Source organism: Lepidochelys kempii, chromosome 15 (assembly GCF_965140265.1).
Source record: "Lepidochelys kempii isolate rLepKem1 chromosome 15, rLepKem1.hap2, whole genome shotgun sequence".
Taxonomy (NCBI): domain Eukaryota; kingdom Metazoa; phylum Chordata; order Testudines; family Cheloniidae; genus Lepidochelys; species Lepidochelys kempii.
Genome location: NC_133270.1, coordinates 8,539,862 through 8,787,992, shown reverse-complemented (window position 1 = coordinate 8,787,992; position 248,131 = coordinate 8,539,862). Strand labels below are relative to the sequence as shown.

The following is a 248,131-nucleotide window of genomic DNA, read 5'->3' as shown; positions in this document are numbered from 1 at the left end:
AGTCAAACTGGTTGTCATCTCCCTATTCCCATTTCTTGCACTTTGTTCGAAGCGTAGCCAAAGTCTCCATGTGGAAGGAGGCTAAGTTGCAGTGTAATCCCCAAGTGGACTTGGCCTTTTAAAAAAATGTATGCTGGGTGACTTGGCAAATTTTAGAATGAGGGGGGTGGGGAGGGTTAAACCAATGTTGGGTTATAAACTCTGAAGTGGTCCAACGACACTAGAGTTAGTGGAGAGGGTAGTTTTCATGGATTGTTTCAGTTCTACTTGGTTTATGCAATTACACATCAATGCAAAAGGTTCTTCATAAAACAGAGCAGCCCAGAGCTTAAGACTCTCACTGAAAGAAACCCTATCTAATAGACAACACACAGGCAAAAGTCCAACCAATCAATGGGATCATCTTAGAGGAGCATAGCAACTGCTGAGACAGGTGTGTGACTTGGGTGGCTTAATTTGCCTTTATCTCATGGCTCTTCCCTTTAATTTCTGTGGTTTTCAAGAGCAGATATGTAGGCCTTGAGATCACAGAGGGTGAGGAGTACAATAGAACGGCACCCAGAATCTGGCCACGCCTCATCTCCTTACACATAATCGCCCAGCAAACGACAAAGGAGCTGATTCTCATTTACACTGAGACTGCCTAGTGCTGCGGCGGACCCTTTACAGCGATGCAAAGGAGCCTTCGCGTAAAGGAGAATCAGGCCTCAAGTCTTTTTTCCCTCCGAATTTTCCAGCCTGCCTCTTGTTTATCTCTCTGGGGTATTGTCATATTCTGGCTGGACGCTCACCAAGCTATTGTGTTTGGGTCTCACAAGCTGGGCCTCTATTCATCTAACCTTCCGGAGGCTGAGCAGAGCCCAAGCCCTGCCTCTGGTCTCAACACACACTCTCTTGGGGCATGGCTCGTCTGTCTAGCACCCCCTTTCTGACAACTACAACCCCACAGTCCAGCTGCTGCGGCCCCTAGGACCAGTGCTGACCCCCACGACACTCCAGTTGCTTAAATATCCCCTTCCCCTAAGCTCCAACCTTGTGGGCGCTCTGGATTACAGTTTACCTTTCCCGGGACACGAAATAATTGGAGCACATAGTACACAGGTTTTGCAGAAGGAATTCTAAATCATTACTTTTTACTTTAGACAGCACAAGAGAGATACAGGTCCAGACAAAACAATAAAACACCGACACACCCTTCCCTGCCTCAGTTTCCTCAACACTCTGGACATTCTTCAGGTCAGTATCTTCTAAGGACATCAGTATCTCTCCTCACCTTCTGCACATGGTGTCTTCTCTCTCTTCTGTTTTCAGGCTTCTGGTCTCTTTTCTCACTCTCCAAAATGGCCAGTGGCCCAGTGGGAAACTTTTTTTAAAATAGTCCTCTTAGGTGATCCCCGATCAGCCTCCTGATCGAAGTCCCCCACTACATGATCCCTGCTTATTGACCAGCCTGGTTTCTCTGGGCAGTAGCCAACTCTTTGTCCAAATGTGCATCCTTGTGGATCGAAGACCAAACGAGTTTTAACAGCCTTCCATTGTGAGCCCTGTGTCACTGCCCCCTGGGAATGCCAGTCCAACATGGAGGTAAAAAGACCACAGAGAAAGCTCATGTTAAAAAAACGGAATTTGCCGTTTGACACAGATTTATAGAGTGCTCATGATCTCTGACAGAATTAATATGGGCTGTGTCAGGTTGTGCAAAGACAGATTATCACAGCTGTTAACACTGAAACTTGACAATGGTAGTTTAAGAATTCCCTCTAGTGTGGCTATTGCCCTGGTGGCCAAGAATGGTACCCTTCCTATCCAAATCTTGGTGACATCTACACCCACCGTGACATATTTATAAAGGAGCCGGGGGCGGGCAGAGAAACAGTGAGAAGTAGTAAGAGAGCAAAATCTTTTTCCTCTCCTTCTCTTGCAAACGGAGAAGTTTGGATCCATGTTGGTGTAATGCACCTTTTTAATCCTTAGGAACGACTGACTTCAGAACAGGAAAGCTTCTTTGCCTGAAGAAAGGTTGCCTTATGGTTAGAACCACAACGGAGAGGTAAATCTGACTACTATGGACTCTGTGCCTCAGTTTACCCCTGTGTAAAAGGGAAATAGGAACAATACACCTGCCCCACTGGCGTGTGGTGAGGCTTGCTTAATTTAACTGCTTTGAGGTCATTGGATGTGACATAAGTGCCAAGCAGTGGTAATAAATGTGAGCAGTCCACAGCCTCCCTGCAATAGTGTCTTGCTACAAGGGTGAAGGCAGAGTAATAAACTTTTCTTGTTACTATAGTTCCTGGTCCTGCAGCAATCAATGCAGAAATAATGGGCCGCATTGTGGATTTCTATTCCCAAGTGATACAGTGTGTTAACAACAGAAGAGCACCCTGCTGTCCTAAACCAGGTATCTCTCAAACTTGGCAGGCTCTTGGACCCTGAGGAAGCCTGGATCTCTCTCTATGTATGTAGCACTGTATTATAATTAGTGCCTCACGCTTCCTCAAGATTTAAACTGATGCACTGTGCGTTCGTCCGGCTGGCACTGCTGTCAGCTAGCACCTTAAAACCCTCCCTTTGCAGGGCTGCTTCCTGCTCTGCTCGCTTTGAATGGTTATTAATTTACTTGTTTTGGGCAAACAACTTCCTCCCACCACCACCGCTCTTTAATAGTCATCCCTGCCCCTGCCCCTAGCTTGGATTAACTGGATTTAACTTAAGCTGGTTCATTTTATTACTTTATACATTTAAAGGGATGGGTTCCTCCCACTCTATGCCAGAAGAGATTCAAGAACTTGCTGACAAGACTGGCTGTGAGTACTGCTCTGTGTTTTTAGCTTCTTTATTTCCAGTGTATTATTTTTAATCATTGCTAATGGCTTTAAAGTGGCTCTGGCAAGGTCTCTTTCTTGTCTAATGCGTCTCCAATAAACAGCTGTTCCGGCAAGGTTCACTAAGCATGGAACTTGTGAAGAATGTGGTTTAACTGCATAAGTGACTCGGGACTTTAGGTTGCTCTATGTTGTTGCAATTTGCAGTGGCTTTCGAAACTAGACAAGTGATGACAGCAAAATGACAGTGCTGGTTTGGGCAGGAAGGTTGTGTAAGTGAACTCAAAACACAAATCATGTTTCCTCTGCTCTTGCTTGCTACGCAGCTCTTTTAAGGGGTGAGTTAGTTTTGAGTCTATCTAGCTGCTGATTGTTTGACGGATGGATTCACTAGGAGTGCTAAGAGCTGAGAAATTGAATGTACAAACTTGCAGTGTTTTAATAACAACTGCTGGTCCTTCAACCTCTCTGTGCCTTGACATCCCTGGCTATAGAATGGAGATAATACCAACCTTCCAGGAGTGCTGAAACTCTGATAATTAATGTTCATAAACTGCGCTGAGCTCCTTAGGTGACGAGTAAATGGGAGCTGCTATAGCCGCACATTGATTGCGCCATTATTCTGATAGCCAGTGAGACACATCTGAAAGCAGAAGCGGAAACGCCTTGGGAATGTGTAATTTCTGCATTGCTCTCCTTTGCCATGTTAATGGTGGGAACACTGGAACATGGGGTCTTGCAGGAACTGGTTCTTGGCCCCATGCTGTTTAACGGTTTTTATCAACGACCCGGAAGAAAAACCTAAAGTCATCACTGATAGTTTGTAGATGCCACAAAAATTGGGGTAGTGGTAAAAAAATGAAGAGGACAGGTCACTGGTTCAGGGATCGCTTGGTGAGCTGTGCACAAGCAAACAGTATACATTTTAGTAGGGCGATATGTAAATGTGTACATCTAGGAACAAAGCATGTAGGCCACACTGATATGATGGGGACCTGTATCTTGGGGAGCAGGGACTCTGAAAAAGAGTTAGGGGTTGTGGTGGATAATCAGCTGAACATGAACTCCTCACTGCAAAGATATGGCTAAAAGAGCTAATGCCATCCTGGGATGCATAAAGAGAGGAATCTTGAATAGGAGCCGAGAGGTTATTTTACATCTGTGTCTGACACTGATGAGACCGCTGCTGGAATCCTGGGTCCAGTTCTGATGCCCACAATTCAAGAAGGATGTCTGATAAATTGGAGAGGGTTGAGAGAAGAGCCATGAGAATGATTAAAGGATTAGAAAACCTGCCTCATAGCGATAGACTCAAAGAGCTCAATCTGTTTAGCTTAACAAAGAGAAGGTTAAGGGATGACTCGATTACAGTCTGTATCTATCTACATGGGAACAAATATTTAACAATGGACTCTTCAGCAGAGGAAGGTATAACACAATCCAATGGCTGGAAGTTGAAGCCAGACAAATTCAGACTGTAAATAAGGTGCACATGGTGAGAGTAATTAACCATTGGAACAATATATCCTGGGTCGTAGCAGCGTCTCCATCACTGACACCGTTTAAAGCAAGCCTGGATGTTTTTGTAAAAGATCTGCTCTAGGAATTTGTAAAGCTTTTGTCCAAAGAATAGAGAAAATATATTAAAAACAACAGAAGTTCCTACACACTTGTGTGTGAGCTCTGGTAAGCTTTTCCTAATTCTAACACAAGGGGAGAGGTCAGTCTTTCTTCAACAAGGGTGGAGGTCCCCTAAGATCCTATCAGTTTGTTGAGTCAAAAGGAAGACTACCAGTCAGTTCAAGCCCATCCCATTATACCAAAAGCCCTTTCTTTGTTTCCTAGTCTTTGGAAAACCCAGCCTGAGCCTTGCGTGGGAGTATCACTCTGGGGTTGTTCAATCTCAGGGGTAATCACCCCCCACTGTTTTTGATTCCCGTAGGAACTGTGGTAATCTTCCCCAATCGAGTAAAACACAGTCACACGTAAACTATTCATAAGTTTAATATAACAATCGCAAAAGACAATTCATGGGGTAGCACGTACGTGCTAGCTATTGACCTGATCCGAAACCGGATCTAAACAGTCTGCGTTTGGGAGATTCAAAATTCAGTTCTCAGTTTCATCCCCCTCACCCAAAACTCAGGAGTTCCATTTTGGACCTTTTTATAGAGGGACAAACTGTGACCTTTGGATCCGGATTCAGATTCTGCACACTGCAAGGTTGAGATCTGGAGTCTTAGTTTGATCATGTTTCATTTTAAAAAGTGTGTGTGTGTGTGTGTGTGTGTGTAATATTAATATATAAAAGCACATACATGCATTTTGTAATGAATACAGTTGGGGGAAGTTAACATAACAGATGTTTTCTAGATTCAGATGCTTTTTGTGTTTCGGTGCTTTTAAAAGTTGCAGTTTTGCCCTTAGTTCACTACTTGTGCTCTTAGACCTTATTAGAATTTTTTTTAATGCAAAATGTCCTTAAATAGAAACAAAACACACACCACAGCCAAGAAATGGTAATAACTCACCATGAGATGAAGCATTTTGTTTACAAAAAATGAGCCTGTCTGTTGCAATCAAGGCAGAAACAGCAAATTAAGTAGAACCACACAGGGCCAATTAATTAAAATCAAATGAACATGGAATAATTTAAACGGACAATTCTCCAGATTCTCACCTAGATGGTTACGCTATTAAATTTACAACTTATAGCTAGGAAGATAACCAGTTGCATAAGAGGGACCTGGTTAGGAGATGAATAAATTTTACTCTGATTTGGTGCATCAACAAAAGAAAATACGTCAGTGCTCCTAAACTACCTGTTGGGGCAGGGAGCGTACATCGAAGAAATGAACTTGCCCTTTATAGCTGGGAAGCAGCTGAGACTTGAGCTATATGATGTTTTCATCCTGAAATCATGCAGTCTCCTGTTGATCCATTTCTGGGGGTGTTCTGCTGGGGTAGCCCTGTGCCAGGAAAGGCTTTTTCATTTTGGTTTTTGTTTTAAGTGAGTGAATTGTGCGGGTTTTTGATGTCACTGCGGTTTTCTCCCTTGGCAGTTGAAACCTGCTTCACTCATCCATGCTGCAGTTGAATAAAGCTGCCAGCAGGAATCGAGGATGCATGGCTAGGTGCAATAAAGGAACTGATTGCAAGCAGCAGGTTACCATCTATGTTTGTTGGTCTGATTCATTCCGTAAAGTAGAGCTGGGGAGTGTATGAGGTTATTTTCCTTCCTTTGTAATCCTTCCGGGTCCAAGTGGGAGTTAATAAGAGCTGCACAGCATCAATTTCACATAGATTAACCAAAGGAATCACTACTTTGTTCTGAAACAAGTTGCCCACAATTTGAAACACTCATAGATGAGTTCTTGGCTTTGCTAAGCTGTCCTTTGGTTTTGTTCTTGAGTTATGTTTTTCAATGTATAATTTCAAAGATAGACCATGTGTGGGGCAGTTTGTACAGCGCCTAGCACAATGGGGTCGTGGTCCATGACTAGGATTCCTAGATGCTACCACAATACAAATAATAAATAATGTATTGGGATGAGCTGAGAAATACTCACCATAAAACTATCCTCATAGCCTTTATAGAGGTCTTATCACAATGTTAATAAGACTCGGTATGCCCTAGGGATTAATTATGCATGCAAACACACACACACAAAGATAAGCTTCAACACAAATAGAAACCTAAACAACTTTAACCCTCTGAAAGTGCATTCAAGTGCAGTGTTCAAATACTTTGGATGAAAGATTGTAAATGCTACTGCAACCAGAAGTTAAGCAGCAATTAATTAGTTTCAGCATCAGAAATATGTTCCCTATCAATCTATTTCTAGGAGGTTGATGTTTGGATCTACAAATCAGTAGATCCTAAATCTTCCATACTACTTAATTTTGCAAAGTGTCTTTCATACAAATTGCAGCATAAGATGCTTTATGGCATTAATACAATGACAGAGTTGAATAATATGTAATGACATAGGGGATGCAATGGTCCAGACAAGGAAGAAAAGATTATTCTGGCCATCTGAGATTTGCAATGAGAAGGAGAATCAATGCGGTAGAGACAAGCAGGGCAGCTGTTCCAGGTGTAAGGAGCTGCGAAGGAGAAGGCTCTTGTATGCCTAGTCTGGTCGTGTGAATAGATGGGTGTGATGGGCTGGATCATAGAAACCCCCTTGGGGCTGCCACCTGATGTGCCAAGACTACTTCTGCCCCTGCTTTCCCTGCCCTCCCAGCTTGGGACTTCAGCACCCTGCCTGGTTTGAGCCAGATCTGCTAGCCTGCTGCAAAGCCAGACCCAGGTCTGAACCCCCGTACCCTAACAGCTGTAAGCTTAAACTGAAAGCAGCTTAAGAAGTGTTCCTGTCTTTTACACTCAGATGACCAACTCCCAATGGGATCCAAACCCCAAATAAATCGGTTTTAAACTGTACAAAGCTTATACAGGGTAAACTCATAAATTTTTCACCCTCTATAACACTGATAGATAGAGATGCACAGCTGCCCACCCCCCAGGTATTAATACATACTCTGGGTTAATTAATAAGTAAAAAGTGATTTTTATTAAATACAGAAGGTAGGATTTAAGTGGTTCCAAGTAGTAACAGACAGAACAAAGTGAATTACCAAGCAAAATAAAATAAAACACCCAAGTCTAAGTCTAGTACGGTAATAAAACTGAATATAGATAAAATCTCACCCTCGGAGATGTTTCAATAAGTTTCTTTCACAGACTGGACGCCTTCCTAGTCTGGGCCCAATCCTTTCCCCTGGTACAGCCCTTGTTCCAGCTCAGGTGGTAGCTAGGGGATTTCTCATGATGGCCGCCCCCTTTTGTTCTGTTCCACCCACGTATATATCTTTTGAATAAGGTGGGAAACCTTTGTCCCTCTGGGTTCCCAACCCTCCTTCTCACTGGAAAAGCACCAGGTTGAAGATGGATTCCAGTTCAGGTGACATGATCACATGTCACTGTAAGACTTCATTACCCACTTGCCAGACCAAGGAAGACTTACCAGTGAAACAGAGCCATCTACAGGTAACTGTCCTGGTTAATGGGAGCCATTAAGATTCTAACCCATCATTAATGGCCCACACTTTGCATAACTACAATAGGACCTCAGAGTTATATTTCTAGTTTCAGATACAAGAGTGATACATTTATACAAATAGGATGACCACACTCAGTAGATTACAAGCTTTGTAATGATACCTTACAAGAGACCTTTTGCATGAAGCATATTCCAGTTATGTTATATTCACACTTTTATTAGCATATTTTTATAAAATCATATAGAGTGCAACGTCACATTCGGACCTATGCTCGATAAGGGGAGAGGTTGCAGCAAGCCCAGGAGTAACTGTAGGCATTGACTGATTTCTGAGCATGCTGAAGTGTGGTTGATGCTTCACAGGGACAAATGAAGACATTGCACTTGCCCTGAAGAGCTTGTTGTCATGTCTGCTTTATACTGCAACAAGTAAGGGCTGTAAACAGACAAAAGGGAGAGGAAGCATGGTCTAGTGACTTGGGCCCTGGGAGACCTAGTTTCTATTCCTGACTCTGCCACAGAACTGCTGCATGACCTTGGGCAAATCACCTCTCCCCTCTTTGCTTCTCTTTCCCCTCCCACTCTGTCTGTCCCATCTCTCTAGAATGGGGCAGGGGTTGGCTAATATGGTGCATCTGTACCATGCCAAGCACAATGGACCCCTGAGCTTGACTGAGGCCCCTAGAAGCTGCTCTAAACCAAATAACAATGCAAAGAGCCAGCCTTTATTTTAAAAAACTAAAGGCAGCTTGTGTCAGGCCAGTCTGATATGGAGTTATTTACGGCCAATTCCTTTCCTATTGCAGTCACGTGGCCCTAAGAGGATTGGGGTATGTACAGTGGCTCCTACCTTATCAGAGCCTCTTGTTGGGCTACAGTGAGTGACTTTGGAATGCCAGAAGCATCCATTACATGCCTTTAAAATCAAAAGTTCCCAGCCACATTCCAGTGAGCTCCTATATTGAGTCTCCTGCGTAGACTGCATTCTGCTGTGAATCTGAGCGTGCTCATTGTGTTTGAGAAGTCTCATGTAGTGATGGGCTTTAATGAAGGGCTAATTTGGCTGCATTTGAAGTGTCTGTGCTTGCAGACCGGTGGGTATGTTGGCCTGGTTGATAACTCTTCCCCTCTTCATCTATTAGATTAACATTTGAGAGAGCGAGAGGCTGGAGCCTATGGTTCTTCTCACTGTCTGCGTGCACGTCTGATTCAAGCCTCAGTCGCACCAAAGCAGGAAGGGACGTTTGCGGAATGAGGGAATATTTCATTTTAAATCAATAATTTTAAAAAAAAGTCAAAACAAATGATTGGAAAAGGATCAATGGGCTGGATTCCATCTTGATACAGTTCACAATGGAACAGGGCCGGACATAGTACTGGAGACAGAAGAGAAATATTGCAGAGCATGGTCTCTTGTGGAGTTTTTATAGAGGTCGATCTGCCCCTCCCTGTGGGCTCAAGACTAACACGGACCCTGAAATGGTTGCTACGGGGAAGAATTTACTTGGAAATGTCATTGCTGAGGTTGAGCTAGTCGCTGAGAGGCAGCACAAGTAACTACCTCATGGGGGCAGGGTGATCTGAGCTCTCCAAGGGCCAGCTTGGGCGCTCATTATGGTCAGTGCCCAAATTCCCACTGGAAGCCGAGGTCAGGCTCTCTGTGCAGGCAGAGTGCTGAGCCCAAGATACGGGTCTAGGGAGCTCCTGTTGCTCTTCCAGGTGATAGTGTAGCAGCACCGAGACTAAAGGCGATGGCGTCTAGCTTTCCTCTGCCAGGCAGGGGGTTGCTGTGATGTGCGTAGGGACATGGCCAACACGCACAGGGAGCCCCGCAGTGTCATGTCTTCATGGGGGGGGGCCCTCCTGCTGCCTTAATCCATTCTCAGTGAGGCAGGGTCATGGGTCGAGAAGGGGAGGGAGAGGAGAACAGGGAGGTGTTTTAAAGGCTCCCAAATCCAATGCTGTTGTTTTTTTTAAAAACAGTTCACTTGCAAACTGAGATGCTTGTGTATCTGAGCAGAGGGTAGCTGGAGGTATCGTCCTATCGCTCCTTAGCCTCGGTGGAAGCCAGTCCCAGACAGGCTAAATACAGCAGCTAATACAATACTGCCTGTCTGGGCTCCAGTTCCCAGGGAGGAGAGAGACTCTGGTGTCGTAGGTGGAACTGTTGGACATGCTGCTCTCAGCCACGCATTGGGTACCTGTTTGGTGGCTGCAGAGGGTTGTGCGTTGATGAATTACCCAGTCATTGGAAAGAACAGACCACATCACAGAGCTTATCATTTCCATCTATCTGGGGCTGGAAGGATGGAGTTGAGGAGAGAGTAAATCGGTGACAACTGTGGGGTGAATGTGACAATTGTCCAGAAGTATTTAAGGGTGTGAATGCCAAGGTGGGGGAGAGATTACACGGGGGGAAAGGCCTCAATTCAAACCAAGACTATTTTAGGATGATACCTGGAAGTATTTCCTAACGATGCAGCTGTCAGACCACGAGAGTCTCCCAAGGGAAGGGGTGAAAGCCACATCATTGGAGCTGTTTGCAACTGGACTAGAGAAGCACTTCTGTAAATGCCCTAGGGAACCATCCTGCTTCAGCTGGAGGATGTTCCAGATGACTCAGCAGGTCTCTGACTCCCATGATCTGGCATGTGACTGTCCCTGATAGTCTGCTCAGCCCTTCACCCTCCAAAGCAGAAGTCTGAATAGGACAGAGAGCATGCATTAATACCACTGCCCAACAAAAGAGTTGACTTCACCCATGTAACGAAGTGGGACTGTTCTTAATGTTTCCTCTGACTATTGTGGGGGTGCCTCAGTTTCCCCTATGCAGTTCTTAAGTATCTAGGAGGTGGGATAAGGGTGTAAGATCATTGCAGAGCCCTAAAGGGCAGGTGTGTGCAGGGGTCTGGACACAGAGAATGGCCGACACCCTCTTTCCTGGCAACTGATGGCCTGGGCCCTTCCCCCCTGCAAGGTGAGAGCTAAAGAGTTGGAGAACAAAGGAATCAGGTGACCTCCTAGCCCAGCAAAGGGACAAAGCCCAGAGGAGGATGGGCTGGAGGGAGTTTAAGTTTGGGGCTGGCTGGAGACACGGAGTGAAGGGCAGACGTGGCTGTCTGGCTCACTGCCCCCTAAAATGGACCCAGCTCAGGGGGTCCTGTTCTTTGCACCTACAAGGTCTGTTTTAGACCATGTTCCTGTCGTCTAATAAACCTCTGTTTTACTGGCTGGCTGAGAGTCACGTCTGACTGCGAAGTTGGGGTGCAGGACCCTCTGGCTTCCCCAGGAGCCCTGCCTGAGCGGACTCGCTGTGGGAAGCGCACAGAAGGGCAAAGGATGCTGAATGCTCCGAGGTCAGACCCAGGAAGGTGGAAGCTGTGTGAGCTTTGTGTCCTGCAGACAGGCTGCTCACAGGAAGGCGACTGCCCCAGAGTCCTGACTGGCTTCATGGGGAGCAGTTCCAGAGCATCGCCCAGGGAGTCCGTGACAACCCACGATACCTTTGGGCCCAGACACTTTTTCTATTGCTATCTACAAGGAGTTTTGCTGTAGACTTCAAAGGCCGAAGGATCAAGCTCTTAAGGAGCAGGTGCCAGGCACACAAACTAGCATTTGTTTACAATCCCCATCTTTAAAGGCAAAAACGCCCTCCTTTTGCCTCCGCTCCTTTAGGGCAGGGCTGCAAGGCCTAAGCGGTCAGTGCTGTGCAGTGTAGAACTCTGGCAACGCACTAGACATCTCAGCTTTCCACGCAGAAAGGGAGTGAGGCTGCATTTACAACCTGGCTTTGGCTGGAGGAGAAATCTGATCGTTTAAAGACAGAGTGTTGTGTGCTTATGAGACTGTGACTCATGCTGGCCACCTGAGCCAAAATATCAAATTAACCACCTGAGAAGTTAAATGCTTACCCTGCCCAGGTGGGGAGAAACATCACCAGCTGGCTGTTTGGTGGCATTGGTGAAATGAGTTGATGATCTCAAGCCTGTTTCCAGCGCACAGGTGTTCATCGGACCAAACTAGCTGTCACAACAGACACATGGCCAGCAGAGCGGACAGAAGAAACCTGCGCTGTCCCTGTGTTTGTGTAGATGTGCTTCCGGGATAAACTGTCAATCCAGCACCTTTCGCTGGTACTAACAGTCACTTGGGCAACAATAAAACTGCCCTCAGTCTCAGCCCGGATTCCTCTCTCTTACGTGCATAAAAATAATGAAATGATACATTTGATTCATTGGGCTCTTTTCCAGGCTGCTGGTCTGTTTGCGTCAGAGCCCCCCCCCACTCCTGGCCTCAGAGAGATTCTGAATACTGCTGCCATTTTGTTGGGGTCCCTTAAACAGCTGTGTCAGCCCCATGCACAACAATCACCTAGCCTACAACAAAGCCACCTCCCAGCTCCCCCACCTCCAACATGAAAGGACCTTCAGTGACTGAAGTCAGGCTGGAGTAGGTGCCCTGGTCCCTTCTGATGGTGGGGAGGGGCTGAGTTCCAATGGGACTTCTAGTGGCTCTGGGTCCACAGGTACCACTGGGGCCCAAGGCCACCCACCACGTGAGGAATTAGGGCCAGTGTTTTAAAGGTATTTAGGTGCCTGAAGACACAGGTAGGCATCTAGGTGCTTTGGAAATCTCACAAGACATCTTCAGGCACCCAGATACCTTTAAACCACAGGCCTTTGGCTCTGAATACCAGCAGAGCTGCAGGGGCCCAGCTCCCTCCTGACAGAAGCAGGCACAGCTGCAGGGTGGAGTGATGTAATGGAGGGGAATAGCTCAGTGGTTTAAGCATTGGCCTGCTAAACCCAGGGTCCTGAGTTCAATCCTGGAGGGGGCCATTTAGGGATCTGGGGCAAAAATTGGCGATTGGCCCTGCTCTGAGCAGGGGGTTGGACTGGATGATCTCCTGGGATCCCTTCCAAACCTGATAGTCTATGATTCGTCACTAAAACCGGGGGTTTCATTTCTTTCCTTATTTGGCTCCAGGAATCATAGACTATCAGGGTTGGAAGGGATCTCAGGAAAAAAAAGAGGGGAGAGGGATAGCTCAGGGGTTCGAGCATCGGCCTGCTAAACCCAGAGTTGTGAGTTCAATCGTTGAGGGGGCCATTTAGGGATCTAGGGCAAAAATTGGGGGTTGGTCCTGCTTTGAGCAGGGGGTTGTACTAGATGACCTCCTGAGGTCCCTTCCAACCCTGATAGTCTATGATTCTATGAATACTGTAGAGTTGTGTCTGTGTGTTTACACTGTGCTGACTTTGTCCCTAGGCATTATTTGAATTCCAGCGGCACCCAGGCCCAGTGCAATACAAACATGTCCCTGCCCTAGAGAGCTGACATTCTAGCTCTAGCTGTAGTCATGGGAATCCACTTCCCAGCAGGGTTCTCAGAGCTCGGGTTATACTGGGACTGGGTCAAACCTACACGTCCTTGGTGTCTAACTTAACTTTCACAGACTGCCCCCTCTCCACCTTGTCTGCTCACGCACACATGTAAACAGCCAGCGAAGGAAAAATAATCCAGGGTGATGACCCTTTTAGAGAGGCCAAGATTTGTTTTAAACACACAGTCTGTGCTGCACCAGCCACCACCCCAACTTATTTATCTCAGCCGATAAGCCTCCCTTCAGAGCCCTCCCCTCCCTTTCTGCCTCCTGCTGCTCACAGCCGAAGCCTTCTCCCTAGCCCACAGCAGCTGCAGGGACGCTCCAAATGATCGAGAGAAGGCAGCTCCTGCAAGGCAGTAACACTGCTCCAGGAGTAGCTGCTATACAGGGCTTAAGGCAATGCTGATAACCTGCCTCTCGCTGTCCCAATGAGCCCAATGAATCCAGTGCCTTTCTCTATAGCCTGGAAGCCTGCACGTGGGCAAGGGCTTGGGACATCAGAGGCTAACGCCATTTCCAAGGGATATGAGCGGGAAGTGTTGACCCTGCGTGTCTCTCCTGGGGCGTTCGTTCCCTTGTGCAGGTGTTGTTGCTTTATGGAAAAGGACTGAGATTCTTTTGAACACAATGTCCGATCGCAACTGATCACCTGCCTGTTCGAGAGGAGAGCTGTGCCCAGCCTTGTGCTGCCGGGGTGGCATGAGAGGAAGACCTGGCTTTGAGAGAGACCCCTCCCCCTTTTGTTTTGTACCATGGGCAGGTGAATCACCTGGAAGGGAGAGGTGAGCCCATGCTGCAGCACTCAGAGCTCCTCCCCCCTCGACAGAGCAGTGCAAGCTCTTCACGAGCATGTAACATGGCTACCTGATGATCACTAGTGGTCCCTAGTACACTATAGTAGCACGCCATCTGTGCCCTCCGTCTGTGAATCTCAAATTGCTCCATAACCCACTGGGGGGGGGCGGGGGGGGGCTGCCGCCATTTTACATACATGGAAAGCTACATTACAGAGAAGTGGTGACTTGCCCAAATTCACTGGCACAACTGGGACTAGAACCCAGGCGTGCCATTTCCAAGTCCTCCCATGCTAATCATAGATGCGCTCTGAACACTCTGATGGCTGGGGAGGAAGAGGTACCATTTTGCTGCCAAATGGGATTTTTGTTACTGCTTGTGCGTTCCCTGAGGTTTATAAGACTTTGATGTAAAAACCAAGTTCCAGATGTGCAAGACTTCCTTGGCCCCATTGTTTCCATGGCAATGGTGATGTCAATGTGAAAGGTCAACAGCTGACTGCTAAGATTTGAAAGCAATGTGTAGAAAAAGTTTCCGTTTATGTGAAAACCATGACAGAAGTAAAACAGCAAAGCATAAACCACTGCAGGATTTTAAAAGCACTACATGGCTATAGTGGAGACGTAAGAGTAATAGGTTGAGTCCCATTTTAAGCAACTAGAGAGTCAAAATACAGCAGGATCCTGAGCATCCAAACAGCTTGGCCAACCCCACCAAATTTGTTTGGCTAATCAGGAGCCCGTGACAAGGGCAAGGAGACACGTTAGCAGTTACAGGGGGGTTCAGAAGCTGACAGTCTGGGCGTGTAAGAACTTTTATTGTAATAGTAGTTTTTTAAACAAAGGTCCTTCCCCATTGCATGAGAGACTGAACCACTCACACATGGGACTTTGCCAGACTTCATTGCAGGCAGACTGGAAAAGCCAGGTGCAACTGTTCCTGGTGAAAGTGAAAAGCATTAGCTGATGGAATTTACATCTCCGTGTGTGAGCGTGAGAAAAGGGAGGTCTTGAGACACTTGGGATGGAAAAAGAAATGCCGTGCACTGTATTTCTGGGCCCACCTGGTATTGACTCACTCATGAAGTCTTAAGCAGTCGGAGCTGGATGGCTGTGCTCACCTGGATGTGGGTTCTGAGTGTAGCCTTCGTGAGAGGCAAAGCCTAGCTCTGATGTCTATACCCAGCTGGAATTGATGTTTGACCGCAGCCACTCAGAGAAGAACCTGAATGCTCCCTGAAGTAGACTTTAGGCTTCTTGCTCAGACATGTTTTTCCTAAAGATGAGATTTGCTGCATTGTTGACGCTTGGCTGAGCTTTAAACTGTGGCTAGTGGCCATCCCATTCTTAGCCTCATGCCTTTCATCATGTTAGAAGACATCAGATCCTTTTCAGGTCAGCCATTGGGATGATGTGGATCTGGTCTAGCCATGGCTAGTCTTAGGTGTGTGATCGTGGCATCCTTCCACAGCTGGAAAGAGTGAAATTGTCCCATCCCCAACAGCATGCTGTTGCTGCAGCAGATGTAAGGATAGCTACTGTGAGTCACTGAGGGAAATATCAGCCTTCCAAGGGGAGCAGTGGGGGCAACAAACCTAATTGGCTTCAAGACTGAGCTTGGTAAGTTTATGGAGGGGATGGTACGATGGGACTGCCTACAATGGCATGTAGCCGATCTGCAACTGCCAGCAGCAAATATCTCCAATGGCCGGTGATGGGCCACTAGAAGGGGAAGGGCTCCGAGTCCCTACAGAGAATTCTTTCCCTGGTGTCTGGCTGGTGGTTCTTGCCCACCTGCTCAGGGTCGAAATGATCACCATATTTGGGGGTCGAGAAGGAATTTTCCCCCAGGTCAGATTGGCAAAGCTCCTGGGAGGGTTTCACCTTCCTCTGCAGCATGGGCCATGGATCACTTGTAGGTTCAAACTAGTGTAAATGGTGGATTCTTTGTAACTTGGAGTCTTTAAATCGTGATTTGAGGACTTCAGTAACTCAGCCAGAGGTGATGGGCCTACTACAGGAGTGGGTGGGGGAGGTTCTGTGGCCTGCAATGGGCAGGAGGTCAGACTAGATGATCATGATGTTCCCATCTGACCTTAAAGTCTATGAGTCTAATTGCACCAAGTTACAAAACAGTTCAGCAATAGGCACACAGAGAGACAGAAGCTGCAGCAAACAGCACAGAGAGCTTCCCAGGACCTGTAAAATATTTAGGCCAGTGAACTGGGGAGGTTTCCCTTTCAAGGCTGTAAAACAACAACAAAAATGGAGCAAAGCCGGTTACTTAAAAGTTAGAAAAATATCAGTACAGATCTGTTACCTTCTGGCAACTGGAGTTAAAATCATAGATCTGCCCATGATTTTTTAATGTGCTTGTGAATTACCTGCCCTGCTGCGAAAGGCCCATTAGTGAAAGCTTGTATTCCATCATATCCCATGTGATTCGATATGCCATGTCTCCCATCGACGGGGCTGGGTCAGAGAGAATGTGATGCTCAGTGGGCACATGGACATGAGCTAATATCTTGCACAAACAAAGCCAAAGGCTGCTTTTCCCACTGCTGATAATTACTATAGTCAATATTTATGCAAGTCTGAAAAGTACCAGCCCGTGACTGATTTGAGTCCTGTAAGTATGAACATGAGTTTCTGGCAAGGTATCAGCGAAAAGAAAATAACTTCCACCAAAATTAAGGAGTCAACAAATCAGTGATTGGTCTTGCCACAGCTTATTGCAGGTTGATATTAGGGCTAGTCCCTCTTGCAGTGGGAGGGGAGCCATGCCTAGAGCTTAGAGCATTGGAGTGGGAGGCTGAAGTCTGTCCAGGGCTCTGTCAGACTTGCAGTGTGATGTTGTGCAAGTCGCCATCCAGCTCTTGTCTCAGCTTCCCCATCGATAAAACGGGGATAATTCCCACTTCCTGTGTGGTGTGCAAGGCTTAATCAGTGCTCGTAAATCTCCTTGAGGTTCACAGATGAATGGTTGTGTGGGCCAATGACTGGAATGGCGTTCACTCCCGGGCGCTGAGTTTCTGAGTAAGATAGTATCGTTACTTGTAAGCTCTCTATAGTTAGGGGTAAACATCAGAGTTGCTGTTCTCCCTGCATGAGCTGCCCCCAGCTAGCACCCGTGCACAGCCAATGCAGTTACAGCATGTACCCATAAGTATTAACTCGTGGGACAACTGAATTATTGTACCCAAATAGTCTTCATATGCCGCAACACTGTCTTTCTCCACCATGGGGAGGTAAACTTTGCCACACTGCAGCAGAGCAGTGGTCTGTCTAGCTTGGTACCATCGATTAGCCAGTGGCAGATACTTCAGAATGTATAATATGCCACTACAATGCCCATTATTATTCCAGGGGTAGGGGAGGAGGGGGGAATTGAGCCCAGCTGGTGATCACCGTCATGATTTGAAGCAGGAGAATCGATGGCTCTTAATTTTATCCAAGGTAGCATAATTACAACTTCTAGGCTGATGGAGTGTCTAGGTCAGACGTGGGCAACCTACAGCCCTCCTGTCCTGAGCTCCGGTGCTCCAGGCAGCATGGTAAGGGGGCAGGGGCCAGGGGGGGCTGGATAGAGGGCAGGGGAGTTCGGGGTGGTGGTCGGGGGCATGGATTGGGGTGGGGGCAGTCAGAGGGCGGGGAACAGGGGGGGTTGAAAGGGGGCAGGGGTCCCGGGGGGGCAGTCAGGAAGGAGAGGGGGGGTTGGATGGGGCAACGGGGGGCAGTCAGGGGCAGGGGTTCTGGAGGCGGTCAGAGGACAGGGAGAAGGGGTGACTGGATGGGGCAGGGGTTCCGGGGGAGCCGTCAGGGGGCGAGAAGTGGTGGGGTGGGGTGGGGGGTCAGATAGAAGGTGGGGGCTGGGCCATGCGTGGCTGTCTGGGGAGACACAGCCTCCCCTAACCAGCCCTCCATACAGTTTTGGAAACCCAATGTGGCCCTCAGGCCAAAAAGTTTGCCCACGCTGGTCTAGGCAAAGATTTTCAAAAGTGACCAGTCTCTTTGGATACCTCCATGTTTGGGGGCCACGTTACAGTGCAGGGGCCTGATTTCCAGACAAGGGAGCTGCTCAGTGCTTTCTGAAGATCAGGTCCATTTAAGGTGTCTCAAATTGGCATCCAAAATTTATAGTTACTTCTGAAAGTCATAGTCCAAAAACTTTCCCTTTTCTCTCTCAAATATATTGCTTTTGAATTTCATAGAGCCCCCTCCTAATCTTGAAGTAAACAGGAAGGCCTGATTGGCTACCTTTATTTATTTTTTAATGTTTTATTTTTAATCAGCAACAGTGCACTTATGTCACTGACCCCTCTTAGGGGTAATTCCCCAAATATAAGCTACATGACTAGGGGGAGGGAGGAAGAGACAACTCTGTATCACTTAGAGACCAGATTCTCACCTCAGCACTTTGTATCTCAACTGTATTGTCTAGGGCTAAAATCTTATTGCAAGCTAACTTTAGCTTTTGCTAATGGGCCACCAGGGCATTAAGAGTTTGCTTGAGTGGCTCAGATTGCAGGATCAGGACCGTACATTATAAATTCCTTGGGGACTCTCTCATACTGTGGGTAGCTTTCAATAAATAATAATTCTACACCTACAATTCTACATGCTACAATGCAGCTATAAAAGTGGCAAAGAGTCCTGTGGCACCTTATAGACGAACAGATGTATTGGAGCATGAGCTTTCGTGGGTGAATACCCACTTCGTCAGATGCATCTGACGAAGTGGGTATTCACCCATGAAAGCTCATGCTCCAATATGTCTGTTAGTCTATAAGGTGCCACAGGACTCTTTGCCACTTTTACAGATCTAAACTAACACAGCTACCCCTCTGAAGCAACGCAGCTCTAGTGGATGTGGAATAGCCAGCATTGTTCTGGGCCTTTTCCCATACCGTGAGTACTTGGCTCATGTAGTACTTCACATGTTCAAAGCAGTTTACAAACACTGAACAGTCAGTCCCCACAGACCCTTCTGAGATAAGCAAGTAATGATACTCACCTGATTTATGGATGGGGAAACAGAGCTGCAGAGAGGTTAAGTGACATGCATAAGGCCACAGAGGGAGCCAGTGGCAGTGCTGGAAATAGAAGCTAGGTCTCCTGAAACCAGTCCTGCATTCTAACCACAAGTCCATGCTGCCGTATCCACCAACACCATTTGATATCTTTGCCATGCATCCCCTCTGCTGCTTTCCAAATAAAGTAGCCCTAATGGGTCAGATTTTTTCAAGGAAGTCACTGGAGCTGTAACAGAGCTGAATTATTTAGCCGAGTCCAATGTCTCCTCTTAAGGAAGCTCCTCATCCCCACTACTCTGTTGCACCAACATGCAACTTTCCGAAGAGCTGCTTGGACCTTTGACCCTTGTCTGGAAGTGCTGAAACGGCACAGCTGCAGCTTCGCCAGTCTAGCACTGTAATGTAGACGCCTGCTACAGGGGGGGAAGGGGCTTTTCCGTTGCAGCAGTAAATCCGCCCCGTTGAGAGGTGGTCGCTAGCTGGCCAGAAGAATTCTTCCGTCGCCCCTGCAGTGTCTATGCCAGTTTGGTTTAAATGCATCTCTCAGTGATGCAACAGGGTCAGCCTAAGTGTCTGGTGTAGACCAGGCCTAAGTGTATCTATGTCCATTATTTGCCAGCTATTACCGCCCCCACCTCATCTCTCTAATATCCTGGGACTGACACGGTTACAACAGCACTGCCTACGCTAGTCACCATGAAGCCCCAATGCACAAAGAGATTTTCACTTTCCCTGGTGGGGACACACTGGAGTAAGATTTCCCTTGACCAGGCTTTCTACTGGGCTGGTCATTGGCGAGTCCCCAGACACAAACCCCTGGTTAACACCGTTTCCTGCAGCCACAGCACCGTGCCGCAGACTGCCCGCTTCTCCGCAGGGATGTGCTGCAAACGATGCCACAAAAATGTCCCCTGTTGGGAGTGCATGCAGCAGAGAGGCGCAGGGAAGGAATGGGGACTGCCCATCGAGACAAGACGCTTGGTTAGGAGCCAAGGGGAGAGAGAACCCCACTTAACACGTTTGTTTACTAAGGGCCACCTGCCTTTTACCAGGGAGTAAACATATACTGACCCTCACACAGTGCTCCAGGTGTGTGACGTGATGGAGACTTTCCAGGGCAGCCAGGCGTATCCTCTCCAGAGGGAGCTTTCTCTGAAGGCCAAAAATATGGTGCTTGTCAGAAGTCCTGGGAATGTTTAGCAGGGATGGATGGGCAGTAGCCACAGGAGGAATGAGACCCTTTTTCAGTCCCCATGATCCTCTTCCAGTGCATTGCTGCTTCCCCTAGGGAAGGTCTGGCAGAGCGTGGGAGCCCTATGCGGAGACCTCATCTGCTGTGGCAGGAGAGGTTAGTGACAAATGATCTTTCTCTTCTCTCTTCCCAGTCACTTTGGAACAAATTGAGCACCTTCACCGGAGATTCAGGCAGATAAGTGGGGACCAGCCAACCATCCGGTAGGGTGCTTTTATTTCTGTATCCTTTGTTTATTGCCCTGGCTGGGTTGTTGTTTATAAACTCATTCCTTTACCGTGCACGTGTGCTCTTGCTCTGTCTCCGTCTAGGATTACAGAGCCCTGTGGAGCACTACCTGGATTATATCAATACCATGCATTACAGGTGATTGGTTCTTGAAACTGCCCAGAGAGGGAGAAAGAGAGCGTAATCTGTTTGCCAGGAAGAGACCATCTCTGACTCCAAAGGGAATGGTTACCACAGCATAGTGCCAAGGGGGCTAGGCTGCTGGAAGGGGCATCCCTTTCTTGGAATTAGAGTTTCAAACAAAGGTCCTGACCTTTTTCTGGTCACTAAGGATCCCATGGCATTTTTCACAAGTCGGTGATTGAATCCCAATCTGGAGAGTTAACTAAAATCTGCTTGTAGTTTCAGCTGCCAATGGTTCCTTTGTCTTTACTTTCTTTCCTAGACTGCTGTGTATTGTCGTTATATGCTGTTAAACATCAGCCCTGTTTCCAGAGGTGGCTGCATTCCTCAGCTCAGCTGCTAAAAATTATGTTGAAACTAGGGCTGTCAAGCGATTAAAAAAGTTAGTCACAATTAATCACACAATTAAAAAAATTATTGTGATTAATCACACAGTTAAGCATGCTGTTAAACAATAATAGCATATCATTAATTTAAATATTTTTGGATGTTTTCTGCATTTTCAAATATTTTGATTTTGATTGCAACACAGAATACAAAGTGCAGAGTGCTCATTTTATGTTTATTTTTAAAATATTTGCATTGTAAACAAATAAATATTATTTTTCAGTTCACCTGATACAAGTACTGGAATGCAATTTCTTTATCATGAAAGTGCAACTTACAAATGTAGATTTTTTTGGTTACATAACTGCACTCAAAAACAAAACAATGTAAAAATTTAGAGCCTGCAAGTCCACTCAGTCCTACTTCTTGTTCAGCCAATCGCTCAGACAAACAAGTTTGTTTACATTTGCAGAAGATAATGCTGCCCAATTCTTGTTTACAATGTCACTTGAAAGTGAAAACTGGCGTTTGCATGGCACTTTTGTAGCCGGCATTGCAAGATATTTACGTGCCAGATGTGCAAAAGATTCATATGTTCTTTCATGCTTCAACCACCATTCCATAGGACTTGTTTCTCTTAGTGATTGGCTGAACAAGAAGTAGGACTGAGTGGACTTGTAGGCGCTAAAGTTTTACATTGTTATGTTTTTGAGTGTAGTTATGTAACCAAAAAAAAAAAAAATCTAAATTTGGAAGTTGCTCTTTCATGATAAAGAGATTGCACTACAGTACTTGTATCAGGTGAAATGAAAATTACTATTTCTTTTGTTTTATCATTTTTACAGTGCAAATATTTGTAATAAAAATAATAAAGTGAGCACTGTACACTTTGTGTTCTGTGTTGTAATTGAAATTGTTATATTCAAAAAAGGTAGAAAAACATCCAAAAATATTTAATACATTTCAATTGGTATTCTGTTGTTTAAGAGTGTGATTAAAACTGTGATTAATCGTGATTAATTTTTTTGAGTTAATCATGAGTTAACTGCAATTAATCAACAGCCCTAGTTTCCCCAGCACAAAATAACTTTTTGTCTAAAATTCATATTAAAAAAACCCTGGAAACTAAAATGTTCAGTTTTACAAAACCAATTTTTTTTACCAAAAGTCCCAATGTTTTTGGAAAACGTTTTTGTTTGTTTGTTTGTTTTTTGAGTAGCAAGATGTTCTTGTTTTTCAGTTTTGTTTTTCATCAAAAAAGTGAAATATGTTGATAGGAAATTTTGAACAAAAACGATGGGTTTGCGTGCACGTGCTTTGGGATCAGAAACCGCTGTCTCAATGTTGTGTGGGGTTCTTTGAGGCTGGCTGGTAGACATTGGAGCCAAATTCTAAAAACAGAGAGTTACGATGACACTCCTTCCTCGCATGTGCCCTATGGCAGTACAAGGAATGTCAAAGCACTGAGTATCAGAGAGGGCAGAAAAAGAACCGGGGGAGGGGACCATGAGAAATCTGGTCTCCATTTCCTGTTGTTGTAACAGGTTCTCTGACTCCCGTAAGTGACCTTATCCAATGGGGATATTTCGTGCTCATAAATTTCCTGTTCCTGTTGTTAATAAGATTTGGCTCTAGCAGGCAATGGGGTTTTTTCTGAGGAAGCTTGTTTTACACACATCCAGATGTTTATCTCTGAGCGCAGCCACTTATCAAACAAAATGCAAAATGCTGCAAGAAGGCGGAAGAGACTAAGTCACAGTACGGAGAAAAGATGTAGCGGCATAAAAGGAACTGGCCTCACTCTGTTAAGCCTGAAAGGACCCCATTCTTTCTGGATCACCGTAATTGCTCCTGTTCATGCAGGGCCAGAACCTGGTGAGGAGAGGAGGCTTAGATCAATCGACGGCTGCCCGGCAATTCTTGGCCATTCATTACTGTTTCAGGCACCAGAACCCTGAGATTATTTTGTAAGTGAAGCAGCACAGAGGAACTCCTGGTGCCCCCGAGAACATGGCCTGCTGAATATGGGTGGGGATTTGTATGTGCGATCAGCTTTCACTAGCATTTGAGGCTGCAGAATGCCAGAGGGGAGACCCTACAAAGGAAGAGGCATATTCCCCTGCATGGCTGAAAGGAGCTGAGAAGTCGCTTCTGTAAATGATGTGTGGGAGGAAGGGAGTGATGGAGCCTCCAGAAATATTTCCCAGGTGGGGAGAGGGGGAGAATAAGGAAGCATGGAGTCTGCAGAGAGGCCCTCCCCTACCTCCAGCCAGACACATGGCCTGCTTCCCCGCTGCCTCCCAGTGTGGGGCACCACCTGCATCTGTGGGAAGTGGGTATTAATTGCTATCACCAGGACAAAAGAGAGGAGGGTTCTGATATCCTGCTTGTCTAGCTCCCACCCCCCTTGCCCAGATGCAAATGACTCCAGAGGATGCAAAGCAGTGAGAGGATCAGGCCCTTGAGATGGGAACGATCTTGGAGCCCTGCCCCAAAGCTCTACGTGTCCGAGCTCTAGAATGGCTGAGGGCTTCGCGAGCAGCCCCATTCCCTGCCCTGGCCACTAGCGACATTTCTGAAATTGATGGTACAAGATGGGGAGCACTGGCCAGTGTGGTGGGGCGGGGTGGCCGGAGGCCCAGGGATAGCGGTGGGGAATCGGAAGCTACCAGCTAGGAACGGGGATGTTTACTCCTGCCACTTTGGTGAGGGTGAAGGTGGAGGGACGATTCAATGCTACGTGTTATCCAGGGCATGGGGGAAAAACCCCACTGTCCCCCATAGCTACAGAACTGTAACCTACACCTGAGCATCCGAGGGCTCTCTGGTTGAAGTCCTCCAGTCCCTTGTTGGTTGAATGGAGTTCCCGGCCAAGTCCAGTACCTGAAACTCATCACGTGTCCCAGCTGGATTCCCCACCGCAGTCTGAGCCCTTCCAGCTAGCCATGCTGGGCTCGCCAGGAGCCCCCCGGCGGCAGGGCCAGCAGGGCTCATGCTGTGTCCCTCCAGGGGGAACTGGCCATGCTGAGTAAAGCTGCTCATTCCACAGTGAGTTTCTCTCAGTAACCAGCCACGTCAGGCTCCCCCTGGCCCTGCGAAGAGTCGGCCCCGCCTGCCCCGAGCGGAGCGGCAGGATGACCTCTCGGTCGCAGCACAGTCACCGCTGTGTGGTGGAAGCTGTCTGTCCGGCAGGTGCCAGGGCAAACGACAGAGACGCACAGGAACCTGCTTTGCATAATCTGTCTGTCACTCTTCTCCTCCCCCCCCACCCCACCCCCCGCCTTCAAGAGAGAGAAAACAAACAGCAGCTGTCACAGTGACTGACAAAGGAAATCTGTCCCCCCCCCCCCCCCCGCAGCACAATGCAAATGTCTGCGCGTCCACTGGCGTGTTGGCAGTGACCCCTGCTTTGTCCTGGGGAGCATGCAACGGGCTCATTAAAACCAGTGTCACTGCAGCCGAGCATGGGCTATGGGATCACAGAATCATAGACTATCAGGGTTGGAAGGGACCTCAGGAGGTTATCTAGTCCAACCCCCTGCTCAAAGCAGGACCCATCCCCAATTAAATCATCCCAGCCATCTTTGTCAGGGATGCTAGGGGCTGACACGGAGGTGACACCCATTCCTTACTGAGAGGCCCAGCACTGCCCTTGCAGTCGCTGGCCAGATGACTCATTCTGCGGGGAGTGGGGAGGGGAGTTTGTTGGTGCAGCCTGTCCCCCTGAAGCAGCAGGTGGCTCAGCGTCTTCCCACTGCCAATGCCCTGCATGGCTCTCCTCCCTGCAGTCTCCCTCCATTGCCCAGTTTAGGAACCCCTAAGACAAGCACTGAGAAGCGGCAAGAAGGTGGGTTAGTGATCAGAGTGGGATGTCGCAGTACCCGGGTGAGCTGCCCCTCTGGCCCCTTGGCGTCTTGTCGAGTGCAGCCCCACCCGGGTCTCAAGCCATGAGCCGCCATCTGGCCCCGGGTGGGATAATGTGACTCTCCTGCTCTATATGGGCCCTGGGTTGCAGTCCCCTGCTGCCAAGTGTGAGGCTCAGACCCCGCAGTCCTGTTCCCTCTAGGCAGTGACAAACTGCCTCCTTAGAGCCAAGTATCCTTTATTCAGAACACCAAGGTGTCCGAGAGAACCTATCCCACAAACCGATGCTATGCTGCCCAGCCAACTGGGTGTCTAATAAATTTGTTAGTCTCTAAGGTGCCACAAGTCCTCCTTTTCTTTTTATGGATACAGACTAACACGGCTGCTACTCTGAAACCTAGTTCCCTAGAGACTCTTCCTCAGAGCATCTCCCTTACACCTCCCTGGAGAGCCTCTGGCAACTGATGATCTTCCCTCTCCCCCTCTCCCCCTCACCCCAACTTCTCCTCTTCTAAGGGCTTTTCACCGTGCAGTGACGTTTTGATCTCCAGGCCCCCAGCTGGCCAAGCAGCTGTGTCACTTGGGCCTGGAGCCTGACGCTAGACCACTCTTCTGTAACTGCCCTTCCAGGGGTGTTCCGAGCTGGGAGCCATTGGTTCCCCTCGCTGCACAGCGCCATTGAATTTAAGCCTTGCAGGCCTAGAACAACCATTCCACCACCCGCCAGTACAACACAGAACAACACAGTCTACAGGAGACTCTAGTAACCTACTATACAAGAACTCAAGCTCATTGCCCGGACCACATACAGTGTCCAACTCAGTCTCCATTTCTGTCACGTGGGAGACCTGATCCCCAGCCCCCACTTGCGCCCAGCGCCTTGCCACTTATTCGTTCCTTTCTTGAGACAGTTTGTGCTGGCAAGTTTGCACCTGCCTCGCCAGCCGCAGCTGGGGTTTGCACCGTCGTTTTCCTTTAGTAGCAGTGACTGCCAAGAGGTTTCCAAGTGATTTAATTCAAGTCCTTCCTACTGAAGGCTCAGCTGCCGAAGACACGTTCCATGTCCGGCGCCGAATGGAAAGCTGGGAGGAGGTGGCAAATTTTGCAAAGCTACTTCCGTTCCCCCAGTAGCACAAAGAAAACATTTTGATTAAAGGTCTGTTTCTCAGGCAGATAGGGACTGATTCAGAGAGCTCCCTGTCTCCATAAATAGCCAACTCTCCCTCTGCCCCATCGTGCTGTGAGATTCTCAGAGCGTGCAGATCTCCAACCGTGTCATAACAGTGAGCGCTTGTTACAGCGGGTAAGAAAATTGCAGATGTTATCGCTAGGGATGATGTGTGGGCCTGTTCACTCCTGTGGGGCACGCACATCTCTGCCCCAGTGCACCTGAGCCACCTCTGGGCCAGCCTTTGCTCCCTGAGCACGAAGCAGGGGGTGACACCTGCAGGAGAATGCAAAGCACGAAGGGAAGCAGCATTTCCCCGGAAAGGCTGTTACTCCCTGGTTCTCCCTGCCAATGGTACATACTTGCAGATTCAGGAAGGAGGTGATGGAGTTGGCAGAATCACCCCCCACCAACTCAGAGCACTAAAAGTTATGAGTCAGGCCCCGCAAAATCATGAGCTTAAGGAAAAAGTACATATTAGTTCTTTTAATTTGCTTTCTGGAATCGGTGCTTTTAGGGTTCAGGTTTTCAAATTTTTTTCTGCAACGAGGGTTAGAATCTTTTAAAAAGCCTTTCTATATGATCACATGACTCCAGGAGTTGTGGCTTTATAAAAAAATTAGCAAGTAGCATGACCTAGCAATGCTGAGCTAGCCCTGCTTCCATAACGCGTAGTATTGATAGACACCCTTTGTATGGCCCGTGCTATTACCAGGGAGTATAGTGCTAGAGAAGAGCCAAAACAAAAGCTGAGCGATTGGGAAAGCAGCCAAATGGAGAAAGCAACATAACGTGAGCCGCAACAGAACAAGAACTGCGAAATGCAGCATCAATGAAAGTAACACAGGAAGACACTATTTCCTCCCATCCTTTCCTGAATGGACTACAAATAGACTGGCTATTAATGCCTCGTGGGGTGGAAGGATCTGCAGCTCTGCTAGGCGGGATGCTGCTCAGTGCTAAGCTCTTTCTGCTCGCACTGAGCTGAGTAATCTGAATGGTACGCGAGGATGTGTGGGCAATGCTTGGCATGCGCTGAGTAAATGCCCTGTTACCAGAAGGGTTAAAATAATAGATCCTCCAGCAGTGAGAGAACTTCTGAGATGGGAGCTTTTGAAATTTTTTTTAATTGAAGGCACAGCTCAGAGCAGCTTTGGTTTGGCAGTCCCTGTTAGCACACAGCTGTGCGTGACTGGTATGGGCCTCTTTCAGTTTTGGGGGTTGCATTGTCCCTGTGTGATGGTCTCCTACATCCCTGTGCTCTGCTGGTTAATCAATGTAATGAAGCCAGGCCCGTGGCAGGGATGAATCTGATGAAGCTTTTGTGCTTTGGAAAGTGGAAAATGACTAGCGTGTAGTAATCTGTGACCAAATGGTCTGGAGCTCGTCATGGGACGAGAGCCCCTTTTGTGCCCCAACCCGAGGTGTCTTAGAGCAGTAATTGAAGTCCCCATTTTCCCTTCTGCTCAGCTTCATCCACCCTTTGTTGCTGTCTCTGTTTTCTTTACAGCAAGGAGAGTTTTGACAGGATCCCCGACCTGGAGTTCAATCCAATTAGGTCGAAAATTGTCCGTGCCTTTTTCGACAAGAGGTAAGACAAGCAGTCCTGGCAGCTAGCCGAGAGGTTTGATGTAACTGTGTGCGTATCCTCTTTCACTGAGTTTAAACTATAACAGGCCCTCAAGCAAAGCTGAGTGGCTTTTGTTCATTTGTAACCTCTGTCTCATTTCCTTCTCCTTGGTATCATTTCAATCTCGGGTTGCCAACTGGAGGGCAAAACCCTCAGCCAAACTAACTGGCGAGTGCTGTGTTCTGTCGCTTTACGGGAGCAGCGAACTGGAGAAGGTTTTGCGAGTGCTGCAGTGAGGGGGGGCTAAGCACTGCACGGGTGAGGCTTTTGGGGAGACTCGGGGCTGTTGGTGTCACCCTGTCAGGAGTATCCAGAATGGGGGAAGCCGGGGTGAGGTCACTGTGCTGTGAGCCGACTGCCAGTGCCAGGATGCCGAGCCAAAGCTGCACAGCGCAGAAGCACCCAGGGTGCTAACCCAGTGGCTAACCCAGAGCGGTGAAGCCCCCGTGGGCCTCTGTGTCACACACATGTAATGTTAGACTGCGCAAAACACGAGCAAACAGAGAGCAGGGAGCAATCCTACAGTGACCAGGGTGGCATGGCTGGAGAAGATCTAATAGGCCGCATCTCTCATCTCTGATCTGTGATGGAGCGACACGTGCTAGCTGAATGCTCACTGCCAGTAGCTTCGTCGCCGTCCGATCTGTCATTTCTCACCTTGTCTTCATCTCGGGCCTCTGCAGGAACCTACGGCAGGCGCCCAGTGGGTTAGCTGATGAGATCAACTTTGAGGACTTCCTGACCATCATGTCCTATTTCAGGCCTATTGAGATGAACATGGACGAAGAGCAGCTGGATCACTTCCGGCAGGAGAAACTAAAATGTGAGACTTCCCAAGAGTCCCCGGCCCAGGGCTCCCCAGTTTTCGAGGGTGGGCTGCACAGACACCCCACTCCTCCAGCTCTTTCGCTATGTCCTTACATTTGCAGTAAGCCTCTGGGTTCTGGGGTGCATGATTATGATTTGGCCATCAGCCATGGGAGCCGATGACTGAGCCTGTCACTCTCCTGTGCCTTGTTTCCTAGTTCTCTTTCACATGTACGATTCGGACAACGATGGGAAGATCACCCTGCTGGAATACAGAAAAGTAACGTATTGTTCTAGCCTTCCCCTCTCCCGAAGCCTTTCCCAAAACCACTGCCACCCCTAACACCAGTCCGCCTTGCTTCCCGCTCCCCGCTAGGTGGTGGAAGAGCTGCTGTCTAGGAACCCCCACCTGGAGAAGGAGTCAGCGAGATCAATTGCAGATGGTGCCATGATGGAGGCTGCCAGCATCTGTGTGGGACAAATGGTGGGACCCCTTTGGGTGGTATAATGATGTGTAGATATTGCGCCACGTGTCGCTGGATGCCAGGCCCTGCAGAGTAATCGGGTGCTGCTCCATGGACGAGCACGCTGCGCAGGACCCGTCTGGTCTGTGTCATGCACTCTGCTCCCATGCACTGTGCTGCTTTTGGGCTGAGCACTCCAGGGCCGTATGTGATGCGCCACATGCAGCCATCGCTACCCCCCCCCCCCCACCCCCACCCCCCCCCGCTGTCTGCCAGATCCCAATTGCAGCTGGTCACGTCAGCAAAACGGGTGCACACAAAATTCATCAGACAAACCCCACTGGGCTATAGACATGTCTCCACGTAGGCCCCATTCAGCTTGTGCTTACGTCCCATTGCAGCCTCACTGCCTTGAAGGCTGGAACTCTCGAGCCTTCTTTGCTAAGAGGTCCAGAGGCCTGAACACCAAAGGAACAACAAATTATTCGTCCCCTTTCACTGTCCTAATGAGGTGGCATTTGGTGCCTGTTCCTTTGGCCTGCATCAAACGGGCAGCTGTTGCTGCGGACTGGGACTTGTTGCTGGGGCTGCGAAGCAGGGGACGCTGCCGCAGCCGTCCGTATTAAGTTGCTTGTTTGCCGTGGCGTCCCTGGGCCAATGATTGTCTGATTGTCCCGGCAGCCTCAGTGCCCAGACAGCCAATTGTCTTGGGACAGAGCAGAACGCCGGCAATGGCTTCAGCTGTGTTCTTTTCCTCGAGCTCTACTCGTCTTGGAGCCTCGCCTCACCTCACAAATAGAGCAGCCCATGCCAACAACAAACTGGTTGCACTTGCGGGGGTTTTTTTCCTGGTCTTATCTAATAACAATCCTTTGCACCCTAACACTGTGAGAGGTAGCTAGGTATTACCCACGTTTTAGGGGTGTGGAAACGGAGGCATGAGGAGAGGAAGAGGCAGGTCTCCTGACTCCCCGACCCCTGCCCAGACAACCCTATCTCTTTCCAATCTTTTCAGTGCTATTAACAGAGCTGGAGGGGAGTTAATTCTCTCTCTCTTCCCAAACCCTAGGAGCCAGACCAGGTGTACGAGGGAATCACATTTGAAGACTTCCTTAAGGTTAGTGAAGACTTTTGTGTTGCTCAGACTAACTTAAACAGGGAGCTTTGTTGGGGTGGGAGGAGCTCTCGGGCTGAATTCAGCAGAAGAATTCATTCCCCAAACTGGTCTTGTGCAGTCGTTGCTGCCCACTCCGTTTCGGGGTTGCAGTGACGGGGAAGGTACCTGTGTGCAGCACCTCATCCTCTTTAGCTAGTGTGCCAAGATGCTGGTTCCCATGCTGGGCTGGCTCCCAGGGCTATTGCAAAGGCTGGGGCCTCGTTTATCCACTGCCACCTGTCCTCCCTTTGTTAGTAGCAAAGCCATGACTGCCCCAGGCTTTTCTTCCCTCCAGACGCAACGTGGTAACAGCTTCCAGGAGTGCAGCACTGGCAGTGGGCTGGGCAGGTTTCCCATGCGCTGTCTCCTGCCAGCATGCTCAGTGTTGTTCTGAAGGGCTCACTTCTGAGAGACGCTCGGTCTCCAAGGCCCCTTTGATCTTGACAGAGGCTGTCAGCTCGGGGTGCCAGATGGGACCGTGGTTTGTGGTGTGGACCCTGGCCCCAGATGAATTGGATGGAGACACTCAACTTGCTTCACGCAGAGCTGCCAGGTGGTAGCAGCGTTCAGCCATTACCAGCGTGGCACCATCCTTGGCCATTCAGCGAGGGTGTTAGACAGACCAGCTCAGGGTAGAAGGAATGAGAAGGGCTCCTGCCTCTTAGGAGCCCCCAGGCAAGTCCATTGCCGGGAAAAGACCAAGACCCTGACGTCCATCGCATTTAACCCTGCCTGTTCCAATTCCAGATGTGGCAGGGGATTGACATCAACACCAAGATGCACGTCCGCTTTCTAAACATGGAGCCTATTGCACATTGCCACTGACCTCTGCCAGTCCACAGAGCCACTGACCTGCAGGGAGAGGGGAGCGGAGCCTTGAGCAGAGGAGCCAGGCCAGCCATCTCCAATGGCAGGTCCATGCTTTGGGTACCAGATATCTGTCGTTTTGCTACCAGTGTGTGTGATTAAATCCTATGCGGTCCCTGTGTTCCCACAGGAGCTGCGTTGTGCTGCGTAGAAATGTCTGGGGCTTAAATGCTGACTCCGTTGTATAATAAAATAAGAGTTTTGTTTTTTACTCTCTGCCCAAGGAATGTTTTTCCCCCTTCAAGGTGACCTGAAACCTGGGAGTGCAGCTTCTCTAGAGCCTCCTGTTGCAGAGCGACAAGGTTAGCAACAAGGAGGCGATGCTCTTGGGGGGGATAACAGGCAGCTGTTATCCTCAACTAGAAAGCAACTGCTGCTGTTTCCACGCACATTGCAAGTGCAATAAATCATTCTCTCCTGCCCTCTTGCAGCCAAGGATATGCTCAAGCATGTGGCTGGGGGGCGGGGAGTGGTTTTTCCTCTGTTTGCAATTTTCACACTGGTCCTTTCGGGATCTTTGACAACAGCAGTCAAAAAAAAAAAAAAACAGAACAAAAAACAAAGGGACCCAAGCTTAATGTAACAGGAAAATGAGTTAGATTGGACCTTTGTTACCCTTCAGATCTAATGTACAGATGGGCAGGACTCCCACGTTCAACTTATGACTCATATGACCTCCCCACCCCACCCCAATACACACACACCCACACACTGAATTTATCATGCCCACATGCCCATCTGACTCACCTACCCTCTGCCCACTAACCAATGGGCTTCTGGCATTCCCACCAGCTGAGCAGATTAAAGCAACCACTCCCCTCTGTTTGCATGGTAAGCTCTTGGGGGCAAGCAGTATCTCTCACAAAATATTTATATGGCATCCAGCCTAGTGGGTGGCTCATATCTTTGTTGGCATCTCTAGGTGCTGCCGTAATACAAATGATAACCTCGATTTAAAAAACAAAATCACCTGCCCTAAAAAGTTTCCTTTTCTTCTCATTTGTATATTTCCATTTCTAAATGTGCACAGATGCAGATAGGCAATGGAACAATGACATATTTAAAATCTTGCCAACCCCAGGTCCCAGAAATGGAAACTTTCTACCAGTGAAAGGGGTTAAGATCCAATATCCACTGAGATGTTCACTTATTTCTAGGCCTGGCAGATCTAAACCCCATATTATGTGTAGAAAAGCAAACTGAGATCTTCTTCTTGGCTGGTATTAATATATATAGTTCTTCCTTTGGACTTCTGTCACCAAGGCAGCCTATGGTAGGAAAAATAGGGGCAAAAATACTATTTTTAGAAACTCTAGATTGGTTTTTTTGAAAGGAGGTTTTTCTACAAAAGATGTGGCACAAACCGAATTCAAGTGGCCTCAGCCAAAATGTTTTTGTGCCACTGCTGGGCTGGGCAGGGCAGGGCAGCTCCCTTGCATGCGGATAACACCCTTATGCCAGCAGTGTGTGGGTGTACACGAGAGATGGTTTAGTGCACGGATCTGCCTTAAGCAAGCACCTTAGGGCCTAGTTACGTTTGGTTGCCTAGCAGAGATTTGCCCTTAATTAAAGGGTGAGCAAATGCGTGCTGGGAACCCTGAAGATACTGGAGAGTGCGTTCTTAGTGCGGGAGCAGCCGTGGTGGGGGGTAGCACATGTTTCTATGGGCAGGTCTACACTTAAGCTTAAGTTGCTATGTTACATCGCTCAGGGGTGTGAAAAAGTGTCCCCTCCCTCCCCCCCGAGCGACAGAAGTTTTGCACTGTCCACACTGGTATTACGGCGGCAGGAGACACTCCCCGGGCATGCTGGATTTTAAACAAGCTCTGGGGCGTGTTTGAATATTATCGTTCCCCCTCTTCATGCTGGGAGCCCAGGGGCAGCTGTAGGCCCACTGCCCTCCCCATAGGACAAGGCAGATGCCAACCACTCACACTGACATAAGGGAGCCCTTGGAGTACACATGGACTGTGGAATTATTAGAGCTTACAGCTTTTCCCAGCAACAGAGACCCCAAACAGACCAACCGTGATGCAAGGGGGAGATGTGGACTATTCAAGGCATGGCTGTGTAGATCCACATGCTTTCAGGAGACGTCTCCACGAGGGCTGTGTACCACAAGCCTGTGCCCTCATACCACCTACCCCAAGCGCATGTAAGGCTGTGCAGTCCCAACCCCCACCCCTTTCCTTCCTTCCGGCTGGGGCTGAGAACCAGAACTCAGCTTAGGGTATCTTCAAAAGCTCGGCCCTGGCATCCGCTGGAGACTCTTCCATGAAAGAGAGCGACACCTCTCCTCCTGCGGCACCAAGCACTCTCCTCTTTCCTTACAACACGGCCCAATTCCAGGGAATCCCTGGGCATCAGGACCAAGTGACCCTCACTGCCCTCAGGGATGGTGACAGAAAGATGCCTGGAGATCCCACAGCCCAGTCTTTCTCCCCTCACTGATTTACGTTACCCCATAACTACCCCCATGCTGTGGCCCACTTAATCACAACTAGCCTGATCCTTCGGGAAACAGCCCTGTGACTCTACTTTGCAACAAGGCCACAACCCTAGTCCCGAAGAGGCCATTCAAGGACTGGGCAGCCCAGCAAAAAAGATCAGGATCAATCTTTGCTACCAGGTTTAGCAGTACCGTTACCTGCTACCCCAGTGCCGCCCTGCCCCCTCCAGATCCTGTGTCTAGGCAGCTCTCTGGGAAACTGTGCAATCCCTGTTACTGCTCCCTGCATTTAACACCCCTTCAAAAGGCCACCTTGATACAAAGAACGATGCCTCATTATCTCATCCCTCATTATCTACCTGTCTTTGTCCCAGGCGTGAGTAGGGAGCCAGCAGAGAGGATAGAGTTTCTGCCTCTGGAAGAGGCAGTGATGAGATCCCTCTCCCCTCAAGTACTGCTCCTGCTCCAGAATGTCCCTGCCAGGCACCAGTGCTGGGATTCACACTCCCCACCCAGCCAGGTTCATGCGCTAGAAACGTGCACTTTTGTTCCTAGCCCTGGGAAAGGCCAGGTGGTTACCTGTTATTGCTGCAGGAGCACGCGTTCTTTGAACACCTGCTCAGGTGGAACACAGGGAGGCTGTTTGCATCTAACAGATCGTAGTGAAAATAAACCATCTTTCATCTGCACAGCGCAAGGTCCATTTATAGCACTGTAGTCAGAAAAGCAGAGCAGGACATTCCCTTTCAGGCAAAGGCGCTAATTACTCATATCCTGTCATGGCTACTTTCTAACACTGGCAATATCCTAGTTTGCATTTGGGTATACAGTACAGCTGGAATTAACAAAGATCAGTCTGAATCCGCTGTCTGGTAAGTGAATGACAGAGATAGGATCAGTCCTGTTAAAGGGATAGCCCTCCAGCACACCCAATGTACAACAGCAAAACAGGAGCAGCATTAAGGGCCCATTGCAGAGCAGAGCAAACCCCCCCAATAACGGACTAAGTCCATGTTTGGTCCTACGTGAACTGGTGCCAGAGATATTTCATCAGACAGCAGGGATTCTTCACTGGACACACTCACAATTCCTATGCAGAGCATCTCTTTCACAGCAACTCAGCAACCCCTTCAGTCAATAAAGTGAGACAAAAACCAAATTAGATAAGGCTGGGGAGGAAGGCAAAGACGTCAAGATGGATTCCAGGGAGCAGCTATGAAACAGGTTGGGACAATGTGCCAAATGCTTCAGTTATCAACCAAAGGAGGGACAAAGTTGCCTAGGGGCAAGGAGGCATAGTTAAGGAGTAGTGAAGCGAGTCAGAGCATGGTGTAAGGGTGAGCAAAGGTTTACACAGCACAGCAACAGGTCACACATTGTATTCTATGGGGGACAGAGGCAAACAAAGAGGTGGGTGATCTGGCCACACGCACCTGTCCATGTCAGAATAAAGACAGGGGCATCTTAGACCATTTAATGAATAGCCTAGTTATAGCAGAAACGTTCTTCAACAGGTTTCTGCTACACACCTGAACTAAATCAGATGCCCACACTGTAAACCAAAGAGCAGAAGGAAGGGAGCTGGCCTCTCTGAAGTGGAAGGCATTCTTAACTTATGCTGCAGAGATCAGAAATACCAAGGGCTTCTTGAAAATGTAAACTGTATTTTATTATGTGGTCAGCTTGATGGAGTTTTTCTTACACACTTTCATTAGCGCAGCGTGGTAGAGAAAAGTAACAGGGTTGTTACAACCAAATAACACAGAGAAGTTTATTGGGGGTCATGGAAAACATAAAAAGCCAAATACAATAAATAATTGTAAATGATTTCTTTTCTCAGGCAGGAGAGATTCCCTTGGGACTGTTTCAGTATCCAGGGTGGCTAATTTTTATGTGAAGAGACAGCCCAAAAAGAACCATTTCACAAACAGACTTGCTAAGCCTGCTCTATACATAAAGTTGTGCTGATTTAACTAAAGGAGTGATTTTAAACCCATTTTGTTAAACCAGTGAAAACATGTAGACACATTGAATCCATTTTAAACCTGATTTAAGTTGGTTTAGCTTGCACTGAGAAAGGTACAGGTGCAAGCTAAACCAATAACCACCAGTTTTACACTGATGGAAGTTATGGCCGTGCAGGACTTGGCACCAGCTTAGCCAAATCAGTTTTTAAACCAATTTTAGTTAAATCAATGCAGCCTCTGTCTGTATACAAGGCCATAGTTCTACTCTTCTTATCAAGGGTCAGACGCAGCCATGTACAATTCAAAGAAGTCAACATAAGTTAATCATGCCCAGAGGATGCAAGACAGAACCTGTGTAATCACCTAGTTTGGCAGCTATGTCCTCTCTACTTTGCTAAATGGGCACAATCAGTCTCAAATATCATGTTATCTCAGTGATTAAAAGAAGGTTCATAGAATCATTATTAGAGACAACCTGGAATCAAAATGACTTCAGATACAGTGGAATTTGCAGTTCAGTTACAAGGCACTGCACAGCAGAGACCAGGGGAATGACAGCCTTTCACCTCAGTGCACAGGGATTAGCCCACCCTAAAATATATAAAGGAGGAAAGTCCTTACAATAACAAACAGTTATGAACCTTTAATGTACAGATTCTGAGATTTTTAAAAATTAAAACATATTTAAAAGAATAATTCTGAGGTGCATGGCCAGCTTAGCTTCCAAGCTGCTCCAGCCTGGATGAGAGCAAGCTGCCTCCTACAGAGCGCATTGTGCTTTGTTCTGTTGCAGATTGCGGGACATGCCCTGCCTGCAGCACACACAGGGAGACAAGAACTGGCAGCTTGTTATGCAGGAAAGAGATCCCAAGCTTGTGGCTCTGCAGCAGGCCTTTTCCCAGTTCTTGTTTTCTCTCAGGACAACCAAGCATCTGTGTATGCTTGAGTTCCTGTGTGCCCTTATCATCCTGTCGAGAAAGCATCAATTCTCCTTCACTTTGCCACTCAGGGCTCTCCTTTCCCCCACCATTGGCACATTGATCTGCCACGAGAGTGAGGTCACCAACACTCTTCCTGTGAGCAGTGGGAATGGACCACTTCCCCAGGTTTAAGTCTCCCACTCATTTTTCAATCTCCACTGACCGGAGCAAAGGTTCAAAGGTAATTCTGGATCATCAATATGTTTGAGTGATACGTTTGGGGACAGCCTCAAAATCTGCTCTTTCATATGCCTTCAGTTTTCAGAATGAGCCACTAAATGTGTCGGAACAAGTCAATGCAATCTTTAGTAATCACCTCTTGCGATTCCCAGTTTCCTTTCTGCTCCATGTTGGTTGGTAGGGGACTGGACCACGGAAAACCAAGGAAAAACCATTCCTAAGTTACCAAAATGTTGTCATAGGGGACAGCAAGGCTAATGTTGTAGTTGTAACCAGTCACTTCATCATAGGAAGAGCGGCAAATAGGAAGGACACTCTCTCGAGCCAACTGGTCCACTGAGAATTCATAGGCATAGATGATTCCTCGATGCCTGGGCAAAAAACAAACAAGGAGGACAACATGCCATTTCTAATTGTGTTACAAGCAAAGTCAAATCTTTACCAACTGCAACAAGTCTGGCATCCTGCTTCCAGAAGCAGCCAACACCTGTTGCTTCAAGAAAGCAAAGGAGGCCTCAGTACACCATGAACATTTGTGCAATACTGCAGATAGAAGGAAATCCTTTCCTGACCCCTGCAGTGTTCGCTGTAAGCCCTGAAGATGAAATTTGATTCTCTTACTTTAGCAATATATAGATATAACAGTTACCTGCCCTAAAATGATCTAATCTGATTCAGGGACAGGGAAAGTCAGTATATTATAGCTGGATACTTGGAATCAGAAAGGGAAAATTGAACTGATATGCAAATGCCAGGACCTTGGTTTACGCTTCAGCATTTTCCATTTGGGAGCTAATGCCATCACTAACATTTAAAGCAAGACAAGGAGCTACATTCCCTATGCTGCTTCAGGAGTTTGTGTGTTCACCTATTCAGGAGGAAACAGACTCTTGAGTTCAGAGGCAAACAGAGAGCACATTGTTTCCCAACAGCTTGGAAGATTTATCTGCTTTTAAATGCTGCTGCACATCTATCTTGTTGCTGGTTTGGTATGGGGTGTTTTTTAACGGATATATTGTCTCCACTCCTCTTTAACACTGAGTGTTCAAGATGCAGAAACTTCTGCCCTCCAGAGCCTGTTCACTCACCTACGGTGAGCTGTCAGGTCATCATCCATGATGCTGGCACCACGGGGGTTCTTCTCATCTGGGATGTTTGCTGTGATGAGGCTGTGAGTATTGAACCAAATATGACGGACTGGGTGTCTGGAAAATAAATAGCAGAACTGGGTGGGAGAATCCACTTACACACATATCAGACACCTAATGATCCAAAAAAAAAAAAAAAAGGAGTACTTGTGGCACCTTAAAGACTAACAAATTTATCGGAGCATAAGCTTTCGTGGGCTACAGCTCACTTCATCGGATAATGATCTAACAGGAACACACAAATTGTTATATCAAGTTAGCCAACGATAAACCTAACTCAGCACCCTGTCTTTAGCCACAGGCTGAGAAACGAGACTTTCATTTCTTCTAGGCAGTACAGTAAAGCCTCAGAGCTACAAACACCTCAGGAATGGAGGCTGTTCATAACTCTGAAGCGTTCGTAACTTGGAACAAAACATCACTGTTGTTCTTTCAAAAGTTTATAACTGAACATTGACTTAATACAGCTTTGAAACTTTACTATGCAGAAGAAAAAATGCTGCTTTCCTTTTCTTTATTAGTTTATGTTTAACACAATACTGTACTTTCTGCTTTTTTTTTTTGGTCTTTGCTGCTGCACGATTGTGTACTTTCGGTTCCAGAGGAGGCGTGTGGTTGACTGGTCAGTTCGTAACTCTGGTGTTTGCAACTTTGAAGTACTACTGTAGCTGTTGAAAGCATGAAAATGAAGCTTTTAGCGCCATCTAGTGGCGTACTGCTAGAACACAGATGGAATCGAGAGCATATCGCAGGCAATGCTGCGAGGCAGCACATTTGCTCTGTGAATGCACTCATCCACACACGGAGACAAGAAAGCTAACTGTATTCACAGCCACCACCTTGTGACACCTCAATCGGAATCACGAGCTGAGATTGCTTCAGACAGCCACTGTGTGATACAAAGCTGAGTGGTCCTTCCGTCGTTCCCTTCACTTGTGAACAGTTTAAATATCAACCTCAGAATCCTCGTATCAAGGCAGGACTCTTTCAGTTTGAGACAATCCCAGAGGATGACAAAATAGCTTATCTCATTGGCCCTGTTATGTCTCCTGTCATCTCCCAAACCAACAAATCATTTCTCCTGCTTGTTTTTTCCTCCTGCTTCCCCCTCTGTGACTGTGGGTTATGGACACAGACTCCCAATAATGCCTTTCCTTTCAGTAAGGGCCTCCTGGCACTATTCATTTAGATTATCCTTTCTGGCTCATCCACAGGTTAATAATTTTATAACTACTAAATCTAATGACTTCAGTCATATGCTGTGTTTCCTCCTCCACCCCAAAGGCCCATCAGATAAAAATCGCCCTCTTCCCTGACATACTCATTAAGTGTTGCATTGGAAGATAATCAATGCAATAATGTCCCTAATGCATCAGCTGCATCACAAAGAACTTAACAACTCATGGGGTCAAAAGAGAAGGGGACCACCTGGTTTTCATCAATGGCCTGACTTGAACTCTCCAGACAGTAAATACCTTGTCTCATCCACCTCAGCCTTGGGAAAGGGTCATTACATTTAGGATATATCTGTTCATTTTATAATAGCAGGGTATCACTCTCAGACTTACAAAAGGCTAAATCCTGAGGTCTTTGCTTGGGCAGAATTTTAATCAAATGGGAATTTTGTCTGAATAAGAACTGCCTAAGGAAGTCGTCAAGATTTGGTGCATGCAACTAAGGGGTCTGTCTTCATTTCCAACATATTAAAACATTGTGTACTGTCAGCATAAACAGTTATGGGTATGTCAGTCTGCTGGTGCAGATGCATCATTTTTGGCCCTCTGATTTTTGCTTTTTAAAGGGATGTGAATATGGTGGAGGGAGCGTGTGCACACCTGAAAGTGGAACAATCTCTTTGGTCTAATAAATCTTTTTTAAAACCAAGCCTTCCCTTTTGATCGCTCAAAGGCACAGGAGGTGATGTACAAACAGTTAACAGAAGAGTAAAACAGACAAAAGACTGGTAAACCAAAACTGCCCGAAATTCAGGGTTTGTAAAGTGAGATTTGACAAAAGCCAAGACAAAAGAAATTTTCCCAGAAGTCAACACCACACACCAGTATAAGAAATTTCCCCAGGACGAACCCTAACAAAAACATTTCTCTTTTAGAGTGGTTTCAAGCCAATACACAGCAACACTGGTTTTATGGAGGAGAAGCACGTGAAATTTACAATTTATTGTCCAATCTGAGAGAAATGCAAAAAATAAACCATGAAAAATAAATTAGATTCATAAAAATTACCTTCATTGCAGTAATGATGTGTTAGAAGTAACCTATTCAAAGGACCTCGATCTAGTAAAAGTTTGTGTTTTATCAGTGCTCCTTTAAATTAAATGAGCAACAACCTGCATGAAAATTGTGGAGAACACACACGCACACACACACACAGACACACACACACACAATTAACCATTTGGAATCCTCTTTAATCTAAGAGTCCAACTGAGCAGACCACAGATTCCATTAGAGACTGAAAACTAACAGAACTATCGTGCTGTCCTCAGAAACTTTAGGCATAGGATGTTCAGGACCAAAGTGAAAACATGCCAGCTCAGCCTGTCCACTGGATCTGGAAATGTCATGGCAGTAAAGCCCCTCGAGCAGATGAAGTTACCTGGCGTGCATTTCCCATAGCTTGATGCCCATTCGCTGATCCCACACGCAGACCAGACCCTCCTCTCCTCCACTGACAATTTTCCAGTCATCCATCTGCACGGCAGATACTCCCAAATGGTGGGCATAGAGGGAGCACAAAGATTTGCTTCTGCGGAGGTCGTATACCCTGACCCTGAACAAATGGAAATCAAGAACAGAGAGGGGCAGCTGTTACACTCCGGTCTGCAGCTCCTGAGAATGCAAACACTGTTTGGATTATGTTAGCACACTGATTACAGTTGCATTACACTTATAACATACCAGAATACTTTTAAAGAGCCTGCAATTCACTGGCAAAGGCAGAAGTGCAATAAAATCAGCAGCTAAAAACCACCAATCGCTCTATTGGCTATCTAAGGCCATGTCTACACTATGGGCACTATATACCATAGCTATGCCATGGTAACCCCATAGTGCAGATGCAGACTATGGCAACAGAAGGAATTTTTGCATCATGATAGGAACTCCCTGAGCAACAGTAATTAGGTCAACAGAAGCATTCTTCCACCATTCTAGCTGCATCTGCACCTAGGGTTAGGTCGGCATAGCTGGGTCGCTCAGGGATGTAGATTTTTTACACCCCTGAGTACCACAGATATATTAACCTAAGTTTTAAGAGCAGACCAGGCCCAATACTATATCTGTTTTCCAAAAGGACTTTTGGCATCTACCCCAAGGTGTGATTCCATTGGAACTGTTAGGGTTTCTTCATTTGAAAACTATGTAACATGTTAGACATGTGCCTTACTTTTCAATTACTAGAATACAAATTACATACTACTGTTGAGAATGGAGATTTGTCCTATAAGGATTAGTAATTAATATAATACTAAACACTAGTCAATGCATTCCCAACTTGGGCTATAAAAATTGCTAATCCTTGCCTCACAATTCCTCTGGTATTTCAAATACCCCTTTCATGGCAAAGAGAGCATCAAACATGAAATTCTTTTCTACGTAGTGTTTAAAATTACTTCAGTTCAGTGTCACTGTACCAGCACATAGCCATACACATGACTGATGGAATCAGCAGCAGATTTTCTGTAGGTCTTTTTGCACCACTGGATTTTCCCAGTGCAATATCCACTGTCAGCTGAAAGATTTTTCATCAGGGCTCTTTCCAGCTTTTAGGAACTTGGTTTCTTTGCACGTACTATGTAAAGTGAATATTACAATGAAACATAAGGAGAATTTTGGTCCAGAAGATAATCTGTTTGCCTCATGAACTGCTAGCAATGCAGTGAGTCATAAATGACAATCTATTTGGGGTATTGCTATGACACCTGTCTCCTTTGTATCTAAGCATTGTCCATAAAAACCCCAGGACAATACCAAAGATGCAGCTAAAGGACAAGGAACCAAATGTTACACCATCCAAGAGAAAAATCAAGGGAATCTTAGATTAACACGCAACACTGAAACAAAGCCATCCACAAGCATCCGAACAGCTGCCTTCTTATGTATCTTTGGCCTAGATTTTAAAAAATGACTAGTGATGTTGGTTGCCCAATTTAAAACACCTTAAAAAGTCCTGATTTTCAGGAAGTACTGAGCACCCAAATAAGCCATCCCCTCAAATTTAGCACATCAGAGATCAAACAACATTCAGAGCAGCAGAGCTTTTGATGAACACCTGAGATTGCAACTGCTGGATCCACTAGAAAACACGGAGTATTTTGATTATCTAAGGCATATCCATGGCCATCGTTCCATAAAGTTTCCATTCCCATCAGCATTAGCAAAAACGGTTTGCATACAATATTTCACTCCAGGTTTTGCCTTCTTTGCAATTTCAGTATCCTGTCCCACACTATTACTACAAGAGCTTTAAATGCTGGAGAATGTCCGACAGGTAGTATCTATACTATGCTTTTTCTCCCCCCCACACTTTTACTTTTGCCTGGGGCCAATTCTGATCTTACACCAATTTTACACAGATGTAAATAGTCTCATTTCCATGGAGTTCCTCCTATTTTATAATGGTATAAATGAGGTAAGAATCAGGCCCACTAAATTCAATATTTTTTTACAAGAGACAAAGTGGGTGAGGTAATCTCTTTTTTTGGATCTTTTACTTTATCTCATCCACCTTGTCTCTCTAATATCCTGGGACCAACATGGCTACAAGAACACTGCATATAATATTTTTTACAAGTCAATTTGTTTGCTAAAGCTTCTTGTTAATAAGGGATCATTAAAATCCCTGTGGTCTTCAAATAGAGCTCCTTTTCTTCTGTTTTACAATCATCTATTGATTTTTGTTTGGATACCATCATGTATGACTGGGAGGAAAATTCTATTACAATACTAGGGCCCCAATTCAGGAAATTTAAGCAATGCTTAGGTGCATTCTTGAATAAGGATGCTCTCCTGAATCAGGACCTAGATACAGAATCATAGAATATCAGGGTTGGAAGGGACCTCAGGAGGTCATCTAGTCCAACCCCCTGCTCAAAGCAGGACCAATTCCCAATTAAATCATCCCAGCCAGGGCTTTGTCAAGCCTGACCTTAAAAACTTCTAAGGAAGGAGATTCTACCACCTCCCTAGGTAACGCATTCCAGTGTTTCACCACCCTCCTAGTGAAAAAGTTTTTCCTAATATCCAACCTAATGACTGGAACATCCAAGTGAGCAGGAGAAAGAAAAGCTTCAAACCCATCCAAGGGAAAAGTGCTAGTTAGAGAGGGAGAAATCTCTATCAAGTCTCATTTTGAGATAAAGAACTGAGTTTATCAGCCACTTCTTTCCTTATTTAAGGAGACAGTAAGAATGGGTGTCTGTGTCGGGTAAGGGTACTTACACCAATTCAAATAAATTTATTTGAGCATAAGCTTTCATGAACTACAGCTCACTTCATCGGACACATGTCCATGAATCACATGCATCCGATGAAGTGAGCTGTAGCTCACGAAAGCTTATGCTCAAATAAATTTATTTGAATTGGTGTAAGTAATCCTGAGCATAAGCTTTTGCGAGCTACAGCTCACTTCATCGGACGCATGTCCATGAATCACATGCATCCGATGAAGTGAGCTGTAGCTCACGAAAGCTTATGCTCAAATAAATTTGTTAGTCTCTAAGGTGCCACAAGTACTCCTTTTCTTTTTGCGGATACAGACTAACACGGCTGCTACCCTGAAACCAATTCAAATCTGTCTCAGAGCTCAGTTGAATACAAACCTATATCACTGCCTGCTAATCCAGCATACAGTGGAAAAAGGGGTGTACGTTTTTTAAAACTTAGTATTTCAAGATTAAAAAATAAAATGTAGAGCTTCAGGAAACAAAAAATATATAGTGAAGGGAAATGAAAATAAAGGAAAATCATTGATTCCAGAGTTGAAAAGAAGCTGCAGGATGACCCTCTGAATACGATAAATGTCAGGAATGGAACAATCAAGCAGACTGAAGTCCAAATTGTATCATGTTCAATATTCATGGTTTGATCCTTGTGCTGTTCCAAGAAGCGCCCCCCCCCCCCTTTCCCTGTTCTAATGAAAACCACACCATAGGAGCTTGCAAATAACTCTATTCCAACAACTGAAACAAAAGAAGACAGAACCGTCCAAAGACTCCAGCAGGGTAGCATCCATCTGACAGGCAAGAAAACAGGCTGGAACAGAGACGGGAGGACGCCGAGGATGGTTCTGTAACAACCCCTGTGCCACAACACATCCGAACACTTACAGACAGAGTGAAAACAGCTCCCAGCTTTCTCCCACTTCAACAGGGACTGGGAGGGTCTGGTGTGCATTAGAACGTTGGGTAAAGGTCTAATATTTCTGAAACTCTGTCATTCACAGCACTCTTCCCATCTTTGGCTGCAAGTGCCCTGTATGGTAATTAAGGTTTCTTCTATTAGTAAGCACAGCTGGAAATGAAACTGACTGCATCCCAGTTGATACATCAGCCAGGGTCCAGCTTTCAGGCACATTTTCACCCTGCATACCCTCAGAAAATTAAAAAGAACACTTGAGTTGTTTACGTTTATTTTAAAAAGAAAAGGCATTTTACAAACCTGAGATGAGGCTCTAAATAATAGGAGCCTCGGCTATTGCAGAGGCTGCCATTTCCCTCCATGCTTTGCCATGACAGCTATGCTCAGTGGGAATGCCTCAATTCTACACTAGTCCAAATGAGTCAGGAGCAAGCCTTTGTCTCTGATATTTGATTGCTCCAGAAATAAGCCTAGCCAGGTTTAGGGGTAGATGTAAACCAATATCTCCTCAGATGGCTTTCCAGCACTAGCAGGTGTCAGCTTCCCCTGATATTTAGTTTTCCGATGCTATCCACCATCTTAGGTACCTTCAAGGAAAGCAAGGTAGCTGCTGTGGAGTGTGTCACAGTGTGCACTCCTCATTCTTCTGATGGTGTTTGATTATTTTTATTTGCTATGAAGTGCACCGAGACTGAATTCTATGGTTGCTCCCAAAAGAATCACTCCTTTCCTCAACGGCAGGGAGTTAGGGGGTTTTGGTTTCTTAACAGATGATGCTGAATACAGGACTTTCCCTATCGCATAACAATGAGGTCAAATTTTGGGCCCAGAAATCCTGAGGATGTCCATTTTAACTCCAGCAGTAGGCTCCCCCATTGGCCATTATTACTTAACATTCATATTGTGAATCCCTCATTGGGAATACTTGTTCTACAATAGGAATCCGGGGATACTAGGTCCACTTGATACAGATGGGGGTCCAGCTGAGAAAACATTACACTGCTGCTAATGCCCTTCAAACAAACCTTCATGAGTAATTTGACTTTGTTTTGGGTGGCAGAGAGTCTCTTTTCAGAGGCCCTATTTAACTGCTGAACCACTAGATTTCTGCTTTCCTGTTAGTTTAGCTCTAGCCAGGCCTCCTCCTCCAGATACCTGGGCTGTAAAATTCAGAATCAAAAAGTTTTTCATATTCATATTCTGAGAGGAGAGGGCTTCATCATTTATTCCCATATAAGAGGAGTTACTTTCAATTCCTGACATGGATATGTGGCCCATCAAATTTGCCCATGCTCTTCTGTCTCCCCCTGCACTACTGACACAACATTATACAAAAGAGAATAAAACTACAAGCAGATTTGTTGCGAATCACAGGACCCTAGCACACACAGAAGAAATTCGTATCTGCTAATTTAAGAAAAAATCCCCAAGAATTCAGTCACATGCATCAAACTTAAGCTGCCGCTTCTATTTTCTTTGCTGACAAAGTAGGCAGTTTGCTTACATTGCCTCTTTGCTGAAAAGAAAAAAATTGTTTGACAAAATAATCATTTTTGCAAGCTGCTGCACTGGCAGGACAGAGGTCTGGGATTTGGCAATGGAAAGTATCCGCCTCACAATCTGATACCCACCACCAAACCAGACCACCACCTGCAGCCCCATGCCCAGCACTGAGGGGAGGAGGGAAGGAGTGGGGAGCCATTATACACTGGCCTCTCGCCATGGCACATCTCTTTGGTGCAGTGAAGTGACCCTGCAGATAACCAGCCAAAAAAGAAAACCTAAAAATTGGACTCAAAGGGTCTTTTTAAGCACTTTAATCCTTTCACACTGACTGTTCCCAGTGCGTCCGTTTCTGGCATCGGATATCATGCAGGGAAAATCCGACTCACCAAGCCAAGGAGTTAAAGAGAAGGCTGTTAATCAGCTAAATAGAAGCTGGAATCAGTTCACATGAAAGTCTCTTTTCTGTCACCTGAGGGACTCTGCAGTGTTCCGAAATACACTCTTGACATCATTTGGCAGGCGGACCCATCTCGTCCTACATGATTCATCCCTTAGGTTGTTTTTTTAATATCAGAAAGTGAGCTTTTAAATGCCAAACTAATTTTGTGGGTGATTGGGGGAGAAGAGAGGGAATGGAAGATATTCCAAGTGGTCTTGCTGGGCTGTACACCAACTGCGTCCACCAAATGGCTTAAAAAGAAAGTCTTCCCATGATGCTTTCAGAAACAAAGCAAAATGGGAGCCACATCCAACTATTACCTAATACTTTGCTCCTGAAGTTCATGCAGGCTGTACTTACAGTATATGGGGGAGAACCTAGCTCTCGCAGATCCAGTTATTGGCCAGCAGGGAACAAGGGACGGAAAGTGAACTCTAGCTCTAGATAAGGTGTTGCTCTTGCTTGTACATACCTCCTGTCTTTATTGCCCGTAACAAGCATCCACGGAGGACTATTCTGGAGATTGACACACGTGAAGTCACCCAACGAGCTGCCTAGCTTTGTTAGACACTGACCTGTTTCCAGGTTGTAGAGAAGTATCTGGCAGAAGGAGGGGAAAAAAAAAAAACAAAAACGCACAAGGTGAAACATAACAGGGCCATGTTGAGTGCATTTTGCTGTAGCATAAACCAGAGCATGGTCATTACCACTCAGATTTTATTAAAGAGATGGTTTACAGGCCTACTTCTCAACCTTCTAGTGTGTACATCAGGACACAGAAACTTCAATTATTGAGGACAGCAGCAATAAAATGCATACAGGGGTGGCAAGCAACCAGTCTGGCACTGTAACAGACTGTCATGAATTAGGGATATGTAGCCTGAACACTAGATCTGGGCAACCATGGTGGGGTAGGTACAAACTTTGGGAGTTCAAAGGAAGCTACACTGTGTTTGCTCAGGTCATATTGAAGTCCATATTGAAAAGCAAATCTCCTCATGAACAGACTTTGGATTGTATTTGAAATAGTACTGGAAGCTAAGCAAATCTGCTTTTCAAAGGGTATCAAAGGAAGAACAGCAAGAGAAAGATTCTACAAACTATGGTAAAGCAGAAAAATAAAGGAACATAATTTGCTTAGATCCGACAGCAATGAGCACTGCAGAAGACCCTTGCATAGACGGTCAACTAGACAGATTAAAGGATCGTTCAGCTTAAATCACAATTCTGTCTGATTTTTTTTAACCTATTATTTTTTAACCTATTATTACAAGTAATTTCACAAGATCACGGTTACAAAGATTAGAAAAAAAAATGTATTTTTTTTCCTGTTTGTGTACTTTCTGCATTTGAAAGCACTATGTTTATAATCAACTTGACTGTTTCTCCTGCCCTGTCAGCTTCAGCTGTTTATGCAGGACTTTCACATAGCAACAGGAGACAGAAAGTATGTTCAAAAATAGGAAAATTTGATTGTCAAATTATAAAAATTGGCAAGGAGGCTCAGCAACAGGTGTAGAGCCTAAACATGCATTTAAGTCATTTTCTGAAGTTAACTACATTTCAAGTTTGTCCCTCTTTAAATGCAAAAATCTATGTCAATCTAATATTGAGGTTGCATAATGTCAAGCAAAAGGAAAAATAAAGGTTTCTATAGCAATGTTAACATGACCATGTGGTACAGGTGTAGTATTTTCAACCATTTTTCTTGTTGTAGCCTGTGTTGCTTAATAAATGTTACATCATGCCTTATAACACTCATGAAATATACAATATGTGCAACATAGCCAAGTTAGCTCTGCTGGAGGACCCTTAATACCTGCATTGTCTGACTTTCAAATTTTAACTGAGCAAACTTGATGCTGTATTAACAGCTTTAAAAAAGGAAGGTAGGAAAAGGTACCTGTGCTTAATGCAGATACACATTTGGACAGCTTTCACTAGACTGTCAAGTTCACACCCAACCAAGAAGAGCTCCTAATTTTGCCTCAAGATAGTTTTCTGCAAGGTTGAAGTACAGGAGTAGCACATCTTTTGTGATGGCTGTCTCTTGGCAATAGAATGGTTTTTTTTAATAATTAAAGTTTAGAAAAATGTGAGGAATGCAGCAAAAATTGCAGAAAAACTGCAGTTTTTCTACATTTCTCCTGCCCCTGAGGAGAAGACAATAGTGTTTGTAGGGTAAACTTTGCTGCATGTATCACTGCAACTTTTACAGATTTCCCTCACGCAAATTGTCCTAGCAGCAGCCAATATCCTTGACCAAACTCTTTTTCCCTCAGGCCAGGCACAAAGAACATGTATTATGATGATGTCGTAAAAAGGACAGGGTTTCATCATGCTCTACTAAAAATATTAGCAGCAACCCAGTAAGGATCCAGAAGTGATTTTTCTTCAATAGTTTGTAATGTTTATCATTACCCAACCAGTTCTTCTCCTTCCTCCCCCCCCCCCATCTTGGTCCTGGACGATCTCCTTAGTGACGGCTATTTAAGTTCCTCTGTTAGCTTCCATCAACATATTACTGACGTGCCATGTCTCAGAATTAAGCCATATTTAGTGTGTATTTTTTCCATCCTCACAGAACTCAAATGCACCTGAAGAAATTTTACTCAAACTTTTTAAAGTAATTCACTCTTAGACAAAAACCTAGCATGGAAAATATCATCCCAAAAAAGATGAATTAATTTGAAAATCTGAACCTGTGAAAAGGGAGTTATAAACAAACCGTTTCATAGATAATAGAGAGACATGGGGGTGAGATAATATCACGCACCTTGTCTCTCAAACCCTGGGACCAACACGGCTACAACAACAATGCAAACTTCACATATATCACCACTGAAACACATCCCTTTCTGAAGTGAAGCACAGCAACCAATCAGCACACTGCACACAACAGCGGAGAAGAGGACATTTTGGCCAAGACACCATGGCAAACCACTTTTTGTATTAAAATTGCAGAAGAAACTAATGACCATGTTGGCAGACCAGACTTCTGTTTTGAAGGTCTCATTTGAAAGGCAATAATCTCCACTGAATTCAGTTTATCTACCTTGAGAAAGATTAGTGACTGAGTTGACCCTGTCAAGATTCCTGTAGTTCCAGAGAATCTAGACCATCCCTTTCTGGTTGCACACTTAACCCCTGGAGATAAGGCAGCGCCTCTTGTTGCTCTTGAGAAACTCTCTGCAGCTGCTACTTTGAGTGTCCATAGACTATTAATTCACCTAATAGATCTTAGCTCCAATCTATCCTGTCAACATAAAACTGGAACATAGTTTTCAGATATGTATCATTATGAACAGGAATGCCCTCTACAAAAACCTGTTAATGTGCAGGCATTTAAATACCTTGGACTTTTCTTAGCAAACACTGAACACAATTATTGTCCTAATTGCTTGCCAAGTTTCATTTTCAAAATCAAAATTTTTTTCCAGGTCTGGAGTAAGTGGGCAAAAGGCATTTTTAAATTAACATATTCACTTATTTACACTCGGGGTGTTTACAGATTGCCAAACGCTTTAACCTTTTTGCAACCAAACAAAACTATAAAAAAAACCTTTCTGATCCACCAGACTTTCCATATCTATTGACATTAATGACAGGTAACGTCTACATCTCTTTCCACTCTCTAGCTCCCCTCTTTTTTTAGGGATTTGTTTATGTTACATATATATGTTTTTCTGCCCTACTGGCTCTTTGTCTGCAAAAAGGTGCTCTTCAGTGTTATTAGCACATATTTTCACCTTTTCCTTGTGCAACATAAGATTTACATTTTTTTAAACCCATCCCTTTTGCTTTTACTGTTTCTCTGTCTACCAAGCTTCAAACCAGAATACAATTTTATACCAGAATTAAAAATTCTTAAAAAGAGGGAGGTTATAAATGAGATGACAACACAATTTTGAAGCTGCTGTAACACTTCTGGTGAGCTCTGCTGTAATACCCTAAAGTAACTAGGATTTTCTTTATAAAGGCCAAGGATAAAGAATGAAAATATCTGGTCACTTGGGAGTCAAAATAAGGGTCTCCATGTTAAATGGCAAACAAAGCATAAAGTCTCTAGGAGGTTTATAATCTTATAATGCACACTGCAAACGGATTAGCCTTTTAAAGACACTTATAATACTATAATGCATGCACAAGGCTAGTGACCTAATGGGTGCAAATCTGGTAAAGATAAGTGAACCTAGAGCGTCTGGGTGTGAAATGGGGTACCCGAAGGTAATACCCTACTGAGGTACCCCCTTCTTCCAACAGCCCTCTTGGGGCAAAATGGGTGAATGGCATGATGTCAAAGCAGATAGATAGACAGATCTCTGTGTGTGTGTGTGTATATATATATATATATATATAAAAAACTGGAACACACAGACAATGTATATAACATATATATATATATATATAATGACCTAAAAAAAAAAAACAACCACAAAAATCAAAATCTTTACCTACTAACAGTTTTCAAATGCAAAAGTTAAGTTACTGGATGAGAGTCAAGTGATCTTCCAGAATGTTTAATAATTCAGCAAGGCAGAAATATCCAAAGAGTACCTTTACCATTACGTTTAGTTAAAGACCACAGAGATTAGAAAACACATTATCCATCTCAGAGGCGATTCTTTCCATGTTACAAGTCCCTTAACGACCTTTACCATCTCTCCCCCGCGCGCTCTCTCTCTTTTAATAAGGCTGAGCAAATGGGACTTCATTTTATCTGACTGCCACAGACTAGTGATATTAATTATTCATGCTCCTACTCTCCCTTTTGTTAAAGCGGTGCATTAGACTAATTTCCCTCTTTGTTGCATGAGCTGGGCGAGTCTCAGTCTGTGGCAACTGTTCTCAGAGAGATGTGCTGAGAAACAGGCTCACAGACTTATTAGAAGGAATGAAGGAGAGTGGGAGAAAGAGAATGGAAAACTTACTGTAGTTAGGAAACTTTAAATCAGCAGGTGTGTGGAAATCTAAAAAAAATGCAGTCCAAGAACCTAACAGAGAGAATACCAAATTAATAGACAAAAAAATTACAGCTTCTGTAGCCAGATCAACTTCTGCTGTGAGCTTTGTTAGATCTTATAGCTTAGTAAGGTCCAGCATGGCATAAATACTTTGGATGAGACACTTCCAAAAAAACACAAACCAAACCAAAAAAAAAAAAAACCCAACCCAGGTGCTGAAGAAAATGGTGTTGATGGAACTCTTCCATGCACATCCAACATCCCAGCATGGGGCTAGGGATACTATGCTGCTGGAGATGACATTTTTTGGATGGGACATAAAACAGAGTCCCCAAGCACTTATCAAAGAGCCTGCAGTACTTTTCACAAGAGCAGGGGTATTCACCCCAGTGTCCTGGCTAACAGCCAACTCAGGCAATTGCATTGTGAAATAGCTGGATTTGCTCTGTAGGGAGTTATGTTTTTTCTTCTTGCCCTAAGCTACTGTATTTTGTTGCCAGTAACACCCCCAAGAAGTGGCTTCCTTTCAGCAGTGGGTGAAAGGATCTTTATACATATAAGAGGCACTATGTAACCATCAATAAATAATAATAAGGAAAAGGTGTAATAATGGTCAACAATGTACTGAAATCATTGGTCTCTTCACTACGGAACAACATACTGGGCACACGTTCCTGGAACATCTTAACTTTCCTTTCATTTGAATGGACATATCTAAGAGTAATGATCCTTAGCACTTACAGAGCTGTGCTAAGGTCTCAAAGTGCTTTACACAAGACACGTGACATTACCCTATTTTACAGAGTGGGAAAATGAGGAACAGAGAAAAATTACACGACTTGCCCAAAGTCACAAAAGGACTCAGTGCCAGAGTTGGGAATAGAATGTACATAATTTTATCCTCAATTCTGTGGCTTATCCACTGGATTACACTACACACATTGCCTGCATACATCAATATTCTCTAAGCAATAAGGAGGTTCATGGAATTGCCAGCCAGCCATAGCTTCCTTTAAGAAAAGAACAGAACTTATGAGGATTTTTTTTTTCCTTAAATCCATGGGTCAAGAGACATTCAACCTACATGCCATCTACAACAGTGGACACAGCTATATCACACATGCTTGATTCATCAAGTTAAGCTTAGCCCCTGGTGGTCGCTACTGCAAGTTCTGAATTTTATTTCTAAGAAGCATGTGGGAAAAAAGTATAAAAAGTTTACAGGCCCTAGGGGGACAGTTTGCTGGTGTAAATGTACCAAACAGTTATAGTGGCTACTGTAAACACAACACACAGTACAGCAACATAGGAAATTTGACTATTAACAAATGCAAGGTCAGCATATGGATACTCGTACACAGAGACAAGTGTACTGGCTCCATAAATTTAAAGATGAGCTAAGATTTAAGAAGAGCAGATGGGGGGTGGGGGGGATCAGAAAGAGAGCCAGAGATAAAAAGAGTAAATCATACACAAAACAGCCAGTTTAAAAAAAAAGAAGTGGTTAATATACATGAATAATGGATGTTTGATTTAAAAGCAGTTTACTCCAATATGATGTAATTTTTGACAATCAGCCAGAGAGACTATTTTGCAAGTCTTTGCCAGATATAAGTCATTGTGCAGAAGTGGTAACACAACCATGTCTGTGAGCATGTGGAAAATTGACTTTCCTGCCATCCCAAAGGTGACTTCACGCTGGCGAACAGAAACTTTTATCTCAGGTGCATTTAGCTGTGCTCCCCAGCCATAAGTAGCGCTCAAAGGGCCAGCTCAGAGAATCCATGAAAGCATTGTTCGGATTCATCTAAAAGGTCTGCAGCGTTCCCAGCAGTGCAAGAGTCAGGTCTCTTGCACAGTGCTGTTTACAGAATCCTCCAAATACTTATGGCCTGCCATATAAATTACCTATGAAGCTATAAACAATTAAATGTAGGTTTATTTTTCCTTCTAAGTTTTTATTTGAATAGAATCAAAGCTGGTAGCATGAAGCAGAGCCAGACATGGTGCAGGCAGGCAGTGTACGAGCTTCAGCAACACAACTCTGCCAATGCACCTGCAACCCCTGCTGTTCCAGTACTGGACCCTTCCTGAGCAGGGACTGCCAATCATCCAGCATTGTGCCAAACTTGATGGTTCTGTGATGTGGACAGATGTCTGCTCGAGACTGGAATGAGGTCAGCAAAACTCATTTAACTTGTGGCTGAAGACTGATATACAAAGGAGCCAGAGGTGAAAGGATATGGTTTGCCCACTAAACCATCTACCCTATAGAAAAAAAACGACTATTTTATCCCCCCTCCTGCCCGGTTAAATTAGGATGGGTAATATGAAGGCAAGTTGGTCCTCAAAATGGAATGAATTATTTCCCTGGCTTTCCAGATAATCTCCTTAAATATTCATGATGCATCCTAAGGGCAACATTTTCAAAACCTGAGATACTTGTCTAAGCATTGTGCCAAGTCTCAATGCCGGCATATAAAAAGCGGCTTGTCGTTTTCATTAGGAAACATATATTTTGCATAATTTCTATAAAAAGTTGCAAAAATGAATGGCTCTTTCAATTTAGTAAACAACTCACAAGTTTGCAATGGAAAATCATGGAGGCAGATTCAATTATTCTTGGGCAAGATACTGGTTAACTACTATATTGCGAATGTTTACACACTGAGGTATTCCTGACTTAAGTCATTCATCCTAGCAGTACTAGGATGTTACACATGACTTATGAGGAGAGGCTGAGGGAACTGGGATTGTTTAGTCTGCGGAAGAGAAGAATGAGGGGGGATTTGATAGCTGCTTTCAACTACCTGAAAGGGGGTTCCAAAGAGGATGGATCTAGACTGTTCTCAGTGGTAGCTGATGACAGAACGAGGAGTAATGGTCGCAAGTTGCAGTGGGGGAGGTTTAGGTTGGATATTAGGAAAAACTTTTTCACTAGGAGGGTGGTGAAACACTGGAATGCATTACCTAGGGAGATGGTGGAATCTCCTTCCTTAGAAGTTTTTAAGGTCAAGCTTGATAAAGACCTGGCTGGGATGATTTAATTGGGGATTGGTCCAGCTTTGAGCAGCGGGTTGGACTAGATGACCTCCTGAGGTCCCTTCCAACCCTGAGATTCTAGGATTCTATGATACATAGGAATCAATACTAAATAACAAAAAAGAAAACTAATATTTTAATAGTGCTTTTCATCCCAAAAGTTACCCCGACACTTTACAATATAAGACCCAGCTCTTGCAACTGGACCCACTTCGGCAGACACCTGTGCTCATGTGGATTCACTTGCAGGACCTTTCATCCATGACTGGAATGCAATCACTTCCAGGGTGAAACAGCAGCTGTTTAAAAACATGTCAACATGGACAGGTAGTGAAAAAAGGGACCTTATGTAACTGAAACTGCATGGAGCACTTAGGTAGCCAATGGCAAAAGTAAATGTATAGCAAAAGCTAAAACAGCAGCTTTATAAAGCTGGCCAGCAGGCTTCAGGATGCCAGCTCCAATGCCATCACTGAAAAGGAACAGGAACAGGAACAGGGGATTAAAAACTGGCCAGTTTATTAGTATGCCGATTTTAAAGCTGACATGTAAAGAAAAAACAATGGGCTTGTGTTTCTTTGTTTTTTAAGGATGGATAAAGAAGGCCTAAGAGGTTTTAGGCAAACAAAGCATTTTTTGTACCTTTTAAAAAAAAAAAAAAACATTAGAACTTCAGGACTTGTTCTCCCTAGAAGACCTGGTAACCAAAGGCCTAGTGAAACTGACACCAGAAGAGACACTGAAAGCTAATCAAATAATTAAGGAAGTTAATTTTGGTCCAACATCTTTTTTAAAAATGCCCCTCCCCCTCACATGCACAGAACCAAAGCCACCCCAGTTTAAATCTACTGACTTTAATGGAGTTACACTAGGGAAGAATTTGACCCATTATGCTTAAAACCATTCCTCACACCTCTGAATTCCATGGACTGTGGAGCACTCTGGCAGCGTCTAGATATTTCAGAGAGAGAGTATTTCTGGAAAGCAGTACATTCTGCATTGGCCTGTTACTGCCAAAAGGTTCAATATTAAAGAAAAAATTAACATTGAGCGATTAGTGGTCAAAAATACTCCCACAAAAATTGCCACGATCTAATAATCTAGAGCACACTGCCCATGAAATAAAATGGTATGCAGCTTTTATACTGGAATGATATAGCTATTAGAAAACAGCACTGGAATTCACTATCAATAGGTTTCTGAGATCTAAAGCTCTTCTAGAGACAGACCATCAACTTGTGACTCAAGTAATCAACCAATGCAAAGTCCCTTCACGTCTGTGTGTGGGGAATAATTATCATAATAGACATTAGTAATTAATTTCCGGCGTGATGTCAGCTGGTGTAGCAATGCCAAGCAAGCGTCCTTGTCAAGCATACCCCAGCCGTCTGGACTACTTCAGTCACATTGCCCTGATTAGGATGCGCGCTGATGCACTCTTAATACAATCTGCCATCAAATGCCAAATACTTCAGAACTAAATTAGGAAATATGTCCGACTCCACAGAATGATGCTAAGGACTCTAAGTGGATTTCTCTATTCCTTTATGAGGCACAAAGGCGATAGCCGATGTAATGGTCTTGAATGAGGCAATTCTATCTTCTAACCTCCCACCTCTGTGGGGAAAAATATTGGATTAGGATGGCAAAGGAATTAATAAAGACAGTATAGCCTCATAGCATCTCTCACCCCTAGAGGTATTTATGGCTCTTTCAGTGTTTTATGTATGAAAAGGGAATTTTAAGGGGAGATTAGATGCAGATTTACATCAACAGTGGAACTAGACAGAAAGAAAGCTGTCCCATTCTATTTGGTTGTCAAATGGGGAAAAAAGTGATAGAACTGCACTTGTGCACCACTTGCCACAGTTCCCACCCCAGCAACAACCCCTTTGCTCCATGCTCCACCTTACCTTCCCCCAGGAGTTGCTGTTCTCTTTTTCCCTTTTCCTACTAACTCACTACAAAGCTGAGTAGGAGCAATGGGATAAAATTAATCTGTGGACAATTTAGACAGGAAAAAGAACCAGGAAAGATTTCTTAACAATGAGATCTATTAACTGAGGAACAACATCCCAAGGGAAGTGACAGAAACCCCATTGCCTAAGTCATTTAAAACGGTACTGGGAAAAGCCCTAGACACTTAGGCTATATAAGAAATAATCTGTACACTGCCAGTGAGATGGAATTAATACCTCATAGGTCTTTTCAATCTAACTTCTGTGATATTTAACCATAATGAACACACACAGTAGCTGGATGTTTCCAGTAAAGACATCAGCATTAACTTAATTTAAAACATTTAATTGCTCTTCGTGCAGTTTCAGAATTAACACTCCACTGAAATGAATGAGGCAATTCACACTATTCAGAGCTACTGTTTCAGTCTGTCTGTAGACTCTGGAAGACCGTCCTGTTCTGATTCACATTTGGAAAAAAAAATTAACACCAGAAGAACTAGGAGCTTTTTTCCAAGTGAAAGTTTAAATTTTACTGTAAAATATTTGACATATTATGCCCACACTGCAACACAAAGTTTCTGTGGTGCGTATGTCCAGTGGACTAATCTAGACACTAGGTCAAGAAAAAAAAATCAATATTTTATGATGTAGCTAATGATATATGTCAATCTCACTGAAAAATTAAAAGCGTTCCCTGTTAAATCTCAATAGTTCTAAAAGCTGTAGAACTTGACCGAGCCATCAGCTTTTTAAGCATAGATGCAGTACAGTTGAAAAAACGGAAACTGCAGCTTATCAACTCTGCCATTGCCAAAAGATGCTTATGAAGGTAGCAGAATGCATTATAGAGGGCTTCAGACACACGAAGATTATTTATCCATCCCCTAAAGCAACATCTCACCATTCTTATAGGCTTGGAAGTAACTTCGCTCAAATACGGACATGAAAAACAATAGGGTTCTCCAAGGATTGCACAAGCAGGGTTTGACTCATTACTTAGGATGCCTCAGGTAGGTTTATTTTTGAAAAGAAAATAATTCCACCTGGAGGACTGAAGCAGTAGAAGATACAGATCTCTCTCTTGCAGCTGGGGAGTAGCAAATTTAATACTTACAGAAGCTAGCATGAGCCTTTTGACTAAGGGCATGTCTACACATACAGCGCTGCAGCTGCACCAATGTTCTATGCCTATAGGAGAGAGCTCTCCCGTTGGCATAATGAAACCACCTCCGCAAGCAGCGGTAGCTATGTTAGCAGGAGAAGCTCTCCCGCCAACATAGTGCTGTCCAAACTGGTGCTTATGTCGGTGTAACTTACATCGCTCAAGAGGGTGGTTTATTCACACCCTGAGCGACATAAATTATGCCAACATAAGCTGTAGTGTAGACAGTGCTTAAATTACCAAAGTCACTGAAACAAATACTGAAAGTTCATGTAAGCCTCAGAGCAGTGTGTTAAGAAACTGACCTCCCACTCCATCCACACAAAGCAAAAAAAGAAAGAAAGAATTCCTTTGGCCTTTGTTAACTATACAAAGAGACCTGGGTTTTCCCATTTGAAGTTCTGACCCTAAGAACCACTCAATGCCAACTGGTAAAGGTTCAATGTTGCGTAGCAGCAACTCCTACGAAGCCTGATAAACTCACTACACCTAACACACTGCTGTCATAGTATTTATCTATAAAGACTGTCATGTGAGATCTTAAATGAAAGCCAGGATCATGCTGGTCATTAATGTAATTGTGAAATGTACGTATTGATTATATTTAAAAGTTCTATCTATATACTGAAAATGTGTCCTTATAGTTTCTTTCAAGATATGATTTCCCACCAGAGGTGGGGAACTGATTTTGCCAGACAAAGGGATGTATGTTTATATGTCTGCCAAGGCTCATATGTAGATAAAGCACTGTAAGCCAAACACAATGAAACCTATATTTGCATTTCAGGTCAACACAAGGATATGACAACTTGGAGCCAGCATACCGGAGAACAAACAACAGGGGGCCATCCTGACTCTGGGGTCAAAACTATGAGTTTGGGGAAATATAAGGAGAAGCAAAAGCCATTTTGGTATCCATTTACTTAGGAAACCCTCTGTACGGTGGAGAATATTCCTGAAAACTTGGATCCTGGTATTGACTGAAAACCAGTAGCTCTCAAAGACTGAATTCTTAGGAGAAAATCTACTTTATAAAATAGGAAAGGTTTTTAATGTGTGTACCACACGCAAAGCGGAGATTCTCAGAGACAATCTGGGTACACTGAAAAAACGTTGGGGAAACTGGCAGTTTATTGCATCATTGCCACCATTTGGAATTACAAACTGTGACTAACCGGTGTATATATTTTACCTGCTTTAACCTCTCAATAACTCATTTCCTTTTCTTAGCTAATAAACCTTTAGTTAGTTTTTGACAGAACTGGCTACTAGTGTTGTCTTTGGCATAAGATCTAGCATGCAACTTGACGTGGATGAGTGACTGGTCTCTTGGGACTGGGAGTAACCTGATGTAGTGTGATTTTTGGTTTAAGTTACCTTTTATCATGAAGTCAGTTTGTTTGGGTGGCAAAATAGAATAGAGAGTCTAAGGTGGACTGTCTGTGAGTCCATGGTAAAACTGGTATAGTGATCCAGGAGTTCACATTTGTCACTAGATTAGTGAACTCTAATTATAGAACATACCACCAGTCTGGGGTGTCTGCCCTGTTTTCTGACCATGTACCCTGAGGCAGGCACTCTTAGTCATGAGCCACTCCACACAGCATGACAATACTGGTTCTGCTGCCACTCATTATTCTGTCTCAGTGTCTCTTAAATCTTAATCTTTGTTAATAAAAAGCATTTATTTTCACTGCAAGTAGATTACAGTGCTGCTATAAGGGACCTGATCGAAGTTGTGCCAGTCAAGCTGTGAATACACTGTCTTGTTGGGAGCAGCTTACCTGGTAATTACTATGAATGTCCAGTGATGGGCTGGAGACTGCAGGGAGTGCTCTGAGGACACGGGGGTTAGTGGGTACCTAGCAACAGCCTGTACCATGAGGGTCAGGTCTGCGGAAACCTGCAAGTCAGTGCTTGTGGCGCCAGAGACCACTGGTTTCAGCAAGGTGAACCACACCAGACTGTTTCACGCTAAGGTGAGGTACACAACCCTGAGTACCCCTGGGAAGCGACAAAGAAATTTACTGTTACATGACTCAAAAGGCTTGCTACTTAAATACCTTGTTGGTCTCATTCAACAGCCAGCCAAAGCCCTTTACTCCAAAGGCTGCCTCACTGGCAGATACATCTAGACATGTGACAGGCTGGCCATATACAGAATGGAGAACTTTGCCCGGCTCTTCTGCTTTCAGGAGGTAGACCATATCTTCAGCAGCTGCTATAGTCACTGGACTCCCAACAACATCTGGAACCAGGTGGAGAAAGTTGACCTACAACAGCACAGACATTTCTTAGTTTTTTTACACTTCAGTTGAAAATTCCCTTACATTGTTATCAGAAATACATGGCATGGCCATACGCTAAACAGGGCTCTTTAATAAACAAATTAACACACAGCTCCATAGGTGGCTAGTATCTAAAACCACCTTCTTGGAACCAAGTTTGTTTGTTTTGTTTTTTTTTTAAACTAGTGTTTGATTTTTGGTCTATTTGAATTTTAGAAGTTTGACTCCTACAACAGAATACTACTACATAGAACACCCTTCATCTAAGGCTTTCAGGATGTGCACATTTATTAAAGAATTATTCATTAAGTCTCGTAACAGGCCTAGGAAATAGGTACACATGTGACACAAAAGCCCACTGGTGCCAACAGACAATGGGTTCACAGGTTTCTTCTAGACAGTAGGTAAAACATGTATCTGTCAAAATGTAAATTAACCACTGTAAGCCACTACAATGGAAGCCCCATTTACATGTGAAGTCAACAGGGGGATAGGAAATCAACTGGGAGACAAGAATGAAGACTGAACCACAAGGGGTTGCCCTGTCTCTGGGGTCAGACAAAGAACTTTGGGGAACATAAGAAGGAAAAAAGATACTTTTTTTCCCCTGCACCTGGGGAATTAAATGGACAGCACTTTTACATTCATGAAAACAGGCTCTTAACCAAGGTCAGCTGAAATGTTGCAAAGGACATTCAGAGTGAGAGAAGTTTCTTGAGACAGATGATTAGCCTGCTATAGTTAAGTTTAGTCTCTAAGATCAGTGTTATAATTTTGTTTTGTGAGTTACCTTTCCGCTTCCATTATCCTTACTCACTATCTCTTAAATCTTAACCTTTGATAATAAACTTACGATTGGTTTCACTATAAATCTATCTCAGTACTGTGACATTATACAGGAGCTGATTCTGAGTTGAACCAAACAGGCTGGTAAGCACACTGTTCCTCTGGGGACAGCTGACCTGGTATTTCTGTCAGTGTTCAGTGGATAAGGGGCTGGATACTACAGGGGAATGCTTCAAAGGGCCTCGGGAACTGTGTTGCACCAATTATTAATCTGCAAGGCAAAGTCAGAGCTGGCAGAGCCCAGAGGAGATTGTTTGGGTGGCTAACAGACTGGAGGTGTCAAGGAGTTACCCAGTTAAGTACAAGCGAGTCTCTTTCCAGCTGGATGCAAGGAGGTGACTCTCAGTCCTGGGCACCTCAAGAACTATTACCACATATTAATAGAGTCATTTCACAGATGGGAAAACTGAAGCACCACGACGTTACATCAGGTGATCTGCACAAGGTCACAGTAAGTTAATGGAAGAGCCAGGAATGGAGCCCAGGAGTCCTGATTTTCAGTTCCCTGCTAGAACCATTAAGACCACAGAAATGTTGCTAGGGTAAAGTAATGTGCTGGTGAAACTGATGAGGGGTTCTCACCCTGGGGGTCACACTCGGAGGGGTGGGGGGGTAGATATCATGGTCACTCTGCTTTTCTTATACTGCTAAATGAGAGAGGGGTTGCTGGGATTACCAGTATGGAAAGGGTCAAGAATCCCCGAATAGATAATGGCATGCCATGGTTTCTAATCCAACATTAGAGACAACTGACAATGTCTTCAGTGTTTCTTTCAAATATCAGAAATTGGTATTACATACAGAGGAAGGGGAAAGAATACCGAAGATGGATATCTTTCTGTATAGCCACAGAAAGAAACATGATGGAGCACTTTATAACTACATGACAGGGTGACCCAATTCCAATGGAGTTCTTTCTTTGTTTTAATATTTTACTAGAAAACGTGTCAAAATTGTTGGCTTCTTTGTTTTGTTTTTAAGTATTCTAAGGATGTTTCCATTAAGAGGATGGGGAAGTAGTATTAGGGTTTGTTTAATCAGAACTCTACAGCCATTCGCTGTGCAGCCAGTTTTCTTGTGCTGATCAGAAATCAGAAGAGTTATACTTTAATACGCTCATTTCCTCCCTCACACCATTTAACAGACTTGGCCCATAATAAACTTTGGATTTTTAAAAAAAGATAAAATAGCCTCAGAACTCCATAGACAGAAGGTGTAATCTAAAGAAGCTGTGCAACCGGTTACAGCTTCACAAGTGACAGCATTAGCTAGCTTGTGATATCCTGCCTCAGAACTAATCAGCTAGTGTTGATCTGAAATTCTATGTGAGAAAACCTTGATCTACAAATGAGCCAACTTAGTTTAATGTTGACAAAAAATAATTAAAAAACAACAAAACCTCCCACGCCATATGGGCTCAGCTTCATTTTCACTTGTGGTTTAGGCCAGGATTTCATCCTGGCTCTTCAGGGATGAAAGACATGCATTAACTCACTGCAATACCAGCTAGCTGCTAATGCTCTCACATAGTTCATGCAACATCCTTTTAAGGTCATTGTAAGATCCCTCTTGGCCAGAAAGAATTAGGAGATCTGGAACACCTGGAACCAAACTAACCAGCCGGAAAATACTCACCAATTTCTGGATTTCAAACTGTGCAGTAGTTTTCCAGTATCCCCTGTCATCAGGGCTTTCCACCTTGACCTGGAAGCCAGATGCAGTTGCTATGGCTGCACTCTCCAAGCCAAGGGCCAAAGCCTGTATCCTTTGATTGTGCTGGTAATGATGGATAGGTTCACGCCCTATCATGAGACTCCAAACATTAACAGTCCCTGCATATAAAAGGCAAAACAAATGATTCTGTGTTACCCTATTTAATAATCAAAAGTAGCTTGAGGATGGCAGTTTCTGTGTATTAGTGAAATGGGTTGATACAAAGGAGGCAGGTTCTGGAGCACCTTCAAGACTCAATCCCTACGGCCATTAGAGCTCCAGCACACTACGAAGTAGTGCAAAGTGGGCTCTAGTGTGGGTAATAACTGTTCTTTCCCTGAGCAAGCCTTACACTGTGACTTTCAGAGAACATTGGTCTGTGCCTTAACCCTGCTCCTCTCAAGGCACCAGGGATGGAACAGACCATTTGCCAGAACACAAGGAGTTCCAAAGAAGAGCTGCGAATATAAGACTTATCTACTGTACACTTACCCTCACTTAATGGCAAGGAACTATCAAGGAGAAGCCGGGTTAAATGCTTCAAATGACCTCCCCCTCACATTCTCTCACTCAAAGTGTCTTTGAATAGTTTTGGATTGTGCACAAGGGGACAGGATGGGAGATTTCAGTGCCCTTCTAAAAGTGGAATCGAGGGTCTTATCCTAGCAGGGCAGTTACATATAGCTTGCAACCAAACACTTAAATCCCAAATCTTGATGCTTCGAGAATGGGGGAAATGTGGAGAAGACTGTTGTTTTTTGAAAGCTAACGAGCACAGGATCCCAGGCTTGGGAAATGGAATGCTGCTCCTTTCAGTGGTACAGACCAGTAGGTAACAGGTTGGCAATTGCACTGGCTTGCGGTATAAATCAAAAGAATTCCACTTAAAAAGTAAAGTACATAAAGTCAAGAGCTTTAATTTCAATTTACAAGAGTAAACTGGAGTTGTTAGTGTACTACAGATCAGCAGGGCTGAACACACAAAGTGAGTTAGAGCTCACTTCCAAGCTACCCCTGCATTGAAACGGAGCAGCAATTCTTCAGTCTTACAGACAGGATCAGAGCTGGAGAAGCCTTCCCTCTACTTGAGCATGGCCATTAATGATGAAATGATTAATGGTGGCTACTACTTCAAAAGGAGACATAAAAGCTCTGACAAGCAGCTGTGGACAGGCACCCATGCCAGTTTGCAAACGCCTTTCCTGCGTCCCAAAGGAGGTAAAGCGAGAGTGTGGTAATGAAACTGCTCATAGTGGAAATGGTATCTAAATGAGTTTAAATTGATTTATGTTCGCTTTTGTAAAGATTATTTGGTATCTTGAAAGTGCTACCACTATAAAATAATGCAGACAATCCTTAAGGCCTCTGTCTAATGGCACTCCCGGAGAATATTTATATTCCTCGTCATGGGAATGAGAACCATAATGGAGACCATTTTTGTTTTATTAGGGATGCATATTTAAATTAATCTGCTATTTGCCTAAATAGTTAGCCGCCTCTGTTTGTGTGCACAAAGCCAAAACTGCAATTAGGCTTCCATTAAAAAAATAAGTCCCAACTAAAACTGTCCCGGTGGAGTCGTAAGGGCTCGGAGCAGAACTTTCCAAAATTACTTCTTAGCCGAATGGTAATTATGTTAATTGCTTGAAAGGTAAATAACTGCTGAACTGGTTTTGAAAAATAGAACATTAGCACATGCCACACCCATGCTTAAAACAAGTTAACAGGTTTAAATGGATGGTGTAGACTATTGTTTACTTTGGGGACTGTAGCTTGTGCATCACAGAGACTTAAGGCTTTTGTGATTTTTTTTACCTCACTTTATAGTGGACAGCAGGTCCACATCTCCAAACTGGCACAACAGGGCTCAAGTCTGATCTCAGGCACTTTAGATCAGCTACTGAGTATGCCAATATTGTGAGTAGTTGAGTTTTCAAGAAAGGAAGAGGTACATATTTCTGAGTACCCGAACTGGACCTTTAATTAGATCTAATCTGTTTCGTTTGTAAACTTATCTGGGCAGGGTCCTGTGTTCATATTTTTCTGCTGAACACCTACTCCACTTTTGGCACTCTACAAACAAGAGCACTGAAATACTGCTCAGAGAAGAGTATAAAAATAGAAACAGAAAGTGAATTGCTTCTCTCTTCACAAAAGAAATACGTTTTGCCTTACACTTTGGGGTTTCTGCAAGACAGCATGAAATAAGCCCATCACACAGAAGCCTGTTCTAGCCCATGAATAAAATGGAGAACTCTGGGATTCAGTGTTTTGGTCTCACAGTTTGAGAAGCAAAAACCATTTCATTAGAAAGTTTATGGCACATGGTATCCATTAAAACCAGAAAAGGAGCTCTGATTATGAGCTGCAATTAAACATACATAGTATAAAAACAATCTCATGTAACCAATCTTCAATGTACATAGCATTTTACCAAATATTTAAAAGACAAAGTCCCTGCCCCAAGACACTTACATTCCAAGTCAGAAAAATAAAATGCACAGAATACCAGTTCCAGCACAAGGGGGTGTGCAGACATCATTGGGAAGATCAGAGAATGAAGGTTTTATGAAGATATGGGATTCCATGTTTGTTTTAAACTGCCAAGCCAAGAACAGAAGATGACGGAGGCAGCAGTTTGGAGGGCGAATGCAGAACAATATAGGGAGCAAGAGCTGACTGGTATTTTCTTTCATTATGAGTGAAGTGAATATCATGTGCACACAACAGCTTGTGATGTCTGAGAAACGAGTATAGGGCTTGCTTGGTTCCAGGGAACAGTTAGAAAACGCCTCCCTCAGGGGCACCAACAGGTATGGATTATATAAGCGGTGTTGCTATGAAGCAAAGAAATGTGAGCGCAGGTCCTTCCACTCCAAAGCACCAGAGAATTAATTAATTAATGGGCAAGTCAGCCTTTGCTTTATTCACTCACATTGTATTTGATGGGACAAAATAGGGAGAAGCCATTTTTATAGCTGAAATTATCTGTGTTGAGATAACACACATTGTAAAGAAATATTTTAAATATATATATGTATTAAAAGCATAGGATTTGTCAGGGTGGATGAGATCATTGATCTACCCAGTCTGTCTTCCTGCCTCCAACAGTGGCCAATATTTCATTCCCACACAAAAAGCTTTGCTAAGGTGAAGTTAAGGTTGCAAGCACACAGCAGTGTTTGAGGACATATTAACTTCCAAGAACATTATAGTTTAAAAAATAAAAATCCATCAAATGTTAGAAACACACAAAATTGTGAGTAAGAATGGCACTTCCACAACAAGCCAGAGTCACACCACAATCTTAACTCTGCTCCATTGGAGCTGTGACAGTGCAGTATTCTCAGACTGACTGAGTAACTACTGCGCATTTACTTTCCTTTCTGGCTTAAGGAGACAGATGTTCAGTTGGATTGTCTAAGTGCGAGGAGTCAGTTACAAGCAAGATGGTGCAGCTATTGATTTGTGATATTACAATCACTGCATTTGCACTTCCTGATGATCACTTAGTATTAACATCCACTTGCTGCATTATGCCTCGGACTGTAAGTGGTTTGGGGCACAGACTGTCTTTTACTCTGTACAGGGCCTCACACAATGCAGCCCTGATTCAGACTGAGGCCTTTACATGCTTATTTAGAACCAGACAACTACACAGGTTTTTCCCGGAGTAAGAATTTGAGTGAGATGCTCCCCATTAGCAATGGAAGCTTCCCACGCAACTAGTTTTATATTTAGTTTCAAATATATTTGTCTCTGGTGCCAAGTACGATGCTTTACCACCATACTAACCTGAACTGTTTTCATATCAATGTTCTAATTTCACGACATGGTAGGTCTGCATAAGCAGACATGCAAAATGATTATCTACATTTTTAAGTGTTACATTGCAACTGTCTACCAGTGCGGGCTTGTCTATGCCAGCAGAGCCCCCTAGTGGAGATGCAGCATAAGCTGACAGAAGTTCTGCCGACATAGTTACACCACCTCCCCAAATGACATTAGTTAAGCTTACAAAAGTGCTCTGCTGTTGGCACAGTTTTATCTTCACAAGGGGCTTTGCTGGCATAGCTATGTTGGCTAGAGAGAGTGATTTTTTCCACAGTCATAGCTGATATAGCTATGCCAGCAAAACTTTGTAGTATAAACTAAGCCTGTACCAGTGTGTGTCGCATCTCCTTGTTAGTAACTAATCAAAAAAGGGTATAACTGCCTACTACTGCTACCAGCTAATCGTTAACACATTAGTTTAAGTGGAAATGGACTGTGATTTAAATCTGATGGTACCAGGTTGAAATACTGCTGATGACCCATGCTGGGGATTCACTTCATCAGCTCTTCCTCATTAAGACAATACTGCTAGTGGTTGCTGGTAACCTTGTAGACCGAGATGTAGGCCAGTCTAAATGTACATTATCTTCAAGGATCAAAGCAAGAAAATCATCCATATGATTCCACGTTAGAACAGGGAACCTGGACATTGTGGTGGTGGGGATCTTATTCCCTCACTTCAGCTTCAAAGCAACGCTGCCGGAGCCAATGTGATTTACAGGGAGGTGGGTTTTTTCTTTGTTGAGGTTTTTTGTTTTTCTTTTTTTGGGGGAGGGGGGTGGAGCGGAGGGAGAGGTTGTGAATGCAATTGTTCCTGTTAATTTTCATCTATTCTGTTTAGGAGCGCAACTCCCACTTTTCCTATCCTGATCCAAGTTAATTTAATGTAAACTTCTCATTTTTAAATACTGTATTTTATTTTCGATAGGGGAAAACAAGAAAAAAATCAACTGAAAACTCACATTATTATCTGGCATACTAGCTATATTATCTACAAGTATGATATTGCCTGAAATTATACTAATGAAATAAACTATTTAAAAAAAACCCATGTTTCATTAATGGAACTGGCCTGAAGTCTCAAACTTGTTATCTTGAATCCTAGACTTTTGCCAAAAAAAACCCCACATGTAGTCTGAAGTGATAAACAGCAAGATCAGATACCATTCAGACGACTAGGGCGAGAAATTAACATTGAATATAATTGGAAAGTTGAGCTTCACATCATGGCTCAGTGAAGCAGGCATAGAACTAGAAGTAAGAAAACTTGGATTCTGTTCCCAGCTCCGTGACTCGCTGGAGTTAATAAACTGATCCTTATCTCCTTTTTCCCATTTGTAAAGTGGTTATAATAATACTTGCCCCTTTACTTGGCAACTGCAAAACAGAAGTGACCCTTGGCCAACTAGTTTCAGAAGTTCAGCAGAGAAAACTTGAAATTTCAGTTAATTCCAAATCATCAAAACGTGTGTCTGATTTTTAAAGTGTAAAATCAAAGTTCAATTTACGTACCTTTTACCAATGAAGAGGTACAGTAAATTCACAGCAACATTGACCCAGGCACCCTTCTTCCTTAAAGCGTCTGCAAGCTACACTGTTTGGTGTTGTAACTATTTTGTGGCATGTTTTGGAACTTAGAAGTGTGCTACAAATAAACCTGTTCACCAGAACTCTCCATGTCTGATATTATAAATCCAGGGTGCTAGGTAGGTAGATGAGGGAATGGCTCTGAGAGCCTCTCACTCACCATCTTGCCTACTTAGATATCAGGTTTTCCATTCAAAAGCAGTGCTGCCTCAATTCCTAATAACAGAGCATGCATATAAGCAAGTGCATTCTGATCACTGCAGAAATCACTTTCGTTTGTTCTATACCAACCTATGACAAGTAATATTAGCTACTGTTGACTAGGTTTCAAAATATTAACAGAAGTGGGGACAACATTATTTCCCTTCTATACCCACAGACAAACATGACAGCTTAAGTCTTAAAGGTGGTACAAAAAGGATGTTCTCATTTTACACCACAGAAAGTTTCCAAGTCAAACTATGAGAATCTGGGGGAGGGGGGACAGTTAAAGTAGACTTCAGTTCCCCAAAAGCTGTGGCTTACGGCCAAAGTCAGGCAAGCATGGAGCAGATGGAGTCCTGGCAAGGCCGCTACTGTCCCTGCATTAGCAGCATCTGCTCATTACCCAGAACCCTCGCCTGCTTTATCTAATGCTCCAGGAAAAGCATTTTGATTTGATTCATTTCAGTACGGTAACGTGCAACACAATTAGTGGTAAAATCAAACTGGAGGACTGCCAGTGCTGACAATAGGAAACAAGGCAGAAGAAATACGAGGCCAGTGGGTTGGAATTCAAAAACCACAACTGTGGATCAAGTTGCCAAATCTCATTGCCCCAGATGTACATATAGTATGCCTACTGGGCACAGGGCATAGAACTTACATTTTCTCCCAGGACAGTTTTTCTATCTGCCGCTCCTTGCATCTGGTTCCTCTGTGGTTGACTCCCATGGAATACCCCAGGGGTGCAGTCACCAGGACTCACGATCCAACTTTTCTTCAGTGAAATCAGAGCCAGAGTACACCATAGCATGCAGGCACACATGACTGACAGCCTCTATACAAGATGAACCCTTTGCTTGCTATTTTTCTTATGCCTTAGGAACTATTCGCAACTGCTGAACTATACCACATAGTGCTATCAGCAGACGCTAAATAAGCAGAATCTGCCTGTTAGTTCTTCCATGCAATCAGATGTCAGGGACATTACTGCTTGAACTCTTTTGAACTGGGAGAAACTGATGTTATCTCAAGGAGTCTGCTAGCCGTGGATTCTTTGCCTGACAACAAAACCTCCAGCACAATGGTGTTTGGTTTCTCTATATTAGTCAAACTTACAAAACAAAAGGGAGAGAGAGCTGGAAAAGTACATCAGGCACACACTAATTTAGGAAGTTTTTGTCATTTAGATAAAAAAATAATTCTCTTCACGAAACTATAAATATATGCTTTGTTATTCATGTTAGTAAACAACTGCAAAACCATAAAATACGCTAGTGCATTAGGAAACTAAGCTATTCTGACTGAGGCTCTCAAATCAGAATAATCACTGACCTGTCACAAAATCCGTTAAACAATATGCCCAGCAGAGTTAAGACATACAGGTTTACTCATGACAGTTACTTATTCTCACATTGTAACATACAGTTCAACACAAGGACCATGAGACAAACAGATAATTAGACCTGTAGTCACTGGAAAGACTAAAACACAAGCTAATATAAAACCAAAGAACTCTGCTCTCTTCACTGCTTGCACAAACTGGATAGAAAGCCAGAGCTCAAACCACCTTGTGCTAGAATATCCAGTGACTTAAATAACCAAGCTCAATTTATAGATGTTAATCACAACAGAATGGCTGCTGTGAAGAAATACTCCATTAACAGTTTCTGGTGACAACAAACAATGATAGAGTTCACACTGCAACAAATACTATAATCAGAATACTTTGTTTCTATCAGAGGGTTTGTTTGTTTAATTTTAAAAAAATAAATAAATAGATAGATGGATTTGATTTGGCTGTCATACTTAATTTTTGTTCCCATCTGCCAGCTGGTGACATTACAGTGCATCAAAATCAGCACTAATACTGTAAAGCTCTGTAACTTTAACAGGTTTTGGTTCTGACAAGATGAGAGGAACAGGTCTTACTGATGTCAAACCCCGGGACAAGGCACACAGAGAATGGAGGATACAATGGTGGTTAGCTTTGCTTGGAATACTCGGGACAGCAGAATCCCAATTACTTATCCAAGCCTTCTTTTTTCCCATGACCTGCCACCATGTGGCTCTGGTCTAGTCACTCTTTGCCTCAACTCCACATCACTCGCACACATCGGATATATCCTAAATAGCAATAGATTATTAGGATTATAATATATTCCCATTAAACAAACTATTAGGCAATATTTTTTTATTTGACAAGTAAGTGTACATGATAAAATAAGCAACTGGTGTTGCTTACAAAAAGAAACTTTCCTTCTTAGCCACATATTGTAACCCAACAGCAGTGAAAATTAAGGTATCAGTAAAGGAAATGTTCTTTACATATACCCTATGTATATTCTATCCAGGGAATTCAGAGTGAAGATGCAGAATTCTGATTAACCAGGCACTGAAAGTTTAGCCATATTCCCATAAACATGCCTCAGGGTGCCCTAAGAAAAACAAGACTGTAGGAAGAATATTTTACAGCAAACAATTTATTTGCTTAAGATGGCTTGGTTGGATCACCGCCTGGCAGTCAAACCCTGTGCAGCAGTTCCGGTAGGAATTACACATCAGTTTTAATGGGTGCTATGTTCCAATGCCTCCTAATGCATTTATGGTTATTGGCCAACTTTTTCACATAAAAGCAAGTGTGTGTGGATACAGAGGATTACAGACACACAAAGCTGAGCACAGCTGCTTCATTTTTGTAAAGCTTTTGTTTAAAAAAAAAAAAAAAAAAAGTAGGGAGGAGAGTTGTGGTTACTTACCATCCTCATAAGCCGCTACAGCCAGAGAGCTGTTTATCCTCACAAAGGAGACATGCGGCTGGGGTCCAGGATCAGCAGAGCCATGCACTGGTTCCAGGATGGGGGCCGTGTAGTCCCAGGTGCGGGTGTCCCACAATCTCACATCTCCTGATGTATATCTGGAAGAGCAGGATGTTATTCATTCCAAAAATATTTGAAAAGATTTGGGAAAAGAGCCTTCAAACCAAATCCCACAGGAATGGGTCTCATTCTGTTTAAATCCACTGCATGGCAACATCAATAATACAACTTAGATACTGAGTCTGATTCTCCTCTCACTTACTCTGTTTTATGCTGGCATAAATCCACTCATTTCAATGGAGTTATTCCTAATTTACGCCACTGTTCAATGCAGAATCAGGTCCATTAAGACTTTCAAACAGTCTAGAAATAAATCTATTAAAGTGTTCCCCATTGTGTTAGTGAAATATGGCAACAACATACATTAACTTTCTAGAAGGGGTGTAAGTGGAGATGAGTACGGGGGGGAAAACAAATGAATCAGTGCTCATTATATCACACTATAGATGGCAAAACCTGTACTGTAGCTTATGAATCAACCCTCTTTTATCCTCAAGTCCTGCCTTCACTGCAAAACCCATGTACAGAAATTTTTAATCAACAGCAGTATTTTTACACACACAAAGGACAGACACTGAAAACTAATGTTTTTTGTAGGCACAAGCTTTCCAGTGCCTCATCCATGCATCAAAGTTGCCTGAGTAAAGTCCCTGAAGGCTAACTGATTTGTTCATACAATTAAGTCCTGCCTTCTCACAGAAAGCTCATTTGCTGAAACACGTGACACTCTCTAGTTTTACTCCACTTAAGAATATAAAAAAACCTAAACAGGCCTCTCAGATTACACCGGCCACACCTAATAGATGAATTAAGGCCACAAAACTGAGAGTGGCACAGAATCTGACTACATAGGGTGTGTTCTAAGGCACTAACCATACAACTAGAGGGGTGCGGAAAGAGAGTAATGGATGCTGTGTGCAGAGTGGAACAGTCTGCAGAAAGAATGTAAGATGACTATCCCATGTACCAGCTTCCTTACTACTGGGCAAAGTAATGGACTCAATCTGGAAAGGAAAAAATAAAGGAATGGTGCACTTTAGTGTTTAATATGGAATCACAGTAGGACTGGAACAGTGAAAGCTCTAAAAACAGTTTATTTATCTCTTTTTCTATAGTGCTTAGATCCAAACAGTGTTTTACAAACAGAAGACAATTCCCTTTCTCATCAATTTTTACATCCACCCCAATTTTTTGCAGAGGAGTTTCTTTTAGAATAAAATTTTTCATGAGATTAGAAGCTCTTCAGGGCAGAGGACTTGGCTTCTCCTTGTTTATAAAGTGCATAACATGCTTTTTCTGCTATATAAGTAATAAAAATAAATACCACTAATGATAAATGAGAGGAAGGATGGTCTTGTGGTTAAGGCACTGGACATGTCTACACTCGCACTTATGTCAGCAAATCTTTTATATCTCCAGGGTGTGAAAAAAAAACAACACACCAAGCAACATAAATTTTGCCAGCATAAGTGCTTGTGTGCACAGCACTGTGTCAGTGGGAGAGCATCTCCCACCGACATAGCTACTGCCCCTTGTTGAGCTGGTTTGATTATGTCAACGGGAGAGCGCTCTCCCGTCAGCACAATGTGGCTACACAAGCGCTCTTACAGCAGCACAGCTGCATCGATACAGCTGTACCACTGTAAGCGTTTAAGTGTAGACATGGCCTAAGACTTGTGAGATCCAAGAAATTCCCAGCTGCTCCACAGATTTACTGAGTGACCTTGGGCAACTCATTTAATCTCTCAGTGCCTCAGTTCCCCATCTTCAAAATGGGGGTAATATAGTTTCCTTTCTCCCATCCTGTTTGTATAGATTATGAGCTCTTCGGGACAGAAACGATGACTTAATTATAAAAAGAAAAGGAGTACTTGTGGCACCTTAGAGACTAACCAATTTATTTGAGCATGGTTAGTCTCTAAGGTGCCACAAGTACTCCTTTTCTTTTTGTGAATACAGACTAACACGGCTGTTACTCTGAAACCTGACTTAATTATGTGTTTGTACAGCACCAAGCGGAATGGGGCACCCATCTCAATTGAAGCCTCTATGCGCTATTGTAAAAAATATTTTTCTACTATTATTAATTTGTAAGTAACATTAAGAGTCCCTGCCCAGAATATAATATTTTAGAAAGCTCTAACTTAATCAGACAGACCATTTGGGGCTATGGCACCGATGAAGTGATGGCTTTTCCTTTTTCTGGAAATTGTTCTAGTTCGACACATCTCAAGTGATGGGATATTAATCAACAGAAAGCAATGGTTTCTCTTCCTCTCCTAGATGGTCTCCACTGAGACCGTGACTCAAGCAGCTCTCTCCCACCAGAGAAAAACTGGCAGCACCCCCACCAACCCCCTCTCCTTGAGCCACTGCCCCCATTTCTGCCCGAAGAGTTGGAGCCAAATGACCAAGGCAGACCATACGTGTAGTGGAACGCCTCCAGTAGATACTCCTTGAAGATATGGGCGCAGCAACTCCACGAATGGAGGTGGAGGGGTGGTGAAACGACCATCTCGTCTCCATGGCCCAAGACACGAAGGCCAAACCTTTCAAAATTGTCCACTGATCTCGACTGTCCAAACCGAGTCACCTTGGGCTGGATTTTCAGAGGTGCTGAGAATCTGCAGCTCTCATGGTCTTGAACTGGAGTTGTGGGTGCTCAGCACAACAGGTCTCAAGTTGGACACCCAAAAATCAAGGCACCCAGAATAACTTGCCTCCGGCCTCCTAACAGAAACTCCTGCTAATGGAATTTTCCCACTCAGAAGCAACAAGCGACAGATGCTACAGTTTTTCTTTTAGTAGCAGAATCCTAACTCCGCAGAAAGAGGCACTGGAATTGTGTGTAAATCTTCATCCACTGCATGAGAGAAGCAGGCAGCAGCCAGTATTCACAGCCCCAAGCATTCAAAAATTATAAGTCAGGACCCCCAACTCATGAGATCTGAAAAGTAATGAAGTCTGCATTGTCTTTAATTTCCATTCTATTGTCTGAGCTCTAGGGATTCATGTTTCCAAGCCCCTCTCACCTCCCAAACATGAGGGCTAAAAACTTATCTTATTTTTTAAATGAAAGGTATGATTCTCCTGTAATCACATCACTCCAGGAGCTGGAGCTTTAAGAGATACCACATATTGCTAGAGCTGACAGCACTGAGCAGCAGAATATTTACCTCCATGATTAACCGAAGGAAAAACAGTAGCATCTCTCCCTACACAAATGCATACTTGTTGGCACTTATTCAGATGTGTGAATGTAAAACAAAAGTGCAGGAGACTGGAGTGGGAGACTGAAGGTTTAAGCAAAATTAGAGGAGGAAAAAAAAAACAATTTGATATTTCTAAAAGCACTATGCCTAACTTCTCTATACAGCATGCAAGATAAGCACTCTGCAACTTAAAACATGCTACCACACATTAGAGAATAAAAATAGCTGATTGGTGTTGGATTCCTTAACAGTGAAACTGCAGAGATTCCAGTGTGAAAAGGAGTTTTTAAAACAATGCTTCTTTAATGCTATTCTAAAGGACAATACAGTCTCAATGTTAGCTCCATAAACATTGTTAAAGTATTAGAAGAAAAGAAAAGCAGCTTTTCTACTTAAAGCAATTCATTTTTACATCAAGGGATTGTTGCACACGGCAAAGTTTCATGTTCATGTAGCTGTTTCGCCTACCATAGGTTGGCTCAGCAGAACAGTACACTGCACAGTAAATAATCTGCTCCTAGATGATAGCAATGCTGGAATTAATCTATTAAAGATTCTCCCACCCCAATAATTTTTAGGGTTCTCATGTAAATATTCTTCTGATGATTTATGCTAAACTGAGAGCACTACAAAATGAAGTCCTTTATACGCAGACTAGATACAGAAACTCTTAAGCCTATTCACATGGTGGCTTCTCTGCTGAGACTGTCAACAAGGATGACAATTAAAGCTCATCTGGACTGCTTTATGCCAGGAAAAAAACCTCTAATTTATTTTTAATAAAGCAATAAATAGGTGCTATTTTCTATGGTATGGGTATCATTCAGCCGTTTTTTATTTTGCCCTTGCTGTTTTGTTGAATTCAGTATCAAATTCATACTCACTTTCCGTGAAACAGAGCCATTTAAACACCTACTCCGTTGAAAATAGTTTACTCTACAAGGCATCCTATGTTAAAGAGTGGCTGAACGTTCTGTATTTGCTCCCCATCCTTGAACACTAGTATTGGCTCACAAGGCATTTCAAGATCCAGTTTCAGATCTCACACACTTTATTCACTCTGTGGTCTTGTTGAAACTTAAGGACCTTTCCTCTAGCTAATTCCCAGCCACACCTAGCACTCAACAAGCACCCACTTCCTGTGTCCCGTTCTGCTACTTTGCCAATGGTGATGAGACAGCCTTTGCTTCTGAAGCTCCTGCTAACCAGAAGAGCCCTTACCTACCTCATCACTTAATACTGCTAAAAAACAATGTCTTAATGCCTTTCTCCTACTACTTCTCCTTATTGTAGGATATACTGAACATAACCTTCCATAACTGTATTATTTATTCTGATATTATGTTTGGTAATGCATTTTAATCTCATTTTCACAAAAGATTCAGGCACTCAGAAGTCTAAAATCCATTTAATCTCTTTTGAAAATGGGATTTAGGCTCCTAAATCAGTTAGGCATTGTGACAATCAGTGCAGCAAAGCCTAAATACCTTTAACACTCTACGCCTAACTGACTAGCCCAAGACAAAAAGTGTTACAGTCAAAGTTGAATGCACACCCTATGAATGAGGGGTTTTTTTTCCATCTGTTTACTTATGGAAACAATAATTTAACTGCTTTTTACTGGCAGCAGCTTTACAAGAAGGTAAGCAATAGTTTCCTTTCTCTCTTTTATAGTTGTGAAAGTGGAAGACAGGTGGCTAGGAAAAACCTGTGGCTTGCTTCAGCTGGTATTCATGCTTACTCAGCAGTGGGCACTGAAATGCAGCACATGTGGAAGGAAGTGGAGGTGTGGAATTTGGACACCGTTCTAATGAAGTGGTACTGAAGAAACAGACAATTTCATAAGGGCAAAAACAAAATCAGATCTGAAAAAGCTTAACTATATTGGATAGCAAGAGCCAGAACAAATTTGGGGAAGGGGGAGGAAGACTGATCTCTCTCCAGAGCCCCAGATGTCTTTATGGTTGCCTAATGGCAATTACCTTCAACCAATTAAGACACTGCTATCACAGTTGCATTGTTAGTAAGCCTTTGGCCCTCAGTGTTGATGGCTGTCTAATTAGTGTTTGTGCAAAGTACAACTGCAACTAATACATAAGCTAACAAATACACAGAAGAAAAACTGATAGCAGAAGCATTTTCAAAACAGTAGTGAATTTGTTCATTCAGTCCATGGCAACAGTGCAGGCAAACTGTTTCCTTCTTAATGTACTCAGTGCTGGCAGGACAGATTTTCACTCCAAACAAATAGGTCATATAGGCCATCACTTGTTTTCTGTTTCTCTAGGATACTGGTATAGACCCTCGATTTGGGCTACCACAAGTACATCACTCCACAGCTATCGTTGAATGGTTTAACACCACGGATCTCTAATAAGCAGGCTCACAAATCAATTTACTATTCTCATAATTCCTCTAAAGAATATGTAGCAAAAAAAAATGAAAAAAATTTGCTTCACAGTTAGGTTTAATTTCCAGAAGGCAAACTCTGTTCTGTTTCCAGATACCTGTGGTGATCAACAAAACAAAACAAAGCAAAAAAACCCCAACAACTTCGTTTCAGGCAGTCAGTGACCATCTGTTAATACTCAAAAGATCTGATTATGAAATCCTTATTAAGTCACAACTCTTACTGAAGTCAGTGGGAGTTTTGCTCAAGTAATGATCCACAGTCATAGCACCAAGTTTAAACAGATGCCTGTTGATAAGCAAGTTAAATAATAATGAGCACTTTGTATTGTCATGCTGCACTGAACATCTCAAATCTTTCATCTTTATTCTACTAACAGTAATTAACCAGTCCTTCATGAAGTTAATGAAGGTACCTAGTCAGTGGGTTCTCTCATAGCATTTGTTTTTGGGTTTTTTGTTTTTTTGGGGGGGGCGGGGGTGTTCTTTTTTGAGAACAAGAGTCAGTTAAACATGCAAATCCAGTCCACAAAAACCCCAGCCTTGCTCATTCAAATCATCCTATGTCTTCTTAGGTATTTATATTGCACCAATACTGTAGTAGATGAGTGCCTCATAGTCTTTAATGTTTTATCCTCAAGACCCATGAAGTAGGGCAGTGCTGTTATACCCATTTTACAGATAGGGAAATTGGGCAAGCACTTTAGTCTGTGTGTGCCTAATGTGCTAAGGACAATTACTTTCCACAAGGCCCATATAACAAGGTGACAGATTATATATTCAGTTTCAAATACCTCATTAAAATTATGACAAGTTAGGAGTCCATCAAAAAGCAACACACACAGAGTGATTAAACAGATTCTATGGCCTTGGGTATATTTAGACAGTTAAAACCCTGAAATCTTCACTGCTGTCAGAAACAGTGGAAGCTGTAGTTTAGGCATAGCTTGGGTCTGTGTATCCGTGTCTTCTGACCCTGCACAGAGGAAAGTTAGATGACAGAGGGATAACAATGCCCAATCCTTACCTATGCTCCAGCTTTCTCTACTAGCAGTTATTTTTGGATACTCATTTTGCCACTGTAAACATAGTTTATTACATATATACATATATACGTACATAGAGAGAGACACAGACAGACAGACAGGGAGGAATTATTTAGGAAGGCACAAGAGAGTATAACTAGAACAGGATGAAAATAAGAAAAGGAAATTTAAACTCAATATCAGGAAAGGGGAACGGTGTAAGTCCCATCATTTAAAAGAACGCTAGACAAACCTGGAGGTGAGAGGTGAAGAGCACAGGGAACAAACCTTGCAACTGGTAAGCCGAATTATCTTTTTCATTTTTAATGTCCACAATTCCATCCCACACTTAGTTTTGAGTGGCTTATTATTAGTCAAGACAGATGTCTCAGTGTACAGCCAAACGGTAAGTATGGACCATTTTGGCATCAGAGTGTGTGCGACTTTGTACCCAGCAAATTAACTGTGGGCATCACTTTGCTCCAACCCCTAGAAAACAGGAGCTAATAGCACCTGATGACATGCTGTTGGAGAAGGCACGGTGTTCTTTTGTTGAGAATCTGTACTGGGTGTATCAAAATAGCATTTCAAAAGAGCATGCAGAAATATTTACAAAAGCTACTAATATTAAACAACTTTTCAGTCAATTTATTAAGTGCATGCAGCTTATATCCCAAGGTAATTGGAACAAACAGAAGTGTTAAATAGCATCCAGGACATTTCTTGTTCAGAGCCAGCAATCTGTCTTTATAAAAAATATTTTACAGCGAATTTGATTCTAAAATTTGATTATAATTCCTCCCTTAAATCCAAGGAGAAACAGGATTTTTTTTAAATTTTTTTTTAAATGATGTGAGTTTTCTACTTCAGTATAATCTTTGCTTGGCGTGAATAAGAAAGTACCCTGACAACCAATTTAATTAACAGTGCTGGACTGCTGCAAAGCCACTGAAACCATAGCTGGTATTCACCTCACTGCCACAGTATCACTGAGGAGGGCTGTTGGTACTTCCGCATAATAGTTTCAAAAGGAGACAAAAATACAATGTAAGAAACATACAATAATTGCTCAGACTTCAGTGGGGGACAAGAGAGACATGATAGCTTGATTTAAGAAGATATGAAGTAACGTGTTCTTACATCAGCAAGATATGCAAATTTTTAACATGCTAGGTAAGAGGAGAAAGTGCTAATTGAAAAGGCAACATTTGTAACAGCCCAGAAGGTATAAGGTTATTATAACTTTAAAATGAAATATATGAATGTGTTTTTTATTTAATGTAATTTTAAAGTCAGGACAAACTAATCTAGCCCCAGCAGAAAATTGGGCTTTATAAAATGAAGTAAACTGTTGCAGATCGGGGAATATTAGACATTACTGCCATTCAAAACAGCCATGCACTCCTTGGAATCTGATAAAAGCTTTGGGTAAAGCAGCAGCTTAATGGTCAGGCAAAATGGAGTGACTGGGAGCTTCTACAAAGAGCCAGTCTCAGGTTTCTCCTGCCAGTTTCACCTGAAAGGCTCTTTTTCACTAGGTGGCAGTGAAGTGAATACACTTGTAACCTGAACTACCTTGCATGTTTTGTAATCCTATCTGAACTTGTGATGTCATTTGTTTTCAACCCTTTGAAAGGTGACCCGCAAAAGGAAACAATATTAAAGTTGGGCCATTTTTGTTTCTTTATCATTAGTGACAAAGACTTGAAAGGTTTCTTGATCTATTAAATGTCTCCTTTCTGGGGTTTTTGTTGGTTTTCGGGGGGGCAGGGGTTGCATTCAGACCCTGCCCCATCTGAAAAAGAATTACTGAAATGGTGACATCACAAGTGTAGAGAGTGAAAATTGAGCAATTAAAAGGGGAAGGGATTTTAGTGAGTTTGAAACTTTTGTTTGTTAATGTATATTCAAATTTAATGACTAAATATTTTGGAGAAACATCTTTGTTATGTTTTCAAACAAATCTGCCCCTTCAGTTAAGGTGTGACTAGCTACCAGTATACATTCTGAGAGGCATCTATTGAACCTTAAAGGAAAACCAAAAATTAGAGCAGAGCAGATAGGAGGATAAAAACAGAGCATCTCTCCACCACTCCCAGCAACAAACAAGCTAAGAGGTGAGACAGGATGTCCTGCAGGAACAAACCCTAGAAATAACCAGCTCAGGCTAAGGGTTATGTTTGTGGCTCATAACTAAAAATAAAGAACGACTCCAGGATGTTGGGTGGCCTTTGGACACTAACCCAGCCTATGCTGCATGTAATGCAGGGACTCTATACGTCACACTCCTGGTTAAAAAACTTTGTGCCACACAACGTGAAGTAATAGATACCAAGGTCAGAAGGGACCATTATGATCATCTAGTCTGACCTCCTGCACAACGCAGGCCACAGAATCTCACCCACCCACTCCTGCGAAAAACCTCTCACCTATGTCTTTAACTCCCCACACACAAGCATGTGTAACCCTCACAAGAGAAAACATTTCTACCATCCCTTCTCCAACACAAAGAAATTTAAACATCAGAGGCCTCATCTCTTCCCTTCCCAGTTGTTGGAAAAGTGGTCTCACTGTTTATGGACCTGACGTGTAAAGTTTTCAAAAATATGTACAACAGAAAATCCAATGGCAAAGAAAGTACTATTTCCACAGACATGGTGTCATGCTGCACAGAGGGGAAAAAAAATCCTTAATAAGAGGATGATCAGGGAGTTTTCTTTGTTGGTGGGCTCTGTGTGTGCGCGCACACGGGGAGGGACAGAGGAGGCAGACACCACAGCAAAGTGAGTATTCATATAGATATGAAAGTTGAAAGGAGCCTGCAACACAGTTCAAGGATGCCTGCACCCAAGCATCCCACATAGAGCCTATCAGGCAGCAATAAAACAACCGCTGTTGTACTACCAGAGCAGTGCTCTGCGATACTGGCAGGATCCTTTACCTAGAAACAGCTCATAATCTAATGAACTCCAAATAACTTGTCAAGTAGGGCTTTGAGTTTTTGTGCTTCAGGGATTCATTGTGATTGCAAAATGGAGTGAGTAACAACTGACTACAATGTCCAATAGGGTATGTCAATACTAGCAAAGGAGATTAATGTAGAGATTACCATGCAGGTATACATTAGCTTAGATGATTGTGATGGATATTTTTAGAATACTGTAATGATGGAGGAAAGAACTGCTGCAGAACTCAGGTGTGCTACAGATATTTACTGCATAACAGTCAAACATATACTGAAAACTAATGTATTCAGAAATTGTGAAACATTTTCCATGACAATTTATAAGATACACATATACAGATAAGCTACTGCTTAGGTCAGTTTTGACCTTTACATTTTAACAAAAACTCCAATTATATTCAAGAGACACACTGGGGGTGGCTGAAAGGCCAGCGTCTCTTTAAGTGGATCCTTTGAGACAAGTAACTGTAGAAAGGCTGGTGTATACAACATTGATTGGGAGTGAGGTAACCACAAACATCACTGTCTCAAATGAAAAGGAATTCAAGGTCTGACCCAGAAAACAAGCATCGTAACCACTAGATAAAATTTTAATGATAAACACAAGATGCTCCACACACAGGCCAGACTGAATTATCTGATAAAGCCATAAATGCAAGGTTCTTTTAGAAAGAAGAAATCTTAGCAGCCTCCTTCAACCCACAGCTCAAGCTGTGCTAAATCAGTCCTTGATATTGTGCCATCTTCTGGTTTGGGTATTGGCAGCAGGATGGAGAGAATGTGGAAGGCAGGAAGATAAATTATGGGTTTCCCTATACAAAAGTGAGTTCCAATCTGTTCATATTTTGCTTCCTTACAGGAAGCAGGAAGACAATGTCTCAACCTACTTGGTTCCAAATGACTGCATACTCCTGAACGAGTTTAGTCAGGTTAACAATAAAGTTTGCAAAACACAATTCAGGGTAACAGTGGTAAGTCATCCTCTTAGAATTGTTTGTCTATAACCTTTTCACGTTCCTTTTCAGACAAATTTAAAAACCCTCTATGGCAAATTAAAGAGCTGTACTATTCCATTTTTCTTCCATATAAGAGACAGTATAGTGAAGCATCTAGAGTTTGTATTTATTTCTTCCAGAGGGGTGATGAAGCTGAGCCACAAAATGACGCTATAACATTTAGCGTGCTAAGTGCCACTGTTTCCAAAGCAATAAAATATTGATTCAAATGCCACTAATTACAAAATTAGTTTTAAGATTATAAAAAATAATCGTTAAGGTCCCAATCCTGTGGACAGTTACTCACATGCTGAACTTTAGGGACATGATGAGTCCCATTCAATTCACATGTGTAATGCTAAGCATAAGTGTTTGCAGGGCTGGAGACACAATCATTAAATGTAAAAGATTACTGATATTTACACCCAGAAGTAAATTGACTTCTGTTAACCTCAGCTATTAAACTACTCATTCACTACTAGGATGCAACAGCTAAATATTGATCACTGGATTCATTATAGTTTTATGACTTATAAATCTGAAAGATGTGACGCCATTAACCACAATACTATAAAGGATTTTTTTGCGGTTTTTTAATGTTTGGAATCCAAGAACCACCTATTTCAATTAAAGCTGCATATTTAGGTACTTCTGTTCATCACATGAGGATGGTAAGGTATTTTCTTATATAGTTAGCAACTGGTAAGTTTCAGCTACTTTTTTGTAGGTATGTCTTGTTTTTATTCCTACTTTTACTGAAGACGATGGTGTCTAAGCTTGACAGCTTGCCTTTTTATGAACAGAAGTTGGTCCAATAAAGATTACCTCACCCACCTTGTCTGTCTAAACATTTAAAAAGAAACACTGCTATTAAAAAAGTAAGAAAAATAAAATCTGAAAATATCAATATACCTGGGGACAGACCTTCTGAAATAAAACTTCTTAAAACTCAGACAGAAGGAACTGGGAACTGTAAGCTCCACAGACCACCTGTTTTAAAAGAGCAGGAGAGACAAAGACAAGATACTTGGGAAAAAATGCCACAGACTTGAAGCTGAACACACCGTATAAATGGCAAACATGATTACAGGTTGTGAAAGCAGTACCAGTAGTCTTGTTTAAATAACAATTCTTAAAAACAGCTGGGCAGTTTTAGGGTGGTATGAAATTTTGTGCTATCTTGAAAGAATCAGAACTTGAATGTCATTGGTAGAATGCCAGATGCATCTTCTCTTCTGGAAAATTGTATTCGAATTCGGGTGGCTAACCTGTGGCTCTGGAGCCGCACACGGCTCTTCAGAGGTTAATATGCGGCTCCTTGCATAGGCACCGACTCCGGGGCTGGAGCTAGAGATGCCAACTTTCCAATGTGCTGTGGGGTGCTCACTGCTCAACCCCCTGCTCTGCCCCAGGTCCTGCCATCACTCCACCCCTTCCTGCCCCCTCCCCTGAGCCTGCCATGCCCTTGTTCCTCCCCGCTCCCCACCAGAGCCTCCTGCGCACTGCAAAATAGTTGATTGTGGCAGGTGGGAAGCATGGGGAGGGAGGGGGAGGCGCTGATTGGCGGGGTGCCAGTGGGCAGGAGGTGCTGGGGGCAGTGGATGGGGGGCTGCTGACATATTACTGTGCCTCTTTGGCAATGTTCATTGGTAAATTCTGGCTCCTTCTCAGGCTCAGGTTGGCCACCCCTGTATCAGATACCTGGAATACACTTGTGTGCATGGCATTTTAAAGGGATGTTCTCAGGTAGCCTACATTCCAAATAAGAGTGAAGTGCAAGTAGCAAACAGGCTGTTTGCGGACAGTATAACTACATCAGTTTACACTCAATTTCTATTGCTTATGGTTGTGAAGAAAACCTTCCAAACAGGCACGTAGAAAGAAAGACGGCATAAACTTTGGAACACAGTAGCTCAGCAAGCAGTGGGTTCACAGCAAATTCTGCCACTGTGGTGTCAAGGTTCCTTCCCCACTCTGAACTCTAGGGTACAGACGTGGGAACCTGCATGAAAAACCCCCTAGCTTATTTTTACCAGCTTAGGTTAAAACTTCCCCAAGGTACAAACTATTTTACCTTTTGCCCCGGACCTTATTGCTGACACCACCAAGCGTCTAACAAAAATAACAGGGAAAGAGCCCACTTGGAAACGTCTTTCCCCCCAAAATCCCCACACCCCCTTTCCTGGGGAAGGCTTGATAAAAATCCTCATCAATTTGCATAGGTGAACACAGACCCAAACCCTTGGATCTTAAGAACAATGAACAAAAAGCAATCAGGTTCTTAAAAGAAGAATTTTAATTAAAGTAAAAGAATCACCTCTGTAAAATCAGGATGGTAAATACCTAACAGGGTAATCAGATTCAAAACATAGAGGATCCCTCTAGGCAAAACCTTAAGTTACAAAAAACCACAAAAACAGGAATATCCATTCCATTCAGCACAACTTATTTATCAGCCATTTAAACAAAACAGAATCTAACGTATATCTAACTAGATTGTTTATTAACTCTTTACAGGAGTTCTGACCTGCATTTCTGCTCTGGTCCCCACAAAAGCAACACACAGACAGAGAGAACCCTTTGTTCCCTCCCTCCCCGGCTTTGAAAGTATCTTGTCTCCTCATTGGTCATTTTGGTCAGGTGCCAGCAAGGGTATCTTAGCTTCTTAACCCTTTACAGGTGAAAGGGTTTTTCCTCTGGCCAGGAGGGATTTAAAGGTGTTTACCCTTCCCTTTATATTTATGATACGTGGGATCACAGAATATATTGGGCCTGCTAATAGGAACACAGCCACTTTGCTAGAGACAGACTCACAACCGTTGAAGTGACTGCAAAGGAACAAACATCATGACATTAAATAAAAATGACTACGTTAAGAAAAGAAGAAAAACTAAGGAATAGGCTACAAAAGGGAACATACAAATAGAAACTGGGGTGGGGAGGGCTTTAAAGCCATGAAAAGAAGGACAACCCCAAGCAGAAGAGGGACCTGATAAGCATTTGCGTAACATCGCCTTTCCACTCATTGCCTTCTGATTTAGATCTCAGCTCACATGCACAGCCATACAATTCAAAGATATTTCATCTTGCATGGGAAGTTTATAAGAGTCCTTCATACTCCGCTGATCTGGAGCAACCTTTATTATAACCAGTTGAAGTATTTGGTATGTGGGGTGTCATTTTTAGGCATTTTTCTCTAGTCCCACTGTACATAAACGTACCACTAACATGAAGTGTTGCCATAAAACGTCATATGTTGATGTACTATGGGACTACGACACTTTAATGGTGTCCTAACTATTCCCACAACATCATTTCTATTTAATAGTGTGACTTCTTCTAAAGGGACAATAATTACAAAACCTGTGAAATATAACTAGTGTAAATTTAAAATCATACATCCATTGGGATAGTCAGGGTAATCTCACCAGCAAGTCTGGGATGTTCTCAGAATCAGAAACACTTTCAGAGTACTGTACAGATAAATAATCATAGCAGAATAAACAAGGGTGCCAATAAAGCTGGAAGAATCAAATATTAATGAAATTCCTGAAAACTAAGTCTTTAGGTCTGCATCTTAAATAAGGTTACATCATAACAATGAAGTGCTTCCAAAAGTAAAGAAAAATAGTTCCGCTGGAATACTCTTTCCTGTAGGAAACACAAGAATCTCTCCTGTAATTCAGGAAGAGTTGTATCTGAGAAGTAACAAAAACTGCAGTCCTATTTTCATATAGGTCTGTTCTGCACTGTACACATTCCAGGTACCAGTGCAATATAAATAGTTGTATTTAATCAGAAGATGCAAAGGTATATACAGAAATTACAATGAACCTAGACAACCTTTCAATTTATCTAAGTATTGCAGTGATCATTTCAAAATAGGCACAACAATAACAAACAAGGAAAGTAAGTTCTTTCCTCCCTCAACATCCCAGCTCCTGCTAAATCATGTTGCTTCTTCCTGTTGAATATTAAGATGCCAGTCCATTCTTTTAATTTCAGTCCATTTGTTTCTATCCTCACTACTGAAAGCCTTGTCCATGTCTTAGTTACCATAACCCCTTCCTCTCTGGCCTCCCATTTCATTCACAACTCTCTCCACTACAGTTTATTCCAAAAATCACGGCTGCAGTTATCTTCCTCTCTCGCCACTTACATTATATCATTCTCCCTTGAATCCATTCACCTTTTTTTACTACATCCAACTAAACATTTGTTCTCACCTTCAAGGCCTTACACATCCTTAACTGTTTAATTCTGTCTCTTATGCCTTGTCTATACTAGAAAAGTCACCCTAGTGTATCTGCATTAGAGGCTCGTACTGCTTTCACTAGTTTGATTTAACTAAACCTATCTTGTTCCCAACACTTCTCCCAACCCTCTTTCCTTTCTTCATTTCCTTCTCTCAATATTGGGTACTTTAAAAAAAAAACAAAAACTATTGACTATCATGCAACCTGTTGCACATAGAAGTCTCCTACACTTGTCTCTCCTTAAAATCCAGCAACCTCCTTCCACTCTCTTCCTTCACTTGTGGTCCCCACACTGTCTCATATTTGAGCTTGCCAACATTGTTTTTTGGTTGTTGTTTGGGTGGGGGCTTTCTTTGGTTTTTGTCTGTTTGTATTTTTGAGGAGGGGGTGGGTGGGCTGAGGTATTTTAGGGGAGGTTTTTTTTTAGCAATAGTGTAGCTCAGATGCATTGCACTGATGTAAAAAGTGACTCCCCAAGGAAAGCTGCACTGATGTAAAAAGTGACTTTTGGTGCAGCTTACCCTCAAGTACACCAGAGCAACTCATCTACACTATGTGTTTATATTGGTGCAGCTAAAAACACGCAAAAGCAAAGCCTTAGTCAGTCTTACCCGTCTCAGCTTGCTAACTCTTTCAGTTGGGAAAATTTTTAACTGTCAACTTTTTTAATTTAAGTGTCACTTCTAAGAGGACTTGCAGTAGAGAATTACAACAGTCTTTCATCTTGGTGACAGTACATCTCAACTGGAAAAGAGCTGCTGGAAAACATAACTTCTCCCTATTATGTCAGTCTGGATTTGCTTGTGAATTAGTCAAGATACAGCACGCAAGAGCTCACAATGAGGAAGACTATACAAACATTAAACAATTTCATACTTACCCAGCAATGGCAACTCCATCACAAGAATGCACATCACACAAAACTTTACCCAACTCATACTGTAGCTGGCTCACAGCACCGATGCGGTTCTGCACAGAAATACAGGGATACACTGTTGTTTCTGTAATAGGTTCATCTAACACCAGATTCTCCTAGAAGCCCAGGCCTTCCTAATGCTTTTTTATGGGTCAAGAGGTTACACTGCCCATTTTAGTAGAGGTCAGAGGAAAGAACAGCCATCCAGTATCTGCTCATCTCCTATACATTTCAGAGTCTCTACTTCCCCATGTATTCTCTCAATAAGAAGAAGAATGACACTGCTTTACTATGAAAGAGACAGCTGTAGACTGCTACAGACTAAAAGCATCTCTCTCTCTCATCAAATTAAGAGGTGAATTGGGATGGGCTGCAGAAGGGTACGGAACCACATGCATAGACTGATTCCAGTGGGGACTTGTCCCAAGAGCAAGGACTGAAGGACCGGGTCTTTAAGTGATGATTACATGAATAGAGGGCACAGGAGCTATGGTCCAGTGTGAGAGCACATTTTCAAAGTGAAAGCAAGACAGGCAAGCAAGCCACCAACAGCTGAGAGGAGGGATCATTTAACCCTGCACTGCCTTCATCTTCTTATTGGCAAAAAAGACTGCAATAAGAGGCTCACATTTCACTAGCAGTAGAATGACTGGTTTGAGCTGTGTTATATCGTTTCTACATGGTCATCACTGAGTACTATTTTCAAAACTCCTCTCATTTTACCTTCCAATTGGTTCTTAAAGTGCGCTCTTTGATATAGCAGTCTTGAAGAGCAAGTTTCCAGCAGGGACAATCAGAGATGCTGGCATCAGGCAGGTACCCTTCCTGTTGGCACAATCTGTACCAAAGCACTTCATCTTCTGCAAGTACTTTCCATGTCCTGCTCACCTAAAAGCAGACAGAAATGAAATAAATATCATCAGATCAGGTAAATATCCAGGCCCAGCTGTCATCCAAATCAATGCATTTATTTTGCCCTACCTTTGTGACAACATGCCCTTTTAAAATTCTAGTGGGAAGAGAGGAGGTAGGTAGCATTAAAGATTCCACATAAATTCATGTTCACAATTGTGTTTTCACATTTATAGGCTAAAGATAACTCTGATGTCAGCATCACCCCTCTAAAGCCCTGCTGACAATGACTGATTAGGAATGTGACAGCAGTGAGATATAAAATATTGTATTACAGTGTGCATCAATAAGAATGAAGTATTAAACTAAATTTTTAAAGGAGCCTCAAGTTGCTGTCTATTTCAGAAGGAATTGCTTCAACATAATGAAGTGTGCCTAGAATTACCATTTTTAAAGATTCAAAGGAAAAAAACACTTTAAGCAGTGATTGCTATACAATTCTTGCATGAAAGAGAACAGTGAAATAGCTCCATGTGAGAGATGCTATTGTCAATGAGATCAGTGATAAGCCTGTTTTCAATCCTAAGGTTGCATCTCACTTCTAAGTGTCATATACCAAGTAACCCAGAATTTAGGGCGTACAGTCCACACCAGTGCAGTGCACTGCCAATCATCGAATATACCAGATAAGAACGAGGATGTCCAGACTGAAAACAAATATGCTTTATAGAAATACAGTTATATTTTTGCTCATAAGAATCAAACAGCCAGAAACACCAAACTGCAGTTTGAGACATTAACTACATATTTGGTGGCAAAAATGGAGTCACCAGGTCTCCACTGCAAAACATGAATAGCTAGACTTCACCAATGCAACATGTGCCATAATATTAACTGCTGCTATGTGTTGCTTGCACTGAAGTGCAGAGAAGTAGGATCAATCAACAAACTCTGCTGTGGCAAGAAAATCCTAGCAGCTTTATTGTAACTTGCTTCTTAGTCTCTCTCTCTCTTTTTTTTTTTTTTTTTAAAAAAGGCCTTTTCAAATTGAAATTCCATTAGAGAAATTTGTAAGTGTATTACAAGATGGGGACATAATTTCTCTAAGGGGTAGAGCGTTTAACATGCACCCCTCTGTGACAAACAGACTGCAATTTGGGTAGAGAACTGGAAAAGGAATAGCTATGTAATAACATTTGAAGAGTTATGCAACCATGACTGAGTGGGGAGTAAGCCCTGGGAAGAGAGATCAGTCTCTATGGCTGCATAGCCTGCAGGGCTGTTCAGGGTCAGCAGCTGTGAAAGCTTCTCTTTCTTGGACTGGGTACCCACCTCAAACACAGCTACTGTTCTCTTTAGTGGCTCTAGACCTCGGTCCAAACTGATCACATACGCTGAATTAGTTTTCATCACTGGACAAGACAGAGATCTGGATTACAGTTATTCACTTAGAAGTGAGGAAATCTGTAGTATGCCTTCCCTGACTATATTGGTCTTAAAACTAAAAACCAAGGACTTTAATGACCATCATCATTTCCATCCCTGAAGGGACACGGTCACGTAGCTCAGGAGAATCAAAATGATGCCAAAACTTTAAAAAACTGTTCTAATCCAGTGGGGAAATCTCCTTTCAATTCCAGTTATTGGAAAGTAATACAAATCGACACACTGTTGCCTAGACAAAGACAAAAGCTTCCATTTTTTGCTGGCACAGACAAAAAAGCAGCTGTTCTGCAGAAGTTAAGACTCTGGGCAAACACTGTGGATCGGAAACGAACCTCTCTGTCTCTTTAGCTGGAATGCATTTCTGCTGACATTGATGAGGCAGGCTTGTGCACAAACAGAGAAGTAAACAAAATCAAGCCATGCCAACTTCTGCCCTGTTACCAATATATGGAAGAAAGAAAGGGGGAAAAAAATGTGTGTGTTGCCAAAATAGGCAAAATTTGTTGAGACATTTCCAGTTTCAAGTTTTTAAGCTGGTTTTAAACAACAGGGTAAAAAATATTAGAACTAATTATAGCATCATTTTACCTTTCATGAACAAACATTCAAAGGGGGGGAAGAAATCCTATCTTATGATTTTTTTAATCAAATTACATTGAGTCTTGCCAGTTTTACAAGCATGCATTTCCAAAGGATGTCTAACGTAGCCTTTCCTTAATGCACCAAAACTGGCACGACAATCCCTAGTAAAAGCCCCACCGAGCGAGCCTCAGCTGCAAGAAGTCTCTAATAAAAGTGTCTCAAGCATTTCACTTCACAACACCACTGCGAGCTGCAGCATTAAAAACCAGCTATTGGCTGAAATCAGATTTATTAGCACAGCTTCAGTTAGAGTTTCAGGTGAGGTCTTGGGAGCCAAAAAAACATGGCTTTTTTTGTGTACACGCACACATGCTCACAACCTGCTTGCTAACGGCTATCCAAAGAGCTCAGTCGAAACACTCAAAACTCTCGTTAAAAAATAAATTGGGACCATAATTATTTTCCAAGTCTGTATTATGTAAATCTCCAAAGCTTATCAACATTAACGTCTTGCATGGCTTACTCTGCATCTAGAAACTATTTTTTTTATTTTGCCTTTAACGTCACCATTATCTTTTTATCACATCACATCAGATTTCTTGCCAGTCTCCATAGAGAAAATTCTGTTTCCCCTCAGATCCACACAGGGGCATCACTACGTCTTCCTTACATACAGCCGAGCATGAAAGTGGTGTTCATAAATTTAGAAATTTTACCTAATTTAAAGCTATTTGCATATTTTAATAAGATCTATAGGACTCCTCCCATCAGATTCCAGACTTTATTTTCTTGTTCTGACTGACCAAAATCCCACTGAACAAATACCTATTCCTCCCTTTCTCTAAGTTTCCTCCCTTCCACAACCAAACTGCACTAAGTTATTACAAATGTACATCCCAAGATGAATCCTAGGGACTTCAATGGGAAAGTATAAGCTCTAATGTAGTGCAGAATTTGGCCTAAATGCTAATAATTTCATCAAGAGCCGCTAAGACTACTCTTGTTATTAACAAAAGAGTTATCAGTTCCCTCCAAACACCAAGTTCAGGAAATCTCTGTCCATCTGCTTCTCTACTTCCTCTCTCATCCTATTGACTGGCTTGAGTTTAGCTCATTGAACATAAGAAAAGAGGTAAGTCCCATCCATCCATGCTTCAGAACTGTATGTGAAAAAGTTAAGAGACGACATCAAACCATATGTGGCTTTTTATATATCCCATACAAAGCATTATTAAACAACTTGAGATGGTTCTCAATTATTCAGGTTAATAACTCCATCAGTGACAGAACCATGCAACTGAAAATTCTTGTCTCACAGGACCTGTTATTCTTGAAATACAAGAGTCAGTTCCTCCAGTGACAGCCTTAAATAGACACACTTAGATTGATTAGTGTTTCTAAGTCACTCTGAAGATGAAAATCATGACATTAATGATAAACATACTTAGACCAAATCACGCACCAACATATTTACAAACAAAACAACGCTATTCTAGCTGCAGCTTTTAATACACATCACACAGGAGCATTTCCACCACAAAGTGCAAGTGACTAACGCTGTCTTATTAGTAACAATAAAACATTTAGATAGTACCAAAAGTTCACAGCGCATTTTATAGAACACAGACAAGACGCACTGTCCCACCGTTTTCAGACAATGCCTGATCCTGTAAATGCAGGGAAGTCAATGGGAACTGTTGCATGAGTTAGAGTACTTGCAAACATCTGTAGAATCAGGCCCTCCATATTATACTTTCTAAAAAACTGTTTAAAATTCTGCCACATGTGTAGCTTCCCAAGTGCCTCACTCTTCTCATTCCTATCCACTATCAATATGAGGAAAAATAGACAGGTTTTGTGACTTCTCAAAATGCAGCTGACACCATGTACCAGAAAAGAACAGCTGTCCAGCACATGCCAATATGGATACTTCACAACCTCAGTGAACCCATAATAGTTCAGGAACCGATGACACCATTAATTTACATGATGCACATGACCTTATGGTGTCTAAAATAGCACACAGAGACCTTTGCCTTTCACAGCATTAATTCTAAGAAATCAAAGAGCAGCTGTGGGAAAGAAAGGAGGATGGGGGAGGAGAGGGAAATCAGGATAAAATTCAAGTTCTCCCAAGCAGTCTGTGGTGTGATTAAATCTCAAAGACACTCAGCAGTCAGGCTACTTTACTGTTAGTCAGTTACCAATTTGGCATAAAGAATTAAGCAAACAGGTTTTCTCCAAAGGCACTTGCATAGTTCATGATGCCATTTCCACTAACTGGCCCAATTTCACGAAACTCCCAAGGCACCTTAATAAAAACAAAAACAAAAAAACTTTCTACGAAACACTGTAAAGCAGCAGGGCATTCCATTTAACAGAAGAGGGTGGAGTTCTTTTCAAAACAACAATTACCAAGAGAAAAATGAAAATGGTATTTATTTTTATTGCTTTGCTTTTCAGCTGAACACTTAAAAGCAGCCAGTTCTGCACTAAAGCATTGGATGTTCATCTCATTCTGAAAGCCCTGAAAAATACCGGACCTTTGCTCAGCTGTCAGCCACTACATAACATCCACCGTCTTTTTCCAAGAATGTTTTGCACATCTCACATTTACCTTCTGTCTAGCTGCTAAAAAGCATAAAAATGGGCTTTGAATAAAAAATAAATAAATTTAAAAAAGGAAGATTCGCTAACAAGGTAGCCCTTTTGGTAGCTAACACTACCAAGTACTACTATGCTGCAAAGTAAATTGGTCACGGCTGCAGAAAAATTATTCCAGCCTACTTGCAATCCACTCTGAAATGCAGCCCAGTTCCATTTTTAATAGGATGGCTGACAGAAACAGGAGCAGATGTGAAAGCTTCACGGCCTCCTACAGAGCACATTAGTATAAAGTAATGCCTCAAACTTTTCTTGCAGAACGCTTGCAAGAGGAAATCTTTTTTCTTCTAATGGTACTTTTTTGTTGTTTTTAAGGGACATGGTCAAGTTAAAACTTTTAAACAATAGCTATCCTTACTTGCGTAACATCATAGATTATTCAAACTGAAAAAATGTTAAATGTCTAATTTAATCATTCATGCTAATCGATAACTATTTGTATTTAATTCAGCTAGCCAGTTTTGGTAGTTGTGTACTAATATAATGCTTCTTTATTGCTGTTGCAAACACTTCAGAGGATGTTTAAGTCCACCCCCAAAAGGCTGTTTTGATTGGATTTTGCGTGATTACATGACGTTGGGACAGAAATCCTAAACGCCGGGCCCAAAAACATCCCACAGTGTCCATACAATAGGCTGGGAGTGAATGCCCGAAACACCCGACCCTATTAACATTCCCCAAGATAACTGGCATTTGTTAAGTGGGTTCTGGTGATTCAGTGAAGCAGGTGGCTCATTATTCAATCTAGTTGGAAAGGAGGCAACAGTGGCTCCCTGGAGAGAGGATCAAGGGTGTGGACTGAACAGTCTTAGGGTGGAAACCCTAGGGGCAGCCAAGGTAACTTTATGTAGTATTATTCTTAATTTCTGGGTTAATAACCAAACCTCAGGAAGGAGATGAGTTTGAACTACTATATACATAGTATATGAGCTCTCTCTGAGAACAGACTGGTAACAGTACCTGTTTACAATCCCTCAAAGGAACAGGGTAAATTTGAAGGGGGGGAATAAATAAAAAAAAAAAAATCAAACAAATATCTTCACCCTAGGTTAGGTTACTAATTACTAAAAGTGACAGAATTGTTAAGATTCCATTTTATCCTGTTTGTTTACTTTCTATATATCAGCTTCAACAAGGAAATCAATTTTAAGTCAGTTTCATTTCCAGGTTCTCAGTGCTACATTGTTTGTGTTTCAAACACTGCAAGTGTTTATTTATTTATAAACAACTATACTGACTGGAAATGAAAATCCAAACAAACATTTCTTTTGGTCTTAAGTTTTCATGCTGTCCCTTTAGAGCTGTTATCAAACCTTTAACATTTCAGTTAACTACACTGAAGCAAACTATGAATCAAGTCCATTTAATACTGCTTTCAATTTTCAGCTTTTGGAGTATGTCTTAATATGTGAAGAATTATAAATTAAGTCTCTGGTGGAGGAAAATTTCATTTAGGGCTACTGCACATTGTAATAGCAGAAATGCATCACGGTGAGCACCAATGCTGATCTTACGTGGGATGAGACAAGCAAATCTTGGATAGTTCTTACCTGAGCACATCTGCCCAGCTCAGTCCTTCCCAGGTACTGAAAAATTTTTAATGCCAGTTCATAAGGCAGCTGGATATCAAAGAAAGGAACCTCATTTATTTCATTCTGAGAAGAAAAAGGGAAATAAACTGTTAGACTTTTTCTAATGCATGAATAAATTGCACATTGTTAGTGGCAAGGCAGTAATATCCTCATAGTAAAATCAAGGAGAGATCATATGTACTCTTGGTGTTGTAACTAAAATCAGACCGACCTTCTCTGCTCTTCCATCCTACAACCCTGCTATACCAGAATGTTGGGTAGTCACACCTGCATGAAGGTGCAGAGCTATTCTCATCCTATCAGTCAGATCAGGTAAGTCACATTAGCTCCATTTGGGAACATCTCTCTCAGGCAAGAGAGAAATAAGGGCTATCTAGATGATTCACTGGGAGTTTTTGGTCAGAAGAAAGGGTTATAAACAGTAACAAAACACAAATCTTAGTCTACCCGAGCAACGTTTCCTTTTTGTACTCATTTGATTATACTGGTTTCAGTGAGCAGGCCAATAGGACACATTTTCCTGGTCATTTGTTAATGCTCAGAAATTAGAGCTTTTCAGTCTTTTGTTTGCTTATAGTTGAATAATAAAAGCCATGAAATAACAGAGAGCTGACATTCATGTACACTCGTTTTAAAACAGAGGGGTCTTGAAGACAGGACATTTTAAGTTTCTAACAAAACAACCTTCAAAACTTCACTATCAAGTATAAAATGAATGCACTTTAAAAGCATATATCCTCTACACATTCATTCACTTAAGAGTTTTAACTACAGTGTGCAAAAAATGTAGTGTCCTAACATCTTCATTCACTTAATAGATCAAAATGAGATTATACTCTATGGCAGGGATTCTCAACCATTTTCTTTTTGAGCCCGACTCCCCACCCTCAACATGCTATAAAAACTCCATGGCCCAACCTGTACAACAACTGGTTTTCTGCATATAAAAGACAGGGCCGGCATTACGGGGTAGTAAGGTGGGCAATTGCTTAGGGTCCGACACCACTAAATTGCTCAACCTTCGGTTTCAGCCCTAGGTAGCGGGGCTTTGGCTTTCTGCCCTGGGCCCCAGTGAGTCTAATGCCAGCCCTGCCTGGCAGATCCTCTGAAGCCTGCTCGTGACCCCCCAAGGGGCTTCAGATCCCTGGTTGAGAACTGCTGCTCTATGGTTTTCTGCATGTCTGAAAGTATCCATTTCCTATCAGAAGAAATGTTAAAACAATAATTCTTTTAAATTTGAATAAATACCACAAATCAGATCTTGTTACCTAAAGAAAAAAAAGAGGATTTTTTATCAGTTATTTCCTGTATAAGCAAACAATAGAAATCCCTCTACATGCTGCAGCTACTGTATTATGAAGGCATAATTCTACACATAAGGTCGCACTGAGATTTGCGGCTAAAGCAAGATTAAATTGCCTTATTTCCAATCACAACTCTCAACTTCAGTCTTCATGCTTAACACACAAGCAGATCCTCACTGAAATTTCCAGATATGTTTCAAGTTGTTATAATGGCAGACTTCGCACATTCGTAGCATTCAAGAAAACCTACTCCTTCTGAAATTTTGATCTGATTTTTTTTTTGAGTTCCTATAATGCCTACATCTCAAACACTTCAAGATTCTCACACATCTTCATAACATCTCACACTTAAAATAACTACTGACATGTAACTAACAAAATACATCCCATTTATTCATCATCTCTGCCAAAGACAGGCATATTCTGATTCTTCAGCTATGTCTGCTCTACAGTACGGCTGCAGTGCACAGCTTGCCTCACCACCTCCACTTCATACTAGATCACCCCCATCCTTGCCAATTCCTCATTCAAGTCCGTGCCCTCTGCAGCCCTAACAAAGGAAATACAGAACAAAAAATAGCAAAATGGATAATGTTGGGATTAGTTAGAGTTGTGCTTCCCACCTCCCACCCCAATGAAGTCCAACTGAGTACAGCCAAAAAAATTTTAGATCTAAAGTGTGTATTTATGGTCACATTGTAACATCAGGGTCAGAGATCAGACAGGGACTTAATTACTGCAATGCAAGGGGGGTGGGGGGAAATTACCTTTACAGTGACAAATAGCACAACTGTTAGTTCCTAATATCTGATGCCAAGCAGAGTACATGTTCAACAGTACATATGGTCAAAATCCCCAAATAATCTGTCACTAGGAGAGAGCTCAACATAGCACATGAAACAAAACCCATAAAGGAACAATGTAATGTTAAATCAGCACTGGTCCGTCTAAAAATCTACTGGAATGAATCCAAAACTCTAATACTGCCATCCCCTCTGAGAGGGATTTGCACTCCTGTGTGCTAATGGAGCACTAATTCTGTAAATAGATTAATTTGTGCCTAGTTGTCAGAAGTACAATCTGCTCTTTTTTTATTTTTTTTAAATAAAAGAATAATTAGTCATAGCTAAGTTAGTAAGAAGCAAATGTTTTTTTCCCTAATTTCTCCCACACTGTAAATAAAATCTCTCATGCAGATAGAGCACAAGAAGGATTTATCAAAATAGCTTTTAACTTGTTCAGAGCTGTAATTAGGACTCCTTTCAAATTAACGGCTTCATTTATACAATTAATATTGGTTTCTTGGCGACCGGAAATCTTCTCCACTGAGATTCAGTTTAGCAAGATACTTAGTGCAGGCAAACTAATTAAGCATCCACTATCTTGAGTGAAAAGATTAGACTTTATTTAACAGAAAAAGGTTAAACTGCACCCTCATCATAACACTGAGGAGCAAACTTTTTGGTGTTAAAGAAAAGCTGCTATAAAGAGACCATGTATTCCGAAACCATGGTAAAATAGGTTTAGAGCAACTGAAAACTCAGGAGTTACAATCAAAAGTATTTACACACTGGTCTTCCTAATCCCACCAAAGAGAAATGGTTCAAGTACAATGCTTTTTCAAATGTTGTTATTAAAGGAGAGTAAATAACAGTAATTCCTCGAGGGTAGCCATATACAGTTTTGTTTTAGTAGCGATCCTAGTCATTGGTCAAGTGCTTCTAGGATTCAGAGGGGGAGAGAGAGAGCGCGTGGGTATCTCTGTTTTAAAGGAACAAGCAATTCCCAAGTGACTAGAATTTTAATCTGGGATATTAAATCAGCTGCACCAAAAGGTAATCTTTTATCCTTTTGAGTGGAGCGACGAGGGGTTCAGAAGAGAATATTTCTTGTTATTGTTCTTCCTTTTCCCCACCCCCTGACTATGGATCCAACATTATGGTGAGGGGGGTTATCATTTCAGGACCTAATTTAAAGCTTTGGGCCTTGATCTTATAAGTGCACTAATGCACAGTCCCACTGTCCCACTAAAGTCAACGGAACATCAAAAAAGATACAACAGTCCACTTGCACAGCTCCAACTACATGATAATGACTCAAGGTGATTTTTTTCATGTAAGTGTATCCTTACCACTTTCATGAAGTTGAACATATTTTAAAGGCAAAGATTAAATTTTTAAAATAAACTTTCATAGGCTATCAATAACAAAATTGCCAACAAGCAACACCAGACACAGCAAGTCCAGTCTGTTTATGGGGTCCTACGTAACCACAAATTTTTTTGACCGACATAAACTAACCCCCACACCAGCTACACCAAATCAATAAGGGGAAAAACAGAACTGTATAGTTCTACCTCCTGTGAATTATTAATTTCTGAAGATAGGTACAGAATTGAGCTATTGTGTACACAGGAAACAAAATTAAAATATATAGCAGGCCTTTTCTAAAGCCAGAGGGCAAAACTGAGGTGACTCAAACCAACAAGTTGCTTTTAAAGTAGTGTTATCACATGACCTTTTACGAAAGTTTCTGGCATAGAAAGAAAGACAAAATCCTCGTGTCTGCCCAGGAGCAGCCTGGCCCACACTCGGCCATGGGAGCGCCTGGAGCCGAGAGGACCTAGGTGGGGGAAGAAATGAGCGGGAAGGAGCCTGGGCAGCTCCGGCAGAAGCCAGCGCAGGGAGCGTGCCAGAGGCCCCGGCATCACACCCCGCACAGGGAGTCCCGGGCAGGACCCGGCGGGACCAGCCCGCGGTGAAACCCCAGGAGAGAAGCGGGGGGGGGAGCGAGGGGGCCGGCGGGGGGCCGGGGGGTCCCGTACCAGGTCCCGGATGAGCTGCCCCAGCAGGTCGTTGTCTCCGCCGTCCTCGGGCTCGGCGGCGGCGGCGGGCGGGCCGGGCGGCGGGGGGCCCGGGCGGGGGCGGCGGCGGCGGGCCCCCGGGCCCTTCCCGTCCAGCAGGCTCCGGGCCAGTGCGAAGTACCCGGCCTCCCGCCGCTCCTCGCCGCCGCCATCCCGCGGCGCGGCCGGCGGGACCCCCCCGCAGCTGCTCCAGCCGGAGACGGGCTCCCGGCAGCTCGGGCTCCCCCCGGGCTCGGCCGCCCGCCGCCGCTTCTTCCCCGGGAGGGCCCCGGCCAGCTCCGCCCGCCAGCGGCGGCGAAACAGCTCCAGCTCGGTCGGCCCCGCGGCCATCGCGGCCCCGCAGAGCCGCCGCGCAGCAGGGCCCACCCCGGCCCCGCTGCGGAGCACGCGGGATTCCAGGCCGGGCAGGAAACTGCGGCCGCTGCAACTCAGTTCCGCCGCACAAAGGTTCCGCTCACGGCAGCCAAGCCCCCGCCGGGAGGGCAGCGCCAGGGGCTCGTCCCGAGAGGCGCTGAGCGGCCGCTGGTGCCGGCAGGAGCTCGGCTCCGCTCGGGATTTGCCCCCGGGGCCGCCAGCGAACCTGACAGCGCGTTTGTGTGACCCCTGAAGCCCACTTACAAACGCCAGGCCATGCACCAGCCCCTGCCAGGCAAATCGCCCCCCGCGGCTGGCATCAGGCTATCGGCTGCGTCCAACCGCTGCCCGCAATGTGCACGGCGCGTTTCTTGTCCTACATTCTGTAAGAGCCGCCTGCCGGGTGTCCTTCCTGAGTTGTTATGGCCCTGATCCTGCAGACTCTTAGACACCTGTGTGGCTTTGCTCAGGGGAGTACACTCACCCTCCCCTGGGCAAAGTCATACGTGATGAGGTGCTTGCAGGATCTGTACATTGGGAGCCTTAGGCCCTCATCCTGCAATTTGACCCACCACATGTGGGCCTGGGACACCCCAAGGATACCAACTTGCAAGAATCAGGACTCTACATTGCAAGCTCTTTGGGGGCAGGGACTGCATTTATTATCTCTCTATAGTGCCCACCACCACCAGGCCTTGACCCTGATTCCAGGCCAGGCTACTGTGCTAAAAACAATACAAATATAAATAAATAATTGCTTGTAATAGGGTGACTACTGTCCCTTATCTTAAGAGACAACCCTTATTCAGTTCCTTATCTCCCCCATCCTGTATCAAGTTAACACAAGAGGCTCTTTGTCCCATATTTCAGCAATAACCAGGCAAAGGGTCATACACTATATTCCAATAAGCCAACTAGAATACTGATTTTTACAAGAGGAGCCAGTGCTGACAGCAGAGTACCAGGATGATGTGTCAGTCTGTAGCTGTGGGGTCTTTCAGGATGCTACATGCCCAAATAGCCGTGATGGCAAAGAACACCCAGTTCCAAATGCAACTGGCCAAAACATTGCTCTTCATCCTATTGGACACAGATGAGGCCATGGTGATGGATGCATTCATGATTTCCAGCCTTGATTATTACAACTCATTATCTCTAGGAATGAAGCCACACATCCTGAAAAAGCTCCAAATGGTACAAACAGCAGCCTGCATGTTTAGCAACACAGGATGCGGTGAGCACATTACCTCAGTGTTCTGCCCTCTGAATTAGTTCCCCACTGAATATAGAGTGCAGCTCAAACTCTCTGTCCTCATATTCAGAGCACTGCATGGGATTGGCTCCAACTACCTGAGAAACACCTCTCCCTCAATGACCATGGTGACATCCTAAGACAGCTGCGTCCCACCAGAACAATAAAACCATCGCCCAGCCGGGGCAGACTCCTCAATGCAGGAGAGAGGACATTCAGATACAGCCTATCTGCTGCCAGAGATAACAGTGACCACCAGTCTCACCACTTTCAGAACTAAATGTAAACCTGGTTTCTTCATCTTAGCTTTTCTGCACTTTCTCCTCCCTCGCACACAGGAGCCCAAGCACAACACCCGTTCTTACACATGTGAACATAAAACTGTAAACAAATATAGATAGAGATTGTTACTCATTCTATTTTGACATACATGGGAAGCATTGATATACTTCAGTGATGGGGGCTATATAAGTACCTAAATAGAATATTAGTGTGCTGAATTGCACTTGGAACCCCATGCAAGAGTTGAAACTGTGGTGTAATGTGCTCCTTGTGGCCATTCCTGCTAAGCAGCGGGCCTCAGATTTCTTCCAAATGATCTCCAGGGGTAGCCTGCACATTGCCATAATGGGGACAAATTCTCTGCTGGTGTAAATGGGTACTGCTGCATTGACTTAATTGGAATTTTCCCCCATTTGCATCAGCAGCGATTTTGAGGAGCGGTCTTCAGTGCATAGAGTACAGTCTAGTAATCTAATCAGGAGTTCACAAAGGTATGGATAACTGCTGAGGGCAACATCAAGGAGAAATGGTTTCAGCTGTTGTCCCTAGCTCATTAAAAAGACCATCTCTGGCCACTGAGCAGAACTCAGGCTCCAGAAACAATGGAGGATCCAGGAATATCCCTCAACTTCAAACTTGATTGACAAGGGATGGGCAAACCCTTTCAGTCACAGGGGCAGAAACCAACTATGTCATACACTGTAGATGCTTTTCCCAATCACCTCTCTCTTCCCTGGGTGAAGTGTCAGCTAGTTTCCTCTCATCCACTTCCTGTCATGGCCAGGCAACCGGGAAAGACAGTGCATCGTCTGGGTTTGATTAAAATAGACATAGAGATGCTGTCATCTGCACACTGATGGGACCACAGTTGTGTATGTTTTGTACTCCAGGAAACATTTTCTTGAGCAGGGTCCTAATTAATTCTCTTTTGAAGGAAAACTGATATTAACTATCTCAACCAGCATCAGATTCGGTACCTCCCTGCTTCATTTTACTAGCCATGAGAGGCGTGGTTCCAGCTTGCAAGAAGATGCCTGCTACAACACTACGTCCAGAACTCCTCTTACTCCACCTCAGCCAAGGAAGATGTGGTCTTGGGAGCAGTGCAGAGCCACCGTGACTCTTCACAAAGGCCCTCGCCCTGCACAGATTCACCGAGATCCTTGAGCTCTTCTTGTGCATTCTAAATCGCCTGCAGGTTTTTGGAGGAGACAGTTTTTCACCCTGTGCTTTAGAGTGGGTCCTCCAGGAAGTGTAGAGATGCCACAATTCCTTGGATGCTCTTCATGCAGTCTTGGAGTTTCTTGTGACAAACTTTCTGCTGGGAGCAGAAACAAAGAAGCCCAGGAAAGGGCAGTCCTAGGCTGCAGCCAGAGAATAATAGGAAGTTTCATTACTTGACTTCTGTACATAGTTTCCAGTCTTAATAAAGGGTTTATTTTTAAACTGATCAGCTGGTCAGAAAGACACCACACAAGCCACAGAGTGATCAATGAGTTCCCTGACTCTAAAATAGATTTTCCTTTTGCAGGCCACGATATGGACCTATAATCAGGAAATGTCTCCCACACCACCCAGTTGAGGATGGGTGGAAATATCAGAGAATCCCACTGGACTTCAACTCTGCACTGTGAACCCTGGGAACTTCCCAGCTCCAACCTGAATGCATCTTCAACTGAGTTTTTTGGAAGGAAAAAATGCTCTGTGTGTGTGATTAATAATCCATACTTCATTTGCTTTTTAAAGACTACATTCTTCAGTTGCAGACTGAAAACTAGCACTGAAATATGGCCCAGGCACTTACCAGCTTCAGGACCTGCAGCTGTGAGGACTAGTGTAAATCTGGCCATTGCCTGTGTCCTCTGAAACCAGGTGAAAAGAAAATAAAAAAACAACAAAAAATCCTTGGTAAATCTGACTCTGGATCCATTTCAAATTACAGCCTAGGTGCACTTTCCTTTCACTTTTAAAGCAAAATAATCTTTTTTTTTAATTTAGCAAAATTATAATATTTGTTGAAATTGATAAAATAATGGATCTGCACTGGGGACTAATTGTTGGCAAAGTTGTGCGTTAAAAGGGAGTATAGATGGGGTGGTACCAACATTCTCTCCCTCTGTGGAGTGGGAGACTCCAATATTCCCTTCATTTGTTTGCCACTGGTGGCTTCCTTCTGCTCTATTGACAGCTTAAGCAATTACTCGCTGCTTTTTTCTCGGCAGTAGGCTCCTTTCTATGCTTTTTACAAAACCCAATTAAAAGAGAATGAACAACCCCCGAAGAATCCCTTTGGATCCTAAGCTGTCATTTTGAGGGGCTCCTCTGACTCAGAAACCCCACAAGCAATTGAACTTACCCTGGTGGCCCCCATGTTCAGGCTGAGAGCTACTATGGCAAGGTACAGCCTACAAAAAATGTCTTGTCTTTACAAACCCAGGCAAATGGAGTGTTTCCACAGAGACAGCCTCTGGGATTATAAAGGTGCCACTGTAACAGGAGGATGCTCTTACTAGAGAATAGAAATTTTTGTTACTGAGAAGTGGGAGATTTTCATAGAATCATAGACTATCAGGGTTGGAAGGGACCTCAGGAGATCATCTAGTCCAACACCCTGCTCCAAGCAGGACCAATCCCCAATTTTTGCCCCAGATCCCTAAATGGCCCCCTCAAGGATTGAACTCACAACCCTGGGTTTAGCAGCAGGCCAATGCCCAAACCACTGAGCTATCCCTCCCCCATCCTTTCGGTTAAGGATGAGCCTGAATTATTCTCTTGCACCTGAAAGAGACCAGCGCACCAATTCACCCCGGCCTAATCCCACTGAAATCAGCAGCTTTGCTCTTTCAAAAGTCCCCGAGAAAGGCTAGAGCTATAGAAAGGGGCTTTCCTCAAAACAGGGCAAGGCGGCTAGCCCCCTTCCAATTCACGTCCACTCAGACACCCCATTGCAAACGGGCAGGTGTAGGGGAAATTGTTCCCTTTGGGGTAATGTAAAGGAAAGCCCCCCCCCCCCCGGTATTTTATTCCTACTCACAATGCAGCAGATCCCTTTCGAGAGGAGATGTCTCCGAAGAAGGCGTGTGGGAGAGGGCTGCATTTTACAGCGGGATCAAAACCAGCAAAAAAGTTACACCTCCCAGTCGAGTGTATCCAGTGGGGGAAAGAGTTTCCACTTACTCACCTGTTTTAAGGCTGCCCAAGAATAAGCAGAGACTTGCTCGGTCCTGTAAGGCGCTGGCCATCCCGTGAGAGCTTGTTTTCTGGGGCAGATCGGATTAGGATAACGGTGAACCCAGGGGGGTAAGACTTTGAGTAATACCCAAAGTACGAGCTATGGTAGGAGCAGGCCACCCATTTCCCCAAGAGAACAACAAAACCCCAGTAATTATTTCTAGGCCCCCTTGATGGGCCCGATCCTGCACCCAGGACAGCGGAAGTTTTCTCGTGGATCGAGCCCAGCCTCTGCTCACCGCTCTGTGTTGAAAGAAGTGACTTGTTCACAGTGTCACAAGCCACTGGGACTTGGTCCGAGAGGGTTTACCTGGGCTGCTACAGGGTCGGGTTTCTCTCTTCTTTAAACGGCTCCCGGATCCCCAGCTCCTGTCCCGAGAGACACCCCCCCCCCCCAAGCTTCATAATCAAGGATAACAACGTTCGTGGCTGATTTTCACGTTTCTTTTTTAAACTAGAGCTCGGATGCCCTTAAGATCCCCTCTCGCCCAGAGCAGTAATTTCTGGGGAAGCTATTTAGGGTTTTTGTTTGTTTGCTGGTCGCTTTAGCGGATCCTCAAGGAGAAGCAGAAAAGAGGAAACGCTTCGCTTTCTCCTTCGTTTAAACTCACCTGCTTGCTGCTTAAAGCAGGGGGATGGTCACCCCGCTCGCAATATTCCACCCGCGTCTTGGTTTCCGCCGCGGATTCCGAGTCTAACGGGCATACGCGGGACCCCCGCATCTCCTTATCCGCGCCGTATAATACTGGACTTTGCGCTTCTCCTTCCCATCCCAGCCAGGATAGAGACGGAGCCCGGCACGGAGCTAAACAATATACCGCCCAACGCGACATTTCAGGGGAGCCGCGGGGATTTCAAGGGAGAACCTATTATTTAAGCACAAAATCAGCGCTTGGAGGGGGAGGGAAATCAGAGGGTGCAAAATCTGAAATAAAGATCAGGTCACAGGAAGGGTCTTTTAAAATCTCCGACCCTCCATAAAATGGGTATAAAATATCCCCAAGCGGGGGGGGGGATAAAATACCCCTCGCCCTAGCCGGAGGGGGGGGGGAAGGAATAGAACACCCCAAGCCAGAGGGTATAAAATATCCCCAGCGCGGGGGGGGGGGAGGAATAAAACACCCCAAACCAGGGGGGGTTATAAAATATCCCCTAGCCGAAGGGGAGGTGGGGTAATAAAACATCCCCAAGCCAGGGGGTATAAAATATCCCCAAGGGGGGTTATCAAATATCCCCTACCCGGGGCGGGAATAAAACACCCCAAGCCAGGGGGGTTATAAAATATCCCCTAGCCGGGGGGGGATTAAAACACTCAAGCCAGAGGGTATAAAATATCCCCAAGGGGGGTTATCAAATATCCCCTACCGGGGCGGGAATAAAACACCCCAAGCCAGGGGGGTTATAAAATATCCCCTACCCGGGGGGGAGGGGATAAAACACCCCAAGCCGCGGGGGGGGATAAAACACCCCTAGCCGGGGGGGGGGATAAAACACCCCAAGCCAAAGGGTATAAAATATCCCCAAGGGGGCTTATCAAATATCCCCTAGCCGGGGGGGGGGATAAAACACCCCCAGCCGGGGGCGGGGGATAAAACATCCCCGGGCCACATGCCCTTGGCTGTCCCGCGGCTGCGCCGAGGCCGAGGCGGGAGGCAGGACAGCGGGGTTTGTGCCGGCTGCGCGGCGCGGCAAGAGTTAAAAGTTACCTTTCCTGCCTCCTGCCCGCAGCCCGGTGGGGCCGGATGATGTCACCCCCTCCTCACCATGTGACACTTTAATTAATAACCGCGCTGGCCGCACAACAACAGCACAGCGCGTTCCCGCCACGCCGGCCGCTGCCGGGGTCTGGACGGGCCGGGCCGGGCCGGGCGCCGCGCCGCCATGTGCCCCTGCGCGCTGCACGGGGGGCCCCCCGCCGCCTGCCGCTGCAGCTCCGCCCGGCGCGGGGAGCGCGGCTCCGGGGCGCCGCTGGTCGCGGCCCGCCTGAAGCGGGTCGGGGATGAGCTGCAGGAGCGGACTGCGGGGCGCAGGGCGAGCAGCAGGCGGGCCGCGGCCGGGAGGAGCCTGGCCACCTACCTGGGTCTGCTCTGCGCCGCCACGCAGGTGGCCGCGCTGGTCTGGCTGATCCGCAAGAGGAGCTGGTAGGGACGAGGGCTCGGGCAGGAGCGGAGAGCAACCGGGACGCGCCACAGGTAGGGACCCAGCCCGCGCGCAGCCAGCCCCCCGGGCGGGGGGGGGGGGGCGCTTTGCAAAATAACCGGGGCCGGTAACAGATAGCGGGAGGGGGGCTCGGTGTGAAATGGCCAGAGACAAAGGCTGAAGTCTGCAGCCGCTGCCGTCCCCGGTCTGCGGCGCAGCGCAGGCTGGACGCGGGGAGTCTAGTCCGGGAGAGACCCGCGCCGCTCGCCTGGCTTGGGGGTGCCGATGCCAGGGCGCTTGACAGCGCAGGGGAGCCAAGAGACCAACGCACTCGCCGCGGAGCTCCAAGCGCCTTAGGGTCCTTAGCCCCATTGTACAGAAGGAGGAGACTGAGGCACAGATGGGGCGAGAGGCTCGGCCCCAAACCACACCGTGCCTCGGGGCAGAATCCGGTTGGAAACCTGAGCCCGCCCGGTCTATCAGTCTGGGAGCCGGGTGGGGGGGCTGGGAATGAGTCCCGGGCGCGCCGCAATCCGGAGCGGAGTGTTTGATGAAGCTGATGTCAGGGGCTCTCTGTCAGCGCTTGGCACGGCAGCAAAACTCACCGTCCGCCTGATCCGCAGCCAGCAACGGGATCCAGCAGATTTGGTCAAGTGCACGTTCTGCGCGGTTAATTACAGCTGGTAGACACGAGCTGGACGGCGGGGGTGGGCATGGATTGGGGTACCCAGGCCTTTGCAGCCGGGTAGGGATCCAGCTGCTCCTCTGCCACTCTCCAGCATGGTCTGTGTTGTCCCACGGGGAGACCCAGGCAGGTGCGTGTCATCAGTTATTGATCAGTTCGCTTGCAGGATAGTGGAGGGGGCGGGAGGTTGGCTTGTAATGTAGCAAACCTTGTACTGAGCAAATCACCCGAAAGGTCTGTTACGCGCAGATCCAGGACGGCAAGTCCCCATCTCCCCCTGTACAAACATGGACCCACATACGCTCTCCTCTTCCAAAGGCTTTAACTCTTCGCCTTGGAAAGTTCCCAGGGGCAACCTGCGATTCGGTGAGGCCTCTTTGGGGATCCAGCTTCCCACCAGCACCTGGCTGCGGGGACCTTGTTTTTAGGAGGCGCCCTGGCACTCCCAGCTTGTTGCTGTTTTTATTAGTCCGAAAGTTTCTCTTCCCTTTTATAAACCCTTGGCTGTCTAGGGCTTGAAAGCTTCCACCCTCCCCCCGGGAAATGCAGCGGGAGTTGTTGTATGTTAGCTGTAAACTCCAGGGCAGGTTAAAAACCCAGGTACAGACGCCTGGAAGCAAAGGGGAGCTCACTCGGAAGCGGGCGCGGGGGCGCGTTAGGCGGACGGGCCGGGCCGCTCATTCACAGTTTGCTCCAGTCTTTGCAACAGCCCAGAAAGGGGGTGATGAGTGTGGCAGAGCCCGTTCAAGGGAATCAGGGACCGAGGGGGCTCCAGGGTCGTTTCCCAGCGCGCCACACACGCGCAACGGCTCCTCTGAAGTCCCCTGAAGATGGGGAGTATAAGCAAGCCTCGACTCCCGTCACAGCGACAAAAGGGCAGCGAGCAGGAGGCTAGTACCTCGCTGTCTGTGGCCCTTGTGCAAGGGAGGACACCTCACCGGCTTCATCCCGTCTCCCAGGCGGTCCAAGCCCCGAGCTGGAGCCGGGGGTGGGACGCAGCGCAGCCGCCTGCCCAGCCGAGAGTAGGTCTGTGGGCTGAAAGCTGCGGGTTTCGTCCCAGGCCACTGTCAGGATCACTTTACCTGCCAAGCCACAATAGCCTTGTGGGTTTGTTTTCATGGAATGATTTAACTCAGTGGTTCTCAAACTTTTTTTGGGTGGACCACTTGAAAATTGCCGAGGGTCTTGGCAGACCACTTAATGATCTTTCCAAATGTTGTTTGTACCGCTGGCTAGCTATTGTAAAGTGCTTTGGATAAAAGCGCTATATACAAAATCCTTAGTAAGAATTTAACGTTTTTTGGTTCTACAAATAAAAGCACACAACTCATATTTTAGTATCAGTAGTCTTACTTTCTAATGCGATGGATGGCTGTGAAGGAGGGGGGTCTCTCCCTCTTTCCCCCCCCGCTGCGGCAGCCCCCGAGCTGGGGCTGGGAAGGAGGGGGGTCTCTCCCCGACTGCTGCAGCCCCCGAGCTGGGGAAAGTCACCTCTTTCTCTGGCTGCCACAGTCCTGCATGTCTCAAATTCCCCCACCCCTCTTCTCACCTCACTGCCCCCTCCCACCTATTCCCCCCAAGGCCACCACCTCACCTTACATGTGCATCTTCTGCAGGGTCCAGGCACCTAATGAGTGGAGCCAAGCAGGCGATGGGTGGGCCTTCATTCTCTCATGTGCGGACACCCAGGTGCACACCTGAATGGAGGTGGTCTGCAGACCACAGTTTGAGAACCTCTGATTTAACTGAAAGTCACGTGTGCAAGTTCAGGTTCTCTGCTTCCTCGGCCCGTGCAGGGCAGGAGTGGGACTGGGTGGTCTCTAGAACGATTCTCGTCTCTCACACCCACCACCTGGAATCGGGAGCTGGAGTTTGGGTGTAGGATGTCTCCTGATTCCAGAGCCCTGTCCAGTCTGAGTACACAAGAGGTCCCAGCCCCACCAGCGTCAGGGCTGTAAATCCCTGAAAGTTGCTGCCTGGTTTCTTCCCTCCACTCCTTCCTATGCCCACCCGGTGCCAGGCAGGCTGATGCTTTCTTAGGAGAAATATTTTTGGCGTGTTCACTGGGGAAAATGCCTAAAACGGATTCAATGGAAAGCTGCTTTCTCGGTTGGTCACACTGAAGAGTTCCGTGATAACCATATTCTCTTCCCCCACTCCCTCCAGAATATATGGATTGTCCCTGTAGACTAAGCCAGCTGAGTAGAAAGCTCTCTCAGTCCTAGCACTTCAGTTTATCTATTTCTTGAGCGACTACCAGTGGGCTTCACAAAGGTACGTAGGCATCTAAACCCCAGATTTGGGCACCTAAGTCTGGGGTTCAGGAGCCTAAGTCCCAGTTTTAGGCTCCACTGTGATTCACAAGCTCCAGCCCCACCAGCTCCAGCCCCACCCTAAACTCACTCTGCTCCTAATTTATTTATTTATTTTGCCATAAAAATTCCCTAGGCACCTAGTTTCTGCCACTGAGCAAACACACGGCTGCCTCCCTATAGGCATCTGAATGCTTATCTCCGGCCTAAGCCCTACAGTGATTCACCAACTGGGGGAAGACAGGAGTTCAGCTACCCATCTCACACGTGGGCCTGATCAGGTAGGCATGCTGAGTGGCTGGCTACCAGATTGGGTCTCATTCCCAACTTGGCTGGAGGAGGAGGCTGGAGTGGTGGTGCCCCCCCCTTACAACTTCTAGCCCCGTGGCTAGAGCTCTCTCCTGAGAGGTGGGAGACCCCTGTTCAAATCCTTTCTCCCTCTGGGCAGAGGGGGGAATTGAACCAGTGTGTCCCGCATCCCAAGTGAGTGCTCTAACCACTGGGCTGAAAGTTATAAAGTGAGCACGACCGCAACCACTGCTTCCTCCTCCTGTGGCTGGTTTGTTGTGTGTGGAGTTAGGCACCTGCCTAGCACATTCTCCCAAGAAACACCACAGGCTTCTAATCCACGGGACTCCAGGAGAGGGTTCCCAGTTCCTGAATTGCTAGCAGAGATAGGTGCCTCCCTTCAGCCCAGACTTAGGCACCTATCTCATTGAGAGGAGGGGCCTTAGAACATCCCAGGATGTTGACATCTCCCACTGGTTAGCTTAAGTGGCTCCTTGCCTAGTAGGCCAGCTTTTGTAGATTGCATTCTTAGGCACCTCTCTCCCCCCATTCATTGCATAGGGAGCCTAGGTGCCTCACTCAGACTTTGTGAATCCTAGCCTGGTTCCTGGGATTTTCTAGGCACCTAAAAGTCAGTATCACAACACCTGCGTCCCTGTGGGAATCTAGCCCTACAACTTCATCAGTCTTGTCTTGATTTTTGTAATTCCTATGTTCATCGATATATGTTATTTCTTTATTAAATAAACAACTAATTATTTTTTAAAAATACTAATACCACATTGGTGATCTCCCCCCCGCCCGATCAAACAAAAGAAACCAGTTTCTCTTCCTCCCAGTCCCTCTGCTAAACTGCTGGTTTCTTAACCCCTGATTTGTACATTGTGTGAGTTTGCACTACCTAAATTCTGGATGGTTCTGCTAAAATTATCAGCAGTGAAACAGTCAATAACTTTGCCATTTAAATCCACATAATTATTCTTCAGAGTTAACTTCCTATTGAGATGACTGGAACAATTCTCACACAGAGCTAATAGTATTAGAATTGTTATTTATATAGCACCATAGATATGATAGATGTGTTACAATTCCAGTAAAGAGGAAATTTTACTTCTTGCCCATCGGAGTTTAAAACCTAAGGCCTTGTTTCAGGACAACAGTTAAGCAAATATTTAACTCTATCTATATTCAGTTCCATTGACCTCAAGTTACTTGCATGTGATTAAATGCTTTCCTAAACAATGCCTTGCCTTAGTGACAAAACAGGATGAGATGACAACACAGAGAAGGGCAGCAGAAGGGAAGTCCAAAGAAGAAGAAAATATGATTGTCCTTTCCCTCCTTTCTCCTAATCCCCTTGTTTGTTTGTGACCCTCAGTTATGTCAAACCAAGACTGATTTTTGAGGCAGGAATCATATCTTTACTTGTTTGCAAGGTGCTTGGCACATTTTTAGGTGTCTGAAAAATAATAAATAAAAACGTGATTACTTGGGACACCTCTCTATTCATTTAGTGTTTTAAAGTAAGGTTTTAGATAGATAGATGTGTGTTTACACTGTGTGTGTGTTTGTGTCATATTATTATCGATTACGTGAGTGATATACAGCTATTCTGTCTGTCTGCAGATTCAGTCAGGTCATTCAGAAAGTTTTCTTGGCAAACAGGACGACAAAATGTTTTTTTAACTGAAACTTTAAATTCTACACAATGGCAGTGTGTCCCTCAGAGAGGTGCTGGGATGGTGTGTGACTGGACGCAGCTAAGGTTGCTGGATGAGACTGCAGTCAGCTCTACTCCTCATTTCCATTTCCCTTCTCTAACCACTACTGCTACTGTCTCCTCCAGGATTCAATCTGTGAAGAGGTTCATGAACCAAGCTGTGTGGTTTGGTTCACAGTTTTTGGAAATTAATTTCCCTCTGAGATTCACTTGTAGGTTTGAGCTCAACAAACTCAAGCTTCCAAGGGGAACATTACAACTGGCCCCTTTACGTTAGCCTCTCATTTGCCCCCTCCTTTTTGACAAGATGTAGGAACTCGCTTCTTTTCTTAGGGTATGGAAGTGCTGGGAATTGCTAGTGTGTAGAGAATGCAACTATAGGAAGGGATGGAGCTGGTGATACTGGCTGGGACACAGGGAATATTTACCAGCCTCTCAGCTGTGTGAACACATTCAGTCCAAGCTCACCAGGCTGAGGTCCACAAATCCCACCAAACCTCAGATCCAAGGCGCAGTTCAACTGAGTTTGAAGTTAATCGCAAATATTTGCATAGCTTAGTTGGGCAACCTGAGTTCTGTTCCCACTTGGCTCTGCCATTGACCCTGTGTGACCCTGGCCTCAATTTCCCCATCTGTAAAATGGGCCTAATGATACTTGCCTACGCACGGGGTGTTGGGAAGCTTAACTGTTTGTAAAGTGCGTTGAGATTCTCTGAGGTAACATGCTATAGAAATGCAAAGTATTATTCTCAGTTGAGCAGATACAAGCTCCATCTTCATTGTGCACATTCCCTCTCTATACTCTTCACTTCCTTAAGGCTCACAAGGCCAGAGGTTCTGTGCTCACTTGAAGTGCTCCTATGCTGCAGGCAGGGGCAGATATAGCCTCCCACTTCAATTGGGTGCGCCATACTAAACTCTAGTGTAGTCGCAGCATGACACAAAACAGAACAATAAATACAAAGAAAGCATGACACAGTGAGCACCCGGAGGAGGGAATGTGTGTTCCAGTGAGGGCCCAGTCCGCTCCGTGCAGCTGTTCTGGGGCCAGTCCTGATTACTCACCGTGGCGAGACAGACCCCAGCCGGGATGCAGTGGGGAAGGCTGTTCCACTCAACATATGGACCTAGCTACTCATAGTGGGGAGAGGCCTGGCCATGAGCCCAGTGCCCTGACAGTGGTGTAGTGTTAAAAAAAGAGGTGGGTAAAGTAACCTAACCTAAACTTCATATTGCCCAAATGAAAAGTGGGTAACCTCAGTTTATAACTATACTGCCCCTGCATCCCTGCTACCTGGAGACTGGGACACACAGGGGTATTGCCCCTCCCGCTCCCCATTCCTCATCCCCATCCCCCAGTGCACCTTCTGGCAGATTTTGCCCTTTGGGCTTCGATAGCCGCACGCAATTCTGACATCATTGCACAGCCATGTGGCTGGGAGCCGCGTCACTGTGACACAGAGCCTGGGCCATGGAGCCACGTGAGGTTCTCATTCAAAGGAGCGAATGCAGCTCGCTCCTCCCTCCCCCAATGGGGTATATTTCCACCCTTGGTTTCATGATTTCAGTGGTTGCAGCTGAACCCAGGACTCCCCACTACAGCTTTCCCTGGCTTCAAGGACAAAAATACAAATGTAGGTCTTAGAAAAAAAAGACTTTTCTTTGTGCTTTGAAATAACAACAGGGATGATGTTGAGAGTCCAGATGTGAGGAGCCATCCTGGCTAATAACACAATCTCCTGGATGCCACATGTACAGGGGAGCCATCCAACTCCCCTGGTGAGCTTCCAAGTCACATGTGATGAGCTGTGAACACAAACACATCCACACACAGGGATAATTAAATATACCACCAGCAGCTCACTTTCAGGGTTTAATTTATACCTCTTTTTAATATACTGTCTTTTATTGTCATACCTTCCATGTCTTTCTTTCTTTCTTTCTTTCTTTCTTTCTTTCTTTCTTTCTTTCTTTCTTTCTTTCTTTCTTTCTCAGTTTTGGTTGAAAACCATTTTGCTCACACTAATATATGCTATATGCAATATCTGAAAAAATGTATCTCAAAGTCACATGGATACTGCCTCACATGACCCTGCTCATTAATAAACTAGGGAAATATAGACCAGAGACAAACCTACTACAAGGTGGGTGCACAACTGGTTGGAAAAGTGTACTCAGAGACTAGTTATCAGTGGTTCACAGTCAAGCAGAAGTGCATATCGAGTGGGGTCTTGCAGAGATCTGTCCTGGGTCCGATTCTATTCAATATATTCATAAATAGTTTGGATAATGGCATAGAGAGTACACTTATAAAGTTTGCGGAGAACACCAAGCTGGGAGGGGTTGCAAGTGCTTTGGAGGACAGGATTAGAATTCAAAATGATATTGACAAACTTGAGAAATGGTCTGAAATAAATAGGATGAAATTCAATAAGGACAAATGCAAAGTATTCCATGAAGGAAGGAATAATCAATTACACAAATACAAAATGGGAAATGAATGGCTAGGAAGGAGTACTGCAGAAATGCATCTGGGGGTTATAGCATATCACAAACTAAATATGAGTAAACAATGTAATATTGTTGCAAAATACCCTAACATCATTCTTCGACATATTAGCAGGAGTGTTGTAAGCAAGACACGAGAAGTAATTCTTCCACTCTACTCAGCACTGATAAGGCCTCAACTGGTATCCAGTTCTGGGCACCACACTTGGGGAAAGATGTGGACAAACAGGAGATAGTACAGAGGAGAGCAACAAAAATTATTAAAAGTAAGATTGAAAAAAATGGGTTTGTTTAGTCTGGAGAAGAGAAGATGGTCATGATAACGGTCTTCAGCTGTGTAAAAGGTTGTTATAAAGAGAAGGGGTTCTCTTTAACCACTCGGGACAGGACAAGAAGTAGTGGGCTTAAATTGCAGCAATGGAGATTTAGGTTAGACATTAGGAAAGATGCCCTAACTGTAAGGGTATTTAAGCACTGAAACAAATTACCTAGGAATGTTGTGGAATCTCCATTATTGGAGGTTTATAAGAACAGGTTAGATAACCACCTGTCCGGAACAACCTAGATAATACTTAGTCCTGCTTTAGTGCAGGGGACTGGACTAGATGACCTCTCAAAGTCCCTTCCAGGCCTAGATTTCTATGCTTCTATGATGTTGCAGTGATGAGCATGGCTCTAGACCTTAGAATAGACGAGATATGTGATGAGCAGTACTTTACGAGCTCTGTAGGATGTTTGTTTTTGAACAAAATATGTATTTGCCCCTCCTCCTGTACATCTACAGAGAAACTCTTCGGTGATAAACGCCTTGTACAGTAAGATGTTAACTCCAGGTCCTGACCACTCATGTGCATTAGGGATTTCATGGCAAACTTAATAAGAATAGGGGAATTAGCTTGCACCACTTAATACTGCTCAGCCCAATCCCTAGCTAAGTCACTATTAGTCTTATGGTCTAGTGGTTAGAGAAGTGGAACTGTAGTCAGAACAAGGGAAAATTCCAGCTTGGCTAATTGCTTACTGCCTCTCTAAATTCCCCACTGAAGTTTCAAATAGGCATGGTATTCTTCACTCTCTCTCTACACCCTAGTAAGTGTATGTGTGTGTATCTATCTATATCCTAGGATGTGCAGCTATCCCTGTAGTGGAACACGGTAGCTGTTTAATAATGCACAACAATGTTATAAAGCAGTTTAGAGTAGGAAATGATCACTCTGTATTTGGGGTCTGCTCCCACTTCTCCCAGGAATCAGGTTTTAAAGGGTATTTGGGCATTGGCTCACTCAGCATTGAAAGATTTAGGTATCTATATCCCATGTTCAAAAATGGCATAGGCATTTAGGGCCCTAAGTCTCACTGGGACTTGGGATGCTAAGTGCCTAAGTCACTTTTGAAAATGGCACTTAATCATCTAAATCACTTAGGCCTTGCAGCACTGAGCGGAGCAACACCTAAATACGTCTACAAATCTAGGCCCACGTATCTTCAATGGAAGCAGGACTGGGCCCAAGGGGTGGAACCAGTTTGTAATGTCTGTTGGACACTTTGGGATTCTTGAATGAAAAGTGCTCTGAAAGTGGCAGCTTTGTAATATATAATCTGACATCACCTTGCAACACCCAGCCAGGGCATGAAGTGTAGTTTGCATGTGCCAATTTGGCATGCAGTGTCATTTGTATTTTGCTCTATTAGTCTAGAAGTGGCAGTGTATTAAATTAAACCCTCTCTCTTCCTGCCAGCAACACCAGCCTGGTCCTATGCTCACTGAGTTGCCAATAACTTCCCCCACTGTCTGCCGCTAGGTTCACGCAGAGCTGCTCTGTCAAATGTCTCAGTGAAGTTAATTAGCTGTATTAAAATGGAGTTGATAGGATTTCTGGAGATATCACACTGAGCTGTGCAGAAGTCCAGAAAAGAGTAAGGACCAGAGGTAGTACGGCAGTTAGGGGACAAGGCTGGCTGATTCAGCACTATCATAGAATCATACGCTATCAGGGTGGGAAGGGACCTCAGGAGGTCATCTAGTCCAACCCCCTTCTCAAAGCAGGACCAATCCCCAATTTTTGCCCCAGATCCTTAAATGGCCCCCTCAAGGATTGAACTCACAATCCTGGGTTTAGCAGGCCAATGCTCAAACCACTGAGCTATCCCCTCCCCACTAGGCTACAGTTTCGCATCATGACCAACAAACCGAATACTCAACCTGTTACATCCTGTGTATTCTGTGTGCCTTCCTGAGTCTGACACTAGGAAGAAAACTTTACTGCTTATTTTCCTGAAAAACTAAGGATGGAGAAATCCTCCATCTTATGCTCCCCATTCATAAACCCCAAAGCCCCTCACTGCTAAACCCGCACAAGAGAAAATCCTCATCACTAAGCCTCCAATAAGCCAGTAGCAAAGAAGCATATTATTGTTAAAGAAATAAAGAGCAGCCACACAATACCTCTTTCTAGGGGTGGATTACAGGACCCATATCTTCTGGGACTTCGGAGTCACCCCAACAACTTTCCCCTTTGGCCTCTGGCCTCCTTGATCTTGCCATCTGCAAACCTCCCTGATCAGCTGTTCCTCTGAGCCTCTCTCCAACGGATCCATGCTTCTTTCCTGTTGCCTCCACCCTACTCCCTGATCTTCCTTTCCCAACTATCCCTTCCACCTCCAGCACAAGCAAATTCAAAAAGCCCTGATGCAAGGGGATATATCTCCCATGGAATGCAATGGAAGTCTGACTCCCTTATGCCAGGGCTCAGTAAGGCCTTTGGTTTCTCACTAGCTCTTTGCTGCATCAGGCTGGAATCCCAGGTGTTCTGCATCATTCTGCCCCCATCACTGTCCTTTCCCCGGACAATCCAACCGCCCCAATATTTTCCTTTGACACGTATGATTTATAGGTACGATTTTATGTACAGTATTAAGCACTGACTACCTGCAAAATGAATCACTGGCGTAAGCAGGTGTAATTCCATGTTAGCCGTGAATTGGGATCCACTTACGCAGTGCTTTGCAAGATAAGTAAAAAGTCAGCTTCTTCCGTGACTTCATCAGTACTAGAACTGCGTACCCAGCCCTGGCTTGACTCTGTGGCTCTGAATAAAGACGAGCCAAAGAAGTGCTGAATAAGGGTGCGGGGCGTCCTACCTGAGCGATTGAACCCCTTTACTGTGAGGCTAGCTCCTTCAGCAGAGCAATTTTCCTATCTGGTAGAAACGCCATCTAGCCAAGCAATGCCCAGAGTGGAGTGATGCTGTGGATAAGACTGAAGGATTTACGAGTGAGATTTCCAAAGCCAGCTGGGGGTTTGGATGCCCAAATCCCATTAAAATCAATGGGAATTAATTGTCCAGTCCACTACCTTTGAAAATCTCAGTCTAAATGCTTTTCATTGTGTCTTTGGCTCTCTTGTTTATCACGAGAAATTAAAAGGGACCAATTCAATGACCTGAAAATCAAAAAGGAATCCTACAAAAAGTGGATGCACTGCTAAGGAGTAAAAAAGAATAGCACAAGTAGGGACAAATTCAGAAAGGCTAAGGCACAAAATGAGTTACACCTACCAAGGGACATAAAAGGCAATAAGAAGAGGTTTGTCAAATACATTAGGAGCAAGAGAAAGATGAAGGAAAGTAAAGGTCATCTACTGAGTGGGGAAGGAGAGCTAATAACTGATGATATCAAGAAGGCTGAGGTGTTTAATGTCTATTTTGTTTCAGCCCTCATTAAAAAGGTTAATGGTTTCCAAATACTCAATACAGTATTAACAACAAGGAGGAAGGAATACAAGCCAGAATGGGAAAGAACAGGTCAAAGAATATTTAGATAAATTAGATGTATTCAAGTTGGCAGGGCCTAATGAATTCATCCCAGTATACTTAAGGAACTAGCTGAAGCAATCTCAGAACCGTTAGCAATTATCTTCAAGAACTCATGGAGGACATCTGAGATCCCAGAGCACTGGAAAAGACCAAACATAGTACCTATCTTTAAAAAGGGGAACAAAGAGGAACCAGGGAATTACAGGTCAGTCTGCTTTACTTGATACCTAGAAAGATATTGGAACAACTTATTAAACAATCAGTTTGTAAGCATCTAGAGGATAATAGGATTATAAGGAATAGCCAGCATGGATTTGTCAAGAACAAATCATACCAAACCAAACTAATGTCCTTCTTTGACAGGGTTACTGGCCTACCGAATATGGGGAAAGTGGTAGATGTGATATATCTTGATTTTAGTAAGGCTTTTGACACAGTCCCACATGACATTCTCATAAGCAAACTAAGGAAAGGCAGTCTAAATGAAATTACTATGAGGTTGGTGCACAGCTGGCTGAAAGAGTAGTTATCAATGATTCATTGTCAAACTGGGAGGGTGTATCTAGTGGGGTCCCAAAGGGGTCATTCTTGGTCCAGTACAATTTAATATTGTCATTAATGACTTGGATAATGGAGTGGAGAGTATACTTATAAAGTTTAAGGATGACATCAAGCTGGAAGGTGTTGCGAGCACTTTGGAACACAGAATTATAATTCCAAATGACCTTCACAAATTGGAGAATTGGTCTGAACTCAATTCAATAAAGACAAGTGCAAAGTACTTCACTTAAGAACGAAAAATCAAATGCACAACTACAAAATGTGGAATAATTGGATAGCTGGTGCTACTTCTGAAAAGGCTCTGGGGGCTAGAGTGGATCACAGACTGAATGTCAACAATGTGATGCAGCTAGGGGAAAAGGCTAATATTCTGGGGTGTATTAATAGGACCATTGTATGTAAGACATGGAAGGTAAATTGCAGATTGTCCCACTCCACTTAGCACTGGTGAGGCCTCAGCTGGACTATTGTGTCCAGTTCCGGGCACTACACTTTAGAAAAGTTTGGACAAACTAGAGTGTCCAGAGGAGAGGAACAAAAATGAGAAAAGGTTTAGAAAAACTGACCTATGAGGAAAGGTTAAAAAAACGGGGCATGTTTAGTCTGGAGAAAAGAAGGCTGGTGGGCTCCGATAACAGTCTTCAGCTAAGTTAAGGGCTGTTATAAAGAGGACAGGGATCAATTGTTCTCCATGTCCACTGAAGATAGGACAAGAATGGGCTTAATCTGCAGCAAGGGAGATTTAAATTAGACGCTAGGAAACACTTTCTAACTAGAAAGGTAGTTGAACTCTGGAGCAGGCTTCCAAGGGAGGTTGTGGAATCTCTGTCACTGGAGGTTTTTAAGAACAGGTTGGACAAACAACTGTATGGGATGGTCTAGGTTTACTCGGTCCTGCCTCACTGCCGGGGGCTGGACTGGATGCCTTCTTGAGGTCACTTCCAGCCATACATTTTTATGATTCTAGGTTCTGACGAGAATTCGAGCATCCTTAAGTGGCTAGACAGGGAGGTACAAGACAAAAATGCATTTTAGTTTCCATGAAAAATATCAAAGGAAATGAAAATTTTTAATTTCCATAATTTTTTTCACACAATTTTGGGTTTTTTTTGTTGAAAACAAAAAATATTTCAGTTTTTGGAAACCCAAGAAAATTTTGGTTTTCCGATAAAAACCTGAAAACATTTGACAAAATGTCAAAAAAGCGCCATTTTTCATTTTTAAAAAATTGCTATGAACATTTTTTGACCCTCTCTACAGAGAGGACATGCTGGCACTCCCTCCTGGTAACCACACCAATATTACATATGGGGTGGAGTTTGGCTTTATACAGTCCCTTTCATACTCAAAGGTCTAAATTCCAATTTGCTAAGTGCTATTGTGGCAAAATTGGAGTAACTCAACTGAAGTCAATTTGAGTTGCCCTGTATTTACAGTGCTGCAAATGAGATCAGAATTTGGCTCAAAGCATATTCCATTAATGAGTCAGATACTGGCAATGCAGCCAATATGCACCAAGTAATGGCTTCAACACAGCCTTTGATATTCAAAGTTGTTTTATTGAGAGATGGGATTTAGGCCAGGATTCTGGGGCTCTCCTTTACTCTTTGGGTGAAATTCACCCCTATGCAGAGAGCCAGCAAGAAGCCTATGCAAAACTTAAGTTGCACTTAAGCCCTCAAAACAGGGCTTACGTGGTGAACAAGCATTGTGCTGGTTCTTTCTCTACACAGGGGTAAATTTCTCACTTGGAGCTTAATGAGTTTTTGAATTCAAAAACCTTTAAAACTTTGTGAATGTTTTCTGCTGTTTAGGGGAAAGAGAAAAAATGTTTGTGGAATGTAACCTCTTCAGGGGATGGGCTGTCTCATGCTATATGTTTGTACAGCATCTAGCATAGTGGGGCAATGATCCTTGGTTGTGGTCTCTAGGTGCTGCAAGAGCACAAGTAAAGTCCTTTTGTAAAACTTCAGGAAAATCCTAACACCCTTATTTGGATTTTACTCAGGCAAAGATTCCACTTCAGTTTATTTAATCCTGCACAGACATTTCTCTGAATCTCATCTCCTCCAAGATTTTTCCTTGATTTTTTTCCTCACCCCTATGAAGTTCACCCTTTGATGTCTGAAGACTTGGGTTCAAATGTGTTTTAAATCACAGTGCAGGTGGCCGAGGTGGTCTCAGGCTAATCCACAGTGATTGTTCGCACACACACAAAAAGCCACTGCATAGTGGCTAGTCTCTGCTCAGCAGAAGCCTAGAAATAAAATTGACAGGAGTTCTACAAGCCAGGGCTGAGGTGCATTGACAGCATGTGTAGGAACCCAAGGCCGGAGTAACAGTTGTGTCCCTCACAAGGTCAGAAGCACTGAAGTGAGCTGTGTGTTCATACCTGCAATTAAACAACCCCCTAGCAAGAGCCCCTTAGCCCGAATCAGCTGGCCCGGGCCAGCCACGGTGTCTCACTGCAGTGTAGACATTCCCTAAGCCAGTATTATCATGCTCCCATTCCCTTGAGCACTAAACACTTTTCCCCCTTTTCCCCACCAGAAAAAAGTTCCTACAGCATAAGCAGATCTGCAGAAAAGGTGAAGGTTCAGGCACCTCCGTGTGTGTGTGTGTGCGTGTGTGTGCTGTGGGTGGCCTAACCATTTGCCTGGTGTTTCAGTCCTGGCTGATTCAATTTGGACTTAGTCCTTCTAGCTTTGTTCACGGTTGCTTTAGATACTTTAGTCTGACAGCAGGAGCCATGGATAGGGATGGGTAGAGAAGGGAGTAATTGCTGAAGTTCCATGTAGACAGGGACCTCTGAGACTTTGTGGAAATTGTTCTGTTTCTGTGGAAACACACCAATCTCTTGTTGCTGAAACAGAGCATGAGTTCAGGAGTTACTCAGCAGTCATTTGCAGCATGAGGATTTGACCATAGAATCATAGAATATCAGGGTTGGAAGGGACCCCAGAAGGTCATCTAGTCCAACCCCCTGCTCGAAGCAGGACCAATTCCCAGTTAAATCATCCCAGCCAGGGCTTTGTCAAGCCTGACCTTAAAAACCTCTAAGGAAGGAGATTCTACCACCTCCCTAGGTAACGCATTCCAGTGTTTCACCACCCTCTTAGTGAAAAAGTTTTTCCTAATATCCAATCTAAACCGCCCCCACTGCAACTTTTCCTTAATGGAAAAGATCTAGGGTCAGATTTGGATCATGTATATATATATACACCCATGTAAATACAAAGTAACAGTACAGAAGCCATGGAGTTACTCTGGATTTCCATTAGTAACTTAGACCAGAATCTGCCCCATAACAAACTGTCAACCCAAATTACTCTCTCATAGTTGACATCGTTGGATATTTTACTACTCACACTTGTGAAATTCATCCGATACAGAGGGCCAGCATAGATTTACCTATTGAGGATTTTATGAGGTCACCCATCACGCTGGGACAGTGGGGGGCAACTTGCGGCCAACGGGCTGCATGCGGCCTGTCACGGTAATCCACTGGCGAGCCGCCAGACCGCTTATTTACAATTGCACAGCCGCCCACAGCTCCCAGTGGCTGCGGTTCACCGTTCCCAGACAATGGGAGCTGCAGGAAGCGCTCTGGGATCTGAGAGCTATGAACCTCTTAAGTCCCTTAAAGGCCCCATAACGGGTATTAATGAGACTTAAAAAGTGTGTAGACCTTGTGCTGGCTCTCTGCCAACTGAAATACTGGAGATGCAAATATGACATAGAAACTCTTTATTTTAAGAGTTTTTCCACAATCTGCTCTTGAGAACTGGGATTTACACTTGCAAATGCCTTTATCAATGAGCACATGTGCCCTAGGACGACACTGCCCTGATGTTACAGTGAACGTGAAAAACAGAGGCATTAAGTGATTTGCCCAAGGCCGCAAGTCAAATCAGTGGCAGAACAGGACTAGAACCCAGGAGTGCTGCAATTATCAATAGACCACAGTGCTTTCCTGTAACAGTTAGTTGTTTCTCTAAAAGTTAACATTTAACTCATCTGAAGCTGGACACCCAAGAAGACTGGGTGTCTTCTTTGGGACAGCCAAAATTAAAGCCACACAGGATTTGTGGTAGCACTGTGAATAAAAGCCAGATCTCTTGTTCTCCTGTGATTTAACCACAAAGCTGTCTTCCCCATAAATTACATACGCCTCTGGTCAGTAAATTCTTGTGTCAGCAGGAAGGTTTATGCATGCATTTAGAAGATGCTTTTATGCTAACCATTGCATCAATATAATGAAAAACAAATTATTTTGCTTTCTCAGGCTGGAGAAAACCCTGCACCCTTGGAGAAAATCATTTCCCCTTTTCCTGCAGGGAATACAGAGTCTGAGCAGCAGCTATGAAGAATGGAGAAAGAAGAGGAGGAGGATAAAAGAGGCTGGAGCAACGTGAAAGAAGATTTGTACTGAAGGAGCTGTTCAAGTGCCCAGCAGCAAAACAGAGACACATACATGCTTATATAGAGAGCATACGTTAATACATGCATGCCTTGTTGAGAACATAAGCAACATTCCTTTTAGATGACTGTGGTCTGAGCGCTTGTGCTCCTGCAGTTTGAGTCAAAAGATTAGTGATGTCCTTGCTGTAGTGCTAAAACTTTCCCCACCAGGCATTGTCTATGGTATGGTATGGCACGGCCCGCATCTGCCCCTTTAAATGTAGAAGTGTGAAAAATCACTTGCAAACCCAGGGTTAAAGAATACCAGCAGATAGTGCATTTGCTGCAAATAGGCATCGGCTTGTCTTGGGAGGTGTGGGAAAGGGGTGTTTAGCCGTTTTGACAAGAGACAGAGTGTGTGTGTGTGTATATTAAGCTCTATGACACCAGGCGAGATATGCTTTTCTTACAACTGTACTTTCTCTGGTGCTACCTTTAATGTTTGTCTAGGGCTCAACTGTCTCTTTGCGGTGCTACAGTTTTACCAGGACGATGTTCTGAAACATGAGACTGGGAGAAATATATTTTGGTTATTAATATTTATACACAAAAAATAGGTTAAGAAGGTGCTATTTTCCTTTCTTTCTACCTGTAAATAAATTAACAAACAAACAAAAAAAACAAAAAAACCACCAGCCAATCTAACCCTGAACTTTATAAAACAACTCACTTTGGGACAGCTCAGCTCTTGTTTTGCTGGAAAGTACCATGCGATATGATAGCAGTCGTGCGGAACAGGCGATTACTTTCACCCCTAGATATTCAAAAACGGCTGAAGGATTTGGCCCAATAATCAGCTATGTTAGAGCTCTGTGGTGGGGAGCTGGTAGGGCTGCATGCCTAAGTCCTTGCTACTCTTTGAAACCATAAGGGTTTAAAGAGCTACAAAGTGCTCAGAGCAGTTTTAAGGCCACGGGGCAATAACAGCCATTCCTACTAGTACTGCGTTAGGTGATGTTCCATTGTAAACCATTACTTTCAGAAGTCTCATAAAAACAGCGATAAAAATGGCTCTGGGCTGGACGTTTACCAACCAAATCTGATCCGATTGGTCATTGTTCTCACTAAACATTTTGAAAAGACTGGGTCCGACACATCCATATTAAACAAGTGCATTCTGTTATTTCAGAGATGTTGTGTTGGATGATCAGCAGAAAGAAGACTCAAACACACAAAATATCACTGAATGTAAACTCACATGAGAGAACATTGTGTATTACCGTTGTGAATAGCACACACTGCACCAGCAACAAGACTAGATCTGGCAAAAAAATATTTGCATGGAAATGTATTCAAATTTACAAACAAATAAATGCTCACCAGACCAGAACATTGAACAAATATTGCAGAATGCTCACAGAAAATCACTGGTGAGTTTGTTACTGGGGTATTTGCACCCAAAGATTGATTTTACTAGTTATGGGGGAGATTTTCAAAAGACACAAAGGGATGTCAGATGCCCAACTTTCATTGACTTTCAATGGGAATTGGGCATATACCTGCTCTTTGAGGCTTTGAAAATCTTCCTGTACTTTCATCCCACCATAGAACAGAAATATACCATGTGACCTTTATATGCAATCAGAACTGCTTGAATTTTGGATACTTGCAGAGCAGAGTTTCGATGCAGTCTCTAGGCTGAAATCTGTGCGTCAAGCATTCATCAATTTTCAGGCACACCTACACGTGTCTGTGGGAATTACTGGTTCTTGAACAATTGATGAACAGGGAAAAGGGTGTAAAGAATAATTTTTTTCCCAGCTCAAATTATGACACACAGTGCGTGAAGAATGGCACTCTTGTTGAGGAGATTTGGATGGGACATGGCTACGAATGGACCTCAGTCTCTTCCATACCACATTTGGGGCATGATTCTGAGAGGTGCTGAACACCTTTAGCTCCCCTTGGGCCCTAGCTCACTCCTACTGAAGTAGATGGAAGTTTTGCTGTTGACTTCAATGGGAGCAGCCTTAGGCCTGCTGATTTCAACAAGCATTGTGGGTGCTCAGCCCTCCTCTGGATCAGGCTGATTCTTTAAGAGAAACATATACATTTATGAAAATAAATCATAAAGGAAATTAAATTGTACCTCTATATATTTTAGCATGATATCCTATACAGACAGGAATCCCGTACTGAGGTGGCTAGGCCACCTCATGTGGCAAATTATCTGGTTTATGTTTATTTGTACAGGACAGGCAGGGACCTCCCCTCCCATGGAATGTCCTCCCCTTTTTAAATGATCAGCTTCCTGCCTCTAAACAGTCAATAACTTCCCAGCTGAGGGAGGAATTGGTCCCCTTCCCTTGAAGTATGTGTAGTTTGCATTATCATTTGCTATTTATATTATGACCCATGGGCTACCTCGGTCTGCAGCTTCAAAACCTTATGTGGCTTTTGCCCCATCTAGGGCTTTCATAAATCAGTCACAGATAAGCCACAATCCTGTGACACAGTGAGACAGTTTAAGGGCACAAGGAATAGGCTCTGCTCTCAGTGTTGTGTCCCTGGACAGTGGGAGCTACTTCAATCAAGGTATGAGACTCAACAATGAGGCACACAGCACTGACTAAACCTGCAAAGTCCCTTAGTACAGACAGGGCTCAATGTAAAATCCAGGAAGGATTTTCTGGAGGAGGACCGGGCCGAGGATGGGGATAGGGAGAAAAGGGACAGAGACCTCTTCAGCTGTTCCCAAGAACTCAGTCAAGAATACAAAAGGACACAGTATGCCCAGGAAAGCTACAACCATATCAAAAGCATTTCACAGGTTTACATGAGAACAGAATTTGGCATGGGAATTCTTCTTTAACTCTGACTTGCCTGGCTTTTGTAGGCTTAAATCAGATGTTTTGTGTGAATGGAATGTTAGGTTTACGAAGACTTAATCTAACAGCTGAGTCAAGGAAACTAGAGAAGTCTCTTGGCAGAAGCTTTACAGCCAACATTCTCTGTAGATAAATTCAGTGATTTACTAGAGGGTATGTATTTGTCTAAGCCTTACATTTTCAGGTATAAATGACTATACTTGAATGCCTCCATTTTTTGACAAGGAGTGTTTTTATGCTTTTTTTAAAAAAAAATACCAGATTCAACTCCAGTTGATATTTGTATTTGGAAACTAATACATGTTGTATACTCCCCACCATTGTTCTTGTTCATTACAAGGACTGTGCAAGATGGTGGTGGTGGGGTTGTACTTTCCGAATGTAAAGGAAGCCTGCACGGTCCCTCCCCCCTCCTCTCCTTTTTGCAGCACCCAAGAAGCCATTGATTTTGATTAGCTCTGCAGAGGAGCCTCTGTGAAGAGCGGGAGTGCTCTCTAAATGAAAAAAAGGCCTCATCTTAGGTTTCAGCAGACAGTGTGTGTGCAAGCCAGGGAAGAAGGTTATGAGATCATAGTCTGTATGGAATGCTGCATAATGTGGCTGTGAAGAAAGTCTTTATTAATTTTTAAAGCAGCACTTGCATGAGATAGATCCCATGGCTTATTGGAACTTCACATTTCAAATTAGAAATGCAGCTAAGAATAGGATAATACTGCCTCCTCATCCCCCGCATCACTAGGCCAAATTTATTCCTGGTGTAAGTCCATTGACTTGGAGTCAGTGGGGTTATACCCAGGGTGGAATCTGATCTAGTGTTTCTAGATTTCTACTCTCTTTCTTGGAATGCTTTTCACCAGCTAAAAGGGAAGGTGTGGAAGCCATTCTACCCCTTCTATATTACAAGACTATCTGCGCTCGCCTACATTTTTGTGTCCTAGAACAAGTGTTACCATTTGGAGGCAGAGGAAATCATCAAAATACATAGTTTTGTGCTGATGAGGCTTAACTGATCCACTGACTGCTTGTGTACACATTGAAATTGCACCAATTTAACTAAATCTTTCCCTAAATCAGTGTAGTTAAATCAGCGCAGCTCCCTTCGAACAGTTTAAAAAAACTTAATTTGGTTGTTACCACCTTAAACTAAATAGAGACAAGACCCTCAAGTCAATTTTAGAGTTTCCAGAAAGAGGGCAGCAGGTATTTAACTAAATTGTTTAGAAACAGATTTAGTTAAGTGGGTATCCCTTCATTGTGTAGAGTGGGCCTTAGAGATAGGCACTTTCTCTGTTCTTTCGCAAACACTTGACTAAGGGCTGCTACAGCCATATTCCTCACACCAGAAACCTAGGAGATAGAGAAAGAAGCATCTCCCTGTGGGAGCTGGTGGAGAACAGAAAAGTGAGGCAGCAGGAAACCCTTCTCTTGAGAAGCCAGTTTCCCTTGTAGAAAAAGTGTGTTGATAATGGGACCCAGTCTCATGTTGCCAGACCCAATTTTATTTATTTCCAGATTTCTTTATGAACAGCTTAGAGAAGATAGCAGAAAGAACAAGGAGGACATGTGGCACCTTAGAGACTAACAAATTTATTTGAGCATAAGCTTTCGTGGGCTAAAGCCCACTTGTTAACTGTAACAGAACTAGGGAGAGCTCCAAACCAAAACCGTGGATCCAAACTCACCAAACCTTGTGGCATTTTGGATACAGAGCCACACTTCACAGCTAGACCCTACCTCTGTAACATGTTCCCACATTCACATCCCTCTAAGTTTTGGACAAGTTTAATTCTGGAGGCAAACTTTGTGGTTCAGCCTCATCTATACAAGCTGCTGTATGTGGTTCATCTTGCATCTCATGGGACAGAAGCTTTGAAAACACTGGCATGATTGATTACGACCATGTTAATCAAAGTCAAAACCCACTTAAAGCATGAACAATGGGTGACTTAAGAACATAAGAGCGGCCATACTGGGTCAGACCAAAGGTCCATCTAGCCCAGTATCCTGTCTTCTGACAGTGGCCAATGCCCAATGCTCCAGAGGGAATGAACAGAACAGGTAATAATCAAGTGATCCATTCTCTGTCGCCCTTTCCCAACTTCTGGCAAACAGAGGCTAGGGACACCATCCCTGCCCATCCTGGCTAATAGCCATTGATGGACCTATCCTCCATTAATTTAGCTAGTTCTTTTTCGAACCCTGTTATAGTCTTGACCTTCACAACATCCTCTGGCAAGGAGTTCCACAGGTTGACTGTGCATTGGGTGAAAATATACTTCCTTTCGTTTGTTTTAAACCTGCTGCCTATTAATTTCATTGGGTGGCCCCTAGTTCTTGTGTTATGAGAAGGAGTGAATAACACTTCCTTATTTACTTTCTCTACACCAGTCATGATTTTATAGACCTCTATTATAACCCCCACCCTTAGTCGTCTCTTTTCCAAGCTGAAAAGTCCCAGTCTTATTAATCTTTCCCCATACGGCAGCCGTTTGATACACCTAATAATTTTTGTTGCCCTTTTCTGAACCTTTTCCAAGTCCAATATATCTTTTTTTTTGAGATGGGGTGACAACTTCTGCACACAGTATTCAAGATGTGGGGATACCAGTGATTTATATAGAGGCAATCAGAGTAAGCTATTACCAGCAGGAGAGTGGGATGGGGGGAGAGAAAACCTTTTGTAGTGGTAAACACCCATTTTTTCATGCTTTGTGTGTATAAAAAGATCTTCTATACTTTCCACAGTATGCATCCGATGAAGTGAGCTGTAGCTCACGAAAGCTTATGCTTAAATAAATTGGTTAGTCTCTAAGGTGCCACAAGTCCTCCTTTTCTTTTAATAGAGGCAATACAGTATTTTCTGTCTTATTATCTATCCCTTTTTTAATGATTCCCAATTACTTCACCTTCTCAAAAGAATGCCAGGATATCAGGTACTCTAAAGGGAGGGGAGGAATCCTCATGTTCTGTCTATTCCCCTTCCCCAGTCTGTTCTGGATTGAATTTACAACCCCGTATTCCAGAGCCCTCTTTTCTCATCACACAGAGCATGTTTCTGCATCCAGCATGAGGCACTTCCCTTGTCATCATGGTTAACCTCTCTCCTGCTGGTTTGAATAATGCTCCCTTTGCCTTTGCAATGATCACCACTGCCACCTAGCCCAAAGTCCTTTCCACCCTCAGGTCTTCTAAGGAACAGCATCTCCCACGACTAGCTGTGGGACAGAGCTGGGAGCTCTACTACAAACTGTGGAGTTAGTGTATCCGTAATATAAGAGGTTGGTGCCATTTATTAGCGCTCAGCACACAACAGCATTTTTTTTCTGTCGCTGTTCACTCAAATGCAAAAGCGGCTTTTGATATAACCATGTCCGTACACCGTCAGCGCAGGTATTTTGAGCACTTGTGTTTTACCGGCCTGCGAATATTTGTGAAAAGTTAGTTTTCAGCTTAAGGTTCGAACAGTCACCAAAAGTAGATTTCAAACTGTATAAGGGACTCTCAGTATTTCAGGCCATATTATATCATTATTGCCATTCGGTCAGAGAGCAGAAACTATGTCCCCTGACTTAATTTGCAATCATATTCATAACACTCTTTAAGATCAATCTGAAGACCACGGTTTATTTGCTGAAGAAATTCACCCGGAATTTCAAAGAGTGAATACATTTGAGAGTTTTCCAGTTTGCTCCCAGTCACACTCCGCGAACAGATTAAAAAACGTGAAATGCATCAAATCGACTGGGTACAGGGAAGACCCTACAGAGTAACCGTGCAAGTTCCTTCCCACACCAAAGCTAAGGCAAGGCATGTGCTTACTGCAGATGCAATGAGTTAGTTCTGGCTCTTGTGTATAGATGGACATGGCTTCTTTCCCTCTTTTGTAAAAGGAATTTCATATGCTGGAGACTCTTTGTACATATTTGTAATGACTTTATTAAAAAAATCAATTGTTCACTGGGAAGAAAAGGTCTTACTTTTTATTTTTTCTCCAAAATAGAGAAGATCATTTACTATGAATTCTTTCCCCAACCGTGCTCCTGCTCCTACTGAAGTCGATCAAAGTTTTGCCATTGACGTTCACTAGAGTAGGCGTCGGCCCTGTGTTACCTTCTGGAAGGCTAAATGCCATGTCTGAGAAGAGGCTAAGACTCTTTTGCCCCATGAATAAGAATCACCACAACTAATATGAGACAGGGCAGCTCAAGGAATTGCTAATAGACTATAGAGCCCATTACCTCTGTGCTGCCCAGCACATGTTGATAATGACCAAAAAAAAAAAAAAGTATTTGACCCACAGCTGTTTGGTGGAATATGTGAACTGAGTCGACCTCTGCCCTTCATGTGCAACAAGTGCCCACAGTACAAAAACACCACTATACGTGGCACTAAACAATCTCAGGAGGGAGGAGGAAGGTCCAAGGAGACTGAGCTAGTCTCTCACCTCCAGACATGGCTCTTCCACATCAGGACTGAAGTCCATTGGCAGCAATCAGCATGAAGAGAGTTACTCTGCTATGGCTAGCTCTGCACCTGCTCTGTAGCGAAAGGGAGTCTCCATTTCAGGCTCCAGGAGCATCAGACCAAAACCCTCATGTGCTTCTGTAATTATAGAGACACTGGAAGCTTAGCATGGCTCGCTCCCTCAGGGCGGTCTGATCACATATCATGGCCTAATGTACTGAAATAGAACATAGGAGAACCATGCACATGTCTCTGAAGCTAGAATACAGGTCTGGAACAGAGGGGAGAAACAAGAGTCAATAGGGCACTTTGAGGAGGCACAGAGATGGAGAAAAGGCGCTCACATCTCCCAGCAAATTAGAGTGTTGTGGCAGGTGTATAATTCTACTGAAAGCCTCAACCAAACGGAGAGATTCCCCACAGTGAGCAGTAGTATCAAGCCTTGTGTTAGGCTTTTCTGGAGTGTTTTGGCAGTAGTGGAGTGTTTTAATCCTATCAAGTTACTATTAAGATGCTAATTCACTCTCATGTTCGCAGCTGGAAGACAATAGTCAGGGGGGAAAAAAGGGAAGAGAAGAGAAAAGACCAATAACAGATATATCTTGCACCTATTGATGGCAGGGGAGGAAACACTAAACAAAAAAAAGCTTATTTACAATCAGAATGTCAAATGCCATCAGTAGTTTTAATCTTTCTCCTATTAACATTTTAATGCACTTCACTATCGTTCCCCACAACACAGATTTAGTTCCTAAAGGCAAGCAAAGAAAGAGTCACTGCTAACTGGAACCAGGTTTTCAGAACAGCCTTGAGACTCTAGAAAGCTGAAACTACATATTAACCTATAAGTTTCACTCAATGGTATTACACAAAGAGAACTGAAGCCGAACCCATTCATACTACATTCACCTGTGTTTCCTTGCAGAGTCAGCCATTTGCCATTCCACCCAGATAAAAGTTCACCCAGGCTATGATACACATGTCAAAATTTTATGCCAGTTGGAAATCTCTCCTGTTTCTTACAGAATCTAAGGGACCTTTCCTTTGGAGACAACCAGAGGACTGTTTGACTTAGTCCATGCTTTTCTAAAGAGGCTTTTAACAAAGGCACCTCGCATTTTGTGGGGCAAAGCCTATACTCCTCTCCCTTCATCCCAGCTCTCTCTTAATTCAGGTTTGGTTCAGATTCTGCCTGCATCATTTCTCCTTTGTCCTATTTTTTTCCAAGGAAAGTTAAGACAAAACCCAGTTGCCATTAGCTCCTGTTTGCTTTAATTTTTCCCCCAAGGAGGCTTTACAGTAGGAGGGGAGGAAAGCAACCAATACATACGTGCAGCCCTGTTTCCCTGAGATACAGTTCTTCCTGCTTGATTATCCAGTCAAGTGGGATTGTAACCTTACAGCCATTTCCACAGTAATGAGCATGGAAGATGCCATGATTGCTTAATGAAGCCATTTCTCTGTGCGTTCAGCAAGAAGTAAATTGTCTAGTGAAAGAGAAAGCTCCAGCTTGAGACACAGTGAACAAACATCAAATCCATTTGCATCCTAGTGCCAGCATAAGATTCTCGACAGACACTGTGACAGCAGAATACAGACTCATGCTACTCCAGCACATAGTCTGTTCATTTGCCTATTAAGGGTACAAGCCACTGTCCTTAAAAAGCTTTTTCTGAAGCTGAGGCATTTGCTTGTTTAGGTGAGATGTGGTTTATCAATAGAGAAAGTTTGTCCCAGTCTACCCTGGATGGTGGAACCTGACTGCAGGGTCCTCATAATGAACAAACTCTCAAGTAAAATGCACCCTGCATCTATTTCACACAGCCCTCATAGAAGGAGGGGGCCACTAATTGCTTTTATTAGAGGAGTTGTCACTGTGATAGGGAATTTAGAAATATTGTCTGTTTGCATGGAGGCTGGCCACATCCAGATATATACTCTAGATCTAGGAGAAATCTTAAGATGAGCTACAGGACCGTCTCTGGACATCTCAAATGAAGCTCGAAAGACTCCAAATTCTTTATGCCTGTACAGACTGGTAGCATTTGCATGCAACGCTCCACCCTGTTAGCAGGCATCAATCCTGCTAGGAAACAATGAGGTGGATTCTGCTGACTCCCTACAGAGAGAGGATCAAGTGTGGGCTGAGCAGCCCCGAAAGAGGAGCCTTCGTAACAGCCAAGCCTAGGAAGAAAGTTCTGAGCTAAACTATATGTTATTGGATTGCCATTTTGTTTTTTAAATAAAGCCAATCCCCAGGAAACAGCACAAGGTGCTTTTTATTTTTTTTTAATTAACTCTATAGAGTTTGTGGGCTGTGTTTGAGAAAGCCACCTCCGGACATGGCCTTCAATTAGCACTTGAGCTTTTGTAGTAAAATTCAGACCTGGCTTTAATCTCTCCCCATCTCGCCATGCTCTCCCACTTGCAGAGGAAGCAGGTAATCTGACCATGAACATTAAAGATGGAACATTCCAAAACTGAGAAAATGCCACCCCCTCGTGGTCTCTTTAGTATGGCCCTCTCCTATTTCTCTTGAGGTTTCAGAAAGATCAAGATGGCAACCCATGTGTTTTAGGGTATCAATGACAACAACAGGGTTATCGGCCACCGGCCTCTCCCAAAACCCTAAATGAACCTCTGAACCAGTGGTACTGAAGGAGTGTTTCCCCAGGTAATATAATAGTGGCCATGTAACTTTATGATGACAGATTCTGGGGAGTCAGGAGGCTGTTTAATGACATAACTCCAGTCTGCTGTCCTCTCATGAGTCAGTTGAGGAAAGCTTTCCTCCAATATTATGGACTACACACATACAATGGGAAACTCTCATCATGTTTTCCCTACAAACAAGACATTTATGTACACTCAGATAACAGACAAAGAGGGGCCAGCCTGGGGTAATTTGTGCTGTAGACAGCAAGTTCAAGCAAGGACCTCGGCCCCAAGTTAGCAGTGAAGAGTGGCAGGGATGGATTCTGACTCTGAAGAGTTGAAAACCCACTCCCCTTCCCTCTCCTTAGAGAACTCTTCATGCTAACGGACTCTGCTCCCTGCTACAGACGTAACAACATGCCAACCTGCTCCCCTGGTTGGATGGAGAGAGAGAGCTGCGTGAAAGACCGGGACAACAACCCACTAAATACTTGGAAGCAAGGAGTTTCCCAGCTTTTTCTTCTGTCTGCTCACATGTCATCCTGATGGTGGTATGTGTTGTGGTTAATAAACCTGGAAGTGAGCTGAGGTGGTACCATCTTTCCAACAGCGCAGAGTCTCCACCGCGATGGAGCGACAAAGGGGACAGGTCTTCTCCCTGTCAAACCACAGGCAGAGGCACTCTTCACAAAACACATGCTGTGGAGAAAAAGGGACTCGTCAGGCTGAGGGGAGGGGAACAACCCCGTCACCCAGTGTCCGGATGCAACAGAAAAGCTTTGGTACAGGAAGCAATGCAAGTTCAGAAGGAGGGAGCAACCTGTAGGATCTCACTCACCCATCTGCATGAACAATAAACCCAAACATGAGCACACTAGCCCCACACAGGTAATAACTCAGACATCGGCATCTCTTAATGAAGAAATGGAAACACACCTGTCCAAACTATAGTTCAGTGCGGGATGTCTCTCTGAGTGCATAACAGCAGGGCTCTGTGCTCTGCCCTAGCTATCTCTTCTCTTCAAAGTGCAATTCCAGGTGCAGGCCAGGCTCTCCAAACCTAGGGGTATGTCTAGGCAACATTTTGGAGTGAGTCACAGCAAGGCTCGTGCTAGGGCTCTAAAAACAGCCATGTGGGCAGCACTTTGAAGTTGCAGCTTCAGCCAGAGCTCGGGCTTTGAAGCCTACGGATGGCGGTTGGCTTCAAAGCCTGAGCTGCAACTTCCAAGCGCTGTCCACACAGCTATTTCTAGCCCAGGTCTGTTGACCCTCTGTGTGGACCAGCACTAGAGAAGGATGAGACACACAGTGCCTGCAAGTTTCACAGATGTTTGCTGACAGTAGAAGAATGGAGAGACTTGGGGATCTTGGTTATAATCTAGGCTCTGCAGGGGAGTATCTATGTCTATGCTATGTTGGGTGCTTGGACAGATGTCCACTGGGCACTAGACAGAGATACTATGTCTATTTCTATGCTATGTTTAGAAGTGACAAGGCTAAGTTTGATCCCACAACGGGTTTGTCAATTTTGGTGTTCTTACCTGGCACATAAGGATCAAAGGTTCCCTGAACTCCACTTGGCAAATAGCACAGATGTCTCCAGCCTCACTGCACTGCTGGCTGGTTGCACGGACTCCATAGGTCTGTTAGGGAGAGGAAAGAAAAACCTCTCATTGCAAAAGGATTTAGATTGCCTGGTTTGTTCTTGTACACGCACACAGATGCTTCTTTTCATGCCTAGCTTTTCTACACTTACGAGAGCCCACTGGAAACTAAGTTACATCGCTGCACTGTGGCGGATACACAGAACTTGGGAGTCTGGAGATGAGGGTCCTAGTCCCCGCTTTCACAGTGACTTTGTTGCAGGATGTTGGGTAAGTCACTTCACCCCTCTGTGCCACAGAGTCTACAGCTGTGGAATAAGGATAATGATATTTATTGAGCTCAGTGGGGTGTTGTAAGGATTAGTTCAATATCGTTTGCAAAGCACTGATAGAAGGTGCTTGGAAAGTGCTAAGTATTATTATCAACAAGTTACCTCCAAAAAACCCCCAAAACACTTTTCATCCACAGACCTCCAAGCTCTTTATAAAAAGGAGGGTTTATGTCATTACCCGCACTGTGCGAATGGGGAAACAGAAACCTAGAGAGGTGAAGTGACCTGCCCAAAACCATATGATGAGAGAGTCAAGTGTCCCAACTCATAGTCCAGTCCCCTATCCATTGGGCCACACTGTCTCCAAACATACACAGTGCCCATGCCAAGTGCTGAGAAAGTACCATGGTGTTAGGTCCCATATCTATACTCCACATGGCAGAAAAGCCACTATAAAAGATAATAACCACAGTATTCTCCAGCAGTGGCTGTAAATACCACCATAACACCACTGAACGTTGCCATGTTTGGGGCGAATACGGTAGTATTTATTTTAATAAAACTGCACATCAGGGGATGTCTTAAAGTCTCTGCCTCACACAGACACACACACAAACGGCAACTCGCCGTTTTATTAGACTCAGTGCATCAAACAATACTATTCAGCACCTCTCACCGTCACATCTCGTACATACTTGTCAATCTGTTTCCAGAAAAGGGATGCAGCATCTTGCAATAGACCCGCCATGTTTCATTAACATTGTTGGGAAAGGGCAGACATCAGGAATTGCTTCCCCACCCAAAAGTTAGGTAGGGCTACCCGTCACAGCCATGGGGTGGTGGGTGTCTTTTTCAAAAGTACCATAGATCTGGCACCCTGAGCAATGCTTTACTGAACCTTTCCTTTGTGGCAACATTTCCCACGTCAACCTGGCCACACACATTGACTACTTACCTGAGGGGTGCAAAGGATCTTCAGTGCCTTCCGGACACTCCCCACACGGCCACAGATGTCAAAAGACTGCAATAGAAACATTTAGCTTTAGACACTGTTCACAGGGTTATAACAGATGTAGAGTCCTGTAACTTGGAGAGCATCTAGGGTCTTTTTCTCCAAACCAATACTCACAGGAAAGAAAGAGCCTGGGAAGCAGTAATACCCAAAGAGACTTAGGGGCGACAAAGAGCAGAGAAACAGACATGAGCGGTCACTGCAAGATGGTAAATAAAAAGGTCTATAACTTTAAGCTGCATACCCAGAGACTTCACGTTAGAGGAAGGGGGACAAAATAGTCTCTCTCACTTTCTCGACACCTCTGATGTGACCACATCTGGAACATGGTGGAACATGGAACATTTCTGGACTCTTCATTATAAATTGGGAGGAGTTCAGAGAGGATCAACAAAAATGGGGGCGGGGCCTGATTTCTGAGAAAAGATTAAAGGATCTAAATACATACAGCATGGCTAAGTGTGACAAAAGGTGAGTGAGTGTGTGTGGTGAGGGACACGACACCTGTCTACATATCTCAAGGAGGCCGAGAAATTATTTTGCATAAAAATAGCAGTGAGGATAGAGGTAAGAAAGGGAAAAGTCTGACAGAGCATCAGGGATACATTTTGGAGAGTTTAATCTCTCAGCCTGTGGGACAATCTCCCAAGACAAATAGAGAAAGCCATACTGCAAACTAGACTAGACAAGATGTGAGAAAAGGCCCCATAGGGAACAGCTCTGCATTAGCAGGGAGTGGGGCTGCATGGCATAACAGGACTTTTCCATCTCTAGCTTGTCTGGATACGAAGCGAGTGGGAGGGCAAGGGAAAGACCTAATATGAAGAACTGCATTAGACTTACAGGATATGCACACACATCAGAAACACTGGATTTTTTTGTGTGAGGGTTTTTTTTTCTTTTTGGTTAGTGTGACTAAGTGGGCTCTCTGCAGAGAATGCCTGTGAGATCACCATGCAATAGATGTGGAATAAAATGCAGGCAGCAGTAATGCTTCCAGTCAGCAGATAAAAGGGCTCCAAGGGTCCTTCCGTAATGTTTCCAGTCAGCTCCTAGGGCTTGAGGCTGCGGACTGTTACGGATCTTTGAAAGTTAATGATCCCTAGATAGGTAGCAGCAGCTCTCTCTCACGCAACCCCATTCTCTCTCTCTGGGGCTTATTTGTATCTCTGCTGGGGCCCCACAGTCTCTTCTAGCATCCTCCCTACAACGTGTGTTTCCCTTGCCACCCACTGAAATCTAAATTGCAGCCACCATCTTTCTGGCCGAGGAATTGCTTCACCTCTGTTCACAGCTAGCCAGTGCTGCTCCTTAATGAGCCGGAAGGGCAGCCATAAAGCAACACCAAGTACCTTCAGCCTCCACTGGTCCAAGGAGAGTGAGACTGGATGGGGCTCAGATCAGGGTCCCTGATTTGGCAATACAAATTCCTGCCTGTAGGCCGGTGAGCCAGCCCTTCCAAACTGTTTTCCCAACCCCTCTCCTCTCCTATGCAAGTGAAGCCTATAGAACTTTGGGCAGAACTCCTCTCTCTGGTAGGGCATTAAGACATGGGCGTGCATGCATATTAACAGCTGGGATTCCCGCACCAACAACAATCCCTGTGTTTACACGTAAGTCAGCCATAGGCATTGAGGTGACCACTGCCAGCTGCTCTACACAACCTCCCTATAACTCGAGCCTGCCCTTTGTGCCTTGGAGAGGTGATACAGTCCAAGCTAAGCCCTGGATTTCTGCCAAGAGCACAGAAGGTCTGAGCACCAAATAGGCTTTTGTGGTTTTTCTAATGTGGTTTGTGGCTTTGCTAATGTGGACTCTTAGGGGTATATTTTCAGTGTGTCGGGCAAAGAATTAGACTTGCAACTCCTGTGACTGTAAATGGGATCCGAGCATCTAATATTCCATGCACTGTATTGGAAATGTATACCAGCCTATTCCCTCTCCCAGTCCACATCTCTCACACAGTGTCTCCAGTGAAAGGGGAGCTGAAATCCCTAGCCTGATTGTCCAGGATTTGGGGTATGGCTGACAGACACTAGGGGCACCATAAATGAGTCCGGACTCTCAGCCACTGGGTTGTATTATCTTCCCACTTACACTGGTTTAACTCTACTGACTTCAACAGAGTTACTCCCAACTTACTTCAGCGCAGAATGAGAGGAGAATCAGGCCACGTTTTGACAACCTCTTTGGCTTTTCCCAACACTAGGCTGTAGGCTAGAGGCCTTGGTTGCAGGCAGGAATTTAGGATTAAAACAGGTGTTTCCTGGTTAAAGGTAGCAGATATTTGCTTACAGCAGAAGCGGCCGGGTAGTTCCCTCCCATTCCTGACCTCTGCTGTTGGTTATGAGCCATGCGTTGGCAGTGTCATGAGCAGGACAGGGCAGAATTGGCAGTCAGAATTATGCAAGCGAAGAATTCACAAAAGATGCCGAAGAAGGGCAGCTTTAGTGGCAGTGGGGCAAGGTCCTGATCTGCTACAAAGGTGCTCTTCTGAAGTATGTGCACTGACGTCTCTCCTCCCACCACAGAGCCCTTGTATATCAACAAGGTCCTTGAATAAAGCAGGAAGGAAAGAAACTTGCACGCTAACAACATATGCAGAGAGACTTCAACAGAAGGGAGCCCTGCAGTGCTACTCCTGAGCCACAGTGGAGGGCAGTAGATCGTTATTCTCCTTCGATACTGCAGCTTCTAAATCACAAAATAGGAGAACTTTTCAGGACAATCAATGGCTTCATCAATCCAACTTGCCATCCAGCTACCTCAGAAGTCAGCACCTCACCCTGTGGAGAAATGTCAGCCTATTCCATAAAGAAGAATGACCTGAACCTGGGATGCTCTCTCCAGACAACAGGAGCCATATGAGGAGCCCAAGACTGGAAACATCCCTTCCCCTTTCCCAGGCGCTGCCCATTTACATAACAAGAGACACCTAAAATACTACAGGAAATCAGAGTCACTGCGTGATTCAAAGCCACGCCCCACATGGTGCAGGAAGGACACAGAAGATCGCTTAGGCCCCTCCTGGAAGCTTACACTCAATCCCACTTTTGTGTAGGGAAGCTTCCTACCACCCTAAAACATGAAACAGTTCAGTCCTCCAAAAGCACAGTGGAGAGCACAGGCAGGCAGTGTGCACCAGTGGATAGGCACTGCACTGGGACTCAGGAGTCCTGGTTCCATTCCTGGTTCTGCCACTGACCTGCTATGACCTTGAGCAAATCACTTCAGCGCTCTGTGCCTCAGTTTCCCCTCTCTCCATTTGTCTTGTAATCTCTTTAGACCAGGGACTGTCCCTCATTAATGTCTGTACAATACCTAGAACAAATGGAGCTCTCTAGGCAATACAAATATATTACAAAGAAGCAACTATCTCTGGACTTTACAGACTTAGGCCATATCTAGCTGAGCAACTTGCACTGACTTAAGAAAATCTGTTTAAAAACTAATTCCAGTTAAATTGGTCCAGCCCCCTTATGTGGACAGACTGATTTTGGTTTAAGAGTGTCCACATAAGAGGCTTACACTGTTTTAACTTAATCAGTGATGCACCTTTTTAGTTTAGAGAAGGCTGTAAGCTAAGCATTCAGCCTGCCTTTCTTGAGCAAACTAATGGAAAGCATGGCAAGAGCAGTCTTCAATTACATCTGTCCACCACTCAGCCCCTGGATCTCTAATCAGCCCGGTTTCAGGCAAGGACACTGAATGGAAATGGCACTACTCATTTTGTCCACATGGGGCAGCAGAAAAGACTTATTCTCCTATTACTAGACCAGAGGTTCTCAACCTGCGGGCCCAATCAGTACACAGCTGCAGCCCATGTGACATCCTCAGGGCCATACAAGATGCAGTCCACATAACACAGAGAGGGCTGCATAGGGCACCCACAATGGTAAATAGGTTGAGAACCATTGCACTAGACCCTTCTGTATTCAGTACTGTTGATTACATTATACTTTTATTCTGCCTCACAGGAGGAGCAGGGATTGATGGGGAAACCCGGAGCTGGCTGCAATCTTTCCTCTGAGGCTGCACTCAGAGAGAATGGTGATGGGCAACTTCTCCTTGTGCTACCAGACAGTTCATCTGCAAAGTCTCTCAAGGCCCTAGACTGTCTCCCATCCTCTTCACTGCTTCTAGATACTTGGACAGCTACAGCTGCTCAAACCAGCTTTTTCCATCTGTAATTGGCCAAGGGCTGTCTGTCCAGGACCCAGGCAAAGCAATCCATGCCTTTGTGATTTCTAGGGTTGGCTACCACAATTCATTGGACTAGAATACATTGACCTTAGAAAACTCCAGCTCGTCCAGAATGCAGCAGCTCGCCTCCTTAGCAACACTAGCCACGAAGAACATAGCACTGCAGCTCTCGAATCACCGCACTGGCTCCCCAGACAGAACTGGGTAACTGCCACGATCACAGTCCTCATCCTGAAGGTCATCCATCACAACAGACCAATTACCCGAGAGCAAGACCTCCCTTGGGAGTTATGTTCCACAGGAATAAGAAAACCATCAGCAGCATAGGTCAGACTGATGAAAGCGGGGCACACAGCTTGCTCAGAAACCACCTCAAGGCAATGGTGAGAATCACACTAAGGACCTTACATCCTTCAGAACTAACTGCAAAACTCACTTCTCTTCCCTCGTCTTGCCTCGAGTGAAAAGCAGAGAGGAAGATGAGAAACTCTTATACACACACACCTCTCCCAGAAACCGCCTGCAGAAGAGGGTGAAATTTAGTTCATTTGTCCATCTCTTAGTCTGGGATCTAACATTTATGCTTGTAAATGCAATTCTGCCCTAGAGCCTGGTTATTGTAATTAAGAACAACGTCAAACTCCAGGAAGCTTCCCATCTGGACAAGATCCATCGTGCTGGTGGGGATGCCAGCCTCAGTCTCCAGTGGTGTTAATCCAGTATCTGCCATAAAACTATGTCCATCGGTCAGAGCTCTCGTTCTGGCTGCACTAGTATGATGTCCTCACAGGCACATAACTAAGCATGGCTGCTTTCATAAGTGTAACGGGTAAAAGGATGAAACAGCAATTAAGGTGCCAGCCTGATACACAGGGCTTGTCTACGTGAACATTTAGACCGTGGCAAGCTATAAATCTATCTCGCACGAGTCTGCTGTGGTCTCACTGTCCATGTGGACCCTGCTGAGGCGTGTGAACAGTTAGCTAGAGCACTCGGAGCTAGAGCAAAGTGCTCTGAGGAATTGTTAACGCACATCAGCACGGTGCAGGCTGACAGACAGTGGCAGGCCAGTGAGGGGCAGGATTCAGACCCCAGCTTGCTGAGGTCTAATTGTTCATGTAGGCACACTCTCAGAAGACTAGGATTCAATTCCCAGCTCCACACAGACTTCCTGTAGAACCTTAGGCCACTCATTTAAATCTCTCTGAGCCTCAGTTTCACCATCTGCAAAGTGGGGATAATATTACTTCTCATGGATGTTGGGTGGATAAAATACTTTGAAGAGCATGAAGTGCTCAGATACTTATATGGCCCCCATGAGTGTTATATCTAAACTAGTACATTTTAAAAGAGCTTATTTAAAAAAAAATCAGGGATTTTGCTGCCGTGTACAGAGTTTACTCACCAGGCATCCCCTTACCTTGCAGAGACTATACAGTATGATCAGGATCCCTCCTAGGAAATAGCTGCTGGACGGATCATCCCCCATGATGTATTTGCACCACAACTGGATGGGGACAAGCGAGCGGAACAGCTGGCTCAGCTCTTCAATAACCAGATAAAACTTTCCCTGTAAAGCATAAATGATACAAATCATCATCACTGCCAGGGGCCCAAAAGGAGAAAAGAGAGGCTCAGACATAAGAGTTCATGCTATGAGGAGTCCTGCGTGTCCATTAGCCACTCAGGCACTTTGCAAATGGTTGCACACACCAGTATCAGTGAGTTGCAACTATTGCCCTCTTCACTGTCATCTAATTCAGTGCCCAGAAAGGGAAAAGTATCATCTCATTGCTTCCTTGTGCTCCCGCAAGCAGTTTGTTTTATCCAGTTGTTGTCTACAGTCCTACACTTAGAAGATTTTCAGGGCAGGGACTCTTTGCTATATGTTTGTATAGTGCCCACAAGGCACTGGCTTGTAGGCATTGTTGTATGACCAATAATACTAACAAATAGGAAGAGGAGTACAAAGACATATTTCACTTTCCCTGGTCCCACCACTATGCTGAAGGCAGAGAATTACTATTGTACAATCAGCTTGGCCTCCCTATTTTGCAGAGAATCCTGGTGAATCAAATTGCAACAGGCCCTCCCTTGCTTTCCAGCATTCCCTTCTGCGCAGTGTGTGCTGGCCTCACATACAAACTCTGAGACACAAAGACCAGCTCTGAAATACAACCTTTAGTTTCAGAGTTGCTAAATCCTCCTAAGAATTGTATTGGGAGAGAGAGTTCATCCAACTAACTGCTCTACATTAGGGAGCCATGCACCTTGCAGGAATGGGCCCTATGCCCTTTTTAAACCTCTACTGAAACAATCCTCTCATCTTGGGTATTTCCTCTAGATTGGAAACCATTTGTTCTTACAAAGGACACCATCAAGACGTCATTGATTACCTCCAGGTTTTTCATAACCCCGGGAGGCTGCAACAGAAGTACGTTTTCTAACCACATTTTCTTTCACTCTATAGCAGCACCGAGAAGCTGGTCACATAAGTAGGATCTAATTTTGGGTCTCCCAGCCTTGATGAGGATTTGTTTTTGTGTTGTCACTCATAGTTTAGAAGGAAGAATTGATGCCAGGGCAAAGGGGTGAGATATGGGGTCGTAAACGTAAACGAACAGATCAGATGTCATGGCGTTAACACTCTGAAAAGTTAAATTTCAAGATGTCAAGATTTGGGATGGGAAAAATTCCCCTAGAATTTTGCTGCGTGCATCACAGTAACAATATCGTTGATGATGTCATCACAGGTCGCTGTCATTAATCGCCATCGGTGGGGCGCAGGGATTCAATCCTCTGCAGTCCAGGAAGAAAGCAGCAGCCAGCACCCTCCCCCTGGGTCTCAGAGATGAGATCACTTGGCAGGCTGTCCTGCTGTGCTGAACAAATCGAATCCTTCAGAGAGCTCTGGCATTCTCATGATCTCATATCCCCCCTGGGACAGTGAGTGAGGTCACACCAGCTAAAGGACCTGGGCTTTTTTTCCCCTTCCCCCAAGCCTCCTCTTTTTAATCCCGTGTGGCATCACATAGCAAAAATGTAACAGCAACAATCTGGGATTCTAAATGTAAGCAATTTATTAAATTAGCACAAAAGGCTCTCTCGCCAGACTCACGCTTCAGTACGATCATCATTTATTTCATAAGCCCCTGTGACAGAGGGTCGCAGTTTGCTAATGACTAGTCTATCACTTCCTTTAGCATAGGCAGCTCTCCACACACACATACACACACCCAGCATCCAACCCTGATGAAAACAACTGGCAAGTAAAATGCACTGCAAATTCCTAAAGCAATCCACTTTGCCTCTCCTTTTTAATCCTTTCTCCCACTAGACTCAGACTTTTCCTTCATCCAATTCAGCATCCGTAACAGACGGCCCTGGTATAGGTCAACACTTGATCCGCCAAAGATTTCAGATGTCTTCTGTGAAGCTATGGGATAACAAGAGGAGTGCCACTCCTGTGAAGCTCGGGAGCTGGCAGGGCTAAAACTAAGCTCCTGCAGAGTTTCTGAGCTTCCCGGGGGTGGAGCACAGGGCTTGGAAACATTCAAGTGAGCTCTGGCCAGGGAGCAGAAGCGTAGGAAGAGGCAGAGATGTACTTGCAGCAAATGGAAGACTCTGATTCTGTTAACTATGGTGCCTCCACTCCTGTAAAGCTAAGAAGTGTTACATATAATTCCAACTCAGTCACGTCCCCTAGGCTAGCACTTCCCACAGGCTTTTACTGGTAACTGGAGGACTTCTCAGCAGCCTGGAGATGTGTTAACAGCCCCAGCTACCAGCATGAAATGGGTATGCACCATCCTAGATGACTCACCACCACCAGAATGACCATCCAAGAGAACCCTGCAATCGGATACACTATTGTCACAGCCAGGACGGGTGCAGCTACATAGATAGCGAAATGAGATTTCATAAAAGGAAAGAGTGCCCTATGAAATGTTGCCCCAACAAAATTAAAAGCATTGCCTTCTGGGAGCATGGAGTACAGAGCCTGTACCCATCAAGTACACCAAGTCTCAACCCTCCAGGACATTTGTCTGTGACATGGCCTCTTTTTAAATTTAGGAAAAATCTCAGAATAGCAATAAAACACTGGCAGAGATATGAGCCAGGAAAGAAGTAAGGTCCTTCTCTTTTACCAGGTATATAGTTTCCTTTACCCTCAGCTGAAAAATTTAGCATTTCTGATGTCCATAACTCATTACAGGCATCTTTGTGAGTGCTGCCTATTATTAAGGTTGGCTGACATGTCCCATTCTAAGACCCTGTTTCCAGTTGCTTATAAAACTTTGCTGAACTTTAACCATGTGGGCTGAAGTTTTCCATGCCACGTGTCCTCCTCAGGCTTTATGTTATTTATTTAATTAATTTGTAAGTTTCAGCTATTTCTGATAATGAGGTGAGGGAAAAGTCCATTGCTTCGCCAGTGTTAAAAATAAATCAGTCATAATGCAACCCTTTCCCTAAGAAGGTCCAGCACCCCTACACTTCAGAGCAGGGACCAAGGAGTGGCCTCTGTCAGGATATGCCTTTTGCTATTCCCATCACCATCTTCACAAATGTGGCCAAACTATTAGCCTTTGAAAAAAATCTCCCTTCATACATGCTTCTTAGAGACTTGTTAGAGCGTCACCTAAAACCTGAGGATTCTGTCCACACCAAGCATTCGCCAGCCTCCCACTGCTCCTTCGTGTGACTGGATTGCACATGTGCCATCCCAACAGAGCAGATGAGCATGCTCCAGCCCAGGGCTGCAGGGGCTGAGGAGGCTCCTGAAACTGCAGCTCTCACCTGCTCCAGGACAGGGTGGGGCAAGGAACCAGAACTATGAGCAGAGCTTCTGTCTCTCCTGTGCTCTCACTGACTCCTGGCTGGTGTCCAGTATGGAGGAGGAGGAAAGTGCATGGATAGAATGTAGAGAAAAGTTGAGGGAAGGGGACAAGGAGAGAAAGAGAAATTGGGACAGGGAGCTGAAGTGGGGCAGTGACTAGAACTGGTTGGAAAAGGAAATAGGATCTGGGATAAAAAGCTTGAGGAGTGGAGACTGAGAATGGAATGGGGAGTCAGTGATGGGGAAGAGATAGGACTAGGACAGTGAAAAATTGGAGGGGACAGAAGGGTCTGTGACCACTAGAGAATAGTCTTTTCCAGAGTCTGGAATGGAACCCAAGATCCCAAAGTCTCACCATTCCTCTACTGTCAGCAATTACCTGTGAAACTCACTAGCAAAGTATGTGTTTCATTTCCCTCTGGTGCTGGTCCACATAGTGGATGACAGCCTACTACTGCTCTCAGTTATTCCAATAGCTCAACTGGCAGAGATCTGTGTGGTAGATCGAAAGGTGATAAGACATGATGGAATTTCTTTTTTCACTTTCCTTTTTCTATCTCCCCGCCTCCCGCAAACAGAGGAAATTACACACAAAACTAGGGGAAAATATTATGAAGGTTACACTGTGAGAAGTTAGGAAATGCCAGAATTAAGGTTGCCTGTACAACCTTAATTCAGACCCCATGTGTGTATGCTTTATGATACAGTCTTAATTATATGATCACATACTTTTTTCCTCACAAGCCCTCTGCTTCATTCAGTGCACAGGATGGATGGTGCTCATTTAATGAACAATTATTCAATATTTTGTCTTCATGTCATTCCATGCATGATCTCAGGCCTCATTTACTGCACAGTGTTTAAACCCTGCTCTGAAGCCAGAATTAATTTCCGCACAGGCTTTTCTATGGCTCTCATCCCCATAGTATCTGAATGCGTCACAAACATTAATTTATTTTCACAACACCCCAGAGAGAGGTAAGAAGGTGCTATCCCCATTTTACAGATGCAGAACTGAGGCACAGAGAGACTAAGATCAGAAGTATCCACTAATTTTGGGTGCCCAGTTTGAGAGACCTAGCACCCAATGTTTCTGAGTGCTTCCCATTATATAGCACTTTATCTGTTCAAACCGCAGCTCCTGACTTGAGTTGCAGCTGTGAGTGCTCAGCATTTCAGCAAATCAGCCCATAGAGTCTCAAACCAGGCACCCTGAAAACGAGGAACACACTCTTACTGACCTCCTGCGGAAAGTCTGTTCAAGTGACTTGCCCAGCATTGCACAGGCACTCTGTGGCAGAGGCAGAGAGAGAATCCAGTGCTCCAGGGTGGCATTCAGCTGCCTTAACCATGAAGCCATCCTCACCTCATTCACTATACACCTCCAACTTCTGCAAGAAATGAAGCAGAGGACCTACAGAGAAAAGTGTCCTTCACTACACAACCCTGATTCATTCCCAGAGCAGGCTGAGCCAGTGCATTGAATGTGAGGGGTCCTGTGGAGAAAACAGCATGGTGCTCATGTAGTTAAAGACTTGCATAACACATATGCGCAAATGGGCCAAATTGAGGCTGTAGGGGCAACATTAACTCTGGTATTTCCTAACTTTTGAGCGCTTGACGTTGCAACCTTAATGTTCTTTTAACGGTGGGTGGGTGTGCGTGGCAATGAGACAACTGTAAATTGCGTGTGATTGATTCCCTGGAGAAGTTCTGAGTCACCCTTGCCCAGTTGCCAGCATTGTTAGGACATATCCTAAAAGAAGAGTTGCAGTGGGGGAGGTTTAGATTGGATATTAGGAAAAACTTTTTCACTAAGAGGGTGGTGAAACACTGGAATGCGTTACCTAGGGAGGTGGTAGAATCTCCTTCCTTAGAGGTTTTTAAGGTCAGGCTTGACAAAGCCCTGGCTGGGATTATTTAACTGGGAATTGGTCCTGCTTTGAGCAGGGGGTTGGACTAGATGACCTTCTGGGGTCCCTTCCAACCCTGATATTCTATGATTCTATGATTCTATGATTCTAAGAGGATGCTGAAGAAATCTCTAAGAGAAACCTGCTGGCTTTCAGACCACAGGACAGCAGGGAGATAGGCTCTAAGGGAGAGGGCTTTTGGTTACTTTGCCAGCACAAGGAAGGAAACAGGTTGGATAGAATGAAAAAAGAAAAGAAAAGACTGTTGCCAATATGTAAAGGCAGGTGAAAATTCACTGCAGCTAACTATGAATAATTTAAAAGGGGTTTTCTTTTTTCAATTTCAGTAAACGTGAGCAACTCCCATTGGACCTCTGCCTAGTCACTGGGAGTTGAAGGTGCTCAGCACTTCTGAAGATCAGGTCCCAGATCTCTCAAGTTGGCAAGTCAAAAAACTAAGGTACCCAAAATCAGTGGCCACCTCTGAAAATGCTGCTACGACCCTACCTCACGGGGCATTACGAAGGTAAAGACATTAAAGACTGTGAGGCACTCAGATACCACTAAAAGAAAAGGAGGACTTGTGGCACCTCAGAGACTAACAAATTTATTTGAGCATAAGCTATCGTTAGCTACAGCTCACTTCATCGGATGCATTCAGTGGAAAATACAGTGGGGAGATTTATATACATAGAGAACATGAAACAATGGGTGTTACCATACACACTGTAACCAGAGTGATCACTTAAGGTGAGCTATTACCAGCAGGAGAGCGGGGGTGGGGTGGGATGGGGGGGAACCTTTTGTAGTGATAATCAAGGTGGGCCATTTCCAGCAGTTGACAAGAACATCTGAGGAACAGTGGGGGGTGTGGGGTGGGGAATAAACATGGGGAAATAGTTTTACTTTGTGTAATGACCCATCCACTCCCAGTCTCTATTCAAGCCTAAGTTAACTGTATCCAGTTTGCAAATTAATTCCAATTCAGCAGTCTCTCGTTGGAGTCTGTTTTTGAAGTTTTTTTGTTGAAGAATTGCAACTTTTAGGTCTGTAATCGAGGGACCAAAGAGATCAAAGTGTTCTCCGACTGGTTTTTGAATGTTATAATTCTTGACGTCTGATTTGTGTCCATTTATTCTTTTACGTAGAGACTGTCCAGTTTGACCAATGTACATGGCAGAGGGTCATTCCTGGCAAATGATGGCATATATCACATTGGCATATGTGCAGATGAACGAGCCTCTGATAGTGTGGCTGATGTGATTAGGCCCCAACGAGAGACTGCTGAATTGGAATTAATTTGCAAACTGGATACAATTAACTTAGGCTTGAATAGAGACTGGGAGTGGATGGGTCATTACACAAAGTAAAACTGTTTCCCCATGTTTATTCACTGAATGCATCCGATGAAGTGAGCTGTAGCTCACGAAAGCTTATGCTCAAATAAATTTGTTAGTCTTTAAGGTGCCACAAGTCCTCCTTTTCTTTTTGCGAATACCGACTAACACGGCTGCTACTCTGAAACCTGTCAGATACCACTAAGCACCATAACCACTTGGCTTTGTGGTGATCAAGGCATAGTTTGTTACCAGCAACGGACTGCGACATGTGAATGTGTGAGTCATCTCTTCCTTTGCAGATTCAAGTGTCATCAAGGACGGGAGAGGAACGGACACCTTTGGCTAGCACCGCTATCGGAACAAACCATTGTTTTTCAGTCACACTATAGCAGAGGATTGGGAAAAACTTAGTCATGGAATGTGAGTTACACAAAAGAACCCTCCTGTGTCTCCCACACTGCGTCTAGGCCAACGCTGAAGCCACAGATGATGAGACAAACTATGGTGATGCCGTGAGGCGGGGAGGAAGCGAGTAAAGGGAGACTGAACTGAATGGAGCAGTGGAAGGGTGGCAATTTCAGGCACAGGGTCCAACCCTTCACCTTTGAAGCCAGTAGAGCATTTTAATGGGAGCAGGATCAGGCCTATAATGACAGAATGTAAATTACCCACAATGTTAAAAAGGCCTCTTTTTCCACCTAAAAAAGCCCAGTGGAGCAGAGCAGAAATTTAAATAGCAGCTGGGTTCCTAATTTCCACAGGAGTGGGGCTTGGCTGCCACCCCACATGCTGAAAGCTCTCCATTAAAAAAAAAAAAACCAACAAATATCATTTGGTTCAATATAAAATGAATTAAAGTAAATTAAACTGTAGGAGCCATGTGGCCTGTGAAGGCCTCCATTGTTGTACATCTATAAATGGCAGCTTTTCATCTTCACTGCTAAGGAACGACAGCTTGGTGGGTGTGGAATTAAAAGTAAATAAATAGAAGAGACACGCTTACTGAAGATTGCAGTTTAGAAAATCCCAGGTGCATGTGAGACTCCCCCATCCCCTTCCCATGTGGCTATTAAACAATCTTTGCTGCTCTTCCAGGGAATGGAATAAAGGGGAACAAACAAAAAAAAGAGAGAAAGATGCAAAAATGCGTGAGGTAAGAGAGAAAGGAACCAGGCTTCTACTAGGGACAAACTTCCATCCAAGGAATCTTGTTTGCTGGAGGCTTTTTAACAATTGATGGGGGCAACTTTTCTTCATGGCAAAAGGGCTTTCCTGGTCCTGTTTCGTATTATCCATCTTCCCCAGGAGAATCATGGAAACCAGAAGCTCCATTTAGAGGGGAGAAAATAAATACAAGGGGAAAAAAATCCAAGGGCTCAATTGTTTTAAAGCACTTTAATGAAATACTTATCACTCCTTTTAAAGATCTGGACCCAAATACTCCCAAATGTCCAGGGCGTTTAATATGGCCCATTGTGATTTGGGTCCTGGTCCTGAAAAGATTTATGCATGCACCAAGTCTGTGCCCTTGTGAGTAGTCCCAATGGTAGGTATTCAGCACCTCTGAAAGTCAGGGCTGAGCTATATAAAGTCGGCCACTCAGGACAGAATCCCCTTTTGAAAACTTGTAAGTGACTTATCAAAGGACGCAGTGTCAGAGATGAGATTAGAACTCAGGAATTCCTGGGTTCCTGGCCTGGATCAGACTACTACTCCATACCTCTTATCAACCTCTATTCCTCGTCTCCCTTCCAACCCAAGGATTTTCAACATGCCCAAGAGAAAGAGGAGAATGAGAGCATTAGAGAAAGCCACATAATGTTCAGAAAAGCCTGGGAACTTTGATGAAGGGTAGGAAAATCTTGAGGCGTGGCCAGAAGAGCCAGAGTAGTTTTGGACTCAGAAGGATGGGACTAATCTGAAAGTGACTGGTCTGAAGTCAAACTGAGAAAGATAAAAGCCTGTACATTAGGCCCCAATTACCAAGTTTCACTATAACCATTGCCGAACACCAGAGAGGCACTGCCAGCAAACACAGGAGAAAATCCCGGCCCACCCCCTTCCTTCTCCATGGTGTTGAAATATATCATCTCTTTCACTGGTGGCATGAGGTTTTCCACTCCTGCTCCTAGGCCTGGCAGCTGGAAACCACTGCTTTGATCAGGAAGAAGAATCCAGTAGCACCAGCATTATCTCATGGCAGCTGAAATAAGCATCCATCTCTCCACTCTGATTTTAAGTGGACATTCCTCTGGTAGCTTTCACCTTGAAGGATCCCAAAGCATTTTGCTACATTAGCCACATATAGATAAGACTCACCTCCCCCGTCAATGAAATCACAGACTCATAGAATATCAGGATTGGAAGGGACCTCAGGAGGTCATCTAGTCCCACCCCCTGCTCAAAGCAGGACCAATCCTCAACTAAATCATCCCAGCCAGGGCTTTGTCAAGCCGGGCCTTAAAAACTTCTAAGGAAGGAGATTCCGCCACCTCCCTAGGTAACGCATTCCAGGGCTTCACCACCCTCCTAGTGAAATAGTGTTTCCTAAATCCAACCTAGACCTCCCCTACTGCAACTTGAGACCACTGGAAATGGAAAGCAGCAGCTGTTTAAACTGCAAACAGCAATGCCATAATTATAATTTTGGGCAGAAAGTGAAGAATACCCTATCTGGCTGACATTGCAAGAGGAGCTGTCAGACTGTAAATACCTTGAATGGATTTTGGCCAAAACACAAAGAGTATGTCTACACTGCAAATGGGAGCATGCCTCCCAGCCTGGGGAGAGAGACACTTTCTAGGTTCACTTGAGCTAGTATGCTAAAAATAGCAGCATGGACATTGTGGCACAGGCTAGCCACTCAAACGTGGACCCTGGGGATTGCACTACTAGATCCACTAGCTACTAGATCGCACGCCCTGGTTCTCAGGGGTGACTTTAATTTTCCTGATATCTGCTGGGAGAGCAATACAGCGGTGCACAGACAATCCAGGAAGTTTTTGGAAAGCGTAGGGGACAATTTCCTGGTGCAAGTGCTAGAGGAGCCAACTGGGGGGGAGCTTTTCTTGACCTGCTGCTCACAAACCGGGAAGAATTAGTAGGGGAAGCAAAAGTGGATGGGAATCTGGGAGGCAGTGACCATGAGTTGGTCGAGTTCAGGATCCTGACACAGGGAAGAAAGGTAAGCAGCAGGATACGGACCCTGGACTTCAGGAAAGCAGACTTCGACTCCCTCAGGGAACGGATGGGTAGGATCCCCTGGGGGACTAACATGAAGGGGAAAGGAGTCCAGGAGAGCTGGCTGTATTTCAAGGAATCCCTGTTGAGGTTACAGGGACAAACCATCCCGATGTGTCGAAAGAATAGTAAATATGGCAGGCGACCAGCTTGGCTTAACGGTGAAATCCTAGCGGATCTTAAACATAAAAAAGAAGCTTACTAGAAGTGGAAGGTTGGACATATGACCAGGGAAGAGTATAAAAATATTGCTCGGGCATGTAGGAATGAAATCAGGAGGGCCAAATCGCACCTGGAGCTGCAGCTAGCGAGAGATGTTAAGAGTAACAAGAAGGGTTTCTTCAGGTATGTTGGCAACAAGAAGAAAGCCAAGGAAAGTGTGGGCCCCTTAATGAATGAGGGAGGCAACCTAGTGACAGAGGATGTGGAAAAAGCTAATGTACTCAATGCTTTTTTTGCCTCTGTCTTCACGAACAAGGTCAGCTCCCAGACTGCTGCGCTGGGCATCACAACATGGGGAATAGATGGCCAGCCCTCTGTGGAGAAAGAGGTGGTTAGGGACTATTTAGAAAAGCTGGACATGCACAAGTCCATGGGGCCGGACGAGTTGCATCCGAGAGTGCTAAAGGAACTGGCGGCTGTGATTGCAGAGCCATTGGCCATTATCTTTGAAAACTCGTGGCGAACGAGGGAAGTCCCGGATGACTGGAAAAAGGCTAATGTAGTGCCAATCTTTAAAAAAGGGAAGAAGGTGGATCCTGGGAACTACAGGCCTCAGCCTCACTTCAGTCCCCGGAAAAATCATGGAGCAGGTCCTCAAAGAATCAATCCTGAAGTACTTACATGAGAGGAAAGTGATCAGGAACAGTCAGCATGGATTCACCAAGGGAAGGTCATGCCTGACTAATCTAATCGCCTTCTATGATGAGATTACTGGTTCTGTGGATGAAGGGAAAGCAGTGGATGTATTGTTTCTTGACTTTAGCAAAGCTTTTGACACAGTCTCCCGCAGTATTCTTGTCAGCAAGTTAAAGAAGTACGGGCTGGATGAATGCACTATAAGGTGGGTAGAAAGTTGGCTAGATTGTCGGGCTCAACGAGTAGTGATCAATGGCTCCATGTCTAGTTGGCAGCCGGTGTCAAGTGGAGTGCCCCAGGGGTCGGTCCTGGGGCCGGTTTTGTTCAATATCTTCATAAATGATCTGGAGGATGGTGTGGATTGCACTCTCAGCAAATTTGCGGATGATACTAAACTGGGAGGAGTGGTAGATACACTGGAGGGCAGGGATAGGATACAGAGGGAGCTAGACAAATTGGAGGACTGGGCCAAAAGAAATCTGATGAGGTTCAATAAGGATAAGTGCAGGGTCCTGCACTTAGGACGGAAGAACCCAATGTACAGCTACAGACTAGGGACCGAATGGCTAGGCAGCAGTTCTGCGGAAAAGGACCTAGGGGTGACAGTGGACGAGAAGCTGGATATGAGTCAGCAGTGTGCCCTTGTTGCCAAGAAGGCCAATGGCATTTTGGGATGTATAAGTAGGGGCATAGCGAGCAGATCGAGGGACGTAATCGTCCCCCTCTATTCGACATTGGTGAGGCCTCATCTGGAGTAGTGTGTCCAGTTTTGGGCCCCACACTACAAGAAGGATGTGGATAAATTGGAAAGAGTCCAGCGGAGGGCAACAAAAATGATTAGGGGTCTGGAACACATGACTTATGAGGAGAGGCTGAGGGAACTGAGATTATTTAGTCTGCAGAAGAGAAGAATGAGGGGGGATTTGATAGGTGCTTTCAACTACCTGAGAGGTGGTTCCAGAGAGGATTGTTCTAGACTATTCTCAGTGGTAGAAGATGACAGAACAAGGAGTAATGGTCTCAAGTTGCAGTGGGGGAGGTTTAGGGTGGATATTAGGAAAAACTTTTTCACTAGGAGGGTGGTGAAACACTGGAATGCGTTGCCTAGGGAGGTGGTGGAATCTCCTTCCTTTGAGGTTTTTAAGGTCAGGCTTGACAAAGCCCTGGCTGGGATGATTTAATTGGGGATTGGTCCTGCTTTTGAGCAGGGGGTTGGACTAGATGACCTCCTGAGGTCCCTTCCAACCCTGATATTCTATGATTCTATGGACGGGCTTGTATTCAGGCAGGCAGCCTGTGTTGCAACATCCATTTTTGGTGTGGTAGACATACAAGCTTTGCTTGAGCTCTCTACCCAGGCTGGGAGGCATGCTTTCAGCTGCAGTGTAGACATACCTCAAGGTTGATGCATCTTAGGATCTTCAAAAAGAAAAGGAGGACTTGTGGCACCTTAGAGACTAACCAATTTATTTGAGCATAAGCTTTTGTGAGCTACAGCTCACTTCATCGGATGCATACTGTGGAAACTGCAGAAGACGTTATATACACAGAGACCATGAAACAATTATTATTTTAATAATATTTTAATATTATTAAGGTATTGTTTCATGGTCTCTGTGTATATAACGTCTTCTGCAGTTTCCACAGTATGCATCCAATGAAGTGAGCTGTAGCTCACGAAAGCTTATGCTCAAATAAATTGGTTAGTCTCTAAGGTGCCACAAGTCCTCCTGTTCTTTTTGCGAATACAGACTAACACGGCTGTTACTCTGAAACCTTAGGATCTTCACTACTCTTAAGTGGACGAGAGCTTGGGTTCTCCTCTGCCAGTGGGGCTTCCAGCATCTCAGTGCGCCCTAAAACTAAGCTGGGGCATCATCTCAGCAAAACCTGCTCGACTCCATCACTAATAGCACTTCCTGCAGTGTGCTGGGTTTTTCTTCGAGGTCTCCCATTCAGGTCTGATCCTGCTTAGTTTTCGAGATCAGAACAGATCACAGCCCCAAATGGTTTGACGGATGCAGAGAGAACAGTGTATGTGTGTGTGCGCGCAAACCCATGATTAAGTGATAGCAACAGAGCCTCAGATGTCAAGGGACAGAGAAACCATCAACAACATCTCAAGACAAAAATGGACGAAAAAAAATTGGAGAAATATCACTGTGCAGAAAAAGGTATTAAAAATGAAGCATCTGTGCTGCAAGCCATTATAGGCCCTTGACAGATGTGATCTTACCAGCCTCCCACTGTAGCTGCAAATAAAGACCCAGTCTCTTTCTTCTCCCCGGACAAGGATTAATGAGTACTTGGGATAGCTCTCAGACTAGCAAGCAAAGGCTGTGAACCTTTTCCAGTGCAGCAATTTATCTTGGGATGACTATTCACATCACTTTTTTTGCAAGCTGGATTATGCTCTGACCCAGCACATTAATCTCCCAAAATAAAATAATAACAATAATAGAAAAAAAAAGAACTGGACAATCGCCAGAGATAAATTAATAACCATCTCAAGTACCCCTGGTGCACAGGAACAAACAGCTCAACTCCCCTGCCACCCATCTTATTTGTAAGCATAACTATTCCTGCTTTAAAAATTCCCTTTAAGTGCTTTGCCTGAGACTTTCAGTGAGGGATGATGATAGTAATATCTTGCATTTATATAGTGTCTTTCATTCCAAAGGCCACCAAAGTGTCTCCTTACAAAATTTAACTGATCCACAAGCTCTACTTAACACATCCATCACTGGTGACGGGTTGGGGGTGGGGGCAAAGAGAACATGACAGCTCTAATAGTGAACAGGAACTTTACACAACTGTTTAGGACAGGAAGTGAAAAACCATCATACACTGAGACCTAGTCTACACACAGTTTCAGTATCGATGGAATAGGTTCAGTTAGGGATGCAATTTTCTACTGAAATAGTTAAATGGGTACTGCACCTGCTTTGGGTGCAAAGGTGCCAATATAGCTTTCCCCCTTCCCTTACAAGAATAAGCTATACCCATATAAGTCACCTTCAGACCCACATAACTGCATCCACACAGGAAGGAGGTGTTGTGCTGCTTTAACCTGTGTGCAGACAAACCTTTAGGGTGATATAAAGTAATTATTTAAGCTGGAATGTTCCCAGAACACTGGGGTTAACACATCTATTCTTGTAAAACTATAAAATAAAAAGAGTGTTACAGGTCTGCAGTGAACACAAGAGCTCAGAACCAGAGTTTCACATCTCATCCAAGAATCACAGCAGCATAATGTACCCTAAACATGCTGGGGGATTGGATAAGTACTGGCTCAGAAGGAAGAATACCAGCATCTCTGAAGATCAGCCCCCACCGGCCCCCCGGGGGGTGGGGGGCAGAGATCTCAGGTTCAGTGCCCAAAATTAGAAACTACTTTTTTTAAACAAACATTCACCTGCCATAAGAACTCAAATGCAAGAGCACTGAGATCCCGCATGCACATCAGGAAACCAAGTCCATAAAATGAAATGGATTCTAAACATGAAGTGACACTGGCCTGTTTAGTTTCATTGTACACAATGAGTGATGATAGAATTCAGGGTAAAAAACAAGAATGGTGAGGGAAGGGAGAGAGATTGTATCAATTAATAAGTACATATAACAGAGAAGTTTCTATCAGTTCTACAGTCAGTCAGAAAAATAACCCAGGAAAAATGGTGCAAAAATTTTACCAAAACTTTCCAGGATGTTTTCTTCCCTAACATCACATTTTCATCAAAATGTTGATATTTGAAAAATTGTGACCAGTTCTACTACATACATGGTAAATCAGATTTTTAAAATTCCATTTTAATAATTTAAGGTGTTATCAGTTACAAGGATACGGATGCTTGTCTTCCACAAAGCATGCAATTTTTATCACTTTAATCTACTGTTTTTCCAGCAGTGGGAGGAAGGGGGGGGGGGGGTTCTTCACAAAAGGCTACATAGTGCAAACTGCCCACAGCCTGTAGCAAGGGGCAGTGCTTCACTCTCACCCATTGTTGTTGGCTATAGCCCCACCTCCCCCCTTCCCTTTTTGGAGCAATATGCAGTTCTGGGAGGGAGGGAGCCAGCAGCCCTCACCCTACCTTGAACATAGGAGTGAAAATCTGTCTGGTCCTTGCACAAATCATGCAAGGGTTTGGGAAAATGGAGACTCCATTGCCTTTGCACACCCAGGCAAGGACCAAGCAGAATCTGTATCTAACCTCAGAGGCATAGTTTCATTGTGTGGCTCCCATCAGACAAGGACCAGGAAGAAAGCGGAGTCCTTTACCTTTGACTTGACAGCCAGAATGATTTTAGGCAGGGCAACGACCAGGCATTTCAAAGAGATGGTGAGATACTTCAGCACAAAGTCCGTGATCCCCACAGTCCACATCAGGTCAAAGAAATCCAGGCTCTCCAGGTTGGGTTTCAGAAATATCAGGCTGAAAAGCAGGACAGCAAGACCCAAACATTAATGAATGGCACATCATCTGCCCTTCATCAAAGCTCCAGTACAAAGAATGGGCCCAGGGACTCCACCAAACGTGAGCACAGGTTCTTAAGAGCAAGTGTAACAGGAGTAAGGTCAGCAGGTTAGTCCCATAGTCCCTCCGGGCCTTTGACCCAGGCCTGCTCTTATCCAGCCCCACTGACGTCAACGGCTTCAGACTTGCCCATTTTCAATAAAGGGAACATAGTCATCCACAAAGCCTATGGTGGAAATTAACCCCCTGCACTCCAGGCCGATATAAGAAACTTCCCTCCAGGGGGGTGTTCCCAATATCAGCAGCTCTGGTCTCCAAGTTTTCCCCCTCCATCCTATTCCTGAAGGAAAAGCCACCTACATCTCTCCATCTTTACACTGGGGAATGCTCTGAACCATGCACTCCACTGCAGTTCAGAGCCGCGCTGTGGGTCGTTGCCATTCCTCAGTCGGAACAGCACAGGCCAATCCAAGAGCACCGTGCTCTGTAGACCAGTCTTGAAGCCCCACAAAAGCACATTCTGGCAAAAGCAGAACTACTGCAGGTACAGTATTCTCCACAGCACCAAGCTGGCTGGGTATGCAGGGCAGGCATGTGACAAGGGTAGCATCGCATTAGACATAGAACGCTCAGGGCCGTTCAGCACGGGGTAATTGCACTGAGACAGTGCCTCACAAACTTCTGAGGCCGACTAAGAGCTGAGCTCTGTGAATCAGCATCGCCGATTGAAGCGCATGTATTCCAAACCTATAGAAAGTGGAATCCAAGCTCGGTCACAGATTCCAGCAAAGACAAACTAATGGGAGGTGGAGAGCAGTGACCCAGCAGGGCTCAGCATGCAGACCCTGCAGCTGCAAAGGATCCTGGGGCCGCAGAAACCAGCATGGTTCTGCTGCAGAGCGACAGAAGGCTGGATTCCAGGCGGCTGTTCAAGGTGTACATGCTCCATGTGCGGCATTCAGCCCAGCAGCTCACACTGAACAGGAAGGAGCGGGGCATGGGTGGGGTAGGGTCAGAGTATCCACTGCGGCACACATGATCTGATTAAGCCCCTCACATGCGTTGGGGACACATTAGGGAATGTGCAAGTCTACTTCAGCCATGGGCTAGAACAGCCTTCACAGAGCAGCAGAAAGATGCCTCTCTTTTTCCTCCTCCTGCCACCCCCCGTTCAGCAACTGGGGCTGGACACTGAGTTGAATATTTGCTCCCTTAGGTAGGAGGAGCCTAGGGTACCAGTATTTCAGGATATCACTGCATGGGGTACCAATTAAATCAGGACCTTCTTCAGCAGCCACAAGGGGCTTCTTGTTGCTATTACTGTCCACCAAGCTCTCTCATGTGAAAAGCAAAAACTTAACAAGAAAAACCCAAAACAAAAAGCCTGAGCATGAAATTAAAATACTCACAACTCTGGCACAGCACAACAGGTAAAATTAAACCCTAAAAACAGAAACAAAATCAGAGACTTAAATATTATTGTGGGCTAGGAAAATAAATACACAAAAACAGCAGCAAAATCAGGAAATGAAAAATAACTGAAAGGAACAAAAAGCAAATGGCAATTTCTAACCTCACAAGCCTGTGCAGGACTCCGGGCCCCAGTGCTGCCAGGGTCTCCACATAGACAGACCTCTCCATCCACACGGAGCACTGCTGAAGTCCAGGGGACTCTGCATGGGGCTGCTTGGCGGATCAGGCCTTGGTGTGGAACTCTTTGTCAGCCTTTTCAATATATTTAACCCTTTCACATCAACACACCACTCCCCAAAGAAAGGGGCACAATATTCCTGTTTTGCTGAAACTCTTTGAACTAACCTGCCCCTCTCCCAGCCCACCTCTGCTGTTCCTTTCCAAATCTGCCTGGCCTCATCAGCTCCCCCACACCTCCATCTCACCTTCCAGCTGCCCCATACCCCGATCATCATCCTCATCAGATCCCCCACACCCCATCTCACCCCCGCTGCTGCTCAGAGCCTCCCAGCAGCCTCCTTGCTGCCTTCTGTTTCCCAGCTGCCCACTATGGCAGCCTTTCCAGCACATTCTCTCAACCTGTTTCTCCTGTTCCACTCTGACCCAATCCTTCCCTCCAGAGCCTCTGAACTGCAACTTTCCCTACCATGTCCCTTCACTCGTCTGCTTCCAGTCTGATTCATACTACAGCAGCCCCTTCACTCCAAACACCCAGGCAGAATCCCAGATGAGAGTCATATTTTTTTAAAATAAAATAATTCAGAGTGTCGGGGTCAAATGAAACTCATTTTTCTCCAAGCAACAGTTAAAGACACAGGTATTTCTAATAACTGCTAATGACAAATTTGGTTTAATAAAGCAAATTCAGATGGGTGCCATGGTTCTGAGCGTACAAACGTTCTACCAGTCAATGTGCATTTTTTCCAGGGAAGAGATGGTTCTATTACCGCTGCCTTATCACAATTAAAAATAGAAACACTCTACCTGTGATGTCATCTAAGCTATTGTTGCTCATCTGATGCAAGACTGTTCAATACAATGCATAATCCAATGATTTCTTTAATATATACAGTTCCAAGTCTCAATCAACACTGTCAGTGGGACTCCCAAAACTTCCCTTGGGAAATTATTCCACAGGGGTACAGATCTCACTGTCAGACCAATTTTCTTAACGTTTGGCCTAAATTTGCCCTTGCATCATTTCACCCCATTTATCCTAGTTACACTTGCTTAGCCTAACTCCAATAGCTTCTCCTATTTTTAGCATTTAATTCTTCCTTTGTCACTGTAACAAGAGATTGACCCCAACCAAAACCCTCAGCTTCGGAAAAGTTGAGCTCCATAACTAAATTTGGAGACTGGCCCCTATTTGCACCGGATCCAAACACCCCCAAATGCTGGGAACATTTGGCTCTGGATCCAAATCTAAATGTTACTACTCAAGTCCATCTTTAGTAACAGAGTAAAAGCCTGATACATAGCAATGGAAAGAAGCCATTTTGGGAAGGGAAAATGAATGTCAGTATTATCATCTGGTTCCAGCACTCAGGCTCTCTATATCTCAATTACACCATGATAGAAAATTCCAGCTTCCATGGGCAAAAAGTGACCCGCATGCTTTCCCTCCATTTACTGTAGCAGAGATGGCAGATTCCATGGAACTACACTTTCATCTCATAAAAGTGTGAGAGAAGGTGGGCACCCTCTGTTCCACCCTGGCAATTACTGCCTGTTTCCACCAGGCAGGAGTTACCACATGCCCACCTGTTGTATAGCTGCTGGGAGCTGAAAGTGTAAAGCAAGTATAAGGTATTCCCCAGAAGGAAGGCCAGGATCCAGAAGACAATCAGCACCGACCTCTTCTCCTGAGCACAAACAAGAGGCAGACAAGACATATTCAAAAGTCTAAAGGGAACATGCATATTGTGCACAAAGCCTTTAACTGCTGAAAAATGTGAGACCAACCCAGGGGACAAACACACACTTCTGAGCATTCAGTAATTAGTTATTTACATGGGAGTGAGACATAAAAATAGGCAGCAAGGTACAGACATAGATAAACAGGACCAGAATCTGCTCTCGTTTACTTTATCAAGCACAGTTACTCCATTGAAATCAAGGGAATTACACTGGCAGAAATGGAGAGTCAGACCCACATAACCCAGTTTTCAAAGGTGGGTGCCTCAACAGGACATCCAAATCCTACATGCTTACACTCAGCTTGATAAGTAGGAGCAGATATGCTGTACCATAGGTCTGAGCTTCCATAAGCAGGATCTAGATGGCCTTATCAGGGGACACATTTGATAACTGGACCTATCACATCTAAACATGTAGCTTTCAAAACAATATATTACCTAGACTCTTTTAGACCATTATCATACCTAGAACATACTGCATAGAGCATGAATGGACAGTGTTTGGATGCAGGGTGGTTTCAGAGCATGTGATATAAGCAAGAAACAACCGAACAGATGAAAGAACCAACAGTAGCGTAAATTCTATATCTGTGAAGATGGGAATGAATGACAGAATATTAGATCCTAAACTCAGCACGTGTGAAGGTCTGAAGGTTGCCTCTTCTGAGCCTTGGACCAGCGTAATTTTGAGAAGGAAATTCCCCATTTGGGAGGGAAAATGAGAAAGAATTTTTCGGGCAGGTTTATTTAGTAAAAATGTGGCTCTGTGAAGCTGTTCAGAGGAATGCTAGATTGAGTCTTCAAGCTAACGTATTAATGGGCAGGGTAAGGTTTGGCAGTCAAATGTGCAAGACAGAGATAATTAATACCTAATTGAGCAATTTATCCCATCAGTCTGCATTTTGTCACATTTATTTCATTACCACATGTGCATAATTATATATTTATGCCACTCACATATCAGCTATATGAAAATGCAGCCCCAACCTGGCACTGCCATGCTGTTGAGATATCCCAATGAGACTATAAAACATGATACCTGAAGAAGCCAATTGGTTTATTTAAGATGTAACCAGAACACCAAGTATATTAATAAGTAATACTTCTATAGCATCTTTCGTCTGAAAATCTACAGGCTCTCTGTAAGCATTAATGAATTAAGCCTCACCACATCCTGGTGAAAGGGGCATTATTATCCATTGTTACATATAGGCAAACTGGGGCACATAGCTGTTGCTTGAAGTTGCACTGCAAATCAGTGACAGGGCCAGGAATAGAAACCAGTTCTGATTTTTCATTCTCTAATCACTATACCAGGCTTCCAGCAAGACAGGGAGGCTGTGTGGGGCAGGGAGGGAACAGAGTGTTCATATATGTAAAAAAAATCTGTGCACATTCATGGTTTCATCCACAAAGTGCAAGACAAGATCTGGCATCAGCATTATGTTGCATATTAAGAGCAATGTCTCAGGAACACCATAGAGCAAGATACCGTACCCACCTTCAAAGAGACCTGTTCTCGGAGAGTTGAGTTAGCATATGCAAATGTGCTGGCCATACCAATGCACACAGCAATCCCTGCAAGGAAAGACACGCATCAAAGGGCTGTTGAGCTGGGGAGGCAGTATTCACATTGTTAAATTATTTTATACTCAAAGTTTTAGGTTTAAAGCAAACAAACAAACAAACACCACACCTGTAACTGCTGGATATAGTGGGGGATGCTAACACACTGGCTGCTAAGCTCTGGAGAGCGGGGTTCAGATCACAAGCCAAATTAACGTGAATGTGTCATGGCCATTTCCAGTGCGTATATGCCCAGAAGCACAAGCTGCCACCCAGTCTAATACAATACTGAAGAAATGGCAGCCTCTGTTCAAGAGAGACCCAGGAACACAATAGCAAAGGCACTGCAGAGCATGCCTGAGTTGCACGAACAGAGCTAGGGAAGGAGAGAAGACTGGAATAGCAGCTGGTTCTGCAGATCAAGACTGAGGTGCACTGGCAACGCTATGTTGTGACCCACTAAGGGATCTGGATGCCCAATTCCCATTCAAATTAAAGGAAACTGGGTGCCTGAATCCTTTAGGCAGCTTTGAAAATCTCAGTTGTAAAGTTTAACTGGTGATCCCATCAGATCCCATCTCCCAGCTACCATCCTTCCAGCCAAGCACAATTTGAATCCCTTCTGAGACTTTCAGTACTACACAAGATCTGACCAGCAGAGGCTGCTGTAAGCATTCCCATCCCATCTGTCCCCTGGAGAGGTCTGAGTGAGAATGGAGAGGGGCAGGGAGAGAGACCAAGACAAGGAACAAAACAAGAGTCTGCCACATGGCAGGACAGGACATAAAACATGGACCTCACACAGCTGTAACAGCTAGTAATGACATTAAAGGGGAAGAAAAGTCAAGATGCCTAAAGACAGGTAGCTTCACCCCTGACCGCCTAGGTCCCCTTTACCCACTGAATTTGCTACCTCTAAGAATTCTTACAGAGATGAACACAGCAGACACTGCGGCAGGACACAGTTGCTGAATCACCCTCTCTCAACCTTGGAACCAAATCAAAATGGCGAGTTGGCTGCTTACCAAGCTTATGCTGGAAACAAACTTTAGCCAGGAGTATCAGGATGAAGGGAAGCCCCTTCTGGAGCCAGCAGATCACAGCCTTCAGCTCCGAGAGGGCAGGGGCAGGAGTCCCAGGCTGGTCCTCAGGATTGTCTTCTGCGTGTCCGTGTCGGTCTCCACTAGCCATGTGCAGCAGAGAGGATCCCCGATGGTGGCCATGGTGATAGTGATGGGGCTGCTGCCGGTGGTGGAATGGAGCTCCTTCTGTTCGGCTGGACCCTTCTTCCCTTGGGGCTGGCATCTGAATGAACACATCCCCGCCTCCTGCTGAGGAACCCAGGACCAAACCTGACTGGAATGGGGTAGTTGGGATGGTACCAGATGGGATGCCTGCCAGCCCCGAGAAGAGCTGCTGGGGTGAGGGAGTTTCGGACTTCAAACCTTCGAAAACTCCACCTTCCTCCACGCTGGTCTCAGAACTGACCGTCTGACTCCGGCTTCTGCAATGGGGAGAGAGACCCCACAGCAGGAACCATCAAACAACCAGCTGTGCACTGGGAAAAGCATCCTCCTGATTCTCCAGAGCACCGAGGCTGGATTCGATTCACCTTGGCATGGCTGGAGTCGTTAGGCAGTTCAATGGTGCTGGTCAAATACTGTTGCTTCCCCCACCCCCGTATGGGTCATAAAGTTCCTGAGCTCCTCGCTGGCTTTTTAAATCAGTGTTGGAGGGTTCCCAAAAACAGCTCAGTTACCGGCCAATTCAAAACTGTACATCATCTCTAAAATGGTTTTGATAGTAAACACATAGTGTATGCAAAACACCGTGGGCGGTGGTGTACATTTTTTATCGGTACGAATCTGAGATGGCCACACTACCCACGAGTGAATTAACTGTGTCATCCCAAATAAATGACCTAACAGCTCCACTTGCCAGGCTCTTCCCACTTTATTTAAGGGTGACCAACTGCCATCCTGGCACTGTCTGGAGGGAAAGCCAAATGACAACAACATGGGTGTAGGCTACCCCACTCCTAAAATAGAAGAGGTTAAAAGCAGCTCTGGAGAGGGCTGTGGCTGGCTGATTGGGGAAGCAGCCGCAGCTGGGCCACACCCCAATCAGGCCCCAGCTGGCCTGTATAAAAAGGCTGTGAGCCAGAGGCCCAAGGAGTCTCTCTCCAGGCTGGGAGAGAGCAGGGCCTGGCTGCCTGCCTGACAGGGGTCTGAGGGTGGCGCAGTGCTGGGGAAGGAGCAGGCTGAGCGGGGCGCTCCAGGCGGCAACTCCCCAGGCTGTAGGGCCTAGTCCAAGGCAGAGGAAGACAGTGGGTCCGAACACCCTTGCCTATGATGAGTGGCCTTTACACTGCCGTCTGCCCCAGGGAGCAACAGCTTGGTGATGACTGGCACTAGCCCAGACTGAGGCAAGGTGGGAACAGTGGGTTGGGGATTCCCCAGGAAGGGGAGACCCAGAGGCAGAGTGTGGGGGTACTGCCAGGGGGCAGAACCCCAGAGAAAGGGGCACCAGGGTCTGTGAGGGACACAGGGGCCAGAGCTGTGTGGATCACCAGCCTGCAGAGGGTGCTCCAGGCTGGAAAAGAGCTAATTCCCAACGACCAGCAGGAGGCGCCGCAGGGGTGAGTCTGCCCCTTCACAATGGGGTAGAAAAGCCAGAAAGAGCAACTTCCCTGTCACATGACCCAACAGGGGATTTAAGGGAAGAGACTATCCACCTGCATTTGTTTTGGTGGTGCACATAAATTTCATGTTTCACTGATAAATTATGCCCTGAGACAAGGGTCTGAAACAGACTTCAGCACAGCATTTGTCCCTTCCTGTGCTGGGGATACAGCCCACCCTACAGAGAGTTTCCAAGAAGAAGTTCAGGAATCTCATTATTTCATCCTAATGCCACATGTCAAAGGAAAATATGCTCTGTTTGTCTGTGCTCAGTGGCATGGCTCTACAGTGAATGCATGGAAGGTCTGACCCCATGTGACAGAGGAGACAATTCCCAAAGCAAGTCGCTAGCGAAGAAAATGCCCAGTGCAAAGTAAACACTTATAAACACTGACAGAGAGAGTAAAGAATAAATACAAAGATCAGCAATAGGTTGAACCCACAAATAGACACTCAGTGCAGCGCTACAGTCTCTCCGGATCCTAATCCCTGGAAGCCTCCAATTTTAGAAACAGTGATCACGAGCTGAGATTACACAGGCGCATACAGTGCCCACACCTTCCCGTAGCCCATCTCTCCCCCCCGAGCCCATAACGCTCCCTAGACCTCTTACTTGGCACACAGCTTTGCCTTTCATCTTGCTCTGGAACCAGCTCCAGCTCCCTCTTGGGCACTTTCCCACTAAGCGAGCTCTAAACAAGGCTTTTCATAGTCACACCCCACTCCCAGAGTCTCTGTGCAGGCACCCGCAAAGACTCAAAGCAACCAGATACTGTACCTTTTTCTATGGTTCAGAATTAACCAGATACATACTGGATGACACACTTAATGCCTTGAATCAGGGTGGGACACCAGTAGCAATTCTGTATTTATCTCCAAAAACATAAACATCGACAATATAACATAGCTGGGGCAGCTCCATATGCCAATCAAGTACACTGATGTTGTTTGGAACAATGCTATTAAGACTCATGATTATTCCTCCAGCAGGGAAGAGGTTAACTAGCCACTAGTTAAAAAGGGATACTGTGAAGGTAAACATTATGGGTGAAATCTTGGCTCTCCTGAAGTCAATAGGAGCTTTGCCACTGACTTCAATGGGACCAGTATTTCTATATATACATATATATATATTTAAATAACCCTTGCCCATTAGTTAGTGAAAGTTAGTGAAAATATTTGATTGTATTAAAAATGAAAGTTTTTAAAGTCCAGTTTACTTTACATTGCTTACTTTTTGTATTTGATAATGATACAAATCCTGAATTTGTACAGCACCTTTCATGCTAATCAATCCCAAAGTGCTTTACACATTTTTTACTGACTGGGGGCAAGCCTCACCTCATGTCAGAAGGCCCATGCAACATCCTATTAACCACTCAGCTCCCAAAACCTCTGTTCCAGTGCTCAGCCCACACACCAGACTATATGCCAGGTAGGATCATGGGAAGTGTGAGGTGACAAAACTAGAGGTTGGCCAAGAACATGAAAATAATTTAACAAGTGCAGAAGAGACAGGCCATGTATTTCTAAAAGAAAAGTTACTCTCCTGTCAGAATTTGACCAGGAGACCAGATTTAACCTGCTCTTGTGAAAAGTATTATGATCATTAAGTATTCCATAAGTGGTCAGGATCTTTTGCTTCACATTTCACTTCACAGACATTTCCCTCAACTTCACAGAAAAATGAGACTGGTTAGTTTCACTTTTGTTTCTGATTAATTTCATTTCCCATTCTTATGCACTAGCTCAAGAAAAATTTAACATTGAAAACCACCACCACAATAAACCTGTGTTCACTGAAGATATAAAAAAAGATTAAAAATAGAGGAGGCATACCTTTATCTAACCATGTACAAAGGGATAAACCCTGGTTTAAAGAAGGTCTCAGGGACCATCCAAAATCTTCATAAAATTTGGGGTTGTGCTAACCGGGAGTTTCAGTCTACTGAAGCACCTAAGCTCCAAGGAGTTGCAGGTAAGTTCTTAAGGAGTTCCACAAGAACATTTCAAGAACATAGCTGTAGAGGACCTCCAATCCTACAGAAAGAAAAGGAGTACTTGTGGCACCTTAGAGACTAACCAATTTATCTGAGCATGAGCTTTCGTGAGCTACAGCTCACTTCATCGGATGCATACCGTGGAAACTGCAGCAGACTTTATATACACACAGAGACCATAAAACAATACCTCCTCCCACCCCACTGTCCTGCTGGTAATAGCTTATCTAAAGTGATCATCAAGTTGGGCCATTTCCAGCACAAATCCAGGTTCTCTCACCCTCCACCCCCCCACACACAAACTCACTCTCCTGCTGGTAATAGCCCATCCAAAGTGACAACTCTCTACACAACGTGCATGATAATCAAGGTGGGCCATTTCCTGCACAAATCCAGGTTCTCTCACCCCCTCACCCCCCTCCAAAATACCCACACACAAACTCACTATCCTGCTGGTAATAGCTCATCCAAAGTGACCACTCTCCCTACAATGTGCATGATTATCATGCACATTGTAGGGAGAGTGGTAATCAAGGTGGGCCATTTCCAGCACAAATCCAGGTTTTCTCACCCCCCCCACCCCCATATACACACTGTGTATGGGGGTGGGGGGGTGAGAAAACCTGGATTTGTGCTGGAAATGGCCCACCTTGATTACCACTCTCCCTACAATGTGCATGATAATACACGTGTGTGTATGGGGGTGGGGGGGGTGAGAAAACCTGGATTTGTGCTGGAAATGGCCCACCTTGATTATCATGCACATTGTAGGGAGAGTGGTCACTTTGGATGAGCTATTACCAGCAGGAGAGTGAGTTTGTGTGTGGGTTTTTTGGAGGGGGGTGAGAGAACCTGGATTTGTGCAGGAAATGGCCCACCTTGATTATCATGCACGTTGTGTAAAGAGTTGTCACTTTGGATGGGCTATTACCAGCAGGAGAGTGAGTTTGTGTGTGGGGGGGTGGAGGGTGAGAGAACCTGGATTTGTTCTGGAAATGGCCCAACTTGATGATCACTTTAGATAAGCTATTACCAGCAGGACAGTGGGGTGGGAGGAGGTATTGTTTTATGATCTCTGTGTGTATATAAAGTCTGCTGCAGTTTTCACGGTATGCATCCGATGAAGTGAGCTGTAGCTCACGAAAGCTCATGCTCAAATAAATTGGTTAGTCTCTAAGGTGCCACAAGTACTCCTTTTCTTTTTGCGAATACAGACTAACACGGCTGTTACTCTGAAATCAATCCTGCAGAGTTTACTTCCAAATCTTCAGCACTTAGGATCCCCACAGGACAATAGCCTAAAGTTCTTTTATGGAGTTTAGAACTTCCACAAAAGTAGAGCCTCAGTCAGTAAAATCTTGATGGACATAACTCTGGCTTATCTGAAATTTGGTTATCAGGAGTTTGAGCTAGGCCGAATTTGAAAAATGTTTAACTGTATGTATACAAAACTAAATGTTGGGCCTAAACTATGTTGACCATGTCTCTTTAATAAACAAACTGTAGGAACCATGGCGTAGGATTTGCAATAGTGGATTGGCCCACGGGGTCATCTGATCTGATATTCTGCACTGGGTCATGACAAATGGTTTCACTTTTCTATGAAACATCAACTACCTCCCAATGTATCAGCAAGCTTTGCCATGTTATAGATAAAGAAGGAATATCTTCCGTTAACCCTGAAGCTTTTACCTTCTAAAAAGGTATGAGATACACCAAACAAATTAATCAGAATATTGCCTATTGGAGAGGAATGTGGAAGAAACATGAGAGGAAAGAAGACTTACCTTTCCGGAGGAAGGCTATCAGTGTTGCTGCTGTGCCGTCTCTGCATTTTCCTTAACACCTTGAAACACAGCACACTCAACATTAACGTTGCAGATCAGCAATCCCCAGCGGGACTAGTAACAAAGGCCCAGAGGGTCAGAGAGCTGTGACACCCATTCACCCAGTGACATGGTTAGCAAAAATCACCTGCTTCTCTGAACAGTGGTTCAGCAGTGTATCAGTTTTTTTGGCACACTAGCAAAAAACAACTCTTGAAAGGTATTCCGCTGACATTCGGTAGCGCACAGAAACAGCTCTCCAGTCGGGGCAGGAAGGAGCCAGATCACATTCTATAGCACCAGTAACAAAGTTGAAAGTCACAGGGACTTTAGAATCCTACGATGAGATGACCTGAGAAGGGACTCCAGGACAACCGACAGTAACCCTAGTTGTGACATACAAATTGGCTGTTTTCTGTCTAGGAATAAGATCTTTTCCTCCTCTTCTTCTGAAGGAGTTTTCAGGGCAATGTAAAGCACAACAGGAGAGGGGGGAAAAAAGTAATATTTTATGAAAAATGCAGTCATATCAGGACAACACAGTTTTATTTTTTGCTACATAGTGCATCCCTGGTAAATCACATAATTCACACTAGCAAACTTTCCAGGCTTCCCTTAAATATGTGCATATATGAAAGATCAGATAATCTTTTGGGCACTGTCAAGTTATTTAATAAACTAGGGTCTGGCGTAGGAGAAGAATAAGCACAGAGATTATAATAACCTTAGACTCTTGGCTATAATAGCCTTTCACAGAATTGGGATGAGGTTTTATTTATTTTTTATTCTCTTTCAGGCAGCAAGTTGGAGTCCATGAAACTATTTTTCTTAAATAATCATTCTGCTTGTTGACTTAAATCACTTTGATTTAACTCAATCCACCCTAGTAAAGACATACCTTTATTCTGGTGATATTTCCCAACTCTCCCTCAAGTATCCTAAGCTTGTTTGACGTGTAGCCTATACTTCGTGGGAAGCTATAGAAGAAAAAAAAAGATTTAACTTCAAAATTTTTTCTGCTCATTTTGCCTTTGTTGCCATATTCCTCATCCCTCATTCTTTATTCCTAAGGCCACACATGGAAACAGAATAAACATTTCTTTGGCCAAAAAGCAAAAGGCCATGCAAATTGTATCAAATACAGACTTTATCCATTACATTAAAAAATCCTGGTCCTCCAACTTACAACACGTGAGCCGACGGATGCACATACAGGGAAGTCAGTGGGGCTAGGTGCAGGCAAAGGAGTCCATCTGCATATTGTAAGATGCAGGAGCAGGGTCAAAATAAATACTTTACATAGAACCTTTCCTCCCAAAGCATTTCACAAGATTATATATATACACATAAAGATACACATATTCCCCCCCCCCCATATACATCTCAAGGCTGAAATGCAGCCAGCTCAAAGGTGGAGCTAAGTGACAAACCAATGAGGAGAGAAGAATATTTTGGCTAGAATACACAAGCAGATGCCTGTACTATTAAAGAGTACCAAAGGATTTTGATATCTACAAAACCCAGAGAGGACCTTGGTTTGTAAAGACTGATCCTGAAGATTACAGTTTACTGTGCATGTCTTTGTCCTATACCTCAGAAGGATGAAGGGCTGGATAAGAGTCAATAGCAAGAAGAGGATCTCAGCATTTCAAACAGCCATTCCATCTGACATTCTTTTACTGAATATTTTCATAATTAGAGAGAGAGAGAGTTGGGAAAACCACAAATTGCCTACTAATATGGCTGAAACTACATTATACAGAGAGTACACAGATGGGCTGACAGACTCGTGAGCTTCAAGAAAGTAATTCCATTCAGGAGCTTTGGTGACTCTCTAAACCACAAGGACTGTTCTGATTACAAACATCTTCTTTGTAACTCATGGCAGCCCTTTGTTTATATACATTTTTGAATCCAAGGTTGTGTTTTAGGGTTCAGAATATATTATAAAAGATACCCCGCCCCCTCCCCGCAAATAAAATTGAAGCTGCAATCATGGTGACAGTACTTAGCATTTTAACAATAATTTACCTTTTCTCCCCCCCGATGCTGTGTAAATGTTAACCCATTCTCACAACACCCCTGCAAGCTACATACACAATATTACCCCCCTTTTACAAATGGAGTGAGACAGAGAGTGGTTAAGTGACTTGCCCAAGGCCTCAGTCTGATCCATGCAAGCAGATTCCTGTGCCTATGCACAGCCACAGGGCTCCACGTTATAGCAGAGATCTGCCCATGCAGGTCTGATCGCAGGATGAGAGCAGAAGTCAGTGTGAGAACTCAGGAGTTCCTGACCCCTCTCCCAGCCCTGAGCTCAGTCTGTTGGGGCACCATTAGCTTGTGCTATAGGGTGACTATCCATCAATTTGTCTTTGCAAATGTTTTCCCCTACCAAAGCCAAGCATGGTCCTTTGCAGAGGGACGTCCTTTTAGGCATCAGCCATAGTGGGGGCAGTAAAGAGAACCGCAAAGTGTTAGGAACCAAGACTAACTCGGGATCCAATAGGACAGCTGATCTTTGGCCTTGTACCCAGTACTACAAACCGAAGGCCAGATACCATTGGGGTAGATACCATCTCAAAAGATACCTAACTTAAACACTGAATGATTGAGTTGTGTCTGGATTTGGCAGTTCCACATCCTGTTGTGACATATGGTAATTTTGCACCTGCTGTGCCATATGCACACTAGCATTTATACCAGGAAAAAACAAACCAGGCTACATACTTCTTGCTAACAGAGGACTTTGGATAGTCAAAGATTGCACAGTATTCCAATGTTCACATCCCAGGCAAAGAGTACCATACTAATTAGGTATAAGAACAGCATGCTCTAAGGGGTCATATTTGCAAAATAAATTGTTTTTATTTTTATTATTTGTATTTCAGTACTAACTAGAAGCCCCAGTCAAGGACTAAGGCACCATTGTGCTAGGTGCTGTACAAACACAGAATAAAAAGCAGACATGCAAACCTTCTTGTCTGTTTATTATGCACACACACAACAGGGCAGGCCTGTCCCGATGCCTCACAATACGCTGCAATTTGAAGCTAACCTAACAAGGGTAAGGCTGCAGAGTGTTTGATCTGATGACCGACTATTTTCTCTGGCTGCGCTCAGGCTTCCCCAGCTATTACGAGATTTGACAAATGAAACTTGTGATGAAGGAGGTGGCTAAACAATTGCGGGGGGGTGGGGGGGGGGTTGGGTAGGGAAGGAGAGGAGAGGAGTCTCCCCCTTCTTTGAACGCAGCAGCACAATAAACACGGATACCACAGAGTCACCATCCCACCCTTTTAAAATGCAGGATTTCACTCTCGAAAAACACACCACGCTAGACAGGAGGACAGACAGCACCGAGCACCGAGCCCCTTCACCTACCCTCACAATCCAGCAATCACAAGCTCCATCGCCCAAACCCTGCCAAGCCAACGGGGAGAAACAAAGCCACCCACGTGACTGGTGACTTCCGATCCCCCCCCCCGCTTCCAGGAGGGACACAAAGTAACTTCCTCCCTCCCTCTTCTCCCGCGGCCTATCAGGCTGGGGCGACGGGCGCCGCGGGTCCTGCGCCGGAGCGGGAGCGGGATCGGGATCCGGATCCGGATCGGGAGCGCGTTGCGGGTGGGTTTCGGTTCCTTTGGTGCAGGTGACAGGAGCAGGGAGGGGGCGGGTTAGCGGCGCTGTAGCTTCCGATTCGGCGCTTCGGAATCAGGGACTCCGTTTGGGTTTTTTTTGGTTGATCCTTTTCTGAGAAAGGAGGCGAGGGTATTTCCCCCCCCCCCCCCGTTGGATATGGGGGGAGGGACAGCTCGGTGGTTTGAGCATTGGCCTGCTAAAGCCAGGAGTTCAAGCCTTGAGGGGGCCATTTAGGGATCGGGGGCAAAAATTGAGGATGGGTCCTGCTTTGAGCAGGGGGTTGGACGAGATGACCTCCTGAGGTCCCCTCCAACCCTGAGAGTCTATGATTCTATGTAGACAGGCCCAGGAAGCTCCTGGGGTCCCCATACGCCACCCTTGTTTTAGGAGCATGCCCTGGGGGGAATGGGGCTGGCCAGGCAGGAGCGGACTGGACCGAGACTGGAGGGCATGCTGGCTTGGCGAAGGTTCCCTCTCGAAACTAGTGTCTTTTGTTAGAGTGGGGAGGGATAGCTCAGTGGTTTGAGCATTGGCCTGCTAAAGCCAGGGTTGTGAGTTCAATCCTTGAGGGGGCCATTTAGGGATCTGGGGCAAAAAAAAAATTGGGGATTGGCCCTGCTTTGAGCAGGGGTTGGACTAGATGACCTCCTGAGGTCCCTTCCAACCCTGATAGTCTATGAGTGCCTCTACTTCACGCTAAATCTGTGCGTAAAGATAGTTAGATGGACCTGGCTGCAGCTGAGACTTCCCTTTGCTTTTTAAGTGTGTTCCCTCCTGAAGTGTGTCCCCCCCTAAACAGCTCGGTTTAAACATTTGCTCACGCAGGGAAAGCTGCGGCTTTTCTCTCTGTGTTTAGTCCTAAACTCCTGGTGAGGATTTTAAGCGATAGCTTTTATGTTCAAAGGGTTTTTTTTGGGGGGTTTTTTTTTTTAGTGTTCTTCCAACTCCTCCAGAGACTTCTCCGGCTGGTTCAGTGTGCAGCTGATTGATGCACTCCTGGAAACATTAGTTTACCTCTAGGAATTCTTTACATTCCCCGCCTAATGGAGCAAGTGCAGTGGCTGAAGGATAAATGAGAAAAATCCAGGGAGAATCAGAACCTGATGCAGGTAGTGCAACAAGGGGAAAAACCCAACAGAGCAGTCTCAGTGAAGGTGTATATGGGAATGGTGCACTTTCTGTCAATGGTGTGGCGCAGGCTGCTGAGGAAGCGTTGGGTCCTGGGTATTGTATTTGGACTCTCCCTCATCTATTTCCTTACCAGTACCTTCAAACAGGTCAGTATTGCTTTTCTTCTTTGTCTTTTCCCCCCTCACTGCCCCATTTCTCTGTAAGTCAAGGCCCAGCCCTACAAAAACACTTAATGTCAAATATGGTGCTTATTACTGCTGGAAGCGCTCCCATCGTATGACTACAAATTTGAAATAAGTATTGCATCTGGTGATGGCTGCAGGTTTGGGCCCCTTGTCTGTAAGCTCCTTGAGATAGAGAACATCCCCCCACCCTGCCCTAAGTAAGGGTAAGTTTACCCTGTGTAAACTTGCAGCACATCGTAAGAGATTTTAAAAATGATTTCTCTTGCAGGTTGTAAATTATTTGTGGTGGTTAGCAGAGTGACCTAAAAATAATATGCTGAAATACTAAGATTTTTTTTTAAAACTTGTGTTAATGATGGATCTCAAAATCTTATCATGGGTTCCTTTTGTTCCACCAACATCTTCAGTAAGATTTAAGGGGTACTGTTAGTAAGTTAGGAGCTTGAACCTGAAACTTTGTGACAAGTGAACGTTTAACATCACTAATACCTTATAGCAACGTGTTCGTGGGATCTAAAGGGCAACTGGAAAGTTTTATGGGATCAAAGTATTCTCTTGTAATGTATGTTGTGAAATGCCATTCCAAGCAGGATAACAGCATTGTGCATAAGGGCCAAAAAGTAAAACTAACTGCTCCAAGCAAAGGCCCTAATTCTACATTAGGAGCCATGCAGGCATAAGGGCCTGTATTTGTAAATCTGGTTGAAGGATTGGGACCTCAGTGAGCTGCTGAAAGAGAGCAGATATCATAAATGGTGAAAACTAATGGGAGCTGAATACTTAACTCCCTTAGGTGACCATGAAAATCTCTACATATGTAAATTCATTATTTTCTTAAATGAACTAACCTTCTTTTATTAAAGGTCAGGACATTTTCCCCCCTTGTAAAAGAGCTTTGTTTAAAAATATCCCTGAAATTAGGTCTTTGTTTAAAGAAAAATACAGATTCCTGCTGGTGAGACTTGCTCTAGAATTGTTACAATCTTAGGATAAGTCCAACATGAGGCCTAAATTTCTTGACGCCTGTTGTATTTTCTTAAGCAGCACCCACATAAAACCCTATTCTTTTGGTCTGCAGAGCTGCTTTAAAGGTGCATGTGTAAGATGGGTTTCCAAAGGCAATCTTGAAATGTTTTGAGTATCTGTCCATCCTCAAATGGACCTCGCCTGGCTGGTCTTGAACTGCCTCTATCATATATCACAACATCTTTATTTGAGGTGAGGTAGAAAAAGCAGCTTTGTTTGTCTGACCTGTCTGGAGCAATAGTAGATCTTGCAAGGGAGTGTGTTTTAGTGACTAGAACATGGGGGCCAGGTGTCCGGATTCTTGGTTTCTGCCCTGGCTGCCGCACTCCCTATATGACTTGAGTAAATCAGTTAAGCTAAGCCAAATTTTTACAAGTGGTCAGTGATTTTGGGTGCCGAGCATCTGCAGGACCTGATTTTCAGAGGTGCCGAGAAACTGCAGCTCTTTTTGACCTAAACTGAAGTCCTGGAAGGGCTGCACCAATGAAAATTAGACCTTAGGTGTTTCAAGTTATCCAAAGTTAGTGAAAAGAAAAAGAGTTCTTGTGGCATCTTAGAGAGTAACAAATTTATTTGAGCATAAGCTTTTGTGAGCTACAGCTCACTTCATCGGATACTTCTGGAAAATGTAGGCTTTCAGTGCTCTATGTCTCAGTTTCTCCCATCTTTAAACTGGGAACACAATATTTAATAAATCTCTCCAGAAGTGGGTAGCAAGGCTTACTTCAAAGTGAACACTGACCAAGTACTTTGGGATCCTTGGATGAAAGGTACTACAGAAGTACACATTTTATTGTTCTTAGTGTCCCTGCTTTGTAAAGATGGCTGATGGGGGATGGAAAGGAGAGAGCATTCTTTGTGTTACTAGGAAGAGGGTGAAACAACTTGTAATGTAGATTACTTAGAGAAGGGAATGCTACTTTTATGGCCTGAAATAATGTCTGAGGAACATTGTGTTAAATAGTTCTGCACTTAATATCTACAGCCCCCTTAATTTTTATGGTGCTGGTTTAATGTTACATGCAATATGTGGTAAACCACTGTTTTTGACTGTCGGTGTGATATCTCATACTATGTTAGTTTCTTGCAGTTTCCTTCTGTCTTGGGAATTGCAACAATTAGAGCAGGGGTCTCAAACTCAAATGACCATGAGGGCCACATGAGGACTAGTACATTGGCCCAAGGGCCGCACCGCTGACCAACCCCCCACTGCCCTGGCCCTGCCCCCACCCCTGCCCTGCCTCTTCCCACCCCTTCCCTGCCCCCATTCCAACCCCTTCCCTGCCCTGCCCCCGGTGTGCACTGGGCCAGAGCCGCTCTAGGTAAATGCTGGAGGGGGCGCGGGGGTCTCGGGGAGCTGGCAGGCAGCAGAAAATAACGCTGCAGGCCGTGTGTTTGAGACCCCTGAATTAGAGTTTAGCTGAGGGAATGGAGCGCAGAGTTGAGTAAGAGAAGGGAACTGTGTGTTAACTTGCATTGCTGTGGTTTGTTGCAGGAAGAGAGGACAGTACATGATCGGAATCTTCTCCAGGTACAGGAACATGAGCCCATCATGTGGAAGGTGCAGTTCAGCCTGGGAAATAGCAGTCAGCTGAGTAACCAGTGCAGAAATTCTGTCCAGGGGAAGCTATTCATTACGGATGAGCTGGGTAAGGCCACTGATAAGAGCCTTTCCTGCAAACCATAATGCTCAGCACTGTGTGTACCCTCTGATCTTTGCTGGGACCCTCAAGTAGCAATTCCCTCCACTCTCATGCATTCCCACTAGAGTAAATTCTTCTGTTGTAGAAATGTTGACTCAGATTTAAGAATTTTATTAAGATGTTAAAAAAAAAAAAGGTACAGAGTTTTAGCATAGAAGTTTCTGGTTATCAGGGAATAACATACAGATTATCAAGGGGTGTGAAGTTCAGTTTAGGATCGGATGGCGTAAGAAATACATAATCTGCAATATCCCCTATTGGGGTTAAAAGGTTAACGGGTCAAAGTACAGACACTGAGATATGCGGGTATGTTGTTCATATAATGGCTATGTTCAGCTTCCTTGCAATAGGACACCCCCTTGAATTGAAGCACGGGATGTTCAGTAATGGCTGTAGGTACTTCTGGGGTGAATGCAGCAACTATCTTAACAGCACGCCAGAGGTAGTTGCATACATTCCTGATCACCCTTCACTTCATCTGGAGACCATGTTCTATTATAGGGAAGTAGCATTTGAGACATTTCCCATAACAAAATAATTTACTCTAGTGGGAATGCACTAAAGTGGAGGGATTGCTACTTGAAATTTGAATTTAGCCAGGACAGTAAAAACTCCAGTCATTGCACTTTTACGTATTTTTAAAAACACCATGCTTGGAATTTTGGTTCAGTGTTGACTTGGGGAAGTGAGTAGAATGCTTTCTGCAGGATTCACCTTCTGTAGCACTTAAATGGACTCATCCCTCCTTAGCCTCTGAGATCTAACTGGTTCATAATGTGAGATGGCTTAAGTGTAGGCGACATTTCCACCCTAGTTCCTTTTCATGTTTTATTGCAACAAAACCCTAAGATCACTGGCCACCCATCCTTATCAAATGGTCATTTTAAAGTTGTTTGAATGTATCTAACTGGTCTGCCCCTAATAGGAATGCAGAGGGCATATTTCATAATGGCATCCGTTAGAGGTAAAATACATGCAGTTTTTCTTTTAAAGGTACACTACAAACATCATCTTTCTTTCTTTTGGCTTGTCTGAAAATGATTCACGACTTGCTCAAATGCTCAACTAACCTCATTGTTTTATTATTGCAAATCTGTTTTTAAGATACTTACAAGCGCAGTTCCCCTTTAAGTTCTCTGACTCACTCTTGAGTACACTGCCTTGTTAAGTTAATCAGCAAGCTCCCTCTGTCCCAAGCCCTGTCATGTCCCACTTTGCTCTATGGAGATGGGGTAAGTGGGTTCAGAAGCAAGGGGGAGGGGGACACCCTGACATTAGCCCCCGTCTTCTTCCCTCCTGCCCCCCTCCCTCCCCAGCAAGCAGGAGACTCCAGAGAGCAGCTCCAAGGCAGAGGGCAGGAGCCACACATGGCAGCGGGGGGAGGGACAGCTGAACTGCTGGCAATTGGTAGCTTGCTGGGCGGCTGCCGCTCAGGGAACTTAGGGGAGCAGGGAGCTGATAGGGGGGCTGCCAGCCCACCCTGGTTCTAAGTCCCCACCAGCTAGCTCCAACGGGCTGCTCTTCCTGCAAGCAGTGCACAAAGCGGACGCCTGCCAAACGAGGTTAAAAGGGAGCATTGTGCAACTTTAAATGAGCATGTTCCCTAAGTGATCAGCAATGTAACAATGAAACAACGTTAACCAGGACGACTTTAAGCAAGGAGTCTTGTACAAGCTTCCCCCACAGACAGCTTTGCAATGCACCTTGCTCTTGTTCCAGCACTGGGCTTTTCTTGACGAGAGGTCGTCATCAGTCATGCAAAAATTGTGTAGTAGCTTTTGTGATGTATGCAAGTAGAGACTAAACTGAGATCTACTGCAGGGTTCTCAACATTTTTCTTTCTGAGGCCCCCCCAAAAGGCTATAAAAACTCCACAGCCCACCTGTTTTTTTTCTGCATATAAAAGCCAGGGCCGGCGTTAGGGGGCAGCAAGCAGGGCAATTGCCCGGGGCCCCATGCCATAGGGGCCCCTGCAAAGCTACTTTGCTCAGCCTTCAGTTTTAGCCCTGGGTGGTGGGACCCAGGGCCCTGGGCTTCCGCCCCATGCAGTGTGGCTTCAGCTTTGTGCCCTGGGCCCCAGCGAGTCTAATGCTAGCCCTGATTGGCGGACCCCCTGAAACCAGCTCATGGCCCCCAGGGGGCCCCAGACTCCCGGTTGAGAACCACTGGTCTACTAAACTCGCTGTCACTTGTGAGTCAAGCTAGGATTTGAATGCCAGTCCCCAAAGTTCCTAGTTTACACATTCCCTAAAACACTGAGGCGATGCTACTTCTTCAGAAAGGTTCATAATGGACCTACTCAGTTAAGCCTCCTCCTAAGTGACAAGTCCGTTTCGTACGCAGGGTATATCTAGACTGTAATCATGGGGCATGATTGCAGCGCAAGCTGATATACCTAAAATAGCTTTAATTTGCTAGTATGGGACCCGGAGCAATGAAGCTGCTGCAATGTGAACGTCAGTGCCGGCTAGCCTTAGAAGTACTTACCCAGGATTTCAGTTGGATTTGTGCAGCTCACACTGCCACGGCTTTGCTACTCCGGTAGCCAAACTAGCAAGATTAAAGATAGTTTGGGTATGTTGGATCAAGCGACAATCGCACCCGGGGATTACTGCAATCGCTAAACAGTGTGTATCTGGGACAGTGTTCGTTTTCAGATTGAGAGGGGCAGTGATCTACCTGGAGAAGTATTGGGTGAAATTACTATAACACCCCCCCCCCCCCCCAAAAAAAAAAAAGCACTACGGCAAATTAGGAAGAGTGTAAGTTTTGGTCCTTAGAATCTATTTTAGTCCAATATATTTATCTACAAAGAATTATTATAGTACAGACTGGCCGTAAGATTCATTATTTCCAAATAGCATCTGCTGGGCCACCTGGTCATATCAGTCATTGGTGTACAGCAGCATTCCTCAAACTTGGCTGTTCTCAAATGATAGGGTCCTAATCTTGTACATGCGCTCCTTATGAGAGCCCCGTTACGTTCCATGTCCCTGCTCCAGTGGGAGGCGCAGCAGAGTGGATTCTATAAGTTACTCCTTTTTCCTCTGTTTTTCAGGCTATGTCTGTGAAAGGAAGGACGTGTTGGTGAACGGCTGTTGTAACGTCAATGTGCCTAGCACAAAGCTCTATAGTTGTGAGAGCTGCCTGCCCAACGGTTGTTGCAGCGTGTACGAGTACTGCGTTTCCTGCTGCCTGCAGCCCAACAAGGTGCGTGGAGCGCCTCTTTGCTTATCCTGTTCAGACGGCCGGCCACGTGTGTACGCTCATGGTGAGGGGACCTGGACATGGGGGAAAGCCTGCTAGGACCCTGTCAGAAATTGTCTCACAATAACCGCTCAAGCTCTGTGGAGGATGGAAAGTCCATTTTGCGAGGGATTTTGAGATTTCTTCATTCCAGTTAAGAAAGAGAGGCAGTAAATTTCAAAATTCTCCATGAAAGAAAATTTTTGAAAAATCCATTTGTCGCCATCCTCCCTCTGAGTCCGGGTGCCCTCTTGGCAGCATCCATCAGTCAGTGTGTCCATTGGCTGTTCTATCTTATAGCCACATAATCACCCAGATATCATTTCAGGTCTCCAACAAGGAGAAGTCAACCACTCCTGCAGTCAGCTGGTAGCCCTGGCCTCCTGGCAGAGTGGGCACAGCACAGTCTCGGGCTCTGACCCTCTGGGTGTGGGCAAAGCACTTCAGCAGTCTGTGGCCCGCTGCCTCCTGGCTGGGGCAAGTACCAATAGGCTAGAGCTCTGGCCTGCTCAGCATGGGCAGAGCAATTAACGGTTTATAGCTCTCAGCCTCCTCGATGGAACAAACAGCAACAATTATCTATGTTGCTGGCCTTCTGGCCTAAAGGTTAGTGCACTGCTAGCCTCTCACACAGGGCTGGGGGTAGGGGATCCGGGCCCACCCTCCTCCACCAGGTCTCAGCTCAGGGCCCTAGCAGTGGCAGGCAATCCCGCCACTGGGTTGGCAGGGAAACATGTGGTAGCTGCCTCACATCCCGGCAGCACAACCAGACCAAAATCTTCTTTCCCTGGGCTACTTCCTAGCAGTTCCTGCTGTCGCTACTCCATCACTGCTGGGACCTGGCTCTCAATCTCACAGTCAGGCAGGCCTTCCTCTGGTCTCTCCCCAGGGTCTTCCATCTCCTGGGGCAGTGGTTTGCCTTTTCTCCCTGCTGCCTGTCGCAGGCTCCGCTGAGGGCTCAGCTCCCTGGGAGGGACGTCTGCCTCCTTTCCTGGTGTAGCCACAACTGAGCCGCAAATAGGGCGGGGTGGGGTGAGGTTGGTGGTGCCCCCCAGGGGGCGGTAACCCTCTTTGTATGAGAGGGAGGCCACTCTGCATCATTATTTTGAGTTAAATCAGTACATTTCCTTTTGACAAGATTGAAATGTTTCAGTGCACCTTTTTTATGTAATACAAAATAAAAAAAAAAATTCAAAACAAAAAGTTATTTCCAAACAGAAAAAAATCAGTGTTTCGTTCCAACTGTTTTGGATGTTTTGATGTCCTTGGAACTCTGTTCCTGGTTTTTCTCCAAAATGAAATTTTGGCAAACTGGCGTCATTTTTGTTAAGCATTCTGATTTTGACGGAACCGTTTTCCAGAGAATGCAAAAATGTCAAAGTTTTTTTCAACCCGCTGTAATAACAACGTCTTATACTTGTATTACACCTCTTATCCCAGAGGATCCTTCATAACTTTCCACTGCCTGTAAACTTATTTTTGGATGCTTAATAATAACAACCAAGTGTCAGGTCTGTAGGATGCCAACAGATGTCACCCTAAGACTGCAAGCTTATACCAGTTGACTATCCTGACATTCAGATACCTCCCCTAGAGAGGTGCAGATTGGATCAGATGTGCAACAAAACTGGCATCAGACTTTCAGGGGGAAGGACTGCTCCTTTGCCACTTCTCCAGGTAGTGCTTAACCCAAGATGCTGGTGGCAGAAGCACTAGAGAGAAACGGAGAAGACTGCTGCTGCCAGCATGTCGGGTTAAGCACTACGTGCCTGCTCCTTGGTGTTGGTTTTGGGGCAGCACTGTGTATGTGAACAGCAGAGGCATGAGGCTGAATGAGCTTGGGGAGGTTGATACCTGGTAGCAGGGAATGTTGGCTTGGACAAACACAAACCCCTCTCCCTGTAGTGTCTGAGTGCCATGTAAACATTGATGAAGCTTCTCATGAAGTACAGAAGGGAAGTATTATCCCCATTTTACTGATGAGACATCAGGGAAAACCGAGGCACAAAGATTAAGGGACTCTGAATCAGGAAATGAGCCCAGATTTCCTTCTTGCATCACAGAGCTGCGGCCACAAGAATATCTTTCTTCATGACTCAAAGCTCTCCTTTTCAACGATCTTGCCTGGTCCTTGAGTATTAGCACTGCAGCACTTCCCTACATTCCATTAAGCAGGCACAATCCAAAGCTACTTTGAACATTATTATTAAGAAATGGAGCACTGAGAAAGCATTGCTAATAAACCTTTCAAAAGACAATGTGAGAAGAAAAGTTTGGTGAAATTGTTCTGCTGTAACCTTAATTGTCAAACTCTCAGTGTATGCTAACAAAGAAATCCACTTTTCTCCATTCCCCTTCCATAACTAACTTACATAGGTGCTTATTATTTCTGCCTCTCTCAGCAACTTCTCCTGGAGCGTTTCCTGAACAGGGCAGCTATCGCTTTCCAGAACCTCTTCACGGCTGTGGAAGATCACTTTGAGTTGTGCTTGGCCAAGTGCAGGACTTCATCACAGGTCAGATGCTGCAGCATGTGAAGTGGAGGAGGGAAGGGAGGTGCCAAAAATATCTGAGAAGGTGGTGTTGATGCTCTAAATGTATGGGTTTGTCTTTACTACGGGGAGATCAATGCTGCTGCAATCGATGCAGCAGGGGTCAATTTAGCGAGTCTAGTGAAGTCCCACTAAATCGATGGCAGAGCACTCTCCGGTCGACCCTGGTACTCCACCTCTCCGAGAAGAATAAGGGAACTCGACTGGAGAGTGTCTCCCATCAACGCAGAGCAGTGAAGGCACCACTGTAAGTCGACCTAAGCTACATCGACTCCAGCTATGTTATTCACATAGCTGGAGTAGCGTAACTTAGGTTGACTTACCCCAGTAGTGAAGAGAAGCCCTATATTTCTTATATGTGCACATGTGAGTGCATGGCAACAAAAATGATTAGGGGACTGGAACACATGAGTTATGAGGAGAGGCTGAGGGAGCTGGGATTGTTTAGCCTGCAGAAGAGAAGAATGAGGGGGGATTTGATAGCTGCTTTCAACTACCTGAAAGGGGGTTCCAAAGAGGATGGCTCTAGACTGTTCTCAATGGTAGCAGATGACAGAACGAGGAGTAATGGTCTCAAGTTGCAGTGGGGGAGGTTTAGATTGGATATTAGGAAAAACTTTTTCACTAAGAGGGTGGTGAAACGCTGGAATGCGTTACCTAGGGAGGTGGTAGAATCTCCTTCCTTAGAGGTTTTTAAGGTCAGGCTTGACAAAGCCCTGGCTGGGATGATTTAACTGGGAATTGGTCCTGCTTTGAGCAGGGGGTTGGACTAGATGACCTTCTGGGGTCCCTTCCAACCCTGATATTCTATGATTCTATGTGAGCCAACACTTGTACGCGTTGAGGTTGTCCTTGGGAGCCAGCCTTGGGAGAGAAGTGAGTAGCTTTCTCACTCAACTAGGGGCATAATGCCCTGCTAGAGCAGTACAGAAATGGACACTGACTTGTTCTTAGCACTAGAGACATGCTGTAAAGGGACTACTAGACTGAAATGCGGCCAACCAAGTACATTAGTCTGCCTGTTTCCCCAGCAGCTTTAGTAATCCTATATTGTACTGTAAATTAAACAATACATCTGGGTAATCACCACTGTAAGTCTGCTGACTGTAGAAATTTTAAGTGATGTTAAAAATACACAAACCAATGCTAGGTACTTATAATTAAAACCACCACCATTTCAAGCCTGTTTGGTTAGCAGAAGTCTTGTTTTAAGCAAACACGGTACCTGTTGGAAGTTGGTGGTGAGGTGATACCCCCACCTTCTTATGGTGTACTTAAGCAGGAGCTCCTATTACAAAGTAGAGATGATGCCTGAACCATAAATGAGGGATGATAGCTCCAAATGTCTCTAGGTCTTTGGGAAGGGGAGATCCAGTGTCTTGACTCTAGGTTCCTCTGCTATACACTTCTATATCTCAAGCACTGACTTGTTTTGTTTGTTTGTTTTTGAATAGAGTTTGATTAGAATGTGTGCACAGGAACTGGAGCAGTCTGACTCCAGCCTGCTTGGGTATTTACTCTAAAGGAGCTTCTGGCTACAGTTCAGCGATTGTGTGTTGTAATGTTGCAAGTAAATTTTTTTTTTTTTTAAGCTATGCTCCGTAGATACTATGATGGTGTGTCTGTGAAACAGCCATTGCCATATAAACACTACAGCCGCCTTCCTTTTGTGGGAGAGGAATGAGGTATTTTACACTGGAGAGCTGCTTTTTAATAGCACATGTTGTTCCTAAGGGCTTTTCCCTCTCTTTCCAACAGAGCGTGCAGCACGAAAACACCTACAGAGACCCCATTGCAAAGTACTGCTATGGCGAGTATCCCCCTGAGCTCCTGCCTATTTGAAAGCTGCAAAATATGAACTTACATGGGGAAAACAAACTGAGGACTGGCGTCCGGAACAGCAAGACAAGAGCTTAAACTCTCATCTTGAGATTTCCAAAGACAAACAGAGTGATTTGCAATCTCAGCTTGGGACTTATTTCTGTGGGAAAACCTCTCCTATTAAGAGGGAAGAACAGGACAGACCTGCCATGGATGGGGGGAGGGGGGGGAATCCTTTGAATGGTTTAATCTAACTGAAGAGCTACCATTTAGGATACACACAATGGATTTAGACTATAGATCAGCCTAGAAAAGGGCATAATACAGCCTTTCATCTATACATAGAAGTTAAATTATATTTCCAAAGAACATGGACTTTAGACTGACTGCTGTAGATATGAAGAGGGATTTTTTTGTGCTTAAAAGGTAAAGAATGCCTATGGAGCTTATTTCCTGGAGGACTTTTCAGCATCCACGATGCAGACTTTATATGTAACTATGAATTATTTATTGGGTTTATATGGAATAGTTGAAAGTATTGATGTTTCTTGTAGCCATTGGCTGACTCCTTCCAATCCATAGATTATCCTGGAGAAAGGTCATCCTTCATCTTGACCAAAATAACTCATCTCTCCCTTCTGTCAGGGGTTGTTTTTTGTTTTTTGTTTTTTTTTACTGGAGCCCACCATCATAGTATTTGTGTGCCTCCCACTTTAAACTGGCAGAGCAAAGTGCCCTCTGGAATTCATGGAGCCTTCAGTTCCCATAACATGAGAGAGAAGGGAGAGCTCTGCAAGGGCTGGGGCTTTTTTGTGAATGGACACATATGCCATCCTAGCTAGGAAACCTTAACTAAAGAAAATCTCGCAGGGTAACCTGTAAGTCCTCCAACTCTTGATTATTCAGATCTCCTTGCCTGAAGAACTGAGGCTTCTACTGCTGGTGCTGCACATCAGTGTCGCTCCAAAATGCTTCGCTCCTGTCTTGTGCAGGGGCAGAAAGCAGAAGAACTGAGGTGTTTTGGGATCCTGATTGTAGTGAGATCCTGATGTAGTAAGTAATTAGACTAAAATGTCACGTGGCTCTAGCCCTCCTCTGAAGTTAGATTAGCAGCCAGTTTTGCAGTAGTTCTATTAACAGCTTATTAATGACGTTCCAGCATGGGGTTCTGACCTGCTGCTGGGAGGACTCTCTGGGTTGAGATTTCAATCTAATTAGCGTGCTAATTGAACACAATGTTGATTTCCCCCTGCAGTTTCCTATCTCTCTCATAGGCTGCAGTTTAAATCTTTCCTTCTGATGCCTCTGCGAGGCCAGTCTGAAAGAAGGGAGTTGGGAGAAATGTTTTTCCCGTCCTTCTAAATGCAGAGAGAATTTGTTTCCTGAAAGTCAGACTCCCTGGCACTGAGCCAAACTGGGCAGTTCTGATGTATACAGCACCTCACTCCTGTTCTCTTCCGCTCTCGGCTCTACCATATCTGTGCACCTTGTGTATTGCCATGGTTTGGACTTTGTGCTCATGTACATAAATACCTCTTATTCCTCCCTTGGGATAAAGCAATTTACCCAATTAAGAAATTAGAATAATGTGGCTGGTATTTTAGGACATCCCGTTGTTAAAATATTCTTTATCCCATTGCAGGGTGTTCTGTGTACTTATAGTTAAACTGCATGTGGCATAAGCGAGAATTAAAAAGTTACCAGCCATCTCTGATACGTGAAATTGTGAAAACTCACTTGCATTTTTTTCCTTATCCTTTCCCAAAAGTTTTCAAATGAGAGAAGGTCTTGGAAAATAAAATGTCCCTGGCCAGCACGTCCTATGGAAAGTCTTAAAAACTTGTATCTCATGGAGCTGTGACGGCAGAATTTTATTTGGTCACAATCCTTTCTCCCATTTGCTGCCCTTCTATGGCAACTTGCTGGAAGAAACATCATGGTACATAAAGTTGTATGTCTGTGCTTTTGGGTGGGCTTGGAGAAGCATGGTACTGAGGCATGGCAGCTGCCTACTGATGGGCAGATATAGCTGTGCCGATAAACCTTTACTGGCAGACCCCCCAGTGGAGATGCAGCTTATACTGGCAAAAGGACTGTGTTGCCAGTAAAACTGCATCTATTCCTAAAACTTAAGTTGACTGAGCTATGTTACTCAGAGGTGTGAAAAATTCACACCCCGAGAGATGTATTTAAGCCAACCTAACCCCCATGGTAGACACAGCTAGGATGACAGAAGCATTCTTCCATTGAGCTAACTACTGCCTTTGGTGGGGGGTGGATTTACTACAGTGAGGGAACAATTCCTTCTGTCACTGTAGCAAGTGTCTGCCCTACAGTGCTAGAGCGTCAGCTGGTAGCATGTGTCGTGTGTACATAGCCTCAGGCTTTTGCCTACATCGCTGTGTGGGTTGGGAGTGTGAAAAAATCACACCCCTAACCATCATAGCTATGCCAGCAAACAAATGTAGACCAGGACTTTGAGAAACAATGGAGCATGAAGTCTAAGGAGATAGCCAATGTGATCATCTTAATGTCAAAGAAGGTGTCTGGTGCTTTGTCCCTGTACCACCCCACCACCCCCAACCTGTCTTTTCAGAGAGGACAGTCAGATTTGTCTAAGGCCTTGTCAATGCTGAGCTGTATGTTAACACTTCTCACAAGTGCGCAACCATGCCAGCACAGCTCTAGTACAGTGCGGCACCACCAGGCCCTGGCTCTTCTTCCTTCCGTGTCTTCCTACTTAGACTGAGTTTTTAGGTTAAACAATGTGGTTGTAAAATACCCTAATGCTTTGTCTACACTAATACCCTAATGCTTTGTCGCTGATATCACTGGTAGAATGGCGGTGGTAGGAAATTGTAAGAAAAGCTCAGCCTATACAACCAGTCTTGGACGCTGTCTAGACTCGTGAAATAGGTGGAGTTTAAAAATGTGTTAGGGGACCATTGTCAATTCTGGGAGTACCGTGTCCAGCTCGTGCATTTGTAAAGGTGTCTAAGTCCTGTCTATGCTAGGGGCCAAAGGGTATGTAAAAAGTCAGCTAATGTGTTTTAAAACCTCACTTGTTTTCCTAGTCTTTGTGTGCCCTTGTACTATGGGGTAGATGGAGCAAAACAATAAATCCAGATAAAGCAATAGGGTGAGACGTGACAGTGAAGGTAAATATATCCTAATCAAGGAAAGCAGGTGTGGGCAAACAGGAAACCATTTTTTTCTTTCCGTTCCATAAAGAGAAATAACATGGTTTCTCTTAATGGTCTGAAAAAGGCAAAGTGTGAGAGCTAGCCTATAGAAACTTATTCTCCGTTGAGAAATCTGAGGTAGCTGAGTGCCAACAGAAGATTCCTGCAGTGGGGTATAGTAATACATGCCAGAAACTTATCCTTCCTCCATTCGAAGTATCAACTTATTACCACGTGACTAAATTTTATATGTTGGTTATGAAAGTGACAGCCGCATTATATGACATCTAGTGATTCTACCTGTCAAAGCAATCAGCTAAGCAGAGTTAAGATTCCTGGAAAACTTGTCCTGTGCTTAGAAGAGCTTGTGCACGATTCCTTTCCTGCAAATCCTCAGCTAGTGATGACTTGGAAAAGGGTAGTGTAAAAACTGTGCGGGGACCAGGGCTGAAAAGAAGCATGGGACCTCTTTTTTTTTCTGAGCTTAATAGAGTGAAACGGTGAATGGGCAAATGCAGAGTCTGGCTTGGGACCCTCACTGAACATTGGATGACCATGGCTTTAGCATTCTCGCCTCTCAATCTCGCGGAGTCTCTTAGGTATTTTGACTATATTACAGTGCAAATTTATCACTCCACTTCCCTTATTGATAAGTTTTTAGGCTCTGGACCCTTGCAGTAGTTAACATGTGGTCATAGGATTAAAGAATTGAAAAGCTTTGACTATAAAGCACTAGATACAGCAACTGCTAATATCCTTTTACTTCTGACAACCTTCTACCCTCTCTTTGCCTTCTGTCTTCTTTTTGCTGACTCTGAGCTTTTTACGTAATTAGCCCATGGATTTGTTTTGTGGTGGGCTAATTGTTTTGCTCCTTCAGTTCCAGTCTAATCATGCCAATTTCCTTTATCAAATTTGCATGCAGGATTGATACTTTTTCTCAATCTTGGCAAATTGTGGGGAGGAGAATCCCTTCTCCCCTAATGAGTAATCTCCAAGGGGTTAACAAGTTCAGTAAATTGTGGGAGTCTTATAAAAGGGCCCTGTGCATTCCCATTATATCAGTGGGAAACTACTGTAGGCGGCGAAAAAGAAAAAAACAACAACCCACAGCCTTATCTGCTGGAGATGAAGGGAAAGCAGAAGGCAAAATGGTGTTGGTTTCTGTCTCTCATTACTAAGGACTCCCAACCACACGCTTCTGGCTCTTAGCAACCTGCACTCTATATATTGTGCTTTCTAACACTGCACTGGTCTGACTCACTTGGCAGCTAGTGTAGTTTTTAAACCACAGCTTCAGCTAGGTTGGAAATATGAATTTTTTTCAAGGATGATTAAAATGGCTTTAGAATGAAGGACACTTGCGGTAGCTTGGATATCTCTGGTGCAAACTGTAATATGAAGGTTGCAGAGGGGAGAGGAGTGGGTAATGTGGCACACTTTCTCCCTGGCTGTTGAGAGCCTGCTGTTTGAAAAGGAAAACCAGATAGCAAGCATTATGTGGTTTGAGAAAGCAGAATTTCTTGTGTACAGGGAAGACCACACATTACTGTTACAGATGGGACTGAGCAGCAGAAAGGAGATCCAAAGTATGTGATGCACATAGCTGAGATTGCGGATAGCTAGTTGTAGAGACAGATCATATCTGATCTTCTGCCAGTTTTGTGGGAGTTTCAGATTGGGCCCAGCTCTCCTCACATACAATAAATATTTTTTACCACAAGGTGCAGTCCGTATGACCAGCAGATAGAGCACTGAAGTGAGAGCCAAGGGACCTGGGTTTTATTTCCAGCCCTGTCACTGATCTGCTGTGTGACCCTGGGTAAGTCACTTCATCTCTCTGTTTCCCCTCCCCGTTTTGTGTCCCTTTTCTATTTAGATTGTAAACTCTTTCGGGCAAGGACTCCATGTACGTACAGTGCCTAGTACTATTGGCCTTCATCTCAGATGGGGCTCGTGGTCTTATTTTAATACAAATTATACCTAGCTCTTGTGTAGATTTATAAGTAGAAAGTGCAACAGTCTGATAAGAGGGTGATAAGGGAGGGTATAACTTCCTGGAAGACTGTCTGGGTAGCCCAAACTGTTCTGCAAATACACAGTCCTGATCCACACACGGCATGAAAAATGAAGCTTCCAACTGTGTAGACTGCCACTCTGTATGGAGGTTGGAGAATTACATCCTATTTCAAATGTATTAATGTGTCCAAATCACATTTTCAGGACCCCTTTGTAGTAATTTACATGGCTCTGTCATCCCAGCAAGTAAACTCGTTCATACTTGGATGGACAGTTCATAGTTTGCATAATATATAAACTTGAAATCCCCATATCTTTTAAAAAGTCCATGGCAGTTATGAGTAATCAATTCAACACACCTCTTACTTTCTTCACCCCCTCTTTACTTTGATCAGTTTTTGTTGAGATCAACTGCCAGGAAGGCAGGCTGAGGCTAACACCAATGTAACACCATTGATCAGCCAGCAGAGGTTACTATAAGACTTAAGTAGCATTCTCCCATTCAGGATGAAGTCTGGCATGTGTCCCTTTGAGCTATTGAGACAAAACTTCACTTGGCAAAAAACAGGAACGCTTTCAGAGTGCAGGGGACAAAGGTGATCCATGTTCCTCAAGGAAATGTGCAATTCCTCCTGTATTGCCAACTCTTGTTCTTCAACAGTACTGCAGTCAAAGGGCAAACAAACCCACAAAAAACCCAAAAAGTTAAGGCTGCTTGGGTTTTTAACATTTCACCCTCATGCTTAGGTGTTGTCATGCAGAGTGTGTCATCTAGAGAAGTCACTGGTTTGAGGCAGCCTAATTCACAACCACTGTAATAAAGAAAAGTACCTGACCCTGGGAGAAACAAAAGAGATGGTATCGCACTACACAGCAAACTGCCAACAGCTCAGCAATGACAAATGTACCCCTCCGATCAAGCCCCAAACAGACCATGAGTAACTTTCCGAGGCGATCTTACTTACTTCTGACGGATAACTGCCAGTATAACTGTCTCTTCGAGCTTGTCATGCCCACAAAGTCTCCTTGACTTGACCTGTGTGCACGCTGCAGCATGGAGGTAGCAAGGACTGAATCCGCAGTACCGAGCCAGTCCGTTGATTTGCTTTTGCAGAGCAACTGAAAGTCCTGTGCGGATACGGTGCAGCGAACGCTGGTCAGAACTGTCTGGTCGGGCAGGGCTGGAGGAGTCGTCACAGGAACGCAGCTCCAGGAGTAAAGCTGAGAGCGGACGCGCTCAAATTCCAGTGAGATGTACCAGCAAGAGTCCCGCCCCCAGCTCCTGTTCTGACCAATGATGGTCAAGCGTTGGTGGCAGCCTTCCCGCGTTTTTCTTGCCCCTCTTCCCCCACGCTGTCACTGTGGGTAGGCTGCTGAGACCTGCTTCCCCTCTCCAGGAGCCTCATCGAGAAGGGGGCAGCCAGCCTCAGGGAGCGGGAGAACCGCTGAGAAAATTCTCTCCTGCCCTAGTGCAAAGACAAATGGCGGGGAGGGGACAACCCCTCAGCTGCCCCTTTCCACACAACCGAGTGGGGTAGCAAGGGAGAGTGGAGACGTACTCAGCGCTCCCCAGCCCTGGACCCCGGGACAGAAGCAGCTACAGAAGAAGGGTGACACCCTGGTATCTGAGAAAAGCAGCTGCTAGGAGGGGACGGGAGAGCAAAGCCCCCCTCCTTTCCCCCAGCTATCACCTGCCTCAGGACAGTGGGTGAATTCTGAGCGTCCTTTTGGTTTTCAAGTCCCCTCCACCCACTTGTGTATCCGTATACTCAGGGCTCAGACTGGCAAAAGGAGGGTTCAGAGATGCAGCCCCCTTCCACGTCATGGTTGCCTGAGGCCTTGTCCACACACACACACACACTTAAATTGGCGCAAACCCCGGCAGGGACACTCTTATTCTGCTCTAAGAGGGGCTTATTTAAAGTCAGTTTAAACCTGCTTCTAGTGGAGTTTAAGCTAAACCCCCATAAGCTCTGTTTTAACCGAAACAAGCGGGCACACAGAGGGCCTTGTGCATCCGTGTAATTAAAGTGGTTTAAAATCACGCCTTTAAAAAGGTGCAACTCTGGGCCTAGGCAAGCCCTGTGAGGTCCTCTCCCATTCCAGAACACTGGAGTGCTGTGCGTCTGCTCCAGCTCTTTCCATTCCTTTATTTCCTTCATTACCTGACACCCACCATCACCATTTCCACTGTCTCCTTTCTGGATTCTTTGCCTTTCCTTCAGGCCCTATACCTCTCCCAACCCCCACTTATCGGGTATTTCCTCTACTGTTAGAGGATTGAAACAGGAGAGGGGGCTCTGACTGCACGAGGGGAGCTCTGTTCTTTCAAGATAGGGGAAGGATGGAGGGCTCCCTTCTGCTTTTGAGATGGGGAGCTGGGCTGCACCTTCTTTCTCTTTGCTTTAAGCTCCTCCCGCCTTTGATCTTAGATCTGGCGTCACAGGCAGTACACGCCAGCACTGAAAGCACAGTGGTTTTGAACTGGCTTCCTCCACCCACCTATGCTTTGAGGGTGGGATGCAAAAGCATCATGTTGTCGTATCTACAGAACCTGTCAGCACCCAGACAGTCCATGGTATTTTCAGGCAAGCAACGGCTCAGCCACCAGTGCTCTGAGGTAGGATGGGATGCAGAATGTGGATCTTAGTATTTGTACTTCTGTCGACCCTGGGAGCCCCTCAGCCCTGTAAAAAGAACAGGAGGACTTGTGGCACCTTAGAGACTAACAAATTTATCAGAGCATAAGCTTTCGTGGGCTACAGCCCACTTCATCGGATGCATAGAATGGAACATATAGTAAGATATATATATAATATATACACACACACACATGCAGATAAGTTGGAAGTTGCCATACAAACTGTGAGAGGCTAATTAGTTAAGATGAGCTATTATCAGCAGGAGAAAAAAAAACTTTTGTCGTGATAATCAAGATGGCCCGTTTAGACAGTTGACAAGAAGGTGTGAGGATACTTAACTTAGGGAAATAGATTCAATATGTGTAATAACCCAACCACTCCCAGTCTCTATTCAAACCCAAGTTAATGGTATCTAGTTTGCATATTAATTCAAGCTCAGCAGTTTCTCGTTGGAGTCTGTTTTTGAAGCTTTTCTGTTGCAAAATGGCCACCCTCATATCTTTTACTGAGTGGCCAGAGAGGTTGAAGTGTTCTCCTACCGGTTTTTGAATGTTATGATTCCTGATGTCAGATTTGTGTCCATTTATTCTTTTGCATAGAGATTGTCTGGTTTAGCCCTGTATAGACATACAACAAAAAGATGGACCCTGCCCCAAAGGGTTTACACTTATTTTTTCCGGGTCAATAGGTCCTATTCTTTCTGCATCTTATTGAGGACCTCTAGTTAGCTAAAGAAAGAGAAGGGCCACTGGTTATGAGATCCTGGCTCAATGCCAGCACAGTTTATTGCATGTTGTTTGTTTGTAAGGGGAATAAGACATGGGGGGGGGGGCAAAGTACTATGTGGGCTCAGTAGTGCCTCTTGACACTTGACTATTTCAATATTTTTTTAAATGGTGAAAGGACTCAGTAATGAGACATGAACTAAATCCTTGCGAATGATCAATTGAAACGCTCTTTTGGGGTTAGAGCTTTACAAACAATTGACCTGGAGCTAGCTCACTTCCTTATAACTGGTTTCAGAGTAACAGCCATGTTAGTCTGTATTCGCAAAAAGAAAAGGAGTACTTGTGGCACCTTAGAGACTAACCAATTTATTAGAGCATAAGCTTTCGTGAGCTACAGCTCACTTCCTCAGATGCATATCGTGGAAACTGCAGCAGGCTTTATATATACACAGAGAATATGAAACAATACCTCCTCCCACCCCACTGTCCTGCTGGTAATAGCTTATCTAAAGTGATCATCAGGTGGGCCATTTCCAGCACAAATCCAGGTTTTCTCACCCTCCACCCCCCCACACAAATTCACTCTCCTGCTGGTGATAGCCCATCCAAAGTGACAACTCTTTACACAATGTGCATGACAATCAAGTTGGGCTATTTCCTGCACAAATCCAGGTTTTCTCACATCCCCCCCACCCCCATACACACACAAACTCACTCTCCTGCTGGTAATAGCTCATCCAAACTGACCACTCTTCAAGTTTAAATCCAAGTTAAACCAGAACATCTGGGGGAGGGGTTAGGAAAAAACAAGAGGAAACAGGCTACCTTGCATAAACCTGGATTTGTGGAAGTGAGCTGTAGCTCACGAAAGCTTATGCTCTAATAAATTGGTTAGTCTCTAAGGTGCCACAAGTACTCCTTTTCTTTTTCCTTATAACTGCAGCTTTAGGTTGAAAAGTTATTTTTTAAGAATATCAAGAGGGTTTGTGATTTCCGTGTCTCTGGTGACTCCAGAGCAAGTCTTTCTCAGTGTACAAGTATAAAGATGCTTTTTTGAACTGCCTGTCCTTCAAACCCAAACTGGGATTGGAGAGTCAAGCAAGGATCTTTCTGGACCATGCGTAATCACCCATCATAAAGGTTCTGCAATTGGAAATGAGTTAACAATTCTGCTGATACATGAGCCAGACTAAAATCCAGCTCAGTATTACTGAACCTGAACAGTCAATCATGAGTCAAAAACTCATGAGATTGACTTAAATCATAAGATTTTTTTTTAATATTTATTTTTATTTGCATTTTGATGTTGGAACATTTAAGGTTCACAGTTTCAAGCTTTCCTCTGCAACTATGAGGTCTACAATCTTTTTCTTAAAGGAAAGCTGGGTGTGTCAGGTAATGATCTAATTCCAGAAACTGGGGCTTTAGGAGAAACACTAACTATCATAAGACTCACAATAAGATTATAAGAGGTGACACCACTGAGACCTAAGTTAGTTCTGCAGATTAATGAAGTTAAAACCCAGCTTCCTCTCTCAGCTCTGTGCTGATTCAGTAGGGCTAAGAGGAATAAATTAAATTGTCATTCAATAAGAAGATCGTTGGAACACGCACCAGGAGCAGATCTGTTAAATAAGCTGTCACTTACACAAAGTCACTTTTCTGACCCTAATAATAGGTCTTCGGGTCCTACAACTCAAAAAAATGACTTAAACAAATTTGACCCATCAAGGGCCAAATCCAGAAGACAGGATTTAGGGCTAAGTTAATGAATGTTTTGGTTGGGTAGGGGGATGAAGGTTTTAAACTGAACTGGGATTCTCCCTAACATCATTTTCAGCTTGATCCCATTTCAAACAGCTGAGAGATTCATTCCTGAAAACTAAGGTTCGTGATAGAAACTCTGCAAGGGACAAGGCCATTAAAACAAACTAAGCTATTTGTGAGCACAGATGAAATGTTTTTGATGTCCCACTGTGTGCACTTGTCACAACCATGCCACATCAAGGTTCGAGGGGGAAAGCGACTGGCTGGTAGTTGCTTAATCAGATGGAGATGTTGATTTTCAGGTAACCAAGTCAGGGTGAGGTTTGCGTGCTCTGTCGCTTTTAACATAATGAATATGCTTTTGCTTGTTTCTCATGATGGTTGCAGCAGCAGCATGTGATCTGTGTCACTGTCAAAAGGAAAGTGAGATGTAGTTAATACAGAGGTGCACAACAAAGAAATATTGATCAGGTCTCTCCATGCTATGCTTGAGTATCTGTAGTGGCAATGGATAGCGCAGCAAATAGGGATGGCAGAACAAAAAACATTGTGTCCCAAGATCAAGGACATGATGGGGCAGGCCATGTAGCTTCAGTGTTGAGCAGCACCAGTGTGGAAACAATTCAGCTCCCATCCTCAAGCGTTTTTCCCCCAAGACGCTAAATCCAAGTGAAGTGAAAGACACCTTGTTCATGTCATGAATGTGTCTCAGATATAGTAGCTATAGTGTTAAAATCAGAGGCTCGGTAAAGACAGGCTAGAGCAGATTGGCTTCTCCAAAGAGTCCCCAGTGACTCCAGAGTTTGGTGACTCCAGACACTAAAATAAAATCAAGTAGTTTATGCTTTGGTCAGTCCAGGTCAGGTATACTTTATGTAAGACATTAAGCAGTTTTAGGAGTTACCAGAGCACTTCAAAGGGAGTTATAAAATGGGTTTTGTGCTGCATCATACTGCACTGTCTACAGTAGTTATATTGCAGCTTGAATGGAATATATTTTGACAGGATGTTTTATTCTAAGATATGTGGTTTCTTTATAGAATTTTTAAATTCTCTTTTTTAAAAGCAAAAAAAATGAAACAAAAAACCAAACACATTAGACGCTAGTTGTTACATAATCAAAAAATGACAGCTAAAGTTAACTTTTTTTAACTTGACTCAACTTGTGTTTCTTAAATTTACTGTCAAAGGCACCCAGGATCTTGTATTCTTTGGTTGGAATTTTTATGATCTACATAAATTGACAATTTATGCTTTTAAGTTAATATTTAGCTATTTAAATAAGCACTCTCACTTATTTTCTCTCAGCAGTTCCCATTACAGTCAATGGGTGCTCAGCACTTCTGAAAAATGAGGACATTTATTTAGAAGCCTAACTTTAGGGTTTCATTTTATGACTGTGATTTTTAACAATAAAATAGCCTACAGTCATCACATGAGATCATAATAATTCACAACTATTTTTATTAACTAACAACTGACAAAGGGCTCCTTAAGTTGTCTGCAAGTGCAACATATCTAACTGTTCCTTCCAGTCAATTTCACTTAACAATGGATGCTTTATTTTTGGTTTTGTGCTGGAGGGAAGGAGTTGTATGCTAATGGATCTGCTAATTTCCCTCAAATCTTTCCAACTCTAGTTGTAGGTGGAAAACTCTTATTATGTAAAGTAACAGAGCTGCAATGGTAACATGGTTCCCTCCTACTTCCCACACCATCGTTGTCCCCCCCACTCCTACAGTTCTCTCCCTACTGTTGGCTTTGGCCTAGTCTACACTTAAACCATAGGTTGACCTAGCTATGTTGCTCAAGGCTATGAAAAATTTTGCACTCTGAGTACTGTAGTTAAGTCGAACTGACCCTCGCTGTAGACAGGACTAAGTCGACGGCATTTAAGGAGCCTTCCGTTGACCTAGTTACCACCTCACGGAGAGATGCATCAACTACATCGAAGGAAAAACACCTTCTGTTGACATAGGAAACATCCATGCTACGGCACTGTAGCTGTGCAGCTGTAGTCGGTAGACGTAGCTTTCATCACAACATCCCCAGGGTGATCCCTGTGTAATTCCTCATTATCTTCCCTGAATTATCTGTAAGGGCCCAATCTTGTAAACTCTCTATTTCTAGTGACTTTCATGGGAGCCTAGACTGCTGAGTATTCTCGCTGACTGCATCCTGTCCTATGACTAGTGTCCTTGTCCTTCATAGCTATGCTAATGCAGTATATTACTGTCCCTTATAATCCTTTATTATTGCACACTGAAGCATGATCTTCAACCTCGCTCCATCATTTTGCCACTGACACCGGTTTTGCCATCCTCAGTGTAATCTATCAGTGTTGTCAGTGTCATCATCCTGAACAGTATTTATTGCAGCTTGCTTTTGTCTCATCGCTGTGATTATGTGAGCTTCAGTGATTGTACTGCATCTATCACCTCATTACCGAAATAAAGTTAACGTTAATGGGAGTCATGCGGCTAACCCCCTGCTCACCGTGCTGGAAATTTATTGTCATGATGAAAAGGAGATGCATATGGATCCATTTAAAACTAGGCCAGCCATCCAGTTAATCCAGAGTTAAATCATCTTTTATATGTATAGAGTGCTTGTCGTGCGGAAGGCCCCAACGCACTTTACAAACTTTACAACGTGAAGGAGGAATTTGCTAGTAAAGCACTGCAGAAAATCTAAGTTCTAGTCTCTGTTGTACCACAGGCTTCTTCTATGACCCACATTTCTGCGTGGCTATAGCCTTTTCCTAAAGTGAATGCTGAGGAGGATCAATTTATTGTCTATAGAGCATTGTGTGATCCTTGGATAGGGGAGATACAAGAAATGCAAGTTATTACTACTTCAAACCATTTCATCTATTGGTAAAAAGCAATCACCTCTGAAGAAACGTGGCAATTACGTGAATAGCACACAACAAACCATTTAGGACAAAAACAGAAAATATTGTCTTCAGCTGAAATGGAAAGTTGAAGTTAGATCAGCAAAGTATAATAACCTAATTCACAAGATGGCCAGAACAATGAGTCATACACATCTCCTTATGTGAAGAGAATTGTGAAATCTTTAGTGACCACAAACAATGAGGAACACCCTTGGCTTTCTTGTAGCTGGGATCTCCTTCCCACTGATCACTGTGCAGGGGGATAGGTTCTTTCTTTCTTAGATTGTGAATCAGTTGCACCAGCAACCATCTTTTCATTATGTGCATGTACAGTACCTAGCACAGCGTCATCCCAATAATGAATGAGGCTTCTAGGCATTGGTGCAACACCAGTTAATAATATGAATACTATTGACTAAGAGGGACCAATATCTCCCACTGAATGTTTTCCTTCATTGTCTCCCATTGACCTAGTGACCAAGCCTGACCCTCTCTTAGCTTCTGGCTTCTGCCATGGTCACAGACTGAGTTAGAAAAGCTACACAAACTTACAACGCATTCTTAACTTAAAGTTCACCTGCTCGCTCCTCAAACAATGTAATGATGGGATAATCCATTATTACTTTTTTCCCTTTTATGTATACAAGAGATATCTCTTTTTAAAAAGGGGGAGGGGAGGGTTGGGCTTAATACCCACGCTGCTTTAAAATGTTTACTAAAAGCTTCTAAGGAGAAACAAAAATGAAAGAATTACCAACGCAAAGATGCATACTAAAATGATCTTGAAGTACTGCTCGTAGTAATAGTAATGCTTTGCACTTATTACACCTTCCACCCAAGGATCTCAAAGTATTTTCAAAAGCAAGTAAATATCTCCATTATACAGATACAGGAATTTCACCTGGTTTCATAAAGAACAAGTCACAGCTCTATTACCAGAAAGCAGAGTTTCCTAGCTGACAGATTGCTTAAATTGGTACCTTAGAATATTGAAATCCTCAACAAAATAGAAGCTGGATAGAAGCAAAGTTTCCTTGAGCCTTGTCATAGAATCATAGAAATGTAGGACTGGAAGGGACCTCAACAGGTCAGCTAGTTGAGTCCCCTACATTGAGGCAGGACTAAGTATTATCTAGACCATGCTTGACAGGTGTTTGTCTAACAAACCTGTTCTTAAAACCTCCAGTGATGGAGATTCCACAGCCTCCACAGGTAATTTGTTCCAGTGCTTAACTACCCTACAGGTAGGAAATTTTTCCTAAAGTCCACCCTAAATCTCTCATGCTGTGTGTCTTCTCTCTTTAATACCTACTGAGAATTTCAAAGCCTAATGCAAAAGTTGTTAAGTAACATTAACTCCTCTTTTGCAGATGGAGAAACAAACACAGAGTTGAGCTAACTTACACAAGGAGTCTGCAGCAGAGCTGGGAATAGAAGCCAGAACTCCTGGTTCCCAGACATTGGCCCATACTCCTGCTCTGACATACACTCTGCCTTTCAAAAATTCCTGCTATTTCGTCTGAAGGCAGCAGGCACAGTGATTCCTTCATATACGGTCTATAATTTATAAAGCACTTTGGGATATTTCAGGATGAAAAGTGGCTTATAAATATAGGTTATCATATGATTAAATTAAAGAATTTAAAAAAAACCAGCTGTTGGTGCATACTAAAACATTTTCTGTATGGGCAAGGCAGAGTTTCTGATCCTCCACTTGCAGCCCTTCAGGTCTTCCTGAACCGCTCTGAAAATACCCCCCATCAGCAGCATGTATTAACATCCCCCCACTTTTTTGTAAAGTGTACAATCCCCCAGTCCCACCTGCTTCCTGGCTTGGCTGTTCCTCTTCTTGGTGCCCAGCAAATGCCAATGTCTTGTTGAGTTAGCTCTGCTATAAATCACAGTGTCACCACTTAGCTGGTAGAAGTGATTTAATTAATGTGTTGTGCCATCCCCAGAGTCTCTCCCCACCTGACTGCTAATCAACCTTCATCAGCAGGAGGAAAATGCAGCCCTTCTTCTTAGAATCACATAGGAGAAGCTGAAGGAAAGACTGTTAATTGCAGCTCATCTCTAACCTATAATCTGCTTCTTCAATTCTGCTGTCCTAGTCTCTGACAAACTGGAGAAAAGACCAAGTGCATTAATGCAGATGTTATATAGTGTCATATTGGACATCATTTCCATCCTGGAACCATGTAGCTGCTGAAACTCTTAACAGGATCCTGTTAGGTGCGTAAGTATTTGAGCCACTTTTACAGCCTGCATACCAGATGGGATGAAATAATCAGTTTACCTTATAAACCCTGCCCACATAGTGGACACATTTCATGGTTCTACAGCACAGCATAATGATCACTTCAGATCACTGAGCCAAACGTGCCCAAGCCAGTAAGGAATTATAGGGTAGACAAGGGGCTCTCAACCTTTCCAGACTACTGTACCCCTTCTCAGGCATCTGATTTGTCTTGTGTACCCCCAAGTTTCACCTCACTTTTAAAAACTTACAAAATCAGACATAAAAATACAAAAGTGTCACAAGCACACTATTACTGAAAAAAAGCTGACTTTCTCACGTTTACCATATAATTATAAAATAAATCAGTTGGAATATAAATACTGTACTTACATTTCAGTGTATAGTAGTATAAACAAATCGTTGTCTTTGTAATTTTAGTTTGTACTGACTTTGCTAGTGCTTTTTACATAGCCTGTTGTAAAACTAGGCAAATATCTAGAGGAGTTGGTGTAACCCCTGGAAGACCTCTGTGTACCCCCAGCAGTACGTGTACCCCTGGCTGAGAACCAGTGGGGTAGACCAGGTAATGCATTGGCTCCCTTGGAGCCTTTTCTTGCTGTGAGGTAAACAATAGGTGATTTTCAAATTAGAATATACACGGGTCACAACAATGATTTTATTGCCGAAGGGCCCCCTTACCTAACAGTAAAGCTTGGTGTACTGAAAAACAATGCAATAAAACAATATAAGGGGGGAGGGTTGAAAACATGATCTGTATTTGGCATTCTTGAGCCCATGTCTAATTATACTAATAAACAACCGGGAGGGTCTGAAAAAAAGGGGAGAGGAGAGTTTATAAATAGCCAGCTGCACTCTCAAAAAAACCAGCTACTTTGCATGTTTGTGTCATTTAACAGTTAAGAAGGAGATTAGGGGAGCAACCCATAGGCCACAGAGCTCATGCAGCTAAGCCTGAACCTCCTGCTGGGTTCAGATACAATGATGGGCTCTCTCAGCGTGGGATGGTGCCATATGATAGACTGTGTGGTTCAGTCGTTAGGACAGGAACTCGAGGGGCCTGGTGTCTATTCTTGGCTCTGCCACAGATTACCTATAGGACCTTTAGCAAGTCACTTCACTGCTCTGCACCACAGGGTTTTCAGCGATTAAAAATGGGAAGAGAAACAAGTGTAATGAAAGAAAGGTCCTTGAGAATCTCCTCTGCTGGGGTTCCCATGGCTCCACTTGATGTTCTTATATAATTAATCCTAGTTAGGCCAACCCTCCTGACACAAAACATATTTAACTTGGCAAGTAAATCCCTTTGCAGGCTAGCCCAATGTCCCTATGGCTATGGTCTTTACTAACATGCAAGAGACTTGGATTCAGTTCCGCTCTGGTGCATTCATCCCTCTGGCAGGGTACACCTCAGTGCAGCAACTCCGCCAGTTGGTGGAGAAGCTGCATCAAAGGGAGTCTTGCTCAGTCCACCACCTAATAAAGGATGTGGAAAGGAGGAGAAGTGAGGGGAGGAAATTACAAAGAGTGCATCCATGATCATTAATGTTCACCCAGCCAAATGAGAGAAAGAGAGGAAATTCACACCCATGAGCGAAGTGTTTTTCTAGCAGTTAGAGCAGGAGGGCGGGAGTCAGGACTCCTGGGTTCTATAGCTGACTCTATCATCAATTTGCTGTGCGCCTTATGTGAGATAATTAACCTGTCTGTGCCTATGTTTCTCCCAGCTATAATATTTACCCACCACAGAGGTGTATTATGAGAAACAAGGGCAAACCCTACTCACCCTATTCAAGTAATTAATCCCATTGGAGCCCATGGGCCCTGATCGTTCTCCTGTTAAAGTCAATGGGGCTGCTTTGGTCAACTAGCATTTGGCCGAATGTCTTTGAATTCCTCATGTGATTGACACTACATAAGTTCAGTGCATTAATGCTTCAGCCACTCTGCCTGCACACCCAACACGGCTTAGCATAGTTTACTCCAGGAAAGCTCTGCCTAGACCTAGTCCAACACCCTACTGAAAGCAGGGCCAATTCCCAATTTTTGCCCCAGATCCCTAAACGGCCCCCTCAAGGATTAAGCTCACAACCCTGCGTTTAGCAGGCCAATGCTCAAACCACTGAGCTATCCCTCTCCCCTTTATTTAAAAGGTTTCTTAGATGCTTTTAAATAAATTTATTTATTAGAAGAACTAGGTCTTGGTTTTTATCTTATCCATCACATATTATTTGACACAAAAGGAGATATTATTATGCTCCCAATTAAAATAGTATGAAAACAGGTAGGCAGAATATTCAAGAAGCAGCTCTTTCCCTAACACAGTGCTAATTTTCTGGGTTAATTTATGTGTTTTGTTCCACTTTCATCCCGTGAACTAGAAGCAAAGTCAAATCCCCTTCCTATTACTTCTTATCTTGATGGTCTTTTGTTTTGCACTGTAATGTCCCTTAGGAAACTTCCTCTCTGCATAGGAAAGGAGTTTGCTGTGAAAGCAACTCTTCACTCTGCTTTGCCTTTCAGCATCAGTCATCTCCGGAAGGAGAAACTCTCTAATTTCTGGAGCAATAAAGTGCCTGACCTCGCTGTAATTATCAAATGAACCAGTAGAGAAAGAAATACTTGTTTAAACCTTTTCTATCCTCCCTACCCTTTCCCCAGCTTTCTCAAGGGAACTGAAAGATTGGCACCAGGGCGGATTGCTAACAAGCCACAAAAATTCACCATGGGGCCAGATTTTGCTCTTAAAATTGTTCCAACTGGGAATCAGTCCAGTTAAATCAGTGGAGTTACTGTAGATTTACACCAGTGTAACTGAGAGCAGAATTTGACTCCTCAGGTTTTTTGGGGAGGGATACTGAACGCTACTTCTATGAATTTGTTCTCTCATGGAAAGTACAAGCCAGGCCTTGTCTAGTCTTTAAACCCTCTCTAGTACAGTTATTTAGGCAAAGTGGAATACCTTCACCTGTAGGGATTCGGGAACCCCACATCAGAGTATCCCTCAGCTCAGTGGTTAGAGTAAGCATGCGCAGGGTGTGTGAGACCCAAGTTCACATCTGTTCTCCCCACCATGCAGAAAGAGGACTTCCCTCACTCTCCTACATCCCAGGAAGTACTCTACTATGGGGCTAAATGTTATAAGGTGAAGGCCAGTGCCTCCTCCTCTGGCTGTTTCACATAGAATGAAGTAGGCATCTAATTCATTCTCCCAAAAATTACTTAAATGCTGAAGCTGCCTGAGTCCAGGAGAGGGGTTCCCATTTGTGGATTGCTAGCAGAGATAGGCACCTCCCGGTGGCTGGGATAGAAGCACCGAGCTCTGAGAGCAGTGGGGTTTAGGACACATCCCTCTTCTTGGCATCTCGCATAGGCTACTTTAGGTGGCTCCCTGCCTAGCACACTGGCTTTTGTGGATTGCATTCTTAGCCCTGGTCTACCGGGGGGGGCGGTGTTCGACCTAAGGTATGCAACTTCAGCAACTAGTGTAGCTGAAGTCGGCGTATCTTAGGTCGACTTACCTGGCTGTGCTTTATTAGCTCTCTGGTCATTATGGCTGATTGCTTATCATAGCAAAAAGTGGGGAAAGTTATAGGTAAAATGCAAAAGTGACAACTATTGTTTTGAAAGTTATTTTTATTTTGCATTTCTATTACTGTAGTGCCTAAGGGTTCTTATAAGGGCCCTATTGGGCTAGGCACTGTCCAAACATGTAATAAAAAGACAGTCCTTGTCCCAAATAGCTTGCAGTCTATAATGGCACACAGCATTAAACTGTTATGGGAAATCATGTAAAAGCCTGGTAAACATCCTTTGCAATCAAAATGATTTTAAATAATTTAAAGTGGGATTTTCAAAAATGAAAATCCTCAAAGGCATTTAAGTGTCTAACTCCCATTGAATGGGAAATGAAAGATAGACATCCAAACACCATTGAGGATCTGGGCCTAAATAGCTTAAGAACACAAATCCTTTTGTTTTTTAAAATGGTACTTGTGCTCTGAAGTCATTTAAGGTTTTGAAAATCTCACCCTTAATAATTAACTAATTGTTTAAAGCCATTGCTAAACCCATACCCCATTAAACTGGCCACATCATACAGAGAGTGCCATGTTTTTAAAAATTCATTGAGGAGTTTTGCTCAGAACAGTGCTTAATTTGTGCCAGGGCTCAGCTCCAGCACCTCTGGACTTGCCTTGTCAGTTATGAAAAGTAAAAAAAATTACTGGAGCCCTGGCACTCTCTTTCATTACGAATTAAGCACTTGCTCAGTAGCAGGGTGAATGAGATGACATGGGGCACGGGTCACTTGCAGGTTTAAACTAGTGTAAATGGTGAATTCTCTGTAACTTGAAGTCTTTAAACCATGATTTGAGGACTTCAGTAACTCAGCCAGAGGTGATGGGATCTATTTCAGGGGTGGGTGAGCGAGGTTCTGTGGCCTGCAGTGTGCAGGAGGTCAGAGAAGATGATCACAATTATCCCTTCTGACCTTAAAGTCTATGAGACACAAATTGTGACTGTAGATGAAAAACTTCAGATAGTCAGTTTGTGTCACTGAAAGTCATGACCCTCACCCAGCCTCACTTTTAAAGAATTAAAGCTGAGATCGCTATCGCGTGGTCCACGTGGTCTGCAAGATGGTCTGTGGTGCCCATGTTATCAGCACAGAGGTATGGGCTGCCGATTCCAACACTCAGCATGTTCCGTCTTGGACCAAGCTGCCTCCAAGCAAAAGCAAGATTCTTCTGTGTGCAAAAGTAACTTCTTGTCTTCTTGGCTCTCCTTTTCTTGGCTGAGATCAGAATCCATCCAAAACCACACATATGACATCACAGACTGTTGCCATGGAAATGACTGATATCCTAATTTCACCATGGTAGTTTTAGAAAGAAGATGCTGAAGGAGGAGCAGGCAGATAATGAGAAACAAAACAAAAATGAATGCAAATTTGCCAAAATAAATGAATGAGCCACCTGAAAGAGGAGTGAATTGACAGCTCCTCTTCGAGCTCTGAGCACGTTTCCTAGGGAGAGAGATATTTATTAATTGTGGGGGCACATTGTCATTTCTGAAGGAATCAGCAATGCAAAGGGGTTTTTTGTTTTCGGGCGGGGGGGCGGCTCTGCCACATTTCTGTCTCTCTCACCTTCTCATTTTTGTGTGTGCACTAAGTGGCACGTGCTGAGCGTAGCCTTGGGATGTGTCATCATGATAAATCACTTTGGGTGGGATTCATATTTTTCCCCCACCTGAAGCTGCCAGCAAGACACATTTTAATAGTTGCAAGTGAAAGTCTGCAACATCCTCTGCCACTTCCACTCCCTCTCTCACACCCTGAAAATATTGATTAAGTAAACCCCCAATACCTGCCTGTAGGGAAGCTTGTCCTGTTTTAATTTTAGCTCCTGGTGAATAAATCCAGTGGTGGTGTCTAGTAACTATAAACACTGGCTCACAGGCCCTCTACATGTGGGCAAGTCTGTTTCTCTGCCCCCCTCTGCTGCTCATACCCAAGGACCTCAAAGTTTTTTACAGCATTCATGAATGAAGCCTCACAACTTTCCAATTAAGTCGGTATTACCCCCATTTTACCAGCTGGGAAATCAAGGCACAGAGGAGTTAACGTGACTTGGCTGAGATCAAATAGAAAATCTATGGCAGGGCTGCAGTCCCCTGGTCTAACCACTAGAACAGACTGCTTGATGTTTCAAAGTAAACTAGGGAAATGTCTTTCCCATCAGATTTCTGGGTAGGAGAGAAGAAAAGGGGCTTAAATAAAAATAAATTCTACACCTGGATAAAAATAAATTCTACACCTTTAAAACTGTCAGAATAAGGGGGATGAGATGGCTTTGGGCTTGTTACTAGGAGGTAGATGCTCACCCTGCTATGCTGTTAGCTTAACCCCAACTTACATCAATAGCAAAGGATGGCTTTCACCCTGATAGCGCTTTCTCGGGGTCTGTTTCCATATACTTCAGTGGGTCACAGTCCAGTTCCCTAGGAGAACTCTGGTCACATCCTAGCAGGAACACATATGGGTAAATTAAGCAGTGAGGAATAGGACTGAATAGACAGAGAGTGACATGCCCTCTTCTCCCTACATATGGTTGGCCCCTCCAGATCAGGGCTGAGATACATGTTTGGGGAAACTTCCCTTGCTGCTGTCCATGGTGTACCTGTCTGGTGAATACATAAACTAAAGTCTCCAGGGTACTTAGGTTGGCATCTTTCTGTCCACAGTTCTCTACTCGATGTCGCTCTGGTTACCTTGTTCTAAATCTTATGACCCCACTCCATTTCCAATTATCTCTTTTGTTTGTCCCCAGGACTTAGTTGAACTCCATGTTGTTTTGGCCTCTGCCCTCCTTTGAGGGGAAGGTCATTGTCATCCCCGTGGGTGGAGACTCCTGGGGCTCTACCTCCCACTCCAGCTGTCTAATTGACTGGCATCTTTCTGGCATCTTACACCTGCTCTAAACTCACACCCATACAAGTCATTTTAAAAAGTCCCCAGAGGCCTTTGTGTTTCAGAGTTTTTTTAGAACTGCATTCCTATTATCCCTTTCTTTTGTACTTTGCATTGCAGATTGGGGCATGCAGTGGCTGTGCTGGTTTCCAATTTTTTATTTTCTTGTAGCAGGCTTGGAAAATGCAGATACTTCCACTAATTAAAAAAAAAAAAAAAAAAAAGATGTTCTGCTTTAATTTATCACCCGCTCGTTGTCCCTGCTCTGCTCCTTTTGAGCACAGTGTACTCTGGAGCAAACAGGGCTTGAACCATTGGTCTCCCTTAATCTCTGCATGTTCTAGAGTTCATAACAAAGTAAGAGGGTTTTGTTTGTCCCCTTAAAATCACAAGCGTGACGTTAGGGCTGATAAAACTTGAGGGGCAGAGAGCACTGTCTTGAGCCAGGTGTTTTAAGATGAAGGACACAGACATCACAGTAAGACCCTTACAAGCTCCCTTCCTTCTGCCCCTGCCCTAGATTTGTACTTGCAACTCAATACTGATGTGCAGCTCCCCCGCTATTTAATATTAATGCCTAGGTGCTACATAGCGCTTTCCATCAGTAGATTTCAAAGAGAGGTCACTATCATCCCCATTTTATAAATGGAGAAACTGAGGCACAAAGAGGTGAGGGGACTTATCCAAAGTCACCCAGCAGGCCAGTGGCAGCACCAGGAATAGAACACAACTCTTCTGGGTCCTAGCCCAGCAAGTATGTCAGTTTTGAACCTCCAATCTCTGCGGCATTTTCTCTGGGCAATTAAGGAATGATGCTGATGTGCTCTGAAGAGAAATCAATCACACAAAGTCATCTAGTCATACACTAGAAAGAACCTAACTATGAGGCAATGCCTTGGAGAACTAAGAAGCTTGTAGCAAAGAGAATTAGCACATACTAAATACATAGTCCATCAAAGTTGAAGAGGACTCCTGGAGTAGCATGGAAAGCTCTCTCGCTCTTTGTAGTGAACAGTACTAATCAAAGAAGCCATTAGCATTGCACCATTGCATAAATGGACTGTGTAGCTAAGTGTACTGAATGGAGAGATACGAACACATTCTACAGACATTTGTGCCTAGGCCCCAGAGGTTGGCAGGGGAGTTAACACTCTCCCATAGCAGGAAAAGAAAACAGCTGCATGCCTCAAGTGCCAGAGTAGGCCAGCTGCAGTAAATTAAGCAATTACCTCAGCAGCCTGTGAAAGAAATGTGTTCTGAGGGGTGGAACTCTGCTTGCCAGCATCCTTTGTTTTATGAAAGTACTATTTTGGCTAGGCCCCTTTAGCGTTCAGGGCAAGCTAACTTTTTTGGCTCCTTAGTTAGAAGCTGTGACTATGAAAAGTGTTTGTTTTCACCAGGCTCCATAGGCCTGGATCTATTGGTCAGTTATAATTTGATATTCTGCAGTCTTGATTGTTTGCTCCTAACTATGCATTACCAAAACTGTCGCAGCCCTTCATAAGCTAATATGTCAGTATATTCTGAAGTGAATGTAGGCTGTGGGAGAGAATGGATGACTGCTTTACTTTGAAGGTTGTGAGCACAGATGTTTAGCTCAGCAGATGGCAGACCCTTGCTAGCAGTAGGCCACAAATAGCATGCAGTGTTCTCCTTGCACTTATTGCTCCAGCAGATGGAGATGTCTAGAGAGAAGTGGGTTCTACTTGTATTTCAGTGTTCCGCAAATGTGCCCTTCCTTCTGTGTGGTATGTGCTGCTCTGCTCTCAGTACAGTAGACTGTCATAGAGAATCTAAGAATCTTGGCTGGCTTACAGTCTGCTTGAGGCTTTTCTTGTACTAGTTCTTTGCTTTGTGCATGTTTTTTTAAACCACACAGAACATTTAATTTCACTAATGAATGAATCAGAATGAGCAAAAGGAGCCCAGCCATGGTGTATGGACACTGTATCTAACTTTGCTTAGTAGCTATACTTCTTCTTTTTTACCATGCACTTGTCAATAGAAACTACCCTCTTCTTAAGGCTACCATTCATTTTAATGATGCAGAGGGAGATAAAATAGCAGCCAGGGCTTCTGGCACCAGGTTTGATTAGCAGTGAAAATGTTGGGGGATGAGCAACACACCAGTATTAATCTGTGAGCCTTCCATGCGTCCGTCCAGGGCAGTTGGCGTTTGGTTACCACAAGCCTACAGTGCAGTGACAGTACGTGAAAGGAATGAGTCGTTCATGAGGACTTGGGTGACACAGTGGGTTGGTTATCGTTTTGTTCCTTGTTGAGGTGGTGGGCTCAGGTCCTGAGGCAAAGGGGCTACTTCCTGGTGCTGAAAAGGAAAGCACCCACGGTGGGCAGGTAAATGGATTTAAAGTGCACTTGCATACGTGGACACACTTCAGTTTCGCTGGGTAGCCAGCTAGTGAAAGTGATACTTGGTTATAAGGAGTGATTATTTACTTACTTCATAGGTATCCTGGTTTCCCTTTGGGGTGGTCTCAGAGGGTTCACTCCCTGCTGGTGGCATCTCCTTCGGGCCATCCTGGGGAATTAATTCCAGCCAGGCATTGCACCCTCCCCGGTGGTGACTCTCTTGTTATCCTCTCACCCTGTAGACCCCTCACTCCAGGGACTGCAACCTCCTCTTCATGACTTGGCTCTCTGTCCAGGTCACCAGATATACCCCTCCCCCACTTCCAGGGTATCAAAGTATTTTCAGCACAAATCGTCGCAGGCAGTCTACTGTCCTCTGCCTCATCTGTGCCACATCCCCAGTGGCTGGTAGAGGAACCCAGGCCTGCCCTTTACTCCAGGTTCCAGCTTAGGGACCCTCCAGTTAGCAGCTAAGGCCTGTACTGTTGTACTTTGCTGCTCTTTCCCTGAGCCTTCTCCTGTCTTCCTGGCTTCCCATCTCTGGGTTTGCTAGCCTCCCAACTTCTTCCTCTCAGGGATTAAAGATGGACTGCCTCTGTAGTCCTCAGCACAGATCCATCCTTCCAGGGTGTGACTTCAGCTCCCTTCTAGTGGCAGCTTCCTATCTTATATAGGCCCCACCTCTTCCTCCTCAGCTGGGCCTGTTCTACTTCAATCCCTGCTCCCTGTCTCCTTCTCCAGGTGAAGTCTGAGCCATCTTAACCCTTCCAGGCCTTGTGGGGGATGTTCATCTCACCACGGATGGGAAGAGGGTGTCCTTTGCTTGCAGAGGAAAAGGAGTGAAGCCCTACTTCTGAATGTCTGGCAATCTGCTAGTCTCTATGCTGCCTACCAGCACCTGTTCCTCCTTCAAACATGTTGGCAATGTGAAGTCTGTCCTGTCACAGTAATGTGCTTACAATTTAATGGATTGTCCTGAACAACCAACTTGGTCCCCCATCACTGAATGAGGGCTCCCAGGTGTGCATTTATGTATCCTGTGGAGGAGAGGTGGGGAAACTTGACAAATTGAACAGCCAACCCACTCCAAGCTATCATGTTTCTATATGGCTTCTTGAGATGTTCTACAATAAATAAATTAAATAAATCATTTTCTCCCTCTTGTGCACTAAACACTGTGAATCTGATTTGCTTTGCACTGTATGTAACTCTTAGATTTCTCTCTGCCTCCCAAATGCTTAGCAGCTGTAAGTTCCAAAATAGGAAGCAGAGATCCAATATGCCAAGCAATTATTTTTTGTTTGTTGCCCATGCTACTATTGATCTAAAAATCTTCTTAGGGGGCAAAGGGGAACACTTTGGCCGTCTATCTGATGCCACTGTTATTTCACACCACCTCAAAATAAATACTTCCAGTTAAGGTTGGAGAGAACACAACAGTATCATTTTGACAGCTGGCTTCATCACGCATTGAACCAACAGAAGGGAGCACTAAAACAGCCTGCAGCAGAAAAGGCAACCGACGGTAAGTCGTCTGAGACAAGGAGGGCAGCTGAGCTGCAACAAGAGAGACCTTTTATTAATTCTGACCTCCAAATGTGCAGTGATCACCAAAGGTGGTCAGGCTCAAAGATGCCTTTCACATTCCCAAGGGTGTGCCAGCTGGTCACTTAGGCTCAGATCCTCTAAGGTATTTAGTGCCTAACTCCCCATTCCCACGCTGGATCAGACCATGGATCTATCTAGTTCAATATTCGGTCTCCATCCATGGCCAACATGAAACCCTGGAAAAGAAGGTGAAAGAACCTTGCAGTAAACCATTAAGGAATAATTTGTTCATGTGGAGAGCTTCTCCCTAACCTCTGTTAGTTAGAGGTATGGTCCTGAGGCATGAAGCTTTTCTGATCGTGACCAGACAGGTCAACTCCACTTCATTGCTTTCCCTTTTGAACAGCTTCGTAGCTTGAACAGCAGCATCCTTATAGATCTTCAAAAGAATTTGGGCCAGATTTTCAAGAGATCCCAGCACACAAATTCAAGGACAGACTTTTGAGAGAACTCAGCCTGACTTTGAGTGCTGATCTCTGTCTTGAAAGTCTGATTTTTAATGTTTTGACACAGACATATACCTGTGTCTGACAGCTTTCTCTTCAAAGATTAAATGTTGTAGTTTCTGGACCAGTGAAGCAGTAGGAAACATAGTTATAGTGAATGGCTTCTTGTCAAAGTAGAGTGAAGACAATAGTTGTGTGTCCTAGGGGTGGGTGTTGACTAGCATTTTAAATAGACTAATGGCTTGGAGGAAATGGACATGAAGTTTTGAAGTTTGTGGGTGAATGTGGGTTTGAAGCTATGGGGGGTTGCGATACCCAACTAGACAAAGTAAATCAGAAGGCCAAGCATTATAACAACATATTAAATTCATTTGCTGTCATCACAGATTAATGGCCTGAAAACGCCCTCCACACGTCACCTTGTATGCCTCCCTCACAGATATCCATTAACTTATCACGATCAAATTTGGCTTCAGTTGCACATATCTTTTTTTTCTTTAACTTAATTACTTTAATCAAAATTAAGATTATCAACAGATTAAAGCAAAGTTTAGAGGAAGTAGTAGGTGAGGAACAGTTTGGCTTCAGACCAGACTGACGTTGCATTGATCAGATATTCAATCTCTGACAGTTGATTTGCGGGGAGGAGCAGAGGGAGGGGAGCAAGAATAGGGAGCTAAAGATGTTTGCAGTTTTCATCAAATTCACAAAGACATCTGATTTGCTGTAGAGGAAAGCAATATGAAAAGTAGTGAAATCACAGGAGTTCCAGATAAGATAACTGCAATTATAACAACTGTGTATGAAGACTCCTGTAGCGCCATAAGAAATGATGGAAAATTAACTGGCTGGTTCAAGTCAAAGTTTGCTGCAAGGCAAGTTGGCATGGAATCACCATCACTTTTCATCTTGTTCTTAAACTGGACATTCAGAATGTTAGATGAGTAGAAGAGCATGGCATTGGATGATCTAGAGTTAAGCTCTTTAGTTTACACAGATAACTGGCACACATTTGAATTAATGCCGATACTGTTCACTATTTTGGAAAATTGGACTTACAATAAATGTGAAGACTAAGGGCTTGTCTACATTATCCGCTGGATCAATGGGCAGCGATCGATCCAGCGGGGGTTGATTTATCGCGTCTAGTCTAGACACGATAAATCAACCGCCAAGCACTCTCCTGTCGACTCCAGTACTCCACCAGGGCGAGAGGCGCAGGCGAAGTCGACAGGAAAGCGTCAGCCGTCGACTCACTGCAGTGAAGACACCATGGTAAGTAGATCTAAGTACGTCGACTTCAGCTACGTTATTCACACCCAGTGTAGACCAGGCCTGAGTGGCTGCATCTTGAAAAAGAGACAATAGATAAAGTGTTGAAATAGAGCAGTGGTGAAGCAGAACAAGTAGAATTTTACGTGTACCTCAGGAGCTTGATCAGTGCCTGCAATTCCATGAAGAATGAGTAGGGGCCTACCAAATTCATGGTCCATTTTGGTCAATTTCACAGTCATAGGATTTTAAAAATATATTTCATGATTTCAGCTATTTAAATCTGAAATTTTACAGTGTTGTAATTGTAGGGGTCCTGACCCAACAAGGAGTTGTGTGGAGGGGGTGTCACAAGGTTATTGTAGGGGGGGGTTGCGTTACTGCTACCCTACTTCTGCGTGGCTGCTGGCGGCTGTGCTCCCTTCAGAGCTGGGCAGCTGGAGAGCAGCAGCTGCTGGCCGGGAGCCCAGCTCTGAAGGCAGAGCCGCTGCCAGCAGCAGCGCAGAAGTAAGGGTGGCCTGGTAGGGTGTTGCCACCCCTCCTTCTGCGCTGCTGCTGGTGGGGTGCTGCCTTCAGAGCAGGGCACCCAATCAACAGCTGCTGCTCTCCGGCCACCCAGCTCTGAAGGCAGCACAGAAGTAAGGGTGGCAATACTGCAAGCCCCCTAAAATAACCTTGTGACCCCCCCTACAACTCCCTTTTGGATCAGGATCCCCAATTTGAGAACCCTGGTCTCCCCCATGAAATCTGTATAGTATCGGGTAAAAGCACACAAAAGACCAGATTTCATGGGTGGAGACCAAATTTCATCGTCTGTGACATGTTGTTGCTGTGAATTTGGTAGGGCCCTAAGAATGAGATTAAAAGATATGCTTTACCTACAAGTGCTGCACAGAAATGGACAAAATTATGACTGATAAGAAACATTATATTTGGTACCAAAGTGAAAATTTATCAGACTGGTGTACAAATGGTATTAGTCTGTGGTGTGGATAGACCTGCATCAGAAGGCTGAAGGCAGTAGAGATGAGAGTTCTCTAAAAGATGGCAGATGTAAAGAGGAATGATTTTAAGACAAATGAAGAAGTTAGAAGGAGAGTAGAGTCTGAAACCAGAGCTTGGTATTGGCTACAATTGAAAATACTATGTGGGTGGGGACACAGCAGAAGACAAACAGATGATAGGATACCAAAGAAAATAAAGCAAACAAAACAACTCAGTCTGACTTAGAGGCCAACCACTGACTAGATGATGGGACATTATAAGTAGGGATGTGACCAGGCTGGGCTTAATGACGGAACAAGCCATGGGTAGGTATGAATGGTGATTCTGTATTATTCTCTGTGTCTGCAAAGACATTCCAGGATGAAAAGAAGAAGTGTCAAGTATTATGTGCAGGCAAAAATAATCTAAACTTCTCATGTGCAGTATGCTAATGGGCTCTGAGCTTCCAGTATCCTCTAAGGAAAGACTGAGTAGTCATTATGAATAGTTAGATCAATGAAGATGTTTACTCTTCATTGATACCTGGAACCATTATAAATGGGATAGAAAGTGATGCAGACCAGAAGGGTTTTATGTCACCATGCCAAGCACTCCTATCCCCTCACTCGCATCCCTTCTGACCTACAGGGCTCAGATCTGTCCCCTATCTTATATGAAGTATCCTGTATATGAAACTATTATCCATTCATAGCCTCTACATCTTTCTCAACTCCTGAGTGCTTTTGGACACTCAAACAGCCAGGCTGCAGAAAGATTCCACTTGCAACAGGCCAGAACAACCTACCTTGGGAGATGCAGATTTGGCCAGCTGACTTATGCATTCATGACCTGAAGCTGCAGTCTAGGAATGAAGCCATTAGACCTGGAAAAAGCTCCAACTAGTACAAAATGCAGCAGTTTACCTAGTAATATAAGTCACCCTCAACACCCCAGTGCCCTGATGGCTCCTGTAAAGGGGCTAGCCAGGGCTCAACCCTCTCCGGGGCAGCGGGGAGCCACACCGGCTCACTACACACAGCTGAGGATTGGGGAATTAGTTCGGCCGCAGAAGTCTTCCCTGGCGGCTCTTGTGGAGGCAGAAAATAAGTACAGTTATGCTGGGGCCCTAGGTCAATGTGGGGCAACAATGACTCAGGCAGGGGCTGCGCAATAATACGATAGCAGTAGCAATATAAACAGTAGTAAACCCTAGCCCTGGGTCAGGGCGGGGCAGTACTGAGTCAGGAGCTCAGGCCCTCAGGCAGGGCTGAGCAGTGACAGTACAAACAGTAGTGAGCCTGAGTTGGGTGGCAGGCGGGACGCAGGCCCTCCCACTCCACTGCATCCCAGCCCGGGGCCCTAGCAGCGGTAGAAGACCCGCTGTTGTGTCAGTGGGGATCCTGGCCACAACACACTGACGTGGGCTCTGGTGGTGCTGCAGCCAGACTAGGGTTGGCTGCCCCCAGGCTACTTCCTGACTTCCCCTGAGTCACAGTGGTGTCTTCCAGGGGGTCCAGCACCATGGGTTCCTCAGGTGAGCGGCAGGTCCAGCAACTCCTCCGGATAGCGGGCACAAGGCAGGTCAGGCCAGTCCTGGTATGCACCTTGGGCTACAGGGGCTTCCCTGGAGGCGTCTGGCCTCCCCGGCGTCTGGCCCTCCAGTGAGCTCTGAGGGCGAGCCTTTATACTTCTGGGTTGCCGCCTGACCCTCTGAGGGGTGGGCTCAGAGCTCCCTAGCTCCGCCCACCCCAGCCTCTGGATGGGCTCGTCCCTCTCCAGGGTGGTGGGGAGCCACACCGGCTCACTACAGCTCCCTATTAAATATAGAGTCCAGTTCAAGGTCTTTCTTTCCTGATCTTCAAATTGATTCATCTACTCAGCCCTAGCTGCCTGAGGTCATCTCTTTCTGTGATGTTGAACTCTTACGGTTCCAGTGACATATATCTACCCTAGAACTGTCAGTCTAACAGGGAGACATAGACAGAATTTTCACGGGAGCCTGACGTAGACTATGGAACTTGCTCCTGAAAGAAATAAGAATGACTATGGACCTCTCCACTTTCAGAGTTAAATGCAAAACTAGCTCATGTAGCTTGATTCTCCCACAACTGCTCTCCATGCACATAGTCAACCATGCACCTACTTCCTTCTCTTTCCTTTCCCCTCTTCCCATCCCCACTCGCATGGCCCTTAGACCTGCACTCTGCAGGATAGTAACTTCAACTCTGCATTAAACACAGACTTACTATAGTGCAGTAGAGGATCCATGAACAATGATTTATGTAAAATCAGTAGAGCTGGCGTGGAAATTTTCAACAAATTTTTCTCCCTACCCCCCACCAAAAAAACCCTGCTGAGTCATCAAACACAAAACCTTTGTGGAAGCGTTATCAGTTTTGATGAAACTTTCATCTGGAAAATTTCTCGGGTCCAAGTTGGAACCAGAGCGAGCTGCCTTATAGCCTGGTGGTCAGGGCACTCCCATGGGCTGTGTGAGACCTAGGTGCAAGACTCTGCTCTGACTCAGGTGTCTCCCAGGTCTGGGTGAGTGGTTTACAGTCTCTCTCTCTCTCTCTCTGGTTTTGAATATACTGGGCTATAGGTTATTCTGGGGTGGGTCTGACCCAGAGAATATTTAATTATTTATACACAGTGGAAAAGCTCCAACAGGAAAGACTGAGAGAGACCTGCCCCCATATAGCCAAGAACCTAGTGGTACAGGGGACAGGCAGGTTCGAGTCTCTGCTCTGAATCAGGCAGAGTAGGTACTTCAAGCTGGGTCTCCTACATCCTAGGTGCATGCTTTAACCAGCAGACTATTTCTCTCTCTTGTGCCACCTCTCCTTTCACTCCCTTCCCACACTCTCCTCTGCCCTCCACTCCTCAAAAACCCCACAACTCTGTGTCATCCTGATGTAGAATGGGACACTTTTTTGAAACCTTGAAAATTTTCATGAGATGAAAATTTTTTCCCCCTCCAGCTCTACCAATAAGTTCAAAATAAAGTCTGCTTTTTATTTAATGTAATTAGAGTGATGTTTGGCACTAAACTTGTACTTTTAATTCATCTTATATTCCAAATTTTGTTTTCGCACACAATATTTTTGACCCACAACTCATTATTCAGCTCCATTATTGGTGATCCGTCTGCTGTGACTAAGGACTGATCAGGTCTGTGAGACTCTACAGAAGAATTTGTGGTTTCATCAACATCACATGGCCACCCCACATGGCCACCCTGACTTGAAGCAAATTTATTATGGAGCAGCTCAGGCACTTACCTTGCAACAGAGTTTGCCCCAAGTTTAACATGCACAGAGCAGCAGTACAATCAGAAGGTCAGGAAGAGTCCAGTTCATATCACCAGGGAGCAACTGTTACAGCGTTTACTGTATATGACATCCAGAGAAACAAATCCTCCATAATATTTACAGCATTCTTGGTTCTAACCCAAATCCTGAATAGTGACGGAGGGGAAATTAATGTTGTTTTGTGATCACTAAGAAGAGATTCAGTGATGACTGACTTTTGTTCACAATAATGAACCCACACAAAGTTATTCTGGGTTCTGAATATAACAGGTGCCACGGCCTTAGCCAGCAATAAGGACGAGGAAGATGTGGGAAGAAAAGGAAATTGGTACATTTTCATCTAAGTTGATCTTGTAAATGTAATATCTGAAAATGCATGGTGCGCTGTTCAACGCTGGGAGTAGAGAAATCTTCGGGCAAAGATGCTACCCTGCAGAAATATCAATACTTTTGTTGAAAGAAGAGCTAGTCTTTGCACACCCACAGCTGTGAGAGCTCCTCATTTGAGGAACCTAGAAATGTAAAAAATAATCTGAGTTTTCATACCTCCCCCCGCAAAAACCTTGGAAATGTAACTGATGCAAACCCATGACTAGGGTTGAAGGCTTCTTGCTGATCTTCTCCAAAGAGCATGGGTTATTCACAGCAAGCCAGGGCTGGCTTTTGGGGCCTGGAAAGGAACCAACAGCTGTAGACTTATTGGTTTTGTGGAAGGTCCCAGATCAGTTCAGAGCTGAAGGGGTAAATGCCAAGTTGATGCTGATGGCAATGGAGCAGCAACACTCTCCATCCCAGATGGCAGTTTGCAGCTGAAACAGTTTCTTTGCTGAACAGAGAGCTGACCTGTGGCCACAAAGAAAAGAATCTCACTACCATGAGAAGAAGCATGCTGGTGTGGAACAAGGCCTGTTTTCATGATCAATTAGTACTTGTAGTTTTCAGGTTTCAGAGTAGCAGCCGTGTTAGTCTGTATTCGCAAAAAGAAAAGGAATACTTGTGGCACCTTAGAGACTAACCAATTTATTTGAGCCTAAGCTTTCGTGAGCTACAGCTCACTTCATGGGATGTAGTTTTCAGTGACTTCAGTGAGAGTGGGGGGTAATAAGGCCTTTAATTTTTTGGCAAAACAGCTAGAATGTCTCTTATTTTAAAAGGTCTCCTCCAGAAATCCCCATCCAGTAAATAGCATAGATGCTAATAGCTCAGGAAGGATGGATGTTGTTGGGAGCAGGGCACTGCAAACCTGTGGCTTAGCCTGCTAAGCCATCCCCCCCCCGGCATGCACATGAAAATTGTCGTCTTCACAGAATCTTATAGCAGTTAATCAAGTGTTGTGGGCTACGGTAAGCTTCTTGAATTCAAGTGGTCTCTCAGCTTTATTGAACATGTCTAGTTAGCAGGGTGCAGATACACAGATAGTATAAACTCCAAAAGCCCTTTACTGTGGCTGCTGCAAAAACCTGGGTTTGTTCCAAGTCCGGCTCTGGCATCGAAAAGGGGATTTTCCAGGACATTACAGTTCACACAGCACTTGTAACTAGGCCTTTTCCACCAAAGGCTTTCTTGCCTTGCACAACACACTTTTGCATACAGTAAAAAAAACAAACAAACCAAAGTGCTCCTCCTAGGGCATATAAAGCAGGGAAAAGGTAAAGATCTTAATGACAAAGATCAAACTATCCTGAAATGCTTTCTCTCCCCACCCTACCTTTAGGCTTCCTGAGCTATTCAGGATGTCAGTGCTGTTGTGTGATAGAGTGTATTCGGTTGATGGTGACTGATGATGTCTGCAACTGTCCATCTGGGTGCTGTGGGCAGCTTCAATGGTGCTGAGAAAAAAAAATCTGCTTTTTCTGCTTCCTTCAGTATTAAGGACTTACTGTGAAAAAGAAAAACACGACCCAAAGTCATACACCAATTCTACCTGCAGTCTGAAAGGTTCAGATCTTCTAAGCCTTGCTGAACTTTAAGAATGAGAAGGCATTCAAAATGTGGAGTTCAGGGAGCACCTTCTAGAAAAATGAAGGATGGAGTTGATTCCTGGGAAACTGAAAATAGAAGGTATCTAAAGCTGCAATGGTATGAAGTTATACAACAATAAAATTATGCCACAGGAAAAAAAATGTATTCCTAGTGATTAATAATTTAAGCACTCCTTCCCTGTGGACTGCATGCTATACAGTAAGTAATCTAAAACCAATCATTCTTAATGGGCAGCCAGACCCCTCTTTTAAAAACTACTTAAAATACAAAACTTTGCCAAAACTCGGGGGGTGGGGTGGGATGGGGTGGGGTGGGGGAGAGGGGCATTGTTCACCTCTAAGAGGCACTGATACAAAGCTAATGTCACTGTGTTCCTTGGGCATCTTTCACCAAGTCCAGCCAGAGCCATAATGGAGACCAGCACACAGCTTTTATAAGACACATTATACCAGTCATCATGCACTTGACATCCATTGAACAGCATCATTTGGGACAAGCTCTTAAACCCCAGCACTGCCAACCTACTGCTTCACATGAAGACTGGATGTCTTTCTGGAAGACATGCTTTAACCAAACACAAGTTATTGGGCTCAATGCAGAGTTAAATGGCTGAAAGTCAATGGGCTGAGATATACAGAAGGTGAGACTAGACAATCTAATGGGCCTTTCTGGCTTTACAATCTATGATCTGGTGATCTGCTGAGGCTGAATCATAGAATCCAAGGTCAGAAGGGACCATTGTGGTCATCTAGTCTGACCTCCTGTACAGCACAGGCCAGAGAGCTCCCCCAGAATAATGCCCTTTGGCTGTAGCATTGTACTGGGAGCTCATGTTCAGCTGATTATCAACCAAAAGCGTCTGGTGGTCTGGATTTGGCCTACGGTCCACATATTAACTACCTGTGTGCTAGCAAGTGGGAACACAGCAGCTATATGTGGAATCCAGTTTAATCTGTGTCTATATAATGGGATATAATTGACTCTTTAATTACTGGATTAAACACTGAAAAATCCATGGCTGATAAGTAGGCTACTTATAAATTTTGCTACCGAAGTTGGGAATTGCAGCCATGTGACTCAATTCTCCAGAAGGAATTATAACTATTTGGATAAGGTCAGAATGGATAAGAAGTCCTGAATTCATCATAAAAGCTGTTTTTCAATGAATAATAAATCTGTTTCAATTTGGCTTTCTTGTTTGTTTGTTTTTTGCTTATTCTAATTCCTTCTCTGCCATCCATCCCTTCTGACCAGATTCCTCCTATATTTAGCCTCATATTTTAGACTGTTTGTGTATTAGAGGATATCACCCACACAATCAAGATCCATTATTGCTTTTGCTCATCCCTTGCTTCGCATCCATTTCATACAGGGCAAGTAATTGAAGAGGCTGATAACCTTTCAAGAGAAGCCATCATTCCAATCGTCATACCAGTCATCCACTGCTCATCTCCTGCCGGGAACAACCTACCATGCTTCAGATAATAAGGAGATTGTTTTATTTGCTTTCACACAAGCCACCAAAGCCTGAAAGGCCAAAACAGCAAATAGATTATTTTCTTTTATTATTTTCAGCCTAGAGTTATTTTTCTTCTTGATGTAGACTTTAGTTTAACTTGGATTCCTGGTGTTAGGGTAAAGAAGGTGTGTAAATGGTAGGGGGGAGAATCTCAGAACACAAGAATAGAAGACGTGTCAAAAATAGTAATACTGCACATTTAGAGAGTGTCCCTGAAATGCCGCCACCTTAGGAGGGAAGGAAAGGTGCTAGGTAACCAGCACACCTTGAGAAGAGCGCATGGGTAGAATCCTAGCCAAGCAATCTCGCGCAAATTGCTACTCAAAAATAAATGTGCCATGGGATCTTCAGGATCCATATAGTGCAGACAGGACTTTAGTTTTAAAGCTCTCACCCAAAAGATACACATTAAACTCTGTGAAACTAAAAGTATAAATCGTAGGAGAAAGATGCAAGATGGAGAATGAGAGGGAAATCTCATTCTTAAAGTATTTTTGGTAGACGTAAGCAGTTTGTAGTTTTACCAAGAGAAAACAATGATGTAATGGAAATTAAATGGAGTCTGGAGTATTATTAGAAGGAATGTCTCCATTGATTAAATGAGTTGCTGACAGATGGCAGCAGCAACGTTGCTGGGCTATCAGTCTTGCATTCTTTGTTTGACATTTTAAAAGAAAATGATGAACGTCATTGAGTTTTTCCTGTTATTATTTGCATGAGGTAAGTGACTCTGCCTCATGGGTTTCAGATCTTCTAGGTTAGTAGGATCCTGAGCATATCTAAATATTTGCTGGCTATCTTGTTTGGAGCCAAGTTTCCTTTATTTTTCCCACGGGGGCTCCAAAAGTAAGTGCTTGTCGACGCACAAACTGGAACTGAAATAATCAAATATCTTCCATTGTTTGCATTTGGTCCCAGGATATGAGGGAGACAAGGTGGATGAGGTAATATCTTTTATATCTATTGGTGAAAGAGACATGAAGAAGAACTCTGTGTAGCTTGAAAGCTTGTCTCTTTCACCAACAGAAGATGGTACAATTAAAAGATACTTTCTCACCCACCTTGTCTCACTGAAATAATTAAGTCAATTTTAATACACATCTGTACTCATTTCAGAGCAAGTCTGTATGTAGACGCATTTCCTGTAGATTAAGGGTGTCTTAAAACTGACTTAGTTACTTCAGTTCCAGTTTGAGTATAGACAATCCCTAAATGCCTTCTTCCAAGGTACGCTTCTGATGCACAGGATCTTCCATAAGTTTTGAAGATGGTAAGCTGAGCATTTGACTATGGCTTGTCTTTCAGGAAGCATTTCTTTCCTGCTTTGTGAAGCCATCCACTCTGATGAAGGAGAAGAAGAGAAGAGAAAGAAATGTCTTTTTTCAAGCAAGCTGATTTCTTTTTCCATTTGGGTCTCTAGCAAACTGATCATTGTCATTCCATATGTTCTTTCATTATTTTTACATTAAAAGTGCAAAAAACCAACCAAACAAAGTGTAGCGATGAGCAATTGCAGAAGCATCAAACTTCTGTGGAAAAGGCCAAATACTACTTTTAATTGCAGTTCCTGGGTTACATATTGAGGAGTACATGCTAACTTTAATCCACAGCATTTCTCCCACTGCTGTCAATGTGAGGTTTGCACAAACATCAAGGTTAGAATCTGGTCTTTATGCAGGAGCTACATTTTTAATATGAGACTTTCCAAGGTGTCTAAAGATTTTGGACACCCAGTTTTTAATGGGAATTGGATACCCAAATCCCTTTAGAAATCGTCATCTGAATCCCCTAAGTGACTGTGAAAATCACACCTGTAAGTCTTTATCGTTATTTATTATTGTTAAGTACTATATTGTTGCATTCAGTATCACTCAGTGGGAAAAGTCTGCTCCCCTTCTAGACCACTGCTATTTCTGCCCTGTGTTCCTATTACTTGAACATCTTTCTTATTCTGCGTCTTTCCCTTTGTCCTGGCTTTTTGTCTCTCCTCCTTTCTTCCCTTTGCACCTCCTTCTCTGCAACAACGCTCGGTTCCACTCTCTCTGCATCCCAGCAGCAATGCAAGAGCTAATGCTAATATTTTAAGTTGTCCATGTTAATTTGCCAGTATGATTAATGGGTGAATTCAGCTCCAGTATTTCCAGCCGTTTGTAGAGCCAGGAAGATTGCACTGCCTTGACTTACACTTGGGGTGAGACTTTCAAAAGTGCCTAAGTGCCCACACTGATTTTCAGTGGGACTTGTGCTCCTGAGTCCCTGAGGTGCTCTTCAAAGTCCCACCCTTGAGTCAGATTTTCATACCCAAGAAGGCCAGAATCTATTAATGAAAGCTTGAATTAAGTCCTGTGGCAATGTGGTCATAGAGCACATTCATTACACACTTTCCCTTAGAAGATGCCTGTCACCTCCATAGGTCCCCAGCTTGCCCCCCAGCATTGTGCTATCATTCAAGCCATATGGTGAGATACTTCTTGCATTACACTACTAACCTGAGTAACATTCTTATTATGGAGGAATTTTAAAAAAACACCTAATAATATGCTGACCTAATATTACACCTTAAAAATGGCATTCAATTTCAGCTCCCAACATATAGAAGTCTCAAAGTATAACAGGACTGATTTATGCAACTGGAGAATCTATTTGAAAATCAGAAATCACTATTCTGAAGAAGGGATCCAAGTAGGAACATGGGAATCAGCATTCTGCATCAGACTAGTAGTCCATCTAGTCTAGTATATTTTCACCTGCAGTGCTTTAGAAGAGGTGCAACAAACTCTACAGTAGGCATTTTGGGGATAAACAAACCCCAAGAATTTTTTCCTCTTAACAATTATCGGTTGACTTAAATTCAGAAACATGGAGGGTTATGTCCCCTTTCAGCAGATGCAAAGGATATAACAAAGTTCATAGTATTTGGTCACTATTAGGTTTTTCTATTTTACACCCCCTGTTAACTCCTTCTCACCCTGCATTGTTATGTAGGAGCTGTGAAGACCTGGGCAACAGCCAACTCAGTTCTGTCTTTTTTAATCAGTTTGCCACCACAATGTTGAAGCAACAGTCATCTAGAAGTTGCCTTTATAGTCATCCAAGTAGGACTGTCTTAGCTATTATGTACACTCCATGTACTCATTGGTAAAGAAACTTTATGCATGAGACTTTTTTTCCTTTGTAAAAATACCCTCCATTTTTCTGCTTGTGAGTGATACCTGCCAGTGACCTTCTATGGGAAAGCTCTACAATTTCAGCAGGATAAATTATCCCATCTTTATAGCGCTATGTCTGTTATTTCCCTGTAGGAACCTGGCCTCACTGTTTTGTTGGTGGTGCAGTGGGATTACTTGGATGCTGCTTATATGACTTAGTCATATCTCTGGTTTCAGAGTAACAGCCGTGTTAGTCTGTATTCACAAAAAGAAAAGGAGTACTTGTGGCACCTTAGTTAGTCATATCTCTGATGGTCCAATGATGCTTTTTCTCCCGGTGCCATGGAGAAGACAGTAGGGGCCCCTAAGGGGCCTGTGTCTCTAGCAGAGAAACAGGGCACAGCTTGCTAGTGACCTCTGGTGGAATCAAATAATGACAATGGGAGTAATCCATTCTTGTGGATATATAATGAACCATTTCAGCCACTTCGGGGGTGGAAGGCACTTGCTATTTTATAGTTCACCCCACTTACACAACAATTTAAATCAGGGAAATTAAATATAATACTAAACGTTCTGTGGAAATGTAGGTAGACAGAATGTAGCTACCTAACTTGACCAGGACCACCAGAGTCAACATTTTTACCCTTGAAAAAATTGCTTTGAGATCTTTTATAACGAGAAGGGGTCAGGGATTCTGGTATTGTATCTTATCCAAAAGATGGCAACTCAAGCAACACTTAATTTGTAGGTGGCAGGATATCATTATGGAAGACAGCTAAGGAAGACCTGCTTACCTTGTGAGAAGAGGTGGCATCATAGCACAAGGTGATATGGCTGTGAATGGACTCTGGAAAAGAGACATTGCACATGCTCCATAATCTGTCTAGTCCATATCATTTTCATTCCATGCCTGAGGAATGAAGAAGGACTTGTCGTAGTGGGCATTCCTTTCCAAGCCTGAGGAAAGCCTAAAGAAGATACCTTATGCACCATGAGGAGTGAGGAACCAGGTTCCAATGTGTTCAGCTCTGTAAATATGCAGTTGTCAAGCACCTCAAGGTAGCTACATCTTCATTTGTTTCATGGGAGTTACAGGCCTGGCAACAAACAGCCTGGTGTAACATACTTAGTCTTTGGCTCAAGTGGTAGAGCGAGCTATGATTTGAAGCTAGAGAGCTTAGGTTTAATCACCTACTGGGGCAGCTGTTTCCTCACATCTTGTTATTTCCTCTGCATCCTTATGGGAGGTTTCAGCACCCACCTCTCTCCATTTGTACACATCTCACAGAACCAGTATCCTAGACAAGGCTTCCTTTAAGAGTCCATCAATACCACTCATTAACTAGCCAAAAGGCGATCGGAGGCACTCTCTCTCCCGCTTTGTTTCTGCATCACAGAAACACTCATTCTGATTGAGGTGGGCTGCAAGAGGCTCCTTCTGTTTCCCACCAAAGCTCACTCCATGATGCAGTCATCGGAGAAGGGGGACTTGAGAGTACTGCAAAATGTGCACTCTCTCTCTCTCTCTCTCGTTCTCCCAGACTGTGTGTGCCTTAGTGGGGATATCAACTCTGCCCTTTTAACTCTGAGTGCCTGACTGGCAGCCAGTTTATGCAACTGCTATTGCAGAACGCACACAAAATAACTGCAAAAAGTCAAATTCCAAGCAGGGAGATATTTCTGAAGCTGCACACATTGCACCACGAGAGGGCACCACACTCCTCATCACAGCAATAGATAGCAATGACTCAATTTACTTTGAAGGCTGGTCGTTCCAAGTGCCCAGACTCTTTTCTATTCCTTGGGCTTTGTCTACATGCAGCTTTTGGACGAGTGTAAGAGTTCTGGTGACTTTTCTCCCGAAAGGGTTAAAGTAAAACTCCTGGGATGGAAGCAGTTATACCAATATAAAGATGACTTATACCAGTATATTCATTCCCCTTCCCATATGGGAAAAGCTATACCACTATAAAGCACCTTTATACCAGTATAACTGCCTCCAAACTAGGGGAGTGACACTGTTTTAACTATACTGGTATAGTTAAAGCAGTCCAATTTGTGTGTATTGACAAGAATTTACACAAGTGTACCCCAGATAAATAGGGATTAGCATCCCTTCCTTTTTTCTTTGGTATACTTTAGCCCACACTCAGAAGTCTGGAATTTGGAAGTCAAGGAGAAGCCCTCTCCAACTGTCAGTTGCAATGCACAAAGAAGTTAAGTACACCCTTACTGCATCCTGAGATATCAGGATGCTCAGGTACAAAGATAGTGGATGTGGTATAAAGACCTAAATAGAAACATTAAACAAAAATGAAGAGATTGGACACCAGAGGTGCTGACTATACTCTCCCTGCCCCCACCCATCACTTGTGCCTTGGAAAAGGCTGCTTCATTTTACAAGTCTACTTGTTGAGAAAGTAACTGGATACAGGAATTCACGTAACTGAGTGGGATTCCAGGTGTGCACATCTGCCTTCCAGTTCTTGCCTTCCCCAGAGCAATGCTGGCTGGTTGACAGCGGAGAGCAAATCAAACTGTTTAGGAGGTAGGTGTATATTTCTGCCTCTTAACTAAATGTTGAGGTGCCAATTCAGGGCTCTTGAAAGAGAATTACTGTAACTGGATATAAGCCAGCACCGTACAAATTTCCACTCTGCTATTGCATCTCTCTCTTGCCATAGAGAAACACCTGCTGTGCAAGTCCTGAGCTCGCCAACACCTCTTTGCTTCCCTTAATATGGACATCTCTCTCCCCACCCCCAACCATGCTTAAATCTTGACCTGCAGCAATCTTAGTATTCCATACTTGGGCTTTTCTTGAGACGAAGCTGTCATTTAAGCAAATCTTGTCAAGCTGTGGGATGGTTTGGCAATATGGCAGGCACGCAGATGCTATGGTGATGGATGTCCGTATAAGATCTAAGATAGAATAGTTATGGACCAGACTAAAGCTACCAAACTAGCTTTCATTTGTGACCTCAACCAGGTTTGAACTCTGGGCCCAACATGGCCTTCTTCCCTATAACCATAATCTCTCTCTCTTTTTCTTCTGCCTTTGCCTCCCCTCCTCAGGGTAAAGGTGCGGTGGTAGATGAATCCAGAGACCTTGCTGCCTTCTCATCCTGTTAATTGATTCCATATCCATTGTGTACACACTTCATGACTCACTAAGGCTCTGCCCCTCAAGGCTTCTCCATAGTATCTCGTAATCACTAATAAGAGTCAGATTAACCTTGTGTATAGTTGACTATTAAGGTTTTTCAATCTTGCACTCTGTTGCTTTTATGAGTCCTCTGGTACACCATTCTCTGAATCGTATAGATTAACCCCATTTATTTCACAAATAACCCCATTCCCAGTGTCAGCAAAGGGAAGGCCTCAGCACTACAAGGCACTTCTTGGCAGGAAGCTCTTCGCACCAAGTCTATTAGGGCAGTGACAGCTGAGCCTCCTGCTAATGACTTACACTACCAGATTGGAACAAATTGTTCTTATTTTGTTTCTTTAATATATATTTTGAGAGTGAAATCGAGTGCATGCATGCACTTTCTCTACTAATAGACTGTTTTAAAATAGGGACAAAAAGACATTGGAAACAGAGGTCAAAGGGATGCTAAAGAGAGGAGGAATGACTATTTCTATTCTGCTTCCTGGGCTAGAATGGAATGAGCAGTTGCAGGAGATAACCATGCTATGGAAAATACGAGGATCCCACTCTACTCCAGTGCTGCAGAGAGATGCCGCTGCACTCTGGCTTCAGAATGCTCCGAAGTCCCATAGAGATTCTGGATACGATTTTTAAAGGCACAAAGAGCAGTTTGGTGACTGGCTCTCATTAAAGTCAATGGGCGTTGAGCATTTAATCCTCGTTTGTGCCTTTGAAAATCTCCCTCTCCTTTCTTTTCAACAAGCACAAAACTTCCAAGGACAGCCTGGGAGGCTGAGAGGTGCATACTAGATCAAGCTGGCGCCAAGTTCAGCACAAGGGTTAAGTACGGCAGCCTCTAACACACCCGCAGCCACCCACTGGTTCAATATAGGCGTGACCCAAAGCCATCTGAAGCCCATAGGCATCTTTCCACTGACATCAATGAGATTTGGATCAAGCCCAATCTTTAACACCTTTTTCCTGACAATCTCAAAGATTTAAGCTTAATAAATTATATACCTCACAACTTCCCTATGAGAGGAAGCATTGTCCCGAATTTACAGATAAGAAAACTGAGACACAGCAATTAAGTGACTTCTCAGAAAACTTTTCCCGACTACAGATGTGCAGTTTGCACCGATAAACAATTTTCATAGGCCATATAATGCCAGCTGTTCCTCTGAAGCAGTCTGGTGAACGTCTTGGCTTTTGGTTTTCATAGCTCATGAAATGTCTCCAGTAAAAATTCGTGTTTATCTAATAATGAAGAAAGAGGGCCAAACAAATATTCTGAGCTTTGCACTAATTCATTTTTTATTTAAAATGGCAGGTAAATATATGCAAGTTAGGTGTGGCCCTCACAATTTCTGACTAGTATCAGGGGGTAGCCGTGTTAGTCTGTATTCACAAAAACATCTGAAGGAGTGGGTTTTTTACCCACGAAAGCTTATGCCCAAATAAATCTGTTAGTCTCTAAGGTGCCACCTAATTTCTGACTAGTTACCACCGGCCTGTTGGTGTGAGTTGGGGAGTCACTGTGCTAAACAAAAATGTGGAAAGAACAATATAATAATACCTATTTCTTATATAGCACTTTCCATTAGTAAATCTCACAGCACTTAAGAACCTTTCATGTATTTATCGTCCCAACACCCCTCTGAGGTAGGGAAGCATTTTAACCCCATTTCACAAGGGTGGAACTGAAGCACAGAGAGATGGAGTTACTTTGCTGAGAACACACAGGAAGTCCTTAGTAGAGCAGGAGCTTGAATCCAGCTCTTCCAAATCCTAGCTCAATGCCCTAACCACGGGTAGGGAAGGATTGTAGCTAATTGCAGTGCTTTCCGGTGCATTTCTGAGTCAGCCTCTCCACTTAGGGTCAAAAAAGCCAGAGCATGTGAATCTGCCTTACCTAGTAAAATGTTTTGAATGGATGGCTGGGGGGCGGGTACGGTGGCCTTGGTGACATTAACCCCTTGTGTGCCAGGATGTTAAGATTTCACACCCATTTAATATGTAACAGCTAGCATAACAACTTGCTCTACAGGGCAATATGGGATTCCTGCTTCCCAGACTCTTTGTGCATCTGTAGAGCACTGAAAGAGTTAAATATAGCTTTTATTGACAGCGTGTGGCATGGCTGAGGATTAGGGCTTATTTTAGCTGCTCTTCCTAAACATAGCAAAGGTCATGAGGGAACAAGCTTCATTGCTAAGTCTTGTTGGCCTTGTTCCTTCTGTGGGTTTTGCTGGAGGATGGGACTGTCTCACTTACAAGGATAATAGATGACTAGCTTGGTGCTGATTAACCTCATTTTAATTGATAATTAATTTTAAACACTATTTACTTTCCCTGGAACAGCTGAGACTCCAAGGAAACCACTGTGAAGGCACACAAGGATTGAAATCTTCTCCAAGGGAATGGCTGAGTGTGGGAAGGGATATAGTCTTATATTCAGAATCAGTTTCCAGTCGCACTGTGACTTTAGAGCTTGAGTGAATCTGTGGCTTGTGGACGAGAGGGACTATCAGCTCTGACTAGAATGAGGAATAGTGCAGATAAGTTCAGTCTATGCTTCTCCTGGTTGGCTTGGCTAGGCTAATGCATCCTTGTCTTGATCTGTAAAGATATCTGCTGTTCAAATCCTGATTGGGCACTCCCCAGGCTCTGTCAATGCACCTACTTCCTGGCTTACCATATTCCCTATTACTCTAGTCCTGGGGATTTGATGAACAGACTGGTGATGTGGCTGAATATCCTTCCAGGACCAGTTCAAACCATGAAGGTTTTTTTGCTTGTTGCAAAACTGCCCAAAAGGTATGTGATTCCATAATTATACAGCTCTCATAACTTGAGGGTTGTCCTGAGAGTCATTCTTATTCAGAGCCCTATTCTTTTCCCATTCTGGACTTTGTTCTGTGGGTCTCACCATCCCAGCATGATCCTCTCATAGCTGTGTTAAGTTTCCTAGCAGTACATTCACCCTGGGGCTTTCCTAACCACAGTTAAAATCTATTGAGTAGCCCTAGCTAGTACAGTAATACTTTGTCCTTCTATGGCACGTTTCAGCCAGTGACCTCAAGCATCTTACGAACATTCAAGAATTAAGTCTCACAGCACCTGTGAGGTAGGTATTATCCTTATTGTATAGGCTGATAAACTAAGAGCCTGTGGTTTGCTCAAGGTCACAGCTCGTGAATCTGTGCAGGTCACAGCTCGTGAATCACAGCTCGTGAATCACAAGGTCACAGCTCGTGAATCTGTGCAGAAGTGGCAGTAGATCCCAGCAATACTGACTCCTCTTAGCTTGAGGCACTGGTGTACACTCCTTTCCAGTACAACACACAGCTGACATGAGCTAGATTTTAAATTACTTCTTATGTCATGACATCTCACTTGGTGCTATATTGTGATGTCTCATAGACTTGTATTCAGTAGAATTACCAAGTCCTAAAATGTAGCCTCTAGGTACTGCAAGAATAGGTACTTTAGAAAAACCTAGGTAATAACAGAAAGCTTGAACTTCCCTTATCACAGTCTACCACCAAAGGTAATTAAAGCAAATAAAGGCTTTAATGTATTGGCTGCATATTCACAATATCATTCCCAATATCATTTGCCCACCCCTCTCCAGTAACATATTCCAGCCATAGCTCCTCTTAATATATTGGCTGCATATTCACAATATCATTCCCAGCTATTCCAGTAGCTGGGCTGTGAATTGCTGCCTTTCAATTCTCCGTGTGTGTGTGTGTGTCTCTCACTGGCAGAAGCATCTCTCGCTGCTGAAAGGAAGATGCATTTTCTTTGAGTCCTGGCACAAGCTGCCAGATTGGCTGAATCTTTGGAATGTGCAGATGCATAAAAAAGGCCTCATGGGGTTCCTGCATTAGAGCAAATAGGTTAAAATAGCTACTGTCTAATTAGATAGAATTAGAACTGCTTATCTGAAGGGTGCTTGCCACTCTAGGCAATTTCACCCTTTTATAACTAATGCCAGTTGACCTCCACTTTCACCTCACCTGTTATAGTGAATGATTGAGGATTCCTTTTAAAATGGGCATCTGTTATGAAAAGTGACTGCATTAAGTAATAATGCTGTGCAGGTTTGTCTGAGTGTCTTCAGATCAGATTTTACTCCATTTACAAGTAGAAAATACTTCCTCTAACCCCCAGTTGCCAGCCCTACAAACTCAGAATGGAATCTGAAAGGCAAGCTGGTTTCTCTTTTGCTCTTGCATTATCACCATTAATAAAAACTCTGCAAGCCAAATCCTTCTTTTTTTATATCTTGTCTAAGGTTTATTTGCCAGCTGAGCAAAAGAGCTCCCCTTCTGGGGCCAGATTTTCCACTGCTGTTCAGGCAGGCTTTCGAAAGTGGCTGGCACCAACAAATAGAGCCAGACTTTCAAAAAAGCTCTGCACCCAGCAGATCCCCTTGTTCTCAATGGAAGCTGCTGGGTGCTAAGCCCTTTTGAAAAAGCTGACCTTAGTGACTGCTTTGCCCACCCCTCTCCAGTAACATATTCCAGCCATGGCTCCTCTTAATGTATTGGCTATTTGTGGGATGGAATGTGGTGTAGCAGTTAAAGCAGGAGGCTGATACTCAGGATTACATGTTTTTAGTCCCAGTTTTGCCATAGGCTGTGTATGTGACTGTGGGCAATTCCCTTGACCTCTCTGTATGTCTGTCTCACCATGTGTAAAATGGAGATAATTCTTACCTGCATCCCAAGCATATTGTGAGGCTTAGTTCTCGTTTGAAAAGGGCTTTGAGATGCATGAATGGAAGGAACTGTAGAAGTTTTAATAGAGGAAGTTAATACTCATGGGGTCAGAAGGGATCAGGTTTTACTAGCTGCTATGAGGGGCGCATGACCTGATCAAGCAGAGAGAGGTCATTAAAGGTGATGGTAGGATGATTTCCATGAGCTCCTCCTACATCTAACAACCGTTCCAGTGTTAGAAGTGTTGAGTGGCTGGCTGCTACACCAAATAGCATTGGTGGCTAACCTGATTACACATACACAAAATTTCCATAAGCTGGATGCTCTCTGGGATTTTCCATAATGCCTTTGCCCCCACCCCTGCCCCTTTGAGTTGGGGAGGGGAAGAGATTTCCTGTTGGCTTTCTCCATAAAGACTGCTTTTATATTTTTAGCTGCTCAGGATGTCTCCAAGTAACACGCTGGCTCTGAACTTGCCATGTCAGCCTTCCCTTTTAAACCCCCTCTTGAGAGGTTTATGGCTGGCTCTCTGCAGCTTTGCTGATGCAGCGTGTAATGTTTATACCTGCAATCAAGTATCAGCTGAAGCCCAAAGCTGGGAGTTTTCCTCTTTCTTTCTCCTGATGCTGAGTTTGCAAGCTGGTAGTCTGGTAGTTTTCCATGCACAATCCCCACCCCCACCCCTCAAAATCCTGCCACTTGATAGCTTTTTATAAACCTATGTGTTTATAGTCAGTAGGAGATGGGATGGACCTAGCCTCTAGATTTCTATTTCTAGGTGATTTATAATGCAGTCTTCCCCCACACCCTTACCTCCCAGAGCAGTACATGGATGTTGAGATTCACCACACAAGAGTTTTATCTACATTTCATAAACCCCTTTGTAAACAGAGAGGGAAGGTTGGCTCTACCTGAGTGCGTTCTCTCCTTGCAAGCTCCCTTCAGTACAGAGTATCCAGTGGCTTAAGATGTTCTCAAAACTCCTCAATGAAAAGATAGGCCTGGATCAATATAGCTGCTTCCCACATTGTATCTGTTTCTGTCACTTCAATGCAACAGACATTTCAGGCTTTAAAGTGACATACAGACAGAGTGACAAGGTGGGAGTTGGTACAATAAAAGATATCACCTGACCCACCTTGTCTCTCTAATATCCCGGACTGATGGCTACAACAGCACTGCATACACAGAGTGGCCGTCCTGGAGTTTTATGACAGGTTTCAGAGTAGCAGCCGTGTTAGTCTGTATTTGGAAAAAAGAAAAGGAGTACTTGTGGCAGTCTCTAAGGTGCCAGAAGTGTTCCTTTTCTGTTTTCTAGAGTTTTATATTATAGATAGGTGGCACAGCATCATTCTACCACTGTGTTATCTAAGCCTGATCTGAGCTCATGACATGGCAGTAAAAATACTTAAGTCCTGTCTGAAACAATGATCACACCTGTGGTAGAACCTGTGTAGCTGCATTATAGTTGAAAAACGGGTAAACTAAATTGTATGGTAGACAAGGCTCAACAAAGCATCAAGCCTTAAGCTTCAGAATTGGCAACTCTTCCCTCTTCCTGAAGTTTAAATTGGTCTGTGATGAGGTTATCTTACCCTCATCAGGTCATGTTGCCTCAGTTTCCCCTTCTTGGGCTCCCCAATACACTCATGCTTCAAGTAACATCCACTTTTGGGGGTCTAGTTTATTAACAAAATGGTTCATTGTGGGGAAAATGTGTATTTGAGTTAACAGACTTCACAGTTCCTTCCCCAACCCGTGGCCTAGTGCCAGATCTTTCCTAAAGCCTTTCCTAGCCGAGTCTTTTGCTCAAGCTCTTTATGAGCACCTCCCTTCCCTATCTGTCAGCGGTCTCTAAAAGGCAAAACCTGCTATGTCGGAGTTGCTGTCATGTGGTCACCTGACCCAGTCATCAGTCAGGATCTTAAAACAGGGAGCAAGGAAGCATGCGTATTGTATTTGCCTAAGGACCAGTACAGTGTTATGTGGTCCTCTGGTTTATAGGAAATTTCATGCTAATGTCACTCATAGTGACAGGGCAATGATTTCCATAGTTGACTGCTTTGCAATAGTAAGAGCTAGTAAATGTTTCCATGGCAGTTGTCATGTTTCTCATACACAAAGAGCAGCCACCTGCTTTCAGTCTAAAAACTCCCATTTTAAAACATCCTTTTAAATTAAGGTAAATAGCAACACAGTACATGAGTAAAACCCTCCAGGGAAAGTACACTGTGGCTGCATCTTCAGTGTCGCAGGCTCCTAGCAGCTCTGAGAACAAAATGGCTGCTGTCTCAGGAAAGCAGTGGAGAAGTTAGGCATTTAAAGATGCAGTGCACAGAAAAACCTGTGTCTCAGATTCCTAGCTACATACAGCAGTAGCAATGAATTCGGTTTGCTCATGTATTTGTTTGCAGGAGTGGGTGTGAGATGGGGGAGGAGGGAGTAGTCTTGCTTTCTCTTCAAAACTTTTATCCCTCAGCTGAGAGAGATCTACATTTGAACCCCTTCTGTTTTCTTCTGCATCTGCAAGTACTGTGGCAGCCTGGTCATTTTGCAATCCCCCGTCCCCCACCCAACTTTCCGTTATGTGGCCTATCTCCACTGCAGTATGTTTTTTAACAGGAATGTACTGCAATACAGAGAGACCTTGGGGTGGTGCCAGTCAGTTTTTTCACAGACCTTGAGAAAGGGACTTGGAGGTTGGTCAGAGGATATGGATAGCAGTTCTGAATTGTCCAGTTGCTCATCAGAGAAGGAAGCTTCAAGGAATATTTCACACATAGTGATACACTGTCTAGCCACTGGCTGTCTGGAATGCTATGCCAGCACAGGGTGGGATCATGAGAGTCTCTCCAAGCTGCAATTACACAGAGATCCAAATGAGGGGGTGAGGGGTTTGGGAATGAGAGGAGCAGAGAGAACTGGGCAAGAAGTCAAAGGTGGGGGGGGGGGAGGTTATGTCCCAAGGAACTGGGAACTCCTGGCCTCCAAGCACCTAGACTCACTTATGTGACTCACTGTTATGTGCTTTATTGGGTCACATCAGCACGGCCTGCATAGCTGCGCAGCACTGACTAAAACTTCCAAAAGTCCATCCTACTATCTGCGGGGCTCAGCGTAAAACCTTGGGGTGGGGGAGGAGGGAGTGTTTTCTTTGTTAGCTACAAAGGCCTAGATCCTCAAAGGAATTGAGGCTCCTAGTTTCCACTGAAATGGATGGACGTTAGGAGCCTAAATATCTTGGAGGATCTGGGCCAAAGTCCTGCACAAGAATCTGGTGGGATTGTTCCTCGGGGCATTTACAAGATCATGCCATGGAAAGAAATGGTCAGGGAGAGGTGCTTGCAAGGAAGGGATAGAAACCCTTTCAAACTTGCTTTGCATTTCAGGAAAGAAGTTGCACAGACCAGACTCTAATTCAAGGATAATCCCACTCATGCTCCAGCCTGAGCATCCACAGAGTGATCAGCTGACCTTATTTGCTATGGTGGCACATTGGCCAAAGACTGTCCTGCAAGCACCTCTCTTCTAGATCACAATCCACTCCAGCATGTTAAAACAAAAAACAGATATGATGGGAGTTGTGGAGAAATTCCCAACCTTCAGCCTCCATGCCTGGCTGCAGAGATAAACATATAGCTTAATAGTGATGTGAGGAGGCAATATTCCCACCTTGCTCCGAAACGAAGGCTCTGCAGTCTGGATAGGGCCAAAACTTGCCTCCTTTCTTGGGTTTGGCTTTAGTAACAAGGTACACAAAGTGCAACACAACCTCACTTTGTGACACATTTGCTGATGGCCTGGCATGATACCACATGACCGTCCGAAGACCCTTCCATCAGTGCAGATGTGGCATATTGGCATATTGCCTGTAGGGTCAGATTTTCAAAAGAGCTCAGTGTCCCGCAGCTCACATTGTGATACTTATGGCCAGATTTTCAAAACTGTGCAGGCTTCACTCAAGAACTCCCAGTCTTACTGGACCCATTTCCATGACAGTTTGAGTATTTATCATTCAGAGCAGCCACAGAACTGAAACCTTTGGAATATTCCTTTGTATATTGACTTTAAAAACCATAGCAAAGTCTTAAACAGTTGGCAATAACAACCCATACACAACTCGTTTGCACGTAGCAGAGACTGGTTATAGCTCTTCTACCCATTTCATTTTCTTTTTGATTTTATTACCTTAAATATGTGTATGTCGTGGGGAGAAAGTGGGTGGGGGGTGCAGTGGGCAGGAAGGTTAAATAATCTTTTTTAAGCTGTGAAGTTTGTTTTGTAGCTCTGTGGGTACATAGGAATATATGGGGCCAAATTCTGCACTGGCTGAAATGACTGTAATTCTATTGAAATCAATGGAGCTACCCCAGATTTATGCCACCATAAATGCAATCTCAGAATTTGGCCCATGGTCTTAAACTGTTAGCTAGATGAAGTAATAGTTCCAGACAACACCAAAATTTATTTACTGTTCTGCTGCAACTTTAGAGAACTCCAGATCCAAACTTGGCAGCTCTACCTCACCTCAAATTAGACTTCACAATTTTGCCTGCACTTCAGATCTGTGTTCAGTTCTCTGGGCACTTTATTGTAGGAAAAAGACTACTAACATGGAGAGGGGGTAGTATACGAACATTGAGATGAGCCCTAGTCTTGAGGATCGGTTTCAGGAGGAAAGACTTAGCATTGTCCCTGAGCTTCTTTTCATAGGGCAAACTTTAAAGTGCCTTGCTAGACGCCTGCAAAAATCATGGACAAGAAACATGTAACAGCTCATTCAGGCAAGTTATTGACTCTGGAGACAGGATTTTAGATAATCTCGGGATAATATCTAGGGATAATCTCAATGCCACTTCTGAATCATATTTTATGTATGGCCCTCTGGCACACCCTCTCATGAGTGCTGGAGTTCCTCTTCTCAAGACTACTCTAGGTATTACTCTAAATTTCCCTTGAATACCCCTAGTGACTGAGCCTCAATGACTTCCCATGGGAGATTACATTAAAGAGGCACTATAGAAAGATTTATTGAAGGTCTATAAAAAAAGGTGTATAGAAAAATCTAAGCAATATGATCGCCACGGAGGAGAAAAATGGTGCAATTTGCCATGAGGTTTTTTTAAAGCTTGATTCATTTTTCCTTTTACAGTAATTTTATCTCCCTCCTGCCCTCATAATGGGGAGTGGAATGGGCTGGGAGGAAAAGAAGGAGAGAGCCTCTGTTAGACTTGGTTTCTATATGGCCAGGTGTTCAATCCGAAGGCCATCCCGAAGAATGAGAGACAGGGAGCTTTTGGACATTCCTCCAGGAAAACATGTGTCTGCACTTTTGGGATGTCCTGAAGCTGGCACATCCTGGCATTTCCATTGATTTCAAATGACCTTCCATAGAAAACCTCCTTTGTGCACTCTGGTGCTCGGAACACATGCACACCTTGTGTCAGCAAGGGAAGGGACAATCCGCACGGCTCAGCTGATAAATGGATCTCTAGGTCAGTAGGTTGCGGGGCCAGAGTTTCAGGACACGGTGTCTTGCAGTATTGGAGTGGGATACCACCTGCTCTGAAAACCCTAGTGCTGAATATATTTGTGCTCTCCCTGTGGGATCTTATGTCAGGGAAATAGACACCCCAGACCGAGTGGCATGCACATACTGACTCTTACCAGCACTGTCTGACTCTGTGTTTGTCTCTTCCCCAAGGGCTGAACTAAGGAGCGGTGGGAGAGGTAAAAGCAGAGAGGAGCTTCTTCTCCTATCCTTGGCTTGGTTAGAGCAGCATTTCTGCACATTTCCCCTCCACCCCCTCTTTGGCTTCTGCTGTGAGACTTCCCCACCTGTTTCAATCTACATTAGGCACTGCTTTCCCTCATCTCCCTGCGGCTCCCTACTTCTTTCAGCTTCTTGAAAGTTAATGAACAAAGTAAGGGCAGAGAGAGGTTAGTAGTTGTTGTCCTCGTTCAGATTGTCTTTGTCTTTAAAGTGCTGTCTGGGGAGGGGGGAGAAAGAAAGAAGTTCTGAGTACAAAAAATTTCTAGACTAGGTCAGTGCCCTAAATTGCTGTAATCTTTATGGGTGTCACCCACCGAAGTGCCACTACCAGCTACAGCCAACAGGTGTCGCTGCGGTCCTTGCTTACCAAGGAGCCAGAGAGAAAGTGGAGGAGAGAAAGCAGTGGAAAACAGGCATTTAGAAAAGGAACAATTTGTTCCAAAACATTTGCTTTGTAACGGGGTCATCTATAAATTCTGGGATTTCCTGTTTGCTGAACGGCAGTCCTTTTTTTTTTTCCTTCAAGCTGCAGACTGGAATCATTTTATTGCAGCTCACTGCAAGTCCCTTTCCTATTCCATGTCTAGGTTTGCAGACTTTGCGCAGAAATTTCCCAGCTCTTGAGGGTTTTAAGTCAGATCCTTCAATGCCGTCCTCTGGAGTCATGCTTTAATTTCCTTTGGGCTTTGGAGGTGATGAGATCATGGTAGTTTTAAGAGGAAAGTACTGGATGTATTAATGACTTCTTTTCATGCTGATATATGTTTGTTCTTGATGCAAAGGAAGAAAAATATGCTTGTGCTGGATACAAAGAGGACAGAGAAATCTGGATTGCTTGGTAAACTGGGTGCAAGCAAACAATATGTGTTTTAACATGACAAAATGTATACATCTGTGAACAAAGAATGTAGGCCTTACTAACACAATGTGGGACTCTGTCCTGGGAAGCAGTGACTGAAAAAATTTGGGGGTTGCTGAACACAAGCTGCCATGTTGACACAGTGGCCAAAAGGGCTAATGCAATCCTTGAATGCATAAACAGGGGAATCTTGAGTAAGTGCAGAGAGGTTATTTTACCTCTGTATTTGGCATTGGTACAACCACTGCTGGAATACTGTGCTCAGTTCTGGAGTTCACAGTTCAAAAAAGGATGTGAATAAATTGGAGAGGGTTTAGAGAAGAGTCATGAGAATGATTAAAGAATTAGAAAACCTGCCTTATAGCGATAGGCTCAAAGAGCTCAATCTATTTAGATTAACAAAGCGAAGGTTAAGGAGTGACTTGATTACAGTGTGTAAGTACTTACACAGGGAACACATATTTAATAATGTGCTCTTCAATCTAGTAGAGGACAGTATAACCCAATCCAATGGCTGGAAGTTGAAGCTAGTCAGACTGGAAATAAGATGTAAATTTTTAACAGTGAGAGTAATTTACCACTGCAACAATAATTTATCAAGAGTGATGGAGGATACTCCATCACTGATGATTTTAAATTTAATATTGGACACTTTTTCTAAAAGATCTGCTCTGGGAATTATTTTGGGGGAATTCTCTGGCCTGTGTTATGCAGGGGGTCAAACTAGATTATCACAGTGGTCCCTTTTGGCCTTGGAATCTCTGAAAATTTAAATAAAGAAGACTTTAGAGAAAGCAATGCTTAGCCACCTGGGGCCCAATCCTGCATTCCTGATACATCCAATGAGCTTGAGTGGGAATTGCGTATCGAGTGGGAATTGTCGCTGTGCAACAAATGCAGGGTCTGAACTAACTTACCTCTGTTGAGCAAAACTGGCACCCATAGCTTACAGTCAGAGCTTAAGGCCAGAAGGGACAGGCAGATCATCTAGACTGACCTCCTCAACATCACCGGGTACTAGCCGCCGCCCAGTTGCAACTGCGTTGAGCCCAGTAACATGGATTAGACTCAGAGCCACAACACAGGGTAAAAATCATATTGTATCTGACTCAGAACAGACTAGGCAAATCCTCTCCTGCCTACCCCATGGAGAATTTACTGATTGACTTTACGGTGAGAGAAGGTGACCCATTTTTTATGGGGATTTGGGGTGGGGGGAAGAGACTGTTCCATCCCCACACCCCACCTTGAACTTAACATTCAAACAATTTTTTAGAAGGTTTGAAGATGCTGAGGAAGTGGCTTCCTTCTTCTCTGCAGAGCTCCCAACATGATATGTGCACTCTCCAACCACTCCCTCTTCCAATCTGTGGTGGCAGACATTTTAAGGGATGTCTTCTGCCCCCCTCATCTTTCCCTTGGAAAGCCTCTGTTCTGTTGTGCTTCACACACAGTGAAGTGCACATGGTATAAAAATCCTTGGAATTATTTTATTATTTATTATTGTACTATCTGGCTGTGGAAAGCAGTGGGCAAAAGGAGTAAAGATAGAGACAGAAGTCATTTGGCTTGTAATGTTTTCCCTAAATAGTAGAGGGGATTAGTTCATGTTTGAGGGCTTGTCTACACAGAGACTGAGTGCACAGCAAGCTGCGGTATAAATCTACAGGACACTAGCAAGCTGCATGCCAAGTCGCCATTTGGACTTTACTGCACTCTAAAAGTTCTATAGTGCACTTTGACCTACAGAACTCTTAGTGGGCATTAGTGGGGTCCACATGGCCAGTTAGTGCACAGCAAGCTAGTACACTGTAGATTTACACCTGACTTGCTGTTCACTAAGTCTCAATGTGGACAAGCCCTGGTACAAATGCCCTCAAAGGCTGGCTTAGCCATGTGGAGACAGATTTCAGAGTGTTCCACACCCACAGCTTCCGTTGTGACATCTATGGCAATTTACAAGTGTTCAGTACCCCAATGTTCTGGGCTCTTTGGAAAATCTGACCTGACTGTGGCTGCTGAGCACATTTTTGTTCTATGTTTATACAGTGCTTAGCACAGTGTAGTCCTGTGCCATGACTGGGGCTCCTAGGTGCTACAGTAATACAGATAAATAATAAAAATCATTTGAAAATCTGTCCACCAGTGGTAGGGTACAGCACGTGGGGATTCAAGTGAGGGTTCAGAACTCACTGTATTGATCCATTGAATCAGGCCCAGAGCCCACAGCAGTAACCCCAAGTCCAATTACTCCTACATTTTGGAATGGGGTGTGTCTAACCCACCCTTTTTGTCTAATACCAGGCAATGGAATTGTGAGGAGGTGATAGAGAGAGAACAATTGTTATTTATATTTTAACAGATGAAACAACCTATCCCACTGTTCGCATGGTGCTGATGCTTTCCATGGATGTTCTGCCTGCATTAACTCTGGCAGCAATTAAAAATATTCAGGAGGCATCTGTCACTTTTGTTCTGATATTTCCACAGGACACTTTATTTGTACTTTATGAAAGAAATATAAAATTCAGCAATATGGTTTCTGCTGAACTTCAATCATCTTACATATTGAGGTGGAAAGTGACAAGCAATTTTCTGTTAGTTGGAAGCTGTTCTTCCAAATATCGCAACATGGAGATGGTGATGGAAGATTTTTACAGGGAATAGCACTTCATTATCACTTGCTATCTAAGAATTGGAAGCACTTTTGTGAAACATTAATGAATTAAGCTTCATACCTGTGAAGTAGGAAAATGTTATTGGTCCCACTTTACAGATCGGGAAACGAGCACCATGATTAAATATCAATTATTCAAAACTGACACTAATTTTGGATGCCTGCATTTTTGGAGGCCCAATGTAAGGCATCAAGGGTATGATTTTCAGAGGCACTGAGCATTGCAGCTTCCACTTATTTCAGTTGGGGTTATGAGTGCTGAGAAACTCTGACATATTAGCCCACGGTTTTCTAAGGTTGGGCACCGAAGTCAGTGTGGGTATAACCTAAGAAAACATTCAATCAGAGAGAAACTAAGGAACTAAACCCATTTTACTTATCATATGTGTAGCTTTTAAAATTATTGCACTGCTACTAATCAGCATTTCTCCAAGATCTAACTCGGCTATACAGTCAGTTACACAGAACTTTTACGGTGATCTATAATTGTACTATTTGATGACTCTCAAGTGGAATGTACATTGGTGAGTATAGATGAGCCGCCTGAAACCCAAAGAGCAGCACTCAGTTATCCAAGCACACGATAGAGCAGCTCCAGAACAGCTCCCATTCAGCCTTGGCTAATTCCACAAACATAAAACACCATCACACATGCACATTCAGATTTCAGTGCTGTAGTTTCTACCTACAAATTTCTGTTAATTACTGACGAAAGAGATCACCCACTCACATAACATTGCACTAATCATGGCAGAAAAAAGGACCTCATAGCCCCCTAATGGCAACCTGACGCCATTCCTTCACTTCCAATTGTGCACTCATGCGAAAACCAAGGGACAGAAGTTTATACAGTATAATTTATGAAAGCCTCCCCCGCTCTATATTAATCATCAAAACATACAACCAATAAACATGGTGGGAGTTAAGGCTGCACGTTGTTTGTTCAGGATGAGGGTGGAGATATGTGGGTGGTATGTGGTAGAAGGGAGGTAGTTGAGGTTGAGAACGGGAACTGGTGAGGCGAGTGTAGATTGGGTGTAGAATGATTTAACTGCTTATTTCCTTGCTTCTTATGGTTTGAATTTGGGCTGTGCCACCTAGCAAGCTTATCTCAAAGTTAACCAAGATTTCTTCTGCGGGGGATGCTGTGGTTACATGTCTAACATCCTTTGCAGCTTTTGGGGGTGCCTACTCAAGAAGTTAAAATTATTCTTGGTGTGAGGTTTGTGCTGCTGCCTGTTACAAACCCTTACTTCGATGTTCCTTGTGTTATTACCACACCCGCCAGTGTCCGGCTTAGGAGAGATCTGAAGATATTGGAAGATGGAATGCATTTTAGTGTTTTGCTCCCTGGGGTAGCTTTTATTATTTATTTATTTGGCTTACAGTAGCAGCCAGGACTCTCAGTCATGAACCAGAAGTCCATTGTGGTAGGTGCTGTGCTAAAACAGAACAAAAGGAGGGTCAGTATCATCAGTGATTTTTGACCCTCTTAGACATTATTGCTGCCTGGTGGGCTGCTGGGAAGGATCAAAGTCCCAAGGGAAAGCGCTTTAGCCTCTGTGAAGAGTGTGGTTTCTTTTAAATAGAATCATAACTGGCTATTAGACCTAAGAATAAGGTCCTCTGCATAGCAAAGCCATACACCAGAGCTTTTTAAAAATATATATGTATAATTTATGCAGTGTTTCTGTTAATCACACTCTCTACTTTAGATATCCATTAAAGCCCATCACATTAATTTAATTGAAAAATTCTAAGGGAATTATATTTGATTTTTCCCCATTAAATTAACATTACAGCCTTTAAATAGAAGTCCTAGGCATCCATTGTTGTGAACAGAATTATTATGCAAATTAATATCTACTATCTGCCCTTTTCGGAGCTGACCATCAATTCCTTCTCCCCCCCCCCCCAAAAAAAATTTAATTATCCTTTTCCTTCTGATTTCTAGGTCATTAACACTGTGTTTTCAGTAGTTCTTCTCACATGGCACTCCCTGCTTATCAGTCTGCTTGGGCCTCCCAGACTGAACCGTGTTAAGTTGTGGGGAGTATGAAAAGATCGTTCCCTATGTAGCTCATTGGCTCTACAGCAAGAGAAGCAGGAGCTCATTCCTCACACCAGTTCTTGGTGAGTGGGGCAAGGTGAAGTGAGTTTTAGCCCTGTTCCGAGCTAGTCCATAAATTGGCCATCTTGGGGGCAATGAGAACACTAGACCAAGGACTTGAGTGGTATCTCCGGGTACGGTTACACTGCAATAAAACACCTGTAGCTGGCCCATGTCAGCTGACTTGGACATGGGCTTGCAGGGCCCAGGCTGCGGGGTTATAAAACTGCGGTGTGGACATTCAGGCTCTGGCTGGAGCTCAGGCTCTGGCTGGAGCCCAGGTTCTGAGACCCCCATGAGGGTCCCTGAGCCCGGGCTCGAGCCTGAGCCCAAACCTCTACACAGCAATTGTATGGCACTGCAGCCAGAGCCCTGTGAGCTCCAAGTCAGCGGGCCCAGGCCAGCTGCAAGCGTTTTATTGTGGTGTAGATATTCCCTATATGGTCCACTGGATCCATCAACAAAATACTTGGCGGGGGGGGTCTGCTTAGAATCCCTGATACAAACAGCATGTGAACTGCATTGGAGAACACCAGCTCTTCAAGAGAGTCAAGTCTAGACCCCTCTATAGAAGAGAGTGCTATATATTTGCATATAAATTGCTGCTCTTCTTAGGACCTAACAGTACCTCAATAAAGGCAGTTCACATAACAGAGAATTCAATGCTGGTCACAGCCAGCAACAATAGACCATTCATGAGATTTTCATAGTCCTAGATTGCCTGTCTAAAAAACCCACACACATTTTTTCTTAATAATGCCTCCACCCCCAAATTCTGTCTCCATGTCTCACTCCTCCCCCTGCACCTTCTCCAAAAGTTTTTAGTGAAATCTCATTTCTGTGCTGGGTTGTGTTGTTTTAACTGGCAACAATGGCCAGCTGGAGCACTCAAAGGAAACAGGGCATTCTCCAAGCAGATTCTGCATCTGTGAGATGTGATTTCGCTGTGCTAGAGCACTGAGGGAACAGCTTGTGCTCATATCTAAAGTAACAGGTGGCACTGCACAACTGAGTAACTTCCTGGACCTAGACACAAGAAAGCAGCAGTTTGTACAGACCTCCGTTCATGCTGTTCCATAACCTGATACAGGCAGTTGAGTGCATTATAAGGGAGATCCTTACCTGCATGCTGCCCCCTTCCCTACGAATCATTGAGCTCAAAACTTTCCCACCTTGGATTGGTAAAATCCAGGAGGTGATGGATTCAAGCTCATGCTCAGTTGCTGGGACTCATCCTGAACAGAACAAAGTAGTGATCAGCACAGACCTGAGCCCAGATGAAGAACAGAGCAAAGACTAAGACTGCAGCTTAGTAAACAGAGGACTTTGGGGTTTTGTTGTTGGTTTTGGGGGTTGGTGTATTGCTGGATTTTTGTTGTCTAGAAAATGTGCAAGCCCTTGCCTTCATGGTTATTTTTGCATAACAGCTGTGTTTCTGTTGAGCAGCTGGGGGAGCCGTCTGATTCAGCAAAACTGCAGCATTAACTGTCAAAAAGTGCACTCAGGCAAGACTAGAAATCCTGTGGGCAAAACAATGGATCCTTTTCACTATGACTGAGAAGAGACAAAGTGATTCATATTGTCATAGGTGCTCAGATACAACAGTGATGGGCATGATAAAGGAGTTTAGATTCATTTACCCCAGGGCATATTCTCACAGAGGAAAAATCCATGGTTCTTTGTTTCGTAACTGTATTGTGTGCATGGCTGTTAAAGGTATCCAGCAATGTATAAAGGAAACTTGATAGAAGTTCTGATCCCACAAAGTGCTGAAAGCCCCTTCCAATGGGAGCTGGGGGTGCCCAGCATTTCACTGGATTGGTCTCACAGTTCAAATGGAGCAATTTTTATATTTCAACCTTATGACAATATGCAATGTCCCAGATGTATGATGTGTCACTCTTTCCAGACAGGGTCAGTGTATCCTCTGCATTGACTGAGTTTGACGCGCGTGTGTGTATGTGAGGGAGACTGATTTTCAGGACAATTGCATGGATTTTTTTTTTAGTGATGGAGAAGCAATGTGACCTAGAGGACAGGGCACTGGACTGGGAATCAGGAGACCAGGGTGCTATTCCCAACTCTGTCATTGACCTTGGGCAAGTCCATTTATCTCTCTATGGTCTGTTTCCCCTCCTGCTCTTTGGTAGAGGAACTGCCTCTTACTAGGTGGCGGTAGTATAATGGAACCCTGGCCTCAGCTGTGACCTTTAGGCACTACTGTAATACAAATAAGTAATAACAACAACAACGGAGATTTGTCCATTTTGTAACCACAATGGGACCCACCTATAAAGAGAGCAAGATCGCATTTATAATGAAGAGGAATTAAATGTCCAACATGGTTTCAGTCTGTTGCAATGAGCAAACTGCTATTCCAGTTACAATGAAGGTGTTCTGTGCATGCGTGTGTGTGTGTGTGTGTGTGTGTTTTGGTGGCAACAGAGAAAGAATTATTTCACAATAAGTGATTTAGGATGGCTTTGTTTTTAACAATGTAGAAATGTCATCCCTGGACTTTTTAGAAGGGAAACAACTTCTTGGATTGGTGAATAGCCTTCTGGTGGCAGCATGTCAGAGTAAAAAGTGGGAGAGGCTAATGGTGGCTCCAGAATTTGGAGGAAATGGAGATGGCCCTCACCGTATGGTGTGTGCTTCGGAATAAGCACGCTCGGTTCTTAGTTGTCCCTGTTAGGAGCCTGCAGACATCCTCTAACCTACATGGTTGACGTGTCCCTAGCTACTCTGCCAGCAATGTCTATTTATATGCACTTCCTGTTCCAGACAGAGCAGACTAGGCTATAGGTCTGATATATAATAACCAGCCTATATGCTATAAAACCAGTGTTAAGACTTGATGCATGTTTGTCTCCCCTCACCCCCCGGATCACAGGGTGGTACCTAAGCAGTATCCTGGTGGTTATTCCAGTTGCATGTGGGCCCATCTATGCTATTCAATTTTTTTATTAATTGGGCTTGACCCTTAGTCAAACTGCAGCTCTGGGTGAAGAAGAATGTGGTGCCACGTCTTCCCTAAAAGCAAGAAATGGAAGATAAATATTCAATTCTAGTTCCAATCACACTATATAGTTTTCAGCATCTTGGGTAGCCACCCAGGTCAGCAACCAAATATGCTGGGTATTCTCTCAGCTGGTATCTTAGAGTTTACACTGGATACCAGGGAATTTATATTGCACCCCCATCAAAAAATTCCCAGGTCACTCTTTGTTTTCACATGTTCATCCTGCATGCTCAAATCACCAGGTGATTAAAGAGTACCCTGTTATGCACCTTGCAACCATTGCTGATGTTGTATCATGTCATGAAGATGCCAGTGTTGGTGATTTTGCAGTACTCCTTCATGAAGTTCCAGTGTAGCTGTTTGTTCCACAGATCAGACATAAAAAATGTTATCCCTAATTCCAGGCCATGTCTGTTTATAAAATTAGGATCTGGCAGCAATAATCCTGAACATTTATTTAATTTTTTACTAACATATGTTGATACATCTTCACAACAGCCCTCTGTACTAGAAGGAGAAAAAGAGGTTGAGATGTTCAAGTGACTTGTTCACTTCACCCAGCTCCAGGGTGAAGTTTCCCCTGTGTGGACAGCAATGAATCCTTAACCACTTGTTTGTTCCATTACCTTTCCCCTCCTCAGAACAAGTGTTACCTTATGCCAGCTCATGTAGGACTTTACTGAGGTCAGAAGAAGCATTTTGCCGTATAGAAGGAAGGACTCAGATTTGCCCACATATTCCCGCTTCATTCATTAAAATTCTTTGTGAAACTAGTTGTCCACGTGACCTTATTGTTACATATGTTGGAGTGCTATCTAAAACCGGTTTAAAAATTGTAGGCTATGAACGTTGTTTATTGCAATTTGAATCAACTCAGCTGAATCCATACCCAGTCTGGCCTACCATAGTTCAGCTAGGGTTGCTAACTTTCTAATTGTACAAAACTGAAAACCCTAGCCCTGCCCTTTCACTGATGCCCCGCCCCCTTCCCCACCCCTTCTCCGAGGCCCCACATTCCCCCTCCCTCGGTGGCTCACTCTTCCCCACCCTCGCTTACTTTCACTGGGGTGGGGCAGGGGCTTGGGGGGGGCAGGGGGTGAGGGCTCTAACTGGAGGTGCAGGCTCTGGGGTGGGGCCAGAAATGAGGGGTTCAGGGTGCAGGAGGAGGCCCTGGGCTGGGGCAAGGAGTTGGGGTGTGGGAGGGAGTGAGGGCTCTGGCTGGGGGTGCAGGCTCTGGGGTGGGGCCAGGGATGAGGGGTTTGGGGTGCAGAAGGGGGCTCCAGGCTGGAGGGTGAGGCTGAGGGATTCGGAGTGCAGGAGGGGGCTGCGGGTTGAGGCAGAGGGTTAGGGTGCGGAGGGGGTATGGGTTCTGGGCTGGGCGGTGCGGGCTCTGGAGAGAGGCTGGGGATGAGGAGTTTAGGATATAGGAGGGGGCTCTGGGCTGGGGCAGGAGTTGAGTGCAGGGGAGTAAGGGCTCTGGCTGGGGTGCGGGCTCTGGGGTGGGGCCGGGAATGAGGGGTTTGGGGTACAGGAGGGGGTTCTGGCTTTTGGGGGGAGGCTCAGAGCTGGGGCAGGGGTTTGGGACTCGGGGTTGGGGTGTGGGCTTACCTCAGGTGGCTTGCAGTCAGCGGGGCTAAGGCAGGCTCCCTGTCTGTCCTGGCTCCGCGTTGTGCCCTGGAATCAGCCAGCAGCAGGTCCAGCTCCTAGGCGGGGGGGCCAGGAGGCTCCACGCGCTGCTCTTCCCCACAGGCACCGCCCCCCCAGGTTCCATTGACCGCAGTTCCCAGCCAGTGGGAGTGTGGAGCCGGTGCTCAGGGTGGGGGCAGCACGTGGAGCCCCATGCTTCCCCCTGCCCCCAACTGGCTGCTTCTGGGGCGCTGGACCTGCTGGCTGCTTCCGGGCCACAGTGCGGTGCCAGGACAGGTAGGGACTAGCCTGCCTTAGCCCTGCAGTACCGCCAACTAGACTTTTAATGGCCCGGTTGGCGGTGCTGACTGGAGCCGTCAGGGTCCCTTTTCAACCAAGCGTTCTGGTCAAAAATGAGACGTCTGGCAACCCTAAGTGCAGCTGGTATGGGGATTTTAACAATATATTAATAGATAACTGATATGAGTGGCTTGTGACTTGCTGAACTCTCCCGCTGATAAGAGATTCCACCTGCAGAAAGCTGTGCTCTAAATATATGAATAATCTGACTAAAAAACTCTCTCTCTTCTTGACTAATCCCATTGTGCCTAGACATAGTAGCACACATGGGATGACAAAACCCTATATGCCTTTCTGGGCAATATGCTTTAGCCAGATACTATTTATGGAGCTCAATACAGGGGTAACTGGGTGAAATTTTCTGGCCTGTGATATACAGGAGGTCAGACTAGATCAGCAGTTCTTAAACTGTGGGTCAAGACCCCAAAGTGGGTCATGACCCCATTTTAATGGGGTCACCAGGGTTGGCTTAGAGTTGCTGGGGCTTGGAGCCAAAGCAAAAGCCTGAGCCCCACTGCCTGGGGCCAAAGCCAAAGGGCTTCATCCCTGGGTGGCAGGACTAGGTTACAGGCCCCCTGCCTTGGGATGAAGCCCCTGGTCTTTGGATTTGCCCCCACCCCTGCCTGGGGCTGTGGGGCTCAGGCTTCAGTGCCCCCTTCTGGGGTCGTGTAGTAACTATTGTCAGAAGGGGGTCATGGTGCAATGAAGTTTGAGAACTGAACTAGATGATCTAATGTTGCTTTTTGGCCTTAAACTGTGAATCTATGGAACCCCCAATAGGTGGCTACTGAAGTGGTAAAAAGTAATGTCAGAAATCCCACTGCCAGAAAGAACATACACCACTTTCTCTCTGTCTTCACTGCGAACAGGCTGAACGTTGCTTTCTCAACCACACACTCTGATTGTTTACATATTAAAGTTCTTACTGTTTGTTAAAGCGGGAGGGAATCTGGTTCATAGCCTGACACAGTGGGCTTGCCTACCTGGAGTGGCATCGCACACCATGGGGGTGTTAACTGTAAAGCATTCTAAAGAGCTGCACTCGAACTGCCCTGTGTAGACCCTGCTGATGCTCTCTGAAAGGTACCTAATGTGCATTAATATTGTACTGTTTCAAACAAGACTACATCAGAACACACTGGGAACCCTTTAGAGTGATTCACAGGGTCTGTAGAGGGCAGTTAGAGCACAGCTCTTCAGAGTGCTCTATGATTTACACTCCTCTAGCGGGCACTGCCATACTGTGTCGACCAGTGGTTCCCAACAAGGAGTATGCGTACCCCTGGGGATACGCAGATTGCTTCCAAGGGTACATCAACTCATCTAGATATTTGCCTAGTTTTACAACAGGCTACATAAAAAGCACTAGCGAAGTAAGTACAAACTAAAATGTCATACAGACAATGACTTGTTTATGCTGCTCTATATACTGTACACTGAAATGTAAGTACAATATTTATATTCCAATTGATTTATTTTATAATTATATGGTAAAAATGAGAAAGTCAGCAATTTGCCAGTACTAGTGTGCTGTGACACTTTTGTATTTTTATGTCTGATTTTGTAAGCGAGTGGTTTTTAAGTGACGTGAAACTTGGGGGTTTGCAAGACAAATCAGATGCCTGAAAGGGGTATAGTAGTCTGGAAAGATTGAGAACCACTGGTGTAGACAAGCCCTCAGTTCCTATGATCTGTATCACAAATGAAGTGGCTTTCTGGCAGGATAATACTAATAGTTCTATGCCCCTTTCATACACAAATTTCAAAGAGCCTTACAATCACTAGTTCCGCCTTACAAAACAGCAGTGTTGTCGGCAGTGTTCTTGTAGCCATGTTGGTCCCAGGATATTAGATAGACAAGGTGAGCGAGATAATATCTTTTATTGGACCAACTTCTGTTGTCAAGCTTGTCTCTCTCAACAACAGGAGTTGGTCCAATAAAAGATATTATCTCGCTCATCTTGTCTCTCTGAAACAGCAGTACAGTGTTTAGTAAGCAAGTAAGCCCGCACCCCGTTTTAAAGAGGGGGAAATGAAAGTGGGGTGATTAAAGTGACTTTTCCAAGGCCACACTGCAACTCAGTGGCAAAGTCAGGGATGGACTACAGGAATCGCCTCATTCTCAGCCCGACAGCTTTTACCACTGGATGGAGACGTCTCTTAAGAACCAGCTGTGTTGTGGTATTGTGTTAGGTATCAAATCCCTTGGTGCTGCATTTTGAAATTTTTCATGAAACAGAAGTTTTTTAAAAAATCGATTTGGAAACATCAAAAGGACTTAGTGGTGTCTTTTGATAATGTAATATAAAATATTAAATATATATAAATATTAAATACAGCATAGAAATATAATTATAATTTTATAATATAAACTAAAAGCTGAAAGAAAATGAAATTGTCAAAATGAAATACTCCATAAAGTCAAAATGAAATACACCATTTCAGTTTTGAATTGTTTCAAAATTTCTCCATTGAAAATGTTGACAAAATTCAACACTTCCCATATGAAACATTTTGATTTTAATGGAACAGCATTTTCCAATGGGAAACTGTTACATCCAATTTTTTTCAACAGCCTCCGCAGCAGAATGATTCTTCGAATCCTAGTGTAACGGATAGGCCTGCCTCCCTGTTCTTCTGGGTGTAGCAGGGTCTCAAGCACTCTCATGTCAGAACTGCCACTGTATCAACGGGCCTATTGAGACACAAAACAAAACCAACCAGATTCAGCCTGGCAGAGGCTGATGGAGGGAAGCATCTGACTCTTGCTACTGACAAGTGAACCAAGGGCCAGCTTAAATCAACAAGATGGCCTGATGTGAGAGTTCACGTGGCCTGCTCCTCCCAATGAGAGGAGGACCTTAGAAACTCAACCCTAGGGCTGGCACAGTTAGCCCCACTTCCCTACCATTGTCTCATGGGGGGAATGAGGGGAGGGGATCTCCCCTTCCATGCCATCTTTTGCTGTTTGTCTGTGTGTGTGTGTGTGAGAGAGAGAGAGAGAGAGTGATTGCTTTTTTTGGTTTGGAGGGCTGAACTGAATACCCCCAATCACCCTATTAATTTTGCTTTAAACTAAACGGTTTTCATTTTTTTCCTCTCTGAAATGAAGAAAACTGGAAAAAAATTGTTTGGGGTTGACCGAAACAATATTTTTCAGCTTTTTGTTTCATTTTGGATCATTTTCAGGGGTTTTCGCTCTGTTTGTTAAAAATGAGCAAAATTTCTAAACAAAACATTTTTCTTTTTTATTTTGAAGTGTTCAAAACGACATGTGTTTAAATGGTTGACACTCACCATTTTGACTTTTTTCAGAAACATTCCCCCCCCCGGCTGAAACTATTTGCCATATTCAACCCAACTTTGCAAATCATTTTGGTACCCTGAAATATACATTTTCCAGCAAATTTATTAAATTAAATCTTGCCCAGGTGTAATAATGAAGCTTCCTGTGCACAAGCCCCTTACCAAACCTGCCCTA

The 248,131-nt window shown here is 44.3% G+C and overlaps 5 protein-coding genes across 15 annotated transcripts; 3 read left to right on the top strand and 2 right to left on the bottom strand.

Moving 5' to 3' along the window:
- The first annotated feature begins 2,496 nt into the window (after positions 1-2,496).
- On the top strand, positions 2,497-31,258 carry TESC (tescalcin). 2 transcript variants are annotated; one of them, XM_073313064.1, is made up of 8 exons: positions 2,497-2,807; positions 20,487-20,556; positions 27,634-27,714; positions 28,437-28,576; positions 28,779-28,840; positions 28,937-29,044; positions 30,094-30,141; positions 30,476-30,921. In XM_073313064.1, the coding sequence occupies exons 1-8, from the start codon at positions 2,750-2,752 to the stop codon at positions 30,572-30,574; spliced, it is 666 nt and encodes a 221-aa protein (XP_073169165.1). In that variant the 5' UTR covers positions 2,497-2,749; the 3' UTR covers positions 30,575-30,921. The 2 variants fall into 2 exon arrangements, with proteins under 2 accessions (XP_073169165.1, XP_073169166.1); XM_073313065.1 differs by lacking the exon at positions 30,476-30,921 and adding an exon at positions 30,928-31,258 and having other exon boundaries at positions 2,502-2,807.
- A 3,882-nt stretch (positions 31,259-35,140) lies between these two features.
- FBXW8 (F-box and WD repeat domain containing 8) lies at positions 35,141-98,036 on the bottom strand. Of its 4 annotated transcripts, none has more exons than XM_073313059.1 (11): positions 97,613-98,034; positions 93,443-93,547; positions 87,072-87,236; positions 86,313-86,401; positions 70,451-70,608; positions 61,992-62,188; positions 59,286-59,495; positions 46,566-46,693; positions 40,388-40,561; positions 37,712-37,828; positions 35,141-36,994 (listed from the first exon to the last, which is right to left on the bottom strand). In XM_073313059.1, exons 1-11 carry the CDS (start codon positions 97,979-97,981, stop codon positions 36,841-36,843), a joined length of 1,866 nt encoding a protein of 621 aa, XP_073169160.1. In that variant the 5' UTR covers positions 97,982-98,034; the 3' UTR covers positions 35,141-36,840. The 4 variants fall into 4 exon arrangements, with proteins under 4 accessions (XP_073169160.1, XP_073169161.1, XP_073169163.1 ...); XM_073313062.1 differs by having other exon boundaries at positions 36,905-36,994; positions 46,669-46,693; positions 97,613-98,035; XM_073313060.1 differs by lacking the exon at positions 40,388-40,561 and having other exon boundaries at positions 97,613-98,035.
- A 6,615-nt stretch (positions 98,037-104,651) lies between these two features.
- On the top strand, positions 104,652-128,044 carry HRK (harakiri, BCL2 interacting protein). Its single transcript, XM_073313264.1, has 2 exons — positions 104,652-104,962; positions 121,084-128,044. Exon 1 carries the CDS (start codon positions 104,652-104,654, stop codon positions 104,913-104,915), a length of 264 nt encoding a protein of 87 aa, XP_073169365.1. The 3' UTR covers positions 104,916-104,962; positions 121,084-128,044.
- A 1,173-nt stretch (positions 128,045-129,217) lies between these two features.
- RNFT2 (ring finger protein, transmembrane 2) lies at positions 129,218-170,029 on the bottom strand. 5 transcript variants are annotated; one of them, XM_073313258.1, is made up of 12 exons: positions 169,816-170,029; positions 167,330-167,408; positions 166,393-166,880; positions 160,950-161,428; positions 159,860-159,936; positions 158,204-158,304; positions 154,771-154,924; positions 139,718-139,867; positions 134,038-134,103; positions 132,748-132,849; positions 131,741-131,905; positions 129,218-130,038 (listed from the first exon to the last, which is right to left on the bottom strand). In XM_073313258.1, exons 3-11 carry the CDS (start codon positions 166,473-166,475, stop codon positions 131,771-131,773), a joined length of 1,347 nt encoding a protein of 448 aa, XP_073169359.1. In that variant the 5' UTR covers positions 166,476-166,880; positions 167,330-167,408; positions 169,816-170,029; the 3' UTR covers positions 129,218-130,038; positions 131,741-131,770. The 5 variants fall into 5 exon arrangements, with proteins under 5 accessions (XP_073169359.1, XP_073169361.1, XP_073169358.1 ...); XM_073313260.1 differs by having other exon boundaries at positions 129,218-131,905; positions 166,393-166,451; positions 166,580-166,880; positions 169,816-170,028; XM_073313257.1 differs by having other exon boundaries at positions 129,218-131,905; positions 169,816-170,028.
- SPRING1 (SREBF pathway regulator in golgi 1) lies at positions 169,926-186,741 on the top strand. Of its 3 annotated transcripts, XR_012155106.1 has the most exons (7): positions 169,933-170,058; positions 171,007-171,350; positions 173,911-174,064; positions 177,177-177,328; positions 179,767-179,880; positions 181,675-182,229; positions 186,644-186,741. XR_012155106.1 is itself a non-coding variant. In XM_073313263.1 (6 exons), exons 2-5 carry the CDS (start codon positions 171,177-171,179, stop codon positions 179,844-179,846), a joined length of 621 nt encoding a protein of 206 aa, XP_073169364.1. In that variant the 5' UTR covers positions 169,926-170,058; positions 171,007-171,176; the 3' UTR covers positions 179,847-179,880; positions 181,675-181,760. The 3 variants fall into 3 exon arrangements, 2 of the variants coding, with proteins under 2 accessions (XP_073169364.1, XP_073169363.1); XM_073313263.1 differs by lacking the exon at positions 186,644-186,741 and having other exon boundaries at positions 169,926-170,058; positions 177,177-177,389; positions 181,675-181,760; XM_073313262.1 differs by lacking the exon at positions 186,644-186,741 and having other exon boundaries at positions 181,675-183,451.
- Positions 186,742-248,131: the final 61,390 nt, after the last annotated feature.

Bases quoted from the DNA above. Each gene is read 5' to 3' on its own strand.
- TESC (XM_073313064.1), top strand. From the start codon at position 2,750: ATGGGTTCCTCCCACTCTATGCCAGAAGAGATTCAAGAACTTGCTGAC. The intron at 28,841-28,936 runs GTAACGTATTGT...GCTCCCCGCTAG, and splicing joins CCCTGCTGGAATACAGAAAA to GTGGTGGAAGAGCTGCTGTC. The intron at 30,142-30,475 runs GTTAGTGAAGAC...TCTTCCCTCCAG, and splicing joins CATTTGAAGACTTCCTTAAG to ACGCAACGTGGTAACAGCTT.
- FBXW8 (XM_073313059.1), bottom strand. From the start codon at position 97,981: ATGGCCGCGGGGCCGACCGAGCTGGAGCTGTTTCGCCGCCGCTGGCGG. The intron at 93,548-97,612 runs GTACGGGACCCC...TTTTCTTCTCAG, and splicing joins GGCAGCTCATCCGGGACCTG to AATGAAATAAATGAGGTTCC. The intron at 70,609-86,312 runs GTAAGTATGAAA...CTGCTCTTCCAG, and splicing joins GATGGAGTTGCCATTGCTGG to ATATACATCAGGAGATGTGA.
- HRK (XM_073313264.1), top strand. From the start codon at position 104,652: ATGTGCCCCTGCGCGCTGCACGGGGGGCCCCCCGCCGCCTGCCGCTGC.
- RNFT2 (XM_073313258.1), bottom strand. From the start codon at position 166,475: ATGTTGAGTGTGCTGTGTTTCAAGGTGTTAAGGAAAATGCAGAGACGG. The intron at 139,868-154,770 runs GTAAAGGACTCC...TATGCTTTACAG, and splicing joins TTCTGGCTGTCAAGTCAAAG to GGAAAGTTTTATCTGGTTAT. The intron at 132,850-134,037 runs GTAAGTAGTCAA...TCTCCCTAACAG, and splicing joins AGATCCTTTGCACCCCTCAG to ACCTATGGAGTCCGTGCAAC.
- SPRING1 (XM_073313262.1), top strand. From the start codon at position 171,177: ATGCAGGTAGTGCAACAAGGGGAAAAACCCAACAGAGCAGTCTCAGTG. The intron at 171,351-173,910 runs GTCAGTATTGCT...GGTTTGTTGCAG, and splicing joins TTACCAGTACCTTCAAACAG to GAAGAGAGGACAGTACATGA. The intron at 174,065-177,176 runs GTAAGGCCACTG...TCTGTTTTTCAG, and splicing joins ATTCATTACGGATGAGCTGG to GCTATGTCTGTGAAAGGAAG.